Source organism: Equus asinus, chromosome 15 (genome assembly GCF_041296235.1).
Source record: "Equus asinus isolate D_3611 breed Donkey chromosome 15, EquAss-T2T_v2, whole genome shotgun sequence".
Lineage (NCBI taxonomy): Eukaryota > Metazoa > Chordata > Mammalia > Perissodactyla > Equidae > Equus > Equus asinus.
Window position 1 is genome coordinate 13,211,962 of NC_091804.1, and position 288,358 is coordinate 13,500,319.

The following is a 288,358-nucleotide window of genomic DNA, read 5'->3' on the forward strand; positions in this document are numbered from 1 at the left end:
AAAGGCCCACTGTTCTTTCAAATTCCAACGTGATCTTGGGAGGGGAAACAAAGGGCTCTTTAAGAGCCAGAGGTCAACCTGTTAAGTAGTGTATCAAAAGGTGGCAACAATGAAAGGGAACGGCCAGACATTTCAGAGCAAAGCAACAGATAATTGTCACCTATGTCTACTATCTCATTACCTCTACTTCACCAACAATGGTAATGACTACAATATTTTCCAAATATTCCTGACAACTCGGTATCTTATCACATGAGATCCTTATCACAGGATTGAAAAATTATTATAGTTTCCAGTGATTATATTTTATTATAACAAATAAATGAAAATATTTTTTTTAATTTAAAAACTTTACATAGAAAATTTTTTAAAAAGAAGAAACTATTTACCCAGAACATGAGTTAGGTCCCTGTCTGCTCCTGGGCACAAAGGACCCTCAGAAGAGCAGCCACCTTCTCTAGGGCCCCTGAGAGCCATTAACTACATACTCCCTTCTGGGAATGTATCTGATTATTTAGTAAATTTATCACCAAGTCAGCCTGGTGGCTAAGCCCAGCCTGAGCATACCAGAGGTCGCAGGAACTAACAGGATCCTTTTCCATAAGCTAAAAGTCATAGAAATGGACATAGGTATCTCATTCCTAATCCCGCACCGACCACTAATGCTCAGGGAGCTTGAGCAACTTGGACAAGCTTCTTGTCTTAGAAATCTCCAAACAAAAATGACCAATAGTATGCAGTTTCCAGATACCCTCACAAATTTCACAACAGACCTGTTCAACACATACCCTTCTATAAGAGGACTGGGGCAAGGAGGGGGGCTGCGCATTACCTCTGACCTTCTCAAACATGCTCCAAAACTGTTTTTGGGGAGAAGCCCATGATGAGAACACAATCACAGTGGGAGCGTTTAATACAACTTTATGAGAAAAACAAATGATAGAATAGGGAAACATAACTAGGAACTTGTAAGATTTGAGTAAAACAACAGCTTTGATATATGTAATGGACCTAGATGAAGACTTTTATAGCTGACAAACATCAAACAGACGTTATTTCCATTTTTCATTATGGAGAATTTCCAGACATGCATAGAAGTATAGAGAGCAGGATGGTGAACTTCAATGTGTCTGTTAAGCAGCTTTGACAGTTATTGATACCATCGCAGCCTAATTTTCTACGGTTCTCACCAGTGACTTCTCCTATCCTCTTCACTTCCTCTTCCTCTTCCCTTTTTATTTTATGGAGTCATAGAATACACACTTTTTAAACTGCTGTGGTGGATTTATTGCAAAATATGGCCCCAATTCTTTTCATACCCATCCATACGCTGCCCTTTTCCATGTTACCGTTCCCTGCCCTTCCCACAGGAGCAGCACAGACACAGGCATGGGACTTATTTTAGCCAAAGTTATCTTAGCAGAAATAGCAGGGGATTGAAATAGTGTTTTTCTGCCTTCTCTCTTTGTTTCCTCCATCCCCATGAGAAAATGCCTGAGCTAGCTGACTGGAGTTTGAAAGTCCCAGTCATCCTAGCTGAGGCCAGCCTAAATTAGCCAACAGCCAGCCAACATCCAGATCATCAAAGAAGCCTAGCCAAAATCAGCAGGACTTTCTAGCCAACCATCTCTGGCCTGTGAGCAATAAATGCTATTATTATATGCAGCTGAGGATTTGTAGTTGTTTCACAGCATTATTTTGACAATAGATACCTGACACAGAACCTATGGATTGTTTATAGACATTATGTATTCTGGTCAAATGCAAAAAGAAGCACACATAAGACAATATACTCCCATACATACATATGAAAATGATAGATACATAGACAGTATTTCTTAATCAATCAAAACAAATGCCAGCTAACAAATTATTCATTAATATGAAAAGAGAAAGTGAAAACAGAGAGAGTAAAGTAAAAGCTGACAGTGCCAGCTTCTGAGCTCTGGCCTGAAGAGAGGGGCTGGTGGCCTGAATTCAGTTCTTACAGGGAAATGTGGCCCGTGCACACCCAGAGACCAGAGCCAAGGTCACTGTGTGAGTCAGGGGACTGGTGAAGGGCTCCTGTAGAGAGCACGTTGGCTAAGAAAAGCAGCCAGCACCACCCATATATTTATGGTCAGTTGCTTCCGGTGAGAGTACCAAGACAATGCAATGGGGGAAAGAATGGTCTTTTCAACAATTGGTGCTGGGACAACTGAATATCCACGTCAACAAGAACGAAATTGGACTCCAACCTCATACCACGTGTAAAAACTTACTCAAAATGGATCAAAGATCTAAAACTATGAAACTCTTAGGAGGAAACCTTGGTGTAAATCTTCATGACTTTGTATTAGACAGTAATTTCTTAGCTATGACACAAAAAAATATGCAATCAAATAATAAACGAGATAAATTGGACTTCATCAAAACTAAAAACTTCTATGCTTCAAAAGACATCATCAAGAAAGTGAAGAGGTAACCTACATAAGGGCAGAAAAGATTTGCAAATCATATATCTGGTAAGGGTCTAGTACCTAGAGGAAAGAATAAGGAATTCTTAGAACTCAGTAATAAAAGAGAACCCAATTTAAAAAAATGAGCAAAGGCACTGAAGAGACATTTATCCAAAGAAGATATACAAATGGTCATAATTACTTGTAAAGATATTCAACATCATAGACATTAGGGAAATGCAAATCAAAACTATAATATCGTACATCTTCACACCCACTAGGATGGTAATAATCAAAAAGACAAACAATAACAAATATTATCTAGGTTGTGGAGAAAATGGAACCCTCATGCATTGCTGATGGGAATGTAAAATAGTGCAGCCACCTTAGAAAAATAGTTTGGCAGTTTCTCGAAAAGTTAAACATAAAGTTGCCATATGACCCAGGAATTCTGTTCCTAGGTATATACCCAGGGGAATTGAAAACATATGTTCACACAAAAACTTGCACACGAATGTTCACAGAGGCATTATTCACAACAGCCAAAAAGTATAAACAATTCAAATGTCCACAAACTGAAGAACAGATAAATAAAATATAGCATATCCTTATCATAGAATATTATTCAACCATAAAAGCTAACGAACCACTATCTATGTTACCACATGGATTAACTTTGAAAACATTATGCTAAGGAAAAGAAGGCGGGCAAAAAGCCACATATTGTATGATTCTGTTTATATGAATTGTCCAGAATAGGTAAATCCATAGGGATAGAAAGTAAATTAGTGGTTTCCAGGGATTGAGGGAATGAGGGATGGGGAGTGACTGCTAATGAGTATGTGGTTTCTTTTGGGGGTGATGAAAATGTTCTGGAATTAGACAGTGGTGATGGTTGCACAACTTTGAGAATGTCCTAAAAACCGCTAAACTGTAGTCCTTAATAGGGTGTGTTTTATGATATGTGAATTATACTTCAGTAACAATAATAATAAAGATACATAGGGGATGGATTTAGTAGCTTTACCAATAGGAGTTCCAGAAGGAAAGTACAGAGGAAGAAGCAGAGTGTCAATACTCAAACAGGTGAGAACTTTCCAGATCGAAGGATTCCGTAAGACTTCAAATTAAAATAGCATGTTAAATGTGGAGTATGGTTAGTAAAATAAATCCATATGTGACCATATCTTGGTGAGATTGCAAAATAAAATAAAATAACCTTACAGCTGCCAGAGAAACTATAAATTGCCTAAAAAAGAATGACAAAGACACTAACGGCAGCCTCTGAACAGTTCCAATAGCTGCTTGGAAAATAACGGCGCATTATCACTAAATCATTCAGGGAAAACTGCTTTCAATTAGAACTCTGTATCCAGCTAAGCTATGACTCAAGAATGAGCTTCAAAAAAATGGTGTTTGTATATTTCAAAGAAAAATTAGGAAATGCTCAAAAATTAAAATTTATACAGGACACATTATTTGGCCACATTGTGATAAATTATATATTCACGATAAACATAAGATTTTCAAAGAAACTACTTTAAAACTGATTTTAAAATCATTCTTCTATTACAGAGGAGATCAGCACTGAAATTAAACATTATTGAAAATGAATGACGAGAAGGATATAATGAGAAGTGGCCAAAAATAGTACTTGCAATTATTTGTTATTCTATCCGTTCTAACTATTCCCCATGTAACTCAAGATAATTATATGTCCTTTTGATTATATCTATTTCATTTCTGTATTATTCCTTTTTACTCTTTATTTCTATTTTCATTCTCTAGTCCTACTCCTACTCTTTTTTTCTATTTTTCTCATATCTTTATGTAGCAACTTTCCATTCTATATTTCTTTTTATCCTGTCATCTATTTATCTTCTCTAACCCTGTTTCTATGCTGATTTTCTATTTGCATTCCATATTGTTTCTGTCTCACGCCATACCTGATACTCAGATATAAATGAGGAGAATTTGGTTTGCTTACAACACCGTGTGTCTCCTGCCATATCTGATATTCCTGTTGTAGTCATGATTCAGTTCCTTCTTCAATTTCCCTAAATGCTCCCCCACTCCCCTCATTGTCCTGCTGAGGTGCTCTTCTGCCTCTGGTATCTCAGTCCATTTCGGCTCTTGCCCCAGCCGAGGTTCCTGCCAGTTTATTCCACCCTGGTCACCCCCTCCTCCCACCCACTAGAGGTAGGTCTCTGTGTACATCCCTGTGCTGGAAGATCAGGCTGCTGCTTCCGCACTGGGCTAGTGCACAAAGCCCCGCCTGAGCTGTCCCTCACCCTGGAGCTGTCATCCCCACTGTCTTCATGGCGCTACCAGTGACCACCGCCCACCGCTGTTCCCGCTCCCAGGTCTTCTCCCCAGAGGGGTCCTTAAATGGTTATGATGATTTGATTTTCCTCAACACTCTCCTTCACAGCCATGTGACCTTGCCAGGGCAGCTGCATCAAGGCTTGTTACCATGCTGGCTCTGTGGCCAAGACCCCCTTTTCATCCTCAGGTCCCCATGAGTCAATCAATGAGTCTAGCTAATTTTGTCCCAACTAGGGAGAAATTATCTCTACTGTAAGGCTAAGGAAAGAGTCCTGTAGCAGGTGGCATCTGATTCTTTAAAAAAACGTAAATGGGGGGGGCCAGCCTGGTGTCCTAATGGATAAGTTCATGCTCTGCTTTGGAGGGCCAAGTTTCGTGAGTTTGGATCCTGCCAGCAGACCTACACACCACTCATCAAGCTATGCTGTGGTGGCATCCCACATACAAAATAGTGGAAGATTGGCACAGATGTTAGCTCAGTGACAATCTTCCTCAAGCAAAAAAAGGAAGATTGGCAATGGATTTTAGCTCAGGGCCAATCTTCTTCACCAAAAAAACAAAACAAAACAAAAGAACCTCTCATATATACATTCATATGATATGCATATCTCCTAAATGAGTTCTAGTGGTCTCTGTCTTCTCTCCATCAAAATACTTACATGTAATAATATGGAAAGAGAGATAAGAAGGAACCTGGGCACATGATCCACTTGTGCATCTTTACTATGCCCCATACTTCCTCTTGTTCCCATTACTACTTTTTTCTTTCTTCATTTGTCTCTTCATCACTATCTCAACTTTATTTCTTTTCACCAGTGTACTGTCTCCTGTGATGTTTCAAAAATGCCTGATTTTAGTCACTCAGTAAGTCTTCAAAATAAAAGATATCTGAAAAAGAAAGTTTTTAAAAGCTTTCATAACAACTAAATGAAGCTATTAAATAAAAGATGTCTTCAGGTTCATCATGATAATGAATTGGGACCATCTGAACAAGGAGAAGTCTCAAAACATTTTTCATTTTGATTCAGCCTTAATATTTTGCTTTTATCAGATATCAACTTTGAGATAAACCTTTTAGAAGTTGGTCAATTGCTTACAACAAACCCAGAACAGTTTTAAACAATTCCCCTTTATCTGATGGAGTGAAGATTGTCAGAGATGAGCTCCAGCTGGGGCCCAAATTAGAGTAATTAAGAAGCAAAAGCCAAAGTACTTTCTTATAATTTGTTTATTCTATTAGAAGATTAAACAGAATTTGTCATACTTATAGAAACAGAAAGATTCTGTATTGCTTAAGTGCTGTGTGTAACAGATACGAAAGTTAGAGCCCCACAGAACAAGACTGGTCATCAGACAGCAACAGAGATGCTAAAAAAGATGTGTAATTTTACTTTTACACTAAGAATGAAGCCGTTAACAAATAAGGAAATGGCTCATTAAAACTATCCCAAAACATTCCTCACGGTCGAGAGAAATAGAGAGATCTTCAATCCGGAACCAATACCAGCTCACCTGATGCTTTTTGAGACATCTTATCAACTCTAACCAGGGAAAAATGAGAAATTTTTATACAATAACATGAGCTGAAATGTTTTGAGGACTTAATATGGTTCCTTCTCTTTTCTGGAGAAACCAAGTCACACTTGTAAAAGCCAATTAAAAGTTAAAATTTAAAAAATCTCACAACACTCAATACTATTTACATCAGTATCTCCCAATTCAACATGTAAGCAATACTATATAAAGAAACATAAAGGAAGAATTTGCTACGTATGTCAGGAAGATGAAGGAATTCTTGTCCTAAAGTTTCCATATTTCCTTTAAATTAGGAGATAAAATTAAGAGGCGTGGGTGTGGTCAGAAGCTTGAAGAGAGTTCAGCAAACATCTGTTAAGCTCTTAGTCAGGATATTGATAGACACCCCTAACCTGGATTGAGAACTTGGGGAAGACTTCGACGAGGAAGTTTCAAGCTGGTACTTGAAAAACAGGAATAACTTAGGCAGGTGGAAGGAGAGAAAGGGGAAAAAGGGCATCTAAGCAAAAGAAGAGCTTAGACAAGGACTTAAAGTAGGGGAAAGTCGGGGTAAGGAGGCTTCCAATGGCAGACGGTAGATGCAACCAGAGAGGTGGTCAGGGGTCAGGCTAGGGGAGCTCTTTTACAGTGTGCTATGCATCTACAATTTTGTATGTTCATGCAGTGATGCCACTGAAGAACGATAAGCAGGAGAGAGACATGCCCACTTTTTACCTTTTCCACAGTTCCCTCTGGCAAGAATGAATGTAACGGAAGGGAAAATGGAATCAGAGCTCAGTTTGACGGCTTCTGTTATGCTACTGGTGAGAAATGGTACGGCAATGATAGAAGGAATGGAGTAGAAGGGACAGGTTCAAGTAGTATTTGAAGATAAAATAATCCTGACTAGGGGATTGATTGACTTTATGGGATGAGATGGGATTGATTTGCTGGGAAAGAGAAAGATTGATGAGTAGCTCCTTGGTTTCTGGCTCACATAACCAGAGAAACAGAGATAGCATTCACTGAGAGTCGGATTATAGAAGGAAAAGCAGGTCTAGAATAGGCTGAGAGGGAGGCAGAGAAGTTGAAGGATCTGTTGAACATTCAAAATGAAATTCAGGCAACTATTAGCATATGTAAATCCAAAGCTTGAAAGAGGAGTCAGCGATAATTTTGAGGTGGTGGCGAACCATGAGAATGGATTCCATTAGAAAAAGAAGGCTAAGACCAGAATTTTGAGGAGCACCAGTGGTTAAGGGATGGGGAGCAGATGGTAAGCCCAATAAAAAGAAGTCTGAGAAAAGAATCAGGTGTCAAATGACAGAGAAACCATGAAATTGAAGAGTTACAAAGACAGAATGGTCAGTAATGTTAGGTGTCACAGAGGAATGAAGGGGACCATACAGAAGAGGGAACCTTTATTATGTCAGGTTCAGTAGCATTGGAGAGGCAAAACCAAGTCAGACTTAGCATGGAGAGGAGAGGTGAGAAGTGTTCACAAGATGAGGAAAAAGTAATTGAAGTTCTTTGGCAAGTAGCTTGGCTGGGAAGAAAAAGAGAACTACGGTCAGAGTGGCCAGGTCAACAGAGGGATTTATCTGTCCAGGGAACAGTAAATATAGGCATGTTCTTTTGCTGAGAGTCAGGTAGATGCCTACTATTTCTCTATTTTGACAGCCAAATATGAGGTGAGATTACTTCCTGAGAAGGAGAAAAGTTAGGCTGAGTGGAGGATTTGAAGAGAGGAGCGAAATTTTGGCATTTACCATAGGAAATTGAGAGACAATCTAACAATCCGAAGTAGTCTTGAAGGTTCTGCTGAGGTTGAGGGAAAATTAAAACTTTACCTTTTTTTCTCTTTTCTATTTCTCCTTCCTATATCAGCCTTTTCAATTCTAACTTCCCACTTACCTGTTTACCAATTAAATGAATGAAAATAGTGATGGTATTGTCACCACCAAAATGACAAAAGAAGACATTGTACATCTCTATATCACTAGATGTATATATGGCAGCAACACAGGATATGGATGATTCACCTACAATGTGTAAAACTGTGCCAATTACTTGACAACACTGTACCTGTGCTTTCCCATCTGAAAAAACAGAAATAATATTACTTTATCTCATAAGACTATATGAATTCATAGAGATAATACATGGACAGCCCCAGAGCACTGCTTGGTCTATAGTAGACTACCCATAAATTTAACTTCCTTCCAGAAAGAGGGAAAAATAATGATCAATGTGTTAAAATGGGGGGAAGGAAAGGAAATCATATTAGATGATAAAATAACAGGAAATAGGGCAAAGGAATGGGAAAGGGGCTTGCTAAGTACATTCTCATTGCAAAGAAAAACACATGAGAAACCAAGACACAGATGGAGATGGATGTTTCTAAAGAAAGATGCTCATAGTACAAAAGAGTGGAGGGCAAGGGAATTACTCAAGTACCATTAATCACAATCCTTAATGTCAGTCCCTCTGGGGTTCAGGAGGAAAGAAACAGGCAGAAAAAGCATGTGTAGTCCTATATATCATTCAAAAAAGCAGCTGCTACTCAAATCTGGAAAGTCAAGGCTCTTTAAAAAAAAAATAGTGGAGCCAAACAAGATCCCAGAAATAGCATATTTGTAGAAAACCACTCACTGCTTCTGGGAAAATAGATGTAGGGTTGACTTGAGGATAACATTGCACAACACGGACTTGAAGAAGGAAAAAGAATTTGATTGGGTTTATCTGAAGGTCCCTGTCATTGATTCAGTCAGCAAATAATTACTGAACACCTAGTGTGTGCCAGACACTGTGCCCTCTGTAGGAAGACGGTTTCTCCTTTAAACATATTAAGGTTCCTCAAAATACATGTTGGCTTTATAGATCTGGAAAACCACACAATTTTTAGAGCAAAGAAATTCAGTCTAGTGAGAAGAAATATTGAACTGGAAATCCTGGGAAGGTATTGAAAATCATTTCATCTCTGCCAATTGGTTGTATCACCTCAATTAAGTCTCTACGCCTCTAGACCTCTGGAACACAGTCTCCTCCCTGTGTCATAAATGCAGATGAGTGTCTATGAACATCTGTGACATCGATTGCAGATATATAAACAGGCTTCTCTTTGGCCAACATTATTAATAATCTATAAGGTATTTTCTAAATAACATTCATTTTGAGGAGAGTAAAATAACCTTTAAAGTAAAGAAGAAATTTGGACATTGATTAGACATCATACTTTCTTGGGAACTCTAATTATGATCACTCATCTCTTCCCCACATCATCTAACATGGCAGTAGAGACATAAGAAATGCCCGTTACTTATCTGATGAATAAAAGATCATGACTATCATTTAAAGAGAAAGGAGATTTCTATGAGACCAAAATTTGACCAAGCTTACACACTATTCAGCATCATCTTCCCCAATAAGATATCTTATCAGGTTGCTCAGGATGAAAATCACATTCTCAATCTTGTTTGAGAATTTAGGTTCTGATCATGTTTTTAAAAGAATGTGGAACCATGTGAGTATAGTTTGCTTATGGCTCTGATTTATTATTCTAGATAGTGAATGAAAAGAAGATGCCGAGGAAGTCTGGATGGTTTTGGACACGTTAGGGGATGGAAAGTGCATTGACCCATGAAATTTGACTTACTGGAACATAACATACATTAGGCATTTAAACAGGAGAGGGATGGTGAGACCATGGAGGTGACCCACACAGACTGCTTGAGGATATTAGGAGCAGAAGGAATGAACGAGAATGGTAAACAGGAGAGAAGGAAGAAAGATCAAGGGAAAGACTTATCAGGATAAAACCAAAATAGAGGGAGAAACTAGAAATTCACTCTTCAATTCGTTGGACAGAATATTTTGGCTAAATAAAACCCTCTCTGGCATCTCTTAAGGGATTAGAGCTCTCTAACTAACATAGGTGTGTCTTTGTTGACAGTTCACAAAAAAGAGATACGTGGAATGTTAGCGGAAGATGACAGCACTGGTTGTAGACAACCAGTAAGACTTGAGCTAGAGATAAAATGTGGATCATTATAAGACATACCTTGTTAAAAGCCTGCTTCTTTCTTATATTTATTTCCTGCTAATCAAACCTATCAACTCTCCCAGTATCTTTGTTTATTAAAGGCCAACTCACCTTCTGATGCTCGGATTTGGCCAATGGCCAATGTGGAGGCCATCAGGCAGAGACTTGAAAGAGGAGAGTGAGGCCGAGGTGTTACTCCCTCCAGTTATCTCCCTAAGAGACTGCACTGGGCTGGCTGCATCCCTCAACCAAAGGTCACTGCTTCTCTCCAAGTGGAGCTCTCTCCACAGCTCTGTGCTTCAAAGGCCCCGGAGTAGTGACAGCCTGGTTATTAGAAGCCACAGGATACTGTACCACCTCTCATCATTATGCTCAGCCTGTCCAGCTTTTTAACTAGTCTCTTTATTAAATCATTTGTTTGGTTATCTATCACAGCTTAACAAATCACCATAAAGGGTAGTAGCTTAAAATAGCAATTTTGTGTTAGCTTTCACAGTTCCTGTTGGCCAAGAACTTGGGAAGGGCTTGGCAAGGCAGTTCTTGCTTAGGGTCCCTCATGTGGTTGCAGTTATATGTTGGCGGGGGCTTCAGTCACTCAGGCCTATGATGCAGTTCTGCGGTGGCTTACTCACATGGTGAGCAAGTTGGTGCTGGCTGTTAGTTGAGGGCTTCAATTTCTCACCATATAGGTCTCTCTATGGGGTCTTTTGAGGGTGGCATCTGGTTTTTCCCATAGCAAGTGTGTGTGTGTGCATGCACATGCAAGTGTGTGTGAGAGAGAGACAGAGAGAGACTGAAAGAGCCATGTTGGCTTTTATGGCCTCATCTCTGAATTCACAGAGTATCATTTATGCATTCTGTTGATCAAGGCAGTTAAAAAGATCCACTCAGTTTCAAGGGGAGGGAATATAGACCCCTTCTCTGATGGAGGCATGCCGACTTCACATTGTAAGGGGAACATGTGGGATAGGATATGCATATACATATCAGTGTGGCCATCTTTGCTAAATATAATCTGCCACCTGCTCCTTGAATTATCTTGATTTGACTCTGCCATCTCTTTTCTGCTGGTATTCTGACAGATATAGTCAAGATGATTCTAGGGTCACTCCAGATCTGGGATTATAGGAATCTTCTGAAGAATCAGATAATGACCTAAACCTCAGCAGGATGAAACGGTTAGTCGATACAGGTAGGGAGATACTGAGTGGAGAGCAGGAAATAGGCAAATTCTCTGGGTTCAGCAGGTTTCTGAGGGCAATTCTACTTGTGGTCAAGAAATATTGTTCATGAGGGTATATTTTCAGGTCATAATGACCGTTCAGGCATGTGACTGGTTTGAGGCAAGCCTGTGAGGTCAACAAAAGGGTGAAGAAGAGCAGAGGTCAAGAGAATAAACTGTTGAATCAAACGGACCTAGATTTTAATTCTGGTTCCTTCTCTTGTTTGTTGTAAGCTCCTGGGAAAGTTGCTAAGCTTATCAAGCTTCAGTTTTCTCACCCTTTAAATAAAGATGTGGTCAAGACATCTACTAGTCTCAGGCACGGTCTAACCAGGAAAACAGAAGCCACTTCACATATTTATGACAGAAATAATTTAATACAGAGCTTTGGTCATCAGGTGATGGAGAAGCTGAGAGTCACCAGAAGATATTGAGGTAATTCATAAATTAGCAACTACTGGAAATCATTCCTACCCATAGGCTGGAGGGATAAAGGAAGAGGTGCCTGCACAGAAGTTGGAAACCCTGTGGACCTATCTGTAGAAGCAAGAGAAAAACAGCCATTCTTAACGTTTGTTCACTTAGAATTCACTGTATCTTCTTTAGCCTTGCCCAAGCACTAATATCCAAGAAATCATAGGTTTGAAATGCGACTTACATATTTTTCTGATCCAATTAAAATAAGTTCATAACTTTTTAAAATAAAAGTATTTCTAATGCATATCAACAGAACTGCACAATTTGTAGTATGAAAATGTTTGTCCTGATTTTGGGAAGCATTGAGGCATTTAACAAGCTTAGTATTTTGCTCTGTAGTAAGCATGGATCCATTAATAGGTAGCTATGATGATTATTATTATTATTATTATCGGCAACTGAGCAGCCTGAGAGTGGGGAATCAGGCCCTGGTTGTAGACCTGGAGTCGGAGCCAGGTATGCCAAACATTATTGGTTCTAGGCATTTGTTAAGACAGTGTATGAAGGACTTGAGAGGGAAACCCAGAATGGAAAATGGTGCAAATATTTAGGCTGGGCCTCAAAAACAAGAGAGAAGCCCACTTTCTAGAAATGGGTCAAATGGTTACATTAATACTACATCTTCCAGGGCACTGAACCCCTGAGAACAAGATTGGTTCTGGCTCTTGAGTGGAACTTAACCTGAAGATGGAGTGCAGGGGACTCTGTGCAAAGAGAGAGAAGAAACCCAGCCAGAGAATCAAGCAGATGATTACATTCACCACATGGGTGGGAACTAACTATGAACAAAATTGACCCTGACTGCGTTGTAACCAAATAATATCAACTTTGAGAGGTTAATGAAACCAGATGGACCCAGAATTAGAATGTGGGCCTCACACCACAGAGCGCGGTTCTCCAATCAGGCCACCTCGCTAAGCTTCAACTGCCTGTGTTAACAGTACGCATGTGAATGTTTTCAGCAAGACTTGTCCTTGGCGGATGTGTTAAGCAAGATGAACAGTCTGAGATCCAACCAATAATCATTACCATATCTATTTCTCTTTCTGCTGATTAGACGTCGTACATCCAACAAAGTGGAGTTTTTAAAAATAACTAGTAAGTTCTCTGTGTTACTTTCCATTAGAATGCCAGTGCCAACTGTTACATCTCAAAGAAGCACAGACATGCAGAAGGGGTCCCATTCCCTTAAATGCAGCACAAAGTAGCATCCAACTACTCAAAGACTACAGAGAAGATGTCTCATAACAGAATAAAACTGCTCAAAAGTATAAGAACCCGAACGCCATTCTGAGAGAGGAATGCATCAGCAGGTAAAGAGGACTTCAAGACTGTACTCACTAGACAGGAAAGAAAGGTCAGTATCACATGAAATGAAAGTCGCTTTTCCATGGAGGCTCCTGAACCTGATTTATCTTGCTTCACTAAGACAGGAAATGCACTACAATGTTCAGGATGGGGGAAAATGACAATTTAATGATTATGGAACATCTTTCACTTTCCATGGTAATTGGACAATCTCAACATCAAAGGCAGAGCTGGTAGCCTTTTGGAAAATGGAATGTCATTTTGCTTTCCTTTTCACTTTTTACTACATCAATGAACTTTAGCATCCTCTCTGGCTTTATTTTTCCATTTTCATTTAGCATTGATACAAAACAGACCTGACTTTAAGTGTACTATGCAAAGTAATAATTTATGTTGGAAACTTTAAATGGATGGGACAGAACCGCTTTTGTATCTGTTACATTTTAATGACTTTAAATATATCCAGCTGAACAAAGTCAGATCTTTACTATTACAGGTGAGGGTTTCTTGACGTGATACACATCATGTTCTGCCAACCACTTCACAAAGGGGAACATACAAACTGCCATCTCTAAGACACGCCATTCTCCCAACACGCCCATTCCTCTACCTATACTACTATCAGCACTATTGCATTTTAGAGCTGCTTTTATATCAGCAGGTCTTTATGATTTTCCCTAAGCATCATTTGCCAATTTTAGGTGGGGTGGCGGGGGGGACCCTAATACTGAACTCAGGAGAGGAATTCATTTAAGACAACTATGAGTTTCCATTATTTTTGCTTTTCTACTGTTGACCAACAACAAAAATCTCATTTAAAGAAAAATTCTCAGACAATGGAATTTTAGGGTTGATAAGCGCTTCTGTAGATTAAAAGACTTGGCTTTAACTTGCTGCCAATGATCCTGATAGGAAGAATGCATACAGCACACTGGTGTTAATTAAGTAAAGATAATTAGGTGAAATTTAGGGGAGGGGATACTGCTGGTTTTCTGTTTGTTTTACCAAAATTAACCCCAAATAAGCACAGGTTTTACAAATATTTGCATTGTACACAATGAAATTTTGCCTAAGAATAAAACCAAAGTGCAGCCAATATTGTGGAATTCATGAGGGAAGCATGGTAATTGCCTATTTTACGGATGTTCAAGTCCAGGGTTTGGGCCCTCAACTCCTGCCTCCCTTCCTCTCCATTTCCTTTTGTTAAGTCCCTGAAATCAGCAACTATCGAAAAATTAAGATGGAAGATGAATATTTCCTGAGATTCCAGGAAAAAGATGGCAGACTTCCACCCCCTTCCTTTGACTCTAGATATTATGAAACCAAGGTTGACTTTAAGTGAGAGAAAAGAACTGCTTATTTTGCTCCTTTTCCTTTTTAGAGTTAAGAGTTATTTGATGATGAAAACCATTTAAAGTATCATGATTTGACATTTTCTTTGGGGAGTAGGGTGCCTTTGATTTAGAAAGCTCTTTTGACCTGTTTTCTAGGGGCACCAAGAAAGAGGAAATGGGGAGCTGGCTGAGTAACTGGTGCTTCAGGATTTCAGAGAGAGGAGAGTAATGAACACTGTAAGATTTTCTTCTAAACTGCCAAAGATAGCTTGCCAGAGTAGAAGAGTAGACAGAGATTTAAATATGGCGTATCAATCAGCTTTTGCTGTAGCAATGCTACCTAACAACTTAAAAGTCTCAGCAGCTTACAACAAAGATTTAATTCATGCCCACAGAGCTTCAGGTAACCTGTGATTCAGAAAGAGTTAGCTGGGCTTCTCTGGGCCAGGCTGGACTCTCAGGTTCAGGTTTGTCCCACAAGCCTTCCTTCCAGGACCCAGGCAGAAGGAGCAATGACCACCTGAGGCAAGATCTTTTCATGTGGAGACCAGAGCTCCAAGAGGGCTGATGGAAGCTTGTCAAGTCTCTTAAAGCCTCAGTTTGGAACTACCCACTATCACTTCTGCTCACATCCCATTGGCCAGGTCATGTGGCCAAACTCAGACTCAGTGGGGGAAGAATACTCTGCCTACCGGGAATCCATGAGTAGGGCTGGAGGGAAGGAAGAATTATGAACAAATAATACAGTCTAGCGTACCTGGGTTTGGGCTCCATTTCTCCTCACCATGGCATTTTATTCCTGATATTCAGAGACAGGTTCCAGAGGGTCATAGGAACCTGCAGGAGTTGTTCCTGGGATCTGGATATTCACGTATTTTTCTTGTTCTCCCAGGCATCCTTCACTCTTCTTCCTCAGAAGAGGTAAGGAACTTCAGCTTTGGACACAACTAGCATCAAGATTGAATGCCTGTGGTAGGCTGAAAACTCTACTCCCAACCCCCAGCCAAGATATTGGGTGCCAATCCTTGGAATCTGTAGATATTACCTTATTTGGGGAAAAGGTCTTTGCAGATGTGATTAAGTGAAGGATTTTGAGATGGGGATACTATCCTGGATTATCCAGGTGGGCCCTAATACAATCGCAAGTGTTCTTATAAGAGAGGCAGACACACACAGAGGAGGTAGCGATGTGAAGACAGAGGCAGAGATTGAAGTGATGTGGCCACAAGCCAAGAAATGCCAGCAACCACCAGAAGCTGGAAGAGGCAGGGAACAGATTCTCTCCTAGGGCCTGGAGGGAGCACGGCGCTGTAGACACCTTGATTTTGCCCCAGGGAAGTTGATTTGGGACTTCTGGTCTCCAGAACCATGAGAGGATAAATTTCTGTTTTTTTGTTTTCTTTTTTTTCTCTACTTTATCTCCCCAAACCCCCCTGTACACAGTTGTATATCTTAGATGCAGGTCCTTCTAGTTGTGGGATGTGGGACGCCGCCTCAACATGGCCTGATGAGCAGTGCCATGTCCGCGCCCAGGATCCGAACCCTGGGCCGCCGCAGCAGAGTGCGCAAACTTAACCACTTGGCCACTGAGCCAGCCCCAATTTCTGTTGTTTTAAGCCACCAAGTTCGTGGTAATTTGTTACAGCAGCCACAGGAAATGACCACAATGTCTTCCTTCAACTTTTGCCTTCTTCAAAGAAATTTTGATGTTGAAAGATGAAGTATTCAGGTAGATTAATTTTCAAAGAAAGGGAGAAAATAAAAACAATGCCCTAAAGTGCTCTCTGTCAGTTTTATTCTGGGCAATTTTTTTACATCCCTACATTACATTAAAAACTGATTGGTCCCTTGGGCCAGAACCAGTAGGCTAGTGGTTAAGTTTGGAGCATTTAGCTTCAGTGTCCTGAGTTTGGTTCCCAGGCACAGATCTATACCACTCGTCTGTCAATGGCCGTGCTCTGGCAGTGGCTCACATATGAAAAGAGGAAGATTGGCAGTAGATGTTAGCTCCGGGTGAATCTCCCTCAGCAAAAATAAAATAAAATAAAATAAAAAGCCTGATTGGTCCCTTGTTAGAATTACCAGCAAGGAAACACAAAAGGTAAACTTAAAAAAAAAATTGACCACCTCACAATGAGAGGCCGCTTAAACCTACCAGAATGGCTAAAATTTAAAACACTGATGATATCAAGTATTGACAAGTGTGTGAAACAACTGAAACCCTGATAGACTCTCTATGAACGACCACTCTGGAAAGCAATTTGGCAATTGCTCACAAAGTTAAACACAACCAAGCAATTCCACTCCCTAGGCATTTATTCAAGAGAAATCAACACACCCACAAAAGGACTTGTACATAAGTGTTCACAGAATCTTAATTCATAATATCCAAAAACTGGAAACAACACAAACATTCATGAACATGGGGTTGGATATACTCACATAATAGAATACTACACAGTGGTGCAAAGGAGCAAAATACTGATATGTGCAGCAAAACAGGTGAATAGGCCTCTATTCCTGAAGGATTCTCCAAGTCTCCCATGGTCTCGTCTTTCAAAGAAAATGTTAGGCAGGAGTGTAAGTTTGGATGTTTACATTATGTTGAGTGAAAGAAGCCAGATGTAAAAGTGTAGATACTGTATGATTCCATTTGTGTGAAGTTCTAGGACAGGCAAAGTTAATCTGTGGTGATAGAAATCAGATGAGTGGTTGCCTAGGGCAGGGGTGGAGGTGACTGCAAAGAGACAACAGGGAACTTTCTGGACTGACGAAAATGTTCTATTTCCTAATTGGTAGGAGAGTTGCATACATTAGCCTAACTCATCAAACTCCACACTTACTATCTGGCATTTTATTGTATGTAAATTATGCTTCAATGTAAAGTGATATTTTTTTAAAAGTACCTTTCTGAAAACACTAACATTAATATTAGTCAAGTGAGTTTGAAAGCAGAGCTCTCAGACTCTATCAGTTGGATTTGATTCAAGGATTGTATCCTTCACCCTAATGAAAAGCTTAGTCTGACTGGCAGGGAGAGAATAAACAAACAAATGAGACAAGAGGCAGGCATGTCAGGGTTCCAGAGGATTCTGGGTCTAAGCTGGCTCAAGGATTGGCCCTGTAAAGACAGCTGGATGTGGCAGGTGAAGCAAGGAGGGTAGAGAAGAGTCACTGAGGGCAGGCAGGGACCTGAGGCTTCACTCCAGACCTCACCACCCAGCCTCAGCCAGCGAGGCTATCATTATGCCAGCTTCCCTAGTGTGGAATGCCTTTGAAGACAGCAGAGGGGAACCAAGCTTTCAAGTTCCAAAGAGAAAAACAGTTTTAATACTGAGCCAGTGCTTGCTCGCCAATGTGTGATTGTATTGCCTTCTTTTCCTGAAGGATTTGCAAGGTCTCCTGTGGTTTCCTCTTTCAAAGAAAATGTTAGTCTGAGGCATAGGTTTGGATGTTTACATTTGTTGTTACAGTGTAGTTTGACTACAGATATAATTAACCACCGTCGTCTTCATCCTGAAATACTTGAGAAATTGTTTTATAAGCGATTAGAGGTCTCTGTATTAGACAATTATCCTTTTAAAAAGCTCATTCTATTGCTAAAGTTTCAATTCATTTGATCAGATTTTGGGGTACTTTCGTCAAGTCTAGTTCTCCAAAGGGATCAACTATTCTTTTCATCTAATGCTCTTTTCTGGGAGTTTTAAATTTCTACTCTGTGCTTGCTTTAAGGAGAAAGGAAGTTGTGTAAGTTACTAGCCAATGGTATAACCTGCTCAAGAAATAGAAGGTACATTTCAAAAACTCTTACACATATTCAGGTAGAGGCAGCCTATTGTACATTAACTAGAACCCCGATAGACACCTGGAGTTGATGATCCAATAAATAAAGGGCAGTCATCAAAGTTTTCATAAATTTGACACGAAAATTAACACACTGTGATTCGTAGCTCCAGGATTTCTCCTCTCCACTCATGCTAAGTCACACATGAATTTGATGTTTTAGGAAGTGAGCCGTCCAATCCTTTACTTATCCCACTGTGGAACAATTATCATGACTTGTTGACATAGCAGTGGCAAGACAGCCTTCTTCTGAATTCTAGTCTTTCCAATAGCAACTCAGAGTTTTGTGCTGTCATATATACCCAAGAGAAGCCAGTAATTAAAGATGCCCTAGGAGAAATTTCCAGAAAGAAATATAAGAAAAAATAGAAAAGCGAAACGCTGTTTTGAAGAAACCATGCCAAAAGAAACATCAAAAAAGACAGTTAAAAACTTTATTCAGAAAGTCAGAAGAGAGAGCCTGGTCTGGAAGGCATTCAGGTTACAACCTGAAGATTAGAGACTTGACCATATCTTTTCATATATACCAGGTGAAAGGATATACTTCCCAGTAGCTCTTCTATCATCGATCCCCTGGAGAAACAAGAGCCCAGGCTTGAGGAAAACTGCAGCTAATATTTTACATGTGTTCATTTTATATCTGTCATCTTACTTGCATACAGATTACCACCACTGAAACCCAAAAATGAATGGCAAAAAAAAAAAAAATCCAGAAATGCTTCTCCCACTCTATTTTAACATTTAAAACTGGCAAAGGCAATCTTTTATGAGAGAAGCTGATCCCAAACTTTAGTCTGTTTCAGACTTACTTGTTAAAACACAGATTGCTGGGTCCAGCCCCAGAATTTCTGATTCAGTAGGTTTGCCTGTCTAAGAAGTTCCCAAGTGATGCTGCAGGTGCAGGGACCACACTTTGAAAACCACTGTGGTAGACATTAATGACCGCTCCTTGCCGAACACTAATTTCTCCATCCCTACCTTTTCTTTCTTTTCTTCTTTCTTTCTTTTTTTTGGTGATGAAGATTGGCCCTGAGCTAACATCTGTGCCAATCTTCCTCTATTTTGTATGTGGGATGCCTCTACAGCATGGCTTGATGAGTGGTGTCTAGGTTCGTGCCCAGGATTCGAATGCGCAAGCCCTGGGCCACTGAAGCAGAGTGCACGAACTTAACCACTGTGCCACAGGGCCGGCCCCATTCCTACCTTTACCCTTACTCTTTTCCCATTAGAGATGGTAATAGGCTCTTCTTCATAACAATAATCAGACAATAACAACCTTTATTTGAGTTTGAGACAGAGAATGGGTTACTGAATATGAGGATGGAGCCTGCCATTGTTGGATCCCTTCAGTTCTACAGGAAACAACCTTGACCTCAGGAGACAGGTTGTAGATCTGTGATGAGGAAACCTGCCAACCTCCACCAATCTCTACACCCTCAAAGGATGTAAAGCATACCCCCCAAAATGAAAAAAAATTCCTGGAATGTCCCTCTGCAGTGGAATTCTGAACATCGCTGAGAAAACTGTGCAAGAAGATGGAGATTATCTGGAGAACTCGCAGATGAAAGTCTGAGTGGTTCTGTGCCAGAAAAAATAACCTATTACAATTATAAACAAGTTAAATTGAACTATCTGGGCTTAATTGAGCCCACTCTGAAAGTTTCTTTTCAACAAAGATGGTGCTTTCAGCAGGTGAGACTGAAATTGTCCAGTCATTTGAAACTAAGTTAAACCCCCACCTCTTCTGTCCTTCAAGCAAGAGGGTGCAAGTCTCTCTCTGAGTGTCACTAAGGCAGAAGGATGTTGCAAAGTGAGGAGGCCAATTCCAAGGGATTCAAAATGTCACCCAACTCATAGACAAGGAAACGCCTACTTGTAGCAACCAATGTTCTTTTGCAACTATGAGGGCTGCAGAACCAGCAGAATATAGGTGATTGCAAAACCTGGTGGTGGCATTCTCCTAACACACATGCATGCACAACTCTTGAGTTATGTCACAGAAGGCGAACTGGGGACAATTGGGAAAAGCATCTCCAAGAAAATCTCAGGAAACCTGAAATAGCTATGCAGATATTCTACCACCCAAAGATCCCCATTGTCCTTCCTCACATCTCCTTCCTCTTCAATGCTTCCAAGTCTCCAGCATTTTAATCCAATAACATCTGTGCAAAGGAGGAGGAAGAGTCAGAGAGAGTAAAAGATGGGAAAGAGGAAGGCACTGCTCAGCGACCACTGGGATCAGCCTTGAGATCATATCTCCCTTGAGGCTTCCATTCATGCCACACTCCCTGAATTCTGAGCACATGTATAAATAGGCAGACAAACATTAGGGGCCATAAATAAGCTAATACAACGTTTTGGAGGAAGTGGAGGGGGTTGAGAGAAAGCTACATGTCTTCAAAATCAGAGAAGCAAATAACACTACTGTTCTGCCGATGCTTGCTTTCCCCGCTGGCTGTCAGACGTTGAACCTCAGGCCTGAACTTGCCTGGACAAGGGTGGCTCTTGGTGGCTCATCCTGTGTCCAGAGGATTTGTCTATTAGTCACAAACTTGGTCTCCCTGTGTCTGAGAAAGAGCCATGATTCATCTTGACAACTGTCAGTATATTACCTCAAATAGGAACAGGGAGAGATGAGCAACCTGGTGCCGGAAAAGAAAACAAAAGAGCTGATGCTATTTCCCATAACACTTCAAGGTTTGGGCTAGAAGAGTTTATGTGGCAAGAACTCTGGGCCAGGAGCAGCCCAGCAGAAAATGGCCGTGTCAGCACACTCTCAAAGTCCTGCCATTCAGATTTAAGAACAGACAACGTTAGCTCAGAAAACATGGAATGTATTCCCATAGATAAAATTGTTACGTGGCTTCACATTATTCTTTCTTCCCAAAATAGCACTTACTTCATGTTTCCAACAAATTAATTTTTGGTTTCATAATTTAGTCAATTCTTCATTCCCAACTCTAATATTATACTTAGAAAAAATGTATATCAGTGACCCACAAATTCCATATTTAGGCATGTCCCCAAGAGAAATGTGTATCTTCACTGGAAGATATGCATTAGAGCAGCATTATTCCTAATAGCCCCAAAGTAGAAATTGCCCAAAAGCACATCAATAGTGAAATGGATAAATGAGTTCTGAGTGTTCATACAATGGGCTACTACACGGTAATGAGAATGATATGGATGAATCCCATAAACATGATGTTGAGCAAAAGAAGCCAGACCCCAAAGAGTAATCACGTGCCATTCATTTTATATAAAGACAAAATAAGCAAGGCCAAACTCTCAGAAGCCAGGAGAGAGGTCACACTTCATCAGAGAGGGAGCAGGAGGAAGAGTTCTGGGGAGCTGGAAAAGGGCTGTTTCTTGATCTGGGCGTTGGTTACATGTGTATTCTGTTTATAAAATGCGTCAAGCTGTCCACTTATGACACGTTCACCTTTGTGCCTGTGGATCATACTTCAATAAAAAACTAACACACACACAAAATCAACACCGAAATTACCTACTAGGTTGTCACTGTCAAGATTTGTAAGCTTTAGAATGTGAAGCTTCTAATGAGCCATGCAAATAAGAAATACTCTAAGAATTCACCACATAAACCAGCCTGTCCCAATTGTCACATCAATATACAGCAAAATGTCGTGTAGCATAAAGCATTAGTCTCCTGCACTATTGTCCTTAAAGCGTCTCACCCTAGAGAAGGTGCATCTAATCACACAAACTTCAGGACATGACACACTACAGTTTACCATCCATGAAATGAGAGAGGGACTGTGTGGTATAGGATGCTTTCTCCCAAGCTTTCGCAGGGAAGAGAAGATGCATTTCTCATCATCTCTCCTTCTTCCATCCTTAGATCCCCTTCCAAAGATAAAGTGTAATCGGAGGAGACATCCTATCAATAGAAAACTCATTTGGCCTAGACCCACAACAAATGGGTCAACTGGAACCCATAAACCATTGCTTAAGCCTCAGCCAAAGTTGGTCAGAAGTCTTTTCCTGAAAAGGAAAGCTTTCTTCTCTTAAAATGGCAGCATCCTCTGGATAACAATAAAACTCCTTAACCGAACCTTGGCATCGGAATATGTTTCTGTAAAGATAACTTAATGGAGTTGCTAAAAGGGCTGTAACTCCTCTGATAAGAAGGTCCAGAACCAGCGAATTGCAAACATTATTCCAAGTTCATGTAAGTAAAAACTCCAAAAAATTGACACATCCCCTTTTAAGCATCAAAATTTTCACTTTAAACATGTTAAATGGAAATACCTCTAAATTATTTCACAATCAAGGTTCAATTGCAAATACTACCTAGATATGGGCACTAAGGCATTAAAGACTTTTTAAGTTCAAAACATGTCTTTTAGAGCTGGGCAGGGAGGGGTGGTCGAGGAAACACCTTAAAGTTTTTTAGTCTAATGTTTTAGCTCTTGAGACAAAACAAATGAAAATCCTATATACAGTGGCCATGTCAGTGAGTACTGTCTTCCAACGTTGCCCAGTTGCTGTCATAGGAAATAGCTGCTAAGGAACTTAAGAGATTATCTTGTTTTCTAGATGAAACAAGAACTAGTTGGTGGCTAAATGACATACCCAGGATCACTCAGGAAAGAGGGGCAGGGTGAGAATTATAGCTAAGTCTCCCAACCTCCAAATTAGTCTCAAATCCACCACAGGACACTGTCTGCCCATGAGAATCTGAACTATTTCCATGGACCAGTGGTCCATGGCAGGTGGTCCCCTCAGACTCCATTCGAGGGAAAATGGAGAACGATGCTGGCAGAAATGAACAGAGGGAGAACCACTACACTTCCAGCCAGCAAACCCATGCACTTCTCAGAAGCGCAGACGTCTTCATGTACTGAAAATGGATATTTTAAGAACTCAGCAAATAACTGGTTTTAAAAATCCAAATAGAGTTTAATATCTTTTTAGATTCCCGTTTCCCAGCCTTGGGATTCTGATCTTGTACATGTATATGTGTATCTTCAGAAATAGAAAAGATATACAGAGATCATTAAAATGGCATAACCAGAATATATAACCATGGAGCAGGACCCGCCTCCACCCATTCCAGCCCTGGATAACTGTGGTTGTGAGCATGTTTCTCATGCTCTCTTGTCTCCTCCTGACACGTGTCCTGCAAGTGACCCAGCTTCCTTACTCATGGGAAAAGGCCCATTAGCAAATGGCACTTGGACGTGGTGGCCTGAAAGAAGATCCCACACTCAAAGATGTGTTGGAGACATTTCATGACAAAATCAAGTGGCTTACCCCTGGCTTTTCTCCCCCAGAGTTTATCAGGACTGATAATAAAGCAGATGCAGTGTGAGACACACGTTGTAGAGTAAGGGAAATAGAGACTCTCTTGTCCATGTATCCTGTTTTATTTACTTTAAATTATTTGTGGCCTTGAATTAGGGGAACAGGATTCTATGAGTAATTTTCATAGAACAAAATCCATATTAGAGCTTCTTGCTCCAAAATCACTCCTGCTTATAAATAACATCACACAATTACAAACTCAACGTGTTCCTTTGATATTCCCATTTCTGCCAAGATAGACAAATCACTGCTACATAGAAACCCCTTGTCTTAGGTTTGAACCAAATTAATTTGATAATTATATTACAGTAAAGCAGCATAGGCTAACAGCTACAATAGAAAAAGTATAATTAGCATTCATAACTTTTATTTTTAATTAACATCGTTTTCACAACGGTTATTGTTCAGAAGGAGTCTCCTGACCACTTCACAAATTATTTTAAAGTTTCCTAGAGCTTATTTATCAGCTAGTGATTTCTATGTAAAAGACCACACTAAAATATTATGGCTTAAAACAATAACCATTTATTTAGCTTATGATTCTGCAGGTCAGCAATTTAGGTTGGGTTCAGCTGGCTGTTTCTTCTTGTCTCGGCTGTGCTCCATCATGTGTCTGTGGTCCCTATGGGTCACCTAGGCAGCTCTTGAGTCTGAGAGTTGACTGGCTGTTGGCTGAGGCAATGGAGGTGATTGGGCCATGGGTCTCTCTCATTCTCCAGTGGGCTAGCTGAGCAAGAGAAAACAGAATCATGCAAGAATTCTTGAGGCCGAGACGTAGAAGTGGCATACCATCAATTCCTCTGCTTTCTACTGGTCAAAGCAAATCACGAGGCCAGCCCAAAGTCAAGGGCTGGGGAAATAGACCCTCTTTATAGGGAGAAGCTGCAACATCTCATTGCCCAGAACATGGATGCAGGGGAGCTATTAACTGAGACCAACAATACAATCAATACTTCACATTTTAGTCTCAGACAATACACTTCTTCAACTAATTATATCCAGTTACTTAAATTGCTTTGGAAATAATATGTTGAGCCGAACACAGCTCACATATTTTCTAATTATTTTTCCCCTGTGTCAGTACATAACCATAATCATGTACAATTTTATATTGTAATAAAAACTACTTTTCCTAGAAGCTTTACAACAGCAGACCTTGAAATTATTGGGGGGTGGGAAAGATTTGCAAATTCAGGCATACCTTCAGAGTTTCTAGTAGAGAGCACTTAGTAGTCACTCCATAAAGGTTTATTGAAATTTTTTATGTGAGGTAAGAGGTAGACCACTCTAGCTGAATTCATCTATCTCTTAGTATTGTATTTTCCAGTTTCCTGACATGTCTTCTAAATACATGTATTAATAGCTCGTAATTAGAAGCTAATCTGTTCTAGTCATCAATGTATTAAATGCATTATATTAAATGAGTGCGTTATGCATAGACAAATCTTATGCCTTTTCCTTTTTTTTTTTGCTCTTTCAAAATCTCTTTGTTTGGACACTAACTTCCAGCTGCCCACTCTCCCATCATGCCTAAATACTTCCTATGCAGCCTGTAACACGGTGACTCCAGACCTCGGCTGCACATTAGAATCACCTGGGAGCTTTAAAAATATTGATGCCTGGGCCCCACCCCTGATTTTCTGGTTTGATTGGTCTGGGATGTGGCCTGAGAACTGGCATTCTTAAGGCTCCCCAGGTGATTGCAATGTACAGCCAAATTTGAGAACCATCGGTTTCACAGGTCCTCACACAGCGCTTACTCAGGAAAGACTTTTATGACACCACCATCTCCACCCCATGATATGTGCTCTAGCATCACACTTCTCCTTTCCTTCCTGCAAATTATCAGAGCTGACAGCTGAGATCTTGGATTTATTTATGTCCATATTTGACTGTTTGTTTCCCAGGGAATACTTCTGGTTTTGCTCTGCATGCAACACCTGCAAGTATAATGGTAGCTAGCATGTAGCAGGCATTCACAAATCACTGGTTGCACCATATATAATCACTTGTTGCTTTATAATCACTCTAATACACTAGAAGCACCGGTTTGGGAATTTTAGCTTAAATTTAATGACCTAGGACAGGTATTCTCAAACTTTAGCTTGTATCAGAATCACCTAAAGAGCTTGTTAACACTGAGCTTGCTGGGCCTCACATTCACAGTTTCTGATTCAGTAGTTCTGGAGACGGACCTGAGAATATGCATTTCTAACAAGTTCCCCACTGAGGCTGACGCTATTGGTCACAGGACCATGGCCTATAAGCTTTTGCTAAGAGGCAGTAAAACACAGTGACAAAAAGTATGGCCTGTAGCATTAGACTGCCTTGTTTAGGCCCCAATTCTGCTACTGATTAACTACATGACAATGGGAAAGATGCTTAACCTCCTAAGTGCCTCAGTTTCTCCATCTGTACAAAGGAAATAATACCAGAACTCACCTCCTCAATTTGCTGTAAGGATTAAATAAATTAATATTTGTAAAATGCTTGGAAGAGGGCTTGACAGGTAGGAGGCGTTACATAGCTTAAATGTATTCATGCATTGTGCTTTTAATGCAGGCATGTTGATAACACTCCTGCAGACTGACTTCAAAATTTGTTCTACATTTGAAAATTAAAAACAAACTGTACACACACACACACACACACACACACTAAGAATCGCTATAGTATCCAAATATCAAAGCATGATATATCAGATTAATAATCATCGTAATGAATACCATTAATTGAACATCTAGTCTGTGCTGATGCTTTACAAGTGTACCTTATTTTATCTTGCCAAATATGAAGTAGATGTTATTGTTCTCAATAAAATATTAATAAACTGAGGCTCAGAAAGATAGTCACATTTAAGTAACTGAGCCAGAAAATTCTAGAATTAAAATATTAAGGATCTCTCTAGAAATGAGCAGCAATAGAGTTAGATGGTATATAATTCAGGACTCTTTGAATCACAAGTAACAGAAAAGCCTTAGTTAAATTAGCTTAAGCAAAGAAGAGAATTACAGACTCATGTGTCTAAAGTTTTCAAGATATCCTACTCCATCTACTGCTGGATCCAGGGGTTCAAATGATATATTTATTCTGGATTCCACACTCTTACTCATTCTCTCTTGCTCTCACTCTCTTCCTCCTCCTCTTCCTCTACTTCCCTCCCTCTTGGTATATTGTCTCTTTGCCTTAGCTTCACTCTCAACTCAGCCTTTCACGAGGTAACCTCCAAGAGACCAAGGCTAAACCATGTTCATGGTTAGTAATTCCAAAGAGTCTTCTTCTCCACAGTTCAAGCAAAAGTTCTGAGATTGACTATCACTGAGCCAAGCTGAAACACAGGTCTGTTGCAAACCAATCAGTGTAGCTGAGGGTATAGAACATGCTAATGCATCTGGCCTGGGTCACACATCCACCCTTAGGGCTGAGGAAGTATCCCTCTCAGCTAGACCAGGACAGACAGTTAAGGAAGTATGACTCCCCAAAGGAAAATCAAAGAACTGTTAGCAAAAGAAGGAAAATGAATGCTTATTTCTGACTTAATTTTCTTCCCTACTACATGTACTGGGCTGGAAATCAGACCACCTGGTCTCTTTTTCTCTGTACTACCAAGTTATGTTGACTTTTTCAAGCCCATCAATCTCTCTTGACTTTATTTTCCTCATCTATTAAATGAAGGAGTAGGCTTGGAATTCTAGGCTGCTTCTTATCAGCAGACTTCAAAGATTTCTATCTGTACATGTCCTGTCAGCCCAACTTGAAGGTGACTACTCAAATTCAATCACATTTTTAAAATTCTAATTGAAAGAAACATCCTAAAATAGATCTGGAATCATGCAGCCAAGGAAGCAGAAAGATATAGAAGTGAATTAGTAATAAGAATAATGGCAGCAATAGTGGCATCATGTTCATATTCAGTAGGTAAATGCTAAGCAAAAATGAGAGATATTATGCTAGCAGCATACACAGAGGCTGGAGGAGACCAGGGTAGAGATGGGTCAGCTGAGAGGAAGCTTCTGGGAGAAAGTGATGTTTGAGCTGAGTCTTAGAAAAAGGGCGGGGGTTGTCATGTGAATGGAGATAAAGCGGCATTTCTGGCAAAGGGACTGTCATGAGCCGTGAGGCATGGAGGTGTAGAGCTGGCCAGAATTAGATGCCTGTGGGGTTGAGGGGTTGGAGAGAGCCTCTGCAGGAAAGGCAGGCTAAGGGAAGACTGCAGAAGGCCTAGCACACATCTTAGGAAGTTTGGGCTGTATTCTGTAATGGAGGAGGAGAAGGCAGGAGGGAGGGAGGCGAGAAGGCAGAAGGGAAGGAGGCGAGAGAGCAGGTCAGGTCAACGACTGGGCATAGAGTGTCTAATATAATCCTCACCACAGTCCTGTTGAAATATTTATTATCCTCATTTTACAGATGAGAAAACTAAGGCTTGGATAGAGTTGAACAATTTGCCAATCACTGGTGCATTAGAGGTGTGCTGATGGAATTGGAGCTCTTACGTAGATCATTTGATGAGTTCGTAAGCCAGTATTTCCTCCACTCTTCCCTTAACATCCTGATATTCCATCCCAGAGGAGTCCTGTAAGGACTGAATCTAGCTCTCCACAGGGAGGAATTCAGATGTGATTGGCTGAAACATCAGTGCTCTTCTTAGTGTCACCCATAACACTCCCGATGTTTGTAGCAGTTAACTATGGCATTCTTCTCCAATCAGCCCAAAAAGATTTATTTTTAACTCACGACAATGTGATGTTTGTAAAACTTGGTTAGTTACTAAGAGAGGAACCCTTGGCAATTTCACAAAGTATCTAACTGGTTACTTCTGCAAACAAGCCACTGAGTGAGGTTTCTGGAAAGAGGGCAGGCTGTCTCGGAGAACAAGTATAACTCCAAATATAGAAATATACTTAAATCAAGTAACTTTTGCAATTGGCCCAGTGGACATAGGCCACCGTGTAAGCTTGCCACAAAACAACATTAGGGAAAAAATTTTCCAACTCTTTGTCAAGCTCACAATTGCTCAGATTGCCTAAGAATTAGTAGATTTAAATTCAGACTTAAGAATTAAGGATGCAAATCCCATCATAGCCATGCACATAATACTGATTGACTATCGGTTTTGAAAATTAGCTTAACAAACTCATCTCTTCTTTTCCTTTGATTAAAAATTAAAATTAGGCAGGGCAGCCTGGTGGCATAGTAGTTAAGTTTGCACCCTCTGCTTTGCTGGCCCAGAGTTTGCAGGTTCAGATCCTGGGCGTGGACCTATACAGTGCTCATCAAGCCATGCTGTGGTGGCGTCCCACATACAAAATAGAGGAAGGATGGCACAGATGTCAGCTCAGTGACAATATTCCTCATATACACATACAAAAAGGTAAAATTGGGGGGGGATAATTCAATTTTCCTTGCACAATATCATCTTGTCACTTTCATTTGCACCACCAGGCTGTGGAAATACACAAGTCCAGGTCATACCCATTTCAAAAGACACAGTGACCAGATGCCTATCTGAGGCCATTCTTTAAAAAGAGAGCCTTCCACTCAAGTTATCGATCCCATATTTCTCAAAAGTATTGCAATTATCACCACAGTAAAATTTGATGCCCTAGCTGCAAGGATGTCATTTAGAAATTGCTCTTCAATTTGAGACATTTTATGAAACCACTGCAAAGTTTGCATTATAGTGAAAGTATAAGAACCTATAAAGGATTATGTAATCACTATGTCTTGTATACAAAGTGTTGGTTTTGGATTGCTAACAAATGTTCAAACTCCCTTAGTAAAAAATAAAAGAAAAAGAAAAACAAATTGTGGGGCCAAGAAGATGAGTGGATTAAGTGTCAGCGTTTATGTTCAAGCAGCGTGGATTGGCTCCAGCCTGAGGTTAACTTAGAATTAAAATGGAACTGGCGGTCTTGCCTTGGCAGACAAGAGGTTATAACAAATCTATGACCACATACATACAGACACCATGGTCGCCAGCTAAACCACACACATGTGGCATACTCAGACAGCTTCAGTGAGGCAGCAACCAACAAAACTGAGATCCTTTTTCTTCCCTTTCTAGAGACAGAGAAAATCTTATCCCTTCACACAGCAGTTAATGGAACCTACATCATAGCAAATAGATTAGACTGTCTTCTCTCCAGAATTTAAATTAACATTATTAATAGCTAGAGAAAGTTTTTACGCAATAGAAAGCAAACCAGCTCCCATAAACCAACCATTTATCTGCCCACCGAAGCGATAGTTTGAAAATAAAATGGACTATCTTCCTGGATATTTGCAATGAGGACTTCTCTGCTTTTCTTGAATCTAATGAGTAAGCATGTTTTACACCTTCTACGTGTCCGTTTCAAGAAGTCAAACAAACTGGCCACCACTGAAGCAATCAAGATTCAAGACACCACTAATTAAAGTTTCAAAGAGGCAAAACATATATAGACTTGGTGGATTGCTGAGCATCTCCTGGAAGGCAAAAGGAGAAGGAGGAGCCCCACTGTGAATGAGATGCCAAGGTGAGGGGTAGAGCCAAGATCCATAATGGTGGGCTGCCAACATGTTCACATGTTGGGTTCGAGGTTATGGTGGGCTTTGAGAATTAGTCCTTGTATCCACCCACAAACATCTGTAACATGGAGAAGAAAGTGGGCTCCAAGTTCCTGATGAAGCTGAACAGGATATCACACCCTCCCAAGAAAAGGTTGAGGGAATTATGATAAGTCTGGAGGATGGTCTCACCTGTGTCATTCCGTCAACATTCCATAGGGTTTAAATGGCTTTCCCTGGATCGTGCTATGTATCAGTTATTTGTTGCTACATAACAAACCACCCTAAACTTAGTGCCCTACAACAACAACCTAAATTGTTACTTATATGGCTATGGGTCATCTAGGCAGTCTTGCTGATCTGGGCCAAGCTAAGCTGATTTTGGCTGGGTTCATTCACGAATTCTGGTGAGTCACCTGGCAGCTGACTGGCTAGAACAGGATCTGTCTATGTCTGATGGTTGAATGGTTGCAAGCTGGGGCAACGGAGGTGCTTAGGCCATGTGTCTCCCATCTTTTAGCAAGTTAGTCTTGACTAGGTCTCATGGTGTTAGAGGTGTTCCAAGACAGCAAAGAAGAGCATGCAAAGCCTCTTGAGGCCCAGGCTTCATTTTTACTGCATTTGATTGGCCAAAGCAAGTCCTAAGGCCAGGGGCAGAGAAATAGTTTCTATCGCTTGATGGGAGTTGCTGCAAAATCTCATTGCAAAGAATGGGTTACAGAAAAGGGAAGACTTGGGGCCATTTTTGCAATCGATCCACCATACCATCTAATCAGTGGCAATACTAGGAGTGAACATTCCTATTTCAGATTTCAAGACTCTTTCTGCTACCCTACACTAAGTTACACAAACTCTAACCTATGATCTAATAGGGATCAAGAAACAATGAGCATGATGGCTTTTGAGATATACTCTCTGACTTATGACAAGCTTTCAGCATTTCATTGCTGTATGACTTTTGTACAAATTACCTAACCAACTTGTGACCTCTGTTTCCTCATTTATAAAATGGAGTTAATAATAAAGTCCAGCCTACAAGGCTATTGTGAGAACTAAATAATACACATGAAGCTTTGAAAAAGAGACTGACACTTAAAGTGCTTAAAATACATCATCATCATCATCATCATCAATGTTGATTGAAAAATGAACTTCTGATCCATCCTTTTTTCCCTGTTCACATCCTTCTCTGTGTTACAAGATCCTGGAACACAGATCTTTCTCATCCAACATCCACCTGATGCTTTTCTCTTGCCCTGAATCCCTCCACATCAGCAGATGATAAGAGGCCTTCACCTACCGTGACAATTTTCTAGACAGAGATATTTGTGTGCTTAAATTCCCAAGTTAATCTTCAGTTCTGGGGGCTGCCTGCCAGGAGCTTCCTGCCACTTCCCGTAGCCTGAACTCTAACTGTCTGGGGTTTGCCTTGTTAAAATGTGGTACAGGCTGGGATTCCTCAGGCCTGGGAGCTATGCTGGGGCCAAGACATTTGTGGCCTACCCTGGATCAGGAATCTGTCCTGATTTGCTGCCACTAAGAAACTGTCTATGTCTGTATACAAATATTTAAGGGGGGGGTGGGTCTTGCACAAGTACAAATTCATAAAAGTTCATGATTTGGGGAAAGACTATTACACACACTCTGCTATGAGGGCAATGATAATCAAGACATCATTCCCTATGTAGATTTTTCCAGAAGAGCTTTATCTTCAAATCATAAACACAATCTCTAACAGAGTAGATACAGAAAAAGTTTTATTTGTCTTCTACTCCTCTCTAGGACAATACAACTATTGCTATGAAAAATGGTCTCATAAACACTGTTGTCCATATAAATGTATCTAGTGATATTGATTTACTTTTACCTTTTATCTCTTATTTTTCTCTTTAATTAATGTTCTTCTTCTCTTATTTTTTTAATTCATAGGGAGCTTAGAGACCATTTTAGACCCTTGCTACTCAAAGTGTGGTCTGCTGACCAGTGGTATTGGCTTCCGCTAAGAGCTTGTCAGATCTACCCCAGACCTACAGAATTTAACAAGTCTCTGATTCTGATGCACATTAAAGGTTGAAAAGCACTGGGGTAGGCCATTACTTCTCATACATCAGAATGCTATATAACCACCGAGAGCAATTGTTAAAACACATCTACTCCTAGAGATTCTGATTCAGCAGACCTGGGGAGAGGCCCGGATTCTGCATTTCTAACAAGCTCCCAGATGCTGCAGATGCTGCTGGTCCAGGAACCACACTTTGAATAGTGAGGACCAATACCATCACTTCACAGTTGGGGAAAATGAGTGGGAACGGGTGCTAACTAAATTGCCCAATATCTTAACAATTATGAAGAAATCAAGACCAGACTCAGTCTCTGAGTGTCCTTCCCAGAGACTCTCTGATGTGTGATACTCCATTCCGATGGATTCTCAGTCTTTTCTTCTCCTTTTACACGACTTCCATATTCTCTTCATCACCATATGATCCATAGCATTCTTTTCAGTTTCTAACTGACAAGTCCATTTCCATAACCCATTTCAAACCTAAATTTCACTTTATCCTCTGATTTTTTCCAATCCTGGCAGAGGGCTGAAACATGTTACTCAAATAACGTTTATGGAATTGAACCCTCTTCTCCTGGTTCTTTCTCTTTCACAAATTGCCCCGTTTTGGCCATTTTAGTCCTTCTTACTCCAGGCAGTCAGTCCCTTCCACAGAATCAGCTCTACTGTCTCTCTTTCTTGCATCCATCCTCCAATTTCTTCTGACCTTTTCCTCCTAATACATCTTTTTTTTTTTTTTTTGCACCAGCCACAGTAACAGCTGTTTTTCCTGTACTTTACTTCCAAGCTACTCAGTCCCTCAGTAAACATGAAGTGGTGAGTGGAAGGGAGTTAAAAAAAATAACTTGACTTTGAGGAAAGTAGTTAAGTCCGAGGAAAGTAAACAGAAGCAAGAGCTGAGGTATTGAATCACTTTCCATTTGGACCTCCCCTAATATTGGCCACTGAAGACGGAACTGCCTGGTTCAGAATCAAAGAGAGGAAAAGTCAAATTGAATTGAACCCCACATTTAAGAATATGTTATATGTCCAATGATAATTACTTAGGAATAGTTTAGTTAGAAGATACAGAAAGTTTAAGTTGAAAAAATTAAAAGACAGGATTTCAAAATACTCTGATGTATATCGGATGGGGCTCCAAAACCAAGATTCTCTAACTGATTAAGCAAGTGCCCCCTTCCTACCTCGATGCTCTGTGTCTCCACCCCTAAAAAACTGGAGCCCCCAAAGGAAAATAGCTTTATGAGTAGAATTGTCAGATGTAGCAAATAGAAACACAGGACAACCAGTGAAATTTAAAATTCGGATAAACAATGAATAAGATTTACTGTAAGGATTTCCCTATAAGTATTTATAAAGATGTACCATGTGTATTTGGGGCATGCTTATACTGGAAAATTATTTGTAATTTATTTGAAATTCAAAAGTAACTAGCTGTTCTATATTTTCTGGCTTCTAATTTCAGAAAATTAAAAGCCATGCAAAATTTTACCAGGGATGAAAACAGGCAAGTCAGAGAACAGGAGAAGGAATTTGAAATAAATATATCTGGCAAAGGACTAATCTCCAGAACATATAAAGAATGCTTCCAAATCAATAAGAAAAAAGATGACCATAATTTTTTTTTTAATGGGAGAAAGATTGAAATGTGCATTTCTCAAAAGAGGATATCTAAGTGGCCAGGTCAAAAGGTGCTCAATTTCACCGTTCTTCAGGGAAATGAAAATTAAAACCCCAGTGAGATTCCACATACACCACGAGAAGGAATAGACTATATCAAATGTTGGCGAGAAATTAGAGTAATTAGAACCCTCATTCTTTGATGGTGAGAGTATAAATCTGTGCAACCACGTTAGAAAACCATCTGGCAGGACTATTAAAACTGAACACATGCATATCCTATGCCCCAGCCATTTTACTCCTAGTTAGATACCCAGCAGATACACATACATTTGTTCATCAAGGAACGTTCACAAATATTCAGAAAGCACTAATCATAATTTAAAAAACTGGAAACGATACCTACCAAAAAAATTATGGTATATTTAAACAGTAAGATACTATTTAACAATGAGAATGAACAATCTACAATAACATGCTACAATATGGATCATTCTCACGATAAAAAAAAATTTGACCACAAGAAGCCAGACACAGAAAAGCACATACTGTATGATTCACTTATATAAAGTTTCAAAACCAGGAAAAATGAGTCTCTGGTACTAAAATCACCAAATAGTGGCTACCCTTAGGCAGATGGTGACTGGCCGGGGGTATGGGGACTTCAGGCTGGCCATGTTCTGTTTCTTGATTCAGTGCTGGTTTGTAATTGCTTTGTAAAAGTCACAGAGCTGCATATTTATGATCTGTATCCTTCATCAAATACATTATCCTTCAATATGATTTACATTAAAACCTCTGAAAGAAGTTACTAAGGAAAAGACTGTTACCCTCTGACCTCAATCCTGTTTACCAGGAGTCAACATCATTATCATCACAGCCATCATCACCATAATCATATGCCCCATTATGTGGGAACTGGCCACAAGCTAAGCTAGGTTCTAGATATTTTGCTTATACCACCTCATTTGACCTTTTTAATCCTCATAAGAACGCTATGAGGCAGCTGCTATTCTTCCATTTTACAGATGAAGAAACAGAGGCTGAAATAGGATTGGCAGCTTGTGCAGGGAAACAGTTTTTAAAGTGGCAGAGGCAAATTTTGAAACCAGGATCCGATTCTAAAGCAGGTGGCCCTTTCTCCGCAGGAAGCCATGGGAAATCTACAGGTAGAAACTGGAAATTCCAACGAGGAAGAAGTTTATATTTCTTCTCTACACTGACTTTCTGAATGCAAAGATAGCATAAAACCCCAAATTTCAGTCCCCTTTCATGCTAAGAAATACCCATCTGAATCCTGGATTTAATTCGATTACCTAGAGTTAATTAATAATTCCTATAATCAATTCCAAGTTGAGCAAATAAGGAAAAGTAAATTCCCATTTCGTATCTCAGTTATCTCCATAACCAGGTATCTAAGGAAAACAAAAACAAAAAACAGACTTTAACACTCAAGCAACAAATCCTCCTACAGTCCTAGCAAACACACATCCTCTCCATAAGGTTGCCTTTATATGTCCATCATATAAGTTCTTCTTACCAACACTTTTCAATCTTCTTGGTAAGCAAGAATCAGCTAGAGAGCTTGTTTGATCAGATTTCCAGACCCCACTCCGAAATTCTCATTCTCTGGGTCTGAGGTGAGCCTGAGAATTTGCATTCTAACAAGCTTCCAGGTGGTACTGATGCTGTCGGTCCTGGGACCACACTTGGAGTAGTACTGCTTTATGCAGGACAGACAGTGTGGAAGAGATGCCCACAATTGCCTTGTTCGGGGGATGATTCCTGTGTTTTGGTCACTAATATTTACAGCTACTATCTCAGGCTAGGTCTATGTGATCATTTGAGAGACCCGTTGGCCTCCCCACCCTACCCCAAGCTCTGTCTTGATCCTCAGGGCCCTCTGTCTTTATCATCATTAGTGTCACGGTCATCATTCTGTGAGTCACAATGAGATTATTGGCCATGAGGGTTCCCGAGAGTCTGAGCTCTGCCTGTCCTTTGCTCTCCTGTGAACTGCAAGCCCTCCGGGATCCAAATTTCTCCGCAAGATGTGTGTGCTTGTTACAGTTCACTTTGCTTTGTGCCAGAGTAAGCGAGTAAAGAAAGAAAGAAATTCCAGATCTGTAGGATCTAAAGGATCTTAGGATCTGTAGGGTCTTTAGTGTAGGGTCTAAAGCCATCTCTTAGAATTCCTCTGTGTTTTACTAATTCGCTTTGCTTTTTTCCTAATCCGGGTATTTTAAGAAGAGAACAAACTCACTACACTATGTTGCAGGTGAAGCCCCCTGTGGGTCCTGAAGTGATTGTCAACACCTCTCTTGTTTTCCACTCTTTAGAAAACCCAGAGCAGTTTTTCTCCACGGATGCTCAGCTCCAACACAGTACAGGTCTTTCCCCGAGTTTTGAGGTGTTCTTGGCAGGACGTGAGCTCTGTCGAGGGATGGGTATGATCAGCTTCCTTATGTCACGTGGTCAATCCTGTTGTAATCTAGAAAGCACTGGGCTACATGAAGCAAAACGCTGTGTTGGCTTTAGTATCCCACAGCCAGTTAACAATTCAAGGTAGAATATAGGGGCTGAGGGAAAGGAACCGCTAGACCCTTGATCTGGCTCCTAGCTGGCTGTGTCACTCTTATGAAGGCCCCTTAACTTCCTTTCCCCTTCAATTGTAAAATAGGGACTGTTTTAAGTGATCCCAAAGGTCTTTCCTTCTAGAGGAGTCTGCGAACCCATGAACTTGCAGATAAGAACCAAACTCTTCTTTCCCACTGACTCTTGGCACAGGTGGTGGTTTTACTTTAGAGAAATAAACCCTCACGTTGCGTGGGTCAAAAAGAGATGCTGCAAAAATAATGTGTTGCTAGCATCCTTCAGTCGATTCTGCCACCTAGCGCCCCTGTGGACAGAGGAGGGAATCCTGTCCCTCCTTTTTGTGCCATCCTCTCACCTTCTGGCACTGCATCAGACTATGACCTGCTGTTATTTGTACGGTTTCCACGGCCAATTTTTTCGGAAGTAGGTGGCCAGGTCCTTCTTCCTAGTCTGTCTTAGTCTAGAAGCACTGCTGAAACCCGTCCGCCATGGGTGACCCTGCTGGTATGTGAAATACCAGGGGCATAGCTTTCAGCATCACAGAAATATGCAGATGCTACAGTATGACAACCGAAAGATGGGTGGTGTGGTCCCCTGACCAGTCAATGAACGTGGCTAGCAGTGATGAGAACCCCAAATCTTAACCATTAGACCACCAGGGCTGGCTTGAGCAAATAATTGGACAGGGGGGAAAAAATTGAAGATAGAAAAGGTAGGTACAATGCATCATCAGAGGAGAAAACGTTGCGTTTCTTTTTCTCCCTTTGAAATAAATAGAGCAAAAAGCAACAAAATCCAAAATCCAAAAATATCAACCAGAAATCACTTAGTCTGTTTTCAGATCCTATTGCTACAGTAGCAAAAGAAAGTAGCCAGCTTCTTCCCAGGGGCTCATGGCTAGGGAGCATCCATCAAGTCACAGAGACACACCCGCTATTCAAACTCAATTTGGCTAAAATGACTTTTTTATGAGAACTCATGAGAAAATGGTTGACTTCCAGCCCTTATGTTATCAGAGTTGTTTGACATTGAATTACATGGGCCTGGACTATAAATCTTAACTTCAGGCTCACATGCGAGGCATTTGATGTGTCTGGGAACCTGCTGTAGGAAAGAAATTAGCTGTAAAACAAAGTAAAATGCCTGTTCCCATGGGAAGACTCGGCAGGACTGCTAATAGATCATGTGTTCGTTTGGAAGACACTTATTCCTTTGGTCAAACAGCAACTAATATTTTCGTTTTCCACTGCCTTGAACAGGAAATATGGTGCTAAGGGCCGATAGACAGGGCAAGGCATCATATTAATTACACGGTCAGTAAACACTTGCTCGCCCATGTTTCCTAACGGTCTGAACGCTTCCTGGTTGGAGTTCAGCGATGCTGCTGGCCTCTGTTAACTGTTTCACTCTTGTATAAATGTCTGGGAAGATGGCGTTTTCAGGGAGCCCCAGAATGAGAGGAGGATGGGGGCACAGGGGGCCTGGGACGGCGGAGAGCAGCCCCTGCTTGCAACCTGTGCAGTGCCTGTCACAGCCTACTGCCCCGACAAGGACAGGCGTCTGGGAACCTGGAGGGAGCGACTTGATAAGGTGATTTGATGGCATGTGGAAATTCTCTTTCCACTTTGGGGGCGGATATTAAGCAGAGGTTCAGATTCATTCTAAAGAAGAGAAAAAGCAAAGCATTCTGGGAAAGATAGATAAGTGGGAATCACATTGAAATACCTGCCATCTAAATACCTCCACTTGCAAACCTCTTCTCTGGGGTAACTGCAGAGGATAAACAAAAACCACCTGCCTAGAGCTGCTCTTTTAAGCAGTGTTTCTCCAGGTGTGGCCCTGGACCAGCGGCCTGGGCATCCCCTGGGAACCTGGTAGAGATGCAGACTCTCAGGCCTCACCACACACCTGCTCGATTAGAAGCCCTTGGGGTGGGGCCAGCAATCTGAGGTGTAACAAATTTTTCAGGTGATTCTGATGCCACTACAGTCTGAGAATCTTTGCCATAAAAGGATTCTCGCGTACCTGCTATATAGATGCCACCCAGGCCTGAGACCCAAGCTCCCTCTACTGTGACCTACAAGGCCCTCACGATCTAGCCCAACCTGCAGGTTCCAGCCACAAATGCCATATATGCTATATATACCTCTGCAAGACCTGTTTATTCCCTCTTTGAGGACTTTGCCTGGAACCTTCTCATGACTGACTCCTTAGCTCATTCAGGTTCCTGTTTAAATGTCGCATTTTTGTAAAGTAGTCCTCCACCACAGACACCCCTTTCAGTATCTACCAACAGACACCCTCCAGTACTGTCCGTGTAGCAACTTTCCAAGATTAGAGTTGATGGCCCATTCTCCCCAACTAGAATGTACAACTCCATTAGAATAGGCACCAGATTCTTCTTCTTTTTTTTTTTTTTGGTGAGGAAGAGTGGTCCTGAGCTAACATCTGTTGCCAATCTGCCTCTTTTTGCTTGAGGAGAATTGCTGCTGAGCTAACATGCCAATCTTCCTCTATTTTGCTTTTGGGATGCCACCACAGCATGGCTTGGTGAATGGTGTGTAGGACCGTGCCCGGGATCTGAACTGGTGAACCCCAGGCCGCCAAAGTGGAGCACACAAACTTAACCACTACACCCCTAGGCCGGCCCTGGCACCAGATTCTTTATATATGTATAGGTCCAATATACATCCCCTACACTTCTAACAAGTCTAACATTCACACCCTCTCCTCCCACCCCTTCTCAAAACCTCGTCTCGCTTGTCAGTTAAACCTCAATAAAGCTGGGGAAAAAACCCCATTCTTATTCACACTAAGTTATAAATCAATACAAATGGAAAGGAAACAAAACATTTCCATTAGGAAAAATGAGAAACAATTCAAATTTCAGGCATCCTTCAATAAGTACTGTATAGTCTTTCAGATGCTGGGGAGGGTCAAGCGGGGTCCCCAAAATAGCATCCCTTGGACATCTGAAGAAGAGCTCGTCACGTTTTCCAGTAGAGGAGCTCTCGTTTAGATGTAGCTTCCTATGGAAAAAATTTTTCCTTTACAATAAGTGAAGACTGCCTTTTCTCTAAGAAATTCTATGTTGGGAGCTAATAGAAAAGTCATAACCAAAATTCAGTGCCTAAACTAACTTAGTCTATCTCTAACTGTGATATGTCTTTGTATTTTTCCTCTCTCTCCCTATTTTATCTTCATACATCTTTCTCAAAGCTCAACATAGAAGCAGAAACCTGAACAGGAAGATGTGTGCATCTAAACCAGCCTGATGTGACCTCGACGATCCAGACGGTCGTTCACAATGTATCAGGTTATTTTATTGGTCTTTCAACAAAAGATGCCTGCATGGCATTACTTTTGCCTCCATAATGGCTTAAATGCTTCCAAGAGGCATTAGAGTCACTCACTCCCTACAGAGATGGAAGAATAACACAGATGACAGTGCATTTAGAAAGAGGCAGACAGTGCCCGCGGTTGCTCCATTACTCTGTCATCAGAGATATCAGCACTAGGTTAGGCGCTGAGCAGTAGCCCATGTAGGCTGATATGAGTTCATGGGGCTGGAATTCAAAACACTAACCAGCTGTGGGAACCCAGCGAGAAGGCTGTCACACTGAATGGTATCCAGATTAGAGCTGTGAGAATTTGGGAAAACACTTCTTGCTAAGTAAGTTTACTTCGTCTTCTTTCTTTCCTTCTTTTTTAAGTTTGCAGTGTTTGCTGGAAGCCTAAAACTATAGCCACCCATATAAAGAATGGAAAACGGCAAGTCTGAAAGTATTTTTGAGGCAATCAGGGAAACTGTCACACTGACTGGTTATTTGATGACCTTGTAATTATAATTTTTAGGTGTGATAATAGCATTAGGTTTATGTAGGAAAATATCCATAACTCTTTAGAGACGAGGACTGAGGAATGTAGGGCAGGGACGAAATGACGTATGAAATTTGCTTTAAAATATTTCAGGAGAAAAAAAGGACAGAAAGAGAAAGGAAAAGATTAACCAAATAGCAAACCCTCCATAATTGTTGAATCTTGTTTGGGTTATGGAAGATCAATAGACTATTCTCTCTCCTTGTAAAAGTATGTTTGAAAATAAACGTAATGAAACTTTATTATAAAAAAGGAAAAAGAGGGGCTGGCCCTGTGGCCGAGTGGTTAAGTTCGCGCGCTCCGCTGCAGGCGGCCCAGTGTTTCGTTAGTTCGAATCCTGGGCGCGGACATGGCACTGCTCATCAGACCACGCTGAGGCAGCATCCCACATGCCACAACTAGAAGAACCCACAACGAAGAATACACAACTATGTACTGGGGGGCTTTGGGGAGGAAAAGGAAAAAATAAAATCTTAAAAAAAAAAAAAAAAGGAAAAAGAAATAATGCCAGACCAAAGGCAAAGTTATTTTTTTAAGTAACATAAAAATGTCCTTTCAGCTAAGGATTTTCCCAAGGCCAGCCACTGTCAAATAAATAATCTACAAATTCAAAAAATGAGAAATTCATGCTCTCAGGGGCTCAGTTCTTACGAGCATCCTTCTGTGATTTATGCACTGGTAGGAGCAGGCAAAGGAGCTTAAGTAAATGCGTCAGAAACTGGAAACGCCACATTGCTCGTGCCAAGTATTTGCTACTTGATTGCTAATTACTGTTCATAGCAGTGGCTATAAGGGGAAGAGACCAAGATGGAGAGTTGGGGGTCCTAGGTTCGACTCCTGGATTTTTTTCTCATGAGTCCCCGTGTGACTTTCAGTTAACATCTCTATGCTTTAGTTTCCTCATCTATAAAATCACAGCGTTGCATGATATGAGTGCAAAGCTTTCTTTCAGGCCTGAAAGTGCAAATTCAAGATTACACTAGCAAATGTGCTCGAATGAGAAACAAAAAAAAGGTCAAGTTCTAGATATTAATTGGCAAATCAGGAGACAGTAAATTTATTAGGCCCCTACTGAATTCTCTACACAGGAAACAAAAGTGCAGCAACGTTGGCTCTTAAGCAGATCGAATTGGTAAATGAGGCAATATGGAGAATAAACAGGTGCCAAAAGCGGTCTTAGCCACAGCGTAATTCTATTAAGAAAAAAAAAATCGCCAACTTGTGTATTTTGTGCATTTATTTTCCTAACAAAACAGAATGGATATAAAAGACATTTATTTATGCATCAAGAAAGTTCTAAAATAATTTTTATTTCCTTCACAATGATTGAAAACTGTATGAAAATAGGTACTTCTAGTGAAATTAAACTGTTTGAAATGAGAGGGTTGAGAGGGCCGAGCTGGATTTACAAGACCACCCAAATCATATATTTGCTTATATATTATATTCTATATATTGCTATATTCTGCAAAGGTTAGCAAGTCTTGATATTGCAAATACCTGAGATTTCAGGAGGATGCCCTACCTGGAGGCAGCATTTGATGTACAAAGTTAGAGTCCATTTTATTCTGGAATCTTGCTTTCTACAACTTGCTATTTCCCAGATTTCTTCTACTTTTGTTTGCTTTATTTCAAATTTGAGGTTAGCGAACCACACATCATTGAACATGCAAGACGGCTATCATGTCCGCTGGGACAGTTGCTGGTAGATTTCATTACGCAAATAATTGAAAAAAACCCAGTAGATTATGTGACCTTAAGACTTACATCATAAAAAAGCTTAGGCATCCAAAGTCTCATGTTTCTGTAACCCCGATTCCCTTAGATTTACCTCTGCATTTAGAATCTTGTCCTTCTTTTTTTGTTCACATCATCCTATTCCTAAGAGCCAGTCATGAAATATTTGGGAACGGTGGTTGAGCAGGGGAAAAAATCCTATTATTCCTCTGAGAAACCTTGAAAAGAGGAAAGACAATTTTATTCATTTCAGTGTGCTCTATCAACTTCACTGCCATTTAATACCAAACATAAAAACACGAAATGATGGCATCTATAGCTGATGTCTATCAAAAGTTTTGAAATGCTGTTGCCAGAAAAGGATCACTTTTCTTTTTCTTAGAACAGTTTTTAAAGGATTTTTCTGAATCTTATCTTGCTACATTCTGGTCTTCTGAGACCAGTCTTTTCTCCAGTCAGAAAATATTTCTCCTGAAATATATTACAAAGAATACAATAAAAAATATATATTTTATAATGAACATTAGTGAAGGGGAAAAGACTCAACATACATATATCTATCTTATGGTAATCCTCTAAGAATGGGTACAATTCCATGAAGTTGGCCGTAATTAGATATAATTACATCTAATTTCTATATTAGAGATATTCCATAAAAGTTGTGAGCTGCAGAAAATTATTTGTGCCACCTGACAGGTGGTAAAAGCCTAGCGGTTTTACCATCAAGTCTAAAATGAGCAAATAAGGAAACAGTGCTGAGTTACTTAAATCAAAGCGTCTCAATCTTGAGGCTGCATTAGAATCACCTGGAGGGCTTGTTAAAACACAGATCCCACCTCCAGAATTTTTAATTCTAAGGTTCTGGATTGGAACCTTAGAAATTGTATTCCTAGCGAGTCCCTGGATGATGCTGATGCTGATGCTGATGCTGCTGGTCTGAGGACTGTACTTTGAGAACCACTGATCCAAATCTACGTAGATGCCTGAATAACAGAAAGCTATCATTACTCCATTCTGTTCTACGGGGCCTCAAGCCATCTAAACATTTTGGCCGATGGGTAGGTAAGAAGGAAGCCTCCACCTACCTATTTTGGAAACCAAAAACTGAAGGTAGATAATCCCTGGTATAAACAGAATCACCCTGGGTCTGAGCTCAGCTCTAGCAGAGCACAACAGACTCGAAGTTAGGTTAGATGTCACTTAATTTCCAGTCTAAGGAAGCTCCTTTGGTCACCATGTAATCCTGGCCATGCAGGTGCACAAAGTATCAAGAATTTTGGGGGAGGAGGGAGTATTTTGGTATTTTGGTTTGCCTCCCTCACCCCAATTGTCATTAGCAGCACAACAAAGCATCTAAAAAAATCTGGTTTCAGAGTGTGATCTGAAGTTCCACCGATGTGACCCAAGGAAGCGAGGTTCACCACCTCAGCTGTGGCCACTGACCTCTGTGGATGATCAGTTCTGTCTCCATCACCTCTGGGTCTTCAGACATCCTTGCTGGTCCAGTCCTCTGCTTTCATCACTGGACCCTTTAGTTGTCCCTCATACTAAGGTGATGATGACAACAAGCATAAAGAAGTCTTTCAATAGTGATTTCCTGTATCTTGCTTATCCCAGCTCAGAAAAATCTTGCCATTCAAATGAACTGGCGTCACAGATGCGGTGGAAGAAGGGAGGGATGGGGGAGGGGAAATAGGACTGGGGGAGGGGAATCCCTTTCAAAAGCTCTCCCTGTGAGAAGAGGAGACAGGAGCAGGAAGAGGAGGAGCCCAAGGCTGGCTATTTTTAAATTGAAATGCGGAACCCTTTGGTCCCCTCTCCTCTTTCTCTCAAGCCCCGGGACAACTTGCCAAAGGCATAAATCGCCAGGGCAATTCATTCTGTCTGCATTTCCTCTGTACTCAAATTAGCAGGCAAGTACAGCCAAAGCCATGTGGGCAGAAATATGGGCTTTTCCCTCAAAATCTGCAACCTCCTTTCACAAAGCTGTCTTCCCTCAGGATCAAAGTGCTGTCTCCCAAATGATGTCACTCAGGGAGGGATCCAGGAGGGAAGAGGAAAGAAAATTCACAACAGTTTGGGGTGAAAGTTGAGTCTCGGCACATAAGGTGCCAACACGGTTCCTGCCGCAGTTGAGGGAAAAACTCGTGTCCAGATCACTGCTGTAGGTCCCATGAGAAGTGGCCAGTCACAAGGATGCAGACTGCATTTTAGTAGCTCTCCTGGCTCTCACCCCTGGGGGTTGGAGAGGGAGTCACGATAATGGCTGTGCCAAGCTAATTGAAGGAAAGAGAAAATTAGCCCTGGTGTTGATACAGGACGGGACAAAGGCAACTCTCACTTTACCCTCTGGCCTACTTACTCTTGCATTAAAAGAGGTGTTATCTGTACCAGGAAGAGAACTGATGCCTGTGCTAACACTTGTTGTCTCTATTTTATTTTTAGGCTCTTCCATCAGAGAAAGGAGAGCAGGGCCAGTTGGACTTCAGGCCTCAGACCACGCTTGGTTTTCTCAGGTTTCCCTGTACACAAAGGTCCCAAATAATTTTCCATCGAAATCTGGCCAGGAGGTACAGCCAAGATCTCAGAGTAGCCACTGAACCTGAGCATTTGAGCTTCGCATCTGTCCCCAGTGGGGTCTGCATCATCACCTCATTTGATTTTCCCATCCAGTCGGTCTTTTTTTCCTGCTGGGACAATGCTTAGGTAGAAAAAATAAAAAAGAAAATCAAGATAGTGTGGCCAAACTAAGAAAAAATGAATAGTTCCAAGACCCAAGACATCGTCTCTGGTGAAAATGTTAGCACAATGATAGGATATTAACAGTGGGAAGCCAGCACAGAGGACTTCCTGGGACATGGCTGCCTGTGTTTTCTTCATTTTTGTGGAGGAAATGCAGCTGTCACCTGCAACACCTGGGAAGTCTGGGAACATCCATGGCAATCAGTCCAATTGCCTTCACGAAGAGGGTTCCGATTGTGCTGGTCAAGGGGAAGTCCACCAGATGACCCTGAATTCTAGGGAGGGTGACACAGCCAAGACACCCAAGCATACTGATTCCCAAACTACCCAGACCATCTTGGACCCCCTTCAACACTGTTTGCCATAGATGAGCTAGTTAATATTTTCCTCACGACAATTTTTTTGCTTAAATCAAATCACTGAAAAAGAAACAATAAATCCTGTGGAATAACATGGAATTAGAAATGTGGAAACCAAAGTATGGGAGAAGCTCCAACCAAACACAACAGAAAGTCAGCGGCATTTACCATAAACAGAAAGTATTCCTGCCCCAGACTCTAGGCCTGAGGCTGCTTCTCTTCCTTTGAAAGGGAGACTAGCGAGAGTTCGAGAGCTGATGGAGACGTGTTAGTAGCAAATGGAGATCGTCTACTGAATCAGAAGAAATGAAAGAGAATGAAAAGGAATCTCACCATGGGATCCAAAGGTGTTTAGCTCTGTGTCAGTACTCCAAATAAATCATTTCAAGAAATACCCAAGGCAGTGTTTTTCAAACTTTTTTTTCAGCCATGACTCACTGAAGAAATGGGCTGTATGTCGCAAACTATACACACACACACACATACACACACACAGGTGTATATAAAGACTTACCCTTATCAAACATGAGGCACTCTGATACTTTCTGCTTTATTTAATTTTTTGAAATGCCAGTTGTGACCTGCAGGTGTGTTGTTAGTCACAGTTTTAAAACCATCGCTTTAAACTGTGGGAGACATCTGTGACACTCATGCCCCTAACCCATTCAATGTAGAAATCTCCACACCATCCAGTTATCCAATCACTGCTTGTTCAGCACACTCGATCAACTCTACTAAAATATTCTTCTTCAGATTCCTTTCTTTCCCACTAAAATGTGTAATCTTTTCTCCTGAGCCAAATTGCTGATGCTGTTAGCTCAGAGAGAACATCAGATATTTTATCACAAAAGATGCATCATAAATGCACAATGACTAAATTTAAGCCTGACACAACTGGATATTTGGGAATTTAGTGGGTTTTTTCCTACTGATTTGGCCCTCACAAGTAAAAAGGATACTGTAATCAGAGTATATCTGTCACTTATGTTGGTGATGGACATCGAAGAAGAAATAATGATTTTCCCTTCCTGTTAGAGTACCTCAAAGTACTCATGAGTGAAAGCTTGTCTGTGACAGGAAGTAGCATGACTTTAAAGCAAGGCACACAGCAGACATGTTGGGTTGGAAGGGGCCATTTTTGCACAGCCACTACTCTGACAACGCAACCACGTGGGGAGAAATTACACCATGCCTCACCACACCATTGGCCTTGCCAACGGGACTGAAATTAAAGCAGATTTTCTTCTGACATAAAATCCTGGCATAAGATCCTATCAGTTGTAGTTTTATCACTTAGAGAACAATCTCAGGGAGTTTCTTCCAGGGACTCTGGTTTTCTGCTTTGTGGAACAACAAATGCCATGGGATCTTATTTTTAAATTCTTTTGGTCATACACCATTGTTCTTTATTTAAAACTCCAGGCATAAGATTATATTATATAAAGGGTAAGACAATGAAATTTATCACAATCCTGTGCTTTCCCCAAAATAACTTCCATAACAATAGCTTGTATCTTGAAATCTAACTATATGCCGTGGGCTGTACTAAGCACTTTCTTGACATTTAACTCATTTAATCCTAACATTTACCCTATGAGGTAGGTATTGTTATTATTTCCAAGTAACAGAAGAGGAAACTAAGGCTCAAAGATGTGAAGTGAAATTTCCCAAGGTCATGAAACTCAGTGTTAGAACCATGGCTAGACTTAAAACAAGTGCTCTTAATCCCCTTTCTGGTATTCTAATTCTCCCACAAGTAACTCAACAAAGACCATAATACTAGGATAGAGAAATGATAACACAGCTCTCACATGAGGATTCCACTAGGTGTTAAAATGATTAAATGAGCACAGAAGTGTAATGGTTAAGTGGATGAAACAGCTTTTACAAAAATCTCCATTCTCTGTATGTCACCCCAGGACCCCTCCATCAGCTTCTGCCCCTCACTCGCCTTCCGCCACTAACAGACATAAACATGGTAGCTTTCAAATGATTTAGGAAAGTGGTTCTCAAAGTATGTCCCCAACAAAAGCAGCATGAGCATCGCTTGAAAATATGTTCGAAATACAAATTCTTATATCCCACTTGTTTTAATGTAGGTTTGATTATTATTGGTGTATGGTAAAGCCGATATATCAGGAGATCATTGCCATTAAAAAGATATTTTGGTGTACACACAGATCCCAAGAGGAAGGGGCAGCCCACTCCACGTGAGGCATGAGGCTGGGTCAGGAGACGGAGGGAGAGAGGGGCAAGAGTCTTTATTGAGGATTCGAGGGAAGGAACAGGAGAGGCAGGGTACACAGGTTTAGGACTAGCTAGTTTGAATAATTTCAGCAGGCTCTGGGGCGTGAGAACTCTCCCTAGTTATCTAGTACCTGGTCCTGGGGTGATTAGGGCAGGTGGATATTGGTCTAGGATGTGAGAACCCAATAAACAAGGTGATTGGGCTGTGGGCTCTGGATTGAATGGTTCACCTTTGAAAAGTGTGCCAAAGGGCAAATTGTTTACATCTCTAGCAATTGATTAGCACTGGGAGGGGCCGTTCCTCCAGGATCAGCAAAATCCCAGATGTCAAAGCATCAGAATACAGACAATACAAGACATGGTTGCTATACCACTCTAGACCTACTGACTCAAAATCTCTGAGCATTAGGCCAAGAGTCTTTCTTTTCACAAGCCCTCCAGGTGACTCTGGTGCACACTATAGTTTCAGATCCACAGTTTTAGAATTTGCTTTCCTATATTGCACATAGCACGAAGAGTAGTAAGTATGTAGAACAGACTCGAATTTTTCCTTTTCTCAAAACTGAGCAACTTTGAGTATGAATATTAAATGTATATCCATAGACTATTTGAAGAAATTATCTTTAAAGACATTAAATACACAGGAAAACTTCAAATAACACCAGCTATTTCTTTCTTTATGTCCCCAAAACAGCTGTGTCTAAATTAGAATAAAGACAGTCAAAATTTTCAATAACAAATAGCACATGAAGACATTCTAGTGTGCCCTTTAAAACTTGATGTTTAATCTTCAGAATAATCTGGAAGACAGCTTTGGGCCAAGGACATTAGATAACCTTTGGAGTTTCACTGTAGAAAGCTCCATGTAATTTGTTTTTCTAGAATTTCCTACAAACTTCTGAAGCCCTCCTTCTATTGTTTGGTCAACAGAAACTGTGGGTAGTTTTATGTATATTGGGAAGGTTATAGAACCCAACTTATTACTCTCCAAACTTCTAAGTTCATGTTTTGAAAAAAACAGATTGATGTTGGAGAAGGAAAAAGAAGATTCATGACTCAACCCCAGCTGTGCTTTAATTAATCATATGATCTTGGGCAAGTGAATAAATCTCTCCAGGCTTTTGTTTTTCTCATCTGTGGTGCCAGGGTGAGGGGTGAGAGGATATTTCAAAGCAAATGTGGTTCTCTCTATATAGAGAGGCAGAGAGAAACTTCTCATGAAAAGTCCCTTGAAGACAAAAACGCTTTTGGCCACAGTCAAATAGGAATAAACTTTTCTATCTACTCGGAGCTCCAAAATCTTAAGTGCAATTATTACTTGAGACACCCTGGTCTACGTGTCTATGCATAATAGGAGTTCTCAATCTTGGCTACTTCTCAGAATCATCTGGGGGAGTTTTAAAAATGCTAATGTCTGCAACTAACTCCCAGAGATTGTTCTTGAGTGAGTCTCAGGCACTGGAATTTTTAAAAACTCCCCAGGTGACTCTAATGTACAAGCAGTGTCGAGAAGCCCTGGCCCATAACAAGTCCCGGAGTATTCTTTCAATCAGGAAAGAGCACAAGGGGGGTTAGTTCTATAGGTTTCTGAATATGTGGTAGAGTGGGTGGGGAGGACACTGTGAGTTTAGCTTCACCCTGAAAAAAGAGGGACAGTGGACAGAAATTAATTTATTCATGAATGATTCTCTGAGACAAGGAATAGGACACAGAATGCGTAATAATAACATTCTCCTCTCTTCTGCTAGGAAACAAAAAGGTTATTTATCTTAAAGAGTTTTGGAGAAAGCATATCTACTTAGATATTAGTGTTCTCATGAAGGGTCATAGCAAGGGGGGTCATGCAAGTTCCCATCCATGTGGGAGTCTGCAGGCAGCAGATAGTCTAGAAGGTGTGTCAGAAGAGGAGGAACAACCAGGATTGTGAGTATTTGTGAGGCACCAACTGGAACACTTGGTTCTTCCTGAGATGCTGACCAGAGGAAGAGAGGGATGAGATTTATATCGGGCTGAATTCTTGGATTATGCAGATAAGGGTAAGTATGGTATCCATGGCCCCAATTCTTTACTCCTCCTGTATCCACACCCTTTACCAGGTAACCTTGTAGTGTCCTCCCACTCCATCTCTGAGCCATGTGACTTTGTTTGGCAAATGGGATGCTAGCAGACAGGACGCTAGCAGAGGACTGAAAAGTCACTTATGCATTCCCACTGCCACTGTTGCATCTCTTTGCCTTGTGAACATGCCACCCTAGATCTGCTGACACAGCTAATCCCAAGATGTATGCAAGGCCAGCCGAGGCAGACAGACTGTAAGGTGATAACAAATGATTCTCACTTCCTGGTGTTCATAGCTTTATGTAATTCCCTCCCCTCCCACAGGTCCACTCACTCGAGTCTCCTCCAGTGAGGGGACCTGTGACTTACTTCTAACCGATAGAGTATGGCAAAGATGATAGGAAGTCATTCATATGATTATAATGGTCATTCAAGACTCCATCTCAGTAGAATCACTCTTGCCCCCCTGCTGGCCTTGAATAAGGAAGCAGAAATGTGTGAAATGTGGAGAGGCCCATGTGGAAGAAAACAAACAAAAAACCATGAGAGATCTTTAGGAACTGAGGGCCCCACTCCTACAGCTCTATGGAACTGAATTCCACCAACAAACTGAGTAAGTTTGAAGTATACCCTTCCCCAATCAAACCTTCAGATGAAAGCACAGCCTAGCCAGCATTGTGCTTGCTGAGACACTAAAGCAGAGAACCCAGCTAAGCCATACTCAACATCCTAACCCACAGAAACTGTGAGACAATAAATGTGTATTGTTTAAGCCACTAAGTTTGTGGCAGAAGAAACTCGCAGCTGACCCACAACTTTGTGAACTAAATAAATGCTTGCTGGGGCTGGCCCCATGGCCAAGTAGTTAAGTTCACCCATTGTGCTTCAGCGGCCCAGGATTTCACCTGTTTAGATCCTAGGTGCAGACATGGCACCACTCATCAAGCCAAGCTGAGGTGATGTCCCACATGGCAGAGCCAGAGGGGCCTACAATTAGAATAAACAACTATGTACTGGGGGGCTTTGGGGAGAAGAAGAAGAAGGAAAAAAAAAAAAGATTGGCAACAAATGTTAGCTCATGTGCCAATCTTTAAAAAAATAATAAAATAAAGTAAATAAATGCTTGTTGTTGTATACCACTGAGTTTTGGGTGGAACCAAGTCGCTCCCAGTCACCTCAGCAAGATGAGCCAACTCCCCTATATGTGCACAAGCCCAGCCAAGATCAGCACAGTAACCGAGCTAAGCCAAATGGGACCACAGGCACATAAACAAGTCTAGCCAAAATCTGCCCCCTTCAATGCAGATCATCTGAACCCCACAAACTTATAAGCTGGCTAAATGTTTATTGCCATTTATGGGCGGGTTTTGTGATTATTACACAGCATTATTGTAGCAGTAGATAACTGATACAGTGACGGTGAAATTTAGTTATTATTTCCTTAGTTCCTACAGAGAGGTGAGGCTTCAGGAAATTGGAAATTAATTGTAATATAATGTATTAAAAATCAAATCATGGGGGCAGGCCCAATGGTATAGTGGTTAAGTTCGAGCACTTCACTTTGGTGAACCAGGGTTCACGGGTTCGGATCCCAGGTCCAAACCTACACGTCGCTCATCAAGCCATGCTGTTGCAGCATCCCACATACAAGATAGAGGAGGATCAGCACAGATGTTAGCTCAGGGCCAGTCTTCCTCACCAAAAAAATAAATAAATAAAATATATTAGAACATCGATATTACTATCCACTATCTCAACGGCGAATTCCTGAAATCTTTAGTCAGTCATAGCTAAGACAAATATCTCTGTCCTATGACACTTTGCATACTGTTTTCTTTATCATCCTTTGAATTATTTATTCTATTTCTCCCACATCTATCTCACTAGAATGATCAATTCTTCATACCCAGTTTTTAATACTGATTGCAGAGAAATTGCTGTGTGCAATTTTCAAGGTTCATCTTTTATGTACACACACACACACACACACACACCCATTAACTGAATATCCTGGGTCCTTACTACTGTTCTTTGTATATGCAATCAAAGCTATAATTTAAAGCTTTCATTCTTCCAATATTTTCTATAAATTTCCAGCAACCAGCACCAAGTATCAGGGAATGTCATCTCAGACACTACAATGTTATGGACTCTATTCTGCGGCCTCTGTGAATCTCAGCTTCTTTCTCTAAAATGGGTGCACATGTTCTCTATTCCGGCAGTTGAAGAGATTTATACTCCCTGGTCTCAGTGAGTAAAGGAGAATTTCCAGGTTGAGTCTGGCCTAGAAAAGAATTTTAGTGTACATAGCAATAACAAACCTAGAAGGTTCCCTGTGCTGCAATATTCAAGCTTCACTCTCATGCAGCTGCCCTTGGAGTTAATCTAAACTGACTCAAGTCCTCTATTTAGGTTCAACTAGCCATCTTGTGGAGATTACTCTCACCAAAGAATAGTTTCTTTAGTGTATCGTGAAACAAATATTGGGGCAGGGAGAATTCTCTACCCATTTTAATGTTGTTGTTTTTTGGGGGTTTTGGGTTTTTGCACACACATCAAAATGGCTAAAATAAAACCACAGTCAAAATTAAGTTTTGGCAAAGATGTGGAGCAGCTGGAGCTCTCATACACTGCTGGTTGATGTGTACATGGTTGCACCACTTTGGAAAATTGTTTGGCAGTGTTTGCTAAAGATGAACCCGTGCACACCCGAAAACCCAACAATTACACTCCAACAAGATGCATTCATATATTCACCACACACTTGTGCTGAAATGTTCATGGCAGCACTATTTATAAAAACCCAAACGAAGAACAACCAAAATCTCCATGGTATTTGAGTCAATAAATAAATTGTAGTTACTTTATACAGTGACATACTATAGAGCAATTAGAACAAACAAATTTCAAACTACACATATGACATGAGTGTTCCTCACAATGTTAAGTAAGCGAAAGCAGATGCAAAAGACTACATCCTGAAGCTAGCAAAAGTCAACGACAAGGAGAAAATACTAAGGGCAGCCAGGCAGAAGAAATTAACCTACAAAGGAACCCCCATCAGGCTATCAGCAGATTTCTCAGCAGCAACTTTACAGGCTAGAAGAGAGAGGAATGATATATTCAAAAATCTGAAGGACAAAAACCTACAGCAGAGAATTCTCTACCCAGCGAAAATATCCTTCAAATACGATGGAGAAATAAAAACGTTCCCAGATAAACAAAAATTAAGGGAGTTCATTGCCACAAAACCTCCTCTTCAGGAAATGCTCAGGAAAACCTTAATTCCTGAAAAATCAAAAAAAGGAAAGGGGCTACAAAACCAAGAGCAAAGGAGATAAGTAGAAGGACAACAACAGAGAGTAGCAGCTCTCCATCAGAACAGATTAAACCATGGGACGAGGAACAAAGGAAATTGAAGAAAACCATAAAACAAGACATAAAATGGCAGTGGTAGGCCCCCACATTTCAATAATCACTCTAAATGTAAATGGATTGAACTCTCCAATCAAAAGACACAGAGTGGCAGGATGGATCAAAGAACAAGACCCAACAATATGCTGCCGCCAGGAAACACACCTCAGCCCCAAAGACAAACACAGACTCAGAGTGAAAGGATGGAGGACAATGCTCCAAGCTAATAATGAACAAAAGAAAGCAGGTGTCGTTATACTAATATCAGACAAAGTAGACTTCAAAGCAAAACAGATAAAGAAAGACAAAGAGGGACAGTATATAATGATCAAAGGGACTCTCCATCAAGAAGACATAACACTTATAAATATATATGCGCCCAACACAGGAGCACCAAAATTTGTAAAGCAACTCTTAACAGAACTAAAAGAAGACATCAACAACAATACAATAATAGTAGGGGACCTGAACACACCATTAACACCAATGGACAGAACATCCAGACAGAAAATCAACAAGGAAATTATAGAATTAAATGAAAAATTAGACCAGATGGATTTAATAGATATATATAGAACACTTCATCCAAAAACATCAGGTTACACATTCTTCTCAAGTGCGCATGGAACATTCTCAAGGATAGACCATATTTTGGGAAATAAAGCAAGCATCAATAAATACAAGAGAGTTGAAATAATATCAAGCATCTTTTCTGATCGTAATGCTATGAAACTAGAAATCAACTACAAGAATAAAGCAGAGAAAGGTGCAAAAATGTGGAAACTAAACAACATGCTTCTCAACAAACAATGGATTATTGAAGAAATTAAAGAAGAAATCAATATTATTTGGAGACAAATGAAAATGAGAACACGACATACCAAATCATTTGGGATGCAGCAAAAGCAGTCCTAAGAGGGAAATTCATTGCAATACAGGCTCACCTCACTAAACAAGAAAAAGCTCACATAAGCAACCTCAAACAACACCTAACAGAATTAGAAAAAGAAGAACAAACAAAGCCCAGAATCAGTAGAAGGAGGGAAATAATAATAAGAGCAGAAATAAACGATATTGAAACAAAAAAGACAGTAGAAAGGATCAACGAAACAAAGAGTTGGTTCTTCGAAAAAATTAACAAAATCAACAAACCCTTAGCCAGACTCACCAAGAAAAGAAGAGAGAAATCTCAAATAAATAAAATTAGGAATGAGAGAGGAGAAATCACAACAGATACCAATGAAATACAAGGGATCATAAGAGAATACTATGAAAAACTATATGCCAAGAAATTGAACAACCTAGAAGAAATGGACAAATTCCTAGACTCCTACAACCTCCCCAAACTGAATCAGGAAGAAATGGAGAATCTGAATAGGCCAATCACAAGTAAAGAAATAGAAACAGTAATCAAAAACCTCCCCCAAAATAAGAGTCCAGGACCAGACAGCTTCTCTGGAGAATTCTACCAAACATTCAAAGAAGATTTCATACCTATCCTTCTCAAACTATTCCAGAAAATTGAGGAAGATGGAGTACTCCCTAACACATTCTATGAAGCCAGCATCACTCTGATCCCCAAACCCGACAAGGACAACACAAAGAAGGAGAACTACAGGCCGATATCACTGATGAACATAGATGCAAAAATCCACAACAAAATTCTGGCAAACCAAATACAGCAATACATCAAAAAGATTATACACCATGATCAAGTGGGATTTATACCAGGGACACAGGGATGGTTCAACATCCACAAGTCAATCAACGTGATACACTACATTAACAAAATGAGAAACAAAAACCACCTGATCATCTCAATAGATGCAGAGAAAGCATTCGACAAGATCCAACACCCATTTACGATAAAAACGCTCAATAAAATGGTTGTAGAAGGAAAGTGCCTCAACATAATAAAGGTCATATATGACAAACACACAGCCAACATCATACTCAATGGACAAAAACTGAAAGCCATCCCTCTGAGGACAGGAACAAGACAAGGGTGCCCACTTTCACCACTCCTATTCAACATAGTACTGGAAGTGTTGGCCAGAGCAATTCGGCAGGAAAAAGAAATAAAAGGAATCCAAATAGGTAATGAAGAAGTAAAACTCTCGCTGTTTGCAGACGACATGATCTTATATATAGAAAACCCCAAAGAATCCATAGAAAAACTATTAGAAACAATCAACAACTACAGCAAAGTAGCAGGGTATAAAATCAACATACATAAATCAGTAGCATTTCTATACACTAGCAATGAACTATCAGAAAAAGAACTCAAGAACTCAATCCCATTCACAATCGCAACGAAAAGAATAAAATACCTTGGGATAAATTTAACCAAGGAAGTGAAAGATTTATACAATGAAAATTACAAGACTTTCTTGAAAGAAATTGACGACGACATAAAGAGATGGAAAGACATTCCATGCACATGGATCGGAAGAATAAACATAGTTAAAATGTCCATACTACCTAAAGCAATCTATAGATTCAACGCTATCCCAATCAGAATCCCAAGGACATTCTTTACAGAAATTGAACAAAGAATCCTAAAATTCATATGGGGCAACAAAAGACCCCGAATTGCTAAAGCAATCCTTAGTAAGAAAAACAAAGCCGGAGGCATCACAATCCCCGATTTCAAAACATACTACAAAGCTACAGTGATCAAAACAGCATGGTACTGGTACAAAAACAGGTGCACAGATCAATGGAACAGAATTGAAAGCCCAGAGATAAAACCACACATCTCTGGACAGCTAATCTTTGACAAAGGAGCGGAGGGCCTACATTGGAGAAAAGAAAGTCTCTTTAACAAACGGTGCTGGGAAAACTGGACAGCCACATGCAAAAGATTGAAAATTGACCATTCTTTTTCACCACACACCAAAATAAACTCAAAATGGATCAAAGACCTAAAGATTAGGCCTGAAACAATAAGTCTTCTAGAAGGGAATATAGGCAGTACACTCTTTGACATCAGTTTCAAAAGAATCTTTTCGGACACTGTAACTCCTCAGTTGAGGGAAACAATAGAAAGAATAAACAAATGGGACTTCATCAGACTAAAGAGCTTCTTCAAGGCAAGGGAAAGCAGGATTGAAACAAAAAAACAGCCCACTAATTGGGAAAAAATATTTACAAGCCACTTATCCAACAAAGGGTTAATCTCCATAATATACAAAGAACTCACACAGCTTAACACCAAAAAAACAAACAACCCGATCAAAAAATGGGCAGAGGACATGAAACAGACATTTCTCCAAAGAAGATATAAGTATGGCCAACAGACACATGAAAAGATGTTCATCATCACTAATCATCAGGGAAATGCAAATCAAAACTACACCAAGATATCACCTTACACCCATTAGATTGGCAAAAATATCCAAAACCAAGAGTGACAAATGTTGGAGAGGTTGTGGAGTAAAAGGAACCCTCATACACTGTTGGTGGGAATGCAAACTAGTGCAGCCACTATGGAAAACAGTATGGAGATTTCTCAAAAAGTTAAAAATAGAAATACCTTATGACCCAGCCATCCCACTACTGGGTATCTATCCCAAGAACCCGAAATCAGCAATCCCAAGAGTCCCTTGCACCCCTATGTTCATCGCAGCATTATTTACAATAGCCAAGACGTGGAACCAACCTAAATGCCCAGAAACTGATGATTGGATAAAGAAAATATGGTATATATACACAATGGAATACTACTCAGCCATAAAAAAGGACAAAATGGTTCCATTCGCATCAATATGGATGGACCTCGAGGGTATTATGTTAAGAGAAATAAGCCAGACAGAGAAAGACGAACTCTATATGACTCCACTCATAGGTGGAAGTTAACATATAGACAAGGAGAACTGATCGGTGGTTACCAGGGAAAAGGAGGGGTGGGGGGCGGGCACAAAGGGGGAAGTGGTGTACCCACAACATGACTAACAATAATGTACAACTGAAATCTCACAAGGTTGTAATCTATCATAATCTTAATTAAAAAAAAAGACTACATCCTATCTGATTCTATTTATATCAAATAAAAAACACAGGCAAAATTAGGCTATGGTGCTAGAAGTCAGGATAGTGCTTATCTTTGGGGCAAAGCGTGGTAGTAACTGGAGAGGAACATTAAGAAGATCAGGTCCTGATAAAGTTTCTTGATCTGAGTGTTGGTTGCATGAGAGTGTTTAGTTTTTGAAAATTCATCAAGCTGTGTACTTATGCTGTGTGTACTTTTCTGTACGTGAGTTACACTTTAATAAAAAGTTCATATTTTAAAAAATTGCTCTCTAATACCAGACGGCACCGAATTCAGCATAATCTACTATAATTTCCCTTGGGTAACTTCAAGTCCATCTAAGACTGATAAGTAAACTACTGCTAAAGACTCTACAAAGCAGTAGAGAAAACACGATTATAGTTCTTTCCTTTCCCCAAATCTACTTCTACACAAAATCAAGAGATTGCTGCCTTTAATGTTGGAGATTTTGACAGCTCCCCCACCATGTTGTCAACCAAACTTATGAAAACAGCAGCTTTGATACCGCTTCAAGGGTTGTGGGGAAATTTTCCTTATAATATGATGACTCTTTATCTTGCAAAGAGCCCCTGGGCAGGACAGTTTCCGTTCAGTGTAGCACAGCAATCTGTCACCACCTCACTTAGATCAGGAAGCGACATACCAGGCCACAGTGACACAGTAGGAAAAGAAAGCAAACCTGAACCGAATAAGGAACAGCTGATGTATCGATGAAGGCTTTCCATATTTGGCAGCCTTTGAACCTCCCAGCAACTCCACAAGTCTGGGAAATGATCATTTGTCCCATTTCACAACTGAAAGACAGGATCATGGATTTGGCCAGTCGCATAGCTAAAGAGTAGCGTAACTTGGTTCAAAGCCCGCACAATGACCTTCCATCCAATTCTCTTTCTCTTGTCAGACCTTCTCACATAAGCCAAAGTAGGAATAATATCTACTCTGTTGGGGTCACTCTTGAAAACCAGAAATGATTCTTTACAATATTTCTATGACTAAATTCAGTTCACCTGTCCAACCCACACATTTCTATTTCCACTTTAGAACTGAAGAGTTGAGTCCAAGGAAGCACATCTTCTGCATTTACCTACACAAGGCCTTGCCTTCGCTCATGGCCGGCATGAATACAGAATCACTCATTGACACGGAGCCCCAAATATTTTGGACTACAAATCTCTAGCATGAGTACTGCACAAAATCCATAGACAAATTAACATGTCAGATTCTAGGAAAATGTTCTACAGTGGATACATTCGATAGGAAGAAGAGAGACCACCAAGCACAGGGAAATCAAGGCCCATAGGAGGACATATTCACTAAAGTTATTGAAATGTTAAAAAAGCGGTCCCCCCTGAACAAGCAGCATCATCATTACCTGGGAATTTTTTTAAACTGCAAGTTATGGAGACCAGAAACAAAAATCAGAAATTCTGGAGGTGGGGCTCAGCCATCTACGTTTTAACAAGCCCTCCAGGTAATTCTGACGCAAAGTTTGAAAATAGCTGTTAAAATAAAGAAAGCATTAGGTAAAATATTAGAAGTGTTTAAAGGATAGCACAACGTGTCAACCCAAATTGAAAGAATGAAAGAAAGGTACCATCACCCTCAGAAGTAAAACACACCAAAGAAAACAAAATGTGGGCGATCACGTATAAGGAAGAAGAAATCAATTCCCAAAGGTAAAAGGCAAGCTTTTGGTTTTCCTTGAAAACAGATTTTTGCTCACATTTATATTATCCCTTGTGGTAAATATTTCACAAAGGGAAAATGGGGATGGAATTATTTGGCGAGGTGGTGCCTTGAGCAGTAGCTGCTACAGACGTTAGCAGCTACGCCCCGCTCCTCTGCATTTCATTTCCTTCCACTCTTTTTTTCTTTTCCTGCCTTTTTTTTTTTTCTGCAAAGTAGACATGCCTGGTTTTTATTTTTCTTTATTTTTTTTATTGAGGTCACGTTGATTTATAACACTATAAAATTTCAGGTGTACATCATTATATTTCGACTTCTGAGTAGACTGCATCGTGTTCACCATCAAAAGTCTAGTTGCCGTCGTCACCATATGCTGTCTTTTAATCGTCCTTCTCTTACTTACCCTCTCTTCTTCCTCCCCTTAGTGAAGACTTAGACCTTCCAATAGCACCCCAGGAATTGATGACTCCCCTCTGAAGGTCCTTAGGTTTAAGAAGTTGACGTTCCTAACGTGTCCTTCAGATCCCATGAGTATGAAACTAATACTCACTTATCTCAACTACAGCCACAGCAAGTGACATGACTATAGCTGTTTAAATCATAGCTTTTAACTCAACGGAGCACTGCAAAACGTAGACTGCTTTCATGCGCAGATTCTCTTTTTACAAGCTGCAATGCCCTCAAAGGCAAGAATTCTGTCTTTGTATTTCTAACATGAGATCTAGTAAGCAGAGACTCTCAATAACTAAATCCTTATTCAATTAAGATAGGTGATTCTTCCCACTATTCTACAAAGGAAGCACAGCAGCTATGCCCCCATACTGCAGATGAAAACAGGGTCAGAGAGGATGCAAGTCTTAGCTCGTTCGCCAAAGGACTACTTAACTCAAGTATCTGTATTCAAGCTTGTGCTCATTACACAGGCACCTATGCACCACCAGTTATAGCAGTGAAAACCAAATCATTTACAGCAACGTTGTGGGAAATACAAAGCAATTGGCTTCAAACACCCGGAATGGCTTCCCGAGGCCAGTGAGCAGATTGCTCTGCGATCCAGCTGGTGTGTCTATCTCTCTGACCTCTTGCACCAAGGAATTCCTCTGGTTTCTATTTCTAACTTTTTCAATTATGCAACTCTGTTCCTGGGATGGGAGATTTGTTAACATGCTTGAGAATTTGTTGCCCTTCTCTTGAGTTAAACCATCAATCTTTGGACAAGAGACATTTCTCATCAGCCATGTAATGTCCTGGGCAGAACCTTTGGATAGATATTGAACAGGCCAGTAGACTAGAACTTCATAAGGACAGCATCACCCATCATCTAGGAGGAAAAAGAAGTGAAGCAAATCTTGTTCAGAGAGTGATTGTCCTGGTTTTAAATTCTAAAGGCTTTATGAACATAAACCTCAGTTAACAACACAGAGAGAAGTAGGCAAACCAGTTGGCCCCTCAATAAGGTAAACGCATTTAGAAGATCTGGTGTGAGGCCCAGGAATTAGCAGATTGAACCGACAGTACAGCTGTTTCTAGTGCAAAGACTCCACCATCTACCCTTTGAGAAAAACTGAGGTGAATAATATTCCACCTCTAAGCCCAGACCTAAAAACCAAGCCAAAATCTCTGCTCTGCGTGGCAAACATAAAGAAGACCTTTCGACAGCTCAGATTCCTGAGTGTCACCTTCTTATATGACCATAGGAAAGTGGTTTTCTTTCTTCCTCTCAGTACTATGCCCATCATTTCATTGTTCTTAGATCCTTCTTAGCCCTGTCTCCCAATCTGCTCTGCGTACCAAGGAGGAGAGCCCTCAGCCTCTGTCTTCCAGGCTCCTGCACCAGCTAGCTTCCAGCCAGGTTCACCCACTGGGAGGCCCTACAGGAGGTTAGAGGCAGAAATAAGGGAAAGGCCAGGGTATTTCCTCCATCCTTCTCTTCCATAGGCAGCGTCTCAGGCAGCAACTTTCCCTTCTCCATGGCTTTGGTTCCTGCCAGAGACATCCACTGGGGTTCTAGATTTTGCTAGGGGGCCTCAACTCTCAGTCTCAGGAATGACACCTGCTCCCTTGTACTTCTAGCTCCAGAGTGATAATGGCTTCCTGCTTTTGCTAATCTCTGCATTTCTTTACCAGCCTCTATTTGGCATCTCAGATCTTCAATCAACTGTGTGTCTGATTCCCTGTTTTAATTTCCTCTGCTTTCAAATTAGATCAGTGTCTGTTCTCCTGACTGACCTCTGACTGCAGCCTAGAGTAGCTTTATGCCATCCAGCGTGGGCATCAGCCTTGAGCTGCCCCCACAGCATCCCATAAGGAGGCAATGGAGCTCTCACCTTGACGTTTGACACCCGCTGTTCACCAGTTGACTCTGGCCATCTGGTTGACTAGGCAGGGTCCTCTCCTTTTAACACCCTGTTCTCATCTCTTTCAAAGCTCTGAAATCAGAGACAAAACACAGTACTGAGCTTTGGCCTGTCTTCTTCCACTGACTCATCCTATTCCTCGTATCTCGAGAATGTGATCTCTGCTGGGAATCAGTAAATGAATTAAGAGTATGTAAGGACTGAAGCTGCTACATTTTAATAGAGGCCTTCAACATTAAGCACAGAATGAGATTACAAGGGAAATTTCAGCAGACGTAAAGGGATAAGTATTTTAGTACCAAAAAATCCTTCCTGAGGCTCCTCAAGTCATAATTTGGAAGGGGTTGCCCATTCTAAAAAGCAAAGAAGATGACCAGTCTCACCTGGGGCAGGGAGGGAAGGCATGCTGGGGACAGGAGGACAGGGAGAAACTATCCAACCACTAAACAGGAACTGACCTTAATTGAGTGCTTACTGCATACAAGGCACTGTCCTAAATGCTTTACATATTATCTTATTTAATTCTGCCAGCATCATCATGTGAGATGTATTATTAATATTTTCTTATTTTTAACAAATAGGAGAATATAGAATAAGAAGTTTAAGTTATTTGCCCAACATTATATACTTGTGAACAGAGGGGCCTGGATTCCAGATATGACTCTCTGACCTCCATGCGCCATCACCTCCTGAATGCCAGTCAAATGAAGGTGAAATAAAGGAAGAAGGAATAAAAGCTATCATGTTAGAAATGACGGAACATAAAGCAGCACCTCTCTTTTCTCTTTGTCTGGCGTTTTCCTGATTTTGCATTTATAGCACAACTGTACGTGTTTGTTCCAGGAAAACCCCATCACTCAGTGATGGGCACTCAGTGAGTGGCTTTAAGGGGGGAACAACATAATTAGCAGCATGGGAGGGATCTGTTGTGTTATCACAGCCTGGTGGTGAGTTTTTCAGGCCTGATGACTTTGCAAGCCTGGAGACATGCTTCCTCAGGAAGAGGGAGAGTGACAGAAACATTTCCTCTCCCTGGAGACAGGATTGAGCCAAAGTACAGTCATGAGGGAAGGACTACGCCGTCACACAATTTAACTCAGAGCCCTAACAATGACACTCTAATAATCTAAAGTATAGCTGACAAGTTCTTCTATTCTCAGGATGCGGACAATAACGCACAGAGAGATTTTTGCAGCATTTAACTTGCATGAAAATACCAAGGAATAGAGCAAAAAAATTAGTAGTGATAGCAGAAATAAAGAAAACTATCTAGGAAACACGTTCTGATTCTAGCTTATCTTCTTCTTTCAAATAAAGATTCCGGAGTATTTCTCGGGGGGACACATTTGTCCAAACCCTTCAGCAAATTGACAGCAAACCCAACTCAATTCGTGTAAGAAAAAATAAAAATTGTGTTCACTCGATACCCATGACTGGTTTCAGGAAGTATTACATCTAGGAACTCAAACGATGTCCACAGAACATCCAGGAATCACGGCTTTCTTGGGGGACTCCTCTCAAAATAGACTCCGCCACCATGACCCAAGATAGCAAGATGGCACTCAGAAGCTCTAGAACAGTTTCTCATCTTCTTAGTAATGCCAGCAGACAGACAAGATCTCCCAGACCTCTTTCCCTCTATACCTCCCTCCATACCTCCTGTATCTGCAGGAAAAGTGCTGGGATTTGCTACAACTGGGTGGATGTGGGTCATGTGTTCACACCTGAGGAGCCTGGGTCATGTGAACACCCTGGGATATGGAGGTGGAGTCAGCTCTGTCCAAACCACATGACCTGATTGTGGAGGAAGAAAAGTCTTGAAGGAACATGTGAATGCTGTTACCAGAACACAGAAGAGATACTGGACAGAGAAACAACAGCAATTGTCCACCATATGGGCCAATGTACAGACATAAAGTACTTTAAAAATAGATGGGACAAGAGGAGATGTAGTAGCATATAATTTTTTTAAACAAATGAAGGAAGGAGAAGAAATTTGATGGAAAAGAACCAGGAAGTTTCCATCATTCATTCCTTCCTTCATTCATTCATTCATTCATGTGATAATCATTTATTTGAGTCTTCAGCAAGACCTGACTCCTTCCTCTGTGCATGGAAATGGTTTACTTTCTCAACTAATTCCAGGGAAGCCTTCCAACCCAAAGTCTACGTGCAGTAAAATTTAGCATTTTCAGTTAAAATTCTGAATATCAAGTAGTAAAGAGGTGTGTTCTGGTGTGATATTAAGCAATTTCTGTCCTTCACATTTCTTCCCCCTATTTGCACTTAGGTTTAACAATAGTATTCAGCTGTATTCTTTTCTCAAGAACCAGCCACAAAATTAAGTTGAATTATTTTTCTTCCAAGAACTAAAACTTCTAAATCTGTGGAATTTTTAAAATAGTTTTTTGCAGGAGTTATTAAAATACCTAAATATTCTCATTGTTTTTCAAAGAATTACTCAGAAATGGAGATATATATTTCAAGCATGTTTTTCTTCACTGAATCGAAGAGAGTGGAGTTGACGGCATAAGAAATAAGACAAAGGGGAAAAATGCCTTCTCCATTCTTCATTTGTTCTGCATTTTTCTTTTGCACAGTACCATTTGTGTCTCCAGACCCTAAGCAGCTCAGGGCAGGAGTGCGTCTATTTGTCTTGGCACTGCCAGAGTTATTGTATGAGCCACTTTTGCTTGCTGAGTTCAAGGAACAATAAATAATAATAATGAGAAAGAGCAGTTTGATGACATGACTCAGTGGAAGCTGGGAGGTCATGTGGCAGTTGACCCCCAACTGTAAAACCCACGTTTCACATCAATTACAGAACTAGATGTAGATCAGACAAGAAGGGAGGCCCCACTTTCTTCTTTTTAATAATATGATGACGTTGTGATGCCTCAGAAGAGAAAAGCACAGTGTCCCAGTGTGTGTCTGCCTGTCCAGACAGCGGGGGTGGCAGTGCAACAGTGAGGGCAGCCTTGCCAACTTTGCTGTAAATTTCTGCTGTCAGAAAACTTTGAAGCCAGGATCAATCACAGGGAATTACGTTCAGCTGAAAACATTTTCCCTGTCATATTACCTTAACATCCTTCTGATGCACAAACAGCTCATTCTACCCATAATATGGGATTTGGAATAACTCTTTTCTGATAAAGAAAACTCAATACTGAACTAAATTTATTAATTCTCTCAGGGTACAATCTTATGCAATTCCCAGTGAGAACCTCACTCCTTTAAAACAAAACATCAAGAGTTACAAGGATTTTCTCGCCCTGCCTTCAATAGGTTTGCCTCACCCGTCATGCAATAGGTTTCTCTAATGAGGTTATTTAATAAGCAGCGAGGGCGTTCATTGCCAAACTGCTAGAGGTTTTGGCCTCTTCCAATATGTGATAGAGTGACCAGAATTTCTTTACTATGTGGATGGTGGTGGGAGTTTTAACTTGAAGGAGGTACAAATTCAAAGAGACTGCACCTTTGTTCTGGCTAAAGAGGGATAAATTAGTCACACTGTTGCTAATGAGCTTTAAAAAATGATCATTTTAAAAATTCATTTTGTCCCCAGATGGTAGGACTCCAAGTGTTTTAACTGGCATTTTTTCCTGATAGAAATTAGGCAAGAGAGAGGTTTCTCTCCCAAAGGTCCTCTCTCTACTCCCTATGTTGGTTCTTCAGTTCCACACTAGGAATGCTTCTGATGCCTTCACTCTTCCAGATTATTCTATGCTGGTTTGGGGTTGAAGAGTTATTTATGACTCTTTCCTGAAAGTGTAGGTATACTGCTTAGGTGAAGGGACAGTTTAATTTACTAATTTACTGAACTGAAAAATTCTTAGAGAGAGTGTATTCAAGAGGAGGAGAGCTATTAGGTGAAATAGGAAAGTTGCTGCAAAGCCAATTGAAATTAAAAAGTCAGGAAGACATCCTTCTATGAATTAGGCAGAGGCCTAACCTCACGGATGTCCCCATACACCTGATGCCTTCAACACAACACAATTAATTAATTGTTACAACACAACACAGTTAATTAATCAACTCTGAGCCAAGCTATGGGCTTCATAATGCCATGAGATAACCACCAAGAATCAAAACTGTGACAGAAACTGCTAAGGTTCAAGAAAACTATTTCCTCTACCTCCTGGACATACAGAAAAACTACATTTCCCAGCCTCGCTTGCAGTGAGAAGGGCCATGTGACCAAGTTCTAGCCAATGGTATGCAAGCAGAGGTTCTATATGCCATCTCCAGCCTGGCCATAAGAACCTCCCAAGCAATTCTCCAAATTCCTTCTCTCTTCTGCCATCCAAATGCAGAGAATCCAGGCAAGAACTAAGAGGCCTTGGGAGAAGGGAATCCACAACATAAGAGCCTAGGTCCTTGACTGACCCTCTGAAAGGTTCACTGGTCAAGAACATCTACATTATATTTTCTGTGAACAAAAAATAATCTTGTATTATGTTTAGCTGCTGAGATTGGGCTATTGGTGATATTTGTTATAATAAGCTCATGTTCCTTACTCTGACCATCCCCTCTCCCCCAAAAAGAAGATTTAGAAAATAGAAAAAGATCGTCTGTGCAAAGGTATTTGCAAGTTCCAGTAAGCCAAATCTGGCCTGTGGACATAACAAACAATATATTTCAAAGTGTTTTAAGTATTGCTTTCAGATTATAAGGAGCTAAACAAATGTCAGTGATTGCCACTATTATGCCTAGCACTCAATTAAGGTGAAAACTACTTCCAAAATTACAGAGATATGGTATAGCCCTATAGAACTGTCTTAATAATTCCTCTGAGGTCATCGGTCTTCTCAAAGCAACCCTGGTTTCAATGACCATCTAGAAATCAGAGTCTAGCATTAGGACTGCACAAAGTAGAATCAGTGGATCCAGAGCTGACAAGAGGAACTTACCAGTTCTAGTTTTATGCTCCTGAAAAATTCATACTCATCATTAAGAAACAAGATCGAGGATTTAGAGTATCACCATTTGACAATCACCAGAGTAACAACTGTTCCAGTCAAGAATCATTGATGGATGCTAAAACTAGTGAGTAAAAGTTTGTTTAGAAATAGTATATCAGACAAAACCACCATTAGGCAAAGACCACGGTAATAACTTTTACAGGCAAAATCTACTAATGGGTGCTAAAATCAATGGTGAAAGTTTGAAGAGAAATAATATGTTTGCATAGTCTCCCACCATCTCCCTCAGGATATTGATCAGTCACAATCGGAAAAATAGTAACTTTACAGTGGTGAAACCCAGCAGACACACCTTAACCAAGTGATCATGGTTAACACAACCATCAATAAGACATATCAACATGATGTTCCTCCTGATAATATGCACTGAGCAGGACACAACATCTGTTCTGTGGCATTGTTGCCACAAATGAGTAACCCAATCTAATAGGGAGAATACAGCAGACAAACTCTAACTGAGAGAAAGTCTGCAAAATAAATAACCAGCACCTATTAGAAGTGTCAAGGTTGTGAAAGATAAGGAAAGACTGAGGAACAATCGTAGATTAGAGGCGACTAAGAAGACACAACAAACAAAAACAGTGTGGGATACTGGATTGGATCCTGGAGCAGAAAAAAAGGCATTAGAGGAAAGAAACTGGTGAAATTCTAGCAAGAACTATGTTAAGAGTGCTGTACTAATGTTAATTTCCTGATTTTGATAATTGCAGTATGTATTTGTAAGCTGCTAACATAAAAGGAAGCTGGATACAGGGTATACTTGAACTTTGTATAACTTTTGCAACTTTCCTGTAGGTCTAAAATTATTTCAAAAAAAAGGAAAAGGTATTTACGTAGTCTCAAAGTATCTCCCTATAAGATGCTTAACTGCAAAGGGAAAAATAGTAACTTTACAGTGGAGAAACCTGGCAGATACCACCTTAAGCAAGTGACCAAAGTTAATATCACCATTAACAGGACAAATGGAAATTAAATGCTTCCTGATATGATGCACTGAGAAGTATTTATCATTAATTCTGTGATATTCTTTCCCAAAAAAACTTCATAACTTGAATTTAATCATGAGGAAACCTCAGAAAAATCCAAGCTGATGGATATTCTACAAAATGACTGGCTTGTACTTTCTAAAAATGTCAAGGTGTGAAAAGCAAGAAAAACTGAGTGACCTTTTCAGATTAAAAGAGACATAAGAGGCAAGTAAATTCATCAAGTGACCCTAGATTGGATCCTGGACCAGACTTCTCTCTGTTTTCCTATAAAGGACATGAATGGGACAATTGGTGAAATTGCAATAAAGTTTGCAGATTAGACAATAGATCTCCATCATTCTCAATAGTCTGATTTTGATCATTATTCTGTGGTTTAGGTGAGAGAATACCCAGTGAGGTACTTAGGAGTGAAAGAGACATCGTGTCTGCAACCGACCCTCGAACAGTCCAGAGAACATTATCCACACACAATCTCACACACACACATCTAAGGAGATATATACACACATATATACATATACATACATTTGGGCAAGGGCTTATGGGAATTTTTTGTAATGTTTTTGCAAATTTTCTATAAATCTCAAATTATTTCAAAATAAAAGTTATTATAATAAGAAAAAAAACAATTTTGCAAGGCATATTGCCTCCCCTAATCTGATTAGATTAGATTAGAGTAAAATAATGGTTTACTTGAAAGATTTTAAAAAATAAGCATTGAAATATTAGGTATTCAATGTAGCGGAGGCTAATTTTTATTGCTTATCAAGGATGTACTGATAGATAGTGCTACAGTCAGAAATAACATTGAGCTTATCTCCCGGAAGATAATGTTGCCAGAGTCATTTAGATAAATTTATGAAGCATCTTGGCTTTTAGGTTTCTTTTTCTACAGTAAAATAAGTAATCAATGAAAGCTTTTTTGAGTGGGTATGAAATGTAGCAAGTATTTTATATCTAATAAATCTGTCAAAGATTAGATTAGAGTAAGGAAGAGTTTGAAGGTAGAAAAACTACATGCATGTTTCCACTAGCATGAAGTAGTGATGAGGACAATATATTCCTAGAAATAGGAGAGTCAAAGGCTGTGAATCTAAAACTTCTCTAAAAAAATTATCTATTAAAAAAATTAGAGACACACTTACCCAAAAAAGAACAATATTCCCTCTAAAATATTTGTCCTTTAATCACCAAACACTCTTGATTTTTTTAAGTAACTCAGTCATCCTGGATCTTTTGTAACTGTAACACAAGCTTTAGTTGTTCTGAATCTGATGATTACTTTTGTCATCCTGAAATGTTTCAACTGTGAAATTAGTAGTTTTCTATAAAAGACATCAAAAGCCATTTTTAAGACATTCCTCTCTGGAAGTATACTCCAAATCACAACAGTAAGAAAGGAAGGTCTTGACAGGAAGCACTCAACAAAATCAGAAGAGACTCCAGAAATAAATTTAGCTTTAAACACTTAGGAAACCACAAGAAAAATTATTTCTTGGTTCCTCGTGCTATGAGTACTGAAAAACAACAAATCTAAATGATTTGTGCCTTTCAAGTCTTTTGCTCTTGTTAGCCTGCAATAAACATTTCTATTCTACTTGGAATTGAGAGGTTAACATGAGAAAAACATTCTGAGGATCTTGCTACTCAAAGTGGACTCCATGGACCAGCAGCATCAGCATCAGGATCATTAATGGAGCTTAACAGAAATGCAGATTCTCAGGGCCCACCCCCAAACCTCCTGAATCAGAATGTGCATTTTAACAACCCAGAAAGCCCAGTGACAGCAGCACTTCTTAAACTCTGATTTGCAGAAGAATCACCTGAGGGTCTTGTTAAAATGCACTGGGCCCCATATATTCAAGGGTTAGATGAGAAGAGGATGGAGTTGGAGAAGACGTGGCCAGTGAGGTAGGTGGAAAAGTAGGAGAGTGTGCTGTTGGGAAGCCAAGACAGAATTCTTCCAGATGGAGAGAATGGTCTGATTAATCCAGCATTCTATATTCCCGTGAATGCCAGCCCTGAAGGTTGGTACTAGTTGTTATCCTATGACTAGAGTTAAAAACTTCGAAAAATATCTTTCTTTTCAACTGGCTCAGATCTAGGATCTCTTGCTTAACTCTAGTCAAGGATCCACCTGAAAGACTATTCGCCACAGTACTTAGTTAAAAGTCCAAGACCACTGCAATATAACTATCAGCTCTCAACGGACCCAAGAGATGATACAGTTAAGCTTCCTCATTTTACCAGTGATAAAATAGAAGACTTCAAAAGGACAATGGCTTGGCCAAAGTCACACAGCCAGTAGTTGGCAGAGCTCAGGCAAGAAGAACTCGAGCTTTCTGACTCTTCTCTTCATGGACCTTATATTCTGCAAATCCTTTTCATCCGTAAAGAAACTCTTAGAAGTAAATGTCTGGAACCAGTGGCTTAAGATCAAAACATCTCCTCTGTTTGCAGGCTCCGTTGTTCGTGAGTTGGTGTGTGTCAGGAATTCCCATAGGCAGAGCCAGGCCAGGGTCAGGGTTTCCCTGTTGACTCTTCCGGGTGGAATGTGTTAGCTAACAAGTTAACACATGTCAGGCAGGTAAAGGCCCACATCCGATGGATCAAGGACCCGGAATCTTTCCTTAAGTAATTTGTTTCCTTTATACCAGGTCCAACTCTCAGACTAGAGCCCTGGGCCCCACCCATCAGGCCCTTGCTTTGCAGTGACCCTGCTGTTGGTGAGGTCACATCACTAAGCCATCGAGCCCAGCCCACTGTGGGTTCTGTAACATACATGGATGAGCAGAACGAATCTGACACGAAGTCAGAGTCCCCCACATGGCCTTTATTCCACAGGTGGTTATGGAAGGTGCTGGCAAGGGAGGCTATTCCTTCACTAAGATCCCCTTGGGACGGGAGAAGAGAGGGATAGGAGCTTGGCTGAGCACAGGATGGGCCATGGTGGATATCTCAGTCTTTTTTGGTAGGTTTCATCTCTAGTGGGGTGCCAGGTTTGTTAAGTCCTAAGGAATAAACTACCTGCAAATGAAAAACTCAATAGCTACCCATTCATTGCACCATAAGATAAAAATTCACCCATCTTTCTAGTAACCTGAAGATAAATAAAAGTTTGTAGACACAAAATGACCTTAGAAATAATATGGGTTATATGTTTTCCAGGCTATATTGGTTTTCTTTAAACCAGCCCCAAACTTACAGGCTTAAAACTGCAACCATTTATTTAGCTCATTATTTTGTAGGTCAACTGACAGCTCTGGTCTGGGCCAGGTTGTCTGGCGTTTCTGGGCTCTTACTTGCTTGTTCCTGGGTTCAGCTAGCAGCTGGTTGATCTGGAATAGCCTCGTTCACATGCGTGGTGGTCAGCTGGGGTGACAGGGACGATTGAACCAAGTGTCTCTCACCCTCCAGCAGTCAAGTCCAGGCTTCTTCACTTGGTGGTCTCAACATTCCAGAGAGCAGCAAGAAAGAGCCAGCCCCGATGCTCAAGAGCTTTCCAAGTCTCTGTTTGCATCATACTTGCCACCATCCCATTGGCCAGAGCCCTTCACACAGCTTACTAGAGTCAGAGGCAGTTCTGGAAGACTGTAAGCCCTACCCAGCAGTCTCTCCTACTTCCTTGTCTCCTGGATACTTAACTGGCATGAGTTTTCAGTACTGTTAGCAAAGCAGTTACAGCTTCTAATTGCGTGATGGTGGAGAGGGCATTCTGGGATGGGGACAGGGGTAAGTCAGTCACACTTTACTTATGGCTTTGATTGTTTTTTAAATGAACACGTCAGAAACACCCTACACACCCATCCTCCAAAGAGTAATAGGATTAATAATAGAACACACAACAAAACCAAAATCTTAAGCTTATGAAAAAAGTAATAAAAAGACCTAAATAAAAAATTTAAGTAAATTGAGAAACCCACAACAGAGAAAGTAAAGTCATGATGTTAACGTAACTGCAAGGTACAAGTTATTTTGCTTTATCAAGTTCTGTGACTTCTCTATCTCTTGTTGACCTGTTTGTCAGGCAGGCTTATGATAGAGAACTTTTTAATACAGCTGAAAGATTTCTTAGTATTTTTCTACAATATGGCTTAACTGTCTTTCTTTAATTGGTCCCCCCCACCTCAGATGACCAATGGAAAATTTTTCTGGGAGTAGAAAATTATTCCAAGGAATAGAAAATTTATTTTCCTGAATTTACTTCTGGAGCTAAAGTAAACTGCAACTTGTTGGATAAATTTGTCTTTTTCCTCTCTACGATTAGTTCATTGTGTTAGATGTACCTCTGAAATGGAGGAAGGGAAACTGTACTCTTTTCTACTATAAGATGCAATATATGTATCTTACCAGCTTTGTTTATCCATGCCATGAAGCTTGTCACGTTTATTGGACATGCTACAGCTAATTTGCCTCCTTCTGATGTACAAGTGCAGCAGTTGCTGACAAATAACAAGCTGCAATATGTAGACAGTTTGTCAATTTCAGGGGACCCCTCATTCCTTCAGCAGCAGAATTTGAAATCATGGCAAACTGGAAACGTGAGATCCCATTCACCCTGGCCTTGTCCATCATCACATACCCAAGTCTAGGCTGCTAGAGTCCTGGAACTGAAACTCATAGCAAGGCCAAGAGGTGGAATGGATCCAAGCTGCCTACATTCTCAGCCCAGCTTACCAAATGTAAAAAATTCCAGAGAAAGGATTCCCCCTCTCTTTCCATCTAATTCTAACCCAGTCAGTGGAGGACTCTCTTCTACAGTCTGCCTCCAAAGGCTCAGTGCAAACCTTCCCCCCTTCTCCACTCCAAAGACAGTCATTGCTCTCCACTCATTCCCCAGAATGAAGATGAAGCAAAACCCTATGGAGTAAGTACGAAGGTTTACAGAACTAGGGCCAGATGTTAACCAGGGTGTATAGTTTTGCACAGAGTAGGAATCTGACACTCTTGAAAGATCCGAGTTCTTCTACAAATCTTTTTAATACTCACAATGGGACTCCAGATATCCAAACATAAAAAAAATGTAATCATATTTGCAACACATATTTGTGATTCCTGGAAACATGCTTATGTAAACATAATCCTAAGATTCCAAATTAAATATATGTATATCCACATACATACACACATGTATAATGACATATCACAATACTTGTAGTAGGCACTCTTGGTTCCCCATCCTAATTACATTTAACAGGCTGGTGTACCCATCCACCAGCTGCTGTGGGTATTTTAAAATTCTTCCCTCATTTGGATAATTGCCTTTGGCCAACCAGATCTACCTTACCTGGAGGGTTACTCTCTTTGCTCCTGGGGGCTATGGAGTGACAGCCAATGATTGATTAACAATGTTTAAAAAAAAAAAAAAAAAAGACCAGTTTACTTGCCTCAAGGTAGGACCAACTGTAGCACAGTTCATCTCCAGATCTCCCCATGGAATGGATGAGACTGAAGCTCAGCTGCAGATGAGACAACCCACTTGCTCAGTGCCTTCCCTGTCCCATCCTACTTCCCTCACTCTCTTTCTCCTGAGAGCACTTCTCCAATAATTCATGTGCACTGAATCCCTGTCTCAGGCTCCACTTCCAGGGAACGAAACATGAAACAACACCTCATTACTGATCTTGAAAATTTTCAGCAACTAGGACCCTAAAGTGGATGCTGCCCTTGGTCAACTCCACCTCTAACTTTCAAAGTAACTCTCCACTGCATGCTACCACTTTGAAAGCATTCACTATTGACTACATGCTTGATGAGATTTCCCCTCCTCTCTCCACCTCAGCCTCTGTCACTCAGGTGTGTAGCAAACTTGGTTCCTTTTGCTTGAGCTGCCTGACACACTCCTATAGAAACTCAAAGCCCTTTGTCCTCTTTACAAAAAATGCATAGGTTAGATTGCCTATTCTGTGCCAGAAAAAAAAGTCTTTAAAAATGATACTTTGGAGATGATAATCTCTTTTGAACTTGAAACCCACAGACAACTGTCACAGGCTGGCTCTGGAAAACTTCCCTATAACGAGGGGATTTTGTGAAACCAATGAAGCTGCCCCAGCCTTTGATAAACTATCTCTGAAGGGCATAATATGTCAAATATTTTCTCATTATCTTCTTTATATGCTTTCAGAGCACATTCAATATTCTTTTCTTCTCCTCCCTCACACAATTTATTTTCTGCCTTTGTATAGAGGTGTACCCCTCTTAAACACACTGGGCATGGAAAGTTCTAATAAGGGCTAACTGTGTGCCTTTTATATGCATGATCTTTTATCATAAGAGCAATCACTTAAGCATTGTTATTGCCCTATAGATTTGGGGAAACTGAGGCTTGGAGCAGTTATATAACTTGTCCACTGTTAGATACAGGCCTGTTCCTAATATCTGTGGGGCCAGGGCAAGAATACAGATGAGGCCTGCCACCTTCCCTTTACCCCATCAAGGGTATCTTTCCCACAAGGGGCCGAGCATGCAACGTGTAGACAACTCAGGCCACCTGTGCAAGCTTCATCCACATCTACCACACTACCAACAGCAACTCTTCAGACATAAAAGTGAATGCACCAGCAGTGCCATTCACTCTTAGGAGAATACTCTGGGAGATGAGTCCCCTGTAGGCCCTGGAAAGGACTGAGGGCAATATGGCAGGGAATTCTGATCCAGGTTGCCTGGTGCATGGTCTAAAAGGGAGACTGTGAGTTCCAGGTGGGTACATCCCCCAGACCTGTGGATATCTTGCCCCATGGGGAGAAATGCAGTCAAGGAGAACCAGGGTATGGCTTGCTCCAGCACAGGGCCCGGTGTAGGAGCCCCATTGGCCCAACTCTGAGAATGGAAGTTGCTCCATAGCTGAGAAATGATTGAGGCAGCATTTGACTCCAGATCCCTAAGGGCCCTCACTCTTCAACTCCACCCTTCTGCTAAAGCTTAACTTTCTCTGGTTTATGACTTACTTCAGGTCAAAAACGAATCACAGAGCCATCCCACTGTTTTCATGCTTTAGATAGCATATCCATGTTTCTTGGAGGATTACATGAGCAAATAAAGTTGACCTTTTAAAAATTCTAAAGAGTAGATGATCAATACGCAATTCTTAGCAGAATTCTTTCCATACTTAGAATGCTTCTCTTAAAAGTTCAAGGCCTGGGCAAATAATTAACAGGAGTATACATGCCTGCCCACCTGGAAGCAAAGGAGAGAGAAGGCAGGAAGCACAAGTTCAGGGCCTTACCTGAAGATGAGTTAAGAGGGTAGGAATAGCCACTGAGAGCCAGCACCTTGCAGGGTGGTTGGAGCATATGAGGCGCTCAATGAATATTTCGTAGAGAAAGAAAATGATGTGGCATGAACTTGTGGGTAGAATTTAAGTATTTGACTCTTCCCTCTTGGACCAGAATCTATCTCTTCCTGATAAGATAGATTTGATGTACCTATCGATGCAATCAACGCCAACCTGGTTACTCTGTGTCCAACAGAACAAAAGTTTCACATCTCTGTGTTTTAACAGAGGCTTGAATTTGGCATAAAGCCCCAGCATTCACTGAAATCGCAGAGGCAAAGTTTCTACCTTAAAACTTTTTCAGCTGGTTAAGTACCAGCTGCCTTCCATTGTTACATCGGGAAATATTGTCACCAGCCCTCTTAACCCTGTTTTCCTCAATAAGCCTTCAGCCAGCAACTTAGATACGGGTCCAGAGATCTGAAGACCCACTTCTCTCTCTAAAATGCCGAATTTGTAATATGGGTAAAAATCTGATTATGTGTTCTTAATTTCTGTGAAAAATCAAGTTCAATCATGTGGTGTGTGTTTGTATATGTTTGGAGACAAACAGAAAGACAGATAAATATAGTAGTGAATGGAAATTAAATAAGTATGATTGATTTACCCCCAAAACTAGATAGAAAAATAAAGTTATGTATGGGGGGTATTGGTACACAAATATATATATATAACCAGTGAGAGCTATATAGATATATAAATATATAAGATGATAACACAAGTCTATTTATTTCCAAATATTCATATCAGAAAACACCACTGGAGTAAAAACAAACAAACCAAACAAACAAAAAACCAACATTTCAAAAGTCTATGCTTTGTGCCCATACCTTGGATCCAGAATATTTAAAATATGTTCAGTAGCATTAGGAAGAAAATGGAAAATGCAAATAAAAGAATCTAGGAAAATGACCCCAAAAATGACTAAATTGAGTAATATCAAATTTCCAAAAAGTTAAAATGTAACTAACACACTGGAGCTTGATCTGTAAATTCTAAAATTGCAGTTCTTAACTCTTTTTGCCATGATAGACTCCTTTGTACATTGAATGAATGAAAAGAACTAGAAAAAATAAACAGAGGCATGTACACACCAATATTTACATTTAGAGATTTCATCAACTACCATGAAATTCAACTTCGGGCATTATGTCATTTTATATCATTGTTCCTAATTGATATTAAACAGCTCTAGGTTAGGGACTATGGGGACAACTCCATGGGAATGACCTTGAGGGACTCGTGTAGACTCAGGTATAAGTTCTTAAAAGATTCACCCTGGTTCATCCAACCCTTTGCCTTCTATCTTGTCCCCACTGTGAAGGACTACATAGCACGTACTGTCAATGCCCCATCTATATCCCATTTACGCTTGTCATTTCCGTGAATGGTGGTTCACGTCCAGTTTCCAGCTCCTGGGATTCCTTGCCTGAGGACTCTCTCTGGATGCTGGAGTCCACTCTCCTGATGTGCAGTGCAAGCTAGAAATGCCAGAGAGTTAATGTCCAATAGGCAAGGAGCACCCCTCAGTGACTGTCAGGCGTTAGTAAATAAACACTCCAGTACCTTCGCCTCTTGAGCAGGGTAACTCTGAGATACATGTTCTGTACTACCTCACGGTTCCCCAGGGGGATGAAGCTTTAATTTTCCACAGTTACTTGCTTGATGACACACCATTGACTGATTTTTTTTCTTCCTCTCTTGTCTTACTTCTCCATGTCTTTACTGGTGTTTCCTAAAATCACCCCACTCCCAAATAAAGACTACTTTCACTTAAATTCTTGTCTCGGGATCAGCCTCTGATGGATGCCAACCAAAGACAGACTGCCTGATCCTGGGGCTTAAATGTGTCCAGCCAGAGACGCTTTAGCCTTTAATTCCTACAAGACTATGCAAGTGGAAGCTTTTGGCTAAATGTTATGTATGTAGAAAGGAACGAGGAGGAAGAAAGGAAGAAAGTATTAGAGAAAAAGGAGGAAGAAAGAGGAGGAGGAGATGGAAGTGGTTGAAGAGGAGAAAGAAGAGGAAGAAGAGGAGAACAAAGGAGAAAAAAGAGGAGGAGAAGAGTTGGAGGAAAAGGAGGAAGAAGAAGAAGAAGAAAGAAGGACAGCAGCAGCAATAACAACCACCATCTTTGCAGGACTGTTTGGGTTACATTTTCCAGGCTATAGCCCTCCAAAGCCAGAACTTGTAGCAGAACACTGGGGTACCTGGTGTGCGTGTCAAGGCAAGAACAGGGTGACCTACATAAGGCACAACTTAACACTGGCTCCATGATTTGGAACAGTTCTAGGTGTGTGAGCATGGCTTGGCATTGCAGTGGAAATGCTAGACTAAAGGTCAGGAGACTTAGTGTCTGGTTTTGACTCGACCAATAACACTCTGGATATGTCTGTTCAAGTCAGTTAATCTTTCTAGATCTCACTTTCTTTTTTTAAGTATGTTAAGAAAAATAATGCATGCCTTGCTTATCTCAAAGGGAGAGGGTTAGTGAAATGAAAACACAGGGAAGTAACTTGAAAGGTGTAACACCTTATTCAGGGGGCAGCAAATTCAATAGCCTTGAGGCAAATGAGGCAGGCATGTTGAGAGGGACCATACAGGGACCTAGATGGGCCACTTCCCATCCATGTGGATATATCTGCTTATGACAATTAGACAATTGTCATTAGAACTTCCAGTCTTTCCAAGAAGCCCAAAATCCAAATATTTATACAAAATTTTCTGACTACTACTTGTCAACTAGTTCAAACTTTTGGAAAATATAAGGAAGACCCGCACTGTATAGGTCAAACAATGCATCACCACAGGCTTCACTCCGTCCTTGGCAATCAGGTGTGAACTCTGGCCTTTACAAATGAAGGCAGCAAGAGATTTAACCCACCTTAAGGCCAGTCTTAGTCAAAACCTGCTAATTAAAATATCCTTCAGACTAGATCATGTACTAACACAGAGTCACTTGGGACCCCCCTCATTTGGTTTGTTCAGGGACCAGAACATCGAAGCTCTGGGACAAGTTGGGCCCCCTCAAAGGCCCATCTGGTGGTATCCCCTGTACAAAGAGGCCCTTCAAGGAAGTCCAGATAATTTTCTGCTTAGCAGTACTGTCCAACCAAACAAAAGTTTGCAGAGACTATCAATATACCAGTCCCAGATGATCCATTTTGGGGTCATCTGTGTTTATTCCAAGAAAGTGTGAATGGCATCACCTACCCGGAACAGAGCAGACCATTGTGCCCCTGGGCAAAAGCAAACATCCTTTCCATGAATATTTAACTAAAAGCCATTGCTTATCAGTATTTGGCACAACTGGGCTGATCCCATCATCCTGTGTTCTAGAACATGTCCTACGAAGATGATCAGAATGTTTTCTGTTCTGACTTTCTTTGCCTTCGTAGCCTGAAACTTTCTATTAAGCAATTTTAATTCAGGTGATTCTCCCCATGTCTTCTTCCATGAAAACTAAATTCAAAATAGCCTTGCCTGTGACAACCTCACAGGTTTATCAGATTTATCTTAGGACAGGATCATTGGTGACAGAGGTGTGGTATTCAGTACTAAGCAAAGCCTAGATGTTAAAGGGCAACATTGATTTTGGGAAAGATTCTTGGGAGTTGAAATAAAGATCTGATGGTGGCGAACACAGGGCATATTTTAAAAAAGAATGACAAAAGGAAAGATAGCCTTCAATCGGACCTACAAACCATATATATTATGCCTACATTTGAGGAACGTTCAAAGTTTTCCCTGCCCCAAACTCATTCATTTTCTCACCTAGCAAAAGATGCCTGGAAGATCTATCTTTAATCATTTGTCTGGATTGATTTATTAAATATACATATATTTCATACATATGAATATATTATATATTATATCAATAATACACAAACATAGGGAGTTAACATGGTTGGTGGTTGAGTGCTTGTGTCCCGGTGTGCATGACTGGTCCTGGACCTGCCTGTGGTTTGACAGTGCACCTCCTCACTCTCAAAACATCCCAGCTTGGACAATAAACTCCATGATCACTCCAGGTATCAGTTATTCTAGGTCTCGATGTGACTCGACTCTTCTCCAGCTATGAGGCTTCTCTGGAACTCCCTCCCTCTGAGCTCTAATTCCTCATCTGTAAAATGAGAACCATGGTGACAGCTACCTCTCAAGACTGCTATGAAAAAAAGTGTGATAATAAATTGTAAATGTTTGGGGCCAGCCCAGTGGCACAGCAGTTAAGTTCCTACATTCTGCTTCTCGTTGGCCCAGGGTTCACCAGTTCGGATCCTGGGTGCAGACATGGCACCACTTGGCAAAAAGCCATGCTGTGGTAGGCGTCCCACGTATAAAGTAGAGGAAGATGGGCATGGATGTTAGCTTAGGGCCAGTCTTCCTCAGCAAAAAAAAAAAAAAAAAAGAGGAGGATTGGCAGTAGTTAGCTCAGGGCTGATCTTCCTCAAAATAAATAAATAAATAAATTTTAAATGTTTAAATTGCTACATAGTAAGCACTCAATACATTTTAGCTATTATTATTTAAAATACATCACCTGGGAAGAAATTTGTCATATGGGATTGAACCACTATCACCACAAATCACTCCATCCATCTTAGGATATTTTAGGTAAAATACACTGACCCCCAGAAATAACTCCATCGCAGCTCCCACACTAACATCCAATGATGGATATGACACATGCTATAGCATCCCTCAAAGGCTGGGCCTCCAGGATCTTAGGAGGCGGGCAAACTTGCCTCAGGTCCCGTGGTCCCATGGAATAGAAGACAGGAAGACACTGCCCTCCCAGATGTGCTGATTTTTGAAAGAATCAAAGCTAGGGGTCTGCTAGGTTTCTCTGCTTCTCTTCCAGCTCAACTCTTGCAGCTGTGAAGAATCAGGTGTGCCTGACCCGGGGTCAGCCATGGACTGTGCATCTGCCTCATGACTGTGGAGTTCTGGTCCTGCCCCCACCCGCATTTCATCTTCTGGAGGATTTTCCCAGCTCTGTGTTTTCGAAGTGATGCCCGCCCATTTCTCCTCCAGCGGCAGAGGACAAGCCCCAAATGTAATTTCAATTACAGCAATAACAAATTCATGAGGGCCCAGGCCCAGCCATCTGTCTGAGGAGTGTGTCAGGCCTTTTATTGGTCATGATGAATACCATTTCACCAACCATCTAAACAAATGAAAGTGAGCCCATGGGTTTTCTGCAAAAGACAGAAGATCGAATGAGCAGTAGAACTGTCTGAATCTCTAGCACACTGGAAGAGGTAAAATTTATCTCTTGGTATTTGCATAATTCAGTGAGATTCCCCATTCAAAAGCTGACAAGGGCAACTGAAACAGTGTTGATTAGAAACTAGATAGCAGATTTTTAAATTTTAAATTACCAGTCAGTCTCTAAAAGATAACAACCTCCACATATTGTGGGGACTTTCGTATTAGCTGATGACTATGTATTTTATGTGTATGAATATGTAAATAGGGTAGCTAACATTTATTTAAGACTTCTCCTGTGCCCGGAATTATGCCAACGACTTAGTTGCATTTAATTTTCGTAATCACTTTATGAATTGTTCCCATTTTATAGGTGAATATTTGAGCCTCATAGTGAGGAATTAATTTGTCCAAGATCATACAGCTACAAAGCTCCAGTTATGAGCTACAAACCTGATCCCTCTGCCTCCAGAATCTATGGTCTAACCACTACCCTACCACAGCCCCTTGGGCATATACAAACACGTGCACAGTGACTTTCTATCTCCTGTCCTGTTGAGAACTTGCCTATGGCAAATCATCCTGCCTCCCAAAGAGGTAATGGGAATCCTAGCTGGGCACGGGGAGAGAAGCTGACAGAGCGTGGGGTTAAGGGAAAGTTGGAACAAACCAGAGTGAAACAAACGGATAACCCACCAAAGGGTCTACCCACTGAACCAGCCCAAGAATTAAACTGTGGGCCAGAAATAGGACAGAAATGAAGAAACTAACCCCACAGTCAATTTTAAATCTTTACAATGATAACTGCTAACATTTATTGAGTGCTTAACACGTGCCAGAAATTATTCTAAGCATTTTTGCGTGAAATTATTCATTTAATTCTCAACATTGTCTCTTATGCCCATTTTACAGATAAGGAAACTGAGGCACAGGGATGTTAAGTAACTAGCCCAAGACCACAGAAATGATGGGTAACAGGATTGGTATTTGAATTCAGGAAGTGATAAATCTTCTGTATAGTTATACTCCATGATCTCATTTTGGGGGAGGGTTATAAATTTGGGCTTGAAAGTTTGCACACAATCCAAAAGAAATACCATCTCAGAACCCAGTTTATGAGCATTCTTGATAAATAAGTACTATTTTTCTCTTAAGGATACAAGGAACTGTCTACAACACTGGGTAAGAACAAGGTTTATCACCCACAGTGGCCAAATCATTATTTCCTAGATGATGAAAGCCATATTGACTGCTATCAATATTCATGACAATGAATCATATTCCCAGTCTTCTTCTTTCCAGTTGACATCTGGAGCTCAAGTGAAGTCGCGATGGGTGGTATCTCATCGTTATGTATCGATATAGCCCTTCTGAAAAACTGGGAACATTACCCGAGGCATAATAACCCTCATAAATAATCTATCAGCTTGAGGACATTAAATGTAAAGAAAGGGTGACCTCTGACCTTCCATTCCCTTTAATGGTGCTTCATTAGTCTCACAAATGGAGGCAAATTCATAACGGGGGGAATCAATTCTGCCGCTTGGAAATAATTAAGACACATACATCAAACAACAGCTTTTTTTATTCTTTCTAATTAAGTGATCCATCCCGGAGGAGTGCTAAATTGGTCAGTGCAAATATAAATTACACTAAGCATGAGTGTTTTAAGATCAATGTAGAGATCTTGATGGTTCCCCTGTGCTCTTCCTGCACTTTCCGGACGTTCAAACTTTCCGGACTATGGCATCAAGAAACCAAAAACCTGGATTCAAGTGGCAAGAAGACACTCAGAATCCCACACAGGTGGCCAAACTGTCTGCTTGTGCTGTTGAAGAAGCAATCACAGTGACAAGCCTGACATCATGTGAAAACTTCTTAGCATTCCATCTGCGGCTCCACCCTCCCCTTGGACTTCAAAATATCAGTAGACATAATACCTAGCTTGGGGATTAGTGGCTCAAATTTTGAAAGACATGTCTTACACCTTTTGCTAAGCTGCCTTACCTTCCTGAGATATCATCCTTGATGTGAAGGTTTTATCACAAAGCCTATAAATAAGTTTTTGCCATTGTCTCAAGCCTCAGCCATCAGTAGAATGGAACTGCTGGCTGCTAGGAAGCCAAGCCTGGCTCGTCCAAAACCTTTGTCTAATTTCTAGATCAATGTAGGAATTACACGCAATTTTGACTGATTAAACTTACCATGTTTCTTCCAGGAAACTGAAGCAGAACTGAAAAGCAAACTAGATGTATGTGACATATTTTTTACGCACCTTTGTTTATGAGATATAAAAACAAATAGCATTTTAGTACTTTAGTACTTTAATGTGACTCTGGGAGAGCCTTACAATCAACAAATGCCCTATACCTTCAAAACTCATCAGGGAAGTATACGAGAGCATCCTGCATCCATGGACAGAAAGCAGAGAAAAGAACGCTGGATTCAAAGGCGACATATTCTCTTCAAACCCTGGCTCTGTAACTGTTTAATTGTATGCCTATATGTCCACAATGGGAGGGACTTCCACCACTCATTTGCACCTCACTGCCTAGGACAGTGCCTGCCATATAATAGATACTCGATAAGCACGTGAATATAAATCTGTGCCTGAATGAATGAGTCAATAAACGTCCTGTTCTGTGGAAATCACATCTCTGAACAAGCTTTGAAGACTGATGTCCTGGGTTGAGTTCTCCAGAGCAGACCTGAGGAGAGGTTATGTGCATAAGTGATTTGTCAAGAAGGTTCTCCAAAGAGAAACTGCTAAGCATGTGGCAGAAGCAGGCAGGGAAGAGGACACATCAAGCAAGAATGTGATCTCAGGTGACATCCCAGCTTCAGCCTGGTCCCTGGGGAGCTCTGAAGCACAGATCCTACCGCACAGTTTGTCCCTCCTCAGGGAAGCGAACTGCGCTTTCAACCTTCCTCACCCATCAGTTATGAGGTACGGGCTGCACTGAGGGATGCAAAAAATAAAGCACACAGAAGCTGAAGGTGAGCACATAGAGCCACTAGGAGTGATCCCAGGGGTCTGCTCAGGGCCCTGGCGACGTCCTCTTCAACTGGTTTGCAGGATTTTGTGCCTCTAGGGACCAACACTGAGGGATAAGACGTCTGATGCTTTGACTTTGCAAACGATGTTCTCTCCCACTTTTAGCATTTGATTTTCAAAACACCACTGTGTGACAGATGTGACATGCAGTATTGTTGTCCATTTATGACAAAAAAGGGATCTTGGGCCCAGAGGAGAAAAATGACTTGTTTCTAGTGAAACTAAATTAGCAAAAATAAGATTACCCATTATAGTTCAGTCTCTAGGGGAGAGCTGAATTGTTTGCTCAAGGTTATAGGCACTGGGAGAGGGTGGAGACTTTGATGCTTGCTGAAGGCCTTGGAGAATAAGTGTGATATCAGCTTGTGGCAGACAGAGGAGAAAATATTCTAGTTGAGAGAAGGCCAGAGGAAGGAAATGCACAGGACAACCGTTAGGGATGCAAAGAGAGGGGCCTCAAGGGAATGGAGTGAACAGGGGAGATGAGCCGATACTATGGAGGCCTCGAAAATACCAGTCAGAATAATTGAGATTTAATAAACTACTATCAGAGAAAGATCAAGCAGGACATGCAAATAACTTGCGGAGAATGGAGTCCAAAGATGATGGAAATCTTTAGTGGTCTGGAGGTGGCAAAGGGAATTGTCAGTTTCCGTCTGTGAGTTGATGAAGATCTGTCCTAAGGTGGTAGCAGTGAGGAAGAGAATGTGGATATAAGAGAGAGAGGAGGGGCCGGCCCGGTGGCACAGCAGTTAAGCGCCACGTTCTACTTCTCGGCGGCCCGGCATTTGCCAGTTCGGATCCTGGGTGCGGACATGGCACCGCTTGGCACGCCATGCTGTGGTAGGCATCCCACGTATAAAGTAGAGGAAGATGGGCACGGATGTTAGCTCAGGGCCAGGCTTCCTCAGCAAAAAGGAGAAGGACTGGCAGTAGTTAGCTCAGGACCCACCTTCCTCAAAAAAAGAAAGAGAGGAAGCGAACACCAGTAGTGATCCAGTAGGTGGATGCTGTGAAGCATCAGGGAAATAGAGGGACGATCCGACACTTCGGACTGGGGGGATAGAATTTGTGGATTCATAAGTTGAATAGTGTCAGATTCGCTTTCAACAAACTCATGACATTTTCACCTCCTTTTCTGGCCTGATTTACCTCAGACTCAGAATGACTTGTCTAAAACTTAAAGTGACCGGTGGCAGAACACCTCAGGACCAAGGCCAGAATGAGAAGCAAGGTTTTCTGACACGTGGCCCTGCAGGTGCCCCCTTCCCTCTCACCACAGACCCGGACATGAACTCATCCCTCGCGGTGGACGAAGAACAGCTGGCAGCAGCTATCGCGACATTCAGCAAATCTCTAAGGCTTATGTCAATTCCCTGGAGAGTACTTGGCAGCTTACAAAGCTCCAGTGAGCAGATGAAATGGGAAAATGTGGGTGAACCTGCTTTACAGATTGTAATGAGAAATGTACTTGTTATTGTTTGTGTTTTGGTAGAAATACCTCACCCGTACAACTTATAAAACACTTTAAAATTACTCACTTTATCTTTAATATATTTGTTTTTGTATCCTCCTTTTGAAGGCTAATATTTTATCTTATGCATCTCCTCATACCATTAAACTGTATGAAAGCACTGCATGAACATCCATTGTGTGGACACACAATAATTTAGCCACCTCCTTCTGTAGGACATTTAGGCTAATTCCAGTATATTCTTAGGAAAAATAACCCTGTAAAGAATGTTTCTAGGCATAATTGTTTAACAAGACATGCTTATGAATACATTCTCATCTAATTTTCACAACAATTTACAGGGGGATATTATTTTGATTTTGATTTACTAGAAGTGTCAACTGAGGCTTAGAGAAATTAAACAGCTTGGCCAAGGTCACACGTGGTTGCTCACGCTATCCGTGGAGAAGTCTCTGGTTCTACTCTATTGCAGCTGTGTCACTTCAGTCCAGCCTGCTCCTCAGTTTTGGCAAAATCAGTCTGTCAGTCCCCAGGCCTCAGAGACCATTTTTCATATAATCTAAGATATCATAGAGGTAAGACACATTATTGTATGACATTGCACAAAGAAAAAGAAAATGCTGCCAATTAAACTATGACACAACACTCTCTTTTCACTTAGAATCTATATTTTATACTTATTAAAAGATCTATTTTATACCTATTTACTGATAGAAGTGACAACAATATGAACAGTAACCACATCGAAGTTCAGACATGCAAGGACAATGCAATTACTCCTTACAGCCATATGATTGACAACAATTTTCAAACTGTAAGACCCATCCTAGTTCCCATGACATTAACATGCAAAATTATGTGTGTCTTAGAATCGATGAAATTTGGTTTCAACAAACTGAGACTGGCTCTTTAACATAATCTGAAGGCCTGAGAGATTATTGAAAGGGAAAAACTGTCACAAAATGTGTTACTTATTGGGTTGCCTGTGAATCACCTGCGAACGTTTCCCACAACACCAGCAGTTCATAGCCATATTTACTCAGCTCTATCACTCAATAAATGAAAAGTAGTCATTGTTCTTATGAGGAAGACAAATCCTTCAGAGAGAAGCTGTTGATACAAGCCTAGACTGTTTCATATTTATAGACAAAGGAGCTTATGATCATCTGTTCACACTATTTCACCTAGTTACATACATAGAAAACAACTGTCATTGAATTTTCTGGTTGAAATGTCCCTGTTGACAGTCTCTAAGCCTACTCTGGCTGAAGAAAGTTTGAGTCACCAAAAACAGGGTGAGCTCTTCCTTCATATTTTGATGTACCAGAATAATACATAACTAGCTTAGTGTTATTCCTTTTAAAGAAATACTCACATCTTTTTGTCTTCAAATTCAGGTTCATCCTACCTAATCTTTTGTTAGAATACGATAATTGTTCAATTTAAACAAAACTTTCAATCTCTATCCCGTTTGAAATTGAAACCATTGAATTCTAGGATAATTGGCATCCAGCCTCAATTTTCTTTCCTTTATGAGACACTCAGCGTCCTGTCCCAGGCTTATATCCACTACTTTGATCCTTTTCATAGACAAAATTGAGAAGGTTCAATGGCTCTAAGTGTCTCATCTCAAGTCAAGTCTTTATACTAATAAGGCGAAGGACAGATCACACTGCATTCCCAAGTTCAAAAGCACTTCTGTCATTTTGGGATTAAATTAAAAATAGGTCAGACTTAACTGTACTTTAGCAGAGTAAATCTACTACCTACAACTTCAGAAGATAGTTTTTCTTAAAATGAAAAAACAGTAAATTATCATTTCCAAGTACCTTTTTACATAGAGGTCAGGTCTGTGGTGTGGAGTAAGGACTCAAATGAGGTTACTGGATGTGTGGCCCTTTAAGAAGAGTGTTGAGGACATCCAACTTCACAAAACAAGGTGGAAAACATGCATCTTAGCAAGAGAGCATCTCTTTTCCTTACAGGCTTTGAGTATTCCAAAACATATGTTAGTTAAATTTACTGATGATGTGTGTGTCACTGGATCCCAAAAGGGAAAAGATTGAATGCACAAATGGAAGAGAGTTTAAGGAAGAGACTACATACAGTGGGTGGGCAGGGTTTAGGTGACCACCAAGAAATGGCAAGAGAGGGAGCATGTTTGGGACTCCTAAACCAGAAAGGGCAAGAGTTGGAGGCAGTTACTAGAAGGCTGAAGAATTTCTACAGGAACCTTCCATGTCAGGATCAATGGATCCAAGGTTAGAGGGAAGGGAGGGAGCCGGGGGGAAAATACTCATCATCATTCTCTAGTCCTCCCATCTTCTCCTAATGCCTCCCATTGAACAATCAAAGTGGAAGTCAGAGGAGATCCAGAGAAGTCAGGGTAAGGTAAATAATATGGCACTGGATCTAAAAGCGCAGGTGGAAGATACCAAATATGCTGTGGAATGTCAGGTTCTGCCTTAGGCAAACGTGAGGTAAACAGTTTGTCTCTAATCAGTTCCAAAACATTTTAATGGTCATCTTTTCCTAATCCATCTCTTCCTCGGCTGGTCCACTACCACCACCAAAAGTTCATCATCATCCCATGCTGCCTTCCTTGAGTCACAGTCCATGTTTCAGATGGGCTCAGTCTTTATATTCCACTCTCATCTTTCTACATCCTAATCCTTTAAGGAAAACTATTCCTTGCTAGGTGGAGAGTTGGTCAATCTAATAAATAATTGCATGCAATTATCTAATACCATTAATCATTTATAATCATAGATCCTGGAGCTAGCAGAGTTCTCAGAAATTATTTCTCGTGCTGTCAGAATATTTGATATAATAACATGAATATTTTCTATAGGAGGCAACAAAGACCTAACAATTTAAGGTTACAAACAAAGGTTATATACAATCCCAATCAGGACAAAAGACATAAGTTTTAATAAAGACCTTCAGAAATCAGTGTATCACAAAGTGTGGGATTCACTTGAATTAGGGAGCATTTGCACAGCCTCGAGAACATTGAATCACATAGTGAGAAAGTGATTCTTTTTACACTCATCTCAGCAGTTGATTATATCAGGGAGAAAAACTTGGGTTGGAGTTAGGAGATCTTAATCCCTCTTTCAACACTGCTACCCTCCCTTTTTAACAAAGAGATCCAAGCATCAGGCGCAGACTTCAAGTTCAAGCAATGATTGGTAGGCTTAATTTGATAATGTTTTATTTCCCTTGAATTTATATTTTGTCTTACCTTCTATTTCATGAGGAAGGTATGGCCTTGACAACAGCCTTCAATTTATGTTAATGACATTAAAATTTCCTTTGTTAGCACATTTTTAAGTTTAAAAAGGAATCAATTTAAAGAAAAACATATATAAAGAGCAGTATGTGGCTTTTTCAAATTTATATAAAAATCATCACAGTGTTACATGAAGCAATGTAGTTTGGGAAACAACTTTATTCCGAAGAATTTTTATCTATAATCCTGTAATTTACACACATGTGAATTACAGATAATTTATGTAGGTGTGTATGTGTATTTATAATGGCAGGCAGAATTCTCACATGACCGCCAATATTCCTGGTACGCATGCTCTGTATAATTTCTTCCCTTTGAATGCAGGCAAAACCTGAGAATATGCAAGTTATTGCTGTCATGATTATATTATATTATTTAACAAAAGGGATTTTGCAGATATAATTAAGGTTCCTATAAGTTGACTCTGAGTTAATCAAAAGGGAGACTTTCTCAAGTAGGCCTGAGACCATAGGTGAGCCCATAGGAGAGAGAAGAGACATCCACAGATACTTTTCTGCTGGCCTAGAAGATGCAAACAGCCATGTTGTGAAAGGAGAGGGCCATGCGGCACTGACCTCAGAGCTGAGAGCAGTCTACAGCCAAGACCTAGCAAGAAAACATAGACCTGAGTCCTATAGCCACAAGGAAATAGACTCTACCGACAGTCAGTGAGCTTGGAAGAGTAACCTGAGTTTCATGTAAGACCCCAGTCCCCGGCGACACCTTCATTTCAGCCTGAAAAGACCTGAGCTGAGGGCCCAGCTAACTCACATTCAGATTTCTGACCCACAGAAACTGTGAGAAAATAAATCTGTGTTGTTTTAAACTGCTAAGTTTATTGTAATTTATTACACAGTAATAGGAGAAATACGCATACATACACATATAACCACATATATGCGTTTATATACATATATATATGTGCACACACACATACGTATGCATATATACTCAAACCTTTACAGTGTAAAAGCAATTGAGAGAATTAATTGGAGACAAGACTTACAGGAGCCTTTAGAGTATACAGAAATTACAATACTTCCTACACTATATAGGTAGTATTACGTAACTGTATAACTACCTATTGAAACTATTCATCTTTCACATCCCAAGAAGAAATGACTAAACTTCCAAAGAACTACCAGAATTCTTCCAAACCAGTGTTTGCCATGCTTCACTGCACCCACAAAACCCTGGAATATCTCATGAAATCCCAGACTGATCTAGTACGTGTGGTTTGGGACCTGAGATTCTGTGTTTCTATCAAGCTCCCAGGTGATGGCAATACTTTTACTATGAGTAGTAATTTTCCAGATTCTTCCTCTCTTTCCTAATAGGGCTTTATCTAAGCCACAGCAAATGGTTTCCTATCTGGCTTTAGATAATTATCAAGGTGATACTATCTCCTTCCCATTATTCAACATAGCCAAGCCCTTCTATTCATGGTCCATTCAAAAAGTGAAAGGGCATTGAGACTTGTCCATCTCAGAATTTAGATAACTAAGACTGTGTTTAGCAGTCACTTCTCTGACATAGGGCAGGTCACCATGAGACCGGAAGTTTTGTTGAAATGTACACCCAACATTTGCAGCCCAGTCTAACCTCTATTCAAACATCTGAGACTGTGAAATTAGGCTGGAAATCTCCACATTTATTACAAGATTCCTGGTATTTCCTGTTTCCAGTCAGGCTGGCAATATCGCAACACAGCCTCTCTAGTGGTTTTTGGTACTTCCGCTTGCTATCTCAGCTAGAATCAAGAAGAGTAAAGTAGCACAGAGAAGGCAAACATTGTGGGAAATTTCATTTATGTAACCTCCAAAGAGCTTTCATTTGGTTTTTAGCGCAGGTGGAAGACAGCTAATTTCTTCAATTATAAAATCATTCACCTTTTTTATCTCCCCTCCCTTCTCACCTTGTGATATATTTCATCTCATAATATTGAGTTGAACCCTAAATCTTGAGACTAGAAGAGAAGCCCTGGGCTGGTCTGTCTGGTCTGTTTAGGAAAACAATCCCTATTGTGTGCAAAAGTGTTCAGGGATTTGTCTGAAGTTTGGGATAAACTGATAGTATCTCCAAGAGACTGGATCGCCTTATTGTTTAGTCAGAACGCCTTCTTGCTCATGCTGATGGAGGAGAAGCAGAAAAGAACAGGAGGAGGAGAGATCTGGCCAAAGTTGGGAAAGAGGCAAAATGTGGTTAATGAGGCAGATGAAGATACAGACTACATAGATAGCAGACTTCTCAGGCAGCCAGACAAACCCTAGAATGTAGGATCTGCTTCAAGTAGCAGAGATTTGTCCAGAGCACAAGAGGGAAAACAGTAAAATTTATCTTAAGAGAAGTACAAAGCCACACCCTGTTCTGAAAATTACTAAATATTTCATTGCCAAGGCCTAAATTACCCACATTACTTGTCAAAAGTCAGTGAAGTATTTAGCATCACACTTACAGAGATGGGCCTTATCGAATATGTGGATTTTGTGGCAAAGAAGAGAGAAAAAATGAAAAGGATTGGGGGATGCAGTGGCAGATTCAGAGTAGAGCTCCCTTGCTACTCACCAACCTCGGATGGCAGCAGCCTGAGCATTGGATACCAGGGTCTTCTACCCAATGTGCCTCTCTCAAGCACGTCTTCTAGATCTGAGATGCAAGTTTTGGTAAAGCCTAAAGCCAAAATAAGTCTATTCCTTGATGCTGCTTTTTGAAAAGTCTCTTCTTTTGTTCTGAAGAAACCTTGACACTAGGTACCAAATCCACTATTGATGCCCAGTCTCCAGGCATGGCTTAGGGTAGCAGACCCCAAAGGGTCCTAAAGCTGAGGGATGTGTCACAAGAAAGGTGTGGGATGAATTCTCCCCTTAAGAACCTACACTGCCCTTTGTAACAATCTCACTGTAGTGCACGAGTAGAAATAAATGCATGCAGACAACACACATGCGCACTATACAAAAGACTTACAAAGTTGTGTATAATACTTCAAATATATATATACACACACATACATATATATTTATATATGCATTTGTGAATGTATGCTCACTTCTGTGAACCACTTCAGACAGACGTGGCTGAAGGCCAAGGTGGTTCTCAGAGGAAATGGTCGTAGTACTACGAAGGATCAGGCAACAAGACAGGAGACCCAGAGTACGGAGAAGATGGGTAGGTGGCTCTACAGGGCACTTGGGGTGATAGAACTCCCACTCCAAATGGAGGATCTGACACTTGAGTCCAAACTCCTGGCTGTAAATTTCCCATGTGACAATCATACCTATTTGCAAAACTTATTGATAATGTCCACCTCAGAGTTCCCTGAGGAGGATCCCCTCTATCCATCCATTGGCCAACATGCCTGGGGTGCAATGTCCCCTGTCCTGCTCCCTGGAAGGGACTTTCCCTCTGCCAGCATCCCATCGGCCAGCACTAACCAGACTCCCCATACCTCCATGCCTGTCCCTGCTTCCACAACACGAGTGAAGAAGGGAGAAGAAAGAAAACCACTGAGAGAAGCCACAAGTCTCTGCCTCTAATTACTTTTGCTTCTACATCTCTGATTAACCTCAGTATCAAACCAACAAGCTGCTGCAGTGAAAAGTTACCATATGTTACTTAGTAATTTGAAATCCTATTGAAACTCCATACAAGATGGCTGCACAGGATCAAGGGAAGTGAAGGAAGGAAGGAAGGAAGGAAGGAAGGAAGAAAGAAAGAAAGAAAGAAAGAAAGAGAAAGAAAGAAGGAAAAAAGTACCACCGCCAAATAGTTGTGCCTGACTCTGGGTCAGACCATGATAAACAGACCTCATGACTGCAGGGCTTCTCTGTGCCTTTCATTCATGAGCCTTTCATTCATTCACTTGCCTCTTGACCCTCGGATCTATTCCCCATTCTTCCCCTGCTCTGTTTTGGACACAGGGCTGGCCTGTGCAGGGTAAGGATCACAGATCCACTTGCTCATTTTGTTTCTAATTAGGTTGGGACCATGGGAAGCACTGGCCTTGGGGGTTGGGGCAGGAGCAAGGAGGAAGCCAGAATATTTCTCCTCCTCTCTCTGCTTTGAGAGGTTTCTCGGACAGAGGTTACATCTTCTCCGTGACTGTAGCTCCTGCCAAGTGAGCTTTCCTCCTAGGATGCAGATCCCTACAAGCAACACTTGAGCTCTGCTAACACTCCCTCCTTGCTCTGTCCTCCAACCCTGGATGCAGTAGTGGTTTCCTGCATTGTTCATCTTTAGATTGCCTCACCTTCCCTTATTTTCACCTCTTCCAATAACTCTCGAGTACAGTTCCTGTATTAAATTCTATTAAACCACCTGGTGTAGGTTTGGTTTTCTTGAAAAACTGTAATGGATGCAATACACTTACTTGTTTTATGACTGTCCAAGAGGAGGAATGAACACGCCCAAGGCTTATTTTGCCATATTCATTTCATTTTGGGGACCATGTATTGACATCCTGCTGAAGAGTTGGTAAATCCTACAAGATATATTTGCCTATTTTCCCAAATTTCTACCTCCTAAACCCAGAATATTTTGCATGAAATGAAGGACACCTTCTGGGACATTGCACAGCCTCTGAAGGCCAAAGATGACACAGCTAAGGCCATAATTAAACCTCCAAGAAGAAGGGGTGAGAATAGGCATTCCGGGGCTGAAGGCCAATTTCTAGACCCCAATGGCTCCCGCAAACAATCCTGTTCATCTACATGAGCCAATGACTTCGTTCGTCGAAAGTCAATTTGGAAAAGAGTTTTGTCAACTGACCCCTAGAATCAGGCCCTCCAGAGCTGGCTCAGCTCTCAATACTACTTAGAACATACACAGTATTTTCTATCTTCAAAGAGCTATGCAGCATTAACCACTTATTCTGTTTTTGGCCCAATGCCGGGTTACACTATCAAGATTTGACAAACTCTCTGTACTCTCTGTAGTTCTGTAGGAATGTAGGTTTGTCTATTTCAATCAAAACTGAATCCAAGCTGGGACCTTCGGCTGAAGGAAGCCTTGACTATTTAATATTTAATACAAACATCCTGTTCTCATAAACTGATCCTCTTTAACAGAAAAAAAAATTGTCATTAGAACACAGCTGAGCAAAAAGGGAAAAGGTTATAAACTTTGAAAAGAACAAAATAGTTAATGTTTGGGGCTTCTAAAGTGTTTTCAACAGACAGTTGTGCAGCTGTGGCAACTTGGGAGGGGGGCATTCGCTTCGTCTCCTTTCATCTGCCTATGGGTGCCTGTTATTAAAGGTTTACATTTTGTTTATGCTCTCCATGATGTGCAGATATTTTCTTTCCCTTTTGAGGCTCTTCCTTCTTGTTTCCCCTTTGAGACTCTTTTGCCTTTCAGGCATTGAGCTGATGAAGAGCAAAAGAGAAATTAGTCCTAGAAAATAAAGCTGTCTGCTTAAAACAAGATCAAGCACCACGTAGGAAGCTGCCATGTGAACCTCCCCACCCTGCCCTTTCTCTAGCATGATGGCTGACCCAATAGGACCACCCCTCTCCCTCTAAGCCTTCCTCTCTGCCTCTTTTACGAGTCATGCTGCAGAACTGGCCCTCTGGGATGGAAATCAAGGCAACTGGCTACCAATGCCAGAATTTCACTGTGGCAAAAATAGCTCCACTTTTCGTGAGACTTCTGAGCATTAGACAACTGGAGTATAGCCAAGACCCACCAAACACTATTTGCCATCTGATCTTTATTTAAAAGCCAACCACATGGCATTTGCACTTCTCCTAGACTGACAAGTTCAATCACAAACTGGCCTTGGTTTTCCCATCCTACTTGTCCATGGGACTTAGATAAGTAATTTTGGCATCAAATATGTTCATAAATATCCTACTGGGGAATGGAGCTATATGGTCATTTCTAAAATGTAAAGGGTCAACCCTAATAAAATTATGCCACAAAGATAGAAAAAATGAAGACAACTTGGTTTTCAAGTAGTCTTAGCAATTAACAAGTCACTATTTCATGATGGGCACTTGGTGATCGAAGTTTCCACTGGATGCTCAAGCACTGTTAATGGCTGACGGTTAAGCAAAGAAAGACAGAGGTTTATAAGAATCCCAGAAAGATCCTCTCCCACAGATTCGCATGCCCAGGATTCCATTTAACGATGTATTGAAATCATATTCTCACTTAAAGGCTTGATTCTAGAGACTCCAATTTTCAGTGACTTCTTCTTATTTCTTACAACCCTTGTATTATGTATCCTCTATCTATCTATCTTTCTAAATATATTTCATGCCATACTGACTTATAGTATTATATCACTACATTATTTATGGTTTTATTTGTGAATCTATGTTTTGTCTTTTTGTCTTAGCTTGGGAAAAGCAGCAGCACTTGAGAAAAGGATGTGGATTTAAGTGGCTTGTTTGGGAATTGGCCCTGGAACCAGGAGTGAGGGAACAGAGAGCACGAGATGGGAAAGAGGAAAAGCTAATACAAGGGTACATTATCAAGGTAGCTGCTATAAGTAACAAGGCTCAGTTCCACCATGCACACTAAGAAGCAGGCAAGTACCTCCTGGGATTGTCCAATTGCAAGCTAGAAGGCTGGAGCATTTACCCACTGGAGTTCATCCCCCACTGCTTGAACGTCACCCTCGGGGTATTGATTCCCCAACTCTTCTGAGTGGCACTTACAAGCCAAACCAGCTCAAGCTCCCATGGCTTGGCAGAAGGCCCTGGGGCAGAAGAGAGAAAGCCACACAGCACACCCTTGAAGTGAGATGCTGACAGCTGGAGTTGAGTCTTTAGTTCATGGAATTGTCTCCCACCATGTGGGCTGAAATCAGAGGCAGATCATGGGTCTATGACGCATGCCAGTGCCAGAGGCATTTGCTCTGTGTCTATCATGCCAACTTGGACTGCAGGTTCTTCATGCCATGTACCTAGCACAGCACCAGATATTTGGATGGAGCTGCAATAAATATTTCTGACAGAAACAAGTTCAGAATGAATCAATCATGTACCCCGCAATGTCTTTTCTCTTTTCCTATCTTTCTCATTCCTAATTTCACTTACCATCCTTCTGATTTTTTTAACAAAAAAGATAGTTGAGCTGTGGTGGAAAGAGCACAGAAACTTAAAATACAAAGGCCTGGGTTTGAGTCTTAGGTCTGTCTTAAACTAACTGGTGACATTGGATGGGTCAGAAACTTCTCCAAGCTTTGATTCCAAATCTACAAGATGCCAAAATGAGCATCCATCTGTGTGAAAAACACTTGGAAACCATGGGAATGTATGCACATGTAAGGGACATTCTTCCTCTTCATCCCCATGGACAGCTGCTTCCTGAATATCTACTCTTTCAGTCAAAAAGTTCTGAGCTTTTCTAACTGCCAGGGCGACACAGAACATAAGAAAGTGCTACAGTCTGATCAGGGGCCCTGGCTTGCTGATGCACTCGGAGCCATTTCACATCTTCTGGTCAATATACATCTTCCTGGAAGAGTAGATCTCACCAATCCCCTTTGGTAAGAAAACAGTGTCATGCGAAGAACTCCAAATCAGCCACTTTTCTCAAAGCCCTTGCTTACTTCCCTAACGAAGCCTTCTTTTTATGTCTATTCTATCAGTTACCTGCTGTCACGAGTAATGCTTATATAGAAAACCACCTCAAAATTTAGTGGCTAAAAACAATAATCACTATGAAAAAAGGACTGATGGATGAATAGAAGGATGGGTAGATGGATGGATAGGTGATATAACAAATATAGTAGAATTCTAGGTGGTGGGTATATGGCTGTTCACTGAAAAAATCTTTTAATTCTTCCATATGTCTGAAAATTTTAATTAAACCAAAGTTGAAAGAAAAACCACACATTTATTGAGTTCACAAATATATATGTTCTTCTTACTCTGGACGGGCTAGGCTGATTTAGACTGGGCTTCCTCATGCATCTACCCTATGACACGGTGGATCCACTGGGGACTATGTGGTCTATGATGGTTTTCCCTCAGATGGCTCTCCTCCATGTTTCATCCTCCAGCAGGCTAGCAAGGGGTTGTTCACATGATGTTCACAGGAATCCAGAGAACTAGTGGAAGTGTGCAAGGCTTCCTATGTCCTTAGCTTGGAAATGTCACATTATCACTTTCACTGCAGACTACTGGCCAAAACGAACTCATAAAGCCAGCCCAGACTCAAGAGGTGAGAAAACAGATAGGAATGGTAAAGAATTGGGCCATTCTTGCAACCTACCACATTCACCTTGCTGGTTGCTAATCATTGTTACCACAAAGCAACTGGGCCTCTACTGTCAGACTGGCGTGCTCACTTGATTTTGGTCACTCACCAGCATAGGACTTTCAGAGTCTAGATGTCCTCAGACCCCGGAAGAGAGGGAAGATCTGTATTTTGGTCAGGTGAGGTTACAGGCCAGGGAAAGTTAGTAATTACCCACCTGAAGCAGTAATCAGGAAGCGAAGGTACTACTCTTCATATCTAGGTTTGGGGTCCTGCTACTCCCAGCCATCTCTGTCATTCAGTCCAACAGCTTGCCCTAAACCTATGGGTCTTCCTATGCAACCTCTTTCCTGGTGATTCTTGAAGAACATGCCACTTCTTTGCTCCCCTTCACTTACTGCTTGAGTCCATCCATTGTGAACTCAGATGAGGTCACTGACCCAGCTTTTCCAGAGCGAGAGACTTGCCTTTGCTCAGCAGAGATTTTGGGGTTCATCAAGCCAGCCTTCTGCTGTCTCCTGGTCCTCTTCATATTCAGAGGAAGTAAGCTTACATGAGCAGTGCTGGCTTGGGTCAGAGAATCAGCTATCTCTGTGTCCTGGCTGAGTCCTACGAACATGCCTGGGTTGAAAACTCCAACATCATTGGTATCATAGTAACAGACCACTGGCTCAGACAGCTAACAGAGGCCACGGCAAACACAACACTCTAAAAGCTGGGAAATCAGTAAGCATTGCCCTCTTCGAAGCCGAGCCCTGTAGAGGGTCTTTCAACAACCTTATGTTACCAGTCTCAGTAAAGAGAAGCAGACAGTGAGAATTACTTCCTAATAAGGACCGTTGAGTTATTAGTAAGCAAGCAGTAGAATCAGGCCTTTCTTGTTAGCCACTTGCCAAACTCAAAGACTGTGAAATTTATTGGTTTTTAATTAGCCTTTTCATTAGATCATTAGTACCTTCCCCACTACTGCAAAGCAGAAAGAGCCGAAAGGCATAATTCTATGGTGTTTACTGATCACGTTACTTGATTAAAGATGGCAACTAGAATTGCCCGGCCTTCTCAAGAGCTGAGGAAAGGATGAGTTAGAATGAGGAGTTAGGAGGGGTGAGGGATTGGACCTCAGGGAAAAGCCAACACTTTAGCTCACCCTGAATGAAATCACACACTCCTTGCCCCCTTCTATTTGGAATAAAAGATATCAGCATGGCCTGTAATGGGACCTCCTTAGTTTATTAAAAACAAATAAATAAATAAGAGAAAGAGAAAACAGGGAACTGAAATATTTGCAACGATGACTCATTTTATATCAAATCATAGGTCAGATGATGCCAGAGATGTAAGCCACATCCGCCCTAAGTACAAATCAGACACCTCTGTCTCCCGGACCTCCACTTAGACGCAAAGAGCAGACACTCTTCTTGAGCCCAACAAGAGTGACTACCTTCCCCACACCTCCATTTCTCCATCTGTAAACGGAGGAAGTAAAATTAGGTCCTTCCTGGGGCTGGCCCAGTGGCTCAGAGGTTAAGTTCGCATGTTCCACTTCGGCGGCCTGGGGTTTGCCGGTTCGGAACCCGGGTGCTGACATGGCACCGCTTGGCAAGCCATGCTGTGGTAGGCATCCCACATATAAAGCAGATGAAGATGGGCACGGATGTTAGCTCAGGGCCAGTCTTCCTCAGCAAAAAGAGGAGGATTGGCAGTAGATGTTAGCTCAGGGCTAATCCTCCTCCTCAAAAAAAAAAAAAACTACGTCCTTCCTCAGGTGTCTTCCACCATTAACATTCCCGGACCCCGAAGCCAACATCTAATCCTTGCCATCTCCATGCCAGTCACTCTTACGTGCTGAATGCTGAGTCCTGAAAATAATCTTGGAAGCTGGACATCGTTGTAAACTCTGTTTTACTAAGGAGCCAACTGAGACTGAGACTTCCAATGGTTCCAAGTCTTGCTGGATTCCCTGCTACTCGCAGCTGGAGCAAGAAAGAGCAGCAGGGGCATCCATGGGCAGCTCATCAGAGAGGCAGAGTCTCAGGCCCCTCCCATACCTACTGGGTCTGAATCTGCATTTTAACAAAAGCCCCAGGGGATTCATACCCGTGTTACAGTTTAAGAAGTGGTGCCTTAGGTCACAAAGCCATGAAAAGTTAAAGCCAGAAGGCAAATCAAACCCTCTGATATTACATCCTGTACTTTTTCCACCATACCACACCCACGATTCCTCCTTCCAGAAGAAACTGGCCCCTGGTTAGCTCTTATCAGCTACGGTAAGGACGCCAAGCGAATCTCCAAATCTCCGGATGCCCTCCATAATCTCTCTCTGAGGTGCTCTTTAACCCATTACGAACCGCTACAGTCATTCCCTGGATGGCTGGCCTCTGCCCCCACCCCCATGTAATTAATCTTGAATCCAAAATTGCAACATTGCCAATAGCTTTGGAAATGATAGATGAACCAACTTTTCAAGCAACTTTAGGGAAAAGACTCAAGGATAAAACCTAAAAGAAAAGCAAAGAGCATTTTTTTTTTGTCTATGAAGAGATTAAAAAAAAACTTATGTTGATGATGGGGTGGCAAAGGGCCACCACAGGCACCAGGAAGGACTTTCTTTAAAGAGAATTGGCCTTGGTTTCTCTCTTGATGCTTTGGCTTAGAAGACATCAGAGGGGACCTCCACTTAGCTGTGAACAGTGACGATCTGGAGACCCGCAGGCAAACCCAGCGCCCATTAGCTGAGTTGTAAACATGGTGCTCTCCTGATCTGTTTTCCGAGATGAACTGTATATAAAGCATGTGTGTGGCGGGAGATGATAGCTCGCTTGAGGCTTTCAGCAATCGATGTTTACAGACTATAATGCAAACCACAAGTTTCTTCTTTAACTCAAATCGGTATACATTCCTTCAACCCACGGGCAAATTGGCGCAGGGAGGGGGGCTGGGAGGGGTTCACAATGAATCATCATTTCACATTTTTTAACAGCTTAATGAGCATCTAGAAATCTCGTATTAGCCAGCAAAAATACAGAGTCTTTTTTTCCCCCACCAAATTCAGCAATGACCCTATTTGGACGTGGAGTCCTTGAGCATCTACTTGAAGTGATCCCTTTCATGTAAGGTGAGTGACTAATGTCTCCACCACAGAGTCACAAACAAAAACATATGAAAGGCTCCACAACTAACTTCAAGTCAATAACCTTCCCTCCTTTTGCCCCAAGTATGGGAGGGGAAAAAAGTTATTTCTCCTAGGTTCCATTAATCCTCTGGAAAGCCCAGCCCAGGGCACTTGGAAGCAAAGACAGAATTCTCAGATCTGCAAAGCAGTTCTCTCAGCCAAGACTCATGGTGCTAACAGACAGATGGTAAATAGAGCTGGGGTTCTAAAGCCACAGCTGTGTGCCTCTGGATCTCTCAGATCTACGTGTGTGATCATTAACATTTTTCAGATTATCTAAAATAGCAGTCTCTCTGTGATCTTGGCAACTTCGGTATCCCTGATCCTCTTTTATATTTTACTTTTAGGGGCCACATGCATAATCTGGGTAAGTAATGGGGAAAACTACAGAATTTCCCAGAGCTACTTGATAACTTGAATGTATGTATGTTTGTGCATAGGTATTTTAATTCTATATTAAATGTCTTTAGTATTTCAATATCTCTCTGATAATTGAGAGGGAGAGACTGAGTTTTTTCTGAAGTTTTGTCCTGAGTCTCAAATAAGTTATCTTTTGCCTTTTCACTCTTCTTTCTCCAAGCCTCTTTAATACTATAGGTCATATGCTGGCTCCCAAGCCATCTGCAAGATCCGAAGGATCCCATTTGTCCTTTAGACCAAAGTTTGCGTCTTTTCGATCATCTGTGCCAATTCTGCCAATCCTCCTAAAGGAAGGAGATTTCAAGAGTCACCTAGTTTCATGAGAGAAATTCTGTGAGATTCTCTTCCTGAATTTACAAAAAATAAAATACAAGTGTACCATTTCTGAAATGATGCCAGAGTACATGACCTTGCAATCTCATGGACATTTTTTCACGTCCCTATGGATTAACTTTAAAACTACCTGCTGTTTCAGAGCAAACATTCATTTCAAAATTGAATTGTAACTCCTGTAGAGTTTGTGGCAATTGAGCAAAATATTTCTGTTATATAGTTCAGTGTGCATTAAATTGAGGTCCAGCTCAAAAGAATCTGGACTTCTTATGACAGATGCTGATAAAATAAAGGATTAAAGAAGTAAATACATTTTTAAGTCCTTTCTAAATTATGTCTCCTTTTATTAGGTAAATTCCTCTAAATAAAGCTAATTGACCTTTGAAAAAGGTCATCTCTGTATATTTATCATTCAATCTTGTCAGAATACATTACTATGTAGTATGGCCTTCTGAGGACTCCCTCAGGGCCATTTCATGACTTTTAGCTCAGTTTTCAGTCTTCTTCTTTTCTTCCTCTTGAGCAAAAGGAAAAGAAGAAGCAAGTCATGAACCCTGTGCATTGTGGGCTCCCAAAAGGAGGTTGCAAATATACACAAGTTAATGTATGGACAAAGCAATCTCCATACATGTCTTTTCACTCATTCATTCATTTGTTCTTTCAGTAGAGATTTGTTGAGAATCTAGTATGTATGCTAAGCAAGGTGCTGGGGGACTGTGGCGTACAAAATTGACAGAGTCCATGCATTCATGTAGCTTCCATTTTAACAAAGTTTTGAAGTGTGGACAAAGATGATTAGCTAACTAATGAAAAAGACAATAAACAAATTAATTAGTAAGAAAAATATCAAATGACGTTAAGTGCTTTGTAGAAAACTAAAGATATGTGAACTTTATTTGGATTCTGATTGGAAAACTAATTGTAAAACACATTTTTTAATCAATAGAGGAAAACTAAACACAGCAATGAATTCGATGATGTTAAAGAATTAATGTTAATTTTGTTGAGTGATAGTGGTTTTGTGTCGATGTTCAAAAAGAAAGATAAGTCCTTATCTATTAGAGCCACACACGGAAGTGCTTACAAGTGAATTTGCTAGGTTTTGCTTAAAAACTTTCTTAAAAAAAAGGAGTGAGGATAGAGGAAACAAGAATGGCAGAAAGACACTGGTTGTTAGAGATGGGTGAGGGGCACAAAGGATTTACTGTACTGTTTTCTCTACATTGATATGTTTGAAAACATCCTTAAAGTTAATAATAATAATGATGATGATGCTAAATTGAATGGATGTGCAGAGTTCACATTTCCTGAGAACTTGTGATATGAAAGCTGCTCTACATACATCATGGTTGTGGCCACTCCATAGGAACAGGTCAAACTCCCACCCAAAATTTGGCTCAGGTGTCTAGAATGATGATGCTAGACACACACCAAGAGGGTATAAAAAGATGTATTACTTCATCGTGAGACTTTTCAGCGAGAGCAGGGCAGGCCCCCCCCAACCTGGTCTGAAACGCATGGTGTTTTTATTGCGTTGGAGGTGGGGCAGGGTAAGGGTTCCTGTGTGCAGACAGGGGCTTGTGTGGCTTCAATTTCCTACCAGCTCCAAAAGGAGGAGCACCAGGCTTTCTTCTCAGTGTTCTCAGATGTGGGGCACAAGGGAAAGAGAGAGGAGTGAGGCTTAAACGTTGCCAGCAATCAAACATGAAAAATTGAGGTCGGACAAATCCTCTCATTCAATCCATACTATGACCCTCTAAGGCAGGGTGGTAGTGCACAGAGGAGGACATCAAGGTTTAGCAGAGTTAAGGGACTTGCCAAGATCATCAAGATAACAACATCAGAACTAGAGCCTACAGTCTTAAGCACGCACTGTGCTTCACTACATCATTTCACACGGGGCACAAGGTACATCCACATGCGCGGATCGTATTTGAACCACACTCCTACCCAGAAAAGTCAGCAGAGCTTATTATGCTGATATCCAATGAAGAAACTTAAGGCCCATGCCAGGTGGACAATAGAATCAATAAAGATGGCAGATGTAAGAAGCACACAGCCTTCTCTGTTGACAAATTGCTTTTCCTCTGAATGAGTTAGGATGGTTTTGGTTGCAAGTAGCAAAATGGCTTAAACAATAAGGAAGCACATTGTAACCCAGAACAGGAAGCGCAGATGTAGGACAGGATCCAGAGTGAGTGGATTCAACTGTTCAGCAAGGCCCTCAAGGGTCCACGTTCTCTTCATGTTTCCACTGTGCCCCCTCAGTGCTGGTTTCCTTCCCAGGCTGGAATGGGCACAGATGTCACATACACACATGGTGACATCAACAGGGAAAAGAAAAATTCCATGAGAGGAAAAAAGTTTTCCCAGAAGCCCTTCTTCAGATTTTCCTTCGTGTTTTTTGGCCAATGGGCTAAGCCACATGCCCACTCCTGAACAACTCACCGAAGACCTTAAGGCAATGCTAAACTGCAGCAGACATTTGACCTCAGGCTGAGAAGAGAGTAGAACACATTGGAAGTCCACACACACCCAAGAGGGCAGGCTCTACAGTGCCCCAGTAGATTGTGCTACACAAGACTGAGAGCCCAGTGATGCTAGACCTTCAGTTTTATCATGACAAGCCAGAAATCAAGATTCTTTCACATCCAGATTTGTAAATGCTGGAAACAAATTTAATTTTTAAAAACACGTTGCAGGCCAACACTCTATAGCTAAAACAAAACGGGTGTGTTGATTTAAAGTGGTCTTTGGCTTGCCAGTGTGCAACCTCTAAGCAAAAGAATCACAGGGATTCTGATCTAGAAGGGCTGATGTGACAGCTGAGGATTTGCATTTCTAACAAGCTCTCAAGTGATACCAATGCTGATGCTGATGTTGCCAGTCCGTGGACCACACTTGGAATAGCACCGCTATGTACTCCTACTCCATGTTGCTTTTCTCCACCCTATGCAGTGACTATATAAAGTCCAATATTTCATAGTCCTGGCTGGAGCAGCCTCCATTTCCCACCTTTCTTTCACTGAGCATCCTACCTGCCTATTGACACCTCTCCTTCCCTCTTCTAGCCCTCAGCATATTTTAGGAAACAAAATAGATTCTCAAGTTGGCCACTGATGCCCTTTTCCTACCCCTCTCTCCAATGAAATGAAATAAAATGAAATGAAACACACCATGATATAGAAAGGCAGGAAGCACTTCAAACAATCTGGCTCATTATTTCCCTCCACAAACTAGGGAAAGGCACAAATAAATAAACACAATATTGCTGAGGGGAAGCCAACGCAGGCTGGGCCTGGTTTTCGCCAAGCAGTGACCTCCTCCAGTGAATTAAATGCCCAGAGCCTCACAGCCTCATCTGGTCCTGATTTTCAATAGGCAGTAAACTGATACGTTTTTTTTTTTTCACTTTCATTATAGCTTGTTTTCATCTAGTTTATATTTCCAAATGTACTGGTTTTCAAGCCTGAACTGTCATATTAAAAAAAAAAATACAACTTCAAAAAATGTAGGCTAGCCGACCCAATGGCACCAGGGAGGGGGCCCAGCCCTTGGCTTGTGGGAACTCCTTGGAGATTTTCTTTTCCCTGAGTTAATCTCATTGGGACTCATCAAGTTGGTGGGCGGGTAGAAAATGGGCATGAAGGGGCCCGAACTGCCTTTCCTACCCCTGTGTGGAGTGACGTGCTGAGCAGAGAGAAAAGAGAATGGAGGACCCTCTTGAGGTTCAGACACTGCACACTCCGACCCGTTTGAGCTCCAGGACAGAGGAGTTTTGAGGGAGTGAAAGGCAAGGGTAGCCAGTCTTACAGCAGAAATTTGTAGACTTGCCAGATGATGGAGAAAAGGGCTAACTCTCCCAACCAGTAAGAATAGTGGGGGCCCATGTTTTGTGCACAAAAAGGAGCAGCCAAAAGCCTTCCCTCTGACTAAGTCTCAGAAGGATTAGTCAGCAGATGGAACGAACACAATTGGGAATGAGCTACGGACATTCCCAGCACCCACCCTGAGGTGCATGGACAACACACCCTTCTGAACGATGAAAACCATCCAGGGGGACCCTCACAGATGCCTGCCAAGCCTCCAGCTGCACCATCATCAGAGGATCTGAGCTCATTTTCTTGGGCAGGTGCCTCCCTCCTCTGAGCTCTCTGCAGCTGGTCAAGGCAGTGTTTCCTCCCCACTGCAGGGGGTATGACTTTGGCCATGGGGGGAGTACGGTAAACAGACTTGCAAGCTCTCCGGAGTAGAACTCAAGATCTCATGGTTAGTACTTCAAGAGGCTCAGGCCACCCTCAAGTCTGGATGAAGATGTGGTGGTGAATTGGGATTCACCACAAGGCAGAGTCCATTTTCTGTAGCTCCTACGCACAGTTCAAAGACGGGCTTTTTTCATTACAGAAATGATTCAGAATATAAATCCAAACATGCTTTTCCTCCAAGTTTAACTTTTTACGTAGCAGTATAAAAAAATAAATATTTGAAGTGTTGGCCGTCACGGTCTTTCTCTGAAGTCTCTTTCCTCCTGGCTGATTCCAAGCTTCATTCTTTCTTCTCCCCATCTCTTCTGCCAAGGTTCTTGTCATCCCTGGGTGGCAGCCCTCTCCCTTCAGAGGAGGCTTTAAATCTTTGCTCTCTGGTCTCTCGAAGCTTCTGTTTCTATCTGGTGTCAAGTTCAGGAAGTCAAAACATTTTCCCCAATTCCCATCTTTTAGTAAATGCCTTTTGGTAGTCTGACCATTCTCTCTTGTTCTATTTTATCCATTTTCACACACACACACACACCTCCCCTCACCTTTATTTCTTTCTCTCTCTCTATCCCTTCTTCTCTCCTTCCCTTTCTCTCTTCGCCTTTAGAAACCCAGGGCAGTCAGTATATACCACGCAGGCAGTCAGTATATACCATCTATATATTACGTTGAAGAAATTTGTCTCTCTATAAACTGAGAAAAAAAATTTTAAAAGAATACCAGACCTCAAGTTTATGAGTTCTTCATAATCAGTTGTAAAACTCATTACGTTTTCAGGCTTTGCTGGATATTGTGTTTTAGAGAAATTATCTCACCCATTCCTCAAATAATTCTGTGAGTGAGGAACTGCATCATGCCCATTTGGGAATTCAGAGAGGTTAAGCAATTAGGCTGAGGGTACACAGAGAGTAGATGATGCAACCAGGGTTTCAATGCCGGCGGCCAGACTCCAGGGCCCCTGCTTTAAACACGTTATGTTAACTCCTCCTCCCTCTAAGAGGTTCAGGAAAGGATCTGATAGACTTTCCTCCAGAGCTGAGGATAAGATACCTAAGCCTACAGTTTGGCTCAGGTACTTGGGATCTGAGAAACGTCCAGAGTTCTGCCGCACAGGGGTACCCTATGCTATTAGGAATCAAGACACCCCATCTCGTCACACAGCTGTCATTCTCAGTCTTGGCTGCATTCAGAATCCTGATGCCCAGGCCACACCCCAGAGTCTGTTGCATTAGAATACCCAGGTTGGGAGGTGGAGTGGAAGCCAGGCATCAATATTTTTTAAATCTTCCCTGGTGATTCCAATATACTGCCAAGACTGAGAAACACTAAAATAGTCCAATATCAGGCAGCATCAAGCAAATTAGGAGGGCTCCTCTTTTATGAGAGACAGGGCTAGCCCACCATCTCTGAAGTCATGGTATTAAGTGATCAAATTCATGCTTTTCCTCTCTATCAAGTCAGGTAGGGAGAAACCTGCCTAACAACATCCAAAAGGCAGCTGGCTGTAAAGAAAAGTGTTTTGAACTTGGAACCGATGACCTGGGTTTAGGTTCTATCATTCTGTTGTGTTCTAACTATGTGACTCTTTTTTTAATCGTGGTAAAATATATATAACAAAATCTACTATCTTAACCATTTTAGGTGTACAGTTCAGTGGCATTAATTACATTGACATTGTGATGTGACCATCAGCACCATCCATCTCCAGAACTCTATTCATCGTGCAAAACTAAAACTCTACACCCTGTAAATAACAACTCCCTGTTTCTCCCTCCCTCCAGCCCCTTGAAACCCACCATTCTACTTTCTGTCTCAAGTAGTGTCAATCTTTTAGAATTTATCCTTCCGGTGGGTGTGTAGCGTGATACCTCATTGCGTGTTTAATTTGCATTTCCCTCATGACTAACAATGTTGAACATCTTTTCACAGACTTCGTGTTAGCTTGGGCTGCCGTAACAAAACCATAGCCTGAGTGGCTTAAACAACAACAGAATTTATTTTCTCACAGTTCTGGGAGCTAGAACTCTGAGATTATGGTTCCAGCATGGTTGGGCACTCTTCCTGGCTTACAGCCAGCCATTTTTTTGCTGTGTACTCACAGCAGGGGTTGAGGGGTTGGGGGTGGGATGGGACAAGAGACACAGAGAGAGAGAGAGAAAGAGAGAGACAAAGCTCTCTAATGTCTCTTCTTACAAGGGCACTAATCTTATCAGACTAGGGCCCTGCAGTTACACCCTCTCTAATGATATTACCTCCCAAAAGCCCCATTTCCAAATGCCATCACATTGGGCATTAGACATCACATTGGGCAAAATTCAACATGAATTTTGAAGGGGCACAAATATTCAGTCTATAACATTGGCCATTTGTATAAGTTCTATTTTGAAATACCTATTCAAGTCTTTTGCCTATTTTTGTATTGGGTCATCTGTCTTCTTATTGTTGAATTGTAAGAACTATTTATATATTTTACATAAAAGTCCTTCATGAATCCCCCCAGTACATAGTTGTATATTTTAGTTGTGGGTCCTTCTAGTTGTGGCATGTGGGATGCCACCTCAGCATGGCTTGATGAGCAGTGCCACATCCAGGTCCAGGATCTGAACCCATGAATCCCTGGGCCACCAAAGCAGAGCTCATGAACTTAACCACTCGGCCACGGGGCTGGCCCCTTTTTTCCTTTTAAAATTAGTTCTTTTGAGTCATATCTAAGAAGGGTTTGCCTATCCCAAAGTAGTGAAGATTTTGCCCCACGTCTTCTAAAGTTTTATATTTTTAGCTTCTATTTTTAATTTTCTATTTTCAGCTTTTATGTTTAGATCTAGAACTCAATTTGAGTTAATTTTTACATACAGGTTTCCTCCACTATCCAAAAGTTCACTTTATACCACTTTGCTTTTACAAAAGACCTACATTAGTGCCTGTTTTCGCTAATCAAAAGAAATCCAAAGAGGATTTTTGTTTTTATGACAAAAGGCAAAAATAGCGTTCAGCATTTGTTTTGCAGCGAGCCATTATTAAGGCTAAGCAGTCAAGCATACTGTCATATTTCAAGCCTTCCACATCAGCCACAGCAGGTGAGGAACCTCAAACTTCGACATGGAGGCAGACAGACAGAGAAGAAAGTATAGATATTAGCGACCCGCCTGTCCTGATAGAGTCGGATAACGATGAGATGTTAATAGATGACCCTTTTCCTCTCTGTCATACACCCCCGTCTCCTGTACCTCCCAGCACCCCGACCTCCGACGACTCAGCCCAACACATCACCACCACCACTGCCACTTGCCAGTCTTCCAGTGCACTCACCGTCCTCCCAATTCTGGTAAGTGAAATTACTGTACATACAATTACTTCTACTTTATACAGGCTGTGTATTTATCATATCGTTGCTGCTTTCACTAGATGTTAGTGTTATTTTAGGTTTTATGTGTTATTTGGTTTGATTTGGTAGGTGATTTTTTTCTGTCTGGGAACATTCAAAATTTTCCCCATTCAAATTAATGGTAATTGCTGCTTCACTTTATGCCATTTTGGCTTATGTAAGTTTCATAGGAACGCTCTACTTTCAGATAGTGGAGGATATGATGTCATGAGATAAGGGCCACATTTGACACAGGGTGAGCACTCAATAAATGATAAATTCTATAATTATTCCTTTTATTAGCAATTAAGGATATTAAATGCCACAGTTACCCATTTACGGCAAAAGACTAGGGAGATTTACACTAAGAAAAAAAACACAGAATGGGGCACTTATCAAAACTACAAGCTTTTTGTTTGTAAGAAGCCTGCCTTAACTGGCAGAGTTGTTGGCTGTAGCTGACGCTCCCAGGTTCCCACCGAAATCCACTTGGCCTATCCCCAAGGGAGCCTGCAAAGAGCTCCACTATAAATGGACCTGGTTCTCCTTGTCTCTCTCTGCCCAAGGCCATTCTCTGGCTCTGGCTCTACCAACATAAGGCAGACTGGAAAGTCTCAGTTGCATGGTAACAACTTAGGAGCAACCCCCAACACAAGAGGGACCAGAGTTGGTGAATACATCTCCAAGCTGCCTCATCCTCCACGGGACAATTTTCAGTTGTGTTTTACACAGTGATCCAGAGGGTCCCCAGCAGGACTGAGCCCTGTGGAGGTATTCTGTCCCTTCACAACCTTCATTGGCTTTCTTCCCTTCCCTCTCTCACTTTCCCCACTCCTTCCGTGTGCTCCCTAGGATTCACTCTCAAATAATCTACTTACACCAAAAGTCTCATCAGAGGGTCTGCCTTTGAGGGAACCTAAACTAAAACCGGGGCTGGCCTCAGAAGTGCAGTGTTTTGGACACACATGAGTGCTTCCAGGGAAAGGTTCCCCTCTCTGGAGAAAGGAATAAGAAAAGCAATTTATTCTAAATCAAGAGCCCAGTTAGAAATAAAGAAGAGAGGGGCCGGCCAGGTGGTGCAGCGGTTAAGTTCACACGTTCTGCTTCTCGGTGGCCCAGGGTTTGCCAGTTCGGATCCTGGGTGCAGACATGGCACCGCTTGGCAAAAGCCATGCTGTGGTAGGCGTCCCACATATAAAGTAGAGGAAGATGGGCATGGATGTTAGCTCAGGGCCAGTCTTCCTCAGCAAAAAAGAGGAGGATTGGCAGCAGATGTTAGCTCAGGGCTAATCTTCCTCAAAAAAAAAAAAAAAAAAAATGAAAGAAAGAAAGAAGGGAGAGAGTCACTCAAGGTAGGTTTTGTTCCCAAACCCTCCACGGTATCACACTCCTAGGGTTCAAAAGTCTTTATTCTGGAAACTTCCTAGCCGAGTATTTCAAGGCCCTTGGCAAAAACACCTTGCTTAAGGTAGCAGTTTCATGAAATAGTGGAGTAATGTCTGGGTCGTGCCTGCCTTTTCTATGAGAAACAAGCCACGAGCTATAAGCCAGAGCAAGAGGACATCATCCCAAACACAACAGTTTTGCAACACAGACAGTTTTCTTTGAAAGGGCTCTACGAACAGATTTCTCTCACTTGGGAACTTCAATAGAAGATAATTATTCTTTTCTGCCTCATAATATATATTAAAAATGTTCAAATGTGGCTTTCCAGGGATATCTGCCAAATATTTTCAGGCACCAGATCCAGCTTTACTTAATTTTATATAGCCTGCTCAGTCTATTATAAAATACCCTTTCATGCAGTATGAATTTGCTAAAGAGGCTAAAATATATTCCTTTATATTAAAAACCTAATTTAAAAAGCCTTCAAAGTTGGAGACTTTTGCCCTTGGACCTATTGCATGAGGAGGTAGCCATTGAAAGAAATTGAAGCCCTCCTGAAATGTACACTTCTCTAGGATTTCACTACCACCATGAAACAAAATAAAACAAGACCATCATCTTCCAGGAAAGGCAATGTACATGACAATAAGGCTGTTTTCACGTAAACAGTATACTTTATTACCACCAGGGCATACCATATCTCAATCACTATGTTTCACGGCCCTTTCTGTTTTTATGAGCTCATGCCAACAACTAGTAATGAGCACAAAAGCCTGTGCGAAACACTGCATTTGTTGGAGTGTTTGTGTTGGCCTCCTTAAAATCGGCTGATTTCCAAATCACATTCTCCACCCCACCTTAGTTATATTTATACTGTTGTGCAGAACAAACTTGGATCCGTATGTAAATATGAAATGCTTTGTGGCCATTCGTGCAAATCTCTTTATCGGGGTCTCACACATTAACGCCCTTCACAATTGACCCACTGGCTGATTGTTTAACATAACGTTTCCACGGGGCTGCTTTCACGCACTCGCAGCCCTGTTTTTACTTTTCTTAGCTTTCCTGGACAATCAAAAGGAAGTGGAACAGAGCCGGCTTGCTGAAAGCTGGAGCTGCCCCAGTGTCTCCTCCTACCTTCTGTCTGGCGTTTTGTTTTTCTGCTTCTTTTCTTTTCCGTCATTTTTGGTGGTAGAGAAGACAGAGCCAGACCATGCAGCTAAAATCTCTCCGTCCTCTGTCTGCTGCTTCTCCCTCCTGGCTCAGAGTCAAGGTGAAGACTCTTTGTGACCAGGCTCCTGAAGCCAAACTGGGCTACCTCCGTTTCGGCAGAATTGTGTTCTCTGTTGATTCACAAAACCAGTGCAAAGGGGTCTTGGGGGATGAGGGGGGCTAGTGTTGGGGGGAATATAATACCCCTCTTTCTTAAAGTAACGGTAACATCCAACTTAGGATATCTGAATTTCCTCATTCCTCTTTAACATGGGGGTTGCTTTAATTTAGAGGGTTCCACACTACTTTCTTTCCCTCTCTTGCCATGGTTTCCTTTAGCGAGAAGGGTTGCAACCTGCCCAAACTGAATCAGAACTACTGAAGGTGCCCAAGGCACTTTCTTTGAAAGAACGTTCCCACGAGATGCTCTGGCTAGTGACTTAGGCTCTAAGCTCAGTTTTCTCTTCTGTAAGCTAGAGATTGATTTCTATTTATTGAGTGCTTACTGTAACTACTAGACACACCAGGTACACACATAACAGACAGTAACAGCGTCTGTCTCACAGGATGCTTGTGAAGACTTAACAGACTGTCACAAGTGAAGCACGGAGCACAGGGTCAGACAAGTAGTGACCGTTCAGAAATGTCAATCATTATCGTCATCACAAATCATGAATCATGGTGAGATTTAAGAGGTCTAGGGACTAACAATGAATGTCTCTACCATGGTTAATATAATGCTCTAGAGCTGAAAGTAAGTTAATTAAGGGACAACAGCTACAAACTTCCATGAAAATGCCTTATCCAGAGTGAACATTTCATCTTTACAAAGAGCAACTATACAATTTTTTTTTTTTTTTGAGGAAGATTAGCCCTGAGTGTACATCTGCTGCCAATTCTCCTCTTTTTTGCTGAGGAAGACTGGCCCTGAGCTCACATCTGTGCCCATCTTCTTCTGCTTTATATGTGGGACGCCTGTCACAGCACGGCATAGGTCTGCACCCGGGATCCGGACTGGTGAACCCAAGGCCACCAAAGCGGAACGTGCAAACTTAACCACTGCACCACCGGGCTGGCCCCAGGGGTGAACATATAATTTTTGGTCCAATCTGGGACAATTCTGAGAATGAGAAAAGGTGTTAAAAATAAACAAAATGAAATAATGTTTTGAATTTAAAAAAATTAGCCAACATATTGATTTTAATTTATCAGTAGAACTATAAAGTAGTTCTATTCAAAACTATTTTTGAAAAATAATATTCTAAAATATTAACATAAAATGTAGCCATATATATCTTTTAAATTTTAAACAATATTTATTGTCTGAACATTAAAAAAGAACACAAGGGGGCCAGCCCTGTGGTGGAGGGGTTAAGTCCAGACTGCTCTGCTTTGGCAGCATGTGTCCATGGGTTCGGATCCCAGGCGCAGAGCTACACCTCTGTCAAGCCATGTTGTGGTGGTGACCCATGTACAAAACATAGGAAGATTGGCACAGATGTTAGCCCAGGGCTAAGCTTCCTCAAGCAAAGAAAAAGAAAAAGAGCAAGATTGGCAACAGATGTTAGCGCAGAGCAAATCTTCCTCACCAACAACACACACACAAGCAAAACGATTTTCCTTTGTATTTATTTTTATACGTTAATCAGTCTCTTATACCATAATGTTTTTCAACATTATCTCATAATTTTTCTTATTTTCATAAAAATGCCTGAGCTCTTTTTCAGAATTGCATGATTAAAGTATGTGAAACTTTTTATTCTTTTAAAGAGAAAATTTCTTTACATTTACTGTGTTACTTGCCAAGCTCACAGTAAATTCTACTAAATGAAGGCTATCTCAGTCTTCTCAGTCTGCTATACCAAAATATGACAGACTGGATGGCTTAAACTGTAGAAATTTATTTTTCACAGTTCTGGAGGCTGGGAAGTCCAAATCAAGGTGCTGGCCAATTCAGTTTCTGCTGGAGGTTCCCCTCCTGGCTTATAGGTGGGCTCCTACTTGCTGTGTCCTCACATAGCAGGAGGAGGGAGAGGATGGAAGAGCGAGGATGAGGGAAGCGGGGAGAGAGAGAAAGCAAGAGAGAGCTCCTGTGTGTCTCTTTTTATAAGGATACTAACCCTGTTGGATTAGGGCCCCACCCTTATGATCTCATTTAACCTTAAATACCTGCTTATAGACCGTATCTCCAAATGCAGTCACACTGGGGGACAGATATTCAACAGATAAACTGGGGCGGCAGGTGGGAGGGTTACACAGTGCAGTCGATAGCAAAGGCCATTATCAAGGCTACCTTTTTATTGAAATATTTCAGCCCAAATATTTTCACAGGTACAGACTTTTGTCTCTCTTCAGAGAACTCAGGCAAATATTTTTACAAGCAAAATTTTTCAAAAAAACTTCATTTTATTGATAATATTTTTGAATATTTTGCCAAACTTTGATGATACAGAATCCTGGACCTTCTCAATTTCATTTTCTTCCAGTATGTAGAATACAACTCTATCTGGTTAAAAATAGGAGCTCTATCAATAGATAAAACTTCGCACAAGAGTTTTTCGATACCATAATTCTATTTTCAAATGGAAATCTCACACACCATTCCAGCCCTCATTGTTTAACATGTTTAATTTGTAAAAATGAACTCAAATATCTTCCTATCTGTAAACTTTTTTGTCAATAGTCTCAGGTCTTTAAGAGCTTCAACTGCTGAAATTTTCTTGACACTCCATTCACTGAACAATTTTATTCAATGATTTCCAGGTGGTTTTGAAGAAGATGCAACCAAATCGAGAAAACTCATTTACAAAAAATAGTTCACCTTCACCAGCATGAACTTCCAGAATCTTAAATTCCATGAGCCAGGTGACAAAAAGACCAGTCAAATCATTAATAGAGCCACTTTCAGTGATCTTCTATTCAAAGCGTGCCTTGGAAGCATTGTGCAGGCTGCCCCAGGGCCATGGCACAACTGGCTGCTACACTGAGTGTCTGTCAGGAACAGAGCCTTCGTTCCTCTCCCACCACCACCTCCAGAGGAAGTTAGCTGACTGCAGCCACTCCCGCCTGGATGCATTGTGCATGCTGTTCTAGGAAGGGAGATGTTGATTTTGATGCATCTGGAAAGAGTTAGGAAAGAAAAATTGGTCATCTCTACTCCTTTTCAGATTTGACCACTTGTTGAAATGAGAACCCTATCTACTCCGCACCCACCTCACACACTGCGAGGCAAGGGCATGGGAGGAGTGGAAGGACAACGTGGAGGGCTTCCAGGCCTCTCGCAGATCATTTTAATCCAGATACAGATAATAGTTCTTCACTTAAAGGAAAATGGCAAGGACAAAAGCTAACCCATGTGGATGACAGAACAACAGATGTCAACCGAGAATGCCCAAGCAAACCAGTGCATCCCGCACAGCCACTCACCCGACCTTTGTGCCTCTTCACAATGATAAATCCTTGGAGCCTCCCTGTGGAGATAAGTAATGTATCCATCTTTCAGGTCCTCCGAATGGGATCTGCTTAGCAAAAAGAATCCACCGTGTCCTAATGAAACTTCGTTGCTCTAGCCTCAGAAGGGGCTTTGCTGACCATTCACTGCCCTCTTCCTGAGCTCGTTGTCCCCCAGATTCTAAGAGGAGAGGAGAGGAGGAGGCACAAACAGGCTGAAAGCCATCAGAGCCTTCCGTCTGGAAAAACGAGGAAGAGAGGGGCATTGAGTGCACTTTTAACCCTCATGAAGCCTGACGGTATAGGGTAACCACGAGGGCAGTCACATCATTTCAATCCTTGTCTATATTCCACTTGCAGTTTGGGAGTCTACAGTGGACAAAACCGCCAAAACCTGCTCTCACGATTGTAGTTTAAAAATCTAGGAGGTACTTTCCCTGCACACAGTCCCAAAAGCTTAGAACAGCTAGTTTTAGGACAAATTAATGACATCCAACTTTACATTCCACACAGCAAATCCTGGTGTTACTTACTTCAAGAGCTAGTTTCGACTGAAGAGAGAAACCGTTTCAAGAAAAAGAGGTGAAGCAAGCAAGCAGTTTTGTGGTAGTTTACATCCACAATTCTGCCCCTAAAATCTCTCTTCCCGCAGCTTTCAGAGCTAGATCACACTCTGCATTTAATTAGGATATTCCTTATTTTTAAAGCTGTCACCAGGAAACTAGGAGATTTCACCAAGTCACTCATTTACCTATTCATTCACTCAAATATCCCTTCAATGCACATTTGTCAAACACTTTTGGAGACAAATGGCAGCTTAGGCTTTGTAAAGCCACAATATTTTCCAGAAGAGAACACTGCTGCAGTTGTGGGATGTTCCTTAGATATAGTCGAGGGGATATTCACACTATCTAACAATGGTAGAGCATGGGCACCAGCCAATCAGAATGATACCCCCCTATAGACTGAATATTCGTGTCCCCCAAACTAATCTCCAATGTGATGATGTTCGGACATGAGGCCTCTGGCAGGTGATTAGGTCATGAGAATGGAGCTATCATGAATGGGATTAGTGCCCTAATAAGAAGAGGCCCCAGAGAGCTTCCTCATCCCTTTCACCATGTTGTAACACAGCAAGAATACAGCTGTCTAGGAACGAGGAAGCGGGTCCTCACCAGACGCTGAATCTGCAGGCTCCTTGATCTTGGACTTCCCATCCTCCAGAATTGTGAGAAATAAATATTCACTGTTCAAGCTACCCAGTCTATGGTATTTTTGGTATAGCAGCCAGAATGGACTAAGACACACCCCCACCACTCAACCAATAAGAAAGGAGGAAGCCGAGAATATGCTGTGGCCACCCCAATACTTACCAGCTGAAAACAGCCCTGTAGCAGCCTAAGTTTCTGACAGTGGTGAAGAGAGATCTTCCTAATGATCATATGTTTCTAAATGCTGTGGTAAAAGCAAGAGTAGGTCAAGCTGTAAAGTTAAAAGTTCTCCTGTATTACTTTCTGAAGAACGAAAAGGAAAACCTGAAACGTGTGTATCTACGTTTCATTCCACTGTGTCAATTCAAGCTGAAAACTGGAGAAGGTACTGGGTGCCTACTACAGATAGACATGGTACCCGTGCCTTACTTTTATAAACTCTAATTCTCACAACAGCCTTGTAAGTATTACTAAATCCACTTTGTAGATGAGAAAATGGTCTCTGAGAGGGTCTGTGTTTTGCTGAGGTCACACATTAGCTCATGGTGATGGGTTTCAAAACCAGGTCTGTCAAACACAGGTTATCTCCCCTTCTTTTTAATTTTTGGGGGAGAACTAACTTCTCCCACATTGTGTTTACTCTTAGGAAGAGTATGAAATTGATCAGCTCTCTCCTACCCAAGGAATAGATATATGATCCAAGTGAGGTTTGGTGAATTGCAAAAATGGTCACAATACTTCTCCACCACTGCACCCATATCCATATACTGCTTTGCAAGATGAATTTTGCAGCTCCTCTCATGAGGAAGTGAAGTCTATTTCCCTACATCTTGAATCCAGGCTGGCCTTGTAATTTGCTTTGGCCGAAAGAATGTGGCAGAAGTGACGTGAAAGTTCTGAGCATGGGACTCAAGAGACCTTGCATAGTTCCACTCTTAGATCCCTGCTCAACTGACATATGAACAAATTCTTGCTGGCTTGCTGGAGGAGGAGAGACCATGTGTTGTAGAAACAAGCCATCCCATTTGGGCTGTCCTAGATAGACCAGCCCCCAATCAATATGGCAGCTAATGGAAGATGCGTGAATGACCCTGGCTAAGATCAGCTGGGCCTGGTCCAGAACTGCAGAAAAGTTCAGCTGAGCCCAGCCCGAACTCTCAACCTGCAAAATCATGAGCTACACAGTGTATTTTAAGCCACAAAGTTTTGGAGTAGTTTGTTACACGAGAAAAGCTAACCAATGCTCAATGACGGAAAAGACCTATGATAATCCCAGAGAGGCCCATGACAAGATTTTTAACTACTTCTTGCTGCCTAGATCACTAGTCATCCCTGATTCTTCCCCTCTTCACTTGATTCTGAGCCTGACTCCCTAACATCATCTTTGATACTCTGAGCCACCTGCATCTTATGACAAGTTCCTTTTGCTTAAGTTTGTCAGAATTTCTGTCAATCCAAAACAACATAACTTATCTTAAAGACTTTGGTCCCAGCTCTTTATTTTACTGCTGGGAAACTGAGACCAACAAGGAAGGTTAGTTATCTACTCAGAATCATCCATCCGCTATCAGGCAAATGCCAGGACCAAAATCTAGACAACCTGATGTAGATAATAGGACCATTATCATCATATAAAGCCATCACCCTAGTCATGGCATAAACCAATCCGGTATCAGGAAAGCCAGGCTAGCTTCTGTAAAAAGCAATCTCTCAATCTCAGTGGCTTAACACAATAACGTTTTCATTTTCTTGCCTCTCCCTGGCCAGTAATGGATTTTTCTGATGAAGTAGTCTTCCATGTGCTAATTCAGGGACCCAGCTCCTTCTATATAGTAGCTCTACCTTCCTCTAGGTCCTAGGGGTCATCCCCATTCAGTCAGCTCCTGGGAAAAAGGAAAAGAGATGGTTGATGAGAGGGTTTTATGAGCCAGGCCTGGAAGTAGCACCTATCATTTTACTCACATTCCATTGGATAGAGCTCAGGCACATGACCACATCAAGCTGTAAGGGAAATACAGTGCAGCTGTGTCCCAAGGATGAAGTGAGAGCACAGATACGGGCAAATCTTTGCCACAGACTCTTAGCTGATTTTATATAGAAATCACATCATTGAGATGAAGTCCTTTCTGCTCCTTAGTAAATCACTCCATTCCAAAAAGTGACCAATAGAAGAACACATCCACTTTTTATGTATTGTTGAATAAAAGATAATAAAAGATGTTGCTCATGCAATAGCGTATCCAGAATCTGAAATTCTTACATTTGCTGCAGCTTGTTAAAGAAAAAGCTCTGCTTAGAGACAGGAAACCTGGTTCAGAATACACCATCATCCCGCCACAATATTCTGTACTATTTCCTTCCACAAAATAAGCCTTGGGTTAGGGGGCAAGGATTCTGCAAGGAGTCATCTGCTTTCTTTTGTCAGATGAACACCAAGTTTAGCAGCTTACCAACCACTAGATTACTCTCAAGATTTTGGCACCACATTAGATCACTCAGCTACATTGAGGAAAAAAATCATTTCTCTGCTTCCCCCCCCCCCCACCCCGCCTCTACTGGACTTCTTTCCCCCTTCTAATTTCATAAGAAAGTCCTCAGGAAAAAGAGACTTATAAAAGTATCAAATTAATAGATGCGTTGAGCCTACATTTTTCTTTTCCCATGATGCATTCTAAATACCAAAAAAAGACTAGACAGAAAGCGAGACCCATCCATCCACATTCCAAGACACGCTCCAGTTATCCAACCATTGCAGAGCATTGCCAGGATGCAGAGACCATAATTTGGACTAGAATCCAGCAATTTCCAACATATTCCAGTTACTTACTTGATACTGAAGACTCTGACCGGCCATTAAGTAGCTAATGGACTTTGTCAGGGAACCTGCTCGGGGGTCACCATGGCATCTTATTTGCTGTAAGTTGCAGTACTTTGAACCACAAAGCACTCCTCTGAACAGCTGAGATTACAAAACAAAGCCTGGAATGCATATACTCTCATTCCCTGTTTTCACATTGCTCTGTTTCCAAAACGTTTGGCTACTTTTTCTTCCTCTCCCCACCCCCAGCTCTTTCTTAAGGATGGAGAAGAAATCTAATTCTCATAAAATGATTGGTTTTCAAAGTATGTGAAGCATTTAGAGATTTATTAGAAACAGTTTTGGTTCCTCATTAATCTAAAGCAAATTATTATTGATTTACAACAGACGGCTCATCTGATATCCTTCAGGCAGTCATAAAAAAAATAGTCTGAGTATTAAAAATGGTTGACGTCTTCTGGCAATAGCAGCGAAACTCAGTCAATGACAGCCCCTTCCAACTGGATGAAAAAGAGCCCATTCTCACTGTGTGTTCTGCTCACTTTTGTGTAAGCATTCCAAATAACCTGTGCTCGTATGCCTTTATTTTCATATTGGATTCATTTATCAGAGAGCTCTAGATACCCCATTCACACTAGAGTGATTTTCCAAGTGGGAAAGAACACCTACTAACACTACCATGTCCTTAATATGGACATGGTCTTGTTATAGTGAGTTTTTTACTATAATTTGTGAGGGGTTTTACTCCTTTTAAGCAACCCCGGCGATAACAGGTTAAAGCCTGCCTTGCACTTATTGTCTAGGAGCATCAAGTCTTTAGTCCAATTGCCAAGTTCAGGTCTTGGCTCTGCCACTTGAGCAATTTACCTATCCTTAATAAACCTCAATTTTCTCCTCTGCAAAATAGGGATGTCAAGAGTGTCTACATCAAGGGTGAGATGTAGATGAAGCTTCTAATTTTATCATAGAAACAGGTACATAGAAATTTCTCAATTAATAGCACTATTGGCATAGGACCAAGACTATTAATAGGCAAATATTAACAGCTTTGCCCAGTCCCTGCCTGCTAAGTAGCACTACGCTTTGCCAGCTTAGTTGCTTCCTCTCCCCCGGTCCTCCCAGAAGGGTCCAGCCTCGCCAGACTAGAGCAAAGGTGAAAAAAGGCACACAGACAAGACAGGTTCAGGAGTTTTAAATAAGAGGCCTTGAGGAGAAAGACACAGGTATGGTATGTGAGGAAATTTGTTGAAAGGTAAAAGGAGATTTGAAGTTACATTCTTATGTTTGTCATGGTATTCAAGAAATGCAAGTAGAGAACTTCATTGTTTCTAAATTTATTTTTGGATGTTGGACTCTGTGTGTTTATTTTCCTGATTAAACTGGACCGGTTGGATTATGGGATTATGCATAATTACTACTACTTCTACCATTACTATTCTTACTAGGGTTATTATACATTCTGGTTTAAACTAACTACCTTGCCCTTAATCTTTAAGAGCACATGCTTTCACTTTCAAAACCATCCCAGCTTATACAATAAAATTTATGGTCACCCTCCTAATATTGCTGCTACCACTACCATTGTATTTTAGATCTACAATTGAAAGATCAGTGCAAATTTTAAAAATTTACATCATTCTACCTACACTTGGAAAAAATTTTTTCACAGATTTTATTAGCAAACAAATCAATTCCTCAGATAATTAAAACACCTCAGGACTCACTTGTCTCATAAATGCCAACTTCTGGGTGAAAGTGAGATTTCAGATACCATCCGAACCTAACTTATCCAATGAACTCATTCATACACCCAAATGAAATCGCCAAGCATTCTTTTCACTTAAATGTCTTTTTCTCTTTAGACCCTAAGAAGGCAAAGGACAGGTCCCAAAGTTAGGCTACATCAGGTTTCTTATGTAAACAATTTGCCCATAAGCACATGGAAATCCATTTTAATACAACAAAGCATTTTACACGTTCAGATCTTCCAACACAACAAGCATCTTAGCAGGGGGGGCAGACATCTTCCCGAAGCTTAATTACTGTCAACTTCATATTACTCACTTTGGTGCCTTGTTCTTTAAGTATTCATCAAGAGTTATAATAGGCATAAACTAGTCAGCAAGTCCACTAGGGAAAAAAGCAAAAACAATGTCCTAAGTCACAAATAGCATGTTTATGAACTTATGGCCTTTGTGTTAGTTTTTTGTTCCTACAAAGACAAGGTTTGAAAGAATTCAAGTGGAAGTGTTTATATTTTGTATTGATCACCTTGGGTTACCAGTTCAAGGTTGTTTATTGTCAGGCCCTAGAATTTAAGCATCTTCCTAAAAAGTACATGAAGCACATGAAGACAACATTATAGGATTTGATTTTAAAGGTAAAAAAATGAAAGAGAATCCGCTATGAAGCTCTGAAGGAAATTACAATGAAATATTCATTGTTCTTTACTTGGAAATTGTTACAAAAACTTTTTTCGAAAATATTCCTTACAAAGGAAATGGTGTAGGATGTACTATGGATGTGTTTTCAAGCCAAATGGACACATTTCCATCTTGAGGGAGGAGGAAAGTGGGGATAAATATAAAAGCAAAAAAACCGTAAGCTTTTGCTAAATGAGTTACCCCAAGTTTCAGCTCCCTGGCATAAAATTTGCACAGCTCTTTCTACTTTTCAAGATCCCTTCCATCTTCCTTGGATATCTGAACTAAATTTCTTTCTTTCTCCATCTCTGTCTGGCTAGTTTTCCAAAATGTTCCCTTGGCTTCGGTCCTCTAGCACCACTCAATAAAATGTGTTCGGTACCTTGGGAGTATCTGTGGTCATGTAATTCCATAATCATGTTCCTAGCTGATATGTCACAATTCATTTAAGTTGGACTTCGTGCTCAGCATGAGCTCACAAAGATGGCCATGACAGTGGTCAACGATGACTTCATCGTCTAAGGATGAACTCACCAGCTTTTCAATGTCTGCAGAGGGGAGGCCCCTTTCAATGACAAACAGAACCTCAAGGTCAAAAGAAATCCTAAGAAATCAAGTATCTCTAAAATTTGAAAATAACTTATTTCATGGATCAGTATGGAGCAAGAGACTGAAAATGCTTCTTTGGCTGATACTGTCGTGGAAAAACGAGAATTGGAGCATCACTTTCCTAGTTAGGATGAAATCCCCAGGGCAACGCACCAAAGTGAAAGCAATGTGTGCAAAACCGTGTGTGGGTGACTGACAAAAAGTTCCAAGTTTTGATCTGTACATGCTCTATTAAATATGATTGAATCTATTAAATACACAAATCTATCTGCGTATATGTTTCTAATTCTATGGCTACTTTTATCTACTTAAACTATGCCCAACTCCTCTTCTTCTTTTATGTCACATCTAGGAAAGTTTTGTTAATTGATTTTGTTCTCAGATGCTATCATTTTACTGTCTACTATGCACAATCTCTTTTTATTTTTAGACTTGTCATGACAACATTTGGAGGATGATTCTATTTTGCTAAGCTTCATTTTTCATCGCAAAGATTTTCTCTCTGTAATTTGTCTTCCAAAAACTTCCAAGATCATTCTTGAGCCACGGTCATAAACTCACATCATTTACCTGACGACCTCTGATATTATTGCATTTCCTTCAGTTTGTTAAGGAGGGCAACAGGATCATCCTTGTGAAATCTGGGAAAACACTGCAGAATCAAACTTTTAAGGAATTTATTCTGTAAAAGTATCTCATAGCCTTTAGACTACCTGTCAAACGGGAAAAAAAAAACTGCACATTTGGTTCAGTTCCCTTTTCTGCTTCCTGAAAACCTATCTAGCAAGAAAAATATTGAAGAAGGAAGAGGAAAAAGATTGGTAATAGAAAGACAGCATCCAAGAGAAAAAGCACAAAGGTGATGTGGGAACATAGCTGCCTCGGATGGGAATTAGCATAAAATTCTCGGTACATAGAAAACTCATCTTTGGGCTAGGCAGAGGAAAACAAAGTTTCAATAAGAAAAAATTATTGTCAAAAGAAAAAAAATGCAGTACCTCAAGGAGTAGGGCACTAGGAAATTTGCTTGAGGGTGGAACCACAACTGGCAGATGGACAAAGTTAGGTGGAGCCCGCAAATAAAGTGAAGCCTTTATGAGCAGGCTTGCTGATATGTGGATCTCATTGTTGTGTAATACCCAAGGAATTTCTCCCATGACCCACGCCCTTCTTAACAATCAACCTGGTACCAGGTTAAGATGCAGGTCTTTTCAGGTCCTTTGGACTTACAAGCGTGTCCATGGTAGAAATAGCTGTGTTGGAAGCTTAACCAGTAACCCCTGGCTCCTGATACCTTCCCTCTGGTAGAAATTAAAACAATAAATATTCGAAAGAATATTTTCAGTAAGCATTTTGACAGAGAAACTAGGCCCTGGACCGTGAAACTTTGCTGAGGTTCCCAAAAGGTCAGATGTAAAACCAACACTCTGTCCTCAGTGAACTTTTTCTAAGTGATGCCTCTTCTGGAGGTAGAAGGAGAATTCTGAGACCAAATTGGGAGACTCCAAATAGCTGAAGTGACTGAAAGTAAACATATGTTGCTAACTCATCACCTTTTATGAAATCAGGAGCTCTTGTATTTATCATTTAATACTTTCTGTAATAACCTGTGCAGCTGCTCTGTGATTTAAACTATGTCATTCATGCAGAATCCAAGGGCAACCTTTACAAAAATCCCAATCATTTGCAGAACCAGAGAAATGATTCCATTCAATTAATCTCTGTAATAAAAACAAATTTAGAAGCAAAAAGAAGTAAATCTGAATATCGCTGGGATCTACCAAGGCTGGTCTCAGGTTGAGCTAAAATATAAGCACATGTGCTGTGTTAAGATTGTCCGAATTTTTTTTAAGTTCAAGGAGAATACTGTGAGGTTAGAGAGAGCTTCGTTCTTCTCCTTGCATCCCAAGGCACCAGGAGGGTGAGGTTTCATGGATTATGAAAGCTGAAATCAAAGACCTTGACTTTCCCAAGAAAATTCCAAAATGCACATAGTGATGGATGTTTGTTCAGCAAAGAATAAGCAACAGAATTTCAGACAGGCCCTTAGGACTTCAGAGGAAATAGGCAGGCCTGGTCCATGGCAGGGCAGCGAGGTACCATGGAGCTTATCTGCGTTTTCTTCCCATCCTTTCTTTCAGCTTCCATTCCTAGAAAGGAACTGGCACTCACTGACTCCATTCAAAGATCTTAGGCAAGAATGGCTCATTGCCCTTGAGCTACACAGAAATGTGTCTGTGGGTATCTTAGGTTAGTTCCCAGGAAGCAGAACTTCAGATGGTGGTTCTTGTGTGAGTGATATATGGAGCAAGGGCTTGCAGGCGAAACTTGTGAGGAAGCAAAGGGAAGCAAGATGGGGCAGGGGAACAAGTGAGTCAAAGATGTGCTTTCAGAAGTCCAGCCTCAGCCTGATCCTTCAGGGAACTCAAGAGAATGAATGGCGCCATGTAGTTGGCCCAGCTTGTTGGACGGGGAGCCAATACTTGCAGTAGCCCACCAGCCCAGTGAAGGGGATATGGTTGGGCCATCTATAGCATCTGCTACAGTAGGTATGTATAGCCATTGTGTAAACATGGAACATCTTCCAAGACAATTAATTCTGCTCAATATTTGAGGGTCAATGGTTTGATCCTTTTTCTTTTCCTGTTGGCAAAAAATATAAAACTTTTCCTCTATGTTAGGGCAAAGTGATTTTTAAGATAAAACGATGTTTCCAGGAGCCGGCCCCATGGACGCGTGGTTAAGTTCACGCTCTCCCCTACAGCGGCCCAGGGTTTCGCTGGTTCAGATCCTGGGCGTGGACATGGTGCGGCTCTTCGGGCCACATTGAGGTGGCATCCCACGTGCCACAACCAGAGGGACCCACAACTAAACTATACAGCTATGTACTGGGGGGATCTGGGGAGGGGAAAAAAAGAAACAACCGATGTCTCCAGCATCAAACTAATCATGTTGTATCTTTCATCAAAATTTTCCAAAGTCTCTTCTCCTGGAAATATTTGGTGTCTGCCCAGCAACTCTTTGGGGAGATGTCCATGGGACTAGGGTGATTCCCACTCCCCAGTTCCAGGGATGACCATATGACTTGTCAAATCAAAGTTGACATCCTCTTGTCTCCAGTGACTGGTTCAGACAAAGGAAAATGACCCAAGTAGAGCCATTGAGAATTCTCCCTGCCACTTTTAATGGAAATATTATGAAAACATTACCCTCGTTTTGCAAGGATTGCTAGATGTAAGCCTAGACTTTTGGGTGCCATATTTGCCTAAGAATAAAGCTGACCCACAAGAACTGGAGTTGAGAAACAACTTATATAGCTGCACGTGAAGTCACACACAACCCTGGGCTTCCCAGTTGCCTGTAAATTACCTTGCAGTTCCTTTTAGCTGAGGTAATACTGATCACTAGAGTTACTCATCAGCTGCAGGATAAAATCTAAGCTCTTTTATAGGAAAAACATGGCCCTCTACAAAATCCACAAAAATCTTTCACCTATCAATCCCCCACCCATCCCAATTCACGTCCTAAAAATACTGAACAGCTCACCATTCTCCAGCCCCACAATGGTTTCACTTTATGCCACCAGAACATTGAAAATTCTGTCCCCTTGCCTGGAATGCCTGTCCCCTGGTTTATCTGCCCTTTAGACTTCTGTTGGATTACTCACTCCTCCACTCAATCTTTTCTGATGGTCTCAGCCTCCTCCAAGCCACTTTTTCTCCATGTTCTGCCCTTGATGTGTTTTGTGTCATTGACTAGCTGTCCTGACTATCTCCTTGTCAGACTCTAAGGATCTTCCAAGAAGGACATGCTTTTTCCTTTTGTATCCTCAATCTGAAGCAAAATACCAGTACTAAGCAGGAGGTCAATAAGTGTTTGAGAAAGAAAGGAAGAAAAAGACAGAAAGGGAAGGAAAGAACAAAGATTCCAGAAAATTCCAAAATATTATTGGGCTCCAAGAAAAGCCTCTTCACTTGTGGAACTTCATGTGCTTACACTGAGCAATAAGAGAGACATTTTGAGGTAGGGTTTCTCTTCATTCCTCACACATCACATTCTTTAAAGACTTGTCTTATCTACTTATGAATTAGACTATACCTTTCTAACAAAATTCTTTTATATTACTTTGATTTCTGCCATATAAAAATGCCTCTAAGGCAGGCACTTAAAACTCGATATCTCTCTTCCAAAAGCTCAGAATATATTGCATTCCACTGAAGTTAACAAAATCGCCTGTCGTAAAGGACCCAGTCATGAACTGCTTAGCTTGGCACTCAAGTTCCTTTGCAGTCTGGTCTGTCAGTTAAAATATCCACTCTTCAGTTTTTTAATCTATGAAATGAGAATAACATAAATTCCCAGATAACGTTAAGAAGAATTAAATGAGATGGTAACATATAAGTAAGGACTTGAAAAATGTTAACATATCCTCCTCTTTACTACTAGCCCCCTACCCATTGTACTCAAAAAGTTGTGCATCTATTCCTGCCTCATTCCCCCTGTTCCTCCCACCTGGAATGTCTGTCCAAGTTTTTCCTCTCCTTGTCATCCCTCCATCTCTCTAAACCAACCTTAAGACTCACCTCCTTGGGCCGGCCCCGTGGCTCAGCGTTTAAGTGCGCATGTTGTGCTTTGACGGCCCGGGGTTCGCTGGTTCAGATCCCGGGTGCGGACATGGCACCACTTGGCAAGCCATGCTGTGGCAGGCATCCCACACATAAAGTAGAAGAAGATGGGCACAGATGTTAGCTCAGGGCTAGTCTTCCTCAGCAAAAAGAGGAGGATTGGCAGCAGATGTCAGCTCAGGGCTAATCGTCCTCAAAAAAAAAAAAGAAAAAGAATGAGATTAAAATCTTTAAAAAAAAAAGGCTCACCTCCTTAAAGTAACTTCATGACAATCAACATGGTTTGAAATCTCCTTTTTAATTCTTGGAGACCTGAAAAATAGAAGGGCTTTTAGCTTTGAGTGCTCTATCAACTGCAAATAAGTAGAATCTTCTTATTGGTAAATTGGAGATTAAATGATTGTTTCATATCTAAAGGTGGTTACGATGTTTTCTTGGGTTCTATTTGCTAGTGTTCTATAAGATTTTCTCCCTTGATGTCTAATTCACTATTATAGATCCTCTTGTATTCAAAAGCCAAGCCACCAAAGAATTTGAGAAACTAAATTGTCCCCCCATTGACTCTAGTGAATTATAATGGCTTCCCAAAGGCTTATAAAGGCCTTGGGAAAGGTCAGAGAACTTAGTTTGCTCAAATCACCCCAGTGTATTCTAACTCTTTAACCTGGGAAATAGAAATGTGGTAATATGATGAGTCTTGGTTAACCAAATAGTTAACAATTGACTACAATGCCCCCATTCCTCAGCCATCCTTAAGTGGGATTTTCCTGTGAATCCGCATGGAGTTTTCCCCTGGTTTAGTGAGAAAGTCATGATGTTCAAGTCATTGTGTGACAAATCCCTTCTGTTCACACCGAGAACCGTTAATTATCTGCCAGGTTTCTGTAATTCTTCTCCACACTCCTGGGAAAGGGGAATTTCAAAGTGACAAGTGACTGTGAGGTGTGTCCCACACTAACCCTGGGAGAAAGGGGCCCCTCTTCACTCATGTCGCTTCCTCTCGCCCTTGGGGTAACAGGAGTGTCAGGGAGCTGTGGAGGAGATATCCCAGGCCTGGAAAGTTCAAGTCAAGGCCCACTGGAAGGAATTTACTGAAACCTTCCAACCCCTTCTTGCTGCTGCTGATTTTTTTTTTTTTTTTTTTTTTTACCCTGGAAATCACTGTATAGCAAATAGGACATCCATATGGAAATCCTTTGTGTAATCCAGTGTCTAAATGAGTTGCTTTAGGGGAAGTACAGAATTTGGCTTATAAAAGTAAACTCGTTAGCCCTTCCAACTCTGATCTTTGCTACCTCTCCCACTGATTCTAAGGCAATACTCATTCAGCTAGCTTGTCTTCTGAATTCCAAATAGCTGCTTTGCCCCCAAATACTACCAAATGGAAATTGGTAGCAAATATTTAAGAATTATGCCATTCCTGGACTCATATTCTAAGTAGCAGATGATGAGAAGGGTCTTGCTGATCACTTGCCTTGTCTATTTATTGAGCACTCATTACCTATCAGTTATTTTGGAAGAATTCTATATACATTTCTTCCTTTAATCCTTCTCCCAAAAGATTATTTCTCATGAAAGGCTAAATGATCTTTGAAAAACACAATTCTCCTTCTAATACCTTTCACAGGCTCCAGTTTCTATCTATACATTAAAAATATTAATAAGAAGAATAATATAGCTAACAGTGAGTACTAACCTACTACGTATACCGGACACTATGCTACAAGATTGATGTATATTAACTAATTTCATCCTATTGAAACTCTATGAGTTGAATACTGCAATTATTGAATTCCCATTTTACTGTTGAGGAAGGTTCAGAGAAGCTTAGCAAGTTGCCTAAGGATACACAGTCCAAATAACAGCAAGTCACTTACTTGAATCCATAAAAATCCGGAGAGTCCAGAGTCCTCATTCTTAACCACTAGGCTTCGTGGTGAGCCTCTGAGGATAAAAGCCTACAAGAGTGACTAAGAAGTTTATCATCCTTTTGGGATGATAAACACTTTTGAGACACTTTTGAGAATGAAAGGGGATGCTACAAGTGATTCTACCAGGTCTCACGTGTAAACTGGAAATCCCCCAAGCAAACCAAGACTTATGGTTACCCTATCTAGAAGGCCCTACTGGTCTGGCTGCTGCCTGACTTACCAGCCCCATCACATATAGTACCCCATTCATTCTCTGGACCCACATTCTACTGCCCTTGTTTCTGCCCTTCATCATGCCCTGCTGTCTCTGGATACGTTATTCCTTCTGCACAAAATACTCTCCCCCATCTACTCCGCTGTCTGTCCTCTTCTGTTTAGTATATTCATCCTTCAGCCCTCAGCTCACAGCAGTCCGCCTGTAGTAAGTTAGGAAACCTTTCATATGCTCCATGGGATGGCATCATTGTGATTTTGGTTAATATCAGTCTCCCCCACTTCCCCCTATTCTCCATATGGGCAGAGACTGGGTCTGTTCCCTGTTTCCCCTAGTTAGCCTATAACTGGCATAGGTTATATGCTTAGCATATATTTATCAAAGAAAAGGAGGGAGGGACAGAGGAAGAAACATAAATGACAAGATGCTGGCTTTTGTCCAGATTGCACAGATATAAATTTATTCATTAATTCATTCAACAGATTTATATTAAGTGCCTCCTCTGTTCCAGGTATCATTCTAGGTGTTGAGAATATAGCTGGGATAAGATGGGTCAAGCGTCCATTCTGGATAATAATCAATAAACCCATAAACAATTAAGCAAGACAGTTTCAGATGGATCTGAAAGCAAACCAAAATCAATAAAACAGGGTGTTGGGTAGAAAGTGACTTAGAGGTGGATTTAAATTTGGTAGCCAAGGGTTCATCACAAAATGACATTTGTGATGAGTCCTAAATGATAAGAAGCTCTGCAGAAGAATGCTCCAGGCGGAGGGAGACCTGGTATTGGCTGTGTAGAATAGAAAGAGCAGTGTGGTTGGAGGAGAGAATGACCAGGAAAGAATGTCTGTGAGGGGGCCTCAGAAGATGCAGAGGAGACTTCTTATCAGACTCCTAAGCAACGGCAAGGAATTCAGATTTTATTTCATGTGCCAGGGGAAGCACTGAGTCTTAAAGAATAGAATAAATTAATTTGATTAACTTTATTTTTTGAAACCCACTCTGGTGGCTGAATTAAAAATAGACTGGAAAAGGGCAGAAGATGGGAAAGAATTGCAATAATGCTGGCAAGACACGGGCAGTGAATGAAGAGATGTTATAGAACCTGCGGTCTAGTGGTGCTTCTCAAACTTTGCCATGCACATGAATCACTGGGGAGTTGGCTAAAGAGCAGATTTTAATTCTACAGGTCTGGGGTGGGGCCTGAGATTCTAAATTTCTAACAAACTTTCAGGTGATGTTAATGTTACTGATCCAAAGACCATGGCTGAGAAGCAAGATTCTATAGAACACGTTGATAGATTGCATTTGGAAGGTGTGACAAGAGAAGAATCAAGGGTTATTTTTGGCTTTTTTTTCTCTGAGAAATTACAAAGATAGTAGTGGCATTTGTTGAGATGGAGAGGTTTTATCACCATCCCTGCTTTCTAAGTTAACTTACTGCTGTCTAGTGGGGTTGGAAAACTTTTTAGGAGGACTGAATAGCAACCCACTTGGGCAAAGTAGCCAACCTTGTGATTATGATAGCATAGAGGCATGTCTCTCACCTCCTAGAAAGCTGACACATGAGCTAGGATGAATCCAAGCTTGTAGCAGTAAAATCACCATTTTCTGATGAGTATGCATGCATTGCCAAGAACTTGGTTAAAAAGGGTGGTTTATGAATCATCTTTTTTTCCCAGAGACATCAGGTGCCCTTAAAAGATGGTAAAAAATTGGGTCATAGCACAGCTGAAGCAAATAGGACAAAGGAAATGATTCTTAGACTTTTGCACATACTCTCCAACAGTCATTCACTTGTTCCTAACAAGCCCACAATCTTTATATTCCTGGCAGAGCTTGTTTAACTCCATAGTCAACAGTTCTCCATCTTTAGACTTTATCATGCTTTCCAGAAAATGAAGCCCGGCCATTGAATTGCTGAGCAACTCCTAAGTGTGCTCACAAACGAAGCCTTTTTATATTTATGAATCTGAAAGCTGTTCTAGAATTCTCTGCCCTTACTCAAAGATGTACAAAGCCAATTGAAAATTATCTGGCTCCAGATGTGCATCAGAAACTGAATACAACTTTATAGGTCGTGGGACTTCACTGGTTGCTCCGAGAAATGGAAAAACATGGCAGGTCCAAGACTCCCTAGACTATTCAGGGTCTTCTTATGTCCCTTCTCCTTTGCATCTCCTGTCTCTCAGGGGCTGGTCAAGTGGATTTTGTTGCACAGCTCACAACTGGAGTTGTATTTTGCCTGAGTTTAAGGCCTCCTCAAAGCAGTGTTTTCAATAGGCCCAGAGTTTTTCTGATTTGGAGGGGCACTTTGAGATGGAAAATATGATTTTCTGGCTTGAAGAAAAATTTTAAAAGACTCGTAAAAATTCCCAGAAGGCTCTTCAGACATCAAGTAGCTTTTACCAAAGAACATTGTGCAAATAAATCAGAAACATATGGATTAAGTTCCCCCTAAATTAAACACGGGTTTCACACGTGAAGTGGTGGGAGCAGGGTTTGGTGTGGAGAAGAATATGACAAAAAAAGATTTTGAGTCTTTGTTAAGCCAAAACAATTTGAAAAATCCATTTCTAGAACAAATAAAAATGATTACTTATATTTCAGTTCATTTGATTTGAAATGTTAAGTTGTTCTAGTGCAAAGAGCTGTCCCTTGACCCTGGTCTTCAATAATGACCTGATAGATCACACAGCAAATATTGTTTTCCTGGGCCCCTTTTATACAATTTCATTGGATTCTGTTCACCAGCTTTGATGGAATCCGATGGTCTATAAGTATTATTTCTCCTGAGGAGTAAAGCATTGTCCATGATCATGATCTAATGTCATTTTCTAAACATGGTACCTTTTTCAGTGGACTCTGAGAAGATTAAGGAAAATGCATCATTATTTGGCAAGTGGGAAATCTGCCCTTAAGACTTGTGGTCTCAGCATGGAGCAGAATGATGAGCAAAAAAGAAATGATGGTCTCTGCTTACTTCCTGGTTCATTTCAATAGTGATTACAGTAAAAACAAATCCAAAAGAAGTGACCTTGATAACTTTCCCTGAGCTTAACCAAGGTCAAGTCCAACTTACATTCTTTTCTAAAAATGCTACTTTGTCACACTGCCAAGGACAAAGGAAAGTTGAGTCCAACTATATATCTTTTAAAATCTTGGGAATGTTTTAACAAGGAGAGAAAATTTGCTCATAATTACCATATGAGATGTCCGAATTCAACGCCTGCTACGCTCCTGGAATTTGAAAACAGGGAGCTGTCCTTTCATCCTAAGTTTTGTTCTTACTTATTCCATGCATCTGCTTAGCAAATCCTTCTTCTAATAGACAATGTTAAGGCTAATCTAAGTCAAAGTCTGACAAATTGCTATTTCTACCGTCTTAAAGTAAGGCAAGGAATTCATTTCTACAATTGGAATACAAAATCATCAAACTCCTTACGATGCTGGCTTCGCCCAACCATTCTGCCCACCTCTCCACCTTTTCCTTACAACTCTCCCAAGTCCTCCACAGGCCTGCTGGCCTTCATTCGATTTTTAAAACACGTTGAGCTTCTGGCTTTCTTAGGGCCTTGACAATGACCATTCCCTCTGCCTAGACGTTGGGCCCTCACATCCTCGCACCGCTTGTTCTTTCTCATCCTTCTGGTCTCTGCTCAAGTGCCCACTCCTTGCCCCACTCATTCCACAATCTGTTTGTTTTCTCTCTTAGAAAATTATCACTTTCAGGTTATCTTGTTGCTACATTTATCTCCTCACTTGTTTCTTTCTCCCCTACAAGCCATAGGCTTCACGAAAGTAAGGACCAATCTATCTGGCTTGTTCACTGTTCTATCCTCAGCTTCTAAGACTTGCACAGAGTAGACACCCAATAAACGTTTGTTAAATGGATGAATGAATGATTGAATGAGTGAAGCATGTAACAATTGCTATTAGCGCCCTATCCAGATCTCTTCACCAGCTCTCTTCATCCCCGGATGCTATGGTCCATGGTGCTAAGGGCTCATGCCTGCACCATTCTCTGGAGGATTACCCTTGCACACCAGGAGGACCTCATCTGTGGGGAGTTTGCAATCTTCCTGAGGCACCCCCTAGACAATGGCTGACTGGTGCATAAAGGACAAAAGCCTAGCTCTTGGGTAAAACAAACTCATGGTGGAGCCATTCAAACTCCAGAGCTCCTCACAGATCAGACAAGCTAGACTCTACCGGAAATCTTTTCTTTACTATGCTTCTTCCCACTTCCTGTTCTGCTTTTCTCATTCCCTTTCTCCTTCAATAAATAACTTTGCCATAAATCTCTGTCTCAGTTTCAGCTTCTAGGGATCCCAATCCAAGACAAGTTATAAATAAAAGTTCGTGAAGTCAGCATCCAAACCACTGATAGTGGTAGGTAGTGTCCAGTTAATGTTCAATCTGTGTTTATAACCAATTGCCACCACGTGCTCTGAATGCCACCGAGGAGAGAGAAAGTGTGGTTTTTACAAGAGTGGTCCAGGAGTCCTGCAGTTATTGACAAGGACCCATGTATTCATTTGCACATCAGCCTTTGTCTGTAGACTATATTAATGACGTGCCTCATACATCAAGAATAGCAAATGCATTTGGGGATTATGATACCAAAATTCACTTCTTATAAATGTTCAAATTAACGTAAGTCTTGGTCTTTTTTTATTTTATCAATTCCAATACTCTTGCATATGTAAGACATTTTTAATGTTAAAGAGGGTTTCTCGTACTCTAAAAAGGTGGTTTATTAATCTAACAAATAAATTCCCAAAGTGAAACAAAGGGAAAATACTGTGTCTAAGAATCAACCTACAGAGCCAGGGTCAAATTCCAAGAAGAAGTTGCCTTCTCTGCCTCAGAATCTCTTTCCCTGTCCACTTTCTTGAATATTTTCACCTATTTTCCTTATTAGCTAAAATTGCATAAGTTGGAAATTCTATTGAGCTAATGAGCACCTTGTTAAAAAATGCTAATATCTCGGGGAAGGTTAGAGGCTCTGCAACCATCTACACTTTAGTAAGAAACTGCCAAGCAATTTATTCAATATTTATTGAAAATTTTGTATGAGGCACGAAGCTTATCTAGCCAGGGATATAAAGTTCCATAAAGGACAGGTCTTCTCCCTAAAGAAAAAAAAGGAAACCTTTCTTCTTATCATCTTGCAGTGAGGGAAAAACTTTAGTGTTGAAGAAATTTAATGAGACTGAAAACAAGCTAGTTGGAGGCATGAAACAGAGGGATGGGAAAGTTAGAACCCTATAACAGCATGAGCAGGTAAAAAAGAGAGATTCAAAGAAGTGAAGATGACAAAAGAAAACTGGTGTCATCAGAAATGTTACCTGAGTCAACATACAGGAAAGGGCAAAAACCTCTCTCCTCCCTCTCCCCACCGTTCCACGTAGCTCTTTGACTTTCAGTTCAGGTTAATACTATTGCTGAGCTCCCTTATGCGTTAAACAAATACTACAGACCTGCAACAGGACTCCAATTACTCACTTTAGCTACCTTTTTTCTTTTCTTTCTTTTATTTTTTTTGAAGAAGAGTAATCCCGAGCCAACTATTGCCAACCCTCCTCTTTTCTGCTGAGGAAGACTGGCCCTGAGCTAACATCCATGCCCATCTTCCACTGCTTTATATGTGGGATGCCTACCACACAGCATGGTTTGCCAAGCGGTGCCAAGTCCACATCCGGGACCCAAACCGTCGAATCGGAACGTGCGCACTTAACTGCTGTGCCACCGGGCTGGCCCCCAATCACTCTAGCTACCTTTGCAGAAGGTAATGGTGTTTTTCAGATCTACTTATTAACATGTATTTTAACACGCAATTCAATCTATAGAGCATTAGATTTTTGTCCAGTGGCTTGCGGTGATACTGTTCACTAAAGATGAGCTATGATTTGGGAAATAGGCCAGTATTTCCCCCTGTGAAGTCACCTTTGTATTGGCTAATAAACACTCCCCTGTTCAACACAGGAAGCCTTTGTTACCACGCATAGCTCATTGGTTTTAGATCCTATCGGGAGGTTTGAGGGGAGCCTTAGAGATGCATCCTGAAAGGCACACATCGATTATCTGTTATGCACCAAGTGCAGTGCAATACACTGAGGACATGAAGACATATTCGTTAAACACTACACTTCCAGGAAATCAAACTTTGGGAGCCCAAATAAGTAAAGATTAATTCTGCCTGGTGGAGTTATTAGGAAGACTCATTAAGTCTCAGGAAGGAGCTGATTCTGTCTGTCTGGTCCTTAAAAGAAAAGTAGTTGGAAAAGAAGGCAAAGATACCCGGGGTAGCCAGAAGAGCCCATACCAAGATACTGAACTAGGAAAGTGTGTGGCTTAATGGTGAGTAATGAAGAGAAGAATAAAAAGTAATGCCTGCTCACCCCTGCGTGTGTTTAGGGCCACTGGTCATTTGAGTATGCTCTTTTGTGAAGTGCCTATTCAAGTCTTCTGCCTATTTCACTATTGGGTCATTTGCCTTTTCCTTATTGATGTGTAGGAGCTCTTTATATACTCAAGATACATGTCCTTTATCCAGACACATATATACTGCCAATATCCTCTAGTCTATGGATTTCTTTTCCTCTCTCAATGGTATCTTTTGAATTTGGGGGTATTGTTTAGTAAAACTTTTCATGAACACACTGTTCATTATTCTCAAAAGTTGTAAGCAACTCAAATGCCCATCATAGTAGAATGGGTAAATAAATATCCCTCCAGTGGAATATTATACAGTGATAAACATGAATCAACTGCAACCACATGTATAATATGGATGAAACAAACATAATGTTAACTGACATGGTAAAATACATACTCTATGATTCCATCTATGTAAAGTTCCAAAAAGACAAAACTAATCTATGGGGTTAGAAGTCAGGACAATGGTTACCCCTGGTGGGAGAGTGACTGAGAAGGATCTTGAGGAGTTTTGGGGGTGCTGGTTATATTCTGATTCATGATCTAGTTGCCAATTTCACGGGCATGCAAATTCTATAAGAATTCATCAAGCAGCACACATTTTTCTACACTTCTGTTATACTTCCATAAAAATACCTACATTTAAAAATGTAAGAAGAGACCACCTGAGGGAGAACAGTGGCAAAAAATATTAGGCTGGAAGAAACAAAAGATCTAGAATTTGAAGATCCCTGCTAAGAAGATTGGGGAGTTTTAATAAGTTTTTAAGGTCTGGGCTTTGGAAAGACTAACTTGCCGTATGGAGGACTGAGGCGAGTGTGGATGCGATGGGAGGCAAGGAGACCCATTGAGCTCTCTAACAGTCCTAGTGAGATGAGGAGGCCTGATGGGAAGAAAAGGCAGTGGCAATGGATAGAGATGACCTCGGGTTTTCCCACTGAATGTTTCTTTAAAATCCACTCACCAGCATTGTAAGACCAGAAGCACCTGCCCAAAGTGTGGGGGGCAAAGGCCCATGAGTCTTTGACAGATGTTGAGTTTTCAAACAATAAGAGACCTTAATAAACAAACCTCTCTCCTGGATTTATTAAGTCCAAGCATTTTTGTCTGGCTCTTGTCTTTGATTGTGAGACATGAGTGCTGATACAAATCCACATATGGATTAGTGGAAAGTTATGGAACTGACACAATATTGTTTGGACAAATTTCTCCTTTCCTCCTTTCCCCCACCCTCTCCTGCACACTATTCAAGTCCTCGTGCTGGGTGGTTTCAACTTGTCTCCTAACTCCCTCCTCTGTCTGCATGCTTGTTAGGAGAAAGAGTGATTTCTTTTCTTGGAAATGAGGAGCTCCGGAAGGCAGCACAGTACAAGACAGAGCACAGTGAGGGCCTCCAGGCTCAGACAGTGCTGTGGAATCTTCCATAGGCACAGGGTCAGGACCGCATTGGTATGATCTCTGAGAGGCAACATGGTAGGGTATGAACACTTTGCCGTCATTAGTGTCCCCTCCATTATGTTCACCAGCAAATGTTGACTAGGCATGTCTGGCTGAGCCACCCACTCAATTGCATGCTTCATGGGAAAGGGCAAAAAGGAAGCGTGAAATCTGTTCCCACAGCTTGAAGTGAAATCATGATCAAAAGACCTAGTGGGCACCCCACTCCATCCTGTCTCAGGCCCTGTGAGAAGAGACTCTGCACACCCAAGATTCCCTAAGGAAAAAAGAGGCAGTACGGAGAAACTTAATCACAGCTTCTCCAAGAGCAGACCATAAACTGAGAGGAAATGAAGGTTTTCTGGCTAAACAATGGGATTTGGTTTCCTTGTCTTTCCTTTATGCATGTTCTCTTCTCAAGAACTCAAATCGCTCTTTGGAGCTGATATCCTCACACTCTTTTCTAGATTTTAGATGACATGGTCTCTGTTTGTACATTTCTTGAATTCTCTTCTATGTTTTGTGTCTTGCCACCTTGTGAAAAGGATGCAGGTGTGGTCCAAAACCAACTCCAAATTTCACTTCCCTGAGTTTGCTGTACGGCCCTTTCCTCAAAAGCTGTATCAGAATAAAAATCACTCTGCCAGGAAAAAAAAAACCAGCAACCTCAGCCCAACGTGGGGCTTTTCCACCTGTCTTTTCTGCAAGAGCACAATTTATGCAAAGCATTGCTCAGCCTCAAGGGACTCCCATACCTGCTGGACAAAAATACGATTGCTTTTCACATGAGGAAATATGGCCTCCCCTACTGACCTGGGATGATTCCCGAGTGTAACTCAGGTGACATGCAGCCACTTCCAAGTAATAGTTCCAATATTACAGTGGTTTAGAATCCTTAAGAAGGAGCTTCTCTCAGGCCAGGTTAAGCCTGCAAAGTCCCCAGGACTGAGCAGCTGCCAATTCACTCATGAAATGATATAACTCCCTTATGTCCTAGCCAAAGAATCCTAAGGGCCACCATTCATTTACAGTTACCCACTTAATCACTTCTGAGAAGCAAGCTTTGAGTGGCCTTATATCTTACCTACCACCAGTGAGGTCAACCAGGCCTCTCTCCCCATGAGATATACTAAAACAGAACTGTGTTTCACTGAGATGAATTCTTCATTCCAGAAAATGTGGAGAACAATGTTTTCAGCCAGATCATGAGCTAGTCATCTAACCTTGGAATAGTATTGGTATTACCAGTCTTGGGACGAAAATGGCACCAGAAGTTTTCCCGTCTTTTCCTCTCTCCTGTTGTGCAGTTATTTTGAGGCCTTGCTTACATTACCCTCTGAGCTGGTAGAAGTCATAGCTAGAAGTGTTTCTCAGACACTTCCACCGAAGTCGTCCTTTTAGCATAAGAGAATATTGTACTACACCAGAGACCTGGGGGGTAAACACATAGGCAACCATCACTGCAACTTTTTCTTTCAAATCTTGTGTTTATCCTTAAAGCTCACATACTACTTATATACTGCTCTAAATTATCTGTGCCCCATTCCAATGAAAAAACTAGTACTACAAATTACGTAACAACACTTTCAGTTAATGCTCTAGGAACCTGCACCAGGTCCTGTTCTGCACCAGTTTCTTACATGGCTTTGAGAAGCAAATGACAAATTTCATAAGATCCTTTGAAAGAGGGACATAATAACTCATTCTAGTAAATGTTAGTTTTTGAATTGAATTTACAGAGACATGCTTATAAGATGTCACATATAGATTGGAGTAAAAGAGTCAGAAAGACAGACAGAGACAGAAACAGAGATAATGAATGAAAGAAAAATGGGAGATTATCCCCTGCATACTTCTTTGGGAGAAAGAAGAAGATAATTGTTGGAAGATTCTGTATTTCATTCCTCTATTGAAACATCAGGATGGAACAGGACTTTGACTTGAAGTGGGTGACTGGTTCTGCAGAACCTGTAAGCCCAATCCTAAATCTGCAGGTAATTTTCTCTCTCTCTCTCCTTCTGGGAAATCACAGTGATCCTGTCCTGGAAAACCTGCCCTATGCTCCAGCCCAGCCAGCACTTCATAAGCAGGCAACTTCATACTCACCATCTTAATTCATCCTCAAAGGTCTTTGAACAATCTTCTCCCGTAAGCATGGAACGGTCATGACACAAAAGTAGATTTCCACATAGTCAAAAGAAGTCAGCATGGAAGCTAGGATGGAAGTCTTTGGGTCTTGGAAGACTCTAGGTCTAGTTGGTGTTAACCACTGTCATAGTAATATGGTTCATCAAAATTTATGTGTAGGTTCCTGTGGGTCATCAAAACCCAGGTGTAGACCTCAGTAACACATAGCCCATTATTGCTGGTCCACATATGCCATTACCTGAGGTCCTGTTGTTATCTCAATTTTTATTCAGCCCCTCCAGCCTCTTCTTCCAAACAAAGACTTGGACAGAATCAAAATTACACCTACTTGTGATGTTTGCCCTGCCAGAAAGTCCAACTGCAATGTCTCAAGATCTCTGTAATTGCTCATGGTTCAGTTCCTCCTTCCTTCCTATCTCAAGTCGGGGTCCAGAAGCAGAGCCCAAGATGGAGAGTTCACATGGAAACAATTTATTGAGAAAGGAGAAAGAAGTGAGGGAAGCAGGACAGGGAAAGGGAAGCAGAGTTAGGGTGTGATCTCAGCTGGAGTCTAGCCTCAGTCTGATCCCACAGGGAGCTCTGGAGAATGGATTGCACCACGGAGTTGACCCCCTCCCTTTTGGAGGCAAAGGGTCCTTTTGTGCCCCTGCAACAGTCAGTCATTGGCTGTGGGCCACACCCAGGGGCAGAAGAGTTGCTTAACTTCCCAGGCAATTCCATGCTAGGCAACTCCCATTTGGCCAAGGGCAATTCTCCAGAGAAAGAGGCAGCTGTAAGCCATTAACAGCCAATGCTCATAGCACGTGGTATATGGGAACACCAGCCTGGCAAAGGGGATCTGGGTGGGTCAGCAATAGCATCTCTATACTTACCACCCTAATTTGTCTCAAAAGATATTCCTTTGGACAATATTTGGATGCCTAAGGCTTGCTTTAAAATAATTCCGGTGGAGCAGAATATAATAATATACTAATCCATAGTATTTACTAAAAGCCCACTGGGTGCCGGGCACTTTTCTAAACGTATCATGTTTACACAATAATCCTGTGAAGTGGGCACTATTATTAGCCACATATTACACGAGAAAATAGAAGGAAAGAGTAATTAAACCAAGCTAGTAAGTGGCAGAACCAGAGTTAGCACCTCATCCTCTTAATCCTGCATTAAACTGCCTCTTGCTTGTTGCCAAAGGGTAGCAGAAAAAGAGAAAAAAATAAACTCAGAGCTAAAGTGGTAAGTTTCATTTACATAAGACACCATGCCCAACTAGGTGAGAGGAACGCCTTTTGAATGGTGGATGTAAGAGCTTGAGGACAGTTAATACTCTTTTGTGTATGTATGAATTTCAAAAACATGTGACAGTTTTATCTACTGGGTTGATGTTCACCATTTGAACTTTCGTCATTTAAATCCCATGAAAGTGCAGTTGCATAAGACATGACTCTACGCCAAATGAAATAATAGCCAACATTTGCTAAGTACTTTCTGTGTGCCAGGCACTGTTTGAAGCAGTTTACACGGATTAGCTCATGTAATTCTCAGAACCATGCCATGAGGCAGCCACGTTTTCAGACAAGGAAACTGAGGCACAGAGAGAAAAACTGATATTCCCAAAGGCACAAAGCTAGAAGGCATCAGGGCCAGATTTCAGAGTGAGTAATCTGGCTGTGGATCTTATGTTTCCAACTTCACTGTGTTGCTGCCAGAAGAATCAGGGATGTTCAGAGCTAGGAGTCATGTTAGAGAGTCCAACTTTCTCAATTTAGAGATAAGAAAACCAAGGCCCAGATAAAGCTCGTGACTTACACAAAGTCACACAGACCCAGAACTCTTAATTTTCCTGTGTTTTCCATATTTTTGACAAGTTTTGCCTAAAAAATATATATGTATAAACCAGAAACAGCATTATTTACTTGATAGTAATTTAGGGGCGTTTTTCAAATGTTTGAAGTCTCTCTTTTTTTTTTTAAGGAAGGTTAGCCCTGAGCTAACATCCACTGCCAATCCTCTTTTTACTGAGCAAGACTGACCCTGAGCTAACATCTGTGCCCATCTTCCACTACTTTATATGTGGAACGCCTACCACAGCGTGGCTTGATAAGCAGTGGGTAGGTCCCTGCCTGGGATCCCAGCTGGCAAACCTCCAGCTCCCAAAGCAGAGCTCGTGAACTTAATCACTACACCACTGGGCTGGACCTGAAGCTTCCTTTTTTTTTCCTCTTCTCCCATGAAGACTTGCTGTTTAGGAAGGCAAGAAAGAAATATCAGTGCCTGTTTAGCCTAGGAAGAAACTACTCCGTATATCTACAGACTGTTATGAAATATGGTCACTCACATACACCATGTAATGTGACTTCAAAGTTCCTGTTTTATCTTCTGGCTGGAACCTGCAAACTCCAATCTAGGAGAACATCTCTTTAGAGAAAGTGAAAGAAGACAAAAGCTGATATTAATTAAATATCTACTCAACCTATTGCTAATAGCTCTTTACGTTATGTAAATTATCCATCAAAATAATCTTTAGAATCAGAATATGTATCAGTTAGTATTTGCTGCATAACAAACCAACCCAAATTTAGTAGCTTAAAACACAATCATTTATTACTGCTGTTAAGTATCTGGGTCAGCTCCATGGTTCTGTGATCTAAACCAGGCTTAACTGATTTCAGCTGAGTTCATTTATATTCCTGTGAACAGCTGCTGTACTGGCTTGGGGCTAGCTGGTCTAAGATGCCCTAGCTAGGATGGCTCATTTCTGTTCCACATCTTACAAAAGGATAGTCTGGGGGTAAGCAGAAGCACACAAGGCTTCTGAGGCCTAGGCTCAGAAATGGGCACACCATGCCTTCTACTCCATTCTACTGGCCAAAGCAAGTCACAAGGCTGGCCCAGATTCGAGGGTGGTAGAGGAAATAGATTTGATCTCTTGATGGGATGAGCTGCAAGATCACGTTGTCAACGGCGTATATATAAAAATCACACAAGGGGCCGGCCCGGTGGTGTAGTGGTTAAGTTTGCATTCTCCACTTCCATGGCCCGGGGTTCGCAGGTTCGGATTCCTGCTGCAGACTTATGCAGCACTCGACAAGCCATGCTATGGGGACGTCCCACATATAAAATAGAGGAAGATTGGCATGGATGTTAGCTCAGGGCTAATCTTCCTCACAAAAAAAAGAGGATACAAAGCTGGAGACATTTTTTACAATCAATCTTCCACAAATATCCTAGAATATTCCAGATCATTTAAGTTGTATGTTTTTTCCTAAAAGTATATCTCCCTCATGTATCTAGCCTACTTGTGAATATATTTGAGTTCCCTTTGTTTCACTTACAGGAATATTCAGGAAAAGTGCCACTGGATTTTAAGATGTCATATAGATTTCCATTAACCCAGGAAACACAGAGGCCATCTAAACCCAGTAAAAGTCTTCAGACTCTCATACTAAAGAACAGTAGGATAGAGCTAAATCTATCTCCCCTTTCCCTACACGCTCTGTCTCTTACTGGTTGAAAGAAGAAACAACTAGACAGGAAGCTTTCTGCTCCTGCCAGCTCGGTTTGGTAAGAGACCAACCCAACAACTGAGGATCCTTCCCAAGGAAAGCCCTGTGGCCTCAACCAAAATGCAAGCACATCTTTCCCTGGCATTTTGTTTTGCAAATAGAAAAGAAAGACACATCGGAGGAAAAGAAGAAAAACCCTCTAACTCAGGGATCACAGTTTTTATTCCATATGTCAACTCCAATCAGTTAGTGGAAACTGCCAGGAGTGCTATGTTGAAAGGACTATTAGGCCTCAGGCAGTTCTAATAAAATCAGTGAATTACAAACGGCTGATGAGATAGATCTTGATGAAGTGGTGGCTTTATCCTAATTCACACAGAGAGGAAATATGGTCGAGCAGTAACTGATTCCCACCGTTAGGTTAAATTCACGGAGTAAACTGACCTTCATCTCCTGGGCCTCTCTCCCAATACTTCTTTCTCTCAACTGCTAGCTGGGCTGTTGTTTTGGGGTTTTTTTAAAGATTTTTTTTTATTTTTCTCCCTAAAGCCCCCCAGTACATAGTTGTATATTCTTCGTTGTGGGTCCTTCTAGTTGTGGCATGTGGGACACTGCCTCAGCGTGGTTTGATGAGCAGTGTCATGTCCACGCCCAGGATTCGAACCAAGGAAACACTGGGCTGCCTGCAGCGGAGCGCGCGAACTTAACCACTAGGCCATGGGGCCAGCCCCTAGCTGGGCTGTTCTTGAGAAAGGCAAGGATAACAGGGTTTTGATCAGCTATTGAGCTTTATCTTGGCTAATCCAAAGATAAATACATGGGCTCACAACAAATCCAAAGCCAGGATTGACATCTCTGCCATAGTCTCAAAAGCGACGTAATATATCCATCTCAGGGATTGTGGTGAGAATTAAGTGGGCTAATATGTCAAGTACCTAAGTGAATGAGTGGCACATAGTCAAGGTCCCTAAATGTAGCTATTATTAACAATAGCAAAAATTTATTCCATTTCTGTTATGTGCTGGGAACTGTATTCCATGCTCTGTGTAAACAAGAGAGAAAAGAACCGAAATATAAAGACCTGTTCTTTACCTTTGGGAAATACAGAGTCTATTTGGGAGATATGAATACACATGAAATAAATAAAAACTGTGGAGAGAAGTATATCAAATGCTCACACAGACTCTGAGAATACTGGGAGCCTAGGATCATTGCTTCTACTCCTTGCCAGAACAATATATTAGTTTCTTAAGCACGTTGACAGTTCCATTTTCTTAAGACACTTATTGGAGGTGATTTAACCATTCAAACTTGTATCATCTGATTTTTCAACATTTGCATTTGTACTTTGAGTGCCACTAAACCATTTTATATGACAGATATAAAGGATAGTTCATTGTTAGCTAAAGAGAATGAGGCCACTACCTATCACGCTGGTGCCCCATCTTTTGCTTTCCATATCATCATCCACCCATCATCTGGGATATCGCAGGCCCTCAGTGAGGTAGAATAAAAGCGACAACAGGCCAAGGCCTGACATTTTTCCAACTTTTCCCCTAGATGCCAATGCTTCTGAATAAGCATCCTTTCTTTCCATTACTGAGATGTCATTATGCAGGCAAAGCATGTTCTCAGTTGCCTGCAGTAGGCTAAAGGCAAGAATGCATTGTTCAAAGATAACTCATGTCTTATTAAATGTCAGAACTGAACTCACGTGATTCAGTCACTGCCTCACCCAGTTGCAGGCTGGAAAATTCATCTGGGCTAGCACCTCTGTGAACAGTGGAGAGGGAGGGTGATCACCCAGCCCTTCCCAGAAAACAATGACCACACCATGGAGATGAAGGCCTTTGTCAGGTCATAAAGCAGCAGTGATTGCAATTAATTGCTGATAAAATATGAAAGAGTCTCCTGTTGCTGGAGGTCAGGTGCTAGAACAAAGTACAACTCTTTCTGAGAAGCTCGGGAAAGGCATGCCTCTGAACCGTGCTTGTGAGAAAATAGATTGGTCGATCCATGTTGTGGGCAATAATAATATGAAGAAACAATAGTATAGAGCCATAGACAATTGAGAGAAAACCAAAAAGGTGGACTACCCTCCCCAGGTTGATATGCAACTTCCCTGGTTAGCATAGCTCCTCCAACAGATGGCTGCTTTTGGCTGATTTCCCCAACTAGATTGTTGATGGTGAGAGAGCAAACCCCACAGTTGTTTATTTGTCATAAGAGTTGAAAAACAAGACAAGAGGAGAAAATCTGCCTGAAGTTAACATGAGTAAACATTCAAAAATCTTTGAGATATAGGTTTTTGGAATAAAGCCTAGGTGTTCTTCATTCTAAAATGATATTTACATCTTGTTAATCCAAATATTCGAAGAGAAAGGAGGTGGTAGTAAATGCGTTTCTAGAAAAGGTTTTCCAAGTGTCTTTGAAGTCTAACAGATATATTCCCCAACAGCTCACCCCCAGGCTCAGGAAGTGTGTGTTTGTGTACTGAGAGTTGGCAGTCATAAAGGGACATGAGTTTTCTTCAGTACATTGATCTTGTCAGTGGTTAAGGATGTGCTAAAAAATATGCAGGGAATCAATATAGACTAAGAAAATAACAATTTAAAATAAAGTTTAAAACTCAGATCATACTAGATATAACTTAATAGTCCTAAATGACTTAGACACTGGTTTCCAAAAGTTGGTCATGAGCTGAATAAATCAAAATAATAATCAGGGCATCTTATTAAAACACTGCTTCCCAGACCTCAGTCTGTATTAACCAAATGAGAGCTCTTGGAGAGAGGGCTAGACATCCAAAGTTTTATAAGTTTCCCCAAGTGATTCTGACACAAAACTTCTCATGTGGGTGATAACTTTAGGTCTTTCAGAAGCTGAGTTAAAAGTTATGTCCTCTGTAGGAAAAAGAGCTAGACAGTGAGTGAGGGCAACTGGGCCAAGGTCATGGTCAAGGGGGATACTAGACCTCTGCCTTTGAGAAGCTCTAGTCCCTACACCCTTGGTTGTACACCCTCCCCAATGTAGGAGGTAAAACAGCAGCATCGCATCTCCTGGGAGCTTGTTAGAAATGCAGAATCTCAGGTCCACCCCTCGCCTGCTGAATCAGGATCTGCGTTTTAACAAGATCTCCATGTAATTCCTGTGAACCTTAAAGTTTGAGAACTCTCTAGACCAAGTTGTTCAGCCTTCTCTGGGTTTCATTTGGAAATTGATGGACTTGACCCAGATGCTTCTATATCCTTCTCCAGCCCCTCTGTTGCATGATAACCATCAGAGTGAAGATGCAAAGGGGGACTATAATAGAAAGTTCTAGATAGGATGCCAGAAAAAAAGAGAATTTGAGACTAAATAGATAGATAGACACACACTTTTATAGAAAACATTTGTCTAAGAAAAATCCAAATCCCATGATATACACACCCTTCTCTCAGACCATGAGAACCTGGTCACGCAGGAGCGGTCCCTTGCTAGGGATGGGACACTGAGGACGTGAGAAAGGTTGTGGACAACCCAAAGTTCCAGGGCAAGTCCAGAGGAGAGGAAGGACTAGAATCCAGGTGTCTCCACTCCCTATCCTGGACCACCCTGTCTTGTTGTCTCAGCTGCATCAGGAAAACTCAAGAAAACAAGAGCAGGACGTAATAACAAAGACAGCAGGTGTTTATAAGGGGTGCTATATGGACATGGCTCCTCAACTCCATCCTGGAGCCACTTCAGTCCTTGGATTATTATTTCAACATTATTAAAATTCAGATGATTGAAATTTTACGTTAGGGCCCCTGTATTCTGACAATCATCCTTCTCTTCCCCCATGTCCAGCCCTGTACACTTTCCCTTTGGGGAGCCAGTGTCAAATGAATATACTCTTCTAGTTCCCAAGAGTCAGATTGCATGAATCCTGATTGGCACCCTTGCTTTCCAGATTCCAGACCTTAGTTTTCTGTCATTTACCCTTTCATGAACTTTGTAGGTAAGTTATGTGTATTTTTTTTTATAAGACTCTCATGTCAGGAACTCAGATATTTACACAGAGCTGACATTAATAACTTTCAAACATTACGTAAATATACAACATAAAAGGTGAAATTCTGTTTTTTCACAGGCCCCTAGAAACAACCACTGCCAACAGCATGGCATATGTCCTTCATAGTTTTTCATTTTTTCATGCATAAACTTTTAAAAACAGGATCATATTACACATATTATTTTGCAACTTGCTTTCTTCACTTTATATCTCATGTCAGCTTTTCAAGTCAACGTATAATTGTCTCCCTTCTTCATCGTAACATCTGCCTAGTATTTCAACACTTTCCCAACCATGGACCTGTCAGTGGACACTCAGATTATTTCTTATTTCTCTCTAGTACAAATTATGCTGCACATCTGAATACATAACCCCAGGAGTTACACATGAAATAGCAAGGTCTTCAGTTCATTTTGTTTGCTGCTTGCTGGATTTTCTCCTATCGCATCTTTGGTCTTCAATTGTGATAATGGTGGTAGTAGAAGAGTGGATTTATTGAAGGGTTCAAAGATTATGGAATTATGATTCCCACTGTCTGAGAACTCTGCGTGTGCTCTGAGGTGAGCCCACCTTTGCTATGGGGGCCCCTTGTCCACATCACATGCCGTTGACCCCACACTGCCTCACCACTCAAACCATGAGGAGCCAGATGCTTCATTCTACACAGTTCTGGGGGCTGGCACTGGGACAGTCAGCAATACCGACACAGTCACTGCTCTGAAAGGGTCTATAGTCTAGGGAGGATATTAGAGAAGAAAACAGAGGAACAAGAATTTCAGATGGAGATATATGGCATGAAGAAAATGTTACCAGATAATGAGATAGAGAATAACTGGATAGGGTAAGGGAAGGTAATTTTTCAAAACGTTTTTATTTGGTAACCCAATCATATGGTTAAAAATTCTAAAAGTATTGAAAATAAGTATAAAAGCTCATGAAAATTGACTTCCCACCCTTGGGCCCTAATCACTCAGTTACCCTCCCTTCTGACAACCAATGGCTCTTATGGAATCTTTAGAGATAATTTTTATACATGTAAGAAAATGTGTGAAGACATATACAAATATATGTATATATGTACATGTATTTTCCCCCATTTTTACACAAGTGGTAGTATCCATCTTTTTATCTGCTATTCTATCTTGCTTCTTACACTTAACATATTTTAGAGATTATTTCATTTTGGCATATATATTCTTTTTTTCTAATTGCATAGTATTTCACTGTGTGGATGTACTATTATTATATAGCCAGTCCTTCATTGATAGCTATTTAGTTCATTTCCAATGTTTTGCCCAATAATACTGTAATGACTATCCTGGACTTACATCATTTTACATTTACGCAAGTGTGTCTATAGGATAAGTTCCTAGTCATCGAATCACTAGGTCAGAGGGGACTTATAACTTTGATAGATACTTCCAAGTTGTAGCACAGGGGTCAGCAAATTTTTTTCCATAGAAGGAGCAAAAGTAAATATATTCAGTTCTACGGTCTATACAATCTCTATTGCAACTACTCAAATCTGCCACTTTAGCACAAAAACAACCATAGACATATAGAAAGGAATCAGCATGGCTTTTTCCAACAAGACGTTGGTTAAAGACATAAAATTTGAATTTTATTTGATTTTCACATGCCACAAAATATTATTCTTTTGATTTTTTTCCAACTGTTTAACAATGTAAAAACTGTTCTTAGCAGTTCAAAAACAGGCATCAGGCTGGATTTGACTCAGACCGTAGTGTGCCGACCTTTGGCACTTACATTCCCACCATCTATACGTGGAAGTCCACGTGTGCCCACATCATTGGCAGCACCAGGCAGTACCAAAATTTTGAATGTGGCCAATTTGCCAGATGAAGTTGCATCTCAGTTTAGCTTCACTTCTTTGCATCTCTCTTTTTATATGTAAAGTAAATCATCTTTTCTTATGAATTTCTGTTTGTGTAGACTGCCTGTTCTAGTCTTTGTTCATTATTTGTTTGATGTTAGTCTTTTTCTTGTAGGTTTGTGTGCCTTCTTTATAGAGTAGAGAAATTAACACTTTGACAAATTGCAATATTTTGCCCAGTTTGTTGGGTATCTTTTGGCTTTGATGTTAGTGATTTTTACCAGATATGAATACTTTATTTTTAATCAATCATTCATTTTATGTCTTATGGGTTTTCTGTCATCGTTAGAAAGACTTTTTCCCCTCTATAATTATAATTTTTGCATTTCTTTGTATTTTTATGGGTTTTTTAAATATTTTACTCATTTGGAACTTATCATACCATAAGGGATGAGGTGCTATTCAGTTGTGCTAAGCTAATTCATTGAATACTCTTTCTTCACTAATTTTAGATGCAAACTTCATCTTACATTAAATTCCCACATACATTTGGGTTTATTTCTGGACTTTCTATTCTGTTCCAATGGTGTCTGCTTATTCATACACAAGTACCATGCTGTCCTAATTAATGAGGTTTTAGAAGATTTAATAATGGGTGGCCACCCCTCATTACCTCTTTCAGAAAGTTATTAATTATTATTCGTCATTTATTTTTCTACATAAACTTTAGAATCATTCTGCCTACTTTTAAAAAGTAATCTTTTTGTTATTATTGGAATCACATAAAATTTATAGATTAATTAAAGGAGAATTGACATCCTTATCATGTTTTCTTCCTATCTATGAATGTCTTTCCATTTTTTAATTCACCTTTTATGTCTTTCAGGTCATTCGTATCTACTCCCATAATTGTTCAACCATGTCAAAATATTTTTTCTTAAAAAACCTATGAACTTACCTGTAGTAAAAGTACCAGTTTGATTACAAGGGGGGAGTTAAAATTATCCAGGGAGGAAAGCTAGTCTCAGACACCCAGACATGAACCCTCATCAGAGAGAGATGCTATAAAGAATCTAACTCACACTAACGCTTGTAATGCAGAGAGATTTTTCCCCATCATTTACTGAAAAAGAATTGGCACTGATAACATTTGGCATAAAAGAATTTCCTAGTGGTAAGAAGATGGATGGATGGATTGCTGGATGGATGGACAGACAAATGCCAGATTACCGAGGGAGTTTGAATCTCTCTGTATGTCTTCCGTCTATTCACCATATGGAATACAGCTTTAATTCAACTCAACAAATATTGATGGAAAGTCAAGACCATCAAAATGGTCTTTTAAGATTTCTTCCAATTCCAGGATTCCACAAAGGCATATGGAAAAACAAAATGTTGTTTGGTTTTCCTTTCTTATTTCTCTTCTTCTCTTTATTAACTGAACAAAACCCAAAGCAAATTTTAAAAATTAAAATTTAGTAAGGAAGAAAGAATGTTGTTCTTAAATGCTTTCTCTACTGTGGTTTGCCTTTAATTGATCTCTCTCCCACTGGATCATAACCCAGCTGGCATAAAATCTTGCTGCAGATAGGCAGAAGAAATAAATTACTAAGTTAAACCTCTGATTGAATTTATATTTTCTAGCTAGCCTGTGGAAATGCTATGTGTCATGGAGGGCAGGCGAAAGGAGGTGTTGGGGGTAGGGGGGTTTGCATATGTTGGGTGGATATTTTATTTGCTGAATTTTAATGAGGCCATCTTGGCTTCCCTCTGAAAACAGAAATGTGAGCTCAGTTCACTGACACATATTCTCCCTGAAAACCCAGGGCCCAACCCAGAATCATTCCTCTGGTTCCTTCAAATTTGAGCCACTATCATATTTATTAATCTCCTTCACAGCTGTGTTGGAAAATCCTTGGACTAGAAGTAAACTAGCCCAGGCTGAGTTCTATTGTAACTAAAACGCTTCCTCATGCTTCCATTCATATCTCAAACTGTACAATTTTCCTTCCAAAGTCTGCTCTGCATGAGACCAGACCATAATAACACATGGAAAGAAACAGGAAGAGGTAAACATTGGCTAGCCAAGGACTTTTTTAATGTCCTAGGGTGATTTGTCTTTCATTAGAAGATCTGAAGCACAGTGCAATGGACTGAATGTTTGTGGCCTCCCAAAATCCATATGTTGAAACCCTAATCCCAGTGTGATGATATTTGAAGGTGGAGCTTTTGGGAGGTAATTAGGTCATGGGGGTGGAGCCCTCATTAACAGGATTAGTGCCCTATAAAAGGGACTGCAGAGAGTTCGTTCATTCTCTGCTTTCCACCACGGGAGTTTCCACCACGGGAGGATGTAATGAGAAGTCAGCAATCTGCAGCCAGGAAGAGGGCCTCCCCAGAACCTGACCATGATGGCACCTTGAGCTCAGACTTCCAGCCTCCATAATGATAAGAAATAAGTTTCTGTTGTTTATAGGCCACTCTACACAGTTTATGGTAATTTCTTATAGGGGCCTGAGCTGACTAAGACACGGGGGTCTTAACTTCCAGTCTTGGTTAGGACCAAGATTGCTTACTGCAAACACCTGCAACTTCTGCTTGTGGACTTTTTTTGTGGAACAAGAGTGTTAGGGAGCTAATGCCCTCAAAAGCAGTCCTTAACTAATGATCGAAGGGAACTGGTGGATAAATACCCCCAACGCCCTCACCCCGGGACCAATCTGAGGCCTACTCTACACTGAGTTCCCTTGTTCCTAGTGGAATTAAGCTCCAGCTGCCCACATTAGCACATACCTTGATAAAACACCCTTTATTCCCTTCCTTTACCTCCCTGTCTCACTTTTCTAACCCCTAACTAGAGTTTCCCAGGATCATCTCCCAAATAAACTGCTCGCTCTGGACCCCTTGTATCAGGGTCTGCCTCTGGGGAAACTCAAAGTAAGACAGATCATGTTCCCCAGTACAGCGCTATGTTCACAAATTACTCCTTTAAAAAATAATGACAGTAAGCAAATGGATGAAACAGAATGAACTCACGTAGATTTGTAACAGAGCTGAGAGGAAGGTGAATGCATGATTTGGGAACAGAGAAGTCCCATCTCCCCACTCTGGCACGCTTTTCTTTCCTCTCATTGCTCACTCTTCATTTGCCCAAACCCTCCTATCTAGCAGGATGCTCTAAGCGTCTCAGACATATATGTGCCTTGTCCCCTCGGTGCTTTTGTGCATGCCATGCTCCTAACCCAGAATGATTTCTCCACTCCTATTCGATGTGTTTAGATCCTACCAGTCCTTCAAGACCTGTCTCAAGCTTTGCCCCTTCCACGATACCTCTTGTGTCACAACTAAGAGAATCACAGCACTTGTAGCCTGTAATTTGCAACTCACTACTCAATCCTATGCTTTTGTGTAGGCTCTAACTGTTGCACAGGCAGTCGTCTTGTCTCTCTAATTAAATTGGACTTTTCTTGGGAAGAATAATGTCTTGTACCTCTCTAGTCCTCCCAGGGCCTAAGATAGTGTGGCACACACAATTACTTGTCAATGTATGATTTATGCGTTCAAATAATAAAACACAACGTGTGTATCACCAATAATAATGAATCATCTTTAATGGAATTCAGAAAGGTCTCTTTCCTCTCATGCAAATGGCACGGGAGACAGAGTTATCTGGAGCCTTCTTCTTGGTGATCTTTTCCAGGGATGTGAAAAAAGACAACAGGCCACAGCAACACCTTGGTTTATACACACAACTTCCCCTGGCTGGTTTAAGACATAATAAAAGATAATGCTTCTTGCTCATAAACAAAAAGTACTTAAATGTAATTTTGACAACATGTGTCCCAGGGGTGATTGAAGTCTTTTTCTCTCTGTTGTGATTGTTGCTGTTATAAATAGACAATCATAAAAGAAATCAAAAGGGGAAACCTTTTAAAGGCTTACTCCAGGGCCTGTTACCCTCCCCACTTTATTTTTCTTAGCCCTAATGCCCAAGGAAAACAAACACTTATCAACGTGCTAATGGTGTTTATTCCCCCATCTGCCTTGGAAGAGGGGCAGTGTGCCAAGCCCAGAGACAATTCACGAAAACACCAAGTGAACCGAGGTCAGCTCCATTGTTGACTGTGCCCACGACTTACACATTGAGGGCCAAGGAAAGGTTTAGGATCCTGAATTTTTTTCTCCACCTCTGCGCCTTTGCAACACTTAGGCAGTTTTTCCCGGACCCAGTGAAGCTCAGATCCCCTCCAATTTGCCTGTGAAGTCATGACCGCCTTTATGCCTCTCTACAAACAGCCTAGTGGAAGACTGTCAAGAAAAAGCAGAATGACTCTTTGCTTCTGCTTTGTTCAGAGTTTTGATTCCTGACTGCTCATGCTGGAGATACCCTCCATGGAACTTTCAGCCATGAGGCTGGAGCCATACCTGTCCCCACACCTTTTCCATGCCATTTTCCGCCATGCTGCACCCAGTAGCTGCTCAGGAGCTGCAAAGAACTGGACTTGCATTCCACCACAAGGGTTTCATCTTCCAGCAAATCATCCCTTACTAAAGCAAAGTTTAACCATCCTGTTCAGGTGGGAGGTCGCTGAAAGATCCCAAGAGAAGAAACGAGCATTTCCTGCTGTTTTTCTGTCTCTTTTCCAAGCAGCAAAGCATACAGAGGAAGAAGCTCTACTTTCTTCCCTCCTTTCTCCAAGTCTTAGCACTTTTGGCACCTGCACTGGAACACACGCCCAAAGCAATCTTCTCTGCAGCAAGATTATCCTTCAGCATTGACACAGTTCTTAGGGGCACCTCAATGTATCTGCTGCCCCAGTGTCTCTCACGATCCGCTGCAATGAAACCTCCCTAATCTTGACACTGGACGTCTTCATGATCATTCTAAAAAACAAACAGTAATTAGGAAATGGAAGCTAATTTCCTTTCAGACTGAGTTCAACCCATTTACAAGTGGCTTTCGGTGATTGGAGTGAACATGGAGCCAACCTCTACTTTTGCTAAAAATCCTCTCAACACATAGGAGTTGTAAAAGGATAAGGTGAGAAAGGTTTTAGTTACAATCATCCCTCTTGTTTATAAAGAATTATCTTTTTTTTTTTTGAGCAACCCTCATGTCCATTATTTTATTTGATTCTCAGAGGAATAGGCAGGATGGCTTCATAGTTAGCGTGCTAGTTGCAGGCCCCTCAGCTTGAATTCCGGCTGGAAATTCAAACTGGCTTCATGACACTGAACAAATCTCCTGCTCCTCCCCATGCCTCTACTTTGTCATCAGCAAAGTATGAATGGTCATCATATACACAGCTTGGAGTTAATTTTTTTGATGTCTTGTACATAGTGACTGCTAAATAAGTTATCATTAATTATCCCAGTATTAGAGCTGAGGAAATAAAGGCTCAGTAGATTCCATGCCTGGCCTAAGCAATTCCTTAAGTGAAAAGGTCAGATACTGTCTTTGTTTGGGTGCCCTGAGAAGCAGACCGTGAGACAAATATTTGTGTGCGAGTAGCTTATATGGGAGGTGAAGAACCAGTAGAATCATGGAAGGAAAGGAAGCCATTAGGATGTGTTCATGAGGTTACCACTGTGAGCAACTGGGCACAATCCCACTTAGGACCCTGTAAGTGACGGTGCAGAACACACCACACACCTCAGAATTGTCCCTCTGAGGGAGAAGGCAGTTGGGGAATTTACCCACGAACTCTATCCCTCATTGTTGAGGGCTGACCCCGCAGCGAAGACTTCCAGCCTGTCCCATGCAAAGGAGAAGCAGCCTTACAGGAGCAGATGTATTTGGACTTAAGGTTTTAGGAAGCCATCAGCATGCACTAGAGCCATCTGCAAGTGACTTTCTGGTGTGGCCAAAGGATATGAGCAGAGCAATGGCATCAGTGACTACAGGGATACAATGCAAGTCTTAGAGTTCTTTGACCATCTTGGGCTTTCAGACAGAACCAAAGCCAAATGAGCCCAGCCAAGGAAAACATACCCTGAATTACCTTCTCAAGAAGCATACTGTGTGATCTTTCCTGGTAACTCATTTAAAGCCTATCAAACTTTATGACATCCCCACATACCATTGAAATTCCTTTCAGTGAGCTCTTCTCTTCTACATTGGTTTCCAACAGGGAGAAAGAAAGAGTAAAGTTGACAATATATTTTAATTGGTCAAATAAAAAGCATAAGAAAAAGCACCATGACATTGCTTTAGACGCTGCTAGGTCTGTGGAAAAGAAAAAGTTCTCTGAGCTGAGATGCTCTACTCTGAAAACGTGATAACCTATTCAAAAATGTCTGTTTTCAAATGCGTTGACCCCTCTGCACAGGAGTAACTCCACACATGCTTCCTGGGTCACATTTTTGGAAAAAGTAAAGTTTGAAGCAACTATTGTCAAGTTGACAAGCTTACACTTGAAAGACACAATGCACACCTGAGCCCCTGAAGGCAGGAATCAAACCAAGTTCCCTCACTTTCGTCAGATACCTGCCCTTCACTCCCCTTCACTCCTCTAGGCAGGGTTTTCGTTTCATCTTATTATCCTTCTTTCCAAAGAAAAAAAATCCAAAATCAAGTTATAAAAGCAAGAATTTTCATCCACCATGTATTTCTAAATAAAGAAGGAATAGCAAAGCAAAACAACAAAACTTATCACAACCACTCTCTTTGATTTCTAGCCAAACCCACTAAACATGGACAAGACACAGTTAGTGATGAGGAGATGGTAGAATCTGGCTTTATTTAGAAGGTTGGTTAAGCCCATTTGGAAATAGGCATCTTTGCCTCTTTATATACGGAGGGCTTATTTTCTCTATATTTGGGCAGAGCCCCTGGAGTCCCTGAAAACCACCACCTCTGAGGATGAACTGTGATGTATACCAGAGAAAGTCTTAGTTGAGGTAACTGAGGCCAGAGATCCACAATGAAACTGCACTGTATTATTTCATTTTTCAAACTTACACATGCTCCTACACCCCTTTCATTGGGTGATTTATGTTCCGTTGATTTTGCTACAGGCCTGGAATGTTTACACAAAGGCTTAATAGACATTTACTTTGGAAGTTACATTGTGAGATAGAATCAAGAAATTGGCCCATTGCCGGAGTCAGAATGGGAGGCCACCTGGAAGTTAATGATCATTTTGTGAAGACCAGAGGCATGTAACAGAAGGTTCCAGAAAAGTGGAGACTTCATGTAATAACCACATTGCACTCAGACATAGAACATTGGAATGACTGAGGAGAAAGCCATGTGTAAATAGAGACATCCACAGATAGAAATGTCCAGGATTACAATTACTCAATAACTTAAGATTTTAATATCACATTTTGTACTCTGTCTGACAGTTTATATAGGCTTCTATATCACATCTAAATTAAGGCTCTCCGAAAAGATGCCTGTAATCCCAAATGCCAGATAATCTGCTTTAAATATTTGATTCATGCTGAATTCACCTTTGAGGCAAATACAAAAAATTATGATCCTTACTTTACAGATGTGGGAACTGAGACTCAGAAAGGGTCAGCAACACACATGTTCAAAATTATATGATGTGTAACTGGTAAAAACCACCGTCCCTTTAGCAACCTCAACACATCTCCACAGCTATTTTTTGTTTGTTTTTTTTGAGGAAGATTGACCCTGAACTAACGTCTGTGCCCATCGTCCTCTACTTTATATGTGGGATGCTGCCACAGCATGGCTCATAAATGGTGCATATGTCTGCGCCTGGGATCCAAACCTGTGGACCCCGGGCTGCCGAAGCGGAGTGCGCAAACTTAACCACTATGCCACAGGGCCGGCCCCTCCACAGCTGTTTTGATTAAGCTATTAGTTTTTCTATGACTCAAGAAAACTCACAAATACTTATCAAACAGCATTGACCTCACTGAGCTGAGCATAGTGGAGGATAAAAAAAAATGTAATCTCTTTGAAATTATAACCTAATTTGAGAGAAAAGTACGTTTCTTTAAACTGCTTGTTTTTACAGGGAGTGAGTAACTCTCTCTGAGGAACTCTCTGTAAGAAACAGGATACGAACAAATCAACAAGTCAACCTATGGTACCTTCTTCCATATGGCATGGTGTGAGGAGGGGTTACTGCTTTAAAGAAGGTTCTTAGAGGAATATTCCATCATAAAATACTTGCTAGACACCTGGAGGAAGGAAAGGAGCAAGCTATGCAGGTATCTGGGGGAGTTCCATCCCTGGGAGAGGAAACAGCAAGGGCAGAGTTCCCGAGGTGGAAATGTGCTTGGCTTGTTCATAGAATTCCAAGGAAACCAACGTGGTTGGAGCAGAGTGTGCAAGGTGATAGATCAGGAAGAGAAGGCATAAAGGAGAGGGAACACGTAGGACAGTATAAGCCATAGTAAGGAATTTGACATTGACTATGAGTAAGATGAGATGAGATGCCTGGGAGGATACTGAGCAGATGAGTGTCATTGTCTGGATTATGCTTTTAAAATGATCATTCTGCCTTCCTTGTTAATAATAGACTATAGAGGGACAAAGGGCTGAAGTAGGGATATCAGGCTTGGGAGATGGCAATGGATGTAATGAGAAATGGTTAGAGCCAAGACATACTTTGAAGTAGCTTCCATAAGATTGTCTGGTGAATTGGATGTGAGGTTGGAGAAAAAAAAGAGGAGTTGATGATTGCTCCAAGTTTTTCTACTTTGAGTACCTGGAAGGATGGAGGTACTACAACTGAGATGGGAAAGACCAAGGGTAAAACAGATTGTGAGGGCTAGATAATAAAGTTGGTTTCTGTCCTACAAAGTTTGAGATACCCATTAAATATCCAAGTAGGGATGTTGAAAAGACATTTGAATATATCAATTTGGAGTTTAAGTGAAAGATCTGGACTGGAATTATAAATTTGAACATCATAAAAAATATAGATGGTATTTAAAACCATAAGACTGAATGAGATAACCCAGAAAGTGAGTCTAGATGGAGAAAAGGGCCAAGATCTGCACTGGTAGAGTGGGAGAGCCCAACATTTAGAAATTGAGGAAGTCAGGAGGAAACAGCAGAGGACATCAAGAAAGATATGTCAGTGAAGTAGGAAGAGTCATATCCTAGATGCCAAACAAACAAAAAAAATATTTTGAAAAAGAGGGCATCAAGATAAACGACAGCATATGTACACACACACACACACACACACACACACACACACACACACACACAAGACATGCAAGAAAGTTCATAGCAGCTTTATTCATATACCCCAAAATGGGAACAACCCAAATGCCCACCAGCAGGAGAATGGATAAACAAATCATGCTATAGTCAAACAAGGTAATGCTACTCAGCAATGCAGAAGAAGGGACTATTACTACCCACAACAACATGGGTGAATCTCCAGACATAATGATGAACAGAATAAACCAGACACAAAAGAGGACATCCTCTCTGATTCCATGTATATGAAGTTCAAGGAAAGGCAAAACTTCTCCATAGGGATAGAGGTCAGAACAGTGGCTCCCTCTGGTTTAAGAGGGTTAGGTATTGACTAGGAAAGGAGTCCAATCAAACTTTCTAGAGAATAGAAATGTTCCCTATCCTGATGCAGGTGGTGGTTACACCGATATATACATACATAGAAATTCATCAAGCTATAGCCTTCAAATTGGTGTATTTTACAGTATCCAAATTATGCCTCAATAATAATACAAGGGGTGGGGGGAAAAGGGCACAATAATGGTATAGAATAGAAGAACAAGAATGGAATCAATGGTCTTTGCCCTTGAAGAGCTTATTTAGCAAAACAAAAATAGAAAAGCATAGATTTCCTTTTGAGAACATGAGAACTGCATAGTTATGTGTTTTACACTCTTTTCTACAGAACCTCCTCTTTATCCACTCCCATCATGCCAACTTCAGCCAATGGTGGCCACCTCTGCTTGGCAACTGGACTCTACATACCTTACTAGAAATAGGAGAAAATGTTGAACAAGTTGCCTTGGTAACCAGAGCTTTGATATGACTGGCCCTTTGGCTCGGTCCTCCTCCATGTCTTGCCTTCCTGGTTCCCACCACTCCCCCAGATGCTGTTTGCCTGAACCTTCCACCATCTCTCTGTTAAACCTCCAGGGATTAGACTGCCCCACCCACCAAATCTTTCTTTTTTGGACTCTGACCTACTTCTTACTCTGAACTTGCATAATTGTTTGCATCAAATTTTTAGCAGGCTTCAGGGTTTCTAACTCATGACCTTGCTTGAATCACTAATCCCTGCCACTTCACTGTCCTCTGATAGGACATCCCTGATAGATTTCCCTTGGCAGCTACTAAAATGCCTTAATACCTGGAGAATTCTTCCCTCACCCCAAACCTTTTAAGTTAGATGAGATTTATCAGGCTGTTAATCATTGAAAGCAAAACTTCATAATCAGGGTTTAGAATACCCTCCATCAGAAAACAGAGAAGGGAGAGGGGTTTCTACCATGAATAAGATCACAAATTGGACACATACTTACTTCCAGGTGGAAGCTCGTGCCCAATGGCAAAATGGGCTCCGGCTGGCAAGACTGTTCTAACTTGAACAGCTTGCTTAGGCTGCCAACTTTTTGTTTTCAAAGAACCAAGAAGATGATACCTCATAGGCAATTCTCTAAGAAGTCACTTTTGGGAAGAATTAAATTACTTAGGAGGCAACATGTGATCCCTTACCAGGACATAGCTCCCAGGTTGACACATGCCCAGCTCTGTACACCACACCATCCTATTCCCAGCTCCCTGTCCAGGCTCCTGGGATGGTCACAGGGCAGCAGATCATAACAGTGGTGTGTTTGGCTGATTTCACTTTTCCACAAAGAGGTGGAGTTAAAGGAGAATGTGGCTTGTGGTTTAGACCAAATATCCGAAACCAAAGCTCAGTAGTGAGAGGCAAGGGGTGGGAAAAGCTGGTGAGGTTTCTGCAACTTGTGTTACTGGCCTTGGCTGATTCCCAGGACCAGCACCATGAACATGTGATTCATGCAGTCATGCAACACCTCATGCTTAGAAGGACCCCACATTTGGTTTAATGTTTTGCTGTTGCCATCTTGAAATTGCTAATAATTTTTCCCGCATTCTCATTCCACACTGGCACCTGTGAATTCAGCCCTGAGAGTTTTAGTTCAGTTATCAGCAGACTAAACATCACTGGTTATTTTTAAATACTCTACCTTGAGCCTTCTCTGCAGTAGATTCAAGTTGATAACCTGAGAGGCAAAGATCCATATTCAAATATCTATGGAAATCACGGCTTTCGATGTGTAACTGGAGGAAGATAGGTCAGTTGGATTTCCAGACTGAGACATTCTCCACCAAAACTGGAAAAAAATAAGGAAGTCTCTACAAATCGAAGGTCAAGATCTCTACAAATTGAAGGTCAAGATCATAGCTAAAAATGTATTTAAAAGTAAAACTTCAAATAAAACTTTCACCCCTGGCTTGGAGACGGCATTAAACATATACTTATTGCTATGAAAATATTTCATCTGTCATAGTGCCGATGGCTGAAAAATACATGCAGCCTGAAAAATCCCCAATCCGTTGTTGATAGAGGTAAGATTGAGAACGTGGCTGAACTGCATTACAAACCAACTTCTGGCAGTGCTACAATGAAGCAGAGAGAGGAATCTGGGTAATCCCCTGAATGATAATTACTTCTCCCCCTTCCCTCCCCAAAACTAAAGGATGTGTTTCCAGAGAGGCCCATCTGATCCCTTACTATTTCTCCAAATTTCTCTGTGTTCTCAGATCAAGCCCTTCTGAACACTCTCCTTCTCTGTAAAGTCTTCTCTAGCTGTTAAAAAGCAATTTAGAGTTTTTTTCCCTATACTCTCTCTCCTCCTTTCAATAAATCTCTGAGCATGGAAAGACTCCCCTGGCCCTCGTCAGCATCAGAGCTGAAGGGGGCTGGGGCAGAGTAAACAGAGAAGGCGGGCCTTGGTAGCTGGGCTGGTGCCTCACTGCAACCCGTTATATCACCCACAGTGTGCCCCCTGTCAGGGAATTCACACCGCAGCCTTCCCAGTGCCTCCATTCTCCTCCAGGTCTGTTTCCTCCCCTGCCCCTTCACTCTCAAAGATGACCTCTCCACCTACTTCCCTGGGAAAATTGAGAACATCTGATGAGAACTCCCACAAGTTTCCTCCAGAACTCCTTAAGTTTTCTTTGGATCATCACCCAAACTTTCTCCCTTCCCGCCCATCTTGGAAGAAACTTTCCCTGCCACATGGACAGGTTAACCCCTTCACCTGCCTCTTCTTCTTTGGGTGTCTGCATCTCATGACTATGGTCTCTGTTTTCCCCCCCTCCACTGACTCTTTGTCCAATTCCCCAACAGATGCTCAAATCTTCTCATCCAAAAGGAAATCAACACACAAACACTGATAACACCACCCTTGATCTCCTCTCCAATCCCTAGTCTTCCTTTTTCTTCCAGTCTCTCTCCTAGTCTTCTGCTTCCTCTTCTCTCTTTATCCCTCAATAAAACAAGGTATTGTCTGAACACCATCCAGCACAAAATTTAGAAGGGACCAGATAAATGGGAGTTCATTCTTCAGTCTCATGAATCTTGGCTCTTCCTTTCTCTGTCTTTTGACATTGTCTTCTCAAAGTCAAGGAAAATGAAAGGCCTTGGTTTGCTGCCCACCCTGCTTGCATTCTGAGCAGCACTCTTGCCTCTCAAGATGAATCCTCCTCTTCTTTGGTTGCTGTGATGTTGATTTCTTTCCAAATTTTCCTACTGCCCATTTGAAGTGCCCTTCACTGTTTTTTCCCTATTCTTTGTCCGTCACTTAATGTAGATAATTCTCCAACATAGCAGCCTCAGCCTGTTCCCTGCTCATTGCACTGCCTATCTTTATCCCATGATGATTCTCATTGGCTCCCATCTTCATTGTATGTTTCCCAAAGGTATACCCCTACTTCTGATCCACTCCTAAATTCCAGATCACATCTCTGACACCTGCTAAACACCCCCAGCCAACCTGCCTGACAACCTTCTAAGGAAGCTATCCCACTGGCTCCTCAAGCCGTAGTTAACCAAAACGGAACTCATGTGACCCAAGGAGCCATTTTGCATAACTTCCAGGAAGCTTTTTGTATGATTCTTTCTGGGGGCAGGAACTGGTGTCAGACTGAATCTCAATAGACCTGCAGTCTATTGACTGCAAAAGAAGATTTTTATGGCTGGGGGAAGAGTGTGAAGTAGAGGACAATGACAGATCCTGAACCAAAGAAGCAAAGTTGCACATACTTCTGTTTGGCACTGAATGTTGCCTCTTGGTCCTCGCAAAGTTTACACTGTGCAAGACACTGATAACAGATAGAGACATCACCAAAAAATTAGACAAATATTGCTTGTACACCTAGAGATAGAAACTGAAGTACTTATTTTGGCTTCAAGTCAAGGCACAATGGCATTGCATGAAGCAGGAAGTGATGTGGGCGTCTAGCTTGGGCACAGTGGATCAAGAAAAGCTGTGACCTCTTTTCCACTTATTGTTCAAACTGTAAATGCTTTACTTCCATAAATTAAATGGCTCATGTGGACTCTGTCCCTCCGATTATTTGTGGGTCTGTTAAGCATCTCTCTGCGATCAAGACTCACTTGTTTTTTTAGTGTAAGTACCTGGATCTGCTTTCCCAATCACAACATCCCCAAATCCCAAGGAGCTCTGTGAGCAATGCTCTCCTGAAAGACACTGATGTTAACATTTCCCTCACTGAGTTAGAAAAGTTAAGAAGAGTTAATAAATTTTTGGCTATGCGTGTGTCCCAACTTCCACTCCCACTAGAGGGGGAAAAAAAGTATCTCTTTTGAACAAAGGAGAGTGAAGAAAAGTGCCCTTCCTCCACCAGGAGCCTGGACTCCCCATCCAGGGCCTCCCGCTAATTCCAGGCCTCACCCTGAAATCAGGGAGGCCTGGGCCCTGGGGATGTTCACCACCCCTCTCAGCATGATCTGCGGCGTTCACAGCTTCCGAGTATCTTAATCTATTCCATATTCCAAGAGGCTCTCTGAAGGGAAAGGTAATCATTCTCAGTCACTTCACGCTTTCTTTCCCACTCACATCCGCTTGGAATTGAGAGCAAGAGGGAAATGGAGTTCTGCCCTCCCTGGTGCTGCATGGCTCCTTGGCCTTGGTTAATCAAGGCCATTGCTGTGGCAGTAAGCCATGTACACGGTGGCCTGTCCAGAAGAAAGCAGGGAGCTATGGAATTGCCTTCTCCTGGCTTAAAAACAGTATCTGATCAAAGCCATACCACAGCTGTTAAAGAAATAGAACAAGAAAGAGCAAACACCCTTAGGTGTGAACAATTATAGGGAAGACTGCATGGAGAGAAACACAATTAAGTGATTTCATTACTTTGCCCTAACTACCATTTTGTATCATTTTTAATTCAAAACCGTGTCAGCTTTCAGGTTCATCCACCAATGAGTAAGATGGAATTAAGAGCAGACAACCCATTTGTGAAATTTCCAGGGCTTAAGATAAAGCAAGTACTGTTTTTCCACCACACTTAGCCATTTGCCTAAATACTAAACCTAGATTTCTTAAGTCTGCCATATTCAATTTAACAGGAAGTCCCGAGTCTACTTCTAGGATGTCTACTTAATCCGGCCTCTGGTCCCCTCCTTCAACACTACCTTTTTAGTTCAAGGCACAAAGATAGTGCCTTGAACTAAAAAGGTCGTGCCTTGAATTAAATATTGACTTAAATATTACAACTGATGGTCAACTAGGCTCTCTGCCTCATACCACCCATAGTTCATTTAAGAGGATTTAAATATCTAAATTACCTTCTGAAGGCTTCCCATTGCCCTTTGAATGAAATCTAAGCTTCTCACCTAGCCTGCATAATTTTCCTTCAGCTGTCCCCTTCTGCCATCTGCACCCTCATGCCCTAGCACTCTCTCTTTGCTCACTATGCTTCATCCACACTGGCCTCCCTTGCTGTCCTCGCATGACACCATGCTCTTTCCCATTGTCTTAGGTTGGGTTTCCTAGTAGCAGAGCCTGAGATGGGGATTCTTAAGTGTATGGTTTACTGAGGGAGGATCTCAAGACAAAACTGAGAAAATGAGGGAAGCAGAACATAGGATGAGAGGGAGGGAACCAATCAAAGATGTGATCTCCACCGGAGACTAGGCTCAGCCTGACGATCTCATAGCCCCACTTGAGCAAAGGGGCTGGCATCTCGTACCACCCTATCGATCAGCCATTAGCTGTGATCCATCCCCAAGGGAGGACGTAATCGCAGGCATTCTTCTCCAGCTGAGGGTAATTGCAGGTATGAGCAGATAGCAGCCAACACTCCCAGCAGCTAGGGCATGGGTTCCTTGGCCCAGGGAAGGGGACCTAGGCAGAGCACCAACAGTTATACTAGACTCCTGTTAAGAACTTGTTTTAGCTATTCCTTCTGCCTGAAACACTCTCCATCCAGATCTTCATGTGTCTAGCTTCTCATATCACTTGTATCTCAGTTCAAATGTCATCTTTTCTGAGTGGCCATGCCTGACCATCTAGTTAAAGTGGCCATGCTGCTCTCCCACTTAGTCTCATTATCCTATAATATCATTTTTCACTATCCAAAATAATATTTCTTATTTCATGTTTACTTACATGTTTATTGGCTGTCTAACCTACTAGAACGTAAAGTTCTTGAGAGAACGGACCCAGTCTTGTTAACCTATATAGTGGTAAAGTCAAAAGATTCTGGAATCAGACATCCTGGTTCAAATTCTGACTCCACCATTTACTAACTATGTAAGTTTGAGAAAGTTAACTTCTTACAATGCCAGATTAATAGGGTTATTGGGAGGGTTAAATGAGTTAATGCAAGTAAAGTACTTGGAATAGTGTCTGATACATGTTAATCACTCAGTAAATGCTAGCCTACAAGATGCCTGTTGAATGAAACAAAACGGACAAAATAATTCTTTGGCAACTCAAGTTGTCATCTTGCTTTGCTTATATGATACGCATAAAAGGCCAGTGGCATTTCTCTAATTATTACCCTTTAAGTCTACACAAATTCTTATTCCCTTTTGCAGCCATCAGTAGGCATCCAAAATACCCAAATTATTTTTTTTGTTTCTTGATGATGCTTGAATGTAGTCAATACTCCCATCGTGACTGTGCTCATTGCAAGTCTGTAGATTCAGAGGTTCAATTTCCTGGGCCACAGCATGCTAAATCTTGAAGGCAAGGCCCTCATTCCTCAACCATAAACAGTCACTGTTCCAACAACCCTTGCCCATCGCTACCCTCAGGCCAACCCTGCCATGTGATTAAATAAACTGGCTGCATCAAGAGGAAAGGAAGCTTTCAGTAAGCTTCAGCCACCAAATGAGCTGTGGTTTTGTCTGTGGCCTGGATGAAATGGGTAAAGGAGCAATTAGTTCAACTCTCCTCTGAAAGAGAGGTTTTATGGGAAGTAGGAAACAGGGGCAGTCATTCAACGAATATAAACTGACCACTTTCTGTGAGCAGGCACTGTAGGGGGCAGAAAGATGAGCCATGACACAGGATGAGATGAAGCATTCAAGATCCAGTGCAGAAAGCAGTTGTCATGAGGTGGGGATAATTTTACTCACCTAAATTCTTCTTAAGGAGGCTACTGTATTTGTTTGGATGAAGAAGTCTGACAAGATATTAAGGATTTATGGAAAGACACCAAGAACCAGTTTAAGCTATTGAACTACTGTGGGGAAACCAGACAATGTGTTTGCCCTTGAGGGAGGAGGAGGAGAGCAATGCAAAAGAAAGGAACAGCTAGAGGGCAGAGAGAAGCCAGAGAGGTCATTAACAGCTGTCCACTCGTCATTGACCCCAACCTTCAGTATGGTGCCAGATTCAACAATGCCTGGTATGAGGGGAGTTTTTGTAGAAAGCACTGAAGGGTTGGGGTTTCCAGACGAGCTGACTTGAGGTTTTACAGAGACCACACCCACCCTGTGGGCTAGAGGACATGGTGGGGCTGAAGGAATCCCAGGAGAGCATTGGCCTTTGCAGGCCATGACATGGGGTTTGTGCCAAGTTAACCCAAATCTCCAAAGAATTGGGAAGGCTCAGCAAACAGGAAGGCTCAGCAGATACCTCCATACTCTGGTACTCAAGCAAAAAGTACAGGGCAAATACCCACATCTCAGTGACAATCTCCATAGCCTTGTTTTCAAACATGGCCTAGGATCTTCGTCATATGCCCAAACCTAAGATAATGAACCATTCTAAGCAGAGACTGAAGTTTCAGAAGTCGCACGAGGAGGCAGGCCCGTGGAGATTGTCCAGCATCTCCTCTCCTTCTACATATTCTTCCTGGGTGATCTCACTCATTCTCTTGGTGTCAAACCCCATGTGTAGTCTGAAGAATCTTCAGCCCAGATCTCTCTAGAACGGCACTTGGCATGCAGTAGCCACTAGCCATCTACAGCTATTAAGCTCTTGAAATACAGCTAGTACAACTAAGTAACTGAATATTTAAAATTTCATTCAATTTTAATTTATTTAGACTTTTTAAAAATGATACTCAATTCCGTTATTGGACTTGCAATTATGTTTGGAACAATTTAGATATGTGAATCTATGTTGTCAACTATAAATGAAAATTTAGCGTCCAAATTGAGGTGACTGTAAGTGTAAAAATAAACACTTGATTTAGAAGATTTAGCATGAAAAAAGTGTCAAGTTTTTTTGGGGGGGTGAGATTAGCCCTGAGCTAACTACTGCCAATCCTCCTCTTTTTTCTGAGGAAGGCTGGCCCTGAGCTACCATCTGTGCCCATCTTCCTCTACTTTATACGTGGGATGCCTACCACAGCATGGCTTGCCAAGCGGTGCCATGTCCGCACCCAGGATCAGAACTGGCGAACCCTGGGCCGCCGAGAAGCAGAACTGTGAACTTAACCGCTGCGCCACCGAGCTGGCCCCTCAAGTTTTTATTAATGATTTTTTTCAGCTTTACTGAGGTATGATTCATAAAATTGTTAAAGTGTGCATCGTGGTGATTTGATACACATATACATTGTGAAAGGATTCCCAGCATCTAATTCATTACGACAGCCATCACCTCACATATTTACCTTTTTACGTGTGTGTATATGAGAACATTTAAGTGCTATTCTCTTAGCAGATTTCAATTATACAATACAGTGTGATCAACTATAGCTACCATGTTGTACGTTAGATCCTCAGGCCTTATTCATCTTATATCTGAAAGTTTGTACCCTTTTACCAACCTCTCCCTATTCCATCCCCTCCCCGCCCCCATCTCCAGCCCCTGGCAACCACTTTTTTACTTTTCAACTCACTGTGCCTGTGTGTTTGACCTAATGCAGTATTTGTCTTTCTCTGTCTGGCTTACTTCTTTCAGCATAAAGCCTTCAAAGTCCATTCACTTCGTCGCAAATGGCAGGATTTCCTACATGCTGAAATGATAATATTTTGGATATATTTGGTTAAATAAAAATAATAATAAAACAAATTTCACCTGTTTCTTTTTAGTTGTTTTCCTGCGGCTACTAGAGCACTTAAAATTGCCTAAGTGGCTTGCATTATATTTATATCGGACAGCACTGCTCTAGAACCATGCCACATCTCCCTTTGGGTCTTTCACAAGTCCCTCAAACTAACATATCCAAAATTAAACATCATCTTTTCTTCCCCACCCCACCACCAATCTCTTTCTCCTCTTGCCTGAATACCTTCATTCATCAGATTACACTGGAAAAAATCTGGGAGTTATTCTTGACACTGCAAAGTCCGTACCACCTTCAATCCCAGATGGTATTGGTACCCACTCCAGGAGGGCAGGGCCAATGTCTGTCTAGCTCACACTTGCATCCATCCCCTGCAAAGTGCAGCATGCTGTCAGCTCTCAATAAAGACTTTCCAAATTAATGAATGAGCAAATGAATGAATGGATGACTCCCTTGGGCGTGGTTGAGAATGCAAAGCACACCCAACACAGTTAAGCAGAGAAGAGACATTCCAATATGCTCCCCTGGAGCTGCCAGCCTCGAGGAAGAGAGGGTAAACAGAGTCCCACTTACAAGGCCGTGGAATAGAGAGATGAAAATGAAGCTCTAGCAGCCCTGTATGCAGAGGGGGTTGGAGACAACCAAAGTCTTCTGGAACTGCCCCATAGATTAGGGAGGTTTTGAGGTTTTATAGCTGCCTCATTGAACCACGCCCTATTCAGCTTTGTGATGTGACCTCTTTGTAGTGAAAAGCTGGAAGAGAAATTATAAAGACAGCAAATCTAAGTCAGCAGAAGCCACGGGTGGCTTAAGCAGGGAATGAACAGCCTCTCCGAGTATCGATGGAACCAAAGCAACGATCAGTTAAAAGGTGCAAGTGAAAAATGAGCTGTACAAAGTCGGGCTCATTCCAGAACAATTTAGGCGCATGAATCTATTTTTTCCATTCTTAAACTTTTCAACTAATGCAAATTTAGCATCCAAATTGAGATGTGCTGTAAGTGTAAAATAAACACTGGATTAAAAGATTTAGGCCTAAATGCTACCCGGAACAACAACAGTAGCAGTGAAATAGCTAACATTTAGATAGATTTATATGGCACACACTGTGTGCCAGAAGCTACTTTAAATATTCTCTCTTCTCTCTATCTCTTGCTCTCTTTCTGGATGTGAATGTATATGTGTGATTTATATATATTTGTGTATGTATACATATGTGTGTGTGTGTGTTAGCTTTAATTCTCATAGCAACCCTATAAAGTTGTAATCATTATCATCTGCATTCCATAGATGAGGAAAATAAGACATAGATGTAGGATTCAAACCCAGGCTTTCAGTTGCAGAGTTTGCATTTAACCATCAGGTTATTCTATCAATCACGGATCAGTCATGGGCAGGATAGAATCCTAACTTCAGAGGCACTGGGTCAGACTTAGGGCCCATCTGCCCAGTATTCTGTATCTGACAGCTTTATCCAAGGATCATGTTTGGGACAAGGAGAAGAAGCAGGCATTCTTCTCCTCCCTGATTCTAACCACATTCACTCCAGCACAGGACGGGTGGATTTTTTTAAGCTCTCTCTTACCTGTGTTTCTATGCATCCTAGCCTCTTCTTGAGAAGAGGACTTCTCTTCTACTCTTTGCTACTCTTGCAAAATTAGAAGCCGTTAAAGAAAATTGGTATTTTTGGAGGGCATCGATCCTGAGTTAACTGAGGGTAGGGGTTGAGCCTTCCATTTCTGCCTCCCTGGGCCTTCAACTGAGGAATGAATTCAGCTAAGCAAGCATAACTCTGTAAGAAAGCATGAAAGAGGGCCCTCAATTGGCTAGCTTGGGGGCAAGGACAGGGCTGGGAGCATGGGTGAGCTGACATTGTCGTAATCCTTACAATCTTGCCCAAAATTAGACCTGCAACAAGTAAATAAACAGAACCACTGTCACATCCCCCAATCAAGTCATTCTCAGTTTGGGAAGGCATATTGTGTCAATATCTTTTTCCTCCTATTATATAACAAATATAATATCTGCAATAGTTTTAGAAAAACTAAACACACAAAAAAGCCAAGCGCAAAAATGGAACCTCTGGCAAAGCCACTATTCCCAGATCACACTTTTGGGAAAGAGAGACACAGAAGGGACATGGTGTCCATCTTCAAACATGTGAAGGCGGATTGTGTGGCAGAGAGATTTCCTCTTTTTCTCATTACGCCACAGCAAAAATCAGTGGGAGATCATTTAAGGAAGATATCAAGTCAATAAAAAAGAACTTTCTCTAGGCATTACAGCCAGTCAAAAATTGAGCCATCTCCCTTGAATAGTTTTAAATTCCACTTGAGAGAAGTAAAGACCTCAACCAGAGATCCCTGATCATCCATATTAAACTGAGTTTGAAACTGATGACCTCTAAAATCCCTTCCAATTCTAAGATTCTATGTTCTTAATAAACTAATATATTTTTATTGAGATATAATTTACATACCACAAACTTCACCACTTTAAAGTGTACAGTTCAATTATTTCTAGTTTATTTGCAGAAATGTGCAGCCATCACCTTTGTCCAATTCCAGAATATTTCCATCACCCCAAAAAGAAATCCCATACCCATTAGCAGTTGCTCCCAATTCCTCCTCCGTCAGCCCCTGGCAACCACTACCCTACTTTCTGACTCTATCAATTTGCCTATTCTGGACATTTGATATAAATGGACTCATTTAAAATATGGCCTTTTGTGTCTTGCTTCTTTCACCTAGCATAAGGCTTTCAAGATTCATCCATGTTTGTAGCATGAATCAGTACTTCATTCATTTTTATGGCTCAATAATATTCCATTGAACAGACATACCACATTTTGTTCACCCATTCATTTGCTGATAGACACTTGGGTTGTTTCCATTTTTTGCTTATTCTGAAGAATGCTTCTATAAACATTTGTGAACAAGTTTTTGTTTAAACATATGTTTTTAATTCTCTTGGGTATATACCTAAGAGTGGAATTGCTGGGTCATATGGTAACTCAACTTTTACCTTTTTGAGGAACTGGCAGGCTGTTTCCTAAAGTAGCTGCACCATTTCACATTCCTACTAGCCATGAAAAGTGTTCCCACGTTTCTAAATCTCAGCCAACAGTTGTTATTGTCTGTCCTTTTGATTATAGCCATCCTAGTGGTGTAAAATTGTATCTCCTTGTAGTTTTGATGTGCATTTACCCACTGACTAATGATTTTGAGCATCTTTCCATGCGTTTATTGGACATTCATGTACCTTCTTTGGAATCTTTGGAGAAATGTTTATTCAGATCCTTTGCTCATTTTTTAATTGAGTTGTCTTCTTATTATTGAGTTGTAATAGTTCTTTATATTTTCTGGAAGATCACTAAGATATCTGATTTTCAATATAAGTGAATTATTTTGAAACCTGGGAAAACTAGCTAACTTCCTAGGCAAAAAAAATAGCAAAGTTGAAATAATTTGAGACAGAAAAATCTAACATGAATAGCCAAGGAAGAAATTATGAACTTTTATAAAGAGTTACCTCCATTTCTTCCCTAAGCCCCTACCTTATCTAAAATCCCAAAAGGCACCAGGATCAGCTGGTTTCAAGGGTGAATTTTTCAAAAGAGCTTTCTGAAAACAAAGAGATTTTTCCCTGTATATAACATGTTCCAGAGCCTAAAGAAAGGAGACTTCCTAATTTTCTTATGAACAGAGCATAAAACTGAACCAAAATCTGAGAAAAACAGCTTAGGAAAAAAATTATAGAACAAACTTATTTATATATATTGATGTAAAAAAACTCATAAATTACATATTAATAAATGCAAGTTGGCAATGCATTAAATGAATAACAAATCATGACCTATGGGAATCACAAGATGATTCAATTGTGAGGAGTCAGTCAACATAATTTAAAATGCAAATGGCTAAAAAAACTCGATATATTCAGAAAAGGCATTGAATAAAAACAACATTTACTTCCATTTCTAAAAAAAACTCCTTAGGACCTGTAAATTGAACAAAATACAATAATACCACCTCACATCCCTATATAGACTAACATTAAACCGTCTGCAACTATGAAAAAGATGACAAAGATGTAGGGAAACAGAACTTTCATATACTCCTAGTGGGAGTTTAAATTGGTCAAATCATTTTCAAGAATAATTTGGCAGTATCCAGTAAAATTGAAAACCTACACACTGTGAGTGAGAAATTCCACTCCTGGGTATACATCCGAGAGAAATTCTTGCATAGGTTTATAAACAGACAAGTCCAATTATTTCTATTGTAAGGTGCTTTGAAATAGGAAAAAAACTCTAAATTATATCAATAGGAGAACAAATAACTTATATTTGATTTATTCATGCACTAGAATACTATATAACTGCTAAAACAATGTAACTATATTTCATCATGTAATTAGAGCTCCACACAAAACGTTAAGTGGAAAAGAAAGTTTCAGATGAAACACACCTTGACATGTGTGATCAATTTCCAAACACGAAAATGAGCATTAAATATTTTTCATTGAGACGTACTTATGTATATAGGTGTACTAAAATGGAGTGAAAAAGCTACATCTCAGTTCACACTTTCCTCTGGGTTTGGGGCACGAGGAACAAACCACATGTGGAGGACGAAGGAAACGTCAGCTTCCTCTGCAAAGCTTTACTTCTTTCATTTACATTAGGACAAAGCAAACAGGGCAAAATATTTCCAATCCTCAATTCTGATTGGTGGGTATGTGAATGTGTGTCATTACTCATTGTACTTTTGGGTATTTTTAAAATTTCTCACAAGAAAAAAGAATCCCTTAGTAAAGTAAGAACAGAAAGAAAGTCCCTTAATATGATAAAAATATGTATATTTCAAGACAAAAGTCAGCACCATTCTTATTGGTGAAACTCTACAAGTGTCTACATCAAAATGATTTTTAAAATAAGGATGTACAACCATTAATTAATATGGGTCTAGGGGTTCTAGTTATTAAAGTAATTAATTGACCAAAATTCAAGTGTGTGTGTCTATGTATATGAGTGTGTATCCACGTGAGTGTGCATATGTGTGAAAGAGTGTATGAGTGTATGTGTGCATGTGTATATGTGTGTGTAAGCGGGCACACGCATGTGAGAGCTTGTATGTGTGTGCATGTATATACATGTGAGAGAAAAAGTCTAGATCTTCGTCAACTTTATGATGGAGATTTCATCCCGATAAACCCATTGTAAGTTAAAAATATCCTAAGTAGAAAAATGCGTCTAATACACCTAACCTATTGAACATCACAGCTTAGCTCAACCTACCCTAAATGTGCTTAGCACACTTACTGATTTCTTGGCCAAAATCATCTAACACAAAGCCTATTTTATAATAAAGTGTTGAATATCTCATGTAATTGATTGAATACTGTACTGAAAGTGACAAACAGAACGGTTGTCTGGGTACAGAACGGTGGTCAGCGTATGTGTTGTTTACCCTCGTGGTCGTGTGGATGACTGGCAGCCGCGGCTCCCAGCACCTTCCCAGAGTCACGGGTATCACACTGCACATCGCTAGCCCAGGAAAAGGTCAAAATTCAAAATTTGAAGTACCATTTCTACTGAATGCATATTGCTTTTATACCATCAAAAAGTCGAAAAGTTGTAAGTCAAATCATCGTAAGTCGGAGACTTTATATATGTGTGTGAGAGTGTGTGTGAGTGGGTGTATAGTCTGTCTGTCTACAAGTGTATAGAAATATATGAATGTATGTATGTGTGTATCTATGCATAAGTAATTATATGTGTGTGTATGTTTGTATGTGTATAGGTGTGTGTACATACGTACGCGTGTGAATGCATGCATTTGTGAGCATGTACACATGCATAAACACATGAGATAGGAGGAAATAGATATCAGGTGTTCCATATGTGTTTATTCTGTCTTTTCAAGTAGATTTTATGCTTATTAAGGTCTGAAGCTGTGACTCATATTTCTTTTGGAATTTGCACATAGTAGAATTGAATTTGGCACCAGTACCCCTCAATTTCCATAGACCAGCAAGAATTCACAGACCAAACTGCAGGGCTGTTTTTTGCTCGGTACAAGATAGTTTACAGTCAGAATAAAAAGTAGGAAATAAAGCCCTAGAGATAAGTTTATTTTAAAATTTTATAAATATAGACATAGTTACTCCATTTTCTGGAATCCACAGCAAATAATGTACCAAGAACCTACAATTAAATTACCTGCATGTATTTCACCATCTCAAAAATCACTAAAATTAGTTAAGGAAAGGTAGAGAAGATGTTATGCTGTAGATGACCTGCTTTGTTAGCCAGAATAACAGAAGAGAATCCATCAGGTGGACCTCACCTCCACTCTGGGCAAGTGGATAACTCACTCATTAGGTGAAGGTGGGGGATTCCGTTCATGGATCTTTTATAGCAGGAGAGGGAGGTGGTGGTGGTGGTGATGGATGTGGCCTTCTGGTCCTATGTGGGAAAGCTGTAAACTCACAGGTTCAGGCCCCAGGACAGGAGGGTGAGGTCCAGAGGAGCGTCATAGCCCAGGCCTGAGCAGACACGCTGAGCGATGCATCCCATTGACGAGGAGACACAGCCACGGCTTTTGTTCTGCAAGCCAGCCAAGGCAGCCAGAGCAGGAGAGCCATCCAAAAGTGAGAGACCATTTCCTCACAAAAGGAGAGGTTAGTCTCTTATTTTCTTTTCCCCTGGAGGCTGAGTCAGGCAGGAAAGCAACACCCTAAGGTCAGATCTAAGTTGAAGAGTTCCATTCGGGTTCATTTCAACAGGCTGCAAGACACGCACAGCCCAGGTGGCAACAAATCAGAAGATCCACAGCAGCAGAAGGAATGCCTTATTCCCAAACACTGCTTGGAGCCCGAGAACAGTCTCCTGCGTTTCAGCTCAGACTCCCCACCCAGCAAACCAAGCTATGTTCTTTCTGGGTGGCTGGCTTAAAGAATTGTACATTACAGTGGAAACTCCCATTTACTTCATTTACTGCCATTTATAATATTTTCCACTATTTGGAGATAATGAATTCATCCTTTTTTTTTTTTTTTTTTTTTTTGCCAAACATTATGCAGGCACTACAAGAGCCAAATGTTCCAGAATCCTTCTCAAATGTGTTACCCTTCATTTTCTGTGATAGCTTTAGTGGTTTCTTTGGAAAGGCCCCAATATCAACCAATTTAACAATGCTGAGAATAAACTCAACTGTCACCTTCATTCCCTTTGAGCAGCGGGGGGAAATGCCACCTTCAAGAGCCTTTCCAGTGTGCGGGTGTAAAGAAGACAGATTAATTAATTAAAGTCAATCCCGGAAAAACAACCACCCACCACAGACGGTTTCTCCCAGTCCAGTCTAATTCAGTATCACAGTTGCAGACAATCTCCAGTTTATCTGAAATTCATTTCACATGCAGGACTGAAACTATGAATTTTGTCAATGGAATTACATCCTTGCAATTGCCCAGCTGAGAGTCAGAAGGTCAGAGGGAGAGAAGGAATATTCCACGCTTCTTTTTCTTTCATAGAGGCATGGGAATTTTCTCAGCTTGGGAAGAGCCAGGCGTGCATTGCATATGTGCTACATGTGTACAAAAGAAGTCACTACTCTGGAAGATTACTTTTTACCAAATAACAGCCTCAAAGCAAAGCATGACGCACAAAGCCACAACAGCATCTCTTTCATTTTTACACCCTTCAGTCCACTGGCAAAATTGAAGCAATAAATATGCCAACAGCTCATTCCTTTTTCTTATATTCTGTCATTGTTTGCTTTGGCAACAGCCACTGCCATGGGGCCAGCAGGAAAAGAGGACGTACTGAACCAGGAAAAAAGATGGCAGACAGCTAAACCCATCATCAAACTCCAATTGGTGAAGGAAATTGGGACACAAGTCATGTGATTACTACTGCTCACAGCTAAGATGCTGGGTGAGGCTGAAGACCCATTTTGGAGGAAGTGGCAGAAAATCACCACTTTTGCACCACTAAACATAGCTACTTATTGGCAATTCCCTACAAAGCAAAGAGGGAAAGATTTTTTTTTTTAATTATTTGCTAAATTTGCTGGATCTCTGAGAATGTGTTTTCAGCATCCATCAGCACTTGCCATTTCCTTGCTCCAAGGAATCATCCTTCTCACTTTGCCTCCTTCTCTGTTAAGGTTTTGAACATCTATGTAGGTACCCTACACTTCCTGCTTCAGGTAAGGCAGAAGGCCCCAATTTATGTAATTCAGTCCTTTCCAGGGTATGTCTTCTTCCATCCTATTACTTTCACCCTCTCTATGTCTTTATATTGAAAGTGTACCCCTTATAAATGAAACATAAGTGGACTTTATTTTTTCACCCAGTGTGATAATCTCTGCCTTTCAGTCTGAGTGTCTAGTCCATTAACATTTAATGTAATTATTAACATGATTGGGTTTAACTCTACGCTCTTGCTATTTGTTTTCTATTTGTTCCACTTTTCTTTGTTCCTTTGTTCCTGCTTTCTTCTCTTCATTTGGATTTATCAAGTATCTTTTAGTATTCTGTTTTGTTTACACTACTATCTTTTTAACTATACTTCTTTAGTTATTTTTACTAGTGGCTATTCTAAGGATTATAATATGCCTTCTTGACTTATCACAATCTTCCATGAATTAATATTAGACCACTTCACATCTAATGTATGAATCTTACAACAGTATTCTTCCTTTTACTTTTCTTCCATCTTTATGGGATTGTTACCATATATGTTGTAAATCCCAGGATACATTGCTTATTTTCTTGAAATAGTCAATAACCAATTTTTGTCAATGAACTTTTTAAAAAAATAAGAAAGAAATTTTATATGTTTACCCATATATTCATTGTTTCTGGAATTCTTCATTCCTTCCTGTAGAACATTGAACTTCTTCTTCCATTCAATCCTTTTGAACTTTTCTTCCTTGAAAACAAGCATAACACTAGGCATAATAGAAAGCTAATGCAAATTGGTGCCTGAGTAAAGAACTAGCTCCAGCAATGACCAGGAGGGATGCGCAGCAGCTTTCTTGTGATCGTAAATACACATACTGCACAAGTGATTTGCAGCAGGAAGTTTTAGACCTATCTATACAGGAGGAGAGAAAATCCAGAGGTGATGGAGGAAGCCTCAAAAGGCTGTCAAGATAGAAATAATTTTTTCTGAAAGTTAGAACTAGGATCATTTGAAGCTGATTTACACTCAAGATAAAGAACTAAGATTATTCAACATGAACCAAATGCATTGGAAACCATTGGTTCTCCGTGACAGAGTTACTCAGGCTTGGGGAGGGTGGGAGCATGGCACAGAGGTTAAAATTGTGGGCTTAGGGCTGGGCCAGTGGTTTAGTGGTTGACTTCACATGCTCCACTTCAGCAGCCTGGAGTTCACAGGTTGGGATCCTGGCATGGATCTAGCACCACTCATCAAGCCACGCTGTGGCAGCGTCCCACATAAAACAGAGGAAGATTGTCACAGATGTTAGCTCAGCAACAATCTTCCTGAAGCAAAAAGAGGAAGATTGGCAACAAATGTTAGTTCAGGGTCAATCTTTCTCACAAAAGAAATATGTGGGCCCCTGTGTTTGACCTCCTGGGTTTGACTCTTGCCTCACTACTTACTGGCAGTGTAAACTTGAGCAAGTTAATTAACTTCTCTGGCCTTGTTTCCTTACCTGTAAAATGAGAATGATGATAATAGGACTCACCTCAGAAAACTGTTGTAGAGGGAGCATCTATAAAGCACTTGGAACACTGCCTGGCACATTCCCAGTATTCAATAAACTAACTATTACTATTATTGTTACTAGGTGACCCTTCCTGTTGCTTCTAACTCTAAGATTCTGTTTTGCTCCAAGTCTTCTCTCTTCTATTATACTGGTGGTTCAAAGCAGAAATAAAACATTTGTTTTCATATCACTGCACTCTTCTTTCACCTACCCTCAACACACTTACTACCGTCAATGCACGCTTATGAAATATTCTGTAATTTTTGCTTAAATTCCTAATCTGCCACAGTGAAAGGAATTTTTTATTGAAATAATCTACTAAGACAAGAACTATGGCACAAATACATCATGTCACATTCCCAGGTCAATGAAAAACCAAGGTCATTGACCCAACTTCACACAGATGTGGTTCCCACAGCCATAATCTTTCCATGTAGCAAATGCTCTGTCACATTCATGAACACCACGAGAGCAGGGACACTTATATCAGGACCTGGAGAGCTAGAGATGAGTTTGAATAGATTCAGTCAATGGAGAATAGAGAACATGGAGGTCAGGAATACAGGCAACCAAACAAGGGAGTTGAGAGAAATCAGGAATAGGCCAGTTTGGATTTGGGTTCCTCAAAAAGTAGACACAGGGTCAAGGACTGATTTCAAGTAGTTGATCTGGGAAGTAAAAGGACACCAGCAAGCTAGTGGAGAAATTAAGCAGGGAAGAGAAGGCAGCCAATAAAGTTTGCATTATCAAGCAAGTTACTGCTGTAGGCAACTGGAGCTTAACCCCACTGGGGAACTCTGGAGTCAGTGTAGAGCCATAAACCTCAGAGTTATCCCAACCAGAGGTCAAGGGAGATGGGGTATTAATACACCAATTCAATCTAGGTCTTCTGTAGTCAGGGGTTGAGGGCTGCTGCTGGTGGGTGATCATTCCACAGCGCTCCAACCACCCTTACGGATGAGCAGGGTGGGCTTTGATGGCAGGAGAATGCTCTTGAAAGAAAAGAGGCAGGTGCTGGCAGTTGAGAGTTGGGCCAGCATACACTGAAATGGTAAATGCTAAAGTCAGGAATTCAGCTTGATAAATACCAGGTAGGTTGATGGCCAAAAATTTTGCAAGCACTTAAGTCTAAGAAACCAGAAATCATTGATTTGGCTTTATAGAAACTATACATATTGTCTAGATCACTACCTTTATTTTTGTATTGAGGTTACCAAGGGTCAAGAAGAAAATTATCCTTGCATGCTCAGTGCACTAATGACAAATTAATATTCCAATTCCATGCACTCAAAGTGCAATATTCTAACCTATTGCAACATGCAGAGAACTGAGATGTACTTTATTCCATAACAGATCTGATCCAGGAAACAGCCTCATTTAAACTATCACGGAAGGCAAAGAAAATCAATTTGAAGAAATGGATGGAGTCTGGGATTGCAAATACATATGAGGTGTTAAGTGGCAGAGAGGAAAATAGAAAAATGAAAAGTCACTGTAGGTACTCTTATACACCATTGGTAGGAATGCAAAATGGTGCAACCACTTTGGAAAACAATTTGGCTATTTCTTAAAAGGTTGGTTTGGGTTCCAATATTCCAAATGGGAGTTGGAATGTTAAAATGTACATTTACCATACAATCCAGCAATTCCACTTGTAAGCATTTGTTGAGAGAAACGAAAACTTACATTCACACAAAAACCTATATGCCAATATTTATAGTGGCTTTTCCATACTATCAAAAACTGGAAACAAACTGCCAAATGTCCCTCAACCACAGAATGGATAAAAGAAGTGCTGTACCTCCATACAATGGAATACAACTCAGAAACAAAAAGGAATGAAATACTGATAACACACAACAACATGGGCAAAGCTCAAACGCATCACGCTAACTTAAAGAAGCCAGACTCAAAAGGCTACACTGTATGAGTCCATTTATATGAGGTTCTAGAAAAGGCTGGACACTTGGGGAAGGATTGACTACAAAGGGGCAACATGAGGGAATTTTGCAGGAGATGGATATATCTTGATTTGTGCTGGTGGTTACATCACTGTGTACATTTGTCAAAATTTATAGAATTGTACACCAAAAAGAGAGAATTTTGCTGTATGTATTTCTTTAAATGAACCAATTAAAAAAAAAAAAAGGTCTGACAGCAGCAAGGAACCTTAGTCAAAGTTGAAAACCAAACCCGGGCCACTGGGACTGAAAGTTCCACCCTCTTATGCTTCAACCATTGGCAGCAGCATCCCAGGCCTTTAGTAACTGAGACGATCCATGATTAAAGCAAAAATATTTGCAGACTAACAGATTCTTTGAACCTCCCTGAGACTACACCTCCAACTCTATGACAGAGCCAAATCATGTGGACTGATTGCCGTCCAGGACCGCAAAAATGACAGTCATTCAATGAGATAAATAACAAAATTTTTAAAAGCAGAATATCAGATTTTTTAAAGGATGGAAACATAACATCCACCCTGGAGACTAGGAGTCACATGGATGGTAAAACTGTCTTTCATCGTACATGAAGCATTTGGAGTAAAGGAAAAAACATCAACTATGGAACTGGGAAGAATCGGATATGCACTCTGGGTCTGACCCTGACTTGCCGCAAGACTACTGCACATTGAATTTGGGGCCTCAGTTCTTCAATTCTCCCTGAACCATGTTCTTTGCTGTGTAACTTCATAGCTCTCCTTGCACTGTGAGCATAGGGTACTTCCCCAACCATTAATTTGGGGCTTAGTGAGGAGACATGTTTTGGCCATTGAAATGTGGATGGAAGTGACAACATGACAATTCTGAGGACCCACCTCAAGAACTCATAAGTTTTTTCTTCTCCTCTCTGCTTTTCCTATCTCCATGAAAAGAACTTCTCTTGTGCCTCTAAGTGAATGCACATGACACAGGCCATCCCAGCTAGTCTCCTGACCTATGAGCAAGAATGAATATATCTCGTTTTAAGTCCCTGAGTTTTGGGGCAGTTTGTTATGCAGCATTACTATGGCAATAGCTAACTGATACAATGATCTCACGTGAGTATCTTTATATCCCATTTACCCACTCATTCATCCAAAGCAAAGATTTATTGAACACATACAGTGTGCTAAAGACTAGAGCAGGTGCTGAGCATTCTGCAGCAATGAGCCTAATTGTCCCTTCCAAGCATAACTCAAAGCTCACTGCCATGTGGATCCAAATGAGGTCATTAATGCACAAGTTTTGCCAGCTCTAAACCTCACCTGCTTATACAATAAGTCCAGTACATAGCTGATTCCTATCAGGCTCTAAATTCATTTGGGCCTTATTCACTCTGACTTCTCTCCATGCTCTGCTGCACTTTGCCCTCACTGACTTCCTCATCTCTAGTTTGGCTTTAATGAGCTATGCTTAATTGTGGGCATCCACAGCACTGTAGGTACTGAAGTATTTAACTGTGGTAGGCACTGGACATATGTGGGCATTTAATTAAAATTCAGTCCCTCGGTCACATTAGCCTCATTTCAAGTGCTCAATAGTCCCATGTGGCCAGTGAAGAGTGTATTGGACAGCACACATATAGAACATTTTCATCACCACAGAAAGTTCTCCTGGACAGCATCGACTAGAGTTCTAGTTTGTAAATATTGCCCTTTTTCTCCCAATGGCTCATACATGCTGTCAGAGTGTCATGTGCCATCCTCAGTGCTAAACCCAGGACCAACATCAATGCAGGCCCTATTGCACAATCTGCCTCATCATGCTGTTTTCTTCCATCAGAATGAACACTCACTGGGGTCTCCCTGAAGCTTGGCTTCGGTTGTAACCCATCCACCTCCAAGTCCATTCCAACTCAAGTTATTTTCCTTCTGCATGAAATTTCTAAAACCTTATGTAAATCAGCCAATTCATATAGTAACCTAGAGGAAGAGATGTCACCCAACTTCTCCTGCCTGATGTAGTCACACCTCAGATCCAGCTAGGCAGGACTATACTCACATGGAAACTAAAATGGAAATTACAATGAACAGGTGTTGAGGTGAGGAATAAATACAGTAATATGTATAACATGTGGAGTGTAGGACTAGGAGTATAGTAGACATCAATAAATAATGTTTTCACCTCTAGTCATCTCAATTGTATTGGAATTGGGCATAATTTCCCAATTCTAGAGATTGGCTGATTCCTTATGGTTTCCAGTTAATACCAGCCCAGACAAGTTCATGAGCAACTGGAAATGACAGCACAATCAAACCCCTCAACTAGGGGACAATTGCCCCCTTCAGCTGCACCAAGATCTTTTCCTTCTGCCACTGGAGAAGGGGAAGGAAGAGAGATTCCTGATTGGAGGATCCCAGCTCCAACTGGATGGTCATTAAATGATTTCAAATGGCTCTGAAGGAATCCTCAGTCCTTCCCTTGGCTTCCTGGGAGCTGCTTTCAGAAACGTAACAACATGGCCACGAAAAAACCTCAACATTTCAACCACCTCTATATCGATCTTCCTTCATTAACCTTTGGGGTCCTTAAAAAATTCAATTAGCAGGAGGCCTAACTGGAAGAATAAGGTCGGCCTTGAAGGAAGAGCAGTTAACCAAGAACAAAGCTACAGGAGGGTTTCTGTTGTGTTTTCTTCTAAGTTCTTTGGAATTTTTGGTCTTGGACAGACAGATCAGCACAGCAAATTGCTCCCAAGTTTCCAACCCCAAAATATTTTTCTTAATTTTAAATCTTTGAAGGAGAAATGCTACATTTGTTTCATGATTTTTTACTATTGAATATGACGGAAAGAGAATGCTAGCTCCTGCCTCTTATCCCCCCAAAAGAAGTTGGGCCAATGGAAAAAGCTGAGACTTTGCTTTTTTCTACCCATCTATTGGGATTTTCAAAGTACACTACTCACAAAATATCCCTAAAAAGAACTTCATCCCTGATACTTATGGCTTTGATAACTAGATTTGAAAAAAACACTTATAATTCTAAAGTAAGTAAACCCTCAGCCCTTCCAAGATTCCAGAACCTAAATACCCCCAGAACACTTCCTTTTGGAGGAAGTAGAAGAATAAATTTGCATTTGCCATTCTCTGAAAATGCTGACAACCAGACCAAACTCCTTTGAGTAGGCCTTTCAAACTCCAATGCACCTCACAATATTGTTTATTAAATTTTCTAGCCAATGGTATTAAACTCTTGTTTACTCCATTTTCTTCTAATTTTACATTTTATCCATTTTATTTTGTACATTATGGTACATTCCTTTTCTTTTTTTCTCTCCCGATGCCTTTTCTTTCATTTGCTTCTTTATTTTCTGTGATACACAAGATCTCTGTCTCTCCCTTGGTCTTTCCCATCTCAGTAAATAACTAAACCATCTGCCCAGAGTCTCAAGCCACAAATGTAATACTCATCCTTGATTTCTCCTTTTCTCATGGCCAATATCCAATCTGTCAATATGGCCTACTGAATTTGCCTCCAAAATATTTCCAGAATCCATTTATAACTATTTCCTCTAGTCTACTCTCTCACTGCAAGATAACATTGTCTTTGCAATGACCTATAATTGGTCTCTACTTCCACTTTTGTTCTTCTACAAACCATTCTTCACAAAGCTGTTGGAATGATCTTTTTAAACATATATAAATTTGTTTCACTCCCTTGTATAAACTCACCAGTGGCTTCCCTTGAGACCTATAATGAAATCAAAATTTCTTAGAACACCTTCCTGCAGTTCTGAAGGAGTAGCCTGTCCCTACCTTCCAATCTAACCTTCTGGGTGCATTTCTTATCGTTGTTCCTTTGTTCTCTACATTCCAGTACATGGGCCTTTCCTCTGCACTTTGAATTTGCCAACTTTCTTCTTGCCTTAGGACATTTGCATTAGCCGTTCTCTCTGCCTGAAACAGTCTTCTCCCATAACTCATTCTCGACCTTCTAGTCAAGGTCATTTCAGAGAGGACTTCTCTAACCACTCAATCTAATGTAGTTCTCCAGTCATTTTGGAGTGCATCTCCCATCATATATTTTTTGTATCACTTATCACTGGCTAATATTTGCTAGTTTTATTTCTTTGCTTATTGTCTCTTCCTGTACAGTAGAAATCCTAGCCCCGTTAGAGCAGGGATCCTGTCTGTCTATTTACTACTGTATCCCCAACACTTGGAATTGTGATGCACACACAGTAAGCACTAAATAAAGATTTTTGAATAAAAAGTAAATAACCCTCTAAGAATATTTTCTTCTTCTAATCTGAAAGGAAGGAGGAAGGAATAGGCTGATTCCTTTGAGAAAATATCCTTCACCTCAACCAGAGAGATGAAGTCACCCTCTTTAAACAGGATAGGAAGGGCGACAAGGTTAATATTTAGTGCTTACTCTGTGCCTGGCACTGTGCTTCACCCTCTGAATGCATTATATCATTTAATCCTTACAACGCCCTCTTTGAGGAGGCACTAGTATCTTCATTTTAAAAACAAAAAGCTGAGTGACTATAGTAGGAGCCGTGCTGCCCTGTGCAGATCCCATTGAGACCTAGCCACTGCCAATCACAGCTGCTAACGCTCAGAGCTGCCCCTTCTCTCAAGAATTGCCCTATTATGACAGAAACACCTCATGGGGAGATGGCACCCCTCCATGGCAGCCTCTCAACAAAAACTGACACAGGGGTACAAAAGGTGACCCCCTCAGGACCAATGCTCTGGTACAATTTACACTTCGGCACTCCCCGCGGGATCAGGCTGAAGCTGGAGTCCAGCTAAACTCAGTTCTATATTCTCACTCAGCATCTTCCCTTTCCCTCTCCTGCTTCCCTCTTTCTATTTCAGATTTCTCCCGAGAGCACTCCCTTCATAAATCATTTGCACAAAAATCCCATCTCAGGCTCTGCCTCTAAGGAATTTGACCTAAGACACTTAGAGAGAAAAACTCCTGTGCTCAAGGTCAGAGAGTTAATAAGTGGTAGAGCCCGAATCCAACCACAGGTCTGCAGGACCCCTCTTCTCTCACCACTGCACTGCACTGACTCCTTTGGAAGTTCATCTTCGTGCCTCCAGGGAAGACTGCCATGGACCATTCTGATGTGAGAGTTTCTGAAATATGCCTAATAGCAAAAAAAAAAAAGCCTGTAACAAGGGTTATGCCCCTTCTATTCCAAGATCCATATCGCCGTGAGGCCCAAGGCTTGAAGGAAAACAAAAAGATACATAAAAGAAAAGAGAACAATGACAGTTAAGGGACTGGCTCTGAGTCTGTCTTATATCCAAGAAGCCAACTGTCTGTCCTATGACCTTGAGCACATTACTTGAGCTCTTCATCTCAGTCTCTTCATCTGTAAGATGGAGATAATGCCTATGGTGGAAAGTCATGTTGTAATGTCTGGTAGGGAGTAGGCGCTCAATAAATGAAGCAAATATTTTCCAAAACCACAAGTGTTGCTACCTAACTTCAAGGCTTTCCTGAGATTCAAGTCCTAGGCCTCCAAACATGGTCCCTACATTTCCCACTCTTTATCTCCTTTTCATGGAGGCTGAATTTTGGTGCACATATAAGAAGTTGGTTTAATCAGTTGAGCAAAGTCTAGGGGCTGCCAAGGGGCTGGACATTGAAGGGCAATCACCTCTCTGGCCTTAGTCTGAGGTATCTAGCCCTACACAAGTGTGTGTCAGGGAAATAGTGCTGGTGTTCACCTCTCCCAAATGATGCTACGAGAATTAAGATAATTGCACATGGTCCAACAGTCTACAGAGTTATGGATGTGTCTTCTTGGCATAGCATTTCCCACATCGCTTTTCTTCAACATAAGAAAAGGAATTGAATGTACCTCAAACTCATTTAATGCCTCTTAAATGCCTGGTTGAGCCACAGAAAATATCATCTTTATTATCATACTTAATATCTCCTATGCCAAGTACTTTATAATCATTATTCTGTTTAATGCATACTACAGGCCTGTATTTTTTAATACTCCTCCCCGTTTCCAGAGAAAACAGAGGCTTCGAGCAGTAGTCCCCAAATTTTGGCATGCACCAGAATCACCTGGAGGGCTTTTTAAAATGTAGATTGCTGGGCCCCATCTCTGATTCAGTAGGTTTGCGCAGGTGGGGTGGAGGGCAAGAATTTGCATGAACCACACTTTGAGAACCACTGGCTTGGAAGAATTACAAAACATTTCTAAGACTCCAACTCTTCAAAGAGCTCATTTACTTTCTGCAGCCTCTGCTCTTAACTATGGAAGGGAAATTCTTGCCTAGTCACAATCAAGGATGTGCTGGACATGGCTCCTACTAGGTCACAAGAGCCAACCGTTATGATTTCTTCCCAACTTCACACTCAGAGATGTCCCATTGGTAGCTTGAAATCACCTAAGGTGGGAGTATTTACACCATGGAAATTGGCGAACACTACAACTCAGTGTTTGGGTTTTTTCCCAACAAGCCAGTTATTAAAAATTCACCAGAATACCACTGGTCAAGGTCATGCCTGCAGATTCCTCTGCTTACTCTCCATCTTCTCAGGAGGAATTCATCAGTGACCAATGACCACAACTGTGGCTAAGACAGTGGTTCCATCAAGATAGTAGTAAAAGTTTTTAATACCACATTCTCAAGTAAGCCTATTTCTTTTCTTCAGTTTTTCTCCAAAAAGGAAAGTGATCAATTCAATGTAAAATTACTCCCTTGGATAATGTGCTGGGCACAAGCCAGCCCCAGTGTGGATACTTGGGAGTGGCAAGCCTCTGGGAAGTCATCTCACACATCCTATGCCTTTATGGTTCTAACAAATATTTTTGAGTCCTTACTCTCTGCCAGGCACTAGATTATCCCAAGGGGAGAAAACAGTGAGAGGCTCCAGCCTTTTGAAGCAAACAGTCTCTCAGTTGGGCTTGGGGAAGAACAATTTCAAATTTTCATATGGAAAAAAATCTAAAAGAAATATTTATCTGGGACTTCTGATTGGGGCTCAGATTTTTAACGGGTATATTCATGCATATACATGGTACAAAATTCTAAAGGTACAAAAGGATATACAGTAAAATATGTTTCCCTTCCACTTCTGTCTTCCAACCACCCAGATCCCTCCTTCTGGAAGAAAATGCTATTTCCATTTTTTTGTGTATCCCAAGATATTTTACGTGCATACAAACAAATACATTTTTTTCTTTTTTTACATTGATGATTGCTCACAACACAAATTTCTCTGCACTCTGCCTTTTTTTTCATAATATGGATATTATTCCCTAGCATTACATAAAGGAAGATCCGCCTCCTTCTTTTTAACCACTGCATAATATTGTGTGGTGTACCATAATATATTTAGCCAGTCTGCTATTGATAGGCATTTAGAATTGTTTCCAACCTTTTCCAGTTACAAATAGTGCCACAGTGAATTGCTTTGTGGATTCAACATTTCACTCACGTTTGGGTATATCCATAGGACAAATACCTAGAAGCAGAATTCTAGGTCAAAGGACATTTTGCATTTTAGGAACTAGTACCAAATTTTCCTCCAAATTGTTTGCATCAATTTACACAGCCACTAATAATGTAAGAGAGCTCCAGTTTCTTCACATCTTTTTAATCAAGTGTGTTATCACACATTTAGGTATTTGCTAATCTGGGAAGAGAAAACTATCTTATTATACTTTTAATATGCATATTTGTTATTAGGGACGAGGTTGAATGGCTTCTTATATATGCAAGATGAGTTTGTTTCATTAATTTGCTTTTTAGTGAACTATGTGATGCATCTTTTGTCCATTTTTCTGTTGATTTTTGGTCTACTCTTATTGATATGTAGATATGCTTTATGTTTATAGAAATGTCCCCTTTATCTGATATGAATTGCGATTTTTTTCTGAATGGTTATAATAAACCAAGAGAAAAACAGTTAGCCAAAGGAACTTTTCCTTTTAGCCCATGAACTAACCCCTATACTCAAACACATTTGAAATCAGTAAGGGACTTTGAGTCCAGAAGCCACAGATAATATCAAAAGTATATATATCATTCAAACAATAGTTCTTTAAAATTGTGGCAAAAGGCAAAAGCTCTAACCAGAGCACCTGACAGTAATGTGTAGAGTCTCACCCCTGAAGTGACGACGAAAGGAATCTCAGAGTGCCGGACCATGAGAAGCCATAGAGAGGCAGCAGCTTTGGCCCACTGTCTCAGCAAGCGTCAGAGTGAATTGCGAGGGTGCTCCTGTGAAACGTCCTCTCTTGTTTATTTTCAAATGCCTTTGAGAGTGCAAGAGGAAAGCCTAGATAAGAGCAGACAGGGTCAGAGATGGCGACTCCACTAGCCATGGGGGCTCACGAGGGTGTTTAAAACGACTCCCCACCCCCACCCCCCAACCTTGTCATCCCAGAGACATTTGCAAACTGGAACAGGAGAGAGCACGAATCATCTCCACACACGTCCCCGAATGTCCGAGCTCAGTTTCGATGGCAGCTTTCTTTCATGATTCAACAAATATATCTCTCACAAATAAGCAACTTGCTGCTTCAGCACAGGTTTGCCAGCTCTGAGCTACCGCCAGAGCTGTCTGGACTGTCCCTCACTCCAAATGAAGATTTTCTTAAGCACTGTTTTCAGGAGGTGGGGGTTGCTCTCGTTAATTTCTGATAATCAAGTTTTACAAAGACTTCTGGCTAAGAAAACCCCATATAAGCCCCTAAATCCCAAGGAGGATCAGTAGAAACCTTAAGGAGAGAAGATAAAGCTCTCAACAGGCGCCAATGTCCTGGGGCTCAGATCTTCAGCTCAGTGTGAAATCCACACTTCAGGGGGCTGAGAACTGGAACTCCCCAGTCTCCTTGAAAAGCAGTCATGAGACAACATCCTCTGGAAAAACTGGCGATCAAGCCCCTAGCTGCTAAGGAGAACATCTAAAAGTGTACTCATTGAGCTACAGTTTCATGGCTCTCCCTGCATCTGCTGCAAAGCAACATCCCCAACAGTGCAGATGGAATGAACGACAGGCTGGGCTCGTGTCGTGCAGAAGCCAAGCTGTAACTGAGGAGGAGCTTGGCACCCCAAAGGCAAGCATAAGTCTCAATTTCATGAAGATGAAGTAGGGTGCCCTGCTTCTTTTTCTTCTCCCATGGTTCCCCCCACAGGGCGTAGCGCACAGTAGGTGTCCATGGGCAAGAAGTACCAAGTAGACCCTCCCTCAAAATGCCCGAAGTGGTCCCAGCAACATTTTTCTCTCTCCTGCACTCGCAGCCAAGTCCTACCCATGCCTCAATTCCCGCCACAGTTAGCTTATTTTTCAGTCTTCCTGACTGTTTATTTCAGTCCTTATTGATGTCTCTTTCTGTGCTCTGCTCGCTTCTTGTATTAGGTAGGGTCTGAACAAATCCACTACTTAATATAGTTCACTTTGTGGAATAATTGACTTCTTTATTTGTATGTGAATCTTGACATCACAGCTACATAAGAAGCTCCTTGAGCAAAGGAATATTTACATTTACCCTGACAGCATGTAGAAAAAAATGAATTTAGCTCTCTATACTCCAGGTGTCTCATGCTGTTCCCTCTGCCTGAAACATCTCCTTCCTTCATCTTCATCTTTCAGGCCTCAGCTTGGCAATGTCTTCCATTAGGAAGGCTTCTCTGAGGCCCTGTATTTATCTCTACGACTATATGGTGATTGCTGCCATGTTGGTTGGTCTATCTCTGTATCAATGTGCGATTGCTGCACACCAATACCCCCTAAAACTCATTGCCTTCAAACACGAATCCATGGGTCGTGCCCAGTTGTTCTTGCTCACGCGTCTGTGGTCAGCTGGGTGGACACTAGCTGGTCTAGGATGGTCTTAACTGAGCTGACGTGGCTCTGGTCTGTGAGCATGTGGCCTCTATCCTCCACTAGGCAAGCTTGAGCTTGTTCACAAAGCACCCGAGCCAGGTTCTGAAAGAGAAAGAAGTGGGGCAGGGGCGGGACTCGCACAAGGCCTCTTGAAGTCTAGGCTGAGAACTGGCATGAGGTTACTTCTGCCCCATAATATTGGTCAAGTCACAAGGTCAGCCCCGATTTAAGAGTGAGGAAATGGACTCCTCTTGATAAGAGCTGCTGCAAAGTCACACAACAAAGGGGTGTGATCTCAAGAAGGGTGAAGAAATGGGGCCATATTTTCATTCAATCTTCACTAGTCTCCCCCTTACCAGACAATAACCTCCTTGAGGACCGGTACAATGTTCCATTCACTGTTATATTTCCAGCCCCCAGGACAAGACTGGCACAGAGCAGTCTTATTTGTTAGATGAATGTATGAATTAATTAACTAACAGTGCTGAAAAGAAAGGAGGGATGAAAACTCTCATGTTTGAGCACCTATGAATACTAGAATGTTTTATTTAATCTTCCCATTTATTTCATTGGTTCCAAGAGCAGAGTTTCAGGAGTATTATGCCATTGGTAGTGTCTACTTTTTTTTTTTTTTTTTGAGGAATATTAGCCCTGAGCTAACATCTGTTCCCATCTTCCTCTACTTTATATGTGAGATGGGATGCCTGCCACAGCGTGGCTTGACAAGCAGGAAAGCCTACCTAGGTGTGCACTGGGGAGATGAACTGGTGAACCCTGGGCTGCCGAAGTGGAACATCCAGAATTAACTGCTGTGCCACTGGGCCGGCCCTGATAATGTCTACTTTTAACTCTGGGTTTCTTTATGCCAGGCACTAGTCTAAGTATTTTCTATGAGTCAAGCAATAAATTGTTACACAAACACTATGAGGTAGATATTGTTATCTCCCAATTTATAGATAAGGAAGATAAGACACAGAGAGATTAAGGATCCATCACAACTTCATACCTCAGAAAAGCAGAGGTGGGGGGGCCAGTGGCATAGTGGTTAATTTCGCCTGCTCCACTTTGATGGCCGGGGTTCACAGGTTCAGATCCCAGGCAAGGACCCAGAACCACTTGTCAAGCCATGCTGGCAGCATCACACATAAAATAGAGGAAGATGAGCACAGGTGTTAGCTCAGTGACAAGCTTCCTCAAACAAAAAGAGGAAGATTGGCAACAGAGTTTAGCTCATCTTCCTCACACACACACAAAAAAAGCAGAGGTGGGATTAGAACCCTTCCAGTCTGGCTCCAGAATCAACTCTCTCAATCACTACATTACATTGTATCTCAAGACGTGGTTCATACCATTTTTCCCCATCTTGGCTGCTAGACAAGTTCCCTGCTTCACTAGAGTTGTCCAATACGGTGGCCACTAGCCACATGAGGCTATTTAGGTTTAAGTTAATTAAAATTTAATAGAATTAAAGATTTAGTCCCTCAGTCACACTAGGCACACTTCAAGTGCTCAGTAGTCCCAGGTGGCTAGTGTTTACTGACCAGGAGAGTGCAGGGAACATCTCCATCATCACAGAAAGTTCTATTGGACAGCACTGCTTTAGAGTATTCCACTCTCAGAGAATTTCCCTGAGGTCACAAAGAAAACTAAACCTGAAGAGGATGCAGTTAAGATCAAGATAGGACGCGTTGTCACATGGCCATTTACCAGCTATGTGGGAAATTGGCATCTTGAGTCCTGGGGGCCTTAAAGCAAATATGAGAATGAGGTAGGGGGCCATTGAAACACAAGTTGCTTCTCTAGTGAATTCCATTTGGGTTTGCTGTTTTGATAAAATGCAGAATTCATGTAAGCACAGAAAAGAACCAGTTTTCCCGAATCTATACAATTCGATATCTTAAGAGCTCTATGCCCTGGCCCCCCATTCTCAATTTTCTCAAATGTAAACCACATACACCCAAGGCAGAGAAGTACATATTTCCTGAATAGGGCGAAGTGCTACATAATTGAAAAAAAAATTATCTCCCAATCTATAGATAAGGAAGATAAGACACAGAGAGATTAAGGATCCATCACAACTTCACAGCTCAAAAAAGCAGAGGTGGGGGGGCCAGGCCAGTGGCATAGTGGTTAATTTCGCCTGCTCCACACAAGAGAAAGCTAGTGAGAAGCCTTGTGTCAATGAGGAGTAGGAAGAGCTATAGGACAGGATCCAAAGGGACTTTTAGAACTTCTGACTCACGGAACTGCACTCCTGGCCAACTCTTGCTTCTCTGAATTTCCCTTTAAATTTGATATTTAAATACTTCCAAACAGCTGAGGAAATTTCAGCTATTCTCTATAAAAATTGGGTTTTTTCTTCACTTGTCTGCTTTACACCCCTTTCTTTAAATCTTATGGTCTGCTCTCCAAATTTGATTAGGGCTTTCCTGAAAGCCTGTTTCATATGGAAAGTTGGTAACGACAGGTGAAACTCCAAAAATTGCCTTTCTTTGTGCCTCTATTTGCAACTTCCACCAACACTCTGAGAATGAGCACCGCCTAGCTACTGGATGACGCCTCTTTCTGCATCAGGACGTCCAAGACTCCTAAACTACTGAGGAACTACAGTGAGAGCCCTTGAGCTCACCCCTGAAGAGGTCCTTTTGGTGTCTCAAAATCAGTCCTTCATGTTTTGAAAAATAGAGAAATCTGTACGAAGGACATGCCATAGTATACGGATTGACTGCAATGTCAGCCCCTTTTATTATAAAGTCTGCTGAAAAGCATCCTATGTTTTATAGTTTGCAAAATATGAGTTTCCAAAAAGTAAACAAGCCACTAATAGTGGATACTTTAATAATATAATATATTCCTTTACTGAAATTCAGCCCCTTGCCTTTCCTCTTCCTCTTAAGAGAGTATAATTAGACCTGAACTCAGATGGCAAGAATGTAAAATCTCTTTAGAAAATAGAATGGAATCTGTGGGGGGAAATGTCCTGCTAATTTTAGGGCACTGCTCAAATGCACTTGAACAGGTTTGGAAAGTCTTTGTGCTTAGATTCCCCACCTTTCCCACCAGGATGGTCATTTAATGCCTGTCATATTTTCACTTAATACTATAAGCCCTGTACACCCAGACGCATCTACAATCTTAGCTTTATCAGAAAAGCTTGAGAGGAATATGATCAGTGGCAAAGATTAAGGGGGCTTTGCAAACAGAAGCAGGCATGTTCCATGTTAATTGCTAATCGGTTTCAGCCAATATGGCACCGTGACAAGGCAGCAGGCCTTATCTAACAAGAAGGGGATAGTCCTGCTTTTCTGGGGTACAATATGTCTAAACATAAGAATCACCCAACAACTCCAGGTGACTAATTTCTCTATAAATATATTATTGACATAATAGAGGCCTTTTTAATGGGATTATAACTACCCAGACAGCTGCTCTGCTAGTCGAGGAGAACATGGTTGACAAAAAGATTTAAAGGAAAGAATAGAGGAAAATAGCAAACCTCCAGCCAGGCACACTTAAATGACCTCATTGTTTCAAAATAATAGGATCTTGTTGCAGATATGAAAGGAAAACCCAATACGCTTAAAGCAATCACTTTTTGCACGCTCTTCACCATTTCTCTCCCACTGCTCAACTGAGAAGCCCCCACTTTCCTTGTGCCAGAAGCAGGCCTTCCAAAGCAAAGGCCACATTGTCTGTTATGGTGTTCTTTAAAGGAATTATGCTTGGATTTAAAAGGTCTCTAAAGTGGATATGTTCTTTGCTCCTATGGCCAGGCTAACTTTTATAGTTTATATAACATTCTTTCCAAGTTTTACTCAAAAAAGCAACTCTCTCGGATGCCCACTCTTCAGGAAAAAATAAGCATATAATGAACTAATCAAAGAAAAATGTCTTGAAAAATCACTTCCACAATTAAATCTCATTTGAATTTAAAACTAACGGCATTAAGTAAAATAGTAGTCTCTCTCTATTGTTGCCCATTTTAAAAAATGAAAAATAATATATGATATGATCTATATTCTTTTAAGGTTCATAGAAAAGAATACCTTTAGATAAGACTTGAGAGAACATAGAACCAAATCCATGACTTTTGTTGCCTCATATTTATCCAGAGTCTAGAGACTTACACATATAAGGGGCTTATAGATTCATTCATTGGATAACTAGAAATTCAGTGGAGAATGAAACAAAGTACATTCCTGCCCTCAGGAGCTTACATTCTAGTGAGGGGATGCCCTAAATTGGGACCCTATAGAGCTGAGCCTGAGATGGGGACTCTTGGGCTTGTGATTTATAAAGGAGGACTCTCAGGTGAAACCTATAAGTCAGTGAGGGACACAGCACACAGCAGAGGAAGAAGCTAAAGAAGGATGTTGTTTCAGCTGATTCCACAGAGAACTCTGGATGTGAGAGGCACCGCCCCACCAAACCACCAATCTTCTTTCTATTTCTCCAGTTAGTTAAGATAATAAAGCAAGCAAACTTTAAAATCTCAAAGGCTTAACAAAATAGCAGACTTTTGGGGTTTTTTCCTTGCTCGTGTAATGATTCAATGCAGGTTTTCTTGATTAGGTGACTCTTCTTCAAGCCCTGCTCCAGGGACCTGGGCTCCTTCTATCTTTTTGGTTTGTCATCTTCAAATACATGGCTTCCATGGTGGAAAGTGCAACTTGAAACCCCACAGAGGATGCTCCTGAGAGCTTCCAAGGGCCTGGAAGAAGCACACATCACTTCCACCACATTCTATTGGCCAAAAAACTCAGTCAATGGTCAAAATTAACCACAAGGGAGGCTGGAAATTTAGTTATGTGCCAGGAAGAAGTGAAAGCACAATTGAGGAACATCTAGGCAGTCTCCACCACTCCTGTCTGACTCTGTGCTCAAAGAAGGCCACAAGAACAGACATGCAAGTGCCAACAGAATAGAGAAGATTTGGTTTGGGCTTTGATGACTGCTCCACTGCACCTGTGAAAGGGAATCTTTTGCTCATAGGCATCTCTAGTGCCTAGGAGTGAGGGAGAAAGCAAAAGCATGGAAGTGGGGAAGAGAAAGGACCTGTTATATCTGCACAGAGCTGGTTCTCCAATTCCCATTTCTTTTGGCTGGAACAACACACCTTCCAGCCCCCAGATGATTTGCTAGTGTAGGGCAGTAGTACCTAACACTGGGCTAAGAGCCTGCACCACGGGACTCTGACTTTGCTGAACCCCAAGCTTTTGCATAAGGCTTGATGACTCACTCTTCCACTCTCTGCCTCAGTTTCCTCATGTGCCAAGTCAGGCAAAGACCCAGTGATATCTACTCTGCACGTCACACTGGAATTCTTTAGAAAGAGCAAGTAAGGAAACAAACTCTTGGATTGATTTAAGAGCTAAGACCAAAGTCACAATAACTAGTAATGTAAGTAAAATTCCAACTCAGATCTTTTCACGTCCTAACTTGAGACCCTTCACCCTACAGCAATACCACTCATATCAAGTGTGAAAGCTTGTGGAAGAGTATAAATCACTACCTAAGTGTAACGTAGAATTGTTTTTGTTGCACACGTTTGGTTATCATCACTTGTAAGAAGGAAATTTAGGGGGTCCACAAAAGAAAATTCCCCGATCAGCCTACAAGTCTAATGATATTGTGGGGCACTGTCAGCTCCCAGAACATCATGATAAAGCCATGAGCGTATTCACCAGAGAATGCTGGTTTCCTACTGAGAAAACAAAGTCTTCTTCCAAAAAGAATGTTTGCAGCCTGGAGCAATCAAATGACAAGAAATAGGATCATAACAAAAGTAGAATGAGCTAGAAATCTTGAATAGAAACCCTGAGATAGGCTTGCCCAGTGGCTCTCATCCTAGCTGCATATTAGCATCACATGGGGAACTTTTTAAAAAATGCTGATGCCTGAGTCCCACTCCAGATGAAGAAAATCAGAATCTTGAGGGTAGGGCCCCAGGCATCAGTATTTTTAAGTTTCCTAAGTAATTCTATTGTGCAAGCAAATTTGAGAACCGCTAGTTCTCACATGTGGATCTTCATAACATCTTGTTGGAGAGTTAGGGCTCCTTGAAAGGACATGGGGGTCTGAAGCAGGCAAACAAGATTTTAAGACAGAAGAGCCACTCGATAATAATGGAAACAGACACATGAAACTCCTAGGACAAGGCTCTCCTTCCATGCCCTTCCTCATGCCATGTCCCACCTACTGGAGTCATTTCTAGAACCATCCCAGGCCTACAAGTTGTTTCTGAGCTGCCGTCACCAGCCTGAGTGAGGTTCTTCAGCACAGGAAGCTGGTGGTCAAGCGCATTGTTGATGACAATGAATGGGAGATAAGTTCACAAGGTAAGATGAGAACAGCTCCAACTTGTTAAGTACCTTCCTACCTCAGTAAGCTCTGGGCAAAGGGCTTCAAATGTGTTACCTCATTTAACCCCCATGACAGCACTGGAAGTAGGTATCGTGCTACTCATTTTACAGAAGGGAAAGCTGAGGCTGAAAACAATTAGATAACCCACCCTACTAATAAGTAGTAGAGCCTGGTTTCAAATCTAGATTACCCACTTTCAAAGTATTTTTACAGTTAACCAAAAATGGTAGCTGGATGTAGGGACCTACTCCGTATCTTGACCCCAGTCACTCTTCAGAGTTGGATTCTATGAAGGACAGGGAGCAAAAACTTTGAGGCTTGTTTTAAATTAAACTTCCTGGGATTGCAAAGGCCAAACACTGCATAAATCCATAACATCAGAAAACCAGAAGTAAAATTATAAGAGAGCCCTTAAAAAGCTAATTGCAATAATTCTTCTGGTCAACTTGTACCCAAAGCACTCAGCTTTTTTAAAAATCTATGTAAAATTTGGGAGAAGGACATAGGATAGTGCCCTAGGGACTTTTTTTTTCCTTCAAGAAGACAGTGGAAACCAAAGGTCCAGAATTGACCTTGGCAAAAAAGACATAAGTAGCTTCCAGCTTAGGAAGGCAGGACATTCTAAGTCCAAGAGCATTTTTCTTTTTTATAAAATATATATATATATATATATATATATATATATATATATATTGGATTCTTTCTCTGGAGAAAAGGAAAAGTCCCAAGCATCTGGAGGAAAGCTGACTTGACCAAGACTCATCTGTGGAGAGCTTTCTTATTCAGGGATCTCAGAGACTAAATGGTGTACACTCCAACAAACCAAACCAATTATATGAATGTTTATTTTACCAAACGATGTATAGGTTAACCAGGAGTGGTAGACAGGTTGCCAAATGGCCTGAGTTCTTTGCCTCTCTCTGGATCTCTGCCCTTGGCTATATAATAGTGCAGTGCCTGCCTCATGTCCCTGGACTCAGCCACGTGGTTTGTTTCGGTCAATTAAATACCAGCAGAGGTGATGTGAGAAGAGGCTTGAAATTCACTTGCATGTGTCCACTCAGTCTCCTGCTCGTCCGTCGTACATGTGAGCGTGCCCTAGCTAGATTGCTCAAGGGACAGACATGTGGAGCAGACCCCACTTGTCCCAGTCAAGGTCTTGGACATGTGAGAGAGTCCAACCAAGATCAGCAAAGCTACCCAGTCAAGTCGAAACTGCTAAGAGGCGCAGGAGTAAGCCCTACCAAGCCCAGTTCAGATCAGTAGAACCCCTCTGCCAAACCACAGTTTTGTGAACAAAACTGTTTATTGTCATGTGCATCTCGGGCTTTGTGGCTTCTTGTTATGCTGCATTATTGTGGCAATAGATAACTAATACATCAAATAATAAAAATTATATTTGGTCACCATTCCTAGATAGTCTACACATACTAATATCATTATAAATGTTCAATAAACAGTACCCCCCAACACACACACACAATTTCCCTTAGACCTGATTCTCTCCCACCTCTTGGGTTATTCTGAGAATCAAAAAATTTCCTCTGTGTCTTCTGGCAATTCAGCTATCACTCGTAACCATACCTACCGGAAGGTAGTATGTTCTATACTCCAGGGGTTACAGTAGGCTTAAGCTTTAATTTATGTCTCTTTATTCTCCATACAACTGGAAGCTGAACTTGCACGGTACCAGGCCCAGAGTAAGTACTCAATAAATATTACTTGAATAAACGAATGAATGAATGAAGTTAAAAAGTAAAAAATGACCTTAATGGGGTATCTGTTGATATCTCAAAGTATCTATTGGTCTCTTTTGGTTGTGACAGAGACCCCAAGTCAAACTGACTTCAGCACAAACAGGTATTCAACTGGTTAATGTAACTGAAAAATTCCATGGGTGGCTGAATCCAAGAATTCAAACAATGCCACCCCATCAGGACCTGGTTTCTGTTTGGATATTGGACCTGCTTTCCATTTTGTTTGTTTTTTCCTCGAGCTCTGAATGGTACCCCAGAAGCTACAGTCTTAGCATCCTTCCAGCAGAAAAGATAGAGTGTCTCTCCCCAACGGTCCCAGAAAAGCCTTGATTGGGGCTCCTTGACTCTGATTGCATCACATACCCATCCCTGAACCAATCACTTTGGTTAGAGAAATGCAATGTTCTAATTGGTCAGGCCTAGAGGACATAGGAGGCGGGAGAAGTGAATGGGGGAGAACTCCACTGAAAGAAAGTGAAGATGGGGTTCAAAATGAAAAAGTCGAGTTTAGAGTAAATGGATGCTGCATCTACCCAGGTGCCAAGTCAACCAAACTAAACAGGGAAAAGCATATATGAAGTTACAACACACACTGCATCTGACACTTCTTGTGCCTTTCCTACAGTCTCTCCACCTTTCCACTACGGCATTGCTGCAGCAACTGGATGCATGTGACATAACCCGACACGTCACCTCAACTCCATCGGGAACCTCTGCTTTCTGTCCTGGGGCTTCCTTTGCCACAGCCATGAGGGATGCCAACAGGAACTCAACCAGCCATTCCAATACATGTGCAAGCCTGGAAGTGTGAGGGAATTAACAAGTCACAGAGCACCCTTGGCAATGAGGGGTGGGAACTAGTGGATAAATACTCCCTCCTTCTCAGAAAACAATCCTACATGGCTTCTGGCGGGTGTGGACTGAGCCCCAGTTGCCCACAAGAACCAGCTCGATAATATGCCCTGACATTGGTTTTCTCTCCCTTCTTGTTTCACTCTCCCTGGCCTCCTGTTCCCTGGGATCATTTCCCAAAATAACCTACCTGCATACAAATCCTTGCCTCAGGCTCTGCTTTTCAGTAGAATCTAGGCTAATGCACATGCACACACACACAAACATGTACACACACACACACCCTCAACTATCTGCAAGAGGCTAAGAAACACAACAAACTATTCCTTTTAATCCTCTTTCAGTTTAGACTCCCTTCATCCTATCCACATTTTTCTCTACCCATCCTCAAATGGACCTCAATAGCTTTACTAGGTGATTCCATAAGAAAATAAAACTCACTTGAAAACTCCCCTCAAAAATTTCTCCTCTGCATCCTAAGAAGGGTTCTCTCTCTACTCAATCACAGAGCTTCAGTTATTAAACAGGAAGCAGCAATAGAAGAAGAAGACCAGGAAATGGGAAGAGAAGGCTATGTGTGACTTGGGACTTAAAGGGTAAATAGAATTTCCATATGTAAATAAGTGATGTGTGGACAACCGGAGCTGACACCTATAATATGGATGGCATCATGTGTATCGGAGCTGGGGAGCATATCTGACTCCCTGCAAAGCAGAGATAATGTCATCTCACGACACTATCACTGCCCTTCCGGAATGACCAGAGTCACCACAAAATAAGTGTAAATGGTATCTACACTCACATTGCCTAACCCCCAAAACAAACAAAACACTACTCTTCCAAAAATTGCAGAAAAATACAAAGATCAAGACATATTTAACATCTATAACACACATAACACAGATAAACAGTTTTTAAAGCATAAAGATTCCATAGCTAAGTGAGCAAAGGATGAAAACAGACAATTCAATTGAGAGGAGATAGAGTTGGGAAACAAAGAAGGAACTGGACAACTTAATTAGTCACAGATATGCAAATTAAACAAGATACCATTTTTCTATCAAAATAACCAGACCAAGTCTGGTAGCCCTGTGTGCTGTTAGCGAAACTGTAAATTGATACAATATTTTAGAAAGCCATTTGACAATATTATCAAGAGCCTGAAATTCTTTCATTCCCTTTGATCACACGATTTCATCTTTAGGAATCTGTAGCAAGGAAATAATCCTGGACACAGAAAAAAGAAATCTGAATTTACAATTATCATGCCCATTTGCAGCATTATAATAGCAAAAAAATAGAGAATATCTTCTAATAAGAGAATGCTAAAGAAAATTACAGCCTATTAATATACTATATTATGCAACCATTTAAATGATATTTATCAAAGATTTACAATAGAAACGCTTAACATTCTATGAAATAAAAAAGCAAAAAATAAAATTATATACGAGGGGACGGCCCCATGGCCGAGTGGTTAAATTCGCATGCTCTGCTTCGGCCACCCAGGGTTTCGCTGGTTCAGATCCTGGGTGGGGACATAGCACCACTCTATAGGCCATGCTGAGGCGGCATCCCACATGCCACAACTAGAAGGACCCACAACTAAAATATACAACTATGTACTGGGGGGATTTGGGGAGAAAAAGCAGAAAAGAAAAACAGATTGGCAACAGTTGTTAGCTCAGGTGCCAATGTTTAAAAAAAATTACATATGCAATATGACCAAATTATGTGGGAAGAATAGCAATTCTGTTCTGAAGTCTGAAGAAATAAACACTAAAATGTTAATAGGCATTGTCTTGGAGCAATGGTAGAATACTTGTCTATATTTTTTAATGTTCTACAAGTACGCACCTAATGGGAAAACTTAACTTTTATTATTTACTTTAAAAAAGATTATTGGTTAAAATTTTCATCTATATGATGAATGCTAAAATCATATAAAAATATGTCTACCTGTGGACAAGTATTAGGAAAAACACAGAAATATAAACAGTTGTTGCATTCACCTCTGAGGACCAGAGTGGTTTTATTTCCGTTATTATCCTCATATGGGAGGCAAACGGGAGGCAAACCCCTGCCTCGCATACACACATGAAGAGATAATGCAGGGGTCGATTTGAAGATGCTGGTCCCTCTGCTCTACAGGCATGGGAAGAAATAGACCCTAAGACAAGAATCAAGTTATGGCACTGGGAATCACAGAGAGTAAATGCTCACAAATGCACAATTAAGCAGATCTTCCCCCAAGTCTGAATTAAGGATGATCCAGGAGCTTGGGAACTTCCTCCCTGATCACTCTCCAAAAATTTAAAAGCATAGGCTTTTTGACTACGAGAACTATCAGAACTATTACACTGACAGGACCCTCAAGAAGCAAAGCCAAGGGAGAAAAGCCCCAGTGCCTATAAACACACCCATGTGCATAAGCACACTCATGCGTAATACATCCATGTGTGTAACACATCCATGTGCATAACACATGCGTTCTCAGATAAGGGGGTCAAAGGAGTTTGACCACAGCAAGGACATGACCATCTTAGAATGCCCGGCTTCCTGCCTTTGGACCCAGCTGGATAGTAGTAGCTATTTTCAATTTCCGACTAACAAACAATGCTGGAGCGCTAGTCTCCACAGTGAAGGGCTTGCAGGAAGAAGGAGCTTGGTTAAGCCAAACTGCCTTTCAATTTACTGAAAGCTTCAAAATATTACCAACTCTCTGTTTGAAATGCGTCAGCAACGGTTCATTTTTTTTCTTTTTATCAAAACACATTTAGGCTGTGGTGAATGACAGCATAAATCTTAAATAGAAAAGATACAGGGAAAAAAAGACCACCCGGGTAGAACATAACTGTAAATGCGCCCATAAAACTATATTTGAATTCTGATCTTATACACAGAAATGCATTTAACCTTCCCAGCAAGATGCTTTCACCAACTTCCAAAGAAAGTGTTACCAATTAAGCTAAAGAAACTTTAAGAGTCAATTTTAATTACACCAAGAGATGCTCCAATCACTTCCCAGCTCCAGTTGAAGTTTTTACTAGAGATGGCTGGAACCAATTTACGTGCTTTTATGTTGCGTCTAGACTTTAATAAGCGGTTTAAGCACGAAGCAAGCCGATGCCAGCATCAGGCAGGCTGCAGTGCACCCCGCACTTCGAAATACAATAGCCCTCAGGTTCCTCCCAGGCCCTTCTCGCTGCTATCAGAGAATCTCTCTCTGCCATGTAGTTTCAAAAGCAAGGTTCCGGTATCCAGCCTTTGTGATAAGATCACGACCCTTTCCTTTAACCTAGTTCAAGTTTTCCTCTGGCTCCTCAAACCAAATGCCTCATAAGATCACTCATGCTAGCCTTTCTCTTATCCTCAAGAATAACTGGGGGAAATGGAGATAAACGCTTAGGAGACAGGTGCGCCTCCCAGGACAGAACAACTGGAAATGTGAGTCCAGTTGCTGATACCTACTAGCTGATGGAAACTTGGGAAGTCGGGTGGCCCCTTAGCCTCTGTTCCCACATCTATAGAATGGGATTCCTATGTCGAAGGTTTTGTGTGGTGAAACACAATATTCTCCGCAATTGGTCGGGTTCCGTGAGGCTGACTGAGGCAAGGATTCATGTACCAATGATCTATTTAAGAAGTGTTGTCAGGAGAAACCAGGTAGGGGGTCGCTGGGCAGGAAAAAGGAAAAAGCCAAGCAAGGATTGAAATTTCCCACAAATTTCCAGCCTCTGCCTGATCCCATGGGGAGCTCTAGAGCATCAGTTATATCTCAGAGTCTGTCCTGCATTACGGCAAAGGAGCTGAGTTTTCATAGTCCCACCCCAGTCAGTCCTCGGCTACTGATGGTCAGGCTGGGGCTGGCAGGGAATGTAAATTCCCGGGCCCTCATGGCTGTTGGTGAGGGTGAGGCAGCTCCAAGTGCCCAGAGGCAACCTTCTGAAGGCTACAGGCTCAACCTGTTGGCAGAAGCTGGCATAGATGCAACCAGCAGGTAAAAGGGATCTGAGCGGGGCACTACGTACATCCCACTTTGCAAACTGTATTGGGGAAGGACCAATAACAACTACTACTAACATTTTTGAGTACTAGGTATTTCTCATGAAGTACTTTATATGCATTAGCTAATAACTTACAAAGTATGTTCAATGACTATCACCATTGTACAGTTGGGAAAACTGAGGCTAAGAAGAACAAAGTAAATTGCTAACACCTATCCCTAAAGATAGTAAAGCTGGTCTGACAGCCCTGTTCCTAAACTCCAGAGGCCAGAGCCCAAGTTCCTAACTACTATATTATTGCTGTCTTCGAAACTTCTAAATAAAGAGTCAAATGACCACCATATTCATGGGGTCTGAGCACATAATGGCAATGCGCGAAAGTGACAGGTTTTAGACAACTGGGTGACACAAAACTTCAAACAAAACCCTTTAACAAGGCTTATGTAGTCCACAGGCAGACGGTTTGAGACTCGTGAATCTTCCTCATAGCTGCTTATTTTTCTCACTGAAATCAGAGCCTCCACAGAGAATCTGGCCAACATCCACTTAAGTTAAATATTTAAGTCTTTGGGGCCCATATTTCCAAGATTGACTATATAGGGTTGTAACGTAAAGGAGGAAGAAGATGATCTCCTGGTTTCATGACCATCACACACTTTAACTGGAATGTGAAAGGCACCCCCTGGAGTTGTTCGGTGCATCTTCTCTGCCCAGGTCTTACCAACTTTGAGCAGCATGAACCAGATTGCTGAGCTTGGTGGGGCTGTCTTCTCTGGATCTGACACTGACCCAAGGACAACAGATATCTTTGGTCATTACCGTATGTCACATAATTGCTCTTAGACAAAAACAATCTTGTTAACCACTAAAATCTACCATTTGTAGACTTACATTTTCAGGGATTTCTATACAAGAGTGCAAAGGTATAAGTTTCAGAGTGAACCATATGAAATTGCCATGTTTATAGTTTTAAAAAAGTTGAATATCAACAAGTTCACAGCCAGTTTAGATTTACTAAAGAGGTGTCTTTTATCAATCTTCATGGTCCTTGCAAATGGCTGAATGATGTACAGCCTGGGTAAACAGGCACAGTTGTTTGTTAAAACCAGTGCTGTCTTTCACCAGAGTGATGGATAAATGACAATGAATAATTAAAAACGGGAAGCAAACAGTCTAGAAACTTTGGGCCAAGCAAACATTTTAGCCAAACAAGAAGAAAAAGATTGATTTGATTTTCCTCTAATCAGCCTTATAAAGGTGGTCTGAATTGGTGGGTAAATAGACCAAAGGAAGGTGGCAAAAGGAAGACAAAGAAATAAATCATAAGCCTGCGTAGCTTTCAGATGAACGCTGAGTGTACATTTATGCATCGACCCCCTTTCCTCTCACACCTGCTGCTCAGCTTATTATGAATTACACATATAATGAAAAGCTATATTTCAGCTAACCTGTGTAATTATGGAACTTGAAAATGAGATTTAAAAGGCAAAATCAGAACTGTTTTGCTCTGTCACTAACAAGAGTTATAATCACTAAACCTTAAGTCTGAGAGTGATAGATCCTTCTACTCCAGGGAAGGCAAATGAATTTCCAGGTAGTGCCTAGAGCCCTGAGGGCAGGAATCCCAGGTCTCCTTTGGGCCGCATGGGAACCAGGGCCATAATCAATTGTTTACTTCTATCAAGGACGTGGGACGTTCCGCTTCTCAGCAGCCCGGGGTTCACTGGTTCGGATCCCGGGTGCGGACATGGTACCGCTTGGCACGCCATGCTATGGTAGGTGTCCCACGTATAAAGTAGAGGAAGATGGGCACAGATGGTAGCTCAGGGCCAGGCTTCCTCAGCAAAAAGAGGAGGACTGGCAGTAGTTAGCTCAGGGCTAATCTTCCTCAAAAAAAAAAAAAGGACGTGGGAGAATGGGTGGTCACGTAGGTACCACACGTTTGCCATCCCTGACCTAGGCATTGAATCTTCTAGGCCTCAGTTTACTTACCAGTACAAGAAGACCCTTGAACTATGCTACATCTGAGAATCCCTCCATGTCTAGCACTTTGAGAGTTTTTTCTAATCAGCTATAAATGTGATCTCTTTCCTGATATTCTGTCGTAGACTTGGTTGCCCAAAACTTTTTATTGCAAAGGGACAGCAGTAGCAATCCAAAATAGCCACCCCATTCCTTATTTCTTCATACTCTGAGTTAACATTCCCACCGTCCTCATATCTCAGCTCAGACTCACTCTACCATGTTGTTTTATTTCGTATTTTTCATAACATAATATAAATTTCAGGTGTACATCGTTATATTTGGATGTCTGTTTAGACTACATCGTGTTCACCACCCAAAGACTAATTACCATCTGTCACCGTACACATGTGCCCTATTATGTTGTTTTAATAATGTCATAGCAGGTGCCCCATATCATGCCCTTGAATAATATCCCACAAAGTCTTATGACATTCCCATCTCTCTGAATTTGTTACAGAAAATTCAACGTTGCACGAATAGTGAGCCCATTAACATCATTTCTGTTATTTTGGAAGTCACATCTTTAAGGTTATTGAAGAACCTAGATGGGACACACGCAGAGACTTCATGTCTCCTAACCACATAATATTGATTAGCTTCTTCCACACAAATGTGGCAGAAGTAATAACGATAGGAGGTTCAAGTTATTGATTCTCACGGTGCACTAGGCCCTTAGGAGCATAAACTTATTGAATTCTTACAACTCTCCCTGAAGTTGAGTGTTTGTCCTGGAGAGCAGATGAGATGTTTGGATCCATCATACCTGCAATCCCTGCATCAGGCAAGGTTCCATCACGGAGACCAGGCCCACACAAAGGGTTCATGGAAGGGAGGGGAATGAAGGCACTATTTACAAAACTGTGGTCAGAGTTAAGGGAATCAGTTGGGGATGGTAAAGCACCCAGGATCCAGCAAAAGTGGGAAACCATTACCCTGAGGACCTGGAAAAGAGGACTGTTAGTAAAACGCTAGAGAGAATTGTAGCTGTAGTCAAGTGGCTGAGAGACAGAGGCTGGGCACCGTTAAAACCATAGCCAAGTTGCGGGGTGGGGGTGGTGAAGAGTAAATACCCCAACTTCTCTCTCTTCCATCATCTGATTTTCTTCCAGTGCTCCCCATTAGCTAAACCTAATAAGAAATAAGACAACAATGGAGCACAAGCAATACAGTTTAGAGAGGTGAGTCCCCAGGGCAGAGAAGAATGGAGAATGGTTCTGGAGGGGCCAATGGAGATTATCAGGCACAGTCCCCTACTGAACAAAATAGCCATTTGATGTCATGTGCCCCTGTTGGCCTGGCTACTCCAGATGGTTCCAGGGATTGGATCCTGAGGCGGAGACAACCATCCATAGGCTGAGGAAGCGTGCATGAGAACTCTAACCAAGAGGGGGCTCCCTGTTGGGTGATAACCTCCTGATTCAGTGGGATCCTCTCTGCTGGTAAGGTTTGAATGCAAGACTAGGACAAGGAGAGAGAGAGATAGAAAGAGTAGAAGAAGAGAAAAAGCCATGAAGGCAGAGTAGAGACAGGCATACAGGGAGATGAGGAAACAAGAAGAGACTGTGCTGTGAATATGGCAGGGCCTCTTATGAAGGGGCTGCTGCATCATGCATGATCACTTGCCGCGTTTTCTTAAGTGTCTGTGTCTCTTGTAATCCCCGCTCTCCAGAGTAACCTGAGCCTGCCTTTGATCCTTACAACCAGAATGGCTCCAACCAGCAAACTGCAATTACCCTGATTTTACAGTTGAGCTAATTGAGCAAGAAGAATTAAGAATATACCCAAGGTGACACAGAAAATAAGTACCCACAAAGGAATTCAGACTTGGTTCCATCTGTCACAAGCCCATGGGCTCTCCGCTGAGCCACACAGTGAGTTGCAACCCAAGACAGGGCTGTCTCAAGAATAGAACTGAAGAACAGTTTTCTGGTTTTCCCAAGAAAATACTCCAATGCTTGTAGAATTTCCACCACTACCAGTTGTTAGAGGTCCACTCTCTTTTTTTTTAGGTCCGGAGCTTATAGCATTTTAAGAGCCATTCATAATGGTCTGCAAACTCAAGGATGTTAAGAGCATCATCTCAGGGATATTGGCAGATGTTCCTGGCTAAAAACACTTTCTGGAATATAAGAGAAAGATATTTCACACCAGTTTCCATTTCCTTTCCTAGATCCCTCAAGATCTGAATGTGACCAAGACACACTCAGAACAGTATGTGACACTTCTTCGACACTTGAACTTAGGAAGGACAGGAACTATTTCCATTATATGTGTAATAAAAAAAAATTGCATCTCCCATTGTTTTAGCTGGTAGAAGTAATGGAACCATACCTACTTAGTGATGTAAGTAATGTAACCACAACAGAGCCATCAGGAGACTGGTGAGCAGCTGAGGACTGGGAAATGTATGGAGACCATGTCAAGATCTGGAGAAGATTTCTAAGACGTCCTACCTCATGGAGACTTATACTCTAAGACAGTGTAAGCATGTGTTCCATCATCCCCAAATGGTCCCCTTTATGGTCTTGTCATTCACTTGAAAGGAAAGTTCATTTCTACAGGTCAAGCTTCACAATGAATGTTGAGAACCCAGTTCAGCGGTGGAAAAAGCTCTAGAATGTTTTTCCACATTCAAACCAGGGCTTCCTTATCAAGTTCATCAAAGCATTTTTAAAAAATATAAATGTCTTACCAATTTGCCCAGGAAGAATAAATCTTCACAGCCACCTCAAAGGCTTGACAACTTTATTTTCATTGTGTGGAGCTGGGTGGGTCCCCCTGAACTGGGCTTCCTAAAGAGACCCAGCCCTTCTCTGCACAGGCTGCAGGCCTGCCACTCCAGCGAGCGTGATCAAAGGCAGAGGAAAGCCAAGCCGCGGAGCCTCGAGGAATAAAGCTAAAACAACAGATTTGTCTCTTGGCTTCTCTCTTAAATACGTTCCGAGTGTTTAAAGCCCAGTAAGGAAACGCTCTGGGGCCCTGGATGTGAAAGAGGCCCATGTGAACCCTTTCCCAAGAGGAAATCTCTCACCTCGGTGGGGTAAATTAGCTCATTAAGAGCAGCCAGAAGCAGGCAGGAAACCTGGGGAGTGAGAGCTTTGATTCAAAGCACAGAAAATTATAGATTTCTTTACACATTAAAAAAGCATTTATCTTGGCTAAAAATGAAACGACTTTTCGATGATCAACACATGGTTTAAATCTGCTTTGCTAATTTATATCTATCTACCGGTCTGTCTAGTTGTTCAGCTACCAGGAAATTCAATTATATCTAATAAATCTTTGTTGAAGACCTATTATGTGCCTGTGGCACATTTGTGAATTGCATAAACACAAACAACAAAAATAGAAGGCAGGTGTCTACTGTCTTGTTCAGGAGGCGAGACTCATGTGTAGTAAAGATTGGAAGACATTTGCACTTCACTTCTCAATAAACACTTAGAGAGTATTTTTGCTATACCAGGCATTGAGCTTGGATGGGAATAATGCAAAGTGGAATGTTAATAAGTGCTGCATTCAGTGGAATCAAGCACTAAGATGCGTAGGGTGAGTAATGTGTCAGTGGGGAGCCAGAGGACTGAACAAGAGAGGATGAAGTTTCTCTGGAAGGTTTCCTAGAACAAACAGGACCTAAACTGACCCTGAAGGAGGTCAGTGTGGAATAAATCAGGAGTGGCCCCTAGAAGGCCTGGCTTTAGTCTCTGTTCTGCTGCTGGAACCTCAGACTATTCCAGTTCTCTGGGCCTTAATTCCCCCCTCTAGAATAAACACATTGGGCTCAAATTACTCATTCATTCATTCAGTCACTATTTATTCAGGACCAACTATCCATACCAGATGGTCCTAACTTTTTAGGATGAAGCCTATGGGCTTGCTTTGACCCAAGGCATGAAAGAAAGAGGAGAGCCTCTGCTCTCCAGGAGGGACTCACATATGCTGATACCATGACAACCCCAGTGGTTGTCTCTTTTTCACTTATGAAGCTATTGAGGTTGGCTCTGGTGAAACAGGACACAGGCTAGGTGAACCTTGTTGGGGAAAGGGGTGAATAAAAATGTAAAATATGAGGAGTTGCAGGAAAAATGCCATGGTGGCAATCGCTTGGCATCTAAAGGGTTCATGTGTGGTGATAGGATGAGGTGGGGATGAGAATAAACCTAAAAGGGGGGTGACAAGATTCAAAAGCAGTAGAGGGGCTCAGAGGAGAGCTGTCATTTTGCTCAGAGTAAAAAGATTTGACAGTCCACTTGAGGCTGGCATGCTGCCCTGAACAGTGTGGCCAAATGACAAAAGGCCAGTAACAAGAATTGGGAAGCTTAGCACTTAGGCCCAGTTCTGTGACTGGGTGACTTTATCTACATTGCTTTAGTCTGTTGAATTTCAGGTTCTACATTTGTACAACTGAGTTGATAAAATGTATGTACATTTTTTTCCCTCACATCTCAAAAAGAATTTGAGTAAGTGAATAATAATAATCTCCAACATACTCAGCATGCTAATTTTATATCAGTTTTCATTTATTAGCTCTGGGCATAGCCTGTGTAGCCAATTTTGTTTAAACATAGTACCAGCCTCTTTGAAAACGGCACCATGTGCAATTAGAAGTTCAAAATTATCTTGTTTGATGAAATCTGAGAAAATTTCTCCATTTGGGAAATTCCACAGCCGCCCTTGAGTGTAAGACCAGTACATCTAATGCTGCTTAAGAGAACGAAATAGAATGGGCACATTTGAATGGCACATGCTTCGCTCGGATGACTAAAACCATAACTAAACATCTCACGTCATCCGCCATGCTTTTGATTAAACAAAATAAGGAGCGCGAACATCTGACAAGTTTAAGGCACGTGCCCCCGCCCCGTGTTTGACACTTCTATCCAGTCTGTTGACACCATTCCTGGATATGAAAGGAATTCTAATCAAAGACATGCCCATTCCAATTTGAGACAAACATCACGGTGGTTTATAGAAAACTTCCTTTCCGCACTGACCCACAACCTAAACAAAAGGTCAAAATCACTTAAGTTGCTTCAAAACGGAGGGCTGTCATACAAGCCAACAGTGTGGTGTGGATGGAAGCCCATGCAATTCCTTTGTAAGTTGCAGCGCTAAGTAAACACTCTGAAAGCCTGCTATTGTTTACTCTGATACCATAGTCAACACTTTGGAATCGTTAGCTTTGGGCCCTTGGGTAAAGCTGTTTTTTAAACTCTCTATTTCACAGTCAAGGTCAACTTCTATAGCCAGCAGATCCATAACCCTGAAGGCCACATCCGTCCCTCAGATACACATGTTCAACTCTCACAGGCATCAACAGGAGGGTCTCCTGAGACCCTGAGGCAGGATGGGGTCACCTCCCTCTCTCCTCCTTTACCTGAAGATTAAAAGCTAAGAAGCCAGAGTTTGGATTTATCAAACACAGAAGGGCAAAAGCAAGAAATAATACATTTGAACTGAACTACAGATGATTCCCAAATTCCTTGACCACAGAAATTTTATTAACGTCAAACAGTATAACTAATTGAAGACGAGTTAAATCATCTTCTCACCAAGTCACCCAACTGAGATACAGAACGCCCGCTTCAAATATCACCCATTTATGTAGCAGACACATATTATCAGTGGGACTTATTAACCAATTAACCAATTACCATAACACATAGTCCTCATGGCTTCCATATTTGCACAAAGATTGTATACATAACTGTTGGTCTAGAAGGCAGGATTCTTCCACCTCAGCCATCCAGCCACTGACATTAATTAGTGGGGTGACTTTCATGAATCAGTGAAGCTCTCTGACATGTATTTTCATTCCTTCTATTAAAAAATGAGCAAAACAAGGACTCAATGCTCTAATATTCTGTGATGTCTAAGAACTACATGAGAGAATGTAACTGCACGAGTCAATAAGCATTGCTAGAGGGAACTATAAACTTAAAATAAAACCTCTGAGGCAGTATGATTATCTTCAATTATGAAGGACAGCACATTAATCATTAACAGTGCACCACCGGCAAAGGCAGATAAATTAAGTAAGTACTAAGGTGACTTTCTGGGCTGTGCCTAAGGTGCAGGCCCTAGCAGCTAGACTGGTGCAACACCCACCCTAAGAATTAACTGGGTGTGTGACCAAGGCCAGCCAAACCTAAGTTGCCTAGGTTTAGGGGAGGAAGAGAGCACATATGAACAGTATGTCTAGACAATTCTCCAAGGCCAGGACTTGCACCCCAGGCCCTGTGACAGGGCAAAGAATATCACAGGCAAGGCATCCTTTCATTCTCAACAGGCTGGGTTCATTTGCAAGTCATACAACAGCTATATTCTGCACAAAGGATAGGTGTCCTAGCCAGCCAACAGGAGCATCCTCAACAAAGGACACCCCCTAAAGTACAGTAATTATAGAACTGTTTCAATGAGATCTAAGGCTGTATGTGAAAATGCTTCCAATGAAAATACTTCCAAAGTACTAGGAAGAAAGCAATGCATCCAGCCCTCACCCCCCCACACACACTAGGTGGGCAATTTCTTTCATCTTCAGGCACTTGTTCAAAATGGGCACTAATAGTTTAGCTATCTTGAATAAAAGTAGTATCCCACGGACCCTGGTGGCAATGACCCTTTCTATAGGAGTAAAAGTTCTGTGGATTGGTCAGTCATCTGCCCAACCACACCAGTCATCAATCAATAGATCAATCTCAAAAACAGTATGTTGAGTAAAGGAAGTCAGACACAAAAGAATATATACTATATGATTCCAATTGTGTGAAGTTCTAAAACAGGCAAAATGAATCTACAGTGATAGAAATCAAAACAGCTGGTTTGGACAAGCAGAGGAGGACCATCTGATAAGGAACCCAAAGGAAATTTCTGGAGTAATTGAAATGTTCTGTGTGTTACATGTGGGTACAAATTTGTCAGAAATGATTGAACTCACACTAAAGATCTGTGCATTTCACTGTAAGTAATTTACACATCATTAAAATATAGGGAAAAAAGAATAGACAATCCTGGGGAGGGAGACAATGACGTAAAAATGAAAATGGCAATACTTCAATCCTCAAGGACTTTCCAAGGATGCGGGAGACACCATCGATCTGACAAGATCAAAGAGTGTGGGGAGGAAAGGATGTAGCTGCTGAACACATTTTATAGCATATATGCAGCCTCCTTTTTTCAAGCCCTGTTGACTAAAAAGTTTTTTTAAAAAAATCAGTTGAATGGGTAATCCTCAATCTAAATTAACTGTTGAGATGGAGGAGGAAAAAGGGCAAATGTGGCTGTCACCAGACGATGAACATCAAGATTACAAACTGTGACATCACTATTTTGGCATAGACCACTTTACAGATTGTGTCCCAAGAAGTTCAATTTTTAAGATAATCCATTGCACTGAGATCACAAAGACTCATTAATCTTCTCTGTAATGCGCAATCTGGGTGGGGTCTGAGGATGATGAAAATATTCCCCCCACTGTCCTGGCCCAATACCCAAAACGCCCACGTCACAAATTGCTTATGTAGAGATGGGACATTTAAGGATCCAGCACCCCACATCTTACCCGCAGCCCAGCTCTAACCCATGACATTTGAAAATTTAGTCTTTCTTTTGCAGATTCTCCCTCAAAAGAGACCCTTTCTATCCTCCCACGAGCTTGCCAGCTTTATTTCCTACATCCTTAAAGCCACATCTTAACTAATAAATTCACCTCTCTTCCCAGAGACTGAATCTAGGCTATAAGACAACCCAAGTTCTCTTCTGCAGCCATTGTCTGTCAACCACGAAACCATCATGGCGGTGCCCTGTTTGAACCGTTCAGTCACCAAGCACCTAGTTAAGCCACTCACTTCATTACTCCCTCGGGTCACCCTGTTTCGATGCATACATAGCAAAAAACCAACCTGATGGATACAAACAAACACACTTCAGCCCAACAGAGGATCCAAAAACTTTTCAAAAATAAGAAATCACAAGCAATGAGGGGCAGAGCTGTGTATTTACCCTCTTCATGAAAAAAGAAAAAGGAAAAAAAATCAAACCTGAGAATAAATCCACCTGTGAGTTCCTATCTCTATTGAGGTCGCCAAAAATCCCTCCTCTTTATTTGCAAACAGTTCAGAAGCTACTGAAGGAAGTCAGCCAATAAACGTTTTTCAAACCAAGATTAATGGCCGATTTGTCATCTGGGAAGGGAAAGGTGAGCCTGCCTGCCTCTACAAAGGAAGCAAACGGGAGGAGGTGGGGCGGCTGATTTATGGGGTTGTGAGGAGGCTAATTAGAGCCTCCTGGAGGGAGATAAGAGGGACCAAAGGCATTTGGGAAAAGCAAAGTGAAAAGTGGGATGGACACAGGAGAGTACATAGAGCAGACAATGAGCTGGAAAGGGGAGGGTGTTGCAGAAATAAGCTCCAGAAGCAAAGCAGAGAGACTGAATGTGGATCCCAAGAAAATTGCGTGTTGGGAAAGAAAAGGCCCATGTTCCTGCACCTCGGATAAGATCTGAAAACAAAGTCTTTGTGGTTTAATTCTGAACAGCTGCTCCCCGGCCCCCATGACTGCCTACAAGTGGCCAGCACACCCAGGGTCACCCAGCACACCCTCCATTTCCTTCCTATCTCAGGGTCCCCATGAAACAGCTTGCTCAGTGGCCCATAGGTTGGTTTGTTGAGCAGAAATTGTCAGTTTCTTGGATTTTCACTTGGAAGGTTTACCCTCACATCAACCACGTTTGTATCTCTCAGATGTCCTGATGCGAGGAGGAGCCATCAGAGACACAGAGGGGCTGAATCCAGGCCTGCAGAGAAGCAGGACAAGGAGGGAAGACCCTCCATGCAAGACACTCCCGAGAGAAACCCAGGCCAGACAGCACTGCGATGGCCTCTGCCTGGGACTGGCATTGTGGCAGGGCAGGGTCTCCAGAGGTCAGGACCATGGAGTGTGTCTGGGAGGAGCAGTGGTGAGGAGGGGACAACATGCCTTACTTTCCCCAGAGGAGTTTCCTCTTTCCAGGACAGCTGCGGGCCATTTGCAGGGAGTATGTGCACATATGCGTGCAGGCCTATGGACGTACGCGCACGTCTGCAAGTGTCCCGTTTCCTCTCATAGTCTTCCAATGATAAACCTAGGGACCTAACTACCTTTACTGAGATGTTGATTTATGTGTAGGAAACAGGCCCAAAGGCCCTCAAGCAACTGCCTAAAACACAGCCAGTAGTCTTTATCTCTCTTTCATTTGAAAAATGAGAAAAAGAGAAGGCAGAGAAAGAGAGAAAGAAAGGTAAGGAGGGAGGGAGAGACAGAGAAAAAGAAAGAAAGGAAAAAGAGCGGAAGGAAGGAAGGAGATGGGAGGAAGGGAGAGAGGAAGAAAGAGAGGAGACAGACAGAGGAATAGCGAATCAAAGAAAGCAAGCAGGCAGCTGGTGCAAGAAATAAGTAAGAGTCTTTTCTCACATTTTCCTGTCTTTCAATAAATCACTGTAGCGGCCTGTGACAGCTCTCTGTTATCCCTAAATGCTCAAGCAAACAGCTTTTCTTTGAGGCTATTCAAGTGGCTGCCAGGGCGGCTGGAGCTGGGCAAGCAATGCGGGCCCTCAGACTGCTCCCCGTAATTCAGTTAGAAAAGCAAGCACGAAGTCAATATTCATTGCGCAGGGCAAGAATGGCCACAACACAATGAAATGGTAATGAGCCGGCTCACAAAGGAGACAAGCCGGATAATCAGTTTTTAAGGAGGTGCCGGGCACACGAGGCTGCCAGGGCCTGGGCGTGCGGCTCAGGCATACTGCCAGACCTGAGGGTCTGCCCTCAGCCCCCACCATCTGCAGCCACTGGCAGGAGGCTGGCTGGAAACCAAGAGAATCTCGCCAGACCCTCTTCCTCTGGCCACTCCTCTCCATTTTGCCATTTTGGGGCCTCAAGGAGCCTAAATGTGAGGACAAAAAGCCATTTCACAGCCATGGCCTCTATGCTGGCTTTCGGATGAGTCAGGGCAAAGTCTGGCACATGGGAAAATTGAAAGTCCTGCAGCTGTACCTGCCATACTTGCTCATTACCTGACTAGATCAGGACACCTGAGCAGGAAGTCACCAAAATAATGAGAATTGGGGGGTGGAGTCAGACATTGGGTATTTGTGTATGTCAGTAGTTTCAAAGATACAAAGGAATTTATTTGGTTCACAAGATTTCCTTTAATACACCTTTCTTAGCAGTCAGATTTTTTGATCTCCTGAATAAAGCTGGAATAAAGAAGGGTCCAAGTAAGATGAAGCCATCAGATGAATGCCACGTGCGAGCTGCATTTAGACAGCCGTGGCTGTGGACTTGTTTAGTGACTAGTGTCCCTGGATTAGAAGAGAATTTTTTCTTCAACACTCCCAATGTGATTTCATCCTGTGTTTTCTACCCAGGTCTGTTTTGAAATTGGCCCACGCTTGGGCAGCTGTCAGGAGAGTTTCTGATCACTCTAGATAAATTTGTTGTCAACATCTTCATCATCATTATCATCGTCGTTTATATTTGTACCTCTACTGATTGAAACTAATTTAGGTAATCTACAAAAATGCATACCAAAAAGAAGGTGATACACAATTTAAAATAAGGGGTGAAGGGAAGATAAAGGTAAGAGACGAAATGAAGCCCAAGGCCGTGCATCCTTGCAGAGCTGAGCCAGGACGTGGTTCTTGGCTTTCTGGTAACGAGCTCAAAAGGGGAAACATAATCCTTTAAGTCAGCGAATCTTAACCCAAGCCCAGACCTTCTGATATATGTGGCCGGGGGTGGGAGGCCCAAGCATCTGTATTTTTTAAAGCTGTCCTGTGAGATAAAAACAGACCAGTTACTCAGGAGATAATCATTTATGATGCTCACAGGAAAGATGGTGTGTGTATGGGAGAGCAAAACCCCCTCAGCAATGCCTTTACAGTGAAAGACACAAAGATTGTCATATTAAGACATTAGGGGGCCAGCCCCATGGCCGAGTGGTTGGGTTTGTGCACTCTGCTTTGGCGGCCCGGGGTTCAACAGTTTGGATCCTGGGCATGGACCTAGCACCACTCATCAAGCCATGCTGAGGTGGTGTCCCACATAGCAGAACTAGAAGGACCTACAACTTGAATATACAACTATGTACTGGGGGGCTTTAGGGAGAAGAAGAAAAAAAAGATTGGCAACAGATGTTAGCTCAGGGCCAATTTTTAAAAATATTTTTTTAAATAAAAAGACGTGAATACAACACACGGAAACACACAAGAGACTGAGGAGGGAAGGGTACTCCAGGGACAAGAAACAGCAGGAGGAAAGAAAATGAAGCACATAGCAAGTCATGGAATGTTCAGTGGTTAGCAAAAACATAGATACATGAGCAGGGAATTCAGCATGTTGATAGAAAGGGGGTTGTGAAGCATCTTGAATGCCCTTCTCGAGGCATGAGGTTAAGAGCACAGAGTCCAACTGCCTCCATTCAAATCCCAACTCCCCTATTTACCAGCATGTGACAACTTGGGCACATTGCTAACCATCTTTTGGGCCTCAGTTTCCCCATTGGTAAAATGGGGGCAAGAAGAGCACCTAACTTGCAGGAATAAATGAGACATTCGATGTAAAGTGTTGAACACAGCATCTGATACATTAGCTATTATTATTTTATCATTGTTATTGCTGGTACTGTTCTCTATGTAATAAGAACAAGGGAATAACATTATTTTCAGTGAATACCTTCTAGATGTACTGGTCTTTTCATATATTATCTTAATTTCGTAACAACATAATTGAATAGGCATTGTTATTGTTATTTCCAATAAGGCAACTGAATCTGAGCTTAGCTGAGCACGGTGCCCAAGTTTACACAGCAAGAAAGTGGCCACACTGAGATTCGAACCCTGAAACTATCAAATATTCTAATGATAAACTGAGGCCAATTTACATAAAATGAAGGAAGCTTAAGTTTCAGGGACACCCTCCCCCACTTGTCCAGCCCCTTTCAAAGCTCTGAATCTAATTTTGCATTCACACTTTTGTATTCTTTTTCTTAGAGAGAGCCCCCAAATTCATGTAAGCTTAGAATCCACCTGGATGGTAATATTTGAATGACGTGGTATAATCAGAACTGTGTTCTAAAAAATGAACACGGTAACCAAGGATAAAGTGACAGGAGGAAGGCCAGGAGAAAATGTGTTTGGTGGGTAGAGATAAAGCGTTAAACATTAGCCACATGGCGCTTGAGAGCACCACAGACCAACCAGTTGGAGATGGCACAGAGATTTGTAAATATGGGTCAGGAGAGCAGGTGGCACAAGAGATTCAGAGCAGGAGTAATGGGTGGATGGAGATTGACACTAAGGAAGAAATTGTCATCGATGAAGACTGTTCTACAGCTGTGCTCCCCAATAGAGCAGCCACCAGCCACGTGTGCTACTGAAATTTCAATTGAGTAAAACATAAAATTCAGTTCTTCAGCATCACGTCAAGCGCTCAGTGGCCATGTGTCGTGAGCAGCTATGGTATTGGGCAGCACAGACACAGAACATCTCCACCACCACAGAAAGTTCTATTGGACAGTGCTAGTCCAGAAAGGCAATGGTTAAGGACACTCTCAGAGGGAAATGTCTGAGGGACAAAGGGAGGAAGAGGACAGTGAATAAAGACTGCGAAAAGTGACCTACAGAATTAGGAGGAGAACCAGGACGCAGGGATCCCAGCATGAGAACTCCACACGAAGAGTTTGTTCACCAGCCCAGCAGTTAGCAAAAGAAGCAAGAACAAGCTCCCAGCGCAGAACTAACACACGTCCAGACCAGCTGCTCCAAACCCCCTGTCTCGGCGTGTTCAGGCTGCTGGAACAAAACGCCACAGACCGGGTGGCTTATGCACAACAGACATTTATTGCTCACAGTTCTGAAGGCTGGAAGTCCGAGATCGGAGTGCCAGCATGGTCAGATGAGGGCCCTCTTCCGGGTCACAGACCTCTCATTGTGTCCTCACAAGGCAGAAGGGGCTAGGGCACTCTCTGGGGCCTCTTTTCTAAGAGCACTAATCCCATTCATGAGGGCTCCACCCTCAGGACCTAATCACCTCCCAAAGGCCCCACCTCCAACACCATCAGTTTCTGCTTTAGGATCCCAACATGTGAATTTCAGGGGGACACAAACTTCCAGACCATAGCACCCCTGCATTAGCGCTTCAGACCTTGAAAAGTCACCGTTTTCTTACAGCCCCAAAGACACCCTGAACTTGGCCCTGCCCAGAAAGGAAACCTTGAGAAGGACAAATGACAACTGTAGTTAGAGAAGCCGATGCCCAGAGGCCTACTTTCCCTCCCGCCCTCGCGCAGCAGAAGCCTTTAAAACTGTACTTAAACGGGCCAGGCACACGCCTGTCCGTGCCAACACACACCTCTCCAACAGGTGGCTGCCTGCATACCTACGCAACTTCCTGTTTGCTTGTACAATTACCTACAGTTCACATAAGAATGCATGTTCTGAGCACAGCCTTCTCTCGGCCGCCCATGTATGTGCATATTTTGAAGGTGCAAATGAGGCACCGAGCATCGTGTTTTAATGTAGCCCTAAGGGGTACATTATTCTGATCAGCACTAACATAGCCAACCTACATTAAGGCATCAACTTTAGGCCCCACTAGAGGCAACAATGTTAAGCAAACAAATCCAGTTTCCCCATGCGCCTCACAGCTTTTCCTTTGTCCTTCACTCCCGTCTCCTCCTATGAAAGTACCACTGACTCCAAAGCTCCCACTTCATCCTAGAATCTCTCCAAATCCTTCCCCAGACTCCCGGCTCACATCCCTGGTGTTTACGTGGGTATCTGAGTCTGTCTCCTCTTCCTAATTACGACGTTGTCTTTCTAAACTTTGTCCACCCCACAATACCATGCATCAACATTTTAAAATGCGTCCTAGCACACCTTCTCCTGGAATGAGTTACTCAGTCACAGAGTCTGTAATTGTGGCAGAGTCTAGCTAAGTGTTCAAAAACTATTTTCCTTCCTCCTCCTAACACAGCTGAACCATACTTCCCAACCCCCCCTTGTTGCTCTCTTCAGCCACGTGACCCGTTCTGGCCATTGGGAAGGGGGAAGAAGTGATATGTATGACACCTCCAGATTGAGACGATTAGGAGATGTTCCTTCTACATATTTGCTCTCTCCCTTCATCTCCTGGCTGGAAACAGGAGACTCAGTGGAAGGCTCCACGGCCTTGAATGACACAGCAATTAAATGAAAGAAGCCTAGGTTCCTGAAAGACTGTGTGGAAGAGAGCCCCTCCCCTACCCCCTTTCCACCTTTATTGGACTGTGATAAGGGGAAGAAATAAACCTTTATTGTGTTAAAACCCTGAGATTTGGGGTGTCTTTACTATAGCAATCAGCCTAGCCTGATGTGGTAAATGGATTGCAAAATTTGTCCCAATTATTTCCCGCCCGTGTACCTGGGACTTTGCAGACTCTTCCACCAAGTGTTGGAATCTATTTTCCATCCCTTGAACCTAGGATTGGCCATGTGACTGGCTTTGGCAAATGAAACAGCAGAAGTGACAGTGTGCCATTTCCAAACCTAGCCCTCAAGAGACTTTGCATGCTTTTGCAGGCACATAAAAACTGGTTTGTAATTATTCTGTTAAACCCTGCCAATGAAAGGATGCTTCTCAAATCTCTAACGTTGCTCTTAAGAGTTTGTTCTCCTCAGAAATTTAGCCACTTCTCCCAACAAAATTTGGGAGAATTTTGTCAAGATTTGTTTTGTAAACAGTTTCTTCATGGTCTTTGAAAAAGAAAAAGTCAACTTTAGCCCCCATCCTTTACAAATATCTTAGAGTCTCTACCAATAAAGGCTGGTGCTGTTTCAGAGCTAAGATTGACAATTATCTCTGTGGGTTCAAAGACGAGGAGGGAATTTGATGGTTCTAGGAGGTTCTATTTCATGTGTAGTCTGAAGGCATTGGATGGAAATCACAACAGGCCCTGAAGAGTAGTGTTTTTCTCTGCGAAAATAACAGTCACGCCTAACAGCAACGTATCTTGATCCTTTGTGGAATGAACTAAGGTCTAACTATAAATAACATCTTCCGGTACATTCACACCTGAAAAAAACTGAAGCAGGTTTTTCTTAAAAGCCATGTGTTTGATTTAACATTGTTTCAATATTAGCTCACAACAACACTAAGCATTACCAGGCCGTTGTATTTATTTGAATTGCATTCAGTTTTTCCACTTCTTTGCAAGGTCTCCTTGAGCAGGCTATTTTTGGCTGAGTTTTTTCAGTGGTTCCACTCAAGGAAGTGCCCACTTGTTTTGAGTAGCACTTCTTGTCTGCAACAGTGCTTCTCAAACTTTAACATGCATACATATCTCCTGGAGTTCTTGTTAAAATTCAGATTCCAATCTGGGGAATCTGTAGGGGAATCCCAGTAGGTCTGGGGCCAAGACTGAGATTCTGCATTTCTAACAAGCTCCCAAGCGATGTTGATGACGCTGGTCCATGGACCACACAAGAGTCCAGAGTAGACTTTTAGTATGCTGGATTTTCCATCACTTAAAATTTTACTCAGATGGAACACGATATAGCATGTGAAGATCAGGTCAGAAAACAGGCAGTGGTTTGCATCATACCTATAACACACCCTGTGTTCACTAGCCTGAACTCAGTCCTGTGCGATGCCAAAGGTGTCACCACCTAGCTGGTCATTTGCCGAATGAAATCAAGATACTCATTTGTGTTGACACAGGAAAAAGCAGCAGTCCTGGGATGTCTTCACACTCTAAATTCACATCTAAATTTCTTTCGCAATCAAAAGAGGTTGGATTCCCTGCTTCATTCAGCAATTCTGTTTCCCTTTCTTGCCTATCCCTGTTACCAACCTGCCATCTTGATTACATATCAACTAGGCTGAATGACACTGGTGGCATTATCACCCAGTAGTTGCCCCAAGGAACTCAAAAGTGGGTTTGGAAGCATTTAACTGTTGTTCCAAATTGTGTGTTTCCTTCTGTTATGTTAAGGAGATGCAATCACCAACCACCCTGAACCAGCCCAAACCTCACCACAAGGGCTACGCCTATGACCTTTGCCTTAATTTTAATGCTAAGATCTCTCCAGGAGGATTAGGCCTTATTACCATAACCTGCAGTGCATGAGGATGTTTTTCAACTGATCCTGGGCAAGCAAATACCCACCTCTCCCTTTTGAATATTCATTCCCCATCTGATATAAATGTCCCTGCTTCCCTTTGTTTGGGGATACCATGAGTCTGGAAATGATTCCTCACGGTCTCCTATTTGCTGCAAATATACTTTACTTTGTGAGACAACTTACTTCTGGTGGAGACTCTGTTTTAACTCACCAGGAAGGAACCCACTTGGTTTCTGTAACAGTATCTACTGATCCAAGCACTCATGGTAGGATGTATACAAGTTGGATTTTCTTAATCCAGTTGTTTGGACCACCTTTCCACTTGATAGCAATCCCTACAGATGGGATTTGGAATTCTATTGGGCAGCACATAGAACTCATTTAGCAGGAGAGCAATTCTAAGAAGGTGTAGCCTCTGAGATTTGGTTGAAGCTCTTAAATAAAAATGTCTTTCAATTTCATGATCACAGTGTTTGGATCAAGTGTGTTTCTTTCGCCATTAGTCTTCCATCTCAGAAGGCTTATCCTTTATAGCTTGTTACAAAAAGTGTGGTTCATAGAATAATAGAAAGATCCGTCAATTGAGTAATAGGAAACTAGGTTCTGGCTCCAATTCTGCCCCTTAATTACCTGGATGAGCTTGCATAAGACATGTTATTTCCCTAAGCTTCATCACTATTAATTATAAATGTGTTCCAGCTCCAACTTTTCTTCCAGCTCAGACACCTCTTGATCTGAAATGCCTCCAGACCAGAGGTTGCTCACAGCAAGTGACCCACACAATGGGAACAGCCCTGCAACCACACCCACTTCTACACATAGATCCTTGACCACCACATTTCAGGCAGGAAGGAGCCCCAGAACATCTTATGCCAGCTCCTTCATTTACCCCTAGAGGAAACCATGGTCCTGGGAGGCAAGTCAACTCCTCCAAGGTCACATGGCTGGTCAAGGGCAGAGCAGGGAATAGAACACAAGTCTCCTAACTCTCATCCAATGGTCTACATGACAACCTGTGAACTCAAGAAGCCAGGCTTTGAGAAGTCACATCAGGATTAAAAGTTACCCCTCTGTGCTGGTTGCCATGGAGCTCCCTACAGGACAGAAGGTTCACACCCCAGCAAGGCCACAAAAAGCAACACGCACTCAATCTTCTTCACATTTCCCTGCAGCCCTGGCACATAGGAAGGGCTTTATAAACATTTGTTGAATGAAAGAATGAGTGGCTCCTTACATTTTCTCTTATTTCAGAGATGTATTTGTAGGTTTGTAGAGTCTCAGCATGTATAGCAGGGCTTTGGTGCCCTTCTCAAATTCCCTCAGCATTTATCTCTATACCCAAAGGCTGCTCACTGCAAACTGAGACTCTCCGAACAAGGGTTTCTTTTCTGATCACAAGATCATGATCAGCCTCAGTGCAGGTCATCCCAGAAGTGCTGGAAAGTGAGCATCCCTACAGCAGCCCTCAATCGATGATGGATGAGGAGTTGGTGGATCAATACCCCAGCTCCCTCACCCCTTGGGTGGGACAACTCTGGAGCATGTTCCACAGTGTTCCAGAGTGCCTCTGCAGGCTCAGGCTCCAGCTGCCCACAATGGTAACTGGCTTGATAGTGCCCCCTTTGTTTCTTCCAACCTTTTCCTATCTTGCTTCTCTACTCCCCTGTCAGCTTTTCCTGGAATCACTACCCAAACAATCGATTTGTGGCAAAATCCTTGCTGTAGGATTTGCTTCTGGGGAATCCAAACCAAGGCACGGGGGGTATCAACTTGGTGGAAATAGAGCTTTCAAGGTGTCCCTTAAATTCTTTTTGATATGACAATTAAATTTTTATCTGACTCTGGCATAGTTTGGGTTTCCCCAAAGGCAGGCCCTGAGATAAAACTTGGGTGCAGGTAGTTTATTTGGGAAGCATCCCAGGAAGCAGAAGTGAGAGAGGGCAGCAGGGAGACAAGGAAGAGAAAGAAAGTCAATACAAAGTATGCCCATGAGTGGGCTGCTGTGGAAAGTTGTGGGCGCAACCCCACTGGGGACCCCCTGAGAGGCTGTATGAAACACACCTGAGAATTATGCATTGGGGGGCAAGTCGCTGGGTGTTGATTCACTAACACCCCTCCTGGGGGCATTAGCTCACAAGTTTCCCAGCATGCCCTGCAAGTAGGCCAAACACATCCTGGTGGTCACAGAACATCCTCAGACAGCAACACTAGAAACTCTCAGTGTTTAGTAGAACTGACTGCAAGGGACCTCCAGGAAAGGAACAGTGTCTGCCATAGACTCTGTTTGCAGGATGTTTACCACATTGAAATGCTGTTTTGCTCAGGAAATGATCATCTTGCTATCCTCAGAGACTAATTTGAGCCCCCCTAGTTCTGAGCTTGCCGTGTTTGGGTTTCCTTGAAAGGTACCCCTGAACTCCATCAGTCCCTAACACAAAGCTTCTAGACAAACTGAAAAGCAGTTGGGATGAGAAATGGAACCAGTAGAAGAAAAATGATCCTGAAACCCGACTACCCTAGTCATGCAACAAACCAAACTAAAAATGCTCGGTGGCCATGTCAGTTGAAGGTCTGCCACGTCTTCAACACACTCTCCCAGAGGCCAGGCAGCTGTCAGGCTCATGGGACTGCACCGGCCCTTTCTTTGATGACTCCCTGTTCAGTGTCACCGAGACGGCCTGATCAGGGGGGCCCCGAGGTCAAGGCACTATCAGGAGTAAGGTTTCTTAAGTGCCATGTGTGAATCACCATCTGACACTGTTTATAGATCAATTTAGCCCCTTATTGACCATGGGACAGAAGTTAAAAGCATTGCTTTTGGAACTCAGATGTGTTAACTTCTGAAGCGTTGTTTGAATTAGGGTTAAGAAGGGCCCAAAGTTTTGATCTGCTGATTGAAGAGAAAAAAAAGAAAAGAATAAAAGAGAGGAAATGGACTAAAAAAATTTTTTTCAGAAAGGACATCAGATTATTTTGACTGAAACCAAGAGACCAGCTTGTAATGAGTTTATCAACCTTGGGGTTGACATGAGATAGCTACAGAAGCGTCTGAATTCTGCAGCTGCCAAAATGTGGATGATCTATTCAGATGCAACTGCTGGTCCTTGAAGTCACTCACTGAAACAAGTAACTTCCCTTTTCAATAGATCAAGGCCAGAAAGGGAGCATCCTTTGGATTCAGACTCAAAGCAATTCATAAAAGTCAAATAAAGCAACATCTCCTGCCTGAAAGTTGCCCATTAGTGATGGAATTGTTGCACAGTAAAAAGACACAGACAAACATTCCACAACTCACGTTGCTGGAATTTGGCACTCATTCCCTGAAATGTCTTTGAATTCATAACACAAAAGATTAGCAAGTAAATTTCCCACACTTGAGTAAATCACGTGATTCCATGCCTATAATCTATGTGTTACACAGTAGGGTTGAGAATTTTTAACTGATGTATTTTTTATCTGCTTATGTGGCATAATGGGAAGCAGTGGCGATTAAGATAATTAGATACGAATGGGAAACAGCTCTTCTGATTAGAACCAAAGACTGAGCATGCTGGATATTCAACACATGAAAATTGACGTGTGTGGCATGTTATGAACTGACACAGCCACACTTCTGCAATGCGATGATAATTATTACATTAGTGATGACCATGAGGCATGACAAGGTGCTGGGGCCCCCTTTGTACAATTCAGAAAAGAGCAAATGACATTCAATAGGGTTGGAAAAGTTTAATAGACTCTATTGTGCTCTAATTCTTTTAAAATTTACAAAGTGAATTAAATATGGGTTAACTCTCTATTAAGCTATATGACTGGTGAACCAAAGACTCGCTAGAAAAGAGTTCGCTATGTAAATTACCAGCCCAGTAATAAATAGACCAGAATCCTAAGAAAATTAATGAGATGATGTCTGCAAGCAAAATAACTAGAAAGAAAAAGTACTGTGTTAATACGAACTAAGACGTATTTATAGGCAACTGAAAGGATGTTTTAAAACCATTTGGGACTCTATTCAGAATATTAAGAAGTAATAAAGACCTAGATCTTTTAATAGCGTCTGAATTAAATGTAATGTGGGCACAGATATTTCACAGGATCGAGATGTTTTCTCAAGATGGCTTCGTACAGTCTTTGTGTCTCTTATAAATCATGTCATCTAAAACTCTTAGTTCATTTTGAGCTCTGGAAATAAAAATCGCACCTTTCATGTAATTGTTCAATAAATATTTGTTAGACATCAACAATGGTGTCCTACCAAGATACACATCTGAAGAAGTCCACATGGCCCTACCTTACCCAGACGGCAGGGATGCTTTCCAAATGATCAGGTAAGGAGTGTGCCCAGATGGTCTAAACATGTTTAAGCGCATGTGCGTGTGTGGCAGGGTGAGAGAGGAGGTGGCATGTATATATATATATCATAGCAGAAGGGGCTGGAACTGATCCTCTTTCAGGTTCTAGAGTAGTCACTGTGGTTCAATGGTATGAAAATTTAGAACGTAGACTTTAATAGCTATCAGAACTGCATTCTCTGAGAGCCACTAAGCTGTTCATTCTTAGATTGTTTTGTCAAGAATTAATTATTAAGTGCCAGGAACTACTCTAAGTGCTGGGATTACATTAGGAAATAAGGACTGGGTTCCCGCTACCTGGTGTTACAATCATAGTAAGTCTGAAAAATCTTTAGAAACAAGTAGAGCTTCTGATTCTTCTTTTTTCCCACCACATCTTCATGACACACAAAGACTTGATATTGAATAAAATGCTTCTACGGCAATCCCATTTGAACTAGGCTGAATTCTCTTCCAGGGAAAATCATGTGGGTTGAGACTTGAGGAAAGTGAATTGTCTCATCTGTAGCAAGAAAACTTGCCTATTTGAGTGAGGCCTTGGTAACTCCCCTCTGTGCTTTAACTGATCTATCTCAAAAACCAAGGTTAAAATGGCTTTTATTAGCGTTTCAGAGTCAGCGTTTTGAGATGAACTGTCGGGCCTGGGGCAAAATGACATGTACCAGGAGTAGCTGTTGAACCTGCCAGCCAAACACAGAATTTGCTGTTCCTGAATTTCACCCCACTTCTTGGCCTATTGAACCATTCTGCCTGCACTATCTTTTATCTCCTGGAAGGAAGCTTAATTCCTTCATATTTCAAGAGGCCTACCCATCCAAAAGTTAAAAAGACTCTGTAGGTGCCCAGGCCCTCCTTGGGGAGGTAAACACAAAGAGGTAAAATAAGAATGTTGGACATCTAAAGGTTCTGTCTTGGGATAAAAAATCTGCAATTCAATGAACTTATTAATCATCTACTTTTAGCAAGCTTTAGACCCTGTGCCAGTTACACAGATACATAAGACTCTGCCCTCAACAACCTCATATAGAAATCTAAAAATGTGAGATGATACATCAAAGACAAAAAAGAAATGTAAGATGAAAATGTTATAAAAGAAAGGGAGAAGAAAAGGAAGAGAAATTATAAAAGGTAATGGTTCTCTCACACCAGGAAAACAAGTAGCTTGTTTACACCAAACTCTGCCATGTATTTATTCCTTGTGTGAAAATTAGCTCTTTGAAGTCACTGGGTACAGCAGACGTGCTTCTCTCGGCCCACCTGCGTTTACCTGCACTGGCAGTGGCCAGTTTTCATGCAGGCTGGCAGCTTCCCACTCAGAAGCAGGCATCTCCTCGCTTCTCAGCATAATGGCTTTCTCTAGCACCCCGAGCATTTGCTCAGCCCCCGCACAGGGCAACCCAGAAGCACTAGAGGGTTAACAGCTCCAGGGCAATCCTCAACCAATGAGAGACGGGAGTTGATGATGCAGACCCAGGTTCCCTGGCATTGGGAGGTATGTTCCACATGTCTCCCAATTGGGTCCCCAGCAGGATGGAGCCCCAGTGACCCACAGCAGTAACAGGCTCACTAACACAGCCTGTATTGGCTTTCTCCCTTCTCTGTCTCACTCTCCCTACTCCCTCGCCATGCTTTCTGGGATCACCTTCCAAATAAACCACCTGCCTCAGGGTCTGCTTTTAGGGAAACCCAAACCCAGACAAAGGAAAGCAGTAATTTACCAACAGTTATTACTGGCCAAGTTTCCATCATCTCATCCTCATGTTTCCTCCTATAAAAGTCATTTTCTTCCTTCGTCAGCCCTCAATGATAAAACCTCAGCCCAAAGTCAGCATTATCTACAGAAGTAGTCGTGGAGTCTTGGCTGTCCCCTGAAATTCCTTTAGCTTTCCTACAGCCCTTCTGTTCTACCTTAATCATCTCTCTTATTCTGCTTTCCCAATCCCCTCTTCCAGGTGCATCTCAGTATTTTAATGTAAAGTGAAATGCTAAGTGTCATATAGAAAATGGAGAAGTTTGGAATGATTATGCTGAAACATTTTTTCCCAAAATTGATGTGGTTTCCAATGATACTGAGTAATAAAAAGAGCAGCAAGTAATATCGTGGTTTCTTCTCATATTAGCCACTTTCTCTTTCCCAACTTGTCTTCACAAAGCTCCTTTTCCTTGTTTCGACACTTAAGGTTGACATGAATGCCTTACTCGGATTCAGCTCCTCAGTAGCATCAATAATATCAGCTAACATTTATTGAAAGTTTAACAGCACTTTAAGTCAAGTAACAACTTTCTCAGCAGTCCTATTGTCTTCACCTCATCTAACAGATGAGGAAACTGAAGCAAAGTACCTTGTCGAAGGACATCCAGCTTCCAAGTGGCAAAAATGGAATGTAAACTGAGGCAGTCTAGCTGATAACAGATGCTTCATTCCCATATTTAGTGGCCTCCCCTCAGGTACTGCTTATTGCTAGACAAATAAAAGCCTCCAGACCCTTGAATTATAGCTTTATTGTCTGAGAGGATAAAAGAAAGGGAAGACTGAATTGAAATCAAACCAGCATGGAGGGAAGAAAAGCTGGTTTGGACTGAGCTACTCCCTATAAATTACCACAGTTGCGAAGGGCGTAACTAGGTCTGTTTCAGGTCCGTTTGGGAAACGTGGTGAATATCGGCAAAGACACCCCAACCTGGGTTACGATGGCATCTTTAGCTAGATGTTATTAACAGTAAAGGCAACAACTCCCAGCTCAAGCTCCGATCCAATGACCTCTGAAATCGTTGTGCTACCCCAAGCTTTGTTCTCTGGTCACTATTTCAGCTGTGTGGTATTTTGAAGAGCTGAAAGGACAGAGGCAGTTCTAGAGCAGAATCCACGTGATCACACCTCAGTGTTCAGTCCCCATGTCTCTAATCAAGCCAAAACGCCAAATCCTGTTTTAAAAATATATATACATTACGCCAGATTGCCTCTGTGGAAGCCACAATCTGTTTAGACTCATACAAGAAAATTGGCATTTGTCAAATTTAAAATGTAAGAAAAAATCCTTAATTACCACCTTGCTGGCATCAAATGGTGTAACTGTGGAATTTTTCCATCCTGACTTGCTTTGGGGTTAGCTAGTAAGGGTGTTAATTCACTTGTTATTTGCGTAACTAATCATTTCCAAGGCAGCTGTTAGTAATCCTGATTGCCTGCCTTCTCCAGAAGAGATAAAAGAACGTGGCAAGAACTAGCGTAAATTTGGTTGAGTTTTTTGCAGATCTGCTTATACTTGTGTGTAACTGCTTCAAAACAAAAACGCAGGGCTCTGTATACATGCAATCATGGTAATGAGCAGAGAAGGAGAAAGAATCGAGAAAGACTAGGCCATGCTTACAATGTTTTACTCTTTAAGGAAGACAAAGAATGTCCACGAAGTGACTGAATATCTGCCCCATGAGTGGGGCATCACTGCCGATGGCTGGAATATTTTTAAGGGAGGAAGGTATTCAAAATCCGCATCTGTACCCAGTAGTCTGCTGATCCTCTCATGGTGGGTGGCAAAAGTTGACAAAGAACCTGAGTCATTGAATAATTTTTGTTTGACAGTTCTGTAGGATCCTCTTCATGTGCATGAGTTTTATCCGCATAGTTCGATATAAACAAAAAGCTACAAGCACTTGAACTTAACAAGAAAAAAATATAAGCCCCTAGTTTTCCCGTTCAAATATCGCTTTCCCCATCTCTACAAATACAAACAGCTTCACATTAAGGAAAGTGAAGCTTCCCCATTCATTGCTCATGCATGGCACCATACACCTGTCATTATTCAACTCTTGGTTTACAAATATGCCACAGGACATTTGACAAGCTCAGAGCAAGCCATTTTGTTGATGGGAACGTTGAATTGCTTCTCCTTGTTTACTTCCAAGAATAGAGTGGCTCCATAAACAAGACCGGCTGGGAACACATGCAAATTTCCAATCAACACCTGTCTTTGAAAATTCACACGGTCTCTTGTCAATAGTCCAATTTACAGGGTATCAGGTTCCCACTTACCTTTGTTCACATCTAGTAATTAGCCAGAAAGACAATCTGTCAGTACTCCCATTGCTGTGTAGGGGAGGAAGCACCAAGTGCAGGTAGCTCTTAACCTTGCTCTTAAGTGCTGTTGAGAATACTCCTCTTACACACCTCTGGGTGATGACGGTTCTACCAAAAACAAAAGAATTGTTTCTTTTCTCAGCCTGCTTTTGAACTATAATTGGTTTTCCTGGTGTCATGACTTTCACCAAAAAATAATCGCAATCCTTATGTAGTGTAATTATTCTTGTATCTATATGACATCTCTGCCTTCCATAAGCTCAAAGCACTTTCATAAGCATTAGCCCTATCTTCGCTTCCATCGTCACTGAGGTAGACAGAGACATATACGCAATCCTCGTGTACAGGACAGGAACACAGAGACACTCTGAGGTTAAGTCAGTCGTCTGAGGTTGCACGATCCAGTTAATGATGAAGCTAGAGCTCTCTGCATTCATTTACTGTGCTGCTTTCCCTTCTCCCACTAAGATTCTAAAACACATAAATAAATTAATCTGACACTTCTCTGAAATGCAGAATAATAATGGTTACTTAAGGCAGAAATAATATTTTACACTCTTACCATCTCATAACAATGCATATTGTTTAAGGGCCTTAAAAAATGTCCAGACCCCTTATTTCTAGATGAGTAACAAGTACAACTTGGAGGCTTACCACCAGTAGATATGTAGGGCAGGGTTGAGAGAGAGCGGAAGAAGGGGTAGAGGTACAAGTTTCCAGAGTGGTGCCTCCAGCCTCTCTAAAGAAGGCCAGTAAGCATATACTAACTATTAGAATTCAGGGACCATGCCAGACACTCTATGCCCGATCTCTCATTCAATCCTACATCAACCCGTAAGGAAGGTAACAGCCTCCCCCCTTTAGAAATGAGGAAAGTGAAAGTTGAGAGGTTAAGTTACTTGAAGAAGGACTCCAGCCAGGAAGTGGAAAACTCTAGGCGGTCTCACAAAGGAGATGATCTGCTCTGCCTAGAAGTCCTTAGAAAATAATCGGCCTTCAATTGTGAGTAAGGCAGAATGATGGGTCCAGATAAGCGACCTTGAGTGCATATATTAAGTTGAATCATAGGAAATTGCTGATAGTCACCTGCTTTCAACCTACAAAAATAGATAATCATATGACTCAAACTATTACTTTGGGGGTCCCTGAGATGTACCTGGGGGAAAAAAATTCTCAAAAGTATTAATACTAAGGGTAAAGTCAGACATTGCCTTTGAAAGCACAACGGAGGACTTTAGATGAAAAGGAAGGCTGGATGGAGAATTGTAATTCAAAAAATGCAGCAGTTCATATTAAGCTTAGAGAGAAAGGGTGTGTTCCCACCACTGGAGCAGAAACTTCCTTTCCCAAGCCCTTCTAGGATTTTGCCCTTCCCATTCATCCTTTCCGATCAAATTCATCCTTTAGGTAAACACAAGAGGGATTAGAGACCTTTAATTGGCTTTGAGGAAGAAATGGTAATCTGAGATGCCTGGGCAGGAACTATCTTGTGTCTTGTGGGAGAGAAGCAGGGAGAAAAGAGGAAAGGAAATAATCTGCAGCTTGACAGGCTGTTCCCAGCCAAAGAAGAGAGCGTTCAAGAACACGCAAGATTGTTAAACCATTCGCCCAAATTTGGCCTTGAGCTATGAGCATGCCATCTTGGATTTCTTCTTCCATCGCAGCTCTTCCTGTGTGAAGTAGAGAAGGTCAACGGCTTCCCAGAGTCCAGATCAGTGATATTCACACTTTAGCATGCATCAGTATCACCTGAGGTCTTGAGGGGGTAGAGTAGGGGACCCCACCCCCAGAGATTCTGATTGATTAGGTCTGCCATGGGTCCTAACAAGTTCCCAGGTGATGCTGATGCTGATGGTCCAAGGAGCACATCTGAAGAACCCCTAGCCTAACTTCCAGCTATGTGCAGTTGCATTGCATCTTCCTGTCATGCAATGCAATTACCTGGGCCATACCTGCATATATGGAAGCCACACATGATACAAGGAGGATAAACCAAAGAGACAGTGTTGCCCAAGGGATTGTGACAATAGGCGCCATAATAGGCTTTGGTGCAAACCAAGTTGCAACACAGCTGACTCTGTGGGATTTGTATTAATAATAAAATCTGACAATGACTGACTACTTCATATGTGCGAGGCAGTAAGTCAAGTCTCCATCCATATTATCTCTGAGATAAATATATTGATATTACCCCTGTGTTATAAGTGTAGACTCTGAGCCTCATTGGGTTAAGTCTGTAGTCACTCTCCCAGAGGAAGGGGGAGCTGGATCTAGAACCCATGACTCTCTGACTTAACCACAAGACACTGTCCTTCCTGAACTGCAGAAACACGAGATCAGGAAACGAGGGGTCCACCTCCTGTGTTCTTTGACAAAGAAACAAATATGGGTGAATGGGAAGCCATAGCTCTTTCTTTGCTCTACTTTCTCACATCTTCTCTGGGTAATGCAAACGTTCCCCTCCAGCCCACTTTCTCCTCAACCTTACCTGTTAACACATGAAAATGCTTCCTGCATTAAAGTGCAGGAGACTGGCGAAGGGGTGCCCTGCTACCAGAGGTGGTGTCTTAAATTTACTTATCTTCCTCTGTTGAAACAAACACCTAATTCCTCATGGGAACATCCTTGGTGTTTGGGGACTCTGGCCCCAGAAATGTTATCATGTTTTGGGGCTCCAAGGGGAGTTGATTGCAAGAGGTGCAACACCTTAAACAGACAATCTTCTTGATTTTATGACACCCAATTCTTGCATTGTCTATTCTATCTCTTTGATGTTGGGGGGCAGGAGGTGGGAGAATGGAGCTGCAGAAATACCAGGCTCTTATCAGAACAGAGGATTGCTTCATTGTTACTGCTCTGGCTTTGATGTGCTACTTAACTAGTCTCATAACTTGTTCCTTCACCCTGAAGTTCCTACTTTATAGCTTAATCCTGGACCTAACTTCCAGAGGCTGCTTGCCTGGGGCTACAAGCTCCTAGGGCAGGAGTTGATGGAGGTTCCCCATAGGAAGATGCTGAGCTTTTCCCAGGAGCTGGGCATTTGGCATACCAAGTTCAGGTGCGACCTCATAGACCATATCAGTGGCTAGGGACAGATCTTCTGGAATACTTGCCACACAATGGCCAATCACCTTGGAGTCACTAGGTCCAGCAGAGTGATGTTGGATTGTACTTCTGCCCTGACTCATCCCTTTGTTTTACTGGACTAAAATACACAGACGTGTGGCCACATATCTCCTTCCGGTGACACACATCCTACTTTCGCTAGTAATGCATTAGGCCCAAACCAATTACCCTTCGTACTGACCATTTTCAAACCTGTTCAAATATTTCCACATCAAAATTTCACATACTGGGGCCAGCGCGGTGGTGCAGCGGTTAAGTTCACACGTTCTGCTTTGGCGACCCAGGTTCACCGGTTCGGATCCCGGGTGTGGACCTTCCCACTGCTTGGCAAGCCATTCTGTGGCAGGCGTCCCATATACAAAGTAGAGGAAGATGGGCACGGATGTTAGCTCAGGGCAGGTCTTCCTCAGCAAAAAGAGGAGGATTGGCAGCAGATGATAGCTCAAGGCTAATCTTCCTCCTCCTCCTCAAAAGAAAAATTTCACATACACTTTGACCTATAAATGACATTTCTAGATATTTATTCTACAGATATACTTGCACATATGCAAAATGAGGTATAACAGAACTGCCTGTAATAACAAAATGTTGGAAAAAAATCTAATCCACAGGTAAAGAACCAGCTAAAAAATTATAAGTAATCCATACAATGGAAGAATATGCAATCATTAAGAAGGATGAGGCAATCTACCTGTACTGATATGAAACAAATCACCAAAAGGTACTGTTAGAGGAAAAAGACAAAAATAGAGAATTTTATATATAATATGGCCCCATTTGGGTGGAAAAAAAGAAAAGGATATATGTATACACACACGCACATATGTGTCTATATGTGTGTGTGTGTGTGTGTGTGTATGTATATGATGGAAATAGAATATGTTTCCGGAATATCTCTGGAAGGAATCATAAGAAACTAGTAGGGTCGTTAATTGCTTCAGCATTGATATTAGATGATATGACCTAAGTGTTGTGGCATTTACTCATTCTCCCTTGGGGGACCTGGAGTTGATTTTGGACATCATTCCATGCAGCCTGAGGTAGATTCAAAACAGACAGGGAGTGATATGGAGCAAATCTCACATTTATCCTTGCCTCCTCCCTGCCACACATGGAAGACCTCCACCCCTCCCCAGGGTCCACACCCGCCAGGGACGCCTCTGACCTCCACACCATCCCCTCCAGCTTCTATCAGTCCCCAGTTCAATATTCTACTGCAGAATTTTCCTACAGACACTGCTGGCTTTTAAAAAAAAAGAAGAAGGGCCCGGCCCCGTGGCCGAGTGGTTAAGTTTGCTCGCTCTGCTTCAGCAGCCCAGGGTTTCGTGGGTTCGGATCCTGGGCGCGGACATGGCACCGCCCATCAGGCCATGCTGAGGCGGCGTCCCACATGCCACAACTGGAAGGCCCTACAACTAAAAATATGCAGCTGTGTACTGGGGGGATTTGGGGAGAATAAAGCAGAAAGAAAGAAAAAAAAGATTGGCAACAGTTGTTAGCTCAGGTGCCAATCTTTAAAGGGGCTGGCCCCGTGGCCGAGTGGTTAAGTTCGCGCGCTCCGCTGCAGGCAGCCCAGTGTTTCGTTGGTTCGAATCCTCGGCGCAGACATGGCACTGCTCATCAAACCACACTGAGGCAGCATCCCACATGCCACAACTAGAAGGACCCACAATGAAGAATGTGCAACTATGTACTGGGGGGCTTTGGGAGGAAAAAGAAAAAAAAAAAAAAGAAGAAGGGAGATGTAGATACAGTCAAGCAAAAATGCAAAATCCCAGAGGACTTTGGGACACGCGTGCAAAAGAAGGCAGGACCCTCACGTGAATGCAGTTGGACGGAAGGAAGATGCAACGGCCGCATTTCCTAAAATGTGGAGTTGCTGGAGACCTTGTACTTCTGGGAACAAAATCTTCAGGAAAATACAGCAAGCCTATAATATTTTCTTTAAATAAAGTAATATTTCTCAAAACGTGCTTCTTAAATCGCGTGCACTCCCCACAGATTCTCTGCATGCAGGTATTCAAACCCAGGCCCCAGGTATGTTCCTTCGCTTTTTTCACTGTTTGCCTGCTGGGTGCGTAGATACAGCACCATTTGTTGGTGCACCGCTCTGAATTTAGCAGGCACCAAAATCACAGTTCTTTTAGAACCAGAAGGGAAACTAGAAATTGCAACTCAGGGAAGTAAAGGGATTTGCCCAGGGTCCTGTAATAGCATCGTGAGATGCAGAATCTTTGAATCTTTCTCTCATAAAACTTCTACTGGTCTCTCTCTACTGGCTCCTTTGCTCCAGCAGGTAAGTAAACTCGTATTTCCCTCCTAACCCTCCCTCACCTGTTACCTACAACCTCTTTTAAGCCACTGTCTTCTATGTCTTCTCTCCAACAAGCTTCTGGATTGTTCCATGTACACTCACTGTCTCCTCTTCCTTTGCCAGTCTCCTTACCCTGCTACTCAGTTTCCACCCCCACCAGTCCACAGAAATTCTCTCCCTAAGAGCACCTGTGACCTGTCATCAGCAAACCTTATAATAAAGCCATTTTTGTCCTTATCATAAGAATCTCTCTGCATACATGACACCCTTAGCACTTGCTCCTTCACTGTGTTCCACAAATGCGCTTGCTCCTGGTTCTCCTTCCACCTCTTACTGCTCCCTCACATTCTCTCCTTGGCAGAATCCTCCTCCTAACCCCACTCTTGGAATGCTTGTTCTCTGTCTCCCTCTTGTCTTACGAAACACAATTTCCTGGGCTCATTTATTCCTATTCATTTTATTACCACCTAGGCACCAATGGCTTCCAAATGTCTTATCTTCAACTTTAGTTCTTTCAATGATCTGGAACCCAACCTCCAACTTCTTATGGACTATTATAAGAGGAATACCATTCCTCAGGCACATCAAATTCCACATGTGCAAAAGTCTGAATGCATCATCTTTCTTCTCCCCCAACCCCACTAGTGGATTCCCTATTTTGACAGACAGTAACGTCACCCTCCTAGTCACCGAAGGCTGGAGTCATAGAGTCATCTTTAACTGGCACTTCTTCATAAATCTCAAATCCCATCAATCACTAAATCTTGATGCCTCCATCTCTGAAACACCTTTCTAATCTCTGCCATTTTCTCCATTCCCAGGGCCATTATCTTAGTGTAGGTCATTACTACTGCTCAATATTCTATCGCAGTAATGCCTTGGCTGCTGTGCCTGCCTCCAATCTCTGTCCCTTCTAACCCCTGCCATTTAATAACTCTGCCTTTTTTGTCGAAGTCTCTTTGATGACTCAGAGTAAACTTGAGATAAGAGTCTAAGCTCCTTACATGATCTACAAGATTCTCCTGATCTTCCCTTTCCTACTTTTCCAGCTTCATCTGCTTCTCCCCCACCTCCATCTATACTCATTATCCCCCAAAGTCCCAACCTACACCGCACCATCCTGTGCTAAATGTCCTATTGTTTCTGCCTGTCATGCCCTCACCTACCTCGTCCACCTGCCTGACTTCTATCCATTCTGCAAACTCAGCTCAATTATACCTTCCTCTGGAGCTCTCATCATAGTCTTCCTCGAACCAATTCCAGCAGAGTTAGCTATTGCCTGTCTCTACCTCCGTGATCCCCTGTGCTTCCTTTTATTTTTAATTTTTCACTCTGCACTAAAAATTAGGGAAACTTCTTTCTTTTTCAATTTATCTTTTCTCTTACAATTGTAGCTCCTTGAGTATAGGGACTATTTTCACTTCTCTTTCTATCCCTAAGGGCTATGTAACGTCTATCACACAATTACCCAGTTCCTGATAAATTATTAAAGATTATGATGTTATTCTTCTGGATTCTAGAACAATATTCTTTATACTACACCTAAAATAATAATGGATGGATTGATTAAGAGAGAGAGATCTCAACAGTCAACTGTGACCTGTAAAACATGAGATTGGTTTTCGCGCTCTACAGAAATGTTAACTGGGGCTGGCCCCGTGGCCCAGTGGTTAAGTTCACGCGCTCCGCTGCAGGCGGCCCAGTGTTTCGTTGGTTCGAATCCTGGGCACGGACATGGCACTGCTCATCAAACCACGCTGAGGCAGCGTCCCACATGCCACAACTAGAAGGACCCACAATGAAGAATATACAACTATGTACTGGGGGGCTTTGGGGAGAATAAGGAAAAAAAATAAAATCTTAAAAAAAAAACAAAGAAATGTTAACTATACAAATCTCCCATGTTTCTAAAGACCTGAAGCTGGAACTGTGTTCCAAGAACTGATTTAATTATTATTTCATTGTACCCTAAGAATTAAGTTATTCATTCAAGTATTTATATATATTGACTTCTTATTCCTTGTTAAAGCTGGAGATGCCCCTTCTACCTAGATGAAATTGCTGAGGTTAGTTTCAGGGATGACATCTTTAAAAGTTCTCAGATTTTTTTTTTTTGAGGAAGATTAGGCCTAAGCTAACACCCACCACCAATCCTCCTCTTTTTGCTGAGGGAGACTGGCCCTGAGCTAACATCCATGCCCATCTTCCTCTACTTTATATGTGGGACTCCTGCCACAGCATGGCTTGACACATGGTGTGTAGGTCCACACGCAGGATCTGAACCGGCTAACCCCGGGCCGCCATAGTGGAACAGGCAAACTTAACCGCTGCGCCACCAGTCTGGTCCCAACAGTTCTTACTTTGATTGCAATTTGTAACAACTACTGCACTTCTAAGAGTCTGATGGTTCTCATCAGCAGAATTCCTCAGCTGACTGGAGGGTTTGTCCAGAAATACCCCTGTCCTTGAGAACACCCTCAACTGTCTGTCAAGACACAGAAGAAACACTTTGAATAGATCTCTCATTCCACACCATCCCATCTCCTTCCACTCTCCTTCATTTGATGATGAAATGTGGGAGTCAGCCAGCCTGATAAATCATGTTTAGATTTGCTGGAAGTTTGCCACATTTTCATTTCCAGATGTTATTCCACTGGACCAATTTATAGGGGAGACTGCTTTAGAGTAAGATATTTGGGGGCCTAAATAATGAATCCCATCCAAATACAGACCAAGATGAAATCATATTATAGCAAACTTAATCGTGAAACAAGTAGAAATTGCCTGCAAAGAGCCTGCTAAGCTCCAGAAATTAATTTGTACACAGATTTGTTTCGAACCGAAAGTTTATTTTCCCAAAGAAGCTAAGTCACACATCGTGAATTCCTTCTCCAGCCTGCTTTTAATGGGTATTTAATGCTCCTTCCATTCAACTCTGATAGAATTGAAGAATTCATCTGCCACATCCAACACCATGTATGTGAGCAACAACGTGACGAGTCCAACTTCCAACGAGCAAAGTATCTGATTTTCCCACAACCCTTGCAGAGGGAGAAACCGTGTTTGAGGAGGATGGGGTGGAAACCCCCCAAGACAGGGCAAAGGGGAGTTTGCATGAGCTCTAGACCGCTGGGCTGGAGAAGCTGTTCCCTGCAGCCACTCACATCCCAACCGGGCATTTGTACTTCAGGAGGCGGTGCATAGAACTAAAAGGAAATTCCACAGCGTCAGACAGACCCAAATTGAGGGACATTCCACAAAATAACTGGCCTGTATTCATCAAAAATATCATGAAAGACAAAGAAAGACTGAGAAACTCTTCCAGATTAAAAAAGACTAAAGATACGTTAACTGAATGCAACATGTGATCCAGGATTTTCTTTTGCTGCAAAGAATATTATTGGAACAACTGGGGAAGTGAATGAGGTTTATAAACTAAATAATAGCACTATGTCGATGTTGATTTCTGATTTGGATAATGGTACTACTGTTACACGAGAGGGTCCTTGCTTTTAGGAAATATGTTGTGAAATATTTAAGTGTAGAGAGGCCTCGTGTTTGCAACTCATCCTCAGACAGTTCTGAGGAAATATATATATGCAAGAGAGAGAGTAGAAGGGAGGAGGAGAGAGAGAGATAAAATTGGTAAAACACTGAATGTGAATGTGAAGCATATATAGTAATTCTTTGTATAATTTTGCAAGTTTTCTATGAATTTGAAATTATGTTAAAATAAAAAAATTTAAGGAGATTCCACCGTTTTTTGTAATTCTCAGTCACGTGGTCTTGGAGGCTTAACATGCTTTTTAAAACTTCTTCAGGTGAGCAATGATTGAGCGATTCTACAAGGCCTCCAAGATGTGAGGCTGCCCCTCTGAAAGGATCTTTGCTTCTGGTTCTTCTCTGCTGAGCTGGCTCTTCTGTGCGGGGAGGGTTGATCCAGCCGTCTCCAAAGGACCTGCTGTTGACAGTTTTCTGAACAGAGCTTCCCACTCTGAAGGCATGAGCAACATCAACATTTTCACCCAAAACTTTGGTTGAGCTGTTTAATTTGGCTTTCCTTAGTTTTATTCTGCTATGCTTGGATAACTGTGTGGGTTTATTTACAGCTTTCCCTATTGTCTGAGAATGTGGCTTTGAGACAGTGTCATGAGCCATTTCCAACATGGACGCTAATGATTTTTTATGATACTTAGAGCCGCTCCTGGGTCTCTCTCCTCCTCTTCTCCTGTAGGGTCATCTGTGTCACAGGACTTGGGTTGGTCCTCTTCTTTCCAAGCAGCTCACCGAGACCATCTCCCTTGGCCCTTCCTTCCAGCAGCTGTCACGGTGAAATGCTTGACACGGCCCTGCTCAGGCTTGTCCATGTGCCAAAATCAACATACAAAACGTACTTCTGGGTTTTTTAGAGCTGACCCCAAAATATCTATTTACCCAGACGTTGACATTCTCATGAGTAACGGGCAAAGCTCCGAGGACACACTGTTGGTGGCAGAGTGGAATTCGGAATCCCACTCAGAATTTTGGAGTTGGACAGGGCCTTAGAAATTGTCGATTCCAAACATCTCATTTTAGGGTAAGGAAAATGGGGCTGCAAGCAGTGAAGAACTTGCCCATCAAAACCAGCATTAGAACCCAGGTACTCTGTCTCCCGGATCAGTTCCTTCTGACTCTACCAAAGGCGTGAATGCACTTGGGTGAAATCGCCCCAAGAGCCTGAGTTATTAGGTGGGTAACGATGAAGGCAGCCTCCCAAATACGTACTTTGGGATTGGAGACAACATTTCCAAATCTTTTTTCAGACTCCTACATGAAGAAACCTCAAAGCCAGGATTCCAGCCAAAAACAATGATTCTCAAGTCCCTATGAAATCCTGGATGGATGTTTAACTGGGCAACGTACTAGCTGACTCCTGTGGCAGATGTGGGCCTCAACAGAGCTCAAGGGCTGACACTTCAAAGAGAGCGGATGTGTGTGTAAGTCTGAATCACATGCAGTAGGCCATTTGCTCTTATCTACAGGATGAGTGAGCACGAGAGAAGATGAGGGAAACTTCTGAGAAGTAATGCAGAACAATATACCCCCTATTAACTTGATTCACACATTTCTCACAGATTACAGAAAAGCTTACAGAGAAACTTCCAGAAAAATATACTGGAAAAGGGACATTTTGCTTTCTCTCAGATCCTAGTACTAACCAGGACAAACAAAAGTATTAACTCATTCAGTCATTCACTCTCTCAATCATTCAATCACTCATTCATTTGTTCATTCATACGACAAATAATTATTGATTTCCACTGGTAGTAGGTGTTATGATGGATTACAGTGAGGTCCCCACCCTCAAGAAGCTCATAGTTCTAATCTCCTTAATATATAAAGGGCTGATATAAACAGTAAAAAGAAAAAAGCAACCCAGTAGAATTATGACAAAAGAAATGAATAGGCAGTTCACAGAGAGAGAAATGCAAAGGCTGGCTAAACAGACAAAAGGGTGCTCACCATCTCTAGGCATGAGGGAGATCAAATTAAAAGAATAAGATACCATTTTTAGCCATCGAGTCAGTTAAAATTTGGAATACTGATAATATCCAGTGTCTGAACTGAGATAGAATTTCAAGAGAACAATTTGGCAGTAGCTGTCGAAAATTTTTAATATGCACACTGTTTAGCCCTGTATTTCAATTTGCAAGAATCCATCTTGATTCCTCCTCTTTCCACGCAGCATTCCTTCCCCCTTCTAGTAACAGGAGCAAGACTAACTCTGGGGAATCATTCTCCTTCTCCATTTCCAGTCCATGTCACAAAGGAGCACGTGCCTAGACCTGGCCAATAAAAGCATCACATCCCTCCAGCCACAATAATTGGTTCAGGGATGGGCATGTGAGTCAAGGTGACACAATTTGGAGACTTTTCCTGGAGCTATTGAAAGAAAATTGCCCTCTATTTTCCAATGGATTTGGAGTTTTGAGAATCAAAGCCTCAAGCTACTGGCAGCCCTTTTGCTGCTGAAAAGAAAGGCCTTAAGAATGGAGCAGCATGGAGAGCAGGTCCCTGTGATACCTCTTGAACCCCTGACAGCTGACACTAAAGCCAGATCTACTCTCTCACCAATAAATTTGCTTTTTTTAAAATTTTTTTTGAGAAAGATTAACCCTGAGCTAACTACTGCCAATCCTCCTCTTGTTTGCTGAGGAAGACTGGCCCTGAGCTAACATCCGTGCCCCTCTTCCTCCGCTGTATACGTGGGATGCCTACCACAGCATGGCTTTTGCCAAGTGGTGCCATGTCCACACCCGGGATCAGAACTGAAGAACCCCAGGCCGCCAAGAAGCAGAACGTGCAAACTTAACCGCTCCGCCACTGGGCCGGCCCCTAAATTTGCTTTTTGATTAAAATAGTTTGGGTTGTGCTTTCTGTCGCTTACAACTAAAATGTCCAAGCAGGAACACTCAGCTGCAGGATGACTAATACATGTGTACAAAGAATTATGTATACAGATAGTGATTGCAGCATTTTTTATCACAGTGGAAAAAGTGTCAGAACCCTAAGTGTTCATCAATAGGAGAAATGTTTAATTATAGTACATCCAACCTATATTGTGGAATATAAGGATATCATATTGTCAAAAAAATAAAAGCAAATCGCTGTAGAGTATGTATAATATGATTTCATTCATGTGAAGAGGCTGTAAGCGCGTGTTCACAGGTATGTACATTATGTACATATGTTGGTAAATGCATTTACATTTGTATAAATGCAAACATACATCTATAAGTATATGGATATGTAGTGATACTTTTAAATGTGAAAGCACAGATATAAAGAAGACGGTTGGAAGTATACACACAAAGTAGTGGTTACTTCTGGAACGGGGAGTAAACCAGGATGGGAGAGAGAAGGGAGGGGAAAGGTGACGACGGAGACTGACATTTTATTCTTTATTTTCTTATATCATTTAAAATATTTGTAAAAAGAAGGAAAGAGGAATCCAGACACAATTAATAGCACATGCAAAGGCAGGATAACACTGAAAAAACCCCTGAAATGTCTTGGGTTAGGTTCCTCCAAAAGCCAAACCTAAGATAAGGATTCCAGTGCAAGTAGTTTATTTAGGAGGTGATTCCAGGAAAAGCTGGTACGGAAGTGGGAAAGTGAGGCAGGAAAGAAAGGAGGTGAAAAAACAGTACCACTGAGGGTAACTGGAGCTTCATCCTGCTGGGGAACTTTGTGAAACAATGTAGAACATGTGCCTCAGGTTGTCCCACCTGAGGCAGGAGGGAGTTGAGGTATATATACACCCATTCTTGAAAGCCAGTGTTGGGAGACGCTTCCAGGGGCCCTTAGTTCCTGGCTTTTCAAGGCTTCCCCACGCATGGGGAAAGTGGGTTCTGGTGGTCAGAGAGGACCTTGGCCAGAGAGCATCAAGTGCTGGCAGTTGGAATTTGGACCAGCATGTCTAAAAATGTTGAAGGTCAAGGGAAAGTGCATAGGGCGCAGAGATGGTTGCTTTGAGTGTATTCTTCCAGGACGGACGAGGAGCTCAGTGTAGATGAGGAACAGATGGTGTTGGGAGAAGTAGAAGAGACCTGTGAGGTCAGGGTGAGGCTGAGGGAGTGGGTCAGTGAAGAGGTTTTTTTCTACCATATTAAGAACTTCTTGACAATGGGAAGCTGTCAGTGTACGAAAGGAGCAGAACAATAAGATCTGAGTCACAGAAATTCATTTTAGAACAGCAAGTCTAACTGTGGAGGTCTAGTTGTTTTCAAAACATTGACGTGTAAAGATCCACTACTGTGTGTGTCACAAGTAACACTCATCCTTTCAACAAATATCTACTGAGCATCCACTGTGAATATCTATTGGACCCTGGGAATATGTTTTTAATAAGTGTTTTAACCCAGAGTTTTCAAGTGATTTTCCTTAAGGAAATACAGATAATTCTCTAATCATCATGGGATATCAGTCTATATGCAGTCCCACATGTTCGCTTGCGTGGGAGCATGTAGGAAAGGAGCTGCTGCCGTGGGGTATTGTGCTAGCCATAGGTGTTCCCCCAGAATGTATCTTACAACTGGGGACCATCTGTCAGCATCAAAATTGTTAAGAAATGTTATTTTTTAAAACGAAGTGAGATAACAAACAGGATAATTGGGAAGATTTTTTCCAGACATCCGGGAAAGAGATAATAGTCTTTCACTGAGTCTGAATTTTCAAGCATTGAAGGGAGAAGACGAATCTGGGCTGGTTATTCCCCACTTGTTGCTTACCCCACCAGGTCCCTTTTGCTCCCATCTTAGGGCTTTCTGTGCCCCAGGAGCCTGACCTCTATGGCCTACAGCACTAAACTGCTTTGCCCTCTGATTTTTGGTTGGTCTTTGCCAATGGGAAGAACTGATGGGAGACCAGAAGATGGGAGGAGGGAGAGCGGTCAGGACAGTTCTTTGCGCTGCTCCCCTCCTGCCTCATCATAGTTCTGACAGTGGCTGCATTGCAGTTTCAGCTCCCAGTGGGTGGCTATTCTTCCAGAGTTTCCAGCCCACATATCAAGGTACTTTTGGGAATTCCACTGCTGCCTTTGCCCCTTATTTCCTAGGGTGTTTACAGTATCCCACAGTTGTCCCTGGGTCTTTCATTATTCTTTCTTAACTTCCTCATCCTTACTCTGTAAGTGGACTCTTTCATTAACCTTTCTGCCATTCAGCCCTTTGAGTGCTTCCTGCAGGAACTATATTTTCTACAGAGAATAAAAGATTGTTTCCAAGGTTACTTGGTTAGATTTCATGATCAGTTGGATGTGTGCATGGGAGTTTGGGCAGAAGAAAACATGAAGATTCCTCACGCTCTGGCTCAAAAAGCAAGGCAGGTGATGAAGCCAGAGAGTCACATAGGAACCAGCAGCAAGTGGAGAGGCAGCAGGAGAAAGGAGTGGGCAGGGCCATTCACAGGCGAGTTAACATTGTGGGTATGTTGACTTGAGTCTCCAGGTGGAGATGCTGCCATTGGGATATAGGTGTTGGAGTTGGAGCTGAGGAATGGAATTGATTTGGAAGAATGGAAAGCCACAAAGGAAACCTCAGGCGAAACACCTCTGTCCTTCTTTTTCTGCTTCTGCTTCTCCCTCAGTCCCACCACACTCCTCCCTCTTCCACTCAGATTCTCCACCCAAGGTTACCCTCCCAGGATAATACTGCATATTTGCAAACCTCCCCCTTTTCCATCATCAAAGACTTTCTAGTTTCCAGTCCCTCAGAGGCCTGAGTACTGTTTTCCAAAAAGACAATGAACTCCTCTGACAAATTACTTCCTCCTAACGTAAAAATGAACTCACATTACTATTTCAAGGGAGGATTTGCACATTTCAAAGAACCATGGCTGCATCACCAATTGGACAATGACCGAAGACCTTGTTTCTCAAAATAGGATCCTCCTCCTCCCGAGGAGATGAGACATTGTTCCGGGGAGTGTTCAGGGCTGCAGGGAAAACATGGTCCATCTTCCTGGAACGTCAGTTTTACTCAAAGATTCGAGGATGGGTGACATGTTTAAGTTAAATAAAATATGAACACATTATGGAAAGGATGCAAAATTCCTAGCAATTTTTAAGATAAAACATAAGCCTCCAAAGCATTCTCCGCCAAAAGGTTCACATTGAATTTGACCTGCTTGTAAGGGTACTTGGTGGGAAAGTCGAGCGAAGTCACTGCTTCTCTGGACCATGCCAAAGATGGGAATTTCTGGACATTGGAGGGAAAATATTTTAGAGCCAGCAAGACTTACGATACCCCCATAAATCATGCCTCTTTGGCCCACCCAGACGCCATTTACCACAAGCCTGTGCCTTAAATGACAGTTCCTTGTTTAGCTGCCTTCTCTAACTTTGGAACTTGGTGCATAAAATACCTTTCAGATGATGTAAATCCATCTACCACAAGCTTTCTTTAGGTTTTTCTGTTGTACACTGTTTTAAGTGTAACATGTTTGCTTTCTTCCTGCAGAGAACATATCCTGGTTCCAGAAAAACCTTCCAAGGGAGAGGGGAAAAAAATGCATACACCAACTTCTTGAAACATTTGGCACCTGCCGCAATCACCAGTAAATCTAAACTGGACAGCTTGACATTTCCTCAAACAAGACCCCACCTCTCAAAGAACGTTTGTCCTAACTTGAAAAACAATAAAAGCCCAGCTGATAGAAAGCAAAACATGTCCCCTTGTCTAACTGGAGAAGCAAAAACAGAATAATTGCCTGCTTAGGCAGCGATCTGAAGCATTCTGCAGTCTATGAAATATTAAGATCCTGTTCAAATGGCACCAGTAATAACTTTCAATAATCTTCAAATTGGAAGAATGTATACATTATCCCAACAGTCAGCTTTCTGAAACCTACCTGTCCAAAGAAAACTGTACTCTGATCTTCTTAGCACTGTATATGCCTGAATGAAGGCTGTGGAACTCATTGCATCCTTTTTTACTTTGTAAAAACACAGTTGTCAGTTCCGGCCTTAGAAACAATTCAATTTATAAACAATTTAATGGAGGTTTCCTGTCTCCTCCTTTCCCCTTTAACATGGAGCCTTCCTCCGTTGTTTCCAAAGGAGAAATTAGCTTCCCCACCAAGCCCCCACACCCCCAGGCCCTCCTCCCTCTCACTACTCAACGGCTGCCAAGTTCTTCCAAAAGGAGGAGGACAGGATATGGCAGAGTCTCTACCAGTTTCCCAATCCATTGAGCTGTCTCGCAAAGGGTTGGAAGTTCGGGCCTCAGCAGCCTCCGAGCACTTTCATTCCAGTTCAGCCACTTGGGGAATCCAATAGGCTTTTATGACGGCCTGGGAAGATAACCATCCCTTGGAACATTGTTCTATAAGAAAAACGCGTCCAAAGTTCCAAGGAACTTTTGGAACAGAACGTTTTCACAGGATAGGACTTCTGTGATCTACATAATATGTTAGAGGCTTACACATGGTTTCCATGGGCCCACAGAATTTCATGGGAGTTCCCTAGCAATGTCACCAAAAATTAATCTAGGGGCTTTGGGGAATGGCTGGGCAGACCATCCACTTGCTTAAAGCACAACAAAGTGGGAACAAAAAGTTCATTCCTTGAATTTGATTTTTGTTATTTTATGAAGTATTAGAAATAGTCATATTGGGGGAAATTAGAATTTTTTTGGACTTCCTTCTTTCGTGGTTTGATATTGTTGTTTTGAATTCTATATGGGGGAAGCAAGTTTAAGGCCTTTTAACAATCTTAAACAGGACTCAATACTAGATAGAGAAAAAAATCAGTATTTGTGGCAACATCTACCTTGGCTTTGGCACTAGATGGCTAACATCTGGGTGTCCACTTTCTTATAAGTTGGGTTTGCCTAAGGATTCCTTCCGGTTTAACATTTCATGGTGTCAATCGTTCCTCTCCTGCCTTCATGCATGGTTCTCCAATGGGGACCTCCTGCCCTGGATGAACCTGTGCCAAGATTCCTCCCGGTTTAGCTATAAACACAGCTGTGCCTCCTGGATCCAAGAATTGACATCCTGAGAACCTGCCGATGCAGCAGATAACATGGAGGACCTCAGAGATACCATCTATGAACCTCAGTAGACAACCTCAGCAAACCTCCCTGTGACCACTCGCGATCCAATGTCAACATTCACAGTATCCCAAGTTAGACAATCATGGAATGCCATCTACCAGAGGCCAAACAGTTGGCAAAATTCTCCTGATTTGTCACACCACAATAAATCTTAACGTTGACATTATTTTAATTCCCTTCTATTTTAGAAAACAGGTAGCAAGACATCGTAGGTTTTGAAAATGGAAAGGTCAATATCTGTCAGTTCCTATAAGAGAAAACATTTGTTAATGCTTTTTGCTGTCTTTGTGCTTCTTTCCTCTCTCTGTCTCTCTTGCTCTCTCTCTCTCTCTCTCTCTCTCTCTCACACACACACACATACGCACACACACTCTCACCATCCTTCCACTATATGCCAAAGGTCTTCTTTCAACAGTCAAAGCATGTTGATCATAAAGCCAAGTCTTGCTTGGCAGGGAGGTTTTGATTCCAAGGAACTTTAGATTTAAAAAACTTGCTAAGTCAAAACAGTTAGTGGGAGCTTTGGAATCAGATAAAACAGGGTCAGTAAAACATGGCCTTTGGGCCGGATCTGGCCCACAACCTGTTTGTGTACACCTATGAGCTAAAAATGGTTTTTATGTTTTTAAGTAGCTGAAAAAAATTCAAAAAATTATAACAATTTGAGACACATGAAAATTTTACAAAATTCAAATTTCGATGTTCACAAATAAAGTTTTAGTAGCACTTACCTACTTGTTTATATATTGTCTATGAGTGCCTTCATGCTACAACAGAAGAGTTGAGTAGTTGCAACAAAGACTATATGGCCCACAAAGCTAAAATACTTACTATCTGGCTCTTTACAGAAAAAGTTTGCCAATCCCTGAGATAGACCTATACTTTGATTCTGCCACTTAATATCTCTGTGGCATTAAGCAAGTTTCTTGACCTCCGTCACCTCAATTTTCTCTTTCTAAATTAAGAGTCATAATATTTAACTTGAAGGTGTCTAGAATGATGCTCGGAACCACATATATTGGTTCTTCCGCCATATCTCCTTCCCATGCCTTTCTCTGTGTAGCTTCAGAGGCATCAAGCCAACAAACATTGGCAAAGTTCTGATTTGCAAAGAGAGCAGACCACATCATATCGGGTTTGCAAGGACTAGAGCTAGGCTTCTGGGCCTATTTTAGTAAGAGTTATTTTTGGCCAGTACCTGGACTTTTTATTATTTTCCTTTCAGCAGAGGTGAAAGTGGATATTAACAAATTTGCATCTACTACTTTTTCTATTATACTCCTGGGAAACTCTTGACCAAAAGGAAAGTGTGTTTAATTGTTAAACTGATAAACCGTATAAAATGTCAACAAGTATTAAAAGTTGGAGGGAGTAGACTTCCCATTCCATGGAAATTGGAATTATTTATTCAATATGCAATTACTACAAAGCCTAACAACTCCCACAGTGAGAGCCCAAAATCACAAGGTCCTCTGAGACTTCCCTGCTGTTCTCCGGATCCCTCTGCCCACTTCATTCAAAAATTATTTTACCGCTAAGTCAACTCAACAAGGAAAATGGTACTCTGAAACCAGCTGAGCAGATGATTCCTACCTCAGAAGGAAACCGCTGTGTTTGGAGAAATTAAAGTACAACTTGGGTAGTTGTCTACCTAATTGGAGGTGGTATACGCTTGTGGGATGAACCTTGGAAGTAAGCAGGTCTGGCTTCAAATATCAGCATGTTTCCTACAGCTCTGTGACATTGCCTACCTGGCTCTCTGAGCCTCAGTCATCTTATCTGCACAACGGGCAAAATCATTTTTACCCCACAGGGTTGACATGGGATTAAATAAGATGACTTATATAACAATTTCTGAACTTATGAGCAATGCCTGACACACAACACTCGCTCAACAATTGTTCGTTTTCCTCCCTCCCCTGATTCCAAGTTCAATCAGGAGTTCAGAACTGCCACCATTCTGAGTGCCTGCCGGTGCCAAGAACTGTGGCTATGTGCAAGATCTTGGTTATTCTTTGCAATAACCCTATCTGGGTAATATTTCTAGCCTCGGCTTTTTAAAAATTTTATTTTGTTAATTTTCTCTGTTCTTTGTTAGGAGAGTCACATGAAATGACTATTTGGGGTTCAAAATTATAAAAAATAATATACTTTTGCTTTGTAGGTATGCTTTTCTTCACCTATCTCTCTAAATTGTGAATTTGGAGTTTTTGCTACTTTATGATGTCCCATACATAGTTCAATTGGATTACATTCACATTTTAAAGTTAACTAAAGCCTCTTATAGCTTCAGCTTTTAGATGAGGGTGTTGACTGTGCTATCCTGAAATGATGATGTGAAAATGCTCTCTTCTGGGGGCCGGCCAGTGGCACATAGTGGTTAAGTTCACATACTCCACTTTGGCAACCCAGGGATCGGATCCTGGTTGCAGACCTAGCATTGCTCATCAAACCATGTTGTGGCAGCATCCCACATAAAATAAAGGAAGATTGGCACAGATGTTAGCTTAGCGACAATCTTCCTCAAGCAAAAAGAAGAAGATTGGCAACAGATGTTAGCTCAGGGCCAATCTTCCTCACCAAAACAAACAAACAAAAAAACACTCTATTCTGTCTGAAATATTGTATACCTTGAAGGACTGGAGGAATTGTTGGTAGCTGGTTGGTTCAGCTGGCTGGTTGGTTACAAAAATTGTTAAGGATGTCTAGGATGGTACAGGTGAAAGTGGTAGAAATAATAAACTTAATCTTGCCAACCTTTAAAAAAATGTTGCTGAAAAATAATATATTGAAAATACACTTGATCATACGGTTCAATGAATTTTCACAAACTGAACATTCCCTTGTGACCAGCCCTCAGACTAAGAAACAGAATGTGACCTGCCCCCGAGGAGCCCCTAGTCATGCTTTCTCCTGGTCACTAATCTTCCGAGGGAAGTACTATCCTGACTTCTAACAGCACAGAGTAGTGGTGCCTGTTTTTATATTTTACATATATACTTTATTCTTTATACATATAAACACATAGCGTTTTCTCTTTTGTGTCTGGCTTCTTTTGTTCAACATTTATGTTGATAAGGTTTATTTATATCAATGTGTGCAATTTAAGATTAATTCACTAACTCTCAATACTGTTTAGCACCCCAATTTAGGGAACATTCCACACTTTATTTATCCATTCTATTGCTGATGGGCCTTTAGGTAATTCTAGCTTGGGAGGTATTTAAGCATACTGCTACACATCTTTTGGTGACTATTTTATGCATTTATGTTGAGTACATACCTAAAAGTGGAGTTTGCTGAGCCCAAGGGTAGCTTATGTTCAGCTTTAGTAGGTACTACCAAGCATTTTTTCCAGGAGTTGTGTCAATTTATAATCCCACCAGCAGTGTATGTGAGTTCCAATTGTCCCCTATCCTTGCCAAAAGTCAGTATCTTCTACCTTTTCCATTTTCACCATTCTGGTGACATCTCCTTGCATTTTTACTTCTGTTCTATATACACAAAGTATTCAACTACAGGAATGAAAGACAAGAAGTGAATACAAAAAAAGCGAATTGAGGGAGCATTATGAAGACTGCATGAAAAACATGAGGGCCATGGACATGTAATTAGCCACTGGACAGCATGCTCATTATCAAATGCACGTGGAACTCACTTTACTGCTCAATCACTCAGCCCCCAGCACCATGGTGCGTTTAAATTAAATTTCTGTAATAGGATCCTGTTTTTCCATCATCACACAATTCCACATTTAGACTTCAGAATTGCATTTTCTCCCACTTGTGCTTCGGTCTCCCAGGATAGCCTTAGTGAAATTTGGGATATTGGCAAAGAACAAGCAGGAGAAAGAGGAGAACGCTGGGCTCCAGATCCAGTAACAGTCAGTAAACATAAATATGTGCGCCAAAGTGGGAAGGAACGAGGAGGGATAAACCTGGGTTGTGCCAAATATGTCCCATCTATAGGGCCCATGTCACCGGCTGATAGACGGTAATAGTAATACTTTGCCTTTGCACAGCCTTCTTCAATGTATAAAATGTTCTGGGAATCTATGGAACACTTGGAAAGAAACAAATTCTGTGAAAGCAACATGCTGAAGGGCTGCTGCTTAGCTGGCTTCACACCAGAACCTTCTGCAGTAATCAGGTAGGGGCCTCCCTAAGTAAATGTGGACTTATGACAATAACAAGAAGGGTTGCACACTCTCTCTCTCTCCTGGTCCCTGTGTTCTGCGTCATGCCATCTGACCTTGGGGATGAGCTGAAAATGGACTTCCCTCTCAGCCCCCATGACATTTCCTGTGCAACTTACATCCCCACCCCCGACAGCAGCCCATGGCAGCTGCAGTTTCACCACTGAATGTCCTTTAACACATGACCCATACTCCATAGCTCGTAATAATAGCCAACACTTACTGAGTGCCCATTACCTGCCCGGCAGTGCGCTAACCACATTACACGCATTATTTATTTTGATTTGACTTAATCCCCACAAAGCTCAGAGTCACACAGCACATAATTTACGAGGTCCAGCGTGAATCCTGATCTGCTCCCTCTAATGTGTACTGCTCCTTCCATTTGGGCCACACGATCAGAGGAGGGCCTTTCTTCTCCCCCCCTCCAATACACACCCATGCCTGCTGATGCTTCAGATTCCACAATTCTAACTTCTTCCCTGTGTCAAAAAGGGTGTTTGAGCTTGTTTGATGCATTAATGTTTAATGAGCACATTATCAAACATTTACCCCTGAAGGGAAATGTGTTGAGAGAGAAAATGACCCTTTGTAACCTGGGGGCCTCAATAATGGGCTTCTGAGAGGTCAAGGAACATGAATTGCTGGATGATTCTCCCTGCCCTTCAGTAGGCCTAAAACCACAAATACTTCTGTAGATTTCCTTTGAGGCAACTCTCTCAGACTCTGAAGCAAAGATTAGCCCAGAAGGTAAGGATAAGGCAGAAACCAAATTACTCCCCCAATCCCAATGTAACAGAAGAAATGAGCCCTTTTTTTATTCTATACTTGGAGCTAAGTTTAAATATTTTACCCGACAATGTAGTAATCCCCAAAAGGGTAAAGTTTAAATAAACAAAACAGACATTTGAAAAGTTCTAGATAATTTATGGTTGATAGATGAGTCCCTCCAACCGATGGGGACATCATGGAGATACATGTTGACGGTTGACATCAGGAGAAGCAGAGGTCCCACCACCACCCACGCTGATACCACCAAGATAGGAAGAACACCTTCATCTCCCGCTCTTGGGATAAGATCCCAAAATTCTAGCAGTACCAGCAATGACCTGAGGAGTCTGGCTTCTGCCTGCTTGACATGACTCATCTCTCACCAGTCTATGTGCCAGTGATATCAACATCCTTAGTTCTTCGTACACCCCGAGTGCTCGCCGTATCCAGGCCTTCCCCCGTGCTTCCCTTCTGCCCGGAAAGCACTGTTCTTCCACTTGTTGCCTGAGGAACTTCCTCTCACTCCCAGGGCCTCGGTTTAGATTTCTGCAAGAAACTTTTGTCAAGCTCCCAAATGTGGATAAGATCCCAGTCCTCTTTCTGGCTTCCCTTACATTAACCCCAAGTCCTTTTTTCAGGCTGACCATAATTGTCTTTTCATGTGTCTATATCTTTGAATCTCTTGTTCACCAGGAATCCATTTCCTACACGAGGCCTGGCCCACAGTGAGCTCTAAAATATCTTTTCATTTTGAATTAACTGAACAATTCGTTCGTTAAACTAAGATCATTTCTTCTAATCAAATAATGGTAGATGCCAACCTGCCTTTGGCCATCTAAGATAAGCTTGCTATTCTTTTGGGGAAGAAGGGAGAAGAGAAACTTAATGGAGACAAGAAATCTTACCCTTTATAAGACCAAATAAATTAATTCTACTTAGCCAACAAGTAAATACAGGATTAGGAGTCAAAAGCCACAAAAACCCCCTTTCCTTGGCATGTGCAGAATGCATGGCCAGCTCCAAAACATCTTCTATTTTCCCAGACTGCTTTTATTGCTTAATTGTTCAGCAAAAAAGAAGGAAATTCGGGCACTCCCAGGTCTCCCTCCCACGGAAACCTGTTTTACTAGCTGCATTTTATATGGCTGCAGAAGGCCCCAGAAGGAGCTTATGGAAAAGAGCAGAGGCTAACAGGCATGCATCCTCGCAGCTCCAGAGCACACACCCAGGGCTCATAAGAGACTCCGGTTTGGATATTTTCCTCCAGTTCCTCTTAGAGCTGCTGTGTCATTAATGAACTTGTACTTTGGTACTTGTCTAAAGCATTCCCTTTGTGGTTCACTCCCAGTCTTAAACCTTGCATGTGACCACATGTAAATGTGTATTTTTATGGTCCTATAATCTCAGGACTTTTAAATCTCGGTTGTTTAAAGGCATACAGTGAGCTGAAGCGGAAAACTCAGGAGGTTTCTGATCATTTAGAAGCAGTTTATGTGCTAGTTCCAAGTGGCTTCACAGCTTCAGTTCTTGCAGGGACTGGGGCACAGCAAAGATAAGGTCCTGGCACCTAATTAACTCTTCAGGGCCTTCAAAGCAAAAATCAACAATCATTAGGAAATATGCAACCTCTTTCTATTTAAACAACCCCTTTGCAGATACGCGTATAGGCTTACTCACTGGGAGACTTCCTGCTTAAGAATTATTTCTCTATTTATTGTATTGTCAGTCCATCTTCAGAACTGATTTCCTTCCCCAAGCTTGCATGGATCTCCTTGAAAACCTTAATGCAATGGGTATTGACAAGGAAATAAAATAGGAGAGAATTGGGCTCTGCCTAGCGAATTTGCTCAAGAATTCAGAAGCTGACAACCTCCTCACCAGACCTCTATGTACTGGGGCCAAGGCCTCCCAACATTTTGGTCCAAGTCTTCACTTCCAGGCCACTCGATTCTACCTTCAAGGATTCCACAAGAATGTGTGGGAAAAGTTACATTCCTAGCCACTCCACGTTTCTAGAATGGGTTTATTTGCAGTGAAAACTCTCAACCAAGGTTTAGTTGTTTCATTTTGTTTTTGTTCATTTACTTCCTCTTTGATCTTTATTTATGCTGGCAGATCATTTCCGATCCAAGTGAACAATCTTACATATAGCCCTGTTAATTTCAGCTTGCTGAATTTGGCCCAAACTTGGCCGTCATGACATTTTGGATTTTAAGTCAATCTTAAAGTCAACTTATATCATCTAGACAGTGTGTCCTCTTTCAGCACTGCGTCCACAACACACTTAATAACCACACTTTCAAATCTTTATCCAAAGCTCTGATTACTGTGTTAGTAAGGGCAAGTCAAGAAACTAGCTTTGGTGCCCACTGTTATGGCTGGATTTTAAAGGATTGGGTTTTTATTGATGTAGGTCCTCAGATAGACATCAGCAAGGATTTTTGACAGTAAAAACTGGTGAAAGACGATGGAGGCGTTACATTTCCAGCACTTGAGTTTTCTCCAAGTGGGAGGATTTGCAAACAGGGCTGGCTTCTGAAGAAGTCAAGGTGAAACTAGATAACTTCATTCAGTCCTCACTGGGTTTATGAAATTGTTTGTTTCTTATCTTGGAGAAGGAAAATGATTCTTCCTATGCCAACATTTCTATTTTGTATATCCATACTTTTAAAGGAGTTGGCCCTGAAAAAATTCAGTCAAGTGGGAAGCTGATTCTCATTCACATTTTCGGGGATTGCCCTTTGGTGGGGTCTTTTCACCAGCTGGCCCCATGCATTCCAAGAACAAGTAGGCCAGACCCTTCTTTCCTGGTGGAGGCCAGGTATATTTCAGTCTCAGAGCCCATTCCAAAGGAGTGAGTGAAATTCTGATGCAGTTTTATTTACCTGCTAATTTATATATACCCAGACTTGCACTACAAAAATAATTGAAGTGGACGGCCAGATGTTAATGTAAGAAATTCCCTGATCACAAGCCTCCCTCTCTCTCCTTGAGGCTCCAGCTCACTTTGATGGTTATTAGAGTGCAGCATGCAGCTTGCGTTTTGACACTTGTGTAACATGGACGGTTTCTTTCAATAGTGGTGTTCTGATTAGGTGTCTGTGTCCTTAAAGGCACAAATGATTATGCTCTGCTGTACTCATGGGATGTGATCAAATTACAGTCACGCACAAAAGAATCCACACTGCACCTTTTTCTGTGTTTTCAAATACTTGAAATCCAATAAGAACTTTTAGGAATTACCACACCTGTCTTTCAAGTACATTTACATTGCGTGCACGTTCGTAACTGTCACATTCTCCTGGCATTATAACTTTGGTTAAATAGTGAGAGAAAGGAATTCAGTGAGGCAATGAATGAGTAGTTATGAAAAACAATCTAAATCTCAAAAAAAGGAAATTTTAGATTTCACTTTAAATATTGAATCTTCTCTAAAATGAACTTGGTTCTTTCTCGTACAAACCTAATAGTTGTTTCAGGCAAGAATCATCCATTAAAATTAGTGGGTAAAAAAATACAAAGAAAAACAGGATTTTTACATAGTTTCAAAATATCTTCCCACAGAATACGTATTAATTACAACAAGAAAATTTGTAACTTTACAGTGGAGAAACCTAGTGGACACCACCCTAACCAAGTAATCAAAGTTAACAACATCAGTAATGAGATAGCAAAACCACGTGCCTCCTGACATGGTGCACTGAGAAAGACACAACATCACCTCTGTGGTATTTCTACTTAAAGTGCATAAGCTGAAAAGAATCACAGGGAAACATCAGACAAACTCAAATCAAGGAATTTTTTACAAAATAACCATCCCAAACTCTTCAAGTTTCAAGGTCAAAAAGACAAAGAAAGACTGAGGAAACATTTCAGATTAAAAGAGAATAAGTGGAGATGAAAACTAAATGCAACATACAATCCTAGATTGGATTCTGGACCAGAAAAAGGACATTAGTGGGATATTTGGTGAAATGTAAATAAAGTCTACAGTTTAGACAATAGGATAACATCAATGTTAATTTACTGATTCTGATCATTGTACTGTGGTTACAAGAAATATTAACATTTGAGGATTCTAGATGGGGCATACTGAAATTATTTCTATTAAATTTATAACTTTTTAATGTCTGAAACTATTTCAAAATGAGGAGTTAAAACATAAAAAAATTAAAGCCAAAAAAGATAAATATACCTGCTGTATGTCACATCTGATAAATTGCTGAAGAAGAAAAAAAGATCAGAGTTGAGAATTCTAAAGGTTTGAGAATTACAGAATTAGATAACATATAAGATCCCTTTCCATGCTAAAGTTTCACAATCGCATGAATTATAAAGTTTAGAAAACCACAATGTGTCATGATCAATTTCTTTAAAAAAAGTCTGCCCGCAATTGAACCGTGAGAGAGAGTGGGAATTTATTTGAATTTCTTACATCTCTTCACACCAGGGATGTAGAATCAGCTAACACTTTCACGACAGACATTGGTTGCCTGAAATGGCTTCTGGTCTTTTCCTGTAGTGGGGACATATACACTAATGTATATCATTAATGCTTCTCATTCTAGATAGTATATGAAGGTGATCATCTAAACTAACCAGACTCATTCCAACCTAGATTGGCCTGACACTCAACTGATTATGGCTCACAGTTGGAGTGTTCACAGATTAAAATTTTCGTTTCAATTACCCTCAGATATTCAAGGTATTATTTGCATGCAAATAACGTGCAATGTATTTTGTGGGATTGTTTAAGTACAACCTGCATCATTGTGCCTCCGGGTTAATTTTTTTAAATAACAACATGTACTTAACTTGGCAATGTCCACACTCTAAAACGAAGGTAGAAAAGTGTATTTGAATTGGAAAACAAATTCTCTGGCTAAGATTAGCCTCAGGAATTGCTTAGAATCCCTGATTCCTATGCGTAAAAACGTTGTTTTAAGGAAGTGCTTCACGTTATGTTTACCGAGGATGGGTTGTTCTCTTCTTCTGCAGACTTCTGTAATGGCAGAAACAGACTGGAGACTGCACTGTGGGGCTCTGGCTTTTTCTCTGCCACTCACCAAATTGCCTCAACTTCCTCAGCTCTAAATAGAGGAGATTGGGCAAAGAAGGATTCTTAAACCTTGTATTATGGACCTCTTTTAGCAGTCTAAAGAAATCTATGAACTTTTCTCAAACTAATGTTTTTAAATGGATAAAGGAAAATACATATAATTACAAAGAAACCTAATTAGATAACATACAGTATTCAGAATAAGTTTGAATGTGTGATATAGTCATATACGTATTTTCTTTAGTAACACATTAAATAATATTTAACTGAAGATCTAATAACTATCACAGTTTCAAAGAAGTGATGATCATAAATGATATCTTGGCATAATGTGCGACACTGTAATATATTATGAAGATATCTTTGATTTCTTCTGTGTCAAAATCATGGGTACAGCCAATGTCCCTGTGGTCTGCTGCCCACATTTGAAATGGAAAGAAACAGTAAATTTCAATTAGAGGTTAATGAAAACAAAAATGTAATTATTTTCCCATCCAAGTTCACACACCTCCTGGAGTCTCTCCAAGAATCCCTTGGTTACAAACCTCTGGACCAGATGACCTCCAGGTTCTCTTCTAGCACTGTGAGTCTGTCATTTCTGTAATCTTGTCCAGCCAGGCACCTTGAGGGGGACTCTAGTCAACCATGTGTCTGTGTGCGTGCCTCTCTCTAGGGACTCAAGTTTAACAAGATATCAAAATATTTCATTTGCAAGTCTTGGCTGCTGTACAGCACTTAGCAAAGCCAAGCCAGTTCTCCTAGTTGAAATTGGTCAACATCAGGTTCATTTGTCTAGCATTTCACAAAATATTTTCCCACATTTGTCCAACTGCAGCTCAAATGCTGTAACTGACAATATAAATGTGCCCCAACGTGGAAAGTCCGACCCCATTTCCCTAAGTGATCTCCAGGTTGGCCATTACCATGCAGATGCCCAGAGTCAAGGGATCTCCACAGCTCTGCTAATTATTCCCCAGACTTTTCCACCAGCAATAAAAATCCCATTTGTTGCAGCTTGTTTGCAGAACAGCCACCATTTCCACAGTGGCGGCATTAATTAGCAAAAACTTGTGAAACTGACCAGAGTTTATAGGTTTTAAAGGGAGAGAAAGAAAGGACTCTGAGTCACTTCTAAATATTCTTATAAATTCCCCGATAGCAACCAGGGGCTAAAGCCCACTTGTCCTACATGCTGTGATTTTTCATTTTTGTAGCCCTAAGTGGTAATTAATCAAGGCCTCAGGTTCCCATTAGAGTGGTGACTTTGGCGAATCCTGAATGCAGAAACATGGTGACTTTCTCAGATAATCAGTCAGCATTTCCTGATGGCCTAGTGGCACTTCACACTGGGGCTGGAAGGATCCTGGATTCTCCACTCTTGAAGGGAAGACCGCTGCCCAGTGGGGTGCTCTAGAAACAAACCATCTCTCCAGGGTTCCAGGAGATAGTCCAGAGGATGATGTCGGGGGTTTGAGGAGTGGAGAGTGATGAGAGGAGTCCCCGCCCTCCAGCCTGCAAAGATACACAGTCTTTAACCTCAGAGACATCTGATACCCCCATGCAAAGCTGGAGGTGGATGGAGGAGGGAAAATGAAGCCAGAAACATTTTTCTCAATGATTTTATCAAGTCCTTGTTTTGGAGCAGTTTGGGGTTTTTTGTTTGTTTTTGTTTTTGTTTTTAAGTTAAGTAGTCCCATTTTCTATTTAACAGTTTATCCACAAGGAGAAAATGGTCTGTTCTACTCTTAAAAACCAAGGACTTAATCACTTTCTAAGCAAGCGTGACTCCAGCTTCACTCCTGAAGGGTTAAACAAATGGATAAGGGTAATAAATCTTCCCTCTTCACTTTCAATGAGTTTCAGAATGTTTTCCTCCCTAATTCCTACCCTGAGCCAACAATCACTGCTGACTTTAGCTAAGAATTCTATTTTTTAATTTTTTTCTATAGCTGCAATGCGACTTTCCCATGCAGTTTTTATTAACTCTGTTTCATTGCATGGCCTTGCAAGCAAAAACGGCCCTTATTTTTATTTGGAGAAATCTATTTCGGTGACAATCTAGCCTCAGGGCAGCTATACGTCAATCTCTTTGCTTTTTTTTTCTTGTTGAAACAAGCATGGGAAAATTGCAAGACAAATGCCACCCAGGGCAGGGCTGAAGGAAGCAGCATACCAACCCTCATCTTTGGCCAGCTTAAGACCAGAAAGGGAAAGGAAAGTGAATGAAAGGAAGGACCAATGATATAAGGTGGAAGAAAACTTCTGTCCAGCTACCAGCTTTTGTTCCCAACAGATGGACGGCCTTAAGTTCTCACCACTTATCAACTTTTCCCAGAGCTGACATTATTTGGGATTACACTGGGAGACTGGAGTATAATATTTACAATAAGAAGCATGTCTTCTTAAAAAGGCAATGGGAACTAAGCGCCTGGTATTTCTGGGCTGCCACCCCAAGGCTTCCTGAACTCTTTCTTTGCTGTGACCCCTGAGATAAAGTCAAGTGCTTCACAGATAGGCACCTGGAGGTGTAGGGTGGGGATTACTGGAGTCAAAATGTGAGTGCCTCACACTACAAAATGGTGGTATGGCAGCTGGGCCCGTCTGCATCCTGAAGCCAGGTTCCCCATGCACACACAAGCTTGTCCTCAAAGCCACAGTTGCTTAACTGAAAACAGTACTTGAACCTTCAATCCTTAAGCCTAAATTCCAAAAACAAATGGGAAAATATTGTAATGGAGGTGGGAGATGAAGGAGATGAATGTCTCTGAATGAGCCCTGCATTGTCCCAGATCTCTACATCTTTACATTATTTCACTTAATCTTCACATCAACACTACCAAGTAGGTTTCATTTTTACCATTTCATATATGAAGACGAGGTTGGGAAGAGAATCAATAGCCAAATAAACAGTAATGTAAGTTGTTGGTGCTCTCTTTATCCGGCACAAGCAGAGAAAAGAAGCCTTTCTCTTTTTCCAAGAGAAAGTTGGAAGGAAACCTAGGGACCAACTAGTTTTTCTCTCATTTTTCAGCTGATAGACAATAGAAAAGGGACAAATCTGGCCCACAATCTGTTTTTGCAAGTAAAGTTTTATTAGAACATGGCCACACTTATTCATTTACGTATTGTCTATGCTTTTTCATTACAAAAGCAGAGTTGAACAGCTGCAATTAAAATCATATAGCCCACAAAACCTAAAGTATGTACCACCCGGCCCTTTACAGAAAATGTTTACCAACCCCTACTAGAGATCAACTTGAGAAGAATTGACATGTTATAACACTGAGTTTTCCAAACCATGAATATGATATATTTCTCCATTTATTTAGGTCTTATATTCCTGCAATGCCTTGCATTTGTTAGTGTACAAGTCTTGCACATTTTTTGTTAGAAATAAGTTTAGTATGTTATGCTTTTTGATGCTATTATAAATGGTATTTCTAATTTTATTTTTCAATTGCTTATTGTTGGATATACAAATGTAATTGATTTTGTATGTCAATCTTAAGTTATTGAAAACTTGCTGAACTTACGTGTTAGTTCTAGAAGTTTTTTTGTAGATTCCTTAGGATTGTCTACATAGATAAAAATGCCATCTAGGAAAGAAGAGTTTTATTCTCTCTTTCAATCTTAATGCCTATATTTCTTTTTCTTGCCATATTGCACTGGTGTGACCTCCACTACAATGTCAGTGGAAATAGTAAAAGTGGACCTCCTTGTCTTTTTTATGATCTTACAGGGAAAGCATTCAGTAGTCACTATTAACTTTGATGTTAGTTGTTGCTTTCTTCTTGGATTTTAAAGTCCTTCACGCTTTCATTTCTTTGTATCTTTTGTTGTAATGATTTTTTGATAGATGAATGAGTGAATAAAAAGCCTGAGTAATTAGAATAGGAAGGTTTACTAATTAAGTCTTGCCCCATGTTCAGATTGGTTAGTTGGCCTGCTTGATAGAGAAAGAGGGAGATGGAAGAGTCAGAGAGAAAGTAGTACAATGATCTCCCTTCCAGCTCTGTTGAGCTTTTGAGAGAAAATCTTGAGTGAGAATGTAAAATGGTGCAACTGTTTTGGAAGACTGCCTGGTGGTTTCTTGTGAAGTTAAACGTACACCTGTCCTCTGACCCAATAATTCTACTACTGTGTATCTATCTACACAAGAGAAATAAGTGTGTATGCCAATGAAAGACTTGTACATGAACCTTCGTATCAGCTTAATTTATAATGCTGAAAATTAGAGACAGCCTAAATGTCCATCAGCAAGAATAGATTTAAAAGTCATGGCGTATTTGTACAATGGAATACTACTCAGGAATAAAAAGGAACAAACTCCCAGTACACACAACAATGGGGATAAACCTCAAGACTATTGTACTAAGTGAAAGAAGCCAGACTCAAAAGAGTACATAGAGTTCGGTTCCATGTATATGAAGTTCTAAAACAGGTAAAACTAATCTACAGTGCTAAGAATCAGGTTGTTACCTGGGGTGAGCAGAGGGGTATGGATTGGCTAAAAAGGGGCAGAAAAGGAATTTCTGGGGAGACAAAAGTATTCTAACTCTTGATTGTTGTGGTGGACCCATGGGAGTATATATCTGTCAAAACTCAAACCATATACTTAAGATATGTGCGCTTCACCAAATGTTAATTAATCCTCGAGAAAAAATAAATTTAGAAAAAACAAATCTGCGGGGAAAAGGCAGAGCACTAATGAATGAATTTTCAACAATGCAATTTCAGACACTTGGACCCCTGGTACAAAGAAGATCTTCTGGGGGCCAAGTGACAGCATTAAGGAACAGCTTTGTGAGTTGTGGTCGGGCCCCACATTCTCTACCAACAGACATCCACCAACCAATAAACATACAAATTAAGCAAAAACAATGTGGATGCCAAACAAATGAGGCTCTAAGACAAGTTCCATATACCCTTTTCCAAGTGAACTGCAGGTCCCTTGACCGCCTAATGAGAAATTCAGGGGCCTCCAGTTTGAACCTCAAATCACTTAGGCAGCCAGCTACCGAGACTTAAGGCATCCTCCCCATCCATTTGTAAACCTTTGTCCATCCTTTCAACTTCCTGGGTTCAAATGCCCCCTGCACTGCTCTAAATCATTGGACTAATGGACTAAATGAGTAAGTACAGTCCAAGCAACACACAGCAGTGCTGGAGACATAGAAAACACCCAGAAAATGTCAGATATCATCATGGCTTCTATTTCTGCCTTTCCCTCGAGTTCTCCTTCAGTTCCACAGGATCCTGAGGGGCCTTTGGGGAGAAGGGTCATGGATAAGTTTTCTTGACTTTTCTAAAATTTCTGAATGAACTTAGGAGCCTCCCCAAGAGATAAGAGACCAAAGAGATGAGTTTTTCTCTACAAGGGCCTACATCCTCACCCAGGTTCACCATACCCTAGAATTTCAGCAGGCTCTTGAACACCAGTGTTTTATACTTAAGCAAATCAAGGCCACAAACAGTAAAGTGGATTTCAGCAAGCTCTCCAATCTGTCAGAACCATGTCAAGACTTTGCAACCTTGCTGTACTTGCTCCCTAAGACTTATATGCAGACATTGAATCCAGCAGGCACTCAATAAACGTTTTCATGAAATGTGTACTGGGGTGGGGAGAAAGTAGCTCCTTTTCAGGGTAGTGAGAGGTCCAAAATGTGCTGCAATAAATTTGTTCATCTACACAAATTAAAATTTGTTGAATCATGAGGATTTTCTTTGATTTTTTAAAACTGGATTTTTTTTTCCAAGTGAGCATACACTTTGTTTCCTGGGTTACACAGGAGAACTCAGGCAACTGAGTCGAAATAGCTGCTTTAATTTCCAGTCCAGGAAAGGCAATGTAACAGAGGGGCAAAGGAGAGACTTGGGGACTAACGCCTCCTCGCTTCTGAGCTAGAACATGTTACTTACAAAACACTCCCTACTATGGATCATAATTGCCTATGTACCAAGGTTACAGTGAGAGCCTGAACTGTGTCTAGTATAATGCTTAGCACAGAGGATCTCAATAAACAGATGAGTTTTTAGTAACAATAGAGCTTCTTCTTTCTCCGGGCGCATGGGACAATTGCTCCTGAGCCCTATCACCCCCAGCCCATCACCCTTGCCCCAGAGCGATGAAGTCATAGTCTGGTCCAGCTTTAACTCAAGCTGTTAGGGAACTGGACAAGAATGACGCTTCAAGTATTAGGAGCAAGAAAACAAAAGAAGAGACAAGAAGCCTGAGCTCCAAAATTCAAACCTAGACAAGCAACAATTCCAAAACAGCCTCAAACTGGGGCACAACGAAACATTATGTAACCAGAAGGCTCCTTTATTTATTCCATTGGCAAACATTTCCTGCTTGGTTTTGTATAAACACGGGTGCAGAATTTCCTAGCAGTCGTATCTTCTGTGAGGCCGGCTATCATTACCCTGTTTGGTTCAGAAGGTTGACCTCATTGTTTGAACAGTTCGCTTCCCCCACTCACACCAGACACTTTGGTGAGTTGGCTCCATTTAGGCATGGGGGTTCGGATTAAATGCTTCTGGATTAACAGCACAACGAGTCTGCACTGTCCCAAGTAGCATCAGCAACACGAAAGAAACCCTTCTGCCCAAGAACTTGGAGCTCAAGTAGTTCGGCAGCCTTTCTGAGAGGTGAAAAGAATGCAAAGACACATGAGGGCTTACCCCAGGTGGGGTTTCGCCTTGGTAAGACCATGTGTACATAAGAGAACTTGGTATGTTCCAGGAGCTATTCCAAGAACTTTACAAAGTCATTCCATGCACACACACAATCCTCCAAGAGACACACTATTTTATTCCCACTTTACAAATGAGGAAACTGAGGCACAAAGGATCAAGATGACAAAGTTAATAAATGGCAGGGCCCATATTCAAATTTAGGCAGGTGAGCGCTGGTCTCTGTGGTCTTCTCCACTATGCCACAGCAGCTGAAATACTGTTCCTGGGGAAAATGAAGTGGAACAGATTTGAACCGTGTCTTCGTGCCACGCCAGCCCCTGCCTCAGCCAACGTGCTCCTTGCACACAGCAAACACGTATTGAGGACCCCCATGTTCCAGACTATGTCCTAGGGATTCAGAGGACATGGATCTAAATAAGACATGGATCTTATTCTCTAGACTTGCACTGGCCAGTATGTTTGCCACTAGCCACACTTAACTAATTAAAATTAAATAAAATTTTAAATTTCTTTCCTCAGCAACAGTAGCTGCATTTCACGTGCTGAATAGCCACATGTAGCTATTGGCTAGTGCATTGGACTGTGTATGTATAGAACCTTTCCATCATTGCAGAAAGTTCTATTAGAGAGCAACGTTCTTGACCTTTGCTACTTAAAGAGGGTTCCCTGGACCAGCAGCATCAACATTACCTAGGAGCTCGCCAGAAATGCAGAGTCTCAGGCCCTGCCTCAGACCTACTGGATCAGTATCTTCATTTTAACAAGATTCCCAGGAGATGCTCGTGTATCTTAGAGTTTAAGAAGCACTTCAGTCTAGAAACTTTTTTTGCCCTTTGCTTCTATTTTACCAATAATTCCCTAGCCCTTTTTACTACACACACACACACACACACACACACACAGACATACACACACACACTCCTCTTTATTCCCATTCCATGCTCAAGTGTTCATTGATAACTAAGATGGTTACAGCCTAAGAGAAGGATTTCTCCCTGGAGTATCTGCCTTATAATAAGTGACTTAGAGAATCAGAGCTGTCCAAACTAAAGGAACAAAAAGAGAAAAAGAGCGCTGGAGTGACAGGCAGTGGGATTCTGTCTGATATTCCCTTAAACTCCTAAGTACGAGGAGAGTCTGGGCAGAAAAGCTTAGACAGGATGAATTAGTGGAGAGAAGCTGCACCTTATGATCAGAACCATGTCGGTGCCAGTCTTGGAGCTCTTCTAAGTAACTGGACAGCCTTAGACAAATTACTAAAACCCTCCAGAGTCTAGATTCCTTGCCTGCAAAAGGAAGGACATTGTGATGGCCCCTTCTAGATCTCAGTTCTACCCAGTTCTTACCACTAAAGTGTTGGTGAACCTGAACAAGTCATGGCTCTCTATGCCTCAGTTTCCTTAACTGAGTCAGGAAGAAGATGAACACATTAATTTGTGTTTTTCTTCTATTCCAACAGTCCATTATTCTCTAAGACTATTAGCCCAGTTCTCTAAATGTCTAGATTCCTGCGTGGAATGATAGAGGCATATCTTAAAGATTTCATGGTATCATTCCTAGCAGACTTTGGACACAGATCCAAGTCAAATAGACAGTGGGGTTCTGCTGGGATCTGCTCCATAACCTGCTTGAAGTTAAATGAGCTGAGTTGGAAACTCAAGAGTGAACACAGGAGTCAGAGTGTTCTCAAGGGCTCAGAGCCGAAGGACCCTGATGGGTCTTGCTATCATCATGGCCCTCTCTTAAAGCATATGCCAAGCAAGAGGGAAAAAATTGTCTATTGGCAGGAAGGGAAGGCAAGAAGAGGACTGAGACAGCAAAACTATACATACACATAAAGATCAATGATAACCAGCAATAATAATAATAGCAAACATTTATTAAATGTGCACAATGAGCTAGGTTCTTGTGGTCGACATGGAGATGCAGCTCACAGATCTCTGTTTAGGAAGGGCTTGCTGTCCAGCTTCAGGCTGTGTGCCTCCAGCTGCCAGCTCCTTCAGGGTTTACTTCATCTGCAGAGAGTCCTGAAGCACAAGCCATATCCCTTGTTGGGAAAGGCTACATCAAATGACTGATCTAGGGGGAAATGTAAAGGATTGGTCACCTTAACTCAAGTCAGGAAAGCTCTGGAAGGCTATTCTAGCCCCAGAGCTCATGCCTGCTTGGCTGAGGCTTCGTCAGACCTCCACCACAGCTTGACATCTTTCTCCCAATCCCACTTCCTAGACCTTCCTCTCATGGGTGTTAATCCCTAATAAATGTCTTGCATCCCAGATGCCCTCAAAGTGTCTGCTTCCAAGACCCAAGACAAATTCACTGTAAGAGTCAATGGTTATAGTAAGCACTGAAATCTAATCCATTCACCTGAGGAAAGTCCCATTTTATTTTTAAAAAGAAGAAATTAAGAAAAGATACAGAAAGAGAGGATGAAAGGAAAGAGAGAAGGAAAGAAGGAAGGAAATTAATAGAAGTTATGTACTTCCTAAGATTCACAACTCACCACCATAGGCGCTGAGAAAATGGAATTTGTGACACCTTTGGACCATTATGGAAATAGCAGTCAGTGGTCAACTGAGCACCAGCCTGGATGAGGAAGAGAGAAATAGAAACTTCTCCACTCTGTTCTCACATTGCAAACAGTCTTTCAGGTTCTACAACAGGAGTGGAAGAAATAGGGCAATAAAGAAGAGACTCAGGACAAGCTGGCACATGAACCTCAGTAAGGTCTGACCAAGTTTCCGGAAGTTCCTTTGTTCTTTGCTCTCTTTCCATTTCTGGCACTACTTTTTTATAAGAAATAATAATGAGGACTGAATATTGATCTTTTACTATGTGTCAAGCAAATGTACCATGAGTTGTATGTATATTATATCAGTTATGACTTACAACAACCACAGGATATTGAGGTAGATATTATTGGTCACCAGCTACTCACTCGCCCTTACCTCTTTCCTTGGGAAAAGTATAATTGCTGACCCCTTCAGTGTTGAACTTGGCCATGTGACTTGTTTGACCAATGAAATGAGAATGTATACAAGAGGATGCTCTGACTGGAATTGTTAAATGGTTTGGCTCATTCTCTCGTGCTCCTGACATCCCCCTCAGAGAACTACTTCTCTCTCAGCTTGGTGCCTGTGGAGTAGATCTGAAGCCAGCTTTCAGCCTAGAATGGAGCTGCCACAGTTGACCTACAGACCCTTGTAGGAAAAAACCATATTTATGGTTATAAGCCACTGAGATCTGGGGGGAGCCATTTGCTACATAGCATTATTGTAGTAAAAGCTGGCTAATGCAGAAATGTTCTTTACTTGTTCCCATTTTCAGATGAGGAAATTCAGGTACAGAGAAGTTAAATGACTTGACCAAGGTCACACAGCTAAAGTAGTGAAGAAGCTGGAATTTCAACCACACAATATAACTTGAAAATAGTGTCCTAAGCACCTGCTTTATATTTCACGTTCACTGTTTGAGATAGACACTGTGACTTCATTTTATATGAAATGCTAAGAGATCTTTGAATTCCACTTCAAACCAACATGTAGTTATTTTATTTCCTAGGTCTTTTTAATCATTCTTTGATGCTAATGTCTATGAATGAGCCAACATTTAATGTATGATTTCTGTGAATATTGTAACCAAAGAAATCACACTAAACTGTCCAATCATTGGTTCAGTAAACAAGCACATTATTTCTGTTTCCAAAAGAAAGTGAGTCAGCATTAAAAAATATCTGATTTTCTTATCAATAGAAAACTCAGGGCAACTCTTACTGCAAGAGAGATGAGGAACGTGTTAGAACTGGCATATCTCTAGACTTTGTGCTTTAAGAGATTTAAGCCTTAAAGAGAAAGATATATAAATGAGGAACTGTAGCCCGCATTTAATTAAACTTTTAAATTAAATAACTCTCTGCTTCCTTTTTAATTTTCAAAAGTAGCGATCAAAAAACTATTCCCCCTTGTTATGTCACACTTACGTTCAAGCTTTTCTTATATGATACTGCAATGTATACAATTAAGTCAAATGATTTATGTGAAAACATCCTCCCCCTTTTTTTTCACTAGCTGAATTTAGACTACAAGGAATTCTTGAACCTTCCTGGGGAATTTCAAGATCCCAACAGAACTTCCACGCACACTCTTCCTTAAGATAGCCCCATCCATCTTCTCCTGACGCTGTGGCTGCTTTCACAGCCCTTAGAGAAGATAAACTTGTGACCCAAGCTGGGAAGTTGGGACTGACTCACGCTGAGAAGCTAAGCAGTATAAAGGGCATCTGGTACTTTAATTTATTCCTTCAGACTTCCCACTGCCCTTACCAGAAGCTTACTGTCACAGTCCTCCGGGCTCTTTCAACTCAAACCATTTATACACCTCACTAGAAATGCATAACTATAAAAGTTCCAAACCATTAGTTTAGATTCTTTCCAGACCCCTTCAGAAGGTCTGCCCTAAAGACAGTGACACGCAGTAAATGATCTCAAAGGGAACATGCCACAAAATACTTAGTGGAAAGATGACCCAGGATGGAAGAGGCATAACAAAGAAAGGCATTTTAAGATTCTACCTCTAACTGCCTCAAACGTGTTTTACCTCTTTTAGCCTATGAACGCCACAAACAAAATGGCGATACTGATATTTTTCCCCTCACCTCTGTGCTAGATGAACAAATTGTTCTTTTGTGGCTTTCCAGAGGGTGTCCCATCAGTGGCTTCCAAAGGGCAGCTGAAAAAGTAAGAATACATATTACAGTTACAAACTAAAAGAAAATGCCTGCCAGTTTCATATACTGAGCACAAGGTCTGCTGTAAGCCCAGCCCTGCCCTATGCATGATGAGAAATGCACAATAGTGATGAAGCCTTCATCCCTTCCTTCAAGATGCTCACACAGCTGGTATTCATTCCTCACTGTGAGCAACAAGTGCAAGGTATGTCCCAGGCCCTGAGAAAGAAAACAAGGGCAAATTGATCAATTTTCCTGATTGCAAAGACTTCACAGTCTACCAGAAAACTGACACTAAATAATTCTAATACAAGACAGAAAATGGGTCTTAAAAGACAAAATTTGGATGAATATAGATGAAGGGAGAGCACTCTAAACAGAAGAGAATTCTATTCAAATGAGCAAAGGACAAAAGTGGAGAAGTAGAGGGACAGAGTGGAAATAGTTTCATTCAACTCCAGTGTAGGGGACATGGTTGGCACCAATGGGAAATAAAATGGGAAAAGCAAGTTGGGAAGAAATTTCAAAGGGCCATGGCTATGAGACTCAGGAAGTTGGCATTTATTCAAAATCTCTTCTGCTGAGCTTTGGTGTTACGAAGACAGAATGGGCAATGATCCAGGATACCCTCCTGGTGTAACCAGAACAGCCTGCTTTTATCTAGTTGACATACTAGAGTTTCTGGACAAGATTTCACTCAAGGGGCCACATACAACGCCACCGCTGTCAGCAAACTGAAGCTGTGCAAGGTTTTTAAGAGGGTCAGGTGAGTCAGAAATCAGATTCCAAAAGATGAAGCTGGTGGTAGCAGTGTGTAAAATGGATTAGAGGGAGGAGGTAAACTTGAAAGGATAAATTAAGAGGTTATTGCAACATCCCCAGGTAGAGGTACTAGGGGCCTGAATTCAAGCCCAGTGGTATGGGAAAGGAGGCAGTTACAGGTAGTACCACGAGGTCAACCTTCTGCCTTGGAAGCAAAAGGAATACACAGGGAGTCAAGGGTTTTGAGCCTGGAAGATGGGGTGCTGTCGCTTGAAACAGAGAACACAGAACGTAAGACAAGTTTGGAAACTGAGAAGCCAAGTTCAGCATGGGACTTATTAAGTTTGAGGTTCTAGCAAGATTTCCAGAGGGCAAATGTCTTGATGGGAATGTCGTGCAGGTAGCTGGAAAAAAATAATCTCCCTAGATAAACACACAAATAAGAGATGAGCACATTAAACAGTTAATCATATACAGGTATTTTTAATAAAGTGCAAAAGATTGTTACATACCAGACTGCATTTAGCTATCTGCTTTCTGGTTTATCTTCCTGGCCCCAAAACAGTTAAGTGCACAAGATTTGGCCCCAGATCCTCTGTTTTCCCTGCTACTTATTCTTCTACTCAGAGACCTTATTTACTACCAACTTCAAAAATCCACATTCCATATCTTTATCTCCAGCTCCACAGCTCCGACTTCCTGCTAGGGATGGCCACGTGACTTGGGCACCCCCAACTCAATCAAGGCAAAGATGAATTCATCTTGCCCTCTCCTCTTTAACTGGTGCTTCCTCCAAATGCCTCTATTTCTTTGAGCTGAGACTTCAAGCACTGGTGCCTCAGACCTCCCCTCACTCATGATACAGTCATCCTAGAATAGCCCTTTTCTGAGAAGTCATTCTCCTGCTCAAAAGTCTCTGGAAGCTTCTCAGTATGTACAGAATAAAAGCCAAGGTTCTCAACCCAGGTTTCAAGGCCATCCACAGGTCCCCCCAAATTACCTTTCCAATCACAGTTCCCACTGCCTCTCTGCCCAAGCCTGCTCTGAGGAGACCCTCATACACTTGACTCTCACACATGCGCACCTGGATTCCGTCCCACCTTGTCAAGCATATTGGCCTTCCTTCCTTCTGCGAGAGATCATCCCTCCTCAGGCCTTTCTTCACATGACTTGTACTCATCCTCCAAACCTTGGTAAATGTCCCATCTTGTCCTCAACCCCTTCCTTGTCTATTCCAGGTCACAGGTGGGACTTTCTCTACACTCACTAAACAAACCAGATGCTGTTTGCCTATCTATTTCCTCCTGTGTGCTATGGGATTATAACAGTACCTATATCATAGGATTGTTTTGAAAATTAAATAAGTGCGTAACAAATCATTAGTATCAGTATTATTAGATATTAGACATTGGGCTAGACCTTTAGGGATATAAGTAGGAATAAATACAGTCCCTCACCGCAAGGAGGCCAAAATCCAACGGGAAAAAAATGGATTGAGGAAGGGAGATGCAAGTAATCGGCCAATTCTTCGCTGTCTTGTCTATCTTTTCTAGGATGTAAGGCAGGACTTTTCTACAGGATTGGAAGCCTTGGACAAAGTAAGTTTAATATTTTCTTGAATGACTCTTCAGAAAATGTATCTTGTTTCTCTTTTTTTTGTGCTTTTTACTTCTCTCAGGAGACTGTGTACTAAATAATTATACTTTCACAGGATAAACATTTTAATTCCAAGAGTCAAAGATTTTTACTCATCTGTCTACTTTTCAAAATAACAGCATTATTATTAGCAATAGGCGAATATTTAACGTCTCCCACTGACAGGTCCTCATCCTTACGTGCTTGCACATCATACACACACACTCATCCCTGACTGTTCAATGCATATGTACTCAATGACTCTTAAAAAGCACTGAATCTAGAGACAAAGAAAGAAAAAGAAAAGAAATTCTTGTCTCAGCTCTACCTTTAGAAGAAGAATTGAGTACCTTAATTGACCTTGCCAAGCCTCAGTCTACTCATCTGTAAAATGTATGCACTAGATTGCGGCCCCCAGTCCCGGTCGATCATAAGATGTACAGCTAGGGACATTTGTTAAAATCCTTATTCCTGGGTTCCAATCTGGACCTGCTGAGTCAGAACTTCCAGGGCAGAAGCCTGGAATCTGTATCCTACAGAAAGCATCCCAGGTGACTATGATAATCAGCCAAGTTTAGGAATCCCTTTCTCAACTCTGATTCTCCTCACATTAAAGAAACACTCCTCTCCAAGTAGCCTCGACAACCTGGAGTCTGGGATCGGAGGTAGAAAGAGCATTACAGAGCTAAGAGAGGAGCTGTAATAAGGGACAGAGTCTCCTCCCTCCTGGCTTTATGCTCAGAAACACGCTTTCTTTTCACTTCCCAGTGTGGTTTCTGATCAACATAAATGTTTCACCATTTATGATTCCTCCACAACACGGCTAAGAGCAAAGAAAACACTTTGATTATTTTGATACCTCTTAAGGACCTAAAGCCAGCTTTGAACATGTGACATAAAATCTCCCTCGTGAGATAATATTGTTGCAGTTGCTGAATCCGATTTGACTCAGATGCATATCTTCAACTGTTTCACTTACTCAACTGTGTTATTTTTAAATCTTATTGCGTCCTCCCTGTTTACACAAAGATACGTTTAAGGAATTATACACAGCTTGACTGGCTTTGATCGAGCCTCTTCTATAAATGCCACTTTGCTGGGGCTTTCACTCAATCAGCTCAAGAGGATACTTCTTCCCACTCTCCCAGGGGAGCTCCAGGGCTCTGCTTTGCAAAGTCTAGAGTATGATTTCTTCTAGAAGAGCAAAACCACCTACAAGAGCTTCATAGGCGGAAAAGTTTCCAGACTCTGAGCTAAGTCCTTGGAAATGTGTATGCTCATTAAACATGACCGTGAGTTCCTCCATATCCCATGACTGGGTACCCATCCACAAACAAACAAAATCACCCAAATTCTCCCGGAAACTAACTTTGAAGAGAGACGTTGTGCGTCTTTCTCCCAGGTTGCAGCACAGGAAACTTGATCCCAAGGAGCCCCCATTTTCTGGTTAAGGGTTCTCAGCCTGTGGAAACTGACCCCCTGGCTCCATCTTTTGCGAGCTATGTGAATTTAGGCGAGGCACTCATGCTTATTGTATCTCAGTTTCCTCACCTGAAAAATGATAATAGTGCCCGACTCAAGAGGTTAGTGTGAAGTTTAAAGTAGATGGTATATAAAAGGCTGAAAATGAATCCTGCCATGTGGTAAATACTCCACGAGTGCTAGCTATTATTTCTTTTTGCAGAGCCTTAACATTTGAGGCAAAATAAGTGGTATAAAAAGAGTCCCTATGCCCGAGCTGTCCCACCACGTCAGCAGTGGTCAGTTGTCTTCTTGAATCGTTTGCCTTTGTCTCTACTAACAAGCCTGTTCAACCATGTGAACCCTGGTCAGTAGACACGTCCATTTTCTTCATCGAAGACAGACTTGAAAGAGTCCTCCATTCTTGGATGGCTGTCACTCTTAATTGAAGGGCACGACTTGGTTTGCTCTCTTTTCTATGGCCAAAGGGACACTACTAACCAGGTCCCAAGTGCTCCGTTCCAATTTGCCATTATGAAGTCATCTTTATTACATTACATCTGTATTACTTTTGCACACCAACAAAGGCAAAACACCATTGCTTTAGCTTGTCCCCTACTGCTGCCATTCTGGAGGTGAGAGATACAAAATTCAACCACAGTTGACCTCAGTGGCTGACAGCCAGTAGACACCCAACAAATACTTGAGTAATTAAAATCTGCCCTCCCAACCCTCCCTACTAAGGCATTCAGACCATAGCACAGTACTCTGAAAAATTATCAGGCTATCTAAGAGTGTCCTTCAAAAGGGGAAAGCAGGTGGAGAGGAAGGAAGAGAGGGTTAGCGTTGTGGATGTTTTACCATGAAAAGCCAGGGATTGTTATATCTGTTGGAAGAGGGGACATGAGTATGAAGTGATGGGCATTTAAATAGAATTCCCTCTGTTCAGTGCCTAGATTTAAAGTTTTTATTTGACATAGATAAGAAAGAACAGAACCTTAAGCCATTTCTGGCAGAATGACAGGAAAAGAACTACCCAACACTCGGATGAGTTACTTGACAAGGGAGATTGATGAGTCAAATGATCAGGCACATTTAAGCAGTCGAGGATGTCCCTGCCCCAGGAAGGCTAGAACAACACCAGCAACTTGGCCATAGATAGTCACATGGCATTTCCTACTGAGCAAGATGGCTCTGCGTTCAACAAGGGCAATGGAAAACCAAATCATGGAGAGTGTGAGTTTGCTGGCAAAGATTCCAAAAGGGAAGAAACTTATCACCAAGGTGACAAACCCTAAAACTTCATTGATTTAAAATTTGAGGTGTTGAGGCCTGCCCAGGGGTGTAGTGGTTAAGTTCACATGCTCCACTTCAGCGGCCCGGGGTTCACAGGTTCAGATCCCAGGAGCAGACCTACACACTGCTCATCAAGCCATGCTGTGGCAGCATCCCACATAAAATAGAGGAAGAGTGGCACAGATGTTAGCTCAGCAACAATCTTCCTCAAGCAAAAAGAGGAAGATTGGCAACAGATGTTACCTCAGGGCCAATCTTCCTCACAAAAAGTAAAACTTTGAGGTGTTGAGAGTAAGACGATTTTTACTAAAATACTATTTGGAAAGATGACCTTGATTTACTTCAGAGCATGCATAATTAAGCTAAGATTGTCCGTTACTCTCCCTCAAGTGTTGAAAAATGGAAAATCCCTATTAGTGAAACATGATGTTCAAAGTACATGGCAGACAAAGACGTGACTCTTTTTGGTGTTTTTATTACATCCTGTTCACTGGGACACTAAAAACTCAGCCTGTTCCCACACCGCATATCACGGTCAGAGTTCTGACACTCGGAAGAAGTGTAATGAACCTTCGATATTTAGTTCATATCTGGTGGGATGGGGAAGAATGAACAGCTGTACACAGGAAAAATAATATGAATTATTCAGAAGAAAATTCTTGATAATAGCTTCATTTCTGTTTCTACATATTTGTAACTGACATAGCTTCAGGAAGTAAAGAAATTACACCCATCCTAGCTTTAACTGAAAGGCCTGTGGCATTCTGGGAGCAGTCTCTTCTTATCAGTGTTAACTTTGGGGAACACAATGGCTTCTGGGTAATATCAGTCAGTGGGAGATAACCAAATTGCTAATTCTCTACCCCAAGAGAGTGGTTTCATTCATGTAAAAAAAATCTCCAATATAATGCATTCCCTTATCCTAAGGACATTAAAAAAAAAGAGAGATGGCTTTGAATTTCAAAATATCCCAATAAGAAAGTTTTTTATTATTACTAATAAAGATGGTATAAGCAGCAAGGAAAATGACCTAGGAATGTAATTTTATTTAAGCAGAATTTAGTTATGGAATATATACTCACTTTTTAGTCTGATCTATGGTCTAGACAGAAACAAAGTTTAATATCCCTCATCCTTTTTTCTGTTCTCTTCGTATGTGTTTCTTACAGCCATCTCTGTCACAAGGGCTGTGCCGCCACGGGAAAATGTGCCTGCTCTTAGCCTAGCTAAAGGAGGCACAGTTTGCACATGGTAAGGAAGGTGATAGTGGAAACACGAGCAGAAGCAGTGCCAAATTTTTCATTTAGAAAAATGAGTCGCAGATATCTAAAAAATATATTACTTAGAGAAGACAAAAGGTAAACTGATTACAGAATTGGGAAAGAGCAGGGAAGAGAAATGGTTAAAGGAGCTGAAATGGGCCCCTCAGGGTAGTTGAGTAATACTGTAAAGGAATGTTTTTAGATCAAAGTTCTCTATCTGCAGGGAGAAAATAATCAAAAATTGGCTTAAAGTCAGTCCAGAAAGATGTCAGCTTAACTTTCAGGATACATTCTTGGTGTATAAGTTGATACATATCACATTAGGATATAAAGAGAAGTCTTGTAATCTCCCTCCCAGGAGAGGCGTGAGACAGAAAAAGCCCAGTAACCCGCATAACCATTTCAAGTGGCCAAGTCACGCAGAGCCAGAGGAACGTGCTAGATTTCCAGGGTCCTTACAGGCTCAGGATTCTCTAATAATTCAACAAACATGAGTCCATAGAAGGGAGCACTCTGCCCCGTGTTCAGCAATTTCGGCAAATTCCAAACAGTTTTCTTTCATACAAACGAAGTTAACAGCAACAACAGATTTATAAGGACATTGTACAATCAATCAGCACCTCACGGAGTGGGATAAACACCTGCTTTTTCTTTCATATGGTAAATGGCTGGACACAGTTTAAAATAGAGCCAGAGCTCCATGCAATTAAAAGAACCGGTGGAGGGGCGGGCCCAGTGGTGCAGCGGTTAAGTTGGCATGTTCCACTTCAGCGGCCCAGGGTTCACCAGTTCGGATCCCCGGTGCGGACACAGCACCACTTGGCAAGCCATGCTGTGATTGGCATCCCACACATAAAGTAGAGGAAGATGGGCACGGATGTTAGCTCAGGGCCAGTCTTCCTCAGCAAAAAAAAGGATTGGCAGCAGTTAGCTCAGGGCTAATCTTCCTCAAAAAAAAAAAAAACCAGTGGAAAAAAGCACCACACACAGGGCGACCATGTAGACAGTCAGCATTTCTGGAAGAGAGCGAGTGGACCTAGAGTTCACAGGGGAGTTTCACGGGATTCTTTAAGCAAAGTCAATCTGCCACATTGAGGAAATGCAGGGTCAGCCTTAATGCTTTTGGTCCCAAGGGAAAGTTGTCCAATTGCCAGAATCTGAAGGAGAAAGAGAAGGAAAAGTATCTCTTTTTCTGTCACTAACAGTGACTGAGAAGAAATGGATCCTATGCAGAGGCCCGCCAAGAGAGAGCCTTCTGCTCGCTTCTCACTCTCCCTTGACACTTGCTCCTGCCACCCTAGACAGGCATTCATGGGACCACAGACTGAAGAATGAAAGAAATTTAGAAATTATCCAATTGAAAAAAATCAAAACATACACATCTCAAAACCCCCCACCAGCTAGACCAATAGCCCAAGAAATTTTTCTTCCTTCTCTCATGAGAAATTCACAGTCCCGGCAAGGCAACCAGCTGGAGGGCAGCGCCATCTCAGAACTCGAGTTAGTTTCTCCAGTTTCTGCACCGAAATGGACCCTCCAGCTTCCTCTCCAGGCGGCACTTCCCAAAGAGACACCAGCAGCTCTCTGTTCAGAAAGAGGTCTCAGTAATCTGCCTTAATTGCTGGGCTTCCGAACAGCTTTTGACTCCACCGCAATTATGCCTTAAAAATCCTACACCCATTTTGTGTTCTAAGCCATGGAATTTTTTGACAGTTAAGTCAGAAAACTTGGGCCCATATTACTCTGCCAAATAAGTCACGTACAGAGGAAACAAACCCCCTGCTAGAAAGCCCCAAGCTGTTCCTAGGTGTGTCACTAGTCTACTCTCTTCTCTGTTTAAAAAAAAAAAAAATTCCTTTCCTTTTGTGCTTTTATTCTTTTCTTGGTACTAAATGAAAAAGTAGAGTGTTTGTCATCCCCCGCTTGAATGGACAGCCCCCTATAAAACAGTTCATATCATGTGAAAAAACAACCACAGTGCTAGCCGCTGAAATAAAAATGGAAACTTTTTAAACTGTTGCTAAGCGAAGACAACAAAGGTGTCCCCTTTCAGAGTTGATAAGAGATCATGCGGTTGAAATTCTGCACAGCACTTTGAAAACTAGAAGCCTTAGACTTAGGACCTCGTTCTTCTTTTAAAGCAAATAGTTTTGAAAGCTTGCTGGATCCAAAACGGACTCCACCCCATGCTGTTTTTGATCTCTGACATTCTGAGACAATTACTGCTATAATCAAGTATGTATTGATTACGTATAGCCCTCCAAGCCATTTACACTTAAGAAAAATAATTCTTAAAACATGTCAATATTAGGACAAAGTGGCCTTGAAAATGAACCAAGCCTGCACAAAATTCATGTTTTTAAGAAACAACAAATAAAAAGAGGGAACAAGCATTTTTGCTTGAAAGCTCACAAAATTGGAAACAAGGAAAGTCCATAAAATTGCCTCCAAACCACCTTTCCCTACCCCTGGAAAGCATTTTATGAGATAATGAAAACCTCTAACCTTGAGTGATGCGATTAAGTAATAAAAGGCTGAATTCTCCCTCCTATATAAGCCCACGGGGTGCTTCCGAGAGCTTGGCAGAGGTCTGTGTAAAGAGTTAACGGTGTGTTGGTGCAACACCAGGTTACAGGTGTTTGTTGGAGATCCCACTGAGATTTTTCTCCAGACTGGTTAAACAACAGCTTCATTCTCTCGCACTCCAGTGGGCTGCTTAGCAAGCCCTAGCCTTCCTAGAAGGCTCGGTACACAGTGCACATGGGTGCATTGCCTCTGCTTTGAGCCTACCGGAAAAGCAAGCTTGCACACTTACAATCTCGTGAGTCACTGATGAGTACTATCTGGGTGACAAAGCTTGCATAAAGAACCCTCTCTCTGTCCACATGCTTCACAAGAGACTGTGGGGCTCAGCTCCTGTAGATATTCCAGTCCACTAAGAGAAGATGTATGGCCAACCATGGACCCTGGGGATGCAACACTTAAAGGATGGCGAATGTGTACCTTCCTGGGTTTAATCTCATGCCTTTCCTCTGGAGGCATGGTGAGGGCACACAGGCTTGACCCAGACCACTGCACTGCAAGTTCCTGGTAACAAGCAGGTTAAGCCAGCTAATAAATCAACCCTCAAATCAGGGCTTCATCACCCTGCGCCCTGGGCTCTCAGAGCTTTGCAGCCATCTGAAATTTCTTTAATGGGATTATCCTGATGGACACAGAATTCCTGGAGTCTGTCAATGTAAAAGGACTGCTTCCAACAATATTTATGAGAAGGTGCTTTCATAGCTCATCTTCATATTTTTCTCCTAATAGTCCAGCTGTTTCTGTATTCTAAATTCTTCTCCCATAAAACCTTTCCATCCATGGATACATGTGTACCTGGTGGCAGGGGGTGTGGGGGGGAAGGGTGGCTCTATTTTTCAAAATGTTTTATTTTTAAATGATTTCAAATTTAAAGAAAAGTTGCAAGAATACTACAAAGAAATCTTAAACACCTTTTACCCCAATTCACTCCTCCTCTCTCTTTCTGGGGCATAAGTATCCACACATACACACAGATGTAGATATAATTATTTCTCAACCATGTGACCATAGGCTGCACGTCTGCTGCCTTACTCTGTAACACCTCAATGTGTATTTCCTAAGAACAAGGAGTCTCTTACATAATCACAGTACAGTTATCAAATTCAAGAAATTTAACATTGATGTAATACTTTTTAATCTAATCTACAGTCCACATACAAATTTCATCATGTGCTTCCAACAACAACCTTTATCATTATTATTTTGGGCATAAAGGACAGAGCTCTGGATCACATATTATTCAGTTGTCATACCTCTACAGTCTCCTTGAACCTGGGAGCAATCCCTCAGTCTTTCAGTTATTTTATAGAGTGTCTTTCAATTTGAGTTTCTCTGATATTTCCTTGTGATTAGGTCCATGGATCCCCTTTGGGGCTGGAATACTACATAGTGATGTCTTCTTGCCAAAGTATTCCATCTCAGGACCCACGATCTCCATTCACTCCTGTGTGGTGATGTTAATTTAATTTCTATCACTTGGTTAAGATAATGGTCCACGATTTCACTGCATAGTCTTTCTTCTTCTGTACATTTAGATACCTTGAGATTATGTAAATTCCTGTTTGTCATTGAACCTCTACCTCTAGATTCAGTATCGATTGATGATTCTTGCCTGAATCTATTTTTACTCTGATGGTCATGTGTTTCCTTTTTTATTTAAGTAACATTCCAGAAATTTAATCCACTGAACACCAACAGAGGGTAGAAAAAAACTTTGGATTGCATTAGCACACAACTCACCAGGCTTCTTCCTTCACAGGGTAGCGATATCATAAAAAGAAGGAAAGGGCGAAATACATACACTACAAATGGGCCACAATATGCTTTTCATTTATCCTAGTTTTCCGAAAGAGTCCCATCCCCAGAGGTGAGAGTCCGAGTCTGAAATCACGACACCATCTTCCACTCCTCTGATTCAATATCAAGCATTTTTCACTATGATTACATGCAGTCACCAGTCCAGGGCATTTCCTCCCTTTTGTTTAAATTGCTTCTAGAATAAACATCTCAAAACTTAGGATGGCAGCCAACGGAAGATAATCTCTCAAGGGAAAACATTGGAATCCTCACAACTTCCATCAGTAAGAAGCAGAGGAAAATGACAATTGCCATTCGTTACCGAAGAAATTATATTCCACGGTAGAACTTCTCGCCTTTAATTCCATAGAATAAAAGTTAGTCTTTCAAAATGTTAAATCTTATATGTGGTAAATAAATTATTTTGTAACTTTCCCATGGAAACAGAAGCACATACACATATATTATATATATAATTTACACCCGTACGCACTTTTCCTTGCTCCAGGGGTCTCAGAAATCTGCTATGTTAATTATCAAGAGAATACTATGCTACTTCATATGAAATGAAAGAAAGTGGAACCTACTGGTTAGGGGAATCTACCACTTATCCCTTTAAGCGTTTATCTTGTTCACTAAAAATAACCCTATTTCCTTGAGGACAGATGGAAAATGTGAGGTGACAATTCCTTTTCCAAGAAAGCATGTTACTTCCCAAGAGGCAAATTCTCACTTCAAGGTGTGGAATATCCACATGCATAAAAAACTCTCCAATCTGTGGGCAAGAAAGCCTACTCAAGTGAGGATTATCCTAATACAACCGGAGTTTGACTAAAAGTAAAAAATAACGAAGACAAAGTGGACCAGGTGCACCTAATAGACGCTGATCTGGCCAGTCTTGCTTCCTTCATTACTAATCAGAATCTGGCAGCATGAGTTAGATCTCATCATCTAAGCAAGATTTGCTTGTCTTTCTTGCATAGGCGTGTATTGTGTAAAGATATTGTATCAAAATCCTAGCAGGTCGTCAAGGGAAAAAGACCACACATCTTCACACAGAGTGAAAGCATATTGTACCGCAGCCTGTGGTGCCCTGTCCTGACAGGTCGTACTGTATTTTAGAGCTGGAAGCAACTTAAAAATCATTTTACAGCCCTCTCATTTTTAGGCAATGCAACAAAGACACAGTTTGAACACATGCTCATTTAATAAATATCATTTGCTCAAAAAACCTTTATCAAGCTCCTATTTTGTGGCAGGAATGAAGCCAAGCCCTGGTTATACAAAAGAAAACTAGATATACTCTCTACCTTTACAAATAATGCAACCTACTTATGCAGTATTTATTACTGATAAAAACATCACAGTTTATTAAAAGCTTTCATATAGATCAGCATTGTTCAAAAGAAATATAACATGAGCCACATATGTAATTTTAAAATATCCAGTAGCCATATTTTTAAAAAATGTAAAGTGAAATTAATTTAATAATATACTTATTAACACAGTATGCCCAAAATATCATTTAACATGTAGCCAACATAAAAAGTTATTAATGAGGATGTTTTACATTCTTTTTTCATGCTAAGTCTTCAAAATCCAGTGTGTCCTTTCCATTTACAGACATCTCAATTCAGATGCTAAATTTGCATCAGAAATATTTGATCTGCATTTAGATTTCACGGAGGTTTACAGCTAAAAAAAAAAATAAGTAGATTGACAAATTCAAGTTATTCCAACCATTCTTGAAAGCTTTCCAAGAACTAAATCCAGCAGGATTTAAATTTAAATTTTAATTAAAATTAAATATGACTGAAAAATGCAGTTCTTCTGTCACACTAGCCTCATGCCAAGTGCTCAATAGCCCCACGTGGCCAGTGGCTGACTTACTGGTTGTACAACTCTGAACAATATCATTTTATATTCCTAGAAAATAAACGAACTGGGCAGAGCAGGCATTACTACTCGCATTGTACGTATGAAAAACAAACACAGCTTCCAGACGATCGAAGGACTCATCTGAGGCTGCAGGGTCCCCACAGTGAGTGGGAGAATCAGAATTCAAGCCCAAGACTTCTAAAGCCTGATGATCTTTCCCCTCCATCTTGCTGCATTAAAAATGAGTGTGAGGAGCATTACACTGTTTACAGCACTGTGTTAGGTCATAAAGAATCTTAAACGCCAGATTAGTAAGTTTAGAACTGAGCCAGCCCAGAGGTGACAATCAGGTGGTCTAAGGCCTGAACTGAATCATAAATGTGCTCTGTTGGCCAGGCCCAATTGTTCTTTTAAAAATCTGAATTTGAGTATTTCTCAATGAGACCTGCATTTTCCAGGTTACCACAGACCTCATTACCCCCATTACTCATAACTGTCCAGCTTCACCCACTCACTGTTCTTTTCCCTGCCCCTGATGCATTTGAATTTGCCAACCCAGCAAGGCAATTGGTGCCATTAAGGGTTTTCAAGCAGGGAGGGTGATACAACACTATTCACAGAAGACTAATCTGGCCCTCCATGCAGGCTAATTGGGTAGCGGTAAAGACTAGGACTAAGGAGACAAGCTTAACTCAAGCACTGGGCTTTCTTAAAGCTCTTTTTGCTTCTTTCAGGGTTATTTCTTTCTAGTTCTCATTAAAATATCTTTTTGACCCCACAATGTCTTAAATTTTCAGTCAATGGCTCAAAATAAGCTTCCAGTGAAATGAGAGAACTGCTCTCACATATACACACACACACACAATTGGTCTCTAGAGAGGTACCTAGATGACTTCCACTGAAAGCTTCTGAGTTAAAGATATGGATTTTTAAAATGTAAAGATACTTTTTTCCTTGCCTGCTAGGAGGCACTGAACAAAACCTCTAACTTCCATATATCTGTGTTCTTTTCTTGTTGATTAAAAATTTACGAATTTTTCATCTTTGCTATACCACAGGCTTCTGGAGGGGATGACACAATGGTAGGTTTCTCATTCTTTCTATGAAAGAAACCATAGGAATATTGACTTGGACATTATTGTTGAGGAAGGGAAAATGGCCCGATTTTGAGATGCATCAATTTTCAGTGGCCCCTTGAAGATACAAAATTGAAGGAGCAAAAGTAATTATTCAAAACGATTCTACTAGTATGAGTTTATTGGTTAATCTGATGTAGCTGTGACATATTATATTTATCATAACTTGGGAAAAGGTGAGAATCTGTTTAAGGCAATTCACTGAAAAAGATCCAACTACATTTTTTATAAATCATTTCAGAGACAGTTTTCCATATCTGAAAAAATACTCTGTTACTTGAGTCTACGTGTTGCAGTGATTGTCTTGAGTAGGAGAATCTAATGCAGAGTTTCTCAAATATGAGTGTAAGATTTACTGGGGGCAGGATTTTACATGCAGATTTCTCGGACCCAGCCCCAGAAACACTAATTCAGTAGGTTAGGGCACCTCAAGCCCCTCAGTGAATCTGAAGCAGGAGGTACCTGTAGACCATACTTTGAGAAATATGACTCCAGCAATTGGCCATGGGTCATGGACATTTCATGTGGGGCAGAGATCACTAACTTTAAAGACTACTTCCCAATTAAGATGCAGTCGATTGATCGCACTGATGGCTCCAACTAATAACCTCCTTGTATCCACACTCTCTACAATGGGACTCTGTGGCTTCTCCCATCAAGACAAAGAGTCTATTTCCCTATATTCCAAGGCTATCCTGACCTTGTGATTTGCTTGTAACTTTGCAGTAGAAATGTCAGGGTGCCAGCTCCAAGTCTGGGTCTTGAGAAGCCTTGCATGCTTCTCTGTCTCAGATCCTTGTCACCACCATGAGAATAAGCCCAGACAAGCCTGCTGGGGGATGAGAGACTGCATGAAGGAGATTCCAACTGTTCCATCCAAAGTGATCTTGGGCCAGCCTACAGTCAACCCAGAAAAGCGGAGCTCCCTCCCTGGTCCACAGCTGGGCAGAGATGCATGGTGAGCCTGGCCAAGAGCAGAAGAAGTGTCCGGCTGACCCAATAGCAATAAATCTTACTGTTTGGGGCCACAGACTTTAGAGTAGCTTGTTATGCAACCATAGTTAACTGGTGCATAAGGCAAAGTCCTCACCATCTGTCCTCTGCTCAGGAGAGTCTGAATGAGACAATCATTCCTGCACAGGAGGAAAACACATCTGTTATTGTGGCAGATAAATCCATGGCAAAACTTCTGCCACTTGATTTCACTGGATTTTATCATGGCCCCAAAGCTCTCCCAACACATTTGGACTAAGGTGATGGCCAAGGAGATAGTATAAGATGAGAAGTGAAACCCAGGCCCCAAGCAATCTAATAGTTAACAACAAAAACATAAAGCGACATTATTTAAAAGCATTACAAGATGAAAGACTCAACCCATAATAAAGGATTTTTTTTTTTAGTGTTCTGTCAGGGTCTTGCTGTCCATTCACCATAAAAGAACATAAAAGGTATAATTTTTCATATTTCCTGTAAATCCACCTAGTCTATGTGAATTCCTCAAAAGCATTCAAAATCAGATCTTTTAAAGCTCCCCAAATGCAAAACCAAAATTAAGACTTTCCTAATAATTCAAACACAGTTTGGCTGAATCTCACCACCACTAAATTATTACAAGCTGTCGCACATATCTAGAATCAGAATGTCAGAAGGACCAGGTTTCATAAGAGAAACACATCTTTGGGCTCCTAGAACACTGATTGTTTTGGCACCAGTTGCATCACTCTCTGCTTGTAAAGCAATGTCTGTGGTGTAGGAAACGCTCCAGAGCAGTGGGTCGCAGAACAGCACACCATATGCTCCGCAGTTCACCAGCACAATGGCCCTTAGTCAATGGTGATACCTTGACCAAGAAGCTCTTTACAAACTGGGCTTTACATAAATGTGATGGGGACATTACATTCAAAGGCCAAATGAGTTACTTCTTTTGTTTGACAGATAATTATTTCATGCCATATAGAAGAACGAACAAAGCCTGTCAAAATCATAGACTTTACTCATCACTGATTATCTACAAACACACTAAAACGGAGACAAGCCTAAAAAAGTCTATTTGTCCATTAGAGCAAATATTAGCCCCACTGTCCCCATAAGGTTTCCATAACTTTCTTAAAGATTGGCTCCTTATAATAAAATGACCAAAAAAGTCATCAAAATAGCCACAAGCTAAGAAATCACATAACGTAGTATTTCATAATTACATATTACATACAGCAGAAGTGAAAACAGGAAAAGAAAGCCATTTTCTTTCACAGCTTCCAAGATGATTTCCCACACCTTTCAATAAATTTCGTACCAGGTGTTAAGTCCCAAGTTTTGAATGATAATCCAAAAAAAAGGAAAATCCTGTGGTTTCATAACCCTCATAACTTGGAAGCAAAAGTCTACAAGTCAAAATATCCCTGGGTATATATTTACAGATTTCTTCCTCATTTTAGGTTACACCTACAGTGAATCAGTTTTTCTGGTTGTGCAGATTCTGACTTTCGGCTGTTTTAATAAAAGCTTAGTGGCTTCCAGTTTAAGTTGCCAGCACTCTAGGAGTGCCCTCTTGGTGTGAGAAGCCAGAGATGATTAACTGAAAAATATTTCCAAGTTAAACATTGATTTTCCTCTGCCTCCATTTATTCCTATCTTGGACGACCTTTCCAACTCTTTTTTTTTTTTTTAAACAAAAGAAAGCAGGCACCAGTGGCTTTGCATTTCTCAGTAAAAAGCAAAAGCAGAATTCTGCATTTGTTAGTGCTTGTGGTTTTATCTTATAAAGAAATGAGCAGGGTATTGGGGCAATCCAAGGAAGTCTATTTGCTTTTCATTACACACACGGACAGACACAGACACACACACCATACTCGTGACTTGAATGAGATCCTTTCTGTTTTGTTTCATTTCAGTTACTATTTTACTTTGGTGTTTAGTCCACACAGATTCAGAAGGTATGAGACTAGCTTAGTTTATGGGTTCACTTGAAGCTTCTCCTTCTTGTTTTCTTCCTACCTTTTAAGAGAAAGGCACATATTTAAGACATCTATCCTCCAGACCCCAGTCTGCTATTTCAGTCCATCACCAAACCCTGCTTTGTCTCCTTTGCAGTATCTCGTATCAAATCCACACACACACGTGATTCCCTCTCTCTTAGCTGAGTCCCTACCAGTGCCCAGCACTCTAAGCCTTAATAGCATAACAGCCTCCTATCAGTCTCTCTTCTCCATCCTACTTGCAAGATTAAGATTAGTCTTACTAGAACATGACTGTAATCATGCCCCTTCTCCACTGAGAGGCCTACAGGGACTTCCTCCTGCCTGATATCAAGGTTAAACTCCTCTTCCTAAGTCAAAAAGCCTTTCCATTTATCTACGCAATCTAATTTCTTGCCATTCTTTGCTGCCTGACCAATTAGGCTGGTTTTTCCCAGGCCATCCCCGTCTCTGAGGAGCACTACAACTGTTTACTAATATCTATGGAGCCTCTCCTTCTAGGCACTCACAAAGATAGGTGTGGCCACGTGACCTCCTCTGGCCAATGAATTCTAAGCAGACAGAAGTGACACATAGCACTTCTCAGTGGAAGCATTTAAGAGCCAATGCATGATTCTCATCTCTTCCCTTCTTTGCCACAAAGACCTACAATGTTCCAGATGGTAGTGACTCCATTGCCCTGGATCCCTAAGTGAAGATGAGTTGCAATAGAGGCCTCCTAATGATGTGTGATAAACATTAACACACAAAAAAACATATACTCCATTGCTTATGTCACTGAGATTTGGGGACAGGTTGATGCTGTAACATACCTAGCCCATCCTAACTTTGCTGGGTCCTGCCTCCCAGCCTTTTGCTTTACATGTGCCCTCTCTGTATTTCTTCCCATTTTTTGAAGTTCTTCTCAGGCTTCTGAATCCAGCACAAGTTCTCTTTTTCTCGAAGAGGACTTCCTCATTTATCCCATGTCACCATCATCTCCTCTTTCTCCATATGGATACACACCACCATGTACTTTAACCCTTAATCAGCTGTGACCAGACAGCTATTGAACTCTGCATGTTGAAAACTGCTTGGAACACAAAAGCAGATGAGACACAATTCCTCTCATCAAGAAGACAAGGTATATCCACCAGAGAAATACAATTAGAAAAGCATAAAGTAATAGAAGATGAGACAAAAATTGTCAGAACACAAAAATGGTTCATTGCTAAGCCAGTGGCATAAGTGCTTAGTGCCAATAATGTGACTAAAGGCATCTGGGTAGACTTTTAGGAAGCTAAGGGCTCCCTTGAGTAAGATGTGGCCAGGAGGAAGACTATTTTAGGTAGCGACTTAAAGCCAGAGCAAAAGCATGGAAGAGGAACGACTTAAAGTTGGATCTGTGTATAAAAAAGTTTATCAGAAAAATATTTGTTTTAGAAAGTACTGGAAGAAAATAACAGAAAAGTAGTTGGAGTCAGATTTTGCTGAGCCATATACATAATGCTAAAGAATGTGAGCTTTCTTCCTGAGGAAACGAAGAGCTGTAAAGTTGCCCAAGGCAGAGTAACACGTGAAAAGCACTTTATTGGGGTGATCAGTCTTACATCTACCAGGTAGGTGGATTGAAGAAAGATAAGAGAATTTCCAATATGTCATTCCCCCTAAAATTTAATGAATGTTAACTTTGTCTCTCCAGTTACCATGTATCAGTTAGCTATTGCTGAGTAACAAATCACCCCCAACTCAGTGGCTTAAAACAGCAAGCATGTATTACTGTTCACAAGTGTATGGGCTAGCAAGTTTGTTCTTCTGGTCTTGGCAGGATTCACACAGGCATCTGTGGTCAGCTGTGGGTTGGGTAGGTAACTCTGTTGACATTAGCTAAACTTTCTCACATGTTTTGAATATAACTGACTAGAGACTGATATAGGATGGTCTCTACTGAGACAACTGGCCTCTTCACCTGATTTCCCACCCTTTAGTGGGCTAGTCCAGCCTTGTCACATGGTAAAGGCAGGGTCCAAGAGAACAGGCAGAAGCACATAAGGTCTCTTCAGCCTTAGCCTAGAAAATGGCACCACATCATTCTGCTGCATTCTACTTGCCAAAGCAAGTCAAGAGTCCAGCTCAGATTCAAGAAGTGAGAAAGTAGATTCCTCCTCTTAAAGGGAGAAGATACAAAGTCACACTGAAAAGGTGGGGCCTCAGCAGGACCATTAGTTGGGGAGGAAACATGCAAGGAACTAGGCATCCTCTGCCACAATTTACTCACACCCACTGTATTCTGCCATAAGCCCAGGAGGTACTTGTACTCACCATTTTACAGACAAGGAAACTGGGCTCCCAAGTGGTTAATAACTTACCTAAGGTCATATATAATTGAGGGGCGTGGTCAGCATTTGACTCTCAGGGTAATTCCAAAGCCCATGGAGTTTTATTTTTTGCTAGAGATCCTTATATTGAGAAAGAGTAAAAATCAAGGGTCAATGCTAGGGTCAAAAGAACTAAATTCAAGTACGAACTCTGTTGGTTTCTTTATCTCTAATATATCCAGCTGTCTCACAGAGGCTAACATAAAAACTGAAATATCTGCACACACAAAAGTATTCGGAAAACTACAAAATGGCTTACAAATAAAAGATGCCCTTTTTCTAATTTTTAATATCCTTATAGAATCTGGATATAAATCTATACAGCAGAAGGTGAGCAACGACCTCTTGGAGAAAAGGGCATTTATTATCTAAAATTATCTAAATTATACAATATGAAAAAAATATGTCTAAAAAACAAGCCAAACATTTTTACATCTTTTCCTTATGAGAAATTTGAGTAAGTGAATATTTGTTGGTGTTAAGAAATTATTGTTAATATTTTTAAGGCGTGATAGTGCTATTGTAGTTTATGCTTTTCTAAAGAGCTCTTTTTTTAGAGTGAGGTAGCAATAGATGCAATTATATGAAGACAGAGATTTTTCCAGAAAGGTTAGAGAGTACAGCTGAAAGATGACCTATGATTAATTACTGAAGCTGAGTGATGGGTACTTTTGTGTCTTTTGAAATAATATTTTTATGAAAAAAGGTTTTTCTATTTACTTAAAGTCTCCCAAATATGAGTAGACTTCCTTCCTCTAAAATAAAACCTCTTGACATCTGATATTTCAGAAATATTCCCAGAGCAATAGGCATGACATGTAGAATCTGGATATTGTTTCTTTCAACATTAAAACCAATTACCGTCTTTTCTCACAGCCAGAGTGAAGCTTCGAAGCTGACTTCATTCCTCCTTACACTTTAACTTCAGGTTTCTTCCTCTACACATTAACCACTGCAATCTTGCTCCACCCTCGCTATCTTTTCTTAGCAATCGTCCATTCACCCTTGTCTGAGCCGCTCTCTCACAATGTTTTTCTGGGTAGCAGAATATGGAGCAAGGCTTGTGTTGATTTTGTGCAGCCCGCATTCCTGGAATGTTAGTGCTAAGCCCAGAATTTGACCTGTAACACAGTGAGGAAAGAGTTCAAATGCAAACTCCAAAGATATCCATCCCACAGAATAGATGCCAATAAGCAATTTCCTTTTCCCAGCCTACCAGAGATTTTCATCAGATAGCCCATAACAGACAGAACTCGTGCCAATATTTTATAACCCATAAAATTTCTTCAAGCAATTGTACAGATTTCCAGCCATGCTTTGATCAGTCTTTGTAACAGTGACTCCAGGCCTTTGCCTCAAAATGATTCCTAGATCTCGATATGTATACAATGGAAAAGATCTGGCCTTAGGAAAGTCGCTCATTAAAGCGCTAATCTGTTCCACCACATTCTTCCGAGACACAGTGATCAGCATTCTAGCCGGCCTCAGTGGCCAGCTCTAAGAAGACTGATAGAAACAGCTTAAGTAATTGGATTGCTATATGGGATTGAATGTCTGACAACAAAAGATAGCCATCTCTATTCGACCACCATATCTTTGTTCCAGCAATGAATTCATTTAGCAATGCACTTAGAGGCTCCTAGGCTGGGAAGAAATGACAGACTAAGGACACAAAAGCTGGGCCAGCTGATGAGCCCAGAGACAGAGGCTGTGCAATTCCAAAAAGTTAATTACGGTGAACACAGGCAGCAGACAATGACCTGTTGAATCATTACCATAATCACATTACTGCACTGGTCTGCAGTTCCCAGCCAAGGGAGGTACTGGCTACTTCTCATTCTGACCATGCATTTTATTCTCATTTGCCACCTGCAATCTACTGTACACGACTTCTTGGCTGATATGCTCTTAACTAGCTCAGCCTGTTTGTATGCCTTAGCCATTTTTTAAAATTTTAATATTTTTTTCTATCCAAAGAGACTGATAGGATACAAGTGTTCAAGTAGTCAGTAGAGAAGATGTTGGTGCTAAAGTTATCTCACGCTTGTCTCCAAACTTGTGACTTGGGAAAGTGCTATCATCCATTAAAATATAATTGCAATTTGAAAATCATACATTTACATATAACTTCAGATATGTCTAAACAAGGTTAATATAATAAAAATCAGAACATTGATTTACAACTTCAGGTAGGCGTAAAGAGGGCTAATATAAATTAGAAGAGTGATATCTAAAGTCCATCCTATAGTGAAAAGCAGCAAAAGTTCCCATACTCACTGAGTCTGAAGCAAGATTCCCAGTTAATATTTTCCTAGCAGCTTTGACATATTTATTTCTTGACCACGGGGTATTTAGTTTCCTCAGCAGTGTGACATGAATTATTTTCACTTTTAACTCCTCTGAGACGGTTTTGGTCTGTCTGGAAAGAATACCAGTTGGCCAATGAGGACAGCGTCTCATTTTATAATAAACAGAGATGCTGGTATGATAACCACAGCCAGAAATGTAATAACACAGCAGGAATAATAATAGTCAAAATAACATTATTAAACAATAATTACTTTAGACACGCCAACTTAGAAAGGGATTCTAAATATTTCTAAATGAAGTTCTGATTTAGCCGTACAACATTCAGTAAGAGGGCTCAGGGATCATTCATTCTACATTAAAATGGAAAGAAACAGAAAAGCCAGGATGCCTTTGCTTTTTCAAACAGTGGCACCAAAGAAGCCCAGACACAAACGTCTTGACATCCAGTCCAACACTCCAGGTCTTTAAAGAGCATCTTTCAGCCAAGAATCCTTGCCCAACTTGGCAAAGAGATAGAACCAGCTTCACAATCTAAATTGTGACTTTGGATCATAACTGAGAATACACAATCATATGTTGTCCAAAGTTGGCATGTTTTCCCCTTCTCAACTTATCATACTGCCAAATGGACATAGTCTCAAGTGCTTGAAACTATAACCAGGAAAAAGCTCGAAATACTCCTAATCTTGGGTAAAGAACGTATTTTTCATTTTAACATAGATAAAGAGGAGAAACCATAGAAGGATTTTTACTCAAAACTTCTAAGCAGAGACTTCTGGAGGCTTTGCTGAGTTCTTGGAGAATTTTTCAGAGGCAAAGATATTTCTAAGTTTCCAATCCAGAAGGTCACTCCTTTGGTGGGAAACAATGGTTCCCTCATCAGCACAGCCTACAGACTGTCACATCTTGCAAAACTGAAGTTCCTGTGATAAAATAGCCCTCAAACTTAACAAAACATCCCAAATACCTGCTTAAAATGCTTTCGTTTCTTTTTATTTTCTAAAAAGGACTGAAGTTGCAATCAATCTGTATTTGAGACCATCAAGAGCAATAATATTTGCACAATCACTGCATGGGGCAGAAAGTGGATCCTACACCCTGTAGGAAGCTCCTCCACTCCGTCCTGGTCCACCAGGGCCTCCCTCTCCCCTTCCATCTATGCCTCAGGCTCCTTCCTTTCCCACCATTACCACGCCCTGTCTGTATCAGACACAGTTTTGCTTTTTCCAGGACTGTGTATTTCTTCCCTCCTTCCCTAGGTCAGAAGGATCTAGCCCTCAAGGATAAGATGGAGAGCTGGTCTAATCTACCCAGTCCTCACAGTGCCCAGCACAGACTGGCATTCCACAAGTATGTCACTGACTGCTTAGGATAGAGGTTAAAACACCAGACAGACAGAATTTATTGTCCTTATGTACAATGTAAATATGCTTCCATGGGTCACCTTTGAGGTCATCACCAATTTACCAAGAAAGTAAGAAAACAATATGCTTTTAGTTCCAAAGTTGGCAGGCTTTCTAAATCACCCAAGGTATGACTAGAACACAGCCACAGCTTTGTATAAACCCAGAACCTGACAGCCACTCACAAGGTTACAGGAAATGCGTGTCTACCCAGACAGGCCCTCTGTCTTGGAGCAGTAAATACCCACTGCATCCGTGACTAACGGTGAAATCACTTCTTTCCTGAGACCACACCCTAGCTCTTATCCCAGCTCTGGGGTGACGCAGGCAGGCAAGACATGATTGAAGACAGGTAGACGTATATCCCCTGCCCCACAGTCATTTTATATTTCCTTCCTCTCTTACCCATCACCCTCAGCCTTGCCACCCACCCCTGCGTGGCAATGGAAGGTCGTTTCTTCTTTGAATGGGCTCTGGAAATCTCTGATCAAAGGGCCTTTCCCCACCTCCTTGTGGCTTCTCCTTGGCCCTAGGATGAAGACCTAACAAGAGTCCAGGCTAATTTCTACTCTTTATCCTTATGCCTAGACATTCCCAGGCCTGACTGTAATCTGCAGGTTATCTGTCCCATAGGCTCCTAGCTGATTTTCCACGCCTTTCCCATTTAGCACAACATAGATACTATAAACTGGCAGCCTAAAATATGCAGGCAACATTGGGCCTGTGAAAGAATTTTATTTATGCTCTACACTTTTGTAGTTGTTTTTTAATAAATTCATCACCAATATTATTAAATCAAGAGATTTTATATATCACTTCAGACGTCTAACTGCTCTTTAGAAATTGGAAGGTTTAGCCACTGCTGGTCTGCATTCCTCTGTCACCAATCAGTTGCCGCTGAGTAATGGCTGCCTTTACAGGGAAGGGACACTCCCCTTCTCCACCGTCCCCACCACTCCC

General features: G+C 41.4%; 3 long non-coding RNA genes across 4 annotated transcripts; all 3 read right to left on the reverse strand.

The window, feature by feature from the left end:
• Positions 1-23,410: 23,410 nt before the first annotated feature.
• Positions 23,411-109,941, reverse strand: LOC123277177 (uncharacterized). Of its 2 annotated transcripts, none has more exons than XR_011494554.1 (3): positions 43,715-44,501; positions 42,366-42,489; positions 23,411-24,559 (listed from the first exon to the last, which is right to left on the reverse strand). It is a non-coding gene; the product is annotated as an uncharacterized lncRNA (long non-coding RNA). The 2 variants fall into 2 exon arrangements; XR_011494555.1 differs by lacking the exon at positions 43,715-44,501 and adding an exon at positions 109,726-109,941 and having other exon boundaries at positions 23,878-24,559.
• Positions 109,942-112,078: 2,137 nt separating this feature from the next.
• Positions 112,079-171,473, reverse strand: LOC123277282 (uncharacterized). Its single transcript, XR_006514108.2, has 4 exons — positions 171,340-171,473; positions 124,895-125,128; positions 113,227-113,489; positions 112,079-112,919 (listed from the first exon to the last, which is right to left on the reverse strand). It is a non-coding gene; the product is annotated as an uncharacterized lncRNA (long non-coding RNA).
• A 90,202-nt stretch (positions 171,474-261,675) lies between these two features.
• Positions 261,676-286,104, reverse strand: LOC123277309 (uncharacterized). Its single transcript, XR_011494558.1, has 5 exons — positions 285,963-286,104; positions 284,547-284,806; positions 264,472-264,545; positions 262,322-262,404; positions 261,676-261,897 (listed from the first exon to the last, which is right to left on the reverse strand). It is a non-coding gene; the product is annotated as an uncharacterized lncRNA (long non-coding RNA).
• Between the last annotated feature and the right edge of the window lie 2,254 nt (positions 286,105-288,358).